The sequence below is a fragment of the Antedon mediterranea genome, chromosome 4 (genome assembly GCF_964355755.1).
Source record: "Antedon mediterranea chromosome 4, ecAntMedi1.1, whole genome shotgun sequence".
NCBI lineage: Eukaryota > Metazoa > Echinodermata > Crinoidea > Comatulida > Antedonidae > Antedon > Antedon mediterranea.
The window spans coordinates 33240854-33488698 of NC_092673.1; the positions used below are offsets into that span (position 1 = coordinate 33240854).

Sequence of the window (247845 nt, forward strand, 5' to 3'; positions counted from 1 at the left end):
CACGTATCTCACAATACCACGTATCTCACAATACAAAACCTCCCAAACTTCAGACTTTTCTCGAGGTCCAAAAGGTCTCAAATTATTTTCTAGGTTTTTAAACACATTCTAAATACCAGACAGATTATAATATCAGTTATATGTAACGATATGTCTTTTGACAACAAAAAATGTGTTGCATATGGTACTGTGTCAGGCATAAAGTTCTGTCTACACTATCAAACTAGTTTGACAAAAAAGTGTGATGTGCCTAAATATGGTAGTGATATACTTAAATATGGTAGTGATATGACATCATAATGTCCATATATGGTCACATTACATTTTTTTTTCACATAAAGTTTGACAGTGTGGACAGAGCTTAACATATTTCTTGATGTCTATTTTCATCATTAAAGGGAGTCATGTGATAATGTGATGTCATCAAATTAAGTCTACATAGTTTAGAACATTAAACAGTAATATGTATTCATACAGCGTGTAATGCTATGTTTTAATCATATTGTATGCTAATAATCCAAGCTTGCACCGTCTTTCAAATCAAAGTCCAGACATTTTTTGTTGCCTTTCATAAATTAGCTATACACATGTATTAATTTATTCTTTTTTTTTACAATTAAATGTTATGTAAAGCATAAATATACTTACTGATATCATTTCAGGTCACTTCATATTTTAAATTGATTTTACATTTTTGATTAGATTAGAAAATTAGAAAATACTAATGATAATTTATTGTTTCCCTCAATATTAATACAAGTTTGGTGTACCAGGGTTCTGGTCCAGGGGGCGCTAACATCTGTTGAAGATAGATAAATATGTTTATAATTTCATTTTTAGGAAGAGCACATATCCATGGAGCTACTGTACCTCTTAATCCGCCCTTTTTGTCCCTGCATCCACCCCTGGATCTTCCCCTGTGATTCCTTGATCCGCCCCAGTTCCTCTTAGCCCCCCCCCCCCCCACCCTGGATCCGCCCCGTAGTCTGTAAATACATTAAAGTTGCACAACTATATTTTGTAATTATCAATCACACTTAAGTGAGATATTTCCCTAAAATACAATTTCACTTAAGTCAATAATCATTTAATGATTTCTCTTAAAAGAATATGTGGTATTACTTATGATAGGAAAATGTATAAATGTAAAGCGTTTGTTCCTATAGCTTAATTGTGAATGATGTCACAAAACTTGTGACTACCTGAACCATCATATCTGCTTGTCCATCATTTATCTGCTTGCCCATTATTACTTCTGCTTGCCCATTATCACTTCTGCTTGCCCACACTCAATTAATAATTAGAACCTGTATTTAAAATAAAATTTATTTTAATTGTATCATATTCATATCATATTTAATAATTTGAAACTTAATTGTTTACTTTGAAGCTCACTATATTGTCAAATATTCACAAGTTAGTGATGTGAAAATTTATGGTAAAATTGATTTAGCGATAAATGTGATTAGTAATGTTGTACATTATTGTAACTTTTGATATTTTTTCTTCGATCAAAATAATAATAAATATACTGTACAGTACATATGCGTACTAGGGTTTTGGTCTAAAACAATATTACATTTGTAATTATGAATAAACTTCGTAATTATTAATGCTATTTTTATTACATTTTTGTATTATAATTAAGAAAAGAAAATATGAAGCTTTTTAGTTGTCAAAATACATTTTAAAAAGTTGGTGTTAGTATGTAAAAAATACAGTACTCGCAACCCGGAATTATTGTACTAAAATATTTATTGCTATTTCATTATTTTGTCCCTCCCTAATTCTGTTTGGGAACTTAATTTCAGTAGAACCCTTTTTTATTTAGAACACCCCTATTAAGTATTAAGGGGACAGGTGTCAATGTAATAATTATTATACCATATCTCAAACTTGTATTTTTTAATAACTCGTACAATTATTTGTACGTTTTATATTTTCATATGTTGCTGGATATGAAATAATATAATACATTTTGTTAATCTAGTTGATAGTTGTTTGTTTACAAGGTATTGGAATTTAAAGGGTATATCCTGTTATGAAACTATTAATAGACATATTTTGGTTGCATATTTTGACCTAAGTTTAATAATAGTCATTTTGAGGACCAAATGCTGTTTTGATGAAACAGAATATTTTCAGTCTTCCGTGTTTTGCTTCATTGCTGTTAAAAAAAAGTAGCATGTATAAAAATAAAAGTGTTGTTATGCTATGAAAAACAATAATAATTTCAAACATGGACATACCCTTTAAGCCACACTCCACAATATAGTATTTTTGTATGAATATGAATAGCTAATTAGGGTTTTCGGTTTTTGTAATACTCTATTATACAGTAATTATTAAAATACCATAGTTAAATCCATAGTTTTATTTAAGAAAAATCTGTAAAGGTCTCGCAACAATAATAATGTATTATAATTGCTTCTGTATACATTGACTTTTGTGTTTATTATTTATTATTAAACATGACAATTTCCTCCTGAATTACATAAAAACCCAACAATTTACATAAAAGACCACGCCCCCTTATAATTGACACGTAAAGTTTTGCATTTTCAACGTGGCATGGCCTTTTGATGTCACTTCCGGGAAAAGGTCACCTGTTTCATGCCTGGCTAAACGATCCGGGAGGAGCTGAACCCAAAGCCGGTTGTAGGCCTGCGATTTATTTTGTTATTTTGGTGCATTTTAAGCAGAATGGCTTCTCAGCAAGATATGATAAGCAAAGCTGAAGATGTTGCAGATCAGGTAATTATATTATTACAACGTATTATACTGTTTTGAGGACAATAAACTGTTAAATTGACATTGTCTTGTGTCTTAAAATTCAAGTTCCTCAGCCGCCTTCTCCCGGTGGTCTGTGCGTAAGTAGCCTTTAAGATCGACACATCGGACACATCATCAGCATTCGGGATCCAGTCAAGTCGCCCCATCGCAAAGTCGCCCCATACAAAGTCGCCCAATACAAAGTCGCCCCATCGCAAAGTCGCCCCAAAACAAAGTTGCCCCGGCACAGTCGCCCCATTACAAAGTCGCCCCATCGCAAAGTCGCCCCATCGCAAAGTCGCCCCAACGCAAAGTCGCCCCATCGCAATGTCGCCCCATCGCAAAGTCGCCCACGGTTTTATTTCGGAAGTGCCGCGCGCCGCTAGTAGTAGTACGCTGTTTTAATCATCATATAGCGGTTGCGTTTGATATCGATTGCGTTGTTACTTTGGTCGCGCTAAAGGTCGTATACATTATAATGTTTATCCTATTAATATATACATAATTTGTGTTTTAATTTTTATTTTACAGGTTTTAATGGAGTGATGTGCTCTTTAAAAATCATTAAAAAATAGTCCCTTGTTTGAAAGTTCTAAAAAGATTTCGAAAAGATTATCCCTGATTTATAGTTTCGAAAATAATTTAATATGATTTTAAAATTAGTTACCAGAGCCACAATTACGAATCTTTCTTCAACCTACGCGTGGATACCAGCTCATTTTTTAGGATAATATAATAAGTGTATAAATAGTAGGCCTTCGTATATTTACAGTAGTTAAAACAATAACAGCGTTGTAAGACAATAAATGTTATATATAGGCTACTTATTGATCATTTTGCATTTATTGACAAGTTATGTGTCTATAGTTATTTAATTTTAATTATGACTTGAAGAAATAAAAAAAAGGGGATTTCTTCGCCGATATGATCGTTTTACACATGCAGGTATTTTAGTAAAATTAAAACGCTACATTTTGACCATGGAAAAACCATCGTACAGTATGATTATCGTGTGCGTGTTTTTTTTAAAAGGGGAATCCCCGACGGGCAGCAGAAAGACGTAGCAGCTGTGAGAAGGAAACAGATACGAGAAGGAGCAGCTCCGATTGGTTTCAGAGAATGTTTCAGATTGCGAGTCGCTTTTTATTCAACAGCAGAATGATCATTTTACTGAAGAAATTCTTTTCAACCCTTTTGGTTATAGAACATTCTAATTATCATGCCTAATAAATATCCTCATATCGGGTGTTTATTTAATTTTAATAAACAAGACAGTGAAGAGGCACGGAATTACGTACACGGACGTACGACGAATACACACATGCACGTCATCATTTACGACATATCGTGGCGATATGATGCAATTTTATAATGGATATAATGATGGGATTGCATTTCCAGGCTTATAATCAATGTTCATTGTAATACTATGTATATAATAGTAAACTGAATGTTTATAAATAAATTGTTTTACCTAATTTGTTGCATATAAAAATAAAAGACACAGACGTAGCCTACGTTCCCTATAAAATATTTCACATTTAAATTTATGTACTGTTAAATGACATTATGCTGAATAATAGGCTTACTATAATCTTAAACTATGTTTACAAATTGTCATTTTTAAGGCACACATCTTTCTCTCATCATAGACCTCAGTGTAAAATAAAAACAAAAATCAATTATTAATATAGGCCTAATAATAATAAATATTCATCGACCAAAGTAAAAATAATCTAGATCGTATAACATCCTTTTATCGCGACCAAAATTAAACGCCACCGATTTCGAACGCGACTGATATCATCGTAAAACTCCGACGGGGTTTCCCCATCTTCAGATGGTGCGTTGTAGCGCGACAACGGCGGAGTAATTACGGGGGGTTTCCCTCTGGTGAGAGCTAGCACGTTAGTGCGACCGCGGAGTGATTAGTTGGGGGCTTCCTCTCTGATGATTGGGGAGCGTGCCGATCGTGTGACCTGAGACTACATGGCGGGGCTTCCCCTTTTATGCCTACACGTTCCGTGTTATTTTGTGTATCATTGCGACATTTTACGCACTTTTAAACTATTTTTTAACGTTTTGGGGCGACTTTGCGATGGGGCGACTTTGTGTTGGGGCGACTTTGCGATGGGGCGACTTTGCGTTGGGGCGACTTTGCGATGGGGCGACTTTGCAATGGGGCGACTGTGTCAGGGCGACTTTGTTTTGGGGCGACTTTGCGATGGGGCGACTGTGTATGGGGCGACTTTGTATGGGGCGACTTTGCGATGGGGCGACTTGACTAGCATCCCAGCATTCGTGGTCACTTTGACTCGATCAGACTACCGACTAGGCCTACTACCTGACAGGAACAATAATTAATTACCAACGAAACAGACGTTGTCTTCCTAAGTATTTTCCCAATTAGAATCCCACAACACACCAAAATCGTTTTAAAAAGATCACAATCACATCAATTTCTCATCCATATGTGGGAGAGGCTGTCTTTTTTATTAATTCAACTTTATTTATAGGGTGTAACTGTAACCCTTCCTTCCAGTTGGACAAATGGGTGTGGGTGATGGAATGCTGTACTCTCTGGTTGTACATGTAGTCGGCATGTAGTCTACTCTATACTAGCTTGCTCAGCTAGGCCTAGCTAGTTTGTAAACGAGATATAGGCCTAGCTAGAGGCCTACTGTACTTGCTCATTTTTAGTTATGTTTGAAATCATTCACATTTGTTTTTGTAGCAATCAAATCAACTGCTATTTTGTGTAGAGTGCATCAAGCTGCTAGCACTCAAATGAGCATATCCTTCGTTGTCACTGAGGCCTAAATAACGTACTGAAGCGAGTATAAACAATAATCATATTATAATCTATACAAAATACCAGAAGTGTATTTATTGTGACCAAAAGAAACATCACTCATTTGATTTGGTAGCGGGACGAATTGACCCAGGGACGAGTCATCCTGGGCTGAATCGTCTTGGGGCTGAATCGTTTTGAAATCATTTAAGTTTTGGAATCATGAATGTTTATGTATATATTATTACTAGCCATTCTTTCATTTGGTATGTAAAATAAAAGTTCTACAGAACATGGCAATTTGTTGTATGATTTGTGCAACTTGAATACTGGAATAATCTCTTGCATTTTAAAGGTTTTGAGAAAGAGTAAGCATGTATTACCTCACGTTGCCCGACTGTGCCTCATCAGTACGTTTTTGGAAGATGGCGTTCGTATGTGGTTCCAGTGGCATGAACAACGAGAATACATTGAACAAACCTGGGGCTGTGGATGGTTCTTGAGGTAAGTTCAAAGGTTAATTTGTTTTAAATCTTTTAGATTTATGACTGGTAATAAAAGGAGCTATCTGTAGTATTATCATTCATTCATTTACTTTATACATTCATATATATATTCATATACAAAATGTACAAAGCAGTGGAAAAATTTCAACAAGGACAATACATTTGTAAAAATTACATCATTCCACAAAAGCAACCTAAAATATTAATTTGCACCAATGCTGATTCAGGAAGCCTATTAAGAAATGAATGAAGAAACATGGCTATTAAGGGGACACTTTATTGGTTTCACAAAGATGTCCTTTTAATATTGGTTCTACTAGGAAAGTAGAACTCTTCCCTTGTTCTACTGTAGTATAACAATGCCATCTAGCTTTTTAATATCATTTTAGATAACAGTGCCGGTAATCTTAACCATGGTGATCATTTTAATCCTGTAAAAGATTTCACATTCAATAATTCAAGGTCTAAATTATTGTATAGTTTCCATATGTTTTGTGGTTTTTTCATTCAATTAAATAATCAAACATTACACTATACTGGTCATATATAAATATATCAATGAATAAATTAATTTATTGTGATTGATGACTATTAATTAATTATGTTTACACAAAGAAGTGAGACAAATATTTATTGGTTTCCGCTTGCAAAATCAAAATGTCAATTCATACATAATTTCTAAAAGTCAATCCATAAATAGTGCAAATGTGTTAAATAACGTTATTGTCTTAACTGAGTCTTAAGTAAAAAATTGATCAATAGTAATAATAATAACCTATAATTCATCTCTTTATTATATAAATTAATTTTATATTATTGGAGGTTTTTCCAGCATATTTGATTATAAATATTTAATCATAATTATAAATTAGTGTACACTTTTTTATTCACCAGCATATTATTTGTGTTTGTAAACCTATTTGGACAACTTGGTGGTTGTGTAATGATCTTAAGTAGAACCAAGGTACCAATAGCCTGTGGCTGTCTCTTTGGCATCATTGCTCTTCAGGTAATGAATAATGTATTACTGTATACTGTAATTAATTAATTAAGTGATTGCATATCATATCATATCATATCATATTTGTAATATACAAACATATTATATTGTATTTTATATTTTGTAATTTATTTGGGGGTGTGTACTGTACAGTATATATTTTATAATTATAATTTCAATTTCTGCTGTTCAATTATGCTAATTGATTAACAACCCATCTAGTAATGACAGTAGCATTTATGCTAGGCATAATTTTAGGAAAATCTAGCATTATCTAGAATATTAATTTGCATAGCAAATTTTTATATATACATCCCAAAATACAGAATTATTAAATTACTAAAAAATTCTAGCAATTTTTAAAAAATAAATTAAATTTTTTTAATCAAGATTATTTATGTGTTTTTAGTTAATCATGGTGTTTATCATCATCCAAATATTACCATAACACGCATATTATTGGTCTATTACATCCATTAGAAATAATAGCTTGGATTTACTGTAAGCCATAGTCACATATTTTTGGTGAAACCTAGCAACAGCATTGTTGGAACCAGCCAATAAATGACCTTTAATTACCAAAATATTTTGCTTTCTTTCAGACTGTTGCGTATAGTATTTTATGGGACATCAAATTCTTGATGAGGTAGGTATGAATAATCAATATGAAGGATATATTTTTTTTAATATTTTATTTATTTCTAGAAAACAATATAAATTGCATTACAAAAAAGTAAAGTAACCTTTTAAAGTTACGAACATATATGGCTGTGAAGGGTTATACAATGTATAATTGATATATCTAATCAGTAATAGTTTATAACATACATGAAAATGTATTTTCGGAAATTGATTGATTGATTTTGTATCATTGTAGTATTGTATTAAGTGCTACTGCATGTAAAAGTTCTATTCAATGGTTATATTGCACGCTCAGGTTTTTGTAATCATTAATTAATCATGTTGTGCATTATCAGTCTAGTGACTTTTGTGCGCAATCGAAAAAAAACAACCTGAAGTGCACACCTTCTGTAATTGTTCTACTCATTCAAAATCATAGAGCTGCCTTTGTCTATCGCCTAGCTTTCAACATGGAAGCAGCAGATTGATTGAATAAAAGTTTACTTTGGAGTGTATATGTGTTATAAAGCAAATAATGACTGTATTATATTGTACTCATTGAATGAAGAGAATATGTTCTCTGAAATCTGTCAACTCATGAAAATATACTCTAGTCTATTATTTGGTCTTTTAGCATCTTTTTAATTTATTACTTTGTTTTTATCAAAGATGAAAATAAATGTTTATTTGAAATGAAGTATAAACATTCATCATTTGTATAATATATTATACAAAATTAAATTAATATAAACTGTAATACTTATTATACGTTCTTTACTTCTTTTTTCTTCTTACAGAAATATGGCACTAGTTGGCGGATTAATCTTACTTTTGGCAGAGAGTAAAACCGAAGGACGCAGTCTATTTGCAGGTGTTCCATCCTCTGGAGAAAATAAACCGAAAACATACATGCAGCTGAGTGGAAGAATTCTTGTAGTCCTCATGTTCTTCACACTTCTACGTTTCGACACATCACCGGTAAATATAATACAAAACGTGTTCGGTACAGGGTTGATTATTTTAATTGCCGTCGGATTCAAGACAAAACTCGCAGCAATGATCTTAGTTGCGTGGCTCACGGCGCTCAACTTTTACACAAACGCGTGGTGGAATATTCCAGAGTATCGACCACTTCGTGATTTCTTAAAGTACGATTTTTTCCAAACCTTTTCCGTGATAGGTGGGCTCATGTTATTAGTTGCTTTAGGTCCAGGTGGTGTCAGTATGGATGAACATAAAAAGAACTGGTAGAAAATAATTAAAATACAGTAAATAAATTGTGTTTCGTCTTCAAAGCATACAACATTGTAGCTTTTCATTTATTTTCCTACTTCATAGGCCAACTGTACAATATACAGTATTCTACTGCAGTAACTATATTTATTACTGCATTAACTACAATTTACAGTGACATTTAGTTTGCTTCAATGTAGAAAGACAGTGACTGCAATAAACTAAACATTTATTAAATAATAAAAGGGTTTAAAGTGTAAACAAATTCTAGTTACTGCAGTAAAATAATTGTCAATGATCCATTAAGAAATAAGAGAAATAAATAACCAGTCATGATTTGATCTGCTGATTCAAACAATTGCTACAATGTCTGTTGCAACGTTATTCTATATAAGCAACAATAATATGTTTTATGAGGAAATTCTGGTGTTATGATTGGTTTTTGAAGGTCACATGGTATGGCAGGAGTCCGTTAAAGTTACAGACCATAAAGGTTAAACTATGAATAAATTATTTTTTTTAGGGCATGTTCAGATCCACGGAGTTATGTTTTTTCATATCGTAAGCAAGGTCTTATTATAATTAGCGTCGAATCATATTCGATTAACTAATGCTTTCGTTACAAACTGAAGAGACGCAGATTTGGCCGAACATCTGGTATGCAAGAGTAAAATTGATTGGTTGGATGTCAAAATCGTTAATGTATGATGTATCATTCGCTAATCTTGTACCTTGAGCTGTCGTACGAAAGCATAACTCTGTATGTCTGAACAGGCCCTTAAACATGGCAGTTTCAGTACTACATGTTGCTTTCCTCCTTCCAAGGTCACATTTAGTATTGTTTAAATAGGACTGAAAGTAGTTCAGTATACGTTTTCAGGTAACCGGCCCTTAATTTGGGAAATGCCCAAGAACTGTGCTCAAATATGTGTAACCCTAGCTAAACGAGAACTTAAAATTTCCGAATAGCGAAACATCTTCTCACAATATCAAATATGCATATTGATAGTAAAACTGTAGCAGTAGTTTCTCTACAGTATTTTGATAAACCACCTTTTTCATGCATAAAATAAAGCCTCTATAATTTTGAAAAAAAGGTTTTATTCACGTTTTTATGCCGCTAGATTATAGATTTGATTTTTTTGTGGGTTGATTTTTTCCCGAGATATATATCTGACTTTATGAAAATGCTATTTTTAACAAATGATTAGTTGTACTGTTAACTCCACATAGAATGTACATACATTAATAACTTTCAATGTTCACGATTCTTTGTTCAATCTCATTAAATAGAATAGAAATTGTCTTATTTTTTTAAAAGAAAAATGCTTTATATTACTACTTTTAATAATTTTGCACTGTAATGTATATAGCCACAAAATGATGATGATGTGTAAATAAACCATCCATGATGTCATTGTTTCATGTACCCCACCCACCATTCCGAATAAAATCGCTTATTTCTTCTAAATTTACTTAATATGCTAATGTTGATGTTTTGTGTACTGCAATTGAAAAAAAATAAATACAACTGCAATTTTTTCATTTTTTTTCTCAATATATTGACAATAAAATGTAATTGGGGCAAAACTAGCTAAACTAATATAATAGTATCTTGTACAGCAACCATTCAGGGCTAGCCAACATATATTGGGCTAGTGTCCGAATACTAGATCTCACCGCTTGGCTTATTTAAATAATATAAGACCTAGATAATAATAAAGATGTATTTTCCCCCAAAAACATGAATAATAAAGATGAATAACGAACTGGATAGGGCATTTTGTACAAGTTTTAGTAATGTTGTTCACTTCGACAGGAAAAAAAACAAACAAAAATAATGATTTCACTTTTTTAAGAAAATTAAACACACATCATTATTGAGTCACTTTAAGTCACTACTCAAAACTCACCTTTTCTGATTTTTTTACAGCGCCATGAGCAATGAATGTTGGAATGGCGCTATATAAATCGAACGATTGATTGATTGATTGAAGAAAAACTTTCAATTACATTTCTTCAGGTAAATAATTTCCTGTCATTGATTTGACAACTGTGGGTCACATGGCGTGCAATAGTATGCTATATTAAACGATCGTTTAATAGTACTTTTTGAAACATTTTTGTGTACGAAAAAAAAACGTTTCGTGGATGAAAAAAAATCTAGTATACAAATTACCCTATAATATGGCTCTCTACTGTGAAATACAACAGCGCCACCTGTCGTCTGGCCTCAGTTTCGTTTCTCTTCTTTTAAACATTTTGTGTACGAAAAAAAAACGTTTCGCGGATGAAAAAAAATCTAGTATACAAATTACTGTGAAATACAACAGCGCCACCTGTTGTCTGGTCTCAGTTTCATTTGTAAACACCACCGCGAGATGTGCAACAGCAGCAGATATTATTTGTGTACGATTTCAGACATATAAATGTATTAATTTCATTCAAAAAGGCATTTAAATTAGCTTTAGATCGTTTTTAGGATTTTGATTAATTAGTACTAGGCTACTAGGTCTAGCCTAGGCCATGCTAGTATTAGGCTAGGCCTAGTCTAGGCGTTTTAGCCTTACTAGGCCTAAGATTGTTTAGTCGTTCATAAAACCCATATAAATGTAACATTTAATATAATATTAAAAACCAAATGTTACTGTTTTTAATCAATGTGAATGAAATGTAGGCCTTTAGCTAGGGCTACCTTACCTTATTTGATTCAAATGACAGGAATCTATTTAGATGTTATATAAAACAAATAATAATGAATGTTTTATATTCGTGTAGGCCTAATGGTACCAATAATGGCATTGGTGAATGATGAAAGGTTAATATCAACTCTGCGTTGCCTCGTTGATAATATATCTTTTATATATATTTATATATTATATTGTACCTGTATTGTCTTAGTTTGGGTAGAAAATTGATGGTTAAAAATTAAATCAAGCATCATTTTGTTTAACTTAATAGAAATTACAATTAAAGTCAAGTTTTGGAGCTAAGGATATAGTGGTGCTTTTTTGGTCTATTTTACCTATGCTAGACATATTAATCCAGTCCATCATAGAAAATGAATGAATGAAATTTTCGAAAAAATGAGCAAATTTCGACCATTTTATTTTTCGACATGACTAGTTACTATGGCTCTATAAGATGATAATATATGCGCATATATTGCAATATTTTCGCTTAATAATTGGAATTTAAAAATGTGGCTGTTTTGGCAATTTAAATTTTCGACCCTTTTATTTTTTTTAATAACTGGTTCCTATGACTCTATAAGATGATGATAATGCAATATATGTGCAAATATGGCAATATTATTGCATAATAAGTGAATTTGAAAAAGTCGATATATGTGGTTTGCGCATGTTACCTCAATACATGTTAAACAGCGGGTATTGACAAATTGACATGCGCAGAATCACATATTGTGGTCTGCGCATGTTATCTCAACACATACATATATCTGGGTCAATATTTGGCCATTTTTGAAAAAATCCCTGTACTAATATAGTACAGGGAAAATTTCGAAAAATGACAAAATTTCGACCCATTTATTTGTTTAAATAACTGGTTCCTATGACTCTATAAGATGGTGATAATGCAATATATGTGCATATATGGCATTATTATTGCGTAATAAGTGGATTTTAAAAAGTCGATATGGTTTGCGCATGTTACCTCAATACATGTTAAAAAGCGGGTAGGGCCTATTGACAAATTGACATGCGCAGAATCACATATTGTAGTTTGCGCATGTTACCTCAATACATGTTAAAAAGCGGGTATTGACAAATTGATATGCGCAGAATCACATATTGTGGTCTGCGTATAGGCCTAATAATAATAATAATTTATTAGGAAATGACACCTTTGCATCGGTGGCACACACAGAAGTGGTGCATAACATAATACATCAAAACAATACATTATATGACGGATATGTTACCTCAATACATGTTAAACAGCCGGTATTGACACATTGACATGCGCAGAATCACATATTGTGTTCTGCGCATGTTAGCTCAATACATGTTAAACAGCCGGTATTGACACATTGACATGCGCAGAATCACATATTGTGGTCTGCGCATGTTTCAGATAATATTTTATTTAGATAATAATGAATGAATATATACAAAATAGAAAAAAGATATTAAAGTGAACATAGATAAAGCAGTAATTGGTAGTCATTATTATCATGGATCCCTTCTAGAAGTTAAAAACTTGTCTCGTAGGGACCCATAACAAAACACATTACTAAAAAAATAAAAATAACCTAGAATATATAATTATATAATTTAGGATAAAAAATTACAGTATAATAACATAACTAACATCTTCTTTATAAAAATTATTTAAATTATATTTCAATAGTTTCATGATAATTATAAATGAAATAACTACCGATATTGGTAAATGAAAAAAAAATATGTATACATAAATTATAATTCCAGTATATATATAGTATATACTATATATACATTATATATAGTATAGATTAAAGATTGCAATAATAAACAACAACTAATATTTTGTGTAAGACATAAATAGTATATGAGTATAAATAATGATAATAAGCATATTAACTAAGCAGTATAATATTTAGATATATAATGATTCTTTAACTTTTTTCGGAAAGTAAATAATGATATTGACGTTTTGATATTTGGTGGGATATGATTCCACAAATTAGGACCTGATATAGTTATAAAAAATTTAGTTTTTGTAAGTCTAGCAAAAGGAATGTTTAAATGAGAAGTTCTTAAATTGTAATTGTGAAATTTGGTACGTTTACAGAGCATATCAATCATAGAAATAGGAAGTTGGTTTTTAAAATAATTAAACATAAAACTGGCAACTTGAACATTGTGGATATCCGTTAATTTTAATATACCAAGACGTTTAAAAAGGGGTTCAGATGAGGTTCTATATGGTGAAAAAGTAATAATTCTAGCTGCACGTTTTTGTAATTTAGTTAATCTAGCAATATTAGAAGAGTAATCTGCAGCCCAAATAATGTTACAATACTGGAAATAAGGAAGTACAAGTGTGTTATAAAGAGAAATTAAAATATTTAGAGGGAAGAAGTGCTTAAGTCTGTTAATAATACTAATAGATCTTGATATTTTTTTCGAAACGTAATTTTGATGACTGGTCCATTTGAGGTTTTCATGAATATATACACCTAAAAAAAGTGTTTCAGTTTTGCGTTCAATTTGAATTCCGCCAAGAAGTATATTTAGGTCATCAACTTTTAGTTTACGTTGAGAATTGTGAAAAATTAAATAATTTGTTTTAAGAGTATTAATAAGTAATTTGTTTGAAATAAACCAGTCACAAAATTTAGTTAATTCATCATTGAATGTAGTAAATAATAAATCAATATTGGAATTAGAGTAAAATAAGGTGGTGTCGTCGGCGAAGGATATTACTTGCAATTTGTTACTGACATTAGCCAGATCATTAACATAAATAAGGAAGAGCAATGGCCCAAGCACAGATCCCTGTGGCACTCCGCAAGTAATATCCATCGTCGACGATGTACAAGATCCTAATGCAACATATTGTTTTCTATCTTTCAAATAACTATTAAACCAATTCAATGAAATACCTCTAATTCCATAGCACTCAAGTTTTTTAATTAAATTGTCGTGATTAATAACATCGAAGGCCTTTGAAAGATCAATAAATAAACTTAATAAATTTTCTTTTGATTCAAATGAATTTGTAATATTATTAATAAGATCTAAAACGGCATGGGATGTAGAGTGATTTTTTCGAAAACCATATTGGCGTTTATTAAGTATATCAAATTTTGTGAGATAATCAGAAAGTTTAGAATACATGAGTTTTTCAATAATTTTGGAAAACACTGAAAGTAGTGATATTGGCCGGTAATTAGATAATTGACTTCGTTCACCTTTCTTGAAAATGGGCACAACTTTAGCTAGTTTTAAGTGTGTTGGAAAAGTGCCAGATAAAAAAGATGAATTTATACAATGGGTAAGTTGGTGGATGATTGAGGGAGATACAGATTTTAAGACACGAGCAGTAATACCGTCAGATCCACCCCCTTTATTAGAATTTAGATTGTATATAGTTAGGTTAACATCATCAATTGAAACTGGGCTAATATAAAATGAGTTGGCAAACGCAGAATGAAGATAAGATAATGGATCAGTTATATTAGTTGGCATACTATTAATAAGATTAGGACCAATTGTAGAAAAATAGTTGTTAAACGATTCACATATCTCTTTTTGAGTTTTGTAAATATTATCACCGTCTTTAATTAGATTCGGGTGCTTGTTATTATTATTACCTTTATTTAAAACAGAATTTATTACAAGCCATGTGTTCTTCAGATTACCTTTATATCTATCAAACTGGGAAGTATAATAATTCTTTTTAGCAGTGCGACAAAGATTAGTGAAAATATTATTATATTTTGTATAGTTTAATTTGTCATTATTACTACGTGTGTGCATATATTTGTTATAAAGTTTATGTTTCCGAGAACTACATTTTAAGAGAGCAGATGACATCCATGGTTGTTTAAACGTTTTATTTGATTTTATACTACTTTTAACCAAGTGTCTGGAGTGGATATTTGTAAATTTTTCAATAAATATATCAAAACTCAATCTTGGGTCACAATCAAATATCATAGACCAGTCTTCACCTTCTAAATCAATCGATAAGGCATTTAGGTCGTTTATACGAAATGAATAGTTGGCGCTATTATCATCAAGGTTTTGATCATTAATTTCTTGATCAATGAACTGAAATATAGGAAGGTGGTCGGAGATATCATTAAGTAAAACACCAGCAACTATTTTATAGTTAGATTGTTTGGAATAAAAAATATGTTACCTCAATACCATGTTAAACAGCCGGTATTGACACATTGACATGCGCAGAATCACATATTGTGGTCTGCGCATGTTACCTCAACATGGGTCAATATTTGGCCATTTTTGAAAAACCCCTGTAGGCTACTATAGTACAGGGATAATTTCAAAAAATTACAAAATTTCGACCCTTTTATTTATTTTTTTAAATAACTGGTTTCTATGACTCTATAAGATGATAATGCAATATATGCGCATATATGGCATTATTATTGCATAATAAGTGAATTTAAAAAATTCGATATTTTGGCAATTTGTGACAAAATCCCTGTACTATAGTACAGGGAAATTTTCTAAAAATGACAAAATTTCGACCCTTTTATTATTTAAAATAACTGGTTCCTATGGCTCTATAAGATTATGATAATGCAATATATGTGCATATATGGCAATATTATTGCATAATAAGTGAATTTGAAAAAGTCGATATATGTGGTTTGCGCATGTTACCTCAATACATGTTAAACAGCCGGTATTGACAAATCGACATGCGCATAATCACATATTGTGGTCTGCGCATGTTACCTCAATACCATGTTAAACAGCCGGTATTGACATGCGCAGAATCACATATTGTGGTCTGCGCATGTTACCTCAACATGGGTCAATATTTGGCCATTTTTGAAAAACCCCTGTAGGCTACTATAGTACAGGGATAATTTCAAAAAATGACAAAATTTCGACCCTTTTATTTATTTTTTTAAATAACTGGTTTCTATGACTCTATAAGATGATAATGCAATATATGTGCATATATGGCATTATTATTGCATAATAAGTGAATTTAAAAAATTCGATATTTTGGCAATTTGTGACAAAATCCCTGTACTATAGTACAGGGAAATTTTCTAAAAATGACAAAATTTCGACCCTTTTATTATTTAAAATAACTGGTTCCTATGGCTCTATAAGATTATGATAATGCAATATATGTGCATATATGGCAATATTATTGCATAATAAGTGAATTTGAAAAAGTCGATATACATGTTAAACAGCCGGTATTGACAAATCGACATGCGCATAATCACATATTGTGGTCTGCGCATGTTATCTCAACACATACATATACCTGTGTCAATATTTGGCAATTTTTTGAAAAATGTTGAGCCCTTTATTTTGACATAACTGATTACTATGGCACTATATAAATATGATATTGACATACAGTATATAGCAATTATAGCATAATTTTATTTTTAAAAGTTCATATATAATTATTTGCCATTTTAATAATTTTAGATAATTTGTAATAAGAGTTTTAAGTTTGGTTACCACTTTCACACAACGACTTAGGCACAACAAATATGGTAGTGATATGAGATCATCATGTCCATATATGGGCACATCACATTTGACATCAGTTTGATTATGTAGAGTTAATCAATCACAAGCGTCAGGCCGTTTAGATGATTCATACCGTCGTGATTGGTCAAATAACTTGCGGCGCGCGCGCACGCTTACTTCCTTCGTTGCGTTCATCAAGTGGGAACCAAAGTTTACGATTCTTATGGCGAAGAAATAAACGATCAGAACGAATCGCTGCTGAATAACCGTAGGACGTTTATTACCGTTAGTAATACATAAGATTTGACAATTCTTTTGGCACACAATTATAAAGACGGAGAAGCATGGTGTTAAAACTGGTATAGAAAAAATAAAAACAAAAACACCAAACGATACCATTTTTACCAATGATTGTGTATATACTCTGTCTGTTCAGGCAAGAATAAAACTACACTCTTCCCTGGTCTGTTTGAGCCGTGTGCCATTAACTCACTGAGAATATTCTCCGTGTTTGACCAAACAATAAAAAATTGAAATCTTAAGAAAAATGAACACAACTGTACTGCTAGTTGTGTTGAAACCATCGTATTGACTATACTTTTATACGTACCTGGTTTCATATTACTATGCTTACACAGTATCTATTATACACAATATAATAATTTCAAAATTTCCTAACGTAATCCCGTTCTTTGATCACCTTTTTGAAGTATAAAAACAGTGTATTTACATAACAAACATATCCCATGTGGTTAAACCATATAATTATGAACAAAAAAAAAACAACGAACAGTTTGGAAGGCATATTAAAAGTTTTGCCAAATTAACATTTGTTTTTGTCGTTGCAGTTGTAATAATTTGCATAGTATACACCAACAAAAGCTAAACTAAATATATCACATACAACTTGCGTGGAAATAAAATCTGTTATTTAAGTAAAAAAATTCTACATAAGTAAAAGATCGACACTATGTTTGAACATACATTTTTAGCATTGCAATGCTGTTTTTGAAACAATCAAATCATAAAAAGGGGTTTAAAAAAGTATTTTATGATGTACGTGCAGTGAACACGTAAATACGGTGCATATGGGGTTCAATTGTTCAATAATAATTATTCAATCGGAGCACCGTTATAATGTAGTGTTACTCGAATGTAAAACCTGCAAAACCGACTACTGTAAAACGCATACAATGCCTATGAATATCAGTTTAATCTAAAAAGCTCATACAAGATTGACTCACCACTGCACTATCTAAAACGTGTTAGAAACAGATGAAAGATGTAAAAAAAATTTATTTATTACTTAGAAAAAATTACATTGAAAAAACGTCAGATCACCGCATTGCCAATAATGGAACGTATACAACAGTTCTTATAGTATGAGAAAAAAAAGAGTAATTGCCAGACCGAACCGAAACTCTTCGTGTGATTAGGACTGCATCTTTTTAATTAAAGCATTTAGCTTCATTATAAATACAAGTGCTTATAATAAATTGGTAAAGATAGTTTAATTACGGCTTTCTCAATTCTTGTCTTCAATTTGTATAATAAATAGTATGTTTAATTTTACGTAGTTTAATTTCAAATGTACATAACAATTTATCCTTTACTATATATTTCAATATGAGCGGGTTCCCCCTATTAAAGTTTCCACTGTATTTGGTTTGATACAGAGTCTCTGTGTTTTTATTTCACTAAAATGTTTTTTTAAAGGATTTTCCTTAATACAAGGTTTCTCTACATGGGTTATGGGGTAATCTAATTCGAGTGTTTTTATTTGGTGAGACTTTAACAATAACATAAATCGTTTTAATATAATAAATAGATCCTTAAAAAGACATGCAAGCTACTGTACTGTACTGTTCAATCCTTTACCTGCACTTTTACCGATGTTTTCTATAAAAATGAGGTAGTCCTCGCGTTTCACACGCGAGGCAATTATAGAGGACTTGTGATCAGTATTCTACATTGATATAAATTTACTATTTACGTGAACTGAGAAAGGCCTACCATTTAATGTTTATTCCAATGAACAGCGCTTTAAATCTACATTGATTTTTTTTTGTAATTGTTCACTTTCTTTCCAATCTCAGATAATGGGTTCAAATCATGCCATCATTTTATTATATTGCATAAAATAACATTATTGAAAGTTATTACAATCGGACTAGAAAACTTGTTCTAACTGAAGATAATTTTGTAAACAATTTTAATCATATCTCAGAAATTTGTCGCAGAAAATGGTAATCCAATAAAAAATGAAGAATTCAATTATTGAAAGTGTAAATTTAAAAATAAGATTCCATTTCATCACTACAAGTGACTCGCGTCGCTTAGTTGGGCCTAAATGTGCATTTAGAAATAGACAACGCTGCTCATAAGAACAAACTCTAATTGTATTTAATGTGTAAAGTATCTTTGGTTGACCATTTTGAGTGAAATTAAAATCATTAGGCCTAACCAAAATAAAGTTTTTTTTCTAGGCCTATTCAAAAAGCATTTCTAGGCCACCTATCTCTACCATCTACTGTTGTAGTACTTAAAAAACAAGGATCAAATCAGGCACTTAACCGTGAACATTGCATCGTAGTAACAAGGCTCAACTCAAACCAATAGTTTAAATATGCCTCACTTAAAATGTGGATAAATACAAAAGAAACAAACATGAATAGAATAAAATACTGTATTCCAATAATATAGATGATAAATAAAGTTTTGTATAGTTAAAACAATAAAAAATCGTTTATTTTTAGTTTATATATATTTTTTTGAATTAAAATTAATGGCAAGTATTTCATGTTTATAAAGGTGCATACAGAAATTTTCTAATGATGCTATTATTCTACAATAGTTACAGACAATACAGTAGTTTTTGTATTAAGCCCCAAACAGTTATTTAACTAGCAAATATATTTATAAATATTGAACAAGTTAAAATGGGTCGATTATAGATAACCTATGTAAAATGTCATAAAAAATAAAGTAGGACATGCTTTGGAAAAAAGTTTCGTTCATATTCAAAACCTTAGATATATCATAAAATAAACACAGTTGTATTTACCACATAGCTCAATATACAGTTATCGTATATACATTTCATTGGAAATGCAAGTGTGCGCAATGTAATAAATATCTGCAAAGTTATATAAGGTTCGTTAACAATTATTGCACACAGTTTTTCAAACTCACTTTTACACACTCTCTTTTTGTACAAATTGGCAATTTGCCATCGGTTATAACATACTACACTACAATGCATTGTATCATTATCAAAGCTGATTTAGATTAAATAATTAAAGTCTAATAAGGTATTTAACATTGACATTATTATTATGTGTTGACATCTTCATATCTACATATTTAAAGACCTCGGCCCTTGTGGTAGGTCAGATATCGGAATATTCCAAAGATGCATGAATAATATACAGGGTAATAAAAAGTACCTTGATTTCTAGGATATTTTCATATGCCTGGATTTCCAGGATAGTTTATTAAGACCTGGATATCCAGAGTAGTTCATTAAGTCCTAGATACCCAGGGTAGTAACAATAACCTGGATCAACAAGGTAATATATTATACCTAGATTCCCAGGTCAGGTAATAAGACCTGGAAACCCAGGGTAATTTATTAAGGGTATATATTATAAACCTGGATATACACGGTATTTTAATGACCTAGATACACAGATTGTTGCAACAAATATATATAAGAATAGCCAGAGGATTTGGAAAAATGTTTTTTTGGGTTGTAAAACATGGTTTATTATTATAGATTGTGTGTAAGATCATGCTAACATTTATCCGCAAACAATATATCCAATCAGGTACAGTAACACCATAGGATTGGTCTGTTAAAATATTTTTGCATTATTTTTATTGTGCAATATATATATATAACAATAAGTTTACCCTGTTTATTTATTTGTTTTTAAATGTGCAATCCTTTTTTACCTCTTGTGGTGGATAATATAAGGTACATATACTCATCAATTATGTTGGCGAATTAATAAAATGTCTATCATTTTATATAATATATGTATATATGAATATTTAATAAATTAATTAAATAGATTACGTTATCTAAATTGAATAGAGGAACTGTACAATGGTAATTGATCAATAAAATTGCACATTTGTCCAAAAATCGGCTGACAGCATTTAGCAGTGCCGGTTTAAAATTCACATCATTTTGACAATACAAGTCAGTTTTGAATATTATACAAAAATAAGAAAAATTATCTTTGCTACATGTTTCTCTCCTGCTAGTATTAATAAGTATATGAAACCACTAACTGGATTTATAACACCTGTATGCTAAATATAAAATACAACCAGGTACATATTCTACAGTTAAATAAGAAAAAAATGGATTCTATGAACTATCCTATAAAATCTTTGCCGCTATTTCTCTATTTAAAAGTAAAAGTATTTTGTAACCGAGAATTATTAGCATTTATATCTTGGCTTTGAAATATTTAATTTATACTAAATATCTGCTCACTTCAGCAACATCAAAACTTTTTTTAATTAATATTTATAGTATTTTTGTGAATGATTATATATAAAAAACAATGGAATGAACAATGCACGTATGGCAATACTATCGCATTGCTCTGGCAACCAACTACGATTACCCAGCATGCCAGTTCAAAAACATTTACATTAGAAGTGATTATTCATAAACATATATATTTAATAGATTGTATAACCATACATTTTTGTTTTTACAATGCATTAGTAAATGCAATTTTTATACAATTTTTTTTTAATTTGATAACATTAATAATAATAATACATGGATTTACAATATTAAAACCATTTGCAGCAGAATGTGCCTCCTCTACTATGTCCATTCCTCTTCATCATCCGAGTAACCAGCTATATGCATACATTCGTTATTTGTGTGTATTCTACCATGTCCCCTTGATACACCTTGCAGTGCCTTGTGTGGACTTTGCGTCTGCATCCCATGACCCCGTCCTCTAGACGAAACACCTGGTCGATGGCCGTTGGGTAGTAAAGGATCCGTGTCATCTCTGATAGAAAGATGCGGCGACAATGCTGGGTCTGCTACACCGTAAGGTCTCCTTTCGGTAACTGGTAGTGAATCAAGTGTTTTAGTTGAAGAGTGGTATGGATGTGTCTGAGGCTTTAGCATCTCACTGGAATGGTACATATAACCACTGTTATTTACATGTTGAGGTACCTGAGGGAGTCTGCGACCAGTGCCTCTTTGTACTGTTCCTTCCATACCACTGCTTGCCAGACGATCCTGGCTATAACTCCGTCTACTTTTGGCACCCTTTTCATCATATGAGCCATTAGCTCGGTTATCATAGGGAACTCTCTTAACCGGATTATCTTGGTCCAAAAGACGGTCTGTTATGTGCTGACCTTTGACTCGCCCGCGGTCTACATAATCACAAAAATAAACCAAAATAAATTTAAAATTGTACAAAACTGATTGAGTCCATTGACCAAATCAGTCAGTATTTTAAAAATTCAATTTCAACATAATTATAACATGAAAACTAAAGAACAAAGTTGGATGATTAATAACTACTTCAACTTGTCTTAGCTGAACAATTGTATTTTTTTTTTCATGCTTGTATCAATCGAAAACTGTAAATCTATAAAAATTCATTGATGAAATTGCGTATTTTACATGTTGAAAAAATGACCAATAAGAATTGATCAGATTTGAATTGATCACATGTTATCAAACATGATAATCAAATGCTATACACTGATGATCACATGCTTTTAGTATATGTTCACATGTTAGTTGTATGATAAACACATGATTACTGCATGCCAGGAATTGACAGACAAACATAGGAATTTAAAGCATACAAAAGCATATTTTTTGTTAATCTGCATCATGAGCCTGTATCCCATAAAAATACACTAACAAACACTTTCTAAAAGTGTCCTATAATATCTTCTAAAAATACAAAATTTCAAACAGTGTTGCAAAGTGTTGTGAAGCGACTAAAATGTTAACTTTTCTACGTAAAAACAATGAGGACAGTTTGGTTTTCATTATTTTTGGTTAATAATTCAATCAGTTATTTCATAATTCTAAATATCAAATTTTGAAATAAATGCTTGAATTGAGAAACATACAAGGTAATACACAAATTAAAATAGACAGTTAAACCAAGATTAACAGAAAGGAGAAAGAAAGAACGCAAATCAAGAGATAACTTCACAAAGAGGAAAGTAATCACTTTAACACATTCTAGTCCTAATGATTAGTATAAAACAAACAATATGATATGAATTATTTTTTTATTTTGCTTTAGTTTGTTGCCTTTATGATGAATTTATTTGTTTTAAATTTATTTTGAATTCAACTTTTAAGATAATTATCATTAAAATGTATTTTAATTTTTTATATTGTATATTATCTTATCTTGTATTATTGAAATTACTTATTAAAGTTCAAATGAAATATTTTAAATATAGATTTCAAAGCTTTTTATACTAATACTTTTATACTAATTTTCTGTCGAAGGAAAACATTTCTTCACAAATATTTTATCATGGAACGAATAAAATGTCATTTAATTTATTCAAGCATTGTCTGCTTTATCATCAATTTGAATCAATCAATAGAACCTCTAATAAAGGGACACCTTCGGGACCTAAGGTGTTAGTCTTAATAGGGTTGTCCAAAAGGAGGTTTTTATTATTGCTATTAATATGAATGTCACCATTATTATCAATTTTATTATACCATTATGGTATCATATTTAAATTGTTATTTTTGGTTATATTATCTCAAAATTCAACCAACAGTGTTGTTGCATCTAACTCTAGAAAAAAAAAGTGAGGCACTTCAAACAAATTGTGAAGAAAGGAAGGATAAAGAAATAAAAGAACTGAAAAGGCATGATACCGATAGGTTAGTAAGATAGAGGAGGCTGGTTGAAAAAAGCATCATAGGCATCATAAGAATAATAGTTAGAGTCATCATATGAATCATCTTCATTAAAACTTGTTTCATCTTCTTCCCTTAGCTGAGTAAGAAATTAGGAAAAGAGTGTAGAACATAATGAAATGAAAAGAAGGAATTTAGTAAATGAGGAGATGGAATGAATGGAATAGAGAACATAAAATAGAAAGAAGACCTACAAGAAAGAAATACAGTACAGAAAGATAAAAGAAAGGAATACAGTACAGACAAATAAAAGAAAGGAATACAGTACAGAAAGATAAAAGAAAGGAATACAGTACAGAAAGATAAAAGAAAGGAATACAGTACAGAAAGATAAAAGAAAGGAATACAGTACAGAAAGATAAAAGAAAGGAATACAGTACAGAAAGATAAAAGAAAGGAATACAGTACAGACAGATAAAAGAAAGGAATACAGTACAGACAGATAAAAGAAAGGAATACAGTACAGAAAGATAAAAGAAAGGAATACAGTACAGAAAGATAAAAGAAAGGAATACAGTACAGAAAGATAAAAGAAAGGAATACAGTACAGAAAGATAAAAGAAAGGAATACAGTACAGACAGATAAAAGAAAGGAATACAGTACAGAAAGATAAAAGAAAGGAATACAGTACAGAAAGATAAAAGAAAGGAATACAGTACAGAAAGATAAGGGCCACAATGGAAATTAAGGGCCACAATGGAAATAAGTTTGACCTTTGGTTACTTTTTTGTGTTACCCTGAATTCATTCTTTGTATTTTTTTTATGTTGTGTTATTTATGAATTCGAATAAAGAAATGAAAAAAAAAAAAAAATAAATAAAAGAAAGGAATACAGTACAGAAAGATAAAAGAAAGGAATACAGTACAGAAAGATAAAAGAAAGGAATACAGTACAGAAAGATAAAAGAAAGGAATACAGTACAGAAAGATAAAAGAAAGGAATACAGTACAGAAAGATAAAAGAAAGGAATACAGTACAGAAAGATAAAAGAAAGGAATAAAGTACAGAAAGATAAAAGAAAGGAATACAGTACAGAAAGATAAAAGAAAGGAATACAGTACAGAAAGATAAAAGAAAGGAATACAGTACAGAAAGATAAAAGAAAGGAATACAGTACAGAAAGATAAAAGAAAGGAATACAGTACAGAAAGATAAAAGAAAGGAATACAGTACAGAAAGATAAAAGAAAGGAATACAGTACAGACAAATAAAAGAAAGGAATACAGTACAGAAAGATAAAAGAAAGGAATACAGTACAGAAAGATAAAAGAAAGGAATACAGTACAGAAAGATAAAAGAAAGGAATACAGTACAGAAAGATAAAAGAAAGGAATACAGTACAGAAAGATAAAAGAAAGGAATACAGTACAGACAGATAAAAGAAAGGAATACAGTACAGAAAGATAAAAGAAAGGAATACAGTACAGAAAGATAAAAGAAAGGAATACAGTACAGACAAATAAAAGAAAGGAATACAGTACAGAAAGATAAAAGAAAGGAATACAGTACAGAAAGATAAAAGAAAGGAATACAGTACAGAAAGATAAAAGAAAGGAATACAGTACAGAAAGATAAAAGAAAGGAATACAGTACAGAAAGATAAAAGAAAGGAATACAGTACAGAAAGATAAAAGAAAGGAATACAGTACAGAAAGATAAAAGAAAGGAATACAGTACAGAAAGATAAAAGAAAGGAATACAGTACAGACAAATAAAAGAAAGGAATACAGTACAGAAAGATAAAAGAAAGGAATACAGTACAGAAAGATAAAAGAAAGGAATACAGTACAGAAAGATAAAAGAAAGGAATACAGTACAGAAAGATAAAAGAAAGGAATACAGTACAGAAAGAAAAAAGAAAGGAATACAGTACAGAAAGATAAAAGAAAGGAATACAGTACAGAAAGATAAAAGAAAGGAATACAGTACAGAAAGATAAAAGAAAGGAATACAGTACAGAAAGATAAAAGAAAGGAATACAGTACAGAAAGATAAAAGAAAGGAATACAGTACAGAAAGATAAAAGAAAGGAATACAGTACAGAAAGATAAAAGAAAGGAATACAGTACAGAAAGATAAAAGAAAGGAATACAGTACAGAAAGATAAAAGAAAGGAATACAGTACAGACAGATAAAAGAAAGGAATACAGTACAGAAAGATAAAAGAAAGGAATACAGTACAGAAAGATAAAAGAAAGGAATACAGTACAGAAAGATAAAAGAAAGGAATACAGTACAGAAAGATAAAAGAAAGGAATACAGTACAGAAAGATAAAAGAAAGGAATACAGTACAGAAAGATAAAAGAAAGGAATACAGTACAGACAAATAAAAGAAAGGAATACAGTACAGACAAATAAAATATTAAAAAAATACATTACACATAAAAGAGATAATGAACAAAAACATATTAATATATTCAACTCTTTCAATTCTCTGGTTTTCCAGAAAGTAGTTTTTTCAAAATAGATTCTGGTTTTTAGAAAAATATACAGTACATAAAAGAAAAATAAAACGAAAAACAAATATGGGTGAAAACAATGAACGAGTTGATGAGAATATGCTGTAACTAATGCATCCAACATATATATAACAAAACAAATGAATGCTTAAATATGATAGTACCTGAAAAGTAGATTATAAGGTTTAGGATATAAACATTATACATTACAGAAAAATGATAATAAGGAAGAAATGGATACAAAATAAGTCATGAAAAGATAAAGACAACTAAAGTTAAAGACAAAATAGTAAACAAAAGAATCGGAAAATTGTAGAATTCTAAATTTTCAACAAGATTTCACAAAAAAAAAAAAAAATACAGATACTGATACATTATGAACAGACAGACAGACATTGTGCAAAACCAAATGATAACCAAATGAAAGTAAAAGTTATTACAAAAGAAAAGATAGGACAAGCAACCAAATATATAATTTCATATTTTGGAATATGATAGAACTAATAAATTTCTAAATTCAACTATAGACAACTGTCTACTGTACAGCATTCCAGAAAATATTACAATATACATTTAGGTTATAAACTATAGGTAAATTACCATGGAAACATAATTAAATACAGTATAAATTTTCATTAAGATTTTGTTCTTATATTTTTGATGATGAAATTTTAATTTGGGAGTTTAGCAACAATAAATGTAACACATTAACTACAAATTTTCCATAATAATTTAACAATTTTAATTGTAAATAAAAAAGTTCCAGCATTCATTCATTTGCAAACTTTACAGTTCATATCAAGGATCCATTCATTGCAGACCGAGAAATTCACTGATACGTTTAAATTTGGAATTAGCATTAAATATTATTACTGTATTTTTATTCAGCATTGAAGAGAAATCTAGGAATTTTCTCAAGAGAATTGCGTCAACAAAATTTCACAGAGTGTAAACCCGCGGGACGTATTTGTTATGTACATTTGTCAACCTTTATGATATATTTTTCACCTTCCATGTGTACCAATTTTTTGGACAAGTAATTTTAAAAATATGTATCGGTTGAACTTCTAACAAAATTCACTTGAAACGTATCAAATGATACAGGTATACAGTAGAATCTCTATTAAGGAGACAACAGCAGGACCCGACAAATTGACCCCTTAAAAGGGCTGTAATCAAAATAGGGGTTGCCAATTGTTCGTTTCACCAAGAATCGTTGCTTGTGTTCCAAAAGAGGGGTTCTACTGCAAAATATATTGAAGTTGCGCAGAGATCTGAAAGAAGATCTGAAAGCTAAAATGGGAGAGAGGAAAGTTTTGAAAAATCTAAGTAGGAAGTTCTACAGGAAAAGTGTGGAAACTATGATTTCAGACAAGAGCAGAGCTATCTACAAAGAATGATTTATCATAATCATAAATAATAATCAATGTTATCATAATCATACAAATGACAATGGGATGACATAATGCAATGTGATTGAATGAGATTACTGCTGTGGTTGCTGAGCAAACAGTTAGCAAATTAGAAATAGCTGATAAGTAAATAAAAATAAAATACAACAAAAGTATGTTAGTGATAAACAAAACTAAACATCCATTGGTCAGAGTGTAGACCAATCAGGATGGGTGTAACATAAACATGATTAGAAAAAATGTTTAAAAGGAGATTGATTGTTACCTGAGACATGAGATTGGGGAGGGGACATACCATCCCCATAAGTATGCCTCTCTTGTCTAACTGCAGCCTTCACAAATCAATATGGTAAATTAGAAAAAAAAGAAAAATGCAAAGAAAGGACACAAAATACATGCATATCAAAAAACAAGCGATTAAACTAGACAAAGTCTTGTTTTAAAAGTGATTTATGAAAAATTACTATTCTAGGGAGTTAAAGTTAAAATGTCAACTAGAATGTTGGAATATAAACATTAAAAACATGTTTAAAATTATTATTTTAAGGACTTTTAACAAGCAAACTATTGTGGGATAATTATCACCATTCCATGCTTTCATGGTTAAGAACCTAATATTTGTTTTTTGTCAAATGGGTACTTTAAACAGAGTTTCCAATGCATATTCATTTCACTGAATAAATAATTATTCAATTCAAAAATGAGTTTGTGATGAATACATAAACATGTGGAACCTGAATTTGAAAGAAGTCATTAAGAAGAAATTAATTAAATCTCAAAAGCTCCAGTGAGGATTTTGCCATTTCAGTGAAGGGGAGAAAATTTGTTGAAAATAAATTTGTAGAGAATAAAACAAAATGGTTGGCCATGCAAACGTGCCCTGTTTTGAGAATTTTATACCTTTTGTGGTTGTTATTTTTAAATCAAATCAAACACATTATCAAAATTTCATGCATTGTAAACAATGGTGACAGATATAAAGCATGCAGTATCGTCTAAAATCTTAAGTACCCGGCGTTTCAGATTTCATCTACTACGGTATACTCCTAACTATACTTTGCTGAAAACGCATCCTACCAAATACAGGGATCGACTAGTCATTTAAAACGGCTAAATCGGCTATGACTAAAATTCTACCATTAGCAGTGGAAGTTAAAATACAAGGGCACATTTAAATTGATTGATATATATCAATCTGATACAAAGGAGAGGTAAACTACCACATGTATGTAGGTATAATTACTACTTCTGCAGTATAACATTGAAATTGCAATACAAGTATAACAACAATCACCTCTTCTCTTAAGTTCGTTGACCCAGGTCTGCGTTTGCGATTGAACGAGTCCTCCAATCTACTCTCGGAATTGTCTCGCTTCTGAGAAGTCGGATCCAAGGTTTTACGACTGTCCCTCGATGCTCTTGTATCAGTACCATCCCTATCCGTTGTCCTATCTATGTTGTTATTGTAAGATCTATCGTACGACGACATGGCAAGGTCCCTTCTTTGGTTATTGTTATTTTGATGGTCTACGAGTCTGTTATTGTCTAAATTATTTTGATTAGTTGATCGCGGTTGCCTATTGTTTAATATACTGTTGCCTGGACTACGACCATCCCAAAACCTATCGTTTGTTGTTTTACTATTGTGGGTTTGGTCAGATTCCCTTGGAAGACTATTTTGAGATTTTGATTGTACGTCGAATTGACTACTACTAGGACTTATCGCGGCAATTGAATGTCGTTCCCGAGATTCATTGCGAGGGAAATTTAAGTTAGAATCTAATCCACTAGTGGGTGAATTTGAGAAGGAACGACGGTGATGAAAATCTGGCATATCTACTCCAAGCTGCTTAATATTTTTACTACCCGGTCTGGGATCCATTAACCTATTATCACGTTCATTTGGATGTGGCCAGCTAGATTTTCTAGTATCATTTTTAGGGCCTGGAATATTAAAAGGCCTGTGTTCTCGGGGGGAGGACTGATAACCAGGATGTGGTGATCTACCACGGTGCGATAAACTCATACTCGATCTGGACATTCTATCGTCTTCATTTGATCTCGAACGTCTTTGATGCCTTCCCATGCTTTCATCTATAGGATCTTTTAAATCATCGAAAAAACTACGATCATTTCTAGCCTCTTCATTAATGGAATTTCTACGCGATCTATTCGTCGGCGTGTACTGATCGATCGGGCGCATATGGGGGTCACTAAGGTTGTTACGAATAACAGGTCGTCTATCGGAATAATTTGCATAATCTTCAAGACCTTCGAGTTGGTCAAACGGTGAATATCTATCTCTGCTAACATCCCGTCCCCTTCCTTTGCCTAATCCTCGAGTTTGATCATGCATAGCACGCTCAATACCCCTATCTCTATCTAACGGATAATAGTCTACATCTTGAGAAGGCCTAGCTCTAGTATGGTTGGAAGCGTAAAAATCTGCATGCTTGTCCCACGGTTGCTTTTAAATAAAAATTGAAAAAAAAAATGAAAGGTCAAACACATCAAGCAAAAATCATAAGCTTGCCATAGAAAAAAACATTGTCAGGCTTTCATAATTACAATCAAATATGAATGTTATTACTTAAAATTATGAAACAAATGACAAAGTTTTAATGAACAAACTTATTGTGGTATATTTATTTGTGTGCATGAAAATGAAATAGTAATTTAGTGATGGGTTAAGCACTGTGATTTAAACCAACATGCAGAAATCTGGGATTATAAAGTGCAAAACATTGAACAACCCTATCTGTACATCACTCTGGGATAAACAAACGATACAACATAAATTATACATATCCCAGAGTGTTGTAAGGATTGAACTACTATACAATTAGTTCTAAGAGCATCAAAGCCCTTCTCTATAACATGGGTCAAGGGTCGACAGGTGCAGTGAATTTAGGAACAAGTAAAAAATAAAAACAACTAATATTTAAATCAGGCCAAAGGGTTGTGAATAGGCAATGCACCACAAGGCCACACATTCTGTGGTGGTTTCTACACATGACACACACAATATACAGGTGTGATTCACATGTAGTACACCTGTGCATGTAGTGCAAAAGCAGCAGCGCATTCTGCCGGTGCACCTTTGTATAACATACATTTACAGTGGCAAATGTGATCACATGTCATCTGCATGTATGGCACATGTGATCAAATGTCATCTGCATGTATGGCACATGTGATCACATGTCATCTGCATGTATGGCACATGTGATCACATGTCATCTGCATGTATGGTACATGTGATCACATGTCATCTGCATGTATGGCACATGTGATCAAATGTCATCTGCATGTATGGCACATGTAAATCAATATATTAGCATAAATTATCTTTTGGGGAGACATCTGAAGGCAAATTACATGATGCACGTTATTAATAATGAATTAGGTATATTCATGTGATTGGATGCTAATATCTATATATATATAAATATCATATAATGTATTTTCATTGATAAATAATGCATCATTCCATGTTGTTTAAAAAATTACTCAATAAACAAGTATTTGTTAATTACAAAACAGAAACAACAAACAAATTACGCACACATATTTTTGTAAAGATTTGAATTTGTATTTTGAGTATTGCGTTGTATCGAAGTGTTGATAATTGTGATGTCACAATACCACATGATATCAGTCTTTTGCATGGTACCAACCATGCAGGAAGATTGATTTGATCTGTAATTAAATTACCCTAAATTATTATTATTTTTAAAAATAAAAGCAGTACATTATAAATGTTAAGATGGGTACACCTGAAAATGGTTACTAAAACTATAGATTATTATAGAATCATAAGTGGTATTGCGACTCAGTGGTTTAAATTTGTATGTGATGTTGCAATATTTTGGTTTGTTCTTTTAATGTGGTGTAACTTACTCTGCGATCTAAGGATGATGATTTTTTATCGGGATTATCTCTATGCTTCATATCCACCATCTCAAATCCCTGTTAAACATAATAAAAAAATAATAATAATAAAACAAAAAAATTTAAAAAAGTTGAATATCATATAAAAGTAAAGTGCAAGCCTATAAAAACATCCTAGAATCTGATCTCATTTCTACTGAATTGTACTAATATTCTGATGGTACTAATTGGGTATCAACTACAGTACTGTACATTATACTGAAAGAACAGAATCTAGGGAGAAAGGTTTTTGGATCTAAATTGCGCACAATAAAAAGAGTTTTGTTGTTCCTGTTTTGATATGTTAATGATGTAAAAGTATGAAAGACTGCATGCAAAAACCCCTCCACCCCCCAAAAAAGAAAAAAAAGCATTCCTAAAATCATAAAATAAAGAATACCAAACCTAAAATGATCAAATAAGTCGTGATTAAGTGCACAATGACTATCCTGAGAATTTTGTTCTCATCAGCTCACTCATTCCAATAACTGCACTCTTGTTTGAGGGGGTACTCTCAATCAGGGTTACTCCCTTTGTAAAGCTCCACTCTTGTAAGAGGATACCTTAATAATGAGAGGCACTAAGGTATAAGGGACTGAGGAGCACTCTTTATTACTCTCCTATGTATGGGATTTAATGGTATCTTCTTGAGGACACCTTAAAAACTTTTTAATTGAGGTTGACTCAACAAATAATTCTTATTAAGCGTTACTCGATGTGGTTTACTCTCCTATGTAAAGGTAAACTCTTGCATTAAGATGATTCCATAAAGAGAGAGGCACTCTTACTCTCCTATGTAAAGGGATATAGGTACTCTCTTGTAAGAGGGTACCTTAATAATGAGAGACACTCAAAATATAGCCCACTCTCCTATGTTTAAGCATGGAGAAATAAGTTAACTTATTTCTCCATGGTTTAAGGCATAGGTACACTCTTGTACAAGGACACACTCACAATAAATGAGGGCCACTTATATAATGAGGTATAAAGTATTGTATTGAACAAGCATGCATCATGAGAAGCACTTGGACTTTATTTGATCATTTACAGTCACTAAAAGGCAAGTTGTTAATTCATGCACGCAGATCACCTCATTGTTATTAACATATAAGCTATACAGTTGATCATTATATTCCTCATCAGAACTGTCCAATACAATTCCCTCCACTAGGCCATCCTGTCAGGGTACATTTAAAAGCACATAGAAGCACAAGTAAAACCAAACAAAAAGTTATTACAATTATAGCAAGCAATTTAACAACACAAAATGGTTATATTATTTAAAGATGCACTGTCTCTCATGGTGGGAAAAAAATTACTAATAATAAAACACAAATTTGAATGAATGTAATGTTTGTGGCAGATCTAGAGGGCACATTGCAGAACCAACAATAACAAATATTATAACCCTGATGGAGGAAGAAGGAACAACATCTAAAAGCTTGGAATTGATTTGGCTGTTCGTTTTGATCTTATAGTTTTTTGCTTATTTTGATTGTATCCCACAGCATGTCATTTTGTGTTTCCATTGAGATCCAGCCACTACACCCAAAGCATGTCATTTTGTGTTTCCATTGAGATCCAGCCACTACACCCACAGCATGTCATTTTTTCAGTGCTTATTTTATTTGTATCCCCATTGAGATCAAACCACTTACTTACACCCACAGCATTGTCATTTTTTTTAGTAATTTGCTTTAGAATAACTTGGATTTACTGTTATTTTATTTTAAAATCATTTTTAACAATTTATTAGTAAAGAAACAACAGTACATCTTTATTAAGGCAATGAATGAAGATATACTGTATAGATGAATAGTTTTATAAATATTATTCAAAAGAAAATGGTGAGAAATTGTAACGGTCGTGTGATATTAATATAAAACAATGAAGAACTTATAGAACAGACAGACAGACAGACCAACAGAAAAAAAACCCATTTAAATTTGTTGATACGAGCAAATTATATAGATGGCAATTGCAATTTGTAGTTGTTTTTTTTTTATACTCCATATTATGACAAACATAATTCAAAGCAACATAACATACCCTTGAGCCGCTGGGCGAGTCTTTACCTCCTCTTCTATTAACTCCATTACTTGTACTGTTACTTTGTCTAAAAGATAAAAAATTATGAATATAATAAACAATTAAAAAAAAATTACCAAATTTAGCCTGGTCTTCTAACAATCTTGTACTAATTTTAGTCTATAGTCCACTTTTAAAGCATTATTTAACATAGCACAATATATAATATCATCCATTTAAAGACACACCTGAATATTGTCATCTGAAATTATTTTTTTTTCTAATTTTTTGTTGTTGAATGCCATTTTTATGTTTCATAATAGTTATTCACTTTGAAAAAAAATGATTTACCTTAAAAAACCTAATCTATTTAAAGCAATGGGTTTCTGATTGAATTTAACTATTTTTTTTTGTTATTTTATAAGTGAAAACATAATTTTTTACCGTTTTTCTGCTGAAGTGATTTATTTTATTAAAATTACAAAATTTCCTATTCAAAATCTAATTATTAATCTTCATTTTTCATCTTTTCGGGAGACAGTATATCTTTAATTGTAAATAATACTAGATTACATATAGTACCTGATCGGCATAGGTGATTGTGCCCTCATTTTTGGAGCTCCATCCACCTGTATGTTTAGTAGGGCGTGTACAGGCGCAGCATTTTTTATCTGCATTTCCAATTCCTTATCCTGAATATGATCTGCGTCCATCGGTTGCGTTGTTTTTTCTTTCTTAACAACACTAGCGATAGCACTGAACATCTTCGTTTGCTACAAAAGTAAATGAAAGAAAAGATTATTACTTATTTATAATATTATATGTATTTAATGAATTGCACCATATACTTACCACTAAATTAACATTTTAAATAAGTTAATTTCTATAGTACTGTACTACTGTATTTTCTTTGTTAATATCAAATTCTTAAACATGGACCAGAACAATAATTTTGGATGTCTAAACAGTTACAGAATCTAAACTTGAAACAAAGAAATTTAGGCAATGTAATGTTTATATTGCTGACCACAATATCATGGATTTTAATCCACTGAATTTTAAGTTCAAAGATGTGTGGTACAGTACACCTCCATATACAATTCAATTTATTTAACTTTATTTAACCACAGATCAACACATGCTTGTTCTTCCCTACAAGTTGACAAAATCTAATTTATTTATTTAATTTCCAGTCTAAACATTTTATTAAAATGTAAAAATGTTTATTATCAAGTAAAAATCTTGATAAAGCTACAAAAAATTATGATAAAATGTAAGACAAAGCGGTGATATAGTTAATTTCATAGTGAACTGCAGACATGAAATTATTTTAGTGCTAATAAATATATAAACAGCATTTATATATATATTTATATATTTATATATATATATTTATATATATATTTATATATAATATGATAATTATAGGAAAAATGTGCGCAAACCTATTCATGAAGAAAAAATGTGAAGAAAAATAGATAACAATATATAGTTGAATATTATACAGGTACAGAATTTAAGCATGGGTGAATATAGGGGTATATAGAACCTGGGCTAGATATACCAAACAATATAATTATTGTGTTTTATGGGGATAAGAGGAAAACCTGCTAATATACATAACAACGTTCTATTAATTCAGGTGCCATTGAGACACAGTATTAAGTAATATACAGGGGTGAAACATACAGTTACCTCCTGAGTGGAGGGAATAGGGATTTGTATTGTATTGTTAAAGATGTATGTAACATTCATATAATATTCAAATTAGTACAATTAAATTTGCATAAAATTAAAATTTAGAATATTTATTTTTAAGTATACTTGGTCAATTTTTCTATTTATGGAAAATAGTTATTTTAACATTGATGTACACAAATTATAGGGTAAGATATAGTAATAAAAGAAATGAATGATTTTAATTTCTTATTTGGAATACAAATTGTAATATCAATTCTGAAACCTGTGCTTGAAAATGGAATAATTAAAAATGAATCATGCCAAGGCAAGTAAAACAAGCCTTCTTAAAAAAATTTGGAAAAAAACACATGATTAAAATATACCAAAAGATCATGCAAGAAATGGGGAAAAAATGGAGTAAATGCATGCACTTTTTTAAGTGCTTAATTTCAGGAAACCTTAGACTATCATCACAACAAACAAGGAGGAAAAATGGACAATCCTATCACTAGTATATATCCGCTCTAATCACATTTGTGTCCTTGTGTTCTGTGTGCGTATATGTTTCGAATGTAACTGGGTGTGTTCCAGTGCTGTTCAAAAATGTGCACATTGTTTCTACAAAAAGCATCTTGCACAATTTTAAATTTTATAAATTTGAATTTGTAATTTTCCACCCTTAAAATTTGGTATTACAAGTAACCAATTTTTAATTATTATGTTCAAAAATTATACATGGTTTAATTTCAGATTGATAGTGGCTTATTGGTTTGTTTATGGTGTATTAAAAAAACATAGTTATATTCACAGAGGCCACATATCAATTTGGTTATACAACGCATTTCTGACGAAACGTGCCTTCTGCATTGGGCGTAAAGGAATTGAAGTAATGATAAAACTTTCAGGGATTGAATTTACTATTCAAATATGAATAAATTATTTTATAGCACTATTTACTGTATATAAATATGATAAAAGATAAATAGTTAAAAATATATATATATAACCGGTTTGGATATCATAGGGTATAGTCATATAACTGTAAAAATGACAAGACTCTTATGCAGAAGATGTGTGGATATGTTAGTATATAAAAGTGCAGAAAATTGTGAATTAAAGATATCAAGAAAGTCATGCAAATTGTGTTGGGTGAACCAGGTGAACATAAGTTAGGGGTGAACACTTCTTTTGCGGTTACCTGCTTAGCGTCTTGAATTATCTAAAATTGACCAATTCATGCAAGAAAAAAATGTTTACAAAGGTTATTGACACAGTCTGTGACAAGTGACAAAAGAATAAAAAGTGTAAAATGACGACAATTGTAACAGAACAATTTGTAGGTAAGAGAGAAGTTATTCATTTATTGGTCTGTGATATGCTAATTACAAATGGAGACCTAATGAATTATTAATGAGTGCTGTTATTAGGAAGTTGTTATATATAGTAACCTCTCCTCAATCTATCCATAAAGTTAATTAATAATTAAAATGAATATTGAAAACTTTACCCAAACCACTAATCTACATAAAATATTTCCCACAAAAATACCCAATTAAAAAGGCAATAAAAATTCATAAAATGTATTAAAAAAAATGTTATCATCTATAAGCTTTTGCAAATCTGAGAAGGCTGATGAAAATCAATATGGAACATTTAACCACACTGGTTGATCAAATTATCTTAAAAAACACAACACAACAAACGTACAAAACAAATCCCAAAAAACAATACAAAAAAATTGATTTCAAATGATAAAGAAGCTGAAAAAGAAATTTGTGAATGAAATTACGGAAACAATGAAATGATTTGTTTAGAAAAAAACACATAGTACTTCAAAATAAATTTATATTATTTTATATATATATTTTGAAAATATGATTTTTATTGGTTTTTTTTGGCTAAATAATGTTATGTTAATGTTCCAACACCAATGCATACATGAACGGTTAAATACAACATTGGTATATACAACAGCCATCAACCAACCAAGGTAAGTAAACCAAATACACCATATACCAACACCAAAGGATTCACACAAATCCAGAAAAAACCCATACAAAGTCAAAAATTATAAAACTTGATATCCTTGTGAATCCAAAGACAATGGATTGAGCATTTGTATAAAAATATTCAATACATACCAACGTTAATTTGTTAACAAAACCAAGTACCACGTTAAACCAGAATATGTACCTTACATTACCTCAAACACCAGATATATACCAAAACCATACCAACAAGAAACCATTAATACCAAAATGTAATACCAAGAAAACCAGAGAATCAACAAAAAACTCCAAACACCATAATTAATCAACAACTGATGTGAAGGCGACGCTGATAAACTCAATAATGAGCAAACATTTTCTCAAATTTTTGTTTCAAGTTTTAAAATTTATTTCCAATAACAAAATAAAAACCACCAATTACAAAGTTTCTGCATAGGAATGACATTTGGTTATGTTAGTCTTATTCATGTCCTAACAGCGAATCAATCGTAACATTTTGTAAAAGGCATGTCTTAGTTGGAAACAGGACAATATAAATGTTGCATTATTATTATTTAGACAAAATTAAAATTATAAACTTTGTTAAAAGATCCGAGTTACATAAAAAGTTGCTATAAATAAGCAGACAAGTTCTGTATTAAAATTGCAATGGACTATTTAACCAATAAACCCTTCTAATTTAAACAAAAGCTGATATTTTATTTTTAATTGAACTTATAATCAAAACCATTTACCAAACTATTTATATTAATTATTTTCAGTAAGAAAGAGTCTTATATTATCTTGCTTATAGTTAGAGAAAATAACTGTAGCCTGCTATATCTGTGTTTTGATTTTTGCATATAAAGGAAAAAATTGTTTCGAATAACACCTCAAATGGAAGCAAAATCTTTACCATTAACTAAAAGAAAAAATGTAGATAGATATATTTTCACTGAAAATTTTCAGATAATTATATTGTATCAATAGCCTTATACAAATCTTAATAAATTGGCTTAAAATCTTAAAAACTTGATTAAATGAGTATGAATAATGAATTAATAATACAATACTGTAAGTTAAAGTACCCATATAACCCAATTAATAGTTATATTTTATATAGTCTATCATATTTACATATATGTACATAGTATTATATAATTTTATGTATGCCAATTACTTAAGTCCAGATACATCATTTGCATACACATGGTTTTGGATATTTGCATATTCAAATTTAATTTAAATTATTGTTAATGTCACAGTTTTAATTAGTAAATGATTAAGTATTACTAATTATTTATTGTTATAATTTTATTATGATTACTAATTTGTTTTTTGACAAATAATGATTTATATTGAGAATAGTAAAAAAATATAAGATTAAAGTTATATAAATGACGAAAATAAATATTAGCTAAAATAATTGTCAAACTCAATGGAATGTTTAAAACATTGGAATTGCACGATAAAATTATCTACAATAAAACATATCCACCTTGAGTGCATTGCCAATATTACACGTCCATCAAAAAAACTATTCTAGAAAAAAAATAGTAAATTTGAAAATTAAAGAATTTGATCCTATGAGATACTAGATTGGATCCATGTAAATACCCTAAATCTGTACCCTCACACTATAAAATGGATTCCGAAGAAGAAATAATAAAAACAATATATTACTGTTATTTGAATACTAGAATGGATCCACATAAATACCTCTATCTATATTATGACTCGCATTACAATAGATCTAAAGAAAGAGGAATTAATACCGTCAATCATATTATGACTGTTACCCGAAGATTAGAATGGATCCTTTCAAATACCCTGCATAGTTTATCCATCAAAATAAACAATATAATCTACTGTCGATCTTGGACAGCTGCAATTATTTATATTTATTTGCACTTTTTATAATTGTATTGTAATATTACCAACACTCAACAACATATGTACAATTGCCTTTGATACTACAATTGCGGAAACCTTTTTACACCGCAAACGTTCCAATAATATTTAAAAATACAAAAGAAATATAAAACCCTTAACATTTACATATTTATATTTCAGAAAAAATAAAAGTTTTAAAAATTGTATTTATGGTAAATAAAAAATATTCAAGCCTCTGTTTTTCGTCAAAACCTGTTGCATGCTTTGGTAATCTACGCCATAGAGTCCTGAAATTAAAAAAACATTAAATTAAAAGAAAACATCTGATATAGGAAAATCTATCTTTTAAGTATTTACATAAAAGGTAGATTTAAATACTTTTTTCTTATACATGTTGATAGCAAATATGAGAAATTTGTACCAAAATTGTGATTTATGTATCTTTAATAATTAATTTAATTCACCAAAATATTTAATTATTATGGTAATTAATGATTGTCAACATATTTATTGCACAATAAATTAATAACAAGTTAAAATATTAAAAGTTATATATATAATTTATATGATTTTAGACTTGATGAGTATTAGATAGGAAATTATTTTTTTCAAGCAGACGAGAACATTCTAAGAGAAATTTAATGATGAAATAGTTATTAAACTGTAATTTATTTCTAAATTGAATTTTAAAATTAACTGTAAATGTAATACTAATAAAGTTAATACTTTAATAATATAACTATTATTGGTTGTATTTCATCATTTTCATCAAATTTTCCATTAAAAAAATAATTTTGATTCATAATCATAAACAGTAAATGACTTTTATTACTGCATTTTCTTCATAATTAGTTAGTAATTTTAATTGTTATTGCTAGGTGATGGAAGTGATGATAATGATAACAATGATTTGAGAGATTAAGCACCAACATGATAAGAAAGAAGTATAATAGAGAGTTTGTTGAAGAAACCTTGAAGAAATGTTATTCCAAATCTACTTATAAATTTAAAAAAAAATCAATGAAGTTAGTCTGCCTTGTAAATCCCAACTAAGACTACCACATTAGTATGTTTGAAACATGATAAAAAGAGCAAAACCAATGGAAAATTACAGACACAACTGTTTTAGATGTTAAAGCAAACAATAATCAAATTGACTGGAAGTCAGTGGGGTTTTGGTTGAATTTTACCATTTATTTTGTCACTTTTTATAAAGTGAAATATTTTTTTGGTCTGAAGTCTGATTTACTTAATCTTCATTTTCATGTTTTTTTGGGGACAATAAATCTTTAAATAATGTTAAATATATCTAAAATTTATTAAGAATTTTATTATAGCTCTTTTAATTTTCCAATTGATAAAGTAAATAAAAATGTGAAATTATACAGGAAACAGCTATGGCTGGATGTCTATAAAAAATAACTGTTAAATTTGAAATTTGAGTTCATAATAATATGTTATGGTATGGTGAGATAATACTAATATAGCAATAACAAAGACGCAGTTGGTAAATTTAGAAAATATAAATTATTCATGATAACTTTTAACAAACAGTCTGCTTAAAATTTTTTATATTTTTGACAATCTTATTGTTTTTCTACGGGCTATTTTAAACTATAATTTGTATTATATAATAAAAAAATTATTTTTGTTTTTGTTGCTTTTGAGAATTGCGCCTTGGTTATAAAAGATAAACATTAGAGTTTGTTTGTATGTATTATATCCTTAGTCTTGATGCTTAGTATCACGTTTCAACCGCTTAATTCACTACTTAAAATAATAAGAAAATAATCCCATTGTCACCAATAACCATTTATACATAGATTCTATGTTTTTAAGATCTGTCAGATTCATTCTTTGTTTGTTTATATAATTTTAGTGGATGCATTTTATACAATAGAGGGGCAGTCGGCAGTATTATGCGCCCCCACTATTTTAAAATCTTAGATCTCCCACTGAGAAACCATTAGTCACAATTTTAATAATTTTGGATGCATAGAATCTATGAATAAAAAAGCCCAATCAAGTATACGCAGACTACTATACTATAAATTCTAATACATTTATTTACCCAAAATATTACCAAATACAACTAAATACTAAAACACAAACTTTTAATATTGTGTTTATTTAGATGGATATATAGTACAACTGTGTTTAAGATTTAGCCTATTCAATATTGTGAATACTAGTATAAGGTACCAATGAATTATGTACAGTTTTAATTATTTTGAACTTTTAACAATGTGGTGCAAATTATAGTTAATGTAAATGCTGACCAAGAAATAGATAGAATATTAAAAATGTCATCAGATTACAGTAGTATTGCCATATAAGTGCCATAAATTAACAAGGGGTTACTTAGTTTATAAGGGTCTGCTTCAGGATCCTTAATGTGTTGTGCTATTTGTTTTCCTGGTCTTAATAAAAATATATTTATATGGCCCACTTGTATTTATGTCTGAATAATTCTGTGTTTTTATTGGTTACAAATTCAACAGTTACTAATTGTTTGCTAAAAATAACAGGTTAATTCCGTGACTGGAATATAGCATACGTTTATTTGATGTGTTTAAAACCTTATCGTTATACTTAATAAATAATTATAATATTATAAAATAATTATATAAAATTTCCCTAAATATTAATTTAATTAGAGATAAAGTTTCGTATGAATGAAAAGCATATTTATAACGATGAGTTGAAGCCCTATAATCATTATTATTTCATAAAAGCTATGAAAGATGAATTGGTTAATTATGGTAATTAGAAGCGTCTATGAAATGCAGTCCCTCTGATATTGCAGTGCAAACACCTGGAATATGCAAATCAAGTTTTTAAATATGCAAAAGACATTAACATGCAGTAAAAAAATGGTCAAGAAAGTGAATAGAAATTAATGATACCTAGAATTCCACCCTTGTGAAAAGCATGTAATGTGTTATAGCAACCACAAAAGCAGATAAAACATCTCGATATTCTGTATGCTTTCTTTATAAATGAAATATCATTTTGAGTTAAAATATGAAATGTACAACAAGTGTAATAGTGTTAAAATATGAATGTGCCAATTAATAATGTGCTCAACATTGTTTCAGCTGAATTAGACAAGCATACAGAATGGGTGCATGTTTTTGCTTTTCACCAAAATATTTAAAGAAAATATGTCAAAAAAAATGACCCATCAGTGAACAAAAAAAATACCTGAATGGACCCATTTTGCGGCTGATCAGTTAGAGTTAAGACATTATTATTTGCGGGAACTTGTAAGCGAGATCGTTGCTCTAGCTCCAACGCTTTACGACGTTCCACTTTTGCCAGGTATTCCTTTCGTTTTTGATCACGCAGCTGTTTGAGAAACGAATATCATGTTCATATAAAATTTATTTTATCTATAGCAAGCATTTTTTTTTTCAGGCAAACACTCCCCTCTATAAAAAGAGCATTCATACATATAAATAAAACAGAAAATGACACCTGTCTCTAAAGTGATACATCACAGGTGCACTGTGTGAACACCGGTTTAATAATTTATGTAAATTATGCATTCCAAAATCCTACAACAATGCATGCTACGTATCATCCGCCATGACTGCAAATATTTCACGGATATACAACCAAACAATTGTAAAGGGATAGTATATATTATTGTTGACATTCATGGCATAAGAAGCCAGAATAATAAGATGCAAACCTATGCATTGCCAGGGGTTGTAGTAACACACAGAAAGGATGCAAATGCCTATTTTAATTAAAAATTCGCCGAAAAGCACTACTGTTTGAGATAGTAATTACTACTACGACAGACTAAGAAGAGAAAGAGAGAAAAAAAAAACAAAGCAAGCAGATAAATGCAGTAAGGGGACATAATCCACAACTGAAATTGCCGTACACAATAGAGGGCGCATGACAGAAAATACTGCTCCAACAGTCGCAAGACATAATAACACTGGAGCAATCTTGAAATGTGCGTATAAACATCCCAAAAGTGTTTGTTGCAAACAATTTTCCTGATTTATCGTAAACATCACATGCCTAATCAAAAGACGCTCAAGCAAAAAAATAAAAATTCCTTAAATTTATATTTCTAATAATATACAAAGTATAACAAAATGATATATTTATCTTACTACACCTTTGATTTTAATCTTGCAATTAAAATTATATTATAAATATAATTATAGATTTCATATAATGATTGAGTAATTTAAAAAATTACACAATTTAATGTGTACAATGTAGTGTAGAATTGATTTTATATAAAAATCAGAGAAAAAACATAGAAATAGTACACAAAAAGACAGTATAGCTATAACAGAGACAGTTAAAATAAAAATTTACATTAGAACCAAGAGTTGGTGCACCTACCGGAACCATTACTATGTTTAAGATTTTTAAGAGATTACAAACAAGGATTACAAAAATTCACATGAAAAATGGATAATCCAGTTATTAAACGGATGGATTAGAATAAAACATCAAGTGGATAATCCGGAGTATTAAAATGGATTAGAATAAGACAAAGTGGATAATCCACTTAACTTAAATAGATTAGATTAAGACATAAAGGAGATAATCCAATTAACTTAAATGGATTAGATTAAGATATAACAAGGATAATCCAGTTAACTGATGTGGATTAGAATAAGACAATCTAGGGATTACGTATACATATAAATATAAACAGTCAGCATAGAAACATTTTCTATATTTAATTTAGTTTAGATAATTAAAAATATTTTATAGGTAATAAAAAAACTGTAAATAATGACAGGCAGTATATGATTATAAATAGTTTTAAAAAGTTTAGGTAGGTTTACAAAAAAACAAATTTGTAGTGAAAAGGGGTAGATAAAAAACAAGAAACCAAGTATATGGGAATATAACAGGAATAAAAGGATTTAATCACAGAAAAAAACAAAAATTCAAAGATGTTTGGAAGTCAAAACACTCATCAAACAGTCGAAGAAACAATATACATTAAGACAAAAAATATTGACACAATTTAAAAAAAAGTTGTCCTAACTGATAATAACTAGAGAATCACATTACACAAATTTTACGTCCTAAAAGAAAAGATTTTTTTAAATAATAAAAAAGTCACAATAAATTGAGATTAAGTTCAGATGACAAAGAAAAGATTACAACTTGACGTCTAAAGCCCTTCTTCAGGATGCTCTATCAGCTATAATACTGACAAGGAAGAGTATTGATATAAAGGAGAAGATTATTAACAACAAATTATTTGGGAACATTTTTGTAAAACTTGTAATAGTTATTACCATGATAAGCTTGAAATTCAATCTTTTCAATGTGTTAGTTATACTCCAAGCAAAGTGAATTTCCATTTTAAATGTTAGGAAGATGCTTTCTAATTTTATCATTATTATAGTTTGTCAATATTGTTTTTATGGAAATTATACAGTTTAACATATTTTATAAAATTGAAAAATATATAAATTGTGGTTTAAAAAAAATGTTCAAAAATTGAAACTGTAATTTTAAATTTTCTCCTTATGTAAGTAATTTTCTGAATACCAATGATTCTTTTAAAAGCAAAGCAATTGTTGTACAATATTTCAGAAACAGAAACATATTTTTGGTTAATTCTATACAAAACAGACAAATATAAAGAGAAGTATCTGTACACCCTTTTGATTATACAAGTTTTACAAAAATGCATCCACAGTAGAGTCAATTGCTGAAGAAAACAAAGTAACAAAAAAAATCTTACAAAAAATAATGAAATTAACAAAGAAACTACCACTCTCAACACTTGCCACACAAACCACAGAGCGAGAGAGAAACACAAGAGGACAATAACAGGTACCATACTGGCCCAATTTTGTCGTACTTTTAAAAAGTCGTCTGAAAATAGTGCCCTGTATTTGGGTTCATTGAGATCGGCATTTGGGTGCTTCTTCATAATATACTTATAATAAGCGTTTTCCTATCGAGATATAAAATAATGATAGAGGGCGCATGCTTGTTAACTTAGTACCAAAATATCTGAATGACTGTTGTAGTGGTTTTTTATCAATAAGTCTGAATTTATTTATTGTTAATCGAAAAGCTTTACTACATACATAGAGAAAAAATCACCTGCATTTTTAGGCAAAATTATGCTAATTTATTGCTTACTGCAAAATGCCTGCCTATAATTCGGGAATCTATAATATGGTGGTTCTTTTTAGAAACAACTTAAGTAGAAACTAATGTTTGGAAATGAAATTTAATAAGTTTACAGTAAGTCATTTTTTATTTGAAAATTTTAAATAATATTTTTTAAAGAATAAAACAAATTTCTGAATTTTGATACTAAGTAAACTTTTAAGCACATATAAATAAAAATAAATAAAATTCATTAGCCTTAAAATGCACCAATTCCATTGCTTTTAATTTATACAGATTTTGTTATATATTTAAAATCCAAATCAATATTAAATGTCCTCAAGAAATATTATCATTGCTTCCATGTATAAAACAGGCACATAATCATGTGTTAAAAATTCAAAGTTAAAATTTGAAAGTTTTAAGAATTTTATTAACAAACAAATTTTAGCTGGAAAACTGCTTCTGTAATGTCTTGGCCATGTGCGACCTTTTCACCAACCGCCTGACATTCATATAATATAAAAATAAAATTCATCATAATAATAATTCATATCATTTTTGAAACAATAATTTTGATGGAAGCTTATAGACAGTTTAACAAGACAAGAAGCGACAAAAACAATTTAGCGTTACAATATTTACAATAACAGATTTCAACTAAAATCATGCAATGTTCCGTGAGGAGGACAGGTTCCAGCAAGCAGGGGAGGAAGAAACAAAAACAAACACATATGAATTCAACTTGCATATATAAATTAAATTTGGAATTACATGATTACTAAATTATTATGCATATTTGGAATTAATAAATAATTATTCAAAATATAAAATAAATGTATGCATATATTTATACTTAAGTCAATATGTATATTACATTATGCATATTCAAAAGTAAATTTACATATCAAAGGGGAGTTTAATTACTTTAAATGCTTATGCAAATTTAGGTGCAAAAACAATCTTATAAATGTATGGTTTCAAACAAAAACAAAATTGTGAAAATAAAAAGAAATAAATTATTAATATTATAATAAACTAGTAGAACTTATTGTATTTTATAAGCATAAGCATATTTTTTTTAAAGAAACTTTCTATACAAAAAAAAAAGGTCTGTAAAAAAAACAAAGTAAACATGCACTATGATGCAGTGGTCAATGGCTCATGGGAGTAAAACATGATGGCAACACAAACAGCAATGAGGCCTAGCTGCCCTTTGTTGCCAGAAATGAGGCAATTGCTTTGGTAGCCAGAACAATTATGCTTGCCCTGGTAATCAAAAAGGGGTGCTTGTCTTTGTAGCCAGAACAATGAGCTTGCCCTGATAGTAGCCAGATTTTAGTTACATGTGACACTCTGGACATGATAGCAAAAAATGTGATGCTTGCCTCTCAGTAGCACAATAAGCATTAACTAGCATATCTATGGAGAAGAACCCATCAAATCTCATCTTATTATATTCCCTTGGACGTTTTCTTTTTACCTCCTCTAGCACACCTCCTCCACACAATACAACAAACAGAATTACCATAAACTAATAAACAGAAATTGTATACAAAACACATCAGTACAGTTACATGCTAACAGTTATAAACAAATTAAATAAAATACTTCATGTTCCTATTGGTTATCATAACATTTTACACATGCACGAAATTAATATTCTATATAAATTTTAGTTAATTTAAAAAATATTTGTCGTTTCTATTTAAAAAATACTTTTGTATAATAATAATCAATAATCTGATAAATGGGTAAAAAATTAAAATTAAAAAAATATATTTTTTGCATTTCAACTTCTACCAAGGAGAATCAACCGTCGGTGAGTGCATTAAATCTTTAATAATTCTCTTACTTCCTGTACTATAATTTAAAATACAGTATTTTATAGTTTATAATTTTTTTTATTTTTTAAAATATTTTTTTAAAAGATCCCTCTGAAAGCTGATAGTTTGATTTCTAAACAAGCAAGCATGCCTTAGTACATTAAAAAGATATTATTAAACAAATTTGTTCCATAAAGGGTATATTTGAAATAAATTAACTAAATAACACAAAGAGAGGTAAACAGCTTGTATTATCTTCTGTGGAGACAATTTAGGAAGTACAAGTATATTATATATAAACAATAGACAGACAGACAGACAGACAGACTGTAACACAAGGAAGGAAAAAACACAACACTAATACTCAATCTAAACTTTAACAATTGTGTCGGTATATTGATAAGATTGTTCAAAATATTAGTGATAATAATCATTTGATGTTAATATGATAGATATTTGATAATGATGTTGATAAATGATAAACCAAATGATAGTTCCAACGATAAATGTTGATGATGTTTATGATGAAAGTGATATGAAACAAAAATTATGTTAGTTGATTTTGATAACAGTTATACAAGATATATTACAATAAGATAATACTGAATCAATGTACACTGATGATCATTATCAAAATAGACTTAGTATTAACAACAAATTCCTAATAAGGTAAAAATACAACAAAATAAGGTAAAAAAGTATCTATCTTACCAATCTAGCAGTTCCATCTCTCTTCGCTCTCGTCTTGTACTCTTTCCAAGTTTCGTAGATTAACAATGCAGCGTATATCTTGCCCACCGTTAACTTTTCACCAATCAGCTCTGAAATAATAACATAACTATACCTGTCAGATACCACAGGTATCGCCATAGATAAACAGTAAGATCTGTCTACACTATTAAACTAGTTTGATAAAAAAAGTGTGATGTGTCACACAATAGTAGTAATATATCATCATCATGTCCATATATGGGCACATCACCTTTTTCGTAACATAAAGTCTGGTAGTAGAATAGACAGAGCTTAATGGTACTGTACGACACTCTAAGAAGTTATTTATAGTTGATTTTTTCCAAATTTTAAATAATACACTTAGAATATTTTCCAGATTCTTTTACTGTGTTATATAACATATACTGTACACAACAGGCCATTTTTTACCACCGACTAAAGGTCTTATCTGAAAAGCTGCTAGTCTGTATCTTCACCCTTTTTAGGCGTAACTTCAAAGCAGCAGTAAGGGATTAAACAGCAAGGATTTAAAAAAACAATTTTACCAAATTGAGCTAATGAGAAAATCAAACTAAAATCAATTGCTTTAAATGGGTTTAATATTTAACTATTTTTTTCAAAAGGGTTAAAAATTACAAAAAAATATTTTGAATACAACTGCTGTTTTTAAAATGGATTTAATTTTGTTAGTTGCAAAACTACAAAACTGCATCAAGGAAAAGGCAAGGATTGGAGATGATACTTTTTATTGGTCGAAGGAAAAAATGTTGTTTACAACAAGCAAATCAAAAAACTAATTTTCTATATATATATATATGTATAAATTGTTTGTATGATATACCTTACCATATATCATATGTTTCTATTGGGAAATTAAAAATAAAACACAAAAGATTGAAATAAAAGACGAAAGCCGCAAAATAACTAAATCATAGAAAAGACAAACAAAATGAAAGAGAATTGAAAGGTATAAATTGGATTAAAAACTGTTGATCGATATCCCAAATTAAAGCAAGTAGAAATATTTATCCAAAATATGCAAAAAGAGCTCATTTTAAAAACGCAAAGCATTTCTCCAATCTGAAACAAACATTTTACAAAATTAATATTGAACATTAACAACAAGTTTATAATAAAAATATTATTTATTGTATGGAAAAAGACAAATGCTAAAATCACCCAGCGATAAATTCCAAGGTATAATGTGTAAATGATATAAACTGGTAAGGTATTAAGTTATGACTCCAGGTTTGACATCTGGAGAGTTTAGGTTCGGTTCACACAAGAACAGCTTGTATGTTCGTACAAACATTTTATGGCAAAAAAATAAAAAATCCTAACGACAGTAATTCATTTAAAAAACAGAAAAAAATTCTTAAATTTCAGCAAAATTCACCCAAAATTAATTTTTAAGTATTTACAGGGTTCAAAAAACAACTGCCACCTTCCAAAAAAGAAATATTTCAAAATAAAATATAATACTCACTATTATTAAAACCTAAATGAAAAAGTACAACAAAATACCACTTTTGAGTAACATATTTCCGACCGTTTAAATTATCACATACATAAAAATTGTTGTCTAATAACCAAATTGTTTTAATGCTATTTATAACCAAGCTAAAAGAGATTATCTAACTAATATTATCAACCTGCAGATAAATCAAGTTCCAGTTTGTTGCATGATTTGTTCTTCGCAGGGCCGTGCATCAAGAAAACTGGTCAATATACTAATCTACCATACTTTTTTGTGATCCAAAACCCAATTCTAACCCTGACTACGAGTCCTACACATTTTTCTTAGGTTGTGGAAGTGAGACATGCATTTATGCATTTCTGACTTTTACTTAATTAATTGAAAACCCATGAAAACTATCACCTCCTATTCATAAATGGAATAAGCTGGGTAGATGAGTAACAATACAGTATACTGTGTATCTGCAAAATTTTTTTTTCATTCATTGCAAGGAACTTTTCCATAACAGAATTAAAAACTTGTTCTCGCTTATAAGCTACTGTATAATCTCATTTGAGGCTTAGGGAGTGGAGTAGAAAAAGACGCAAGTCAGGATTGAACCCTGGACCTTGGGATTGGAAGGCAAGCATGTTAACCATCAAGCTACAGCTTCACTTGTAGTTATATTATATTATCTATTGAATCAGTTGTTACTATTCACACTATACTGTATCTATGCATTTTCATAAGCAGTATAATAAACATAAATAAACATCTTATTCTACCGATGTATTCAAAGATAGCTATAGTATATTAAGTTGTATAAAATATGATCTTAAAATAGTAAACGCACACAAACCACACACACATTCTATTAGTATGTTAAGATTGCCAAATATAATATATTGCTCACTTCATTTTCTATCGTGTTTTTTTTCCAGATATATAGTAAAAAAAACACCACTCAATTTTGGCATTCCTTAAATTACACAGGTATTTTGGTCGTCAATAAACTTTATTATTAGCGCCATGGCAACAACAAAGGTATATAGGATTAGGAAAAAGCTGGATAAAAAGCTGACGAATAAACAGCAATATTTTAGATATCAATCTCCTAATTCAAAAAGTCAAAAAGCATTTTATTTATTTAATACACATACAAAACAGCAAATGTGGATAAATTATTTCTTTTGCTTCTGTTTTGTCTAAAAAATATGTTATAGCCAAAGCTATCTCCTTTAGCAGAGATTACTGTAAGCTCTTAATAAAAATACTGATGACATTTAGTTAAATAGATAGGTCAGCGGTCAAGGTTCAGAAACTCCTTATGGTAAACATTGGTTTTTTTGGTTGGAGCTTTTAGGATAAAAATATGAAACCATAATCTGATAGCTAGTAGAATAAACAATTGGGAGTGATTTGTTCAACAGGAATATACAATGAATGCATAACTTATGTACATTGGAAAAATAAAAAAATGAGTTAAATTGTTTAAAATGTTTTAATTAGGAAGGACTGCAAATGCTAAGGTTGGCATGCTAAATTTGTTTAGCGGTTAAAGATGCACTTGAATTCGTGGACAGAACCAAGTGTTGAGAACCAAACATGCAGGTAAAATACTATGGGAAATTTTTATGAATTATTTTAATATATTGTATAATAATAATATGTGAAAAACTATTGTATTGGTAGATTTTTAAGGAAGAGTTATTAGGTACACATTAAAGTTGTTTTAAAAAGATGATGAAATATTCAACTTCTGCAGGCTCTAAAAACACATAGGACCGCATATGGGAATGTAGCAGGATATGAATTATTAGAGTACAAGGACATGCTTCACTGCGTTTCCAATGCAATAAGCTGTGTTTTGCATATGGCGGACGGTTTGCTCTGTATTAAATACCTTTCCTTCGTTTACACTCATCACACCTGCCTTCTTCAACATGTTCTTTGTTCACAAAGGAATAATGACAAAATAAAAAATGTAAATATATAAATGATCCCTAGAAAGTGAGGAAATGCGAATTCGGCCTTCTACGGTAAAACGGAAACACACTTGAATTGATGACAATTTTTCATGTACATATAGTGTCCTTCTGAATGATACAACAGTAGAGCCTTGGGACACTACTATTCAGGGGACACTTTACCATCAATTTGAAATTTATACACTGCGGACACTTTGTTAGGTGGCAAAGGCTTTCCCTTAATAGGAGTTCTACTGTACTGTACGACAAGATAGCACGGACAGATCTCGAACTTATGCCTTCTCACACACAAGTTCAATACCATACCATTGCGCCGTCTTGCTCTCTATTAATTCTTTCAGGTTGTTTTGACACATCAATTGTTAACTCTTAAGTTAATTGAAAATACGCAAATTAATGTTAAGGATATATACACTTTTAAAAAAAGCTATGGGTCATTTGAGGTCAAACGCACGACAAACGAGAGGTCCATACCGTAAACCTTCTTTGGATAGGTTGGGTAATAACCTAACATTATCAAAAAGAAATAAAATGACAATAGAACGAAAAGAAAGAACACAGAATTAAAAAATAAACACAAATAAATAAGAGAGCTGTAGAAAATGAAAAAGAGAACAATACATATATCGGTAACTAATTCTTAATTTAAATAACTCTACTATATTTTTATAATTTAAATTACTAAAATCATATAGAAAATTTCATAAAGTTTAATTTGGATTCAAGATTAAATATTATTACTTTTTAATGTAATATGTAACAAGATTTGTCTATCTATATTAAGTTTATATTAAGTTTCATTATACATAAAGCTAAAACATAAAATTCATACCACAGTCTGGAGGGACCAGAAGGTCTATTTTCTTCTCCGGTAATCGAGGCCAGAAGACTTTGACAGCCTCTCGTAATTCTCTATCGTGACGGTCACGATCGACAACTGAGGATAAATGAAAAAAAAGCTTGTTGAAATTTACACTTTTTATGCTATTAAACTTACAGTGGGTACCAATTCCAATCAAACCATTATGTTATTTATCTACTATATACTTTTTTCTGTTGTGGTGAAATTAAATTTTGAATTGAATTGAAATTAAATTGAATTTTGGGGTTTTGAAGGGAAACTGAGATTAAATTTGATTTGGACTTACCATTGCCGATTTTAATATCTAATGCTGTTCTAATGAGAGCCATCAATGTCGTGGTAAAATGGACCTCCATCTTATCGTTAAGTGGCATGTTCATTCTGATCAATCGCTGAGAAAGGAGACAAAATACATTATATAATTGAAAAAAATTCTTATCCTTTTCAAAACAAGTGGGATCAGACTTTATGTGGCTGAAATTGCATACTATTCCAGGTATAGTAATTTCAAATATGAAAAAAACCTTAAAAATGCTTAGAAACATTTTACTAACCTTGTAAGCTATTCTAACAGGGCAATTTGCGCCAAATCCTACAGGAGGTTCCATTTTCCTCAACATGGTATACATTTTCTCATAATTTATCTTCCCCCTGAAAAAAGAATATAGTTACAAAATAATTTTAACATATAAAATCGAATGATGTCAATAAAGTAAATTTGCAGACAAAATAATAAATTGTAACGCGATCAAAATAGTAAGTGCTTACGTTGCCGCAGGCTCAAAATCTCCCCAAATCCGAACATACTCATCTAAGTGATGAGCACCCAGAATTGATGCATCTCTTGTTAAATAATCAAAATTGTCCATAATAACAGCAACGAAAAGATTTAACATCTGAAAATAAAACAAAACAAATGTTATTAGAATTGGAACATTCTTGCCTACACAGATTTATAGTAGTCTTGTCTACACCAGAGTTTTAGCAGTAGAATCTTGTCTAAACTGGTTTATGGTGGTAGGATCTTGTCTACACCGGTTTATAGCAGTAGAATCTTGTCTAAACTGGTTTATAGTGGTAGGATCTTGTCTACACCGGTTTATAGCAGTAGAATCTTGTCTAAACCAGTTTATAGAGGTAGGATCTTGTATAAACTAATTTATTGTAGTAGAAATCTTGCCTACACCGGTTTATAGATGTAGAATCTTGTATAAACTGTTTATAGAGGTATAATCTTGTATAAACTGGTTTTTACTGGTAGGATCTTGTGTACACCGGTTTATAGCAGTACAATCTTGTCTACACCCGGTTTATAGCAGTAGAAACATCACCATTTTAAAAAATAAACTATTTTGTTCACATTTATAAATGTTGTGTCTCCAACATTTTAAAAAAAGACCCCTGAGGAAAAAAAATGTGCACAAATGAAAGGCATGATTAGACTGTAAAAAAATTAAATTTACTTACCAAAAATGAGCAAAGGAAAATAAAGCTAACGAAATATACGTATGCAAATGGGGATCCACATTCATTTCCTGCTTTTCCTTCACACGCTCTACCCGATATACATGCTAACATAATCAGTTGCCAACTCTCTCCTGTTGCACACCTATACACGTTAAGAAACGTCCAATAAAAATGCATATTAATATAAATTTAATACGGAGTCAAAGATGAAATCGGTGGCATTGCCTATAATTTCAATATTAAATTATTTGGATATGGTTAATTTTTTAGAAAATAAATTTAGGATAAGATGCAAATCATGCAATTGAATAAAATCCCCAAAAGTATAAAGAAGATTTGAGCAATATCTTAACTTAATATTAGAAAGGCAACTTCTACACAACAGGCTATTATCACGCATTACAAATACAATGTTTAATGTTAAAACGGGAAAGTTGACTGTATACATATTTTCTGTCTATATTGCAAAACAAAAGCACACTTTTATTTTGAACTATCCGCCATTTTGCTGCATTCTAAAGCATTCTAGCTGATATATTTTTTTTTTTTAAACCTGTTTAGTTTTGTTGAAAATATGCTCTTAAGATACATACATTCATAATAAACAAAAGAAGGGATACAACATTTATTATATAGCCCTCTAAGATATATTGAATTGCAAAAAGAGTCTCTACAATAAGACAATTAAATATATATTTTAAAATTTATAAGCTTTTAATTTAGACCATCAATATCACTTTTAAAGCCAAATGATTTTGTTTTTGTTTTTTTTAAACAAAAAAATTATAAAATTTAGAAGTTCTTTCTCAATATGAGTCAATTTAAATGTAAATTGGTTTTTTTTTCAAACAAGATTATATAATGTAGAGAATCTTTTTTGAATTAAAAAACATTTCTGGACGAACATTTGAACATTATTTGTTACAATAATTATTTTTATAATATAGTTTATAAAGAGAAAATGAGAATTTAATAAATATTTAATAATCCTTTTTGTGCGTGCTTGATTTGCCATATTTGCCATATTTTTTATCACGACCTGAGCGCTAAAATAATATTTTGATATTTCCTTGTAAATAATATTACAATTTTATTTATATTTTCACAAAAATGCTTTTAGATTAAATAATCATTTCTCTTTTAGAAAAACATATTTATTCCCAAGAAAAGATTTTTAAAAAATATAATGGTTAGTTTTGCAGTAAAGTTTCATGTTATTTTGAACAATAGAATTACACAATACTAAAGAAATGACAATATTTATTTTAGCAGAGAACTGCTACTGTAAATAAACATAAATAGCAACATTTAGCAAAATAAAGAAATTCAAAAGAATAAAATTATATGTCAATAAAAGTACATAGAGTATTAAAGAATTGATTTTAACTTGATTTTATCACATTGTTTTATAAAGAACTAGATTAATCTGGTTTGAACCAAAGTAAACTGGTAAAACAATACTGTTTAATAATTGGTTAACTAATTTATTACATTTAACCAGTTTAAACCAGTTAAAGATGTATTGTCCCTTGAAACACAAAAAAATGAAGGTCAAAATATTCTAAATTTAAAGTGGCCATATCAAAGTAATATTAAAGTTATTCACTTTAAGTCGAAAATTTGAGCAAAAAACAAGTTTACGTAATTAACAGGTAAATTAGTTTGATTACATTTCATCTGGAAAATCGTCACGAGCGAAAGTAAACAAAGATTTCAAACCATGAGTACGCATTATGCATATGCTAAATTAGGATTGTTTACAACTCGTCACGGTTAAGAACGTATTTTCACACAGATCATGAGGAAGTTTTATGATTATGCATACAGAGTAGCCAAACAAGCGCGTTTCATTATGGGATATGTTTTGATTGAAAACTTTGACTGGAAGTCAAAGTCATTTTTTTACCAAAAAAACGTCTGTATTTCAGTTAAAAATTTTTTTTTTTCTACAAATTTTTGGTGATAGTTAATAACTATTATGATACTTCAAAATGACCCACCTTTTTTCGAAATCTTTTATTTTTAATTTTTTTTGGAATTAGTCAAAGGGACAATACATCTTTAAATACAGACTGTAAGTAACTTTAGTTGGTGCACATGTAGTAAAGGAGTTTCATGCAATACGCCAAACTTTTTTAAAACCTTGTTTTTTGAGAAAAGTATTAAATTTTGAATTCTAATTTATTTTTAAAAAATGTTTTTTTATCTTTTCTTTTGCATTATATAGCAATTTTATTATTAATAAGAAAGAAATACGCAGGAAATTGATAGGTAAGGAAGAATAGTAATAGTTAAGGAACACTGTACAGGTATGAAAAGGCTATTTTGGTTGTAAAGACAGCAACGAATACATTTAGTAAAACCTTTAAACAATATAAAAACAAAGATGGTTATTACATAAAAGATCATCACCCCATTTACACTTACTGGCCTAAAGGATGGTGAGTGTTTTAAAAGGGAGTTTATATTTTTTTAGTCCATTTCTATTTGGTTAAGTTTGTCTTTATTCATGAGTGACATTATGGTCACTGTTTGACCATAATATTTTGCTCTATGGTTTTGATGTAGGTCAAAATATATGTCAAATATGACACGCTTGATTGCATATGCCAGTCTAAACCAGTTCCAACCTAGTTTGAGGAGCTTACAGTAGGGTTGGCCCAAAAGTGTAAATGAGATGAAAGATACATACAACAAATGCATTGATATCATGTACTGTATTAAGCATATAATGTAGCCCCTTAGTATGTGTTAGCAAGATAAAATTCCAAAAAAGATGACTACTATCCAGCCAGCAAGAAACATATTCCCGTCTAATAAACCAAACATTAGGTTCAGAAACCACATATAAAAGTTGGAATACTGAATATCAAAGTAAACGCAGTCAAATTTAACAAAAATCAAAAGAAGTAAAGAATTTCAAAGAGGTAGCCAATACATATGGGTAAAAGGTAAGTGTCAGGTTGGGATTTATTAAAACATCTTTTTTCCACATTGATGATAGGATAGTTGGTGTTACATCAAGGATCAATAGACAAGGATATATAGACGGGACACCAGACACAATTTTTAATGTTTCTGCTATTAGATTAGGTCTACCTGAATAGTAGTAGAAGAGCTGTAAAGAACAGCTGAAAATTGTTATGACTATTAATCTCTGTTTCATCATTGAGTTCTACATTTCCGAACATCTGATGGCGTTGCATGCGTGTGTGGAGAGAAACAAAAAAAAAAGAAAAAACACCAATGCTTATTGTTTGAACGATTAAGTGAAATCAGTTTTTCAACTGATGACCTAGATTTCCATGAATGTGAATAGGTATGTAAAAAATGCAAAAACTTTAAAGCTCAATTACAGTCTCTGCCATCCAGAATCAGAAACAATGACGTTGTGTATTCATAATGACCTTATATTATTATTTTATTATTATATTATTTTTGTACTGCTGTAGTTTTTGCAGTTATTACACACCTATGCATACTCCCTGGTCTAACACATTTGTTTGGTTGGCATTTTGCCAGAAGTGAAACATTACCTGAACAATAGCAGGAGCGACATAAAAAAGTTATGAAAATTGTTGTGCGTGTTGATAGAGCTTGAAGTATCAGAATATTTAATATCACCGAATATCTAGATTCAAAAGCATAAATAAAGTTAACACATCCTTTAGAGACTTCCAGTCCCTTTAGAGTTGTTTCACCTTTGACCTATGAAGAAATCGGCCAGTAGATTATGTATCGCCCTCCCGCCCTACCCCACCCTTGGTTCTTGGCATGATAAATCCTATTCTACACAGCTATACTAGAATTGAGTGCATTAGTTGAAACCATAACAGGGCAGGGAAGAATTTGAACCAGAACAATGGTGTGACTTCCACCACCAGAATTATGGACAAGAACCTCAAACCGGCTCAAATTTTATGCCCATTGGTTGTTGTAGTGCCCCCCCTGAATTAGCTTAAAATTTAATTTTCTGTCAACTAGCAAATCTAACTAGCTAAATGAGAAAGCAAACAGCCAAAAAAAAAGCAAATTATTATGTTGTCGAATTAATTGCTAGGGTAAATTTTCGAACCCTGTAACCGCTCAGTCACTCAACCTACGATACATTACGATCATTAAACTCCGTTATTTAATCACAAAATTCAACTGTAATAATGTCACTCAAACAAATTAACTACCTAAATACTATAAAAAACTTTAATCACAAATTGTTTAAAAACAAAAAAGGATATTTAATGTTTTGCATTATCCTAATAATCTAATCTAACCATTAACTCAACATCATTGCAAATCACTCTCTCAATACACTCAACAACCTGATTTTGATGACATATCTGCTACTCCTATCCCCCCCCCCCCCCCAAAAAGCGAAACATATTATTTGTTAATTTTTCAAATCAAAAAATAATGTAATTATTAAATAAATATTAATAGGGGATTTTAGGAAAGAATGTATAGGGTAAATTCTTTTCTAAAATTCCTATTACAATCTATTTAATAAATACATAATGCATTTTTTGTCTAACATCAATGCAGGCATTTAAGATAGAGTATTTTCTGTAGTCACCAAGTCTATTATAATTTTAAAAAGCAATGCTTCAGCGCACAAGGCTGAATATGATACAACATGGTTGTATGTGTATCACACATGACTTTTTAGATTCATGGACCTGGTTCTAACTTCAAATGATAAAAACAGACAAGGGAGAGAGAAAAATACTGCCAAAAAGACTCACCTGCATTCCAATAATTGCATAGATAAAGAAAAGCATTCCAATTAATAGGCATACCCATGGCAATGCCTAAGACAAGTAAAAAAAGTGAAAAACAAAATATGTTAAATGAATGTAAATATGTTTGATTCTGGATGTTTGGGAACCCATAGAGTAGAACCAACCTGATGTTTAACAAACTTGAAAAACATCTTATCAACTTGTTTTGTATAGTGTATAAAGATGGTTTTCCATTATAAAAATGTACTGCATACTCAGTACATTGAGGAGATTCAGTGGCGTAACAGCTATGAGCGCTAACTGGCTAAACTCATGTGCCCCAGACCTTAAGGAGCCCCAGAGCATGAGCAGCCTCAATCAACTATCCAGTGTTGGAGGGCCCTATAGAAGTGCTACACCAGGGAGACTCAATATTTTTCGGATGAGACTTAAACCAACCACCTGAAGATCAATAGTCTAGTGTTCTTACTAAAAAGCTCACGCTGATAACTAGGGTTAGATAGAGTATGTAAATACAATAACGTCTATGGAAGGCAATATTACAAAGTCATAAGAAATATCATTTTACCTTGAAAGACTGCACAAAAGTCCAAAGTAGGATTCGAATCGACGATCCTTGACGTAAAAGTTTGATGAGCCTAGCTGCCCGAAAAAGCCTCAAAACACTCAAATTAATAAATCCCTCCTGTAAAAACAAACAAGAAAGTGTGTCATATCAAATAAAAATTAAGTTATTCTGGTTATTTGTACCTGCTATACCCTTTTACAACTACACAGAGAGAGATCAGTTTCCTCGCCACCCTTTAAGACTTTAAATATTTTTATTTTGCTTATCTATCCTATTTTTTTATATATAGTAGCAGTACGAAAGTTTGTCCCATAGATTGCAACATGCCATTTCCACATGCAATTTGAAATTCATCAAAAAACCTTTAATTTTATAAGTCAAGTATTTAAGTGACATAATTTGATAAAAAATATTGATATTCAACGCAACGAAAAGATATCTGGATTATAGACACTGTTGACAGATGGTAGCATGCACATGGATCTAGAGAAATCTTTAAATCTATGACTAGTACTAAGTGCGTTTTGTGTGTTTGTATTATATGGTTTATATTACACAATACAGGACAGTCAAATCATTATGGAGAAAAAAGCGCAGAACACGTAGAGTAACTCACATCAAATGAAAAAATATCCTTTCCTATTGATAGTGTGATTCAGAATGAAATCAACAGATCTTTTTTCTTATGATATCAAGCTTTAAATGTGTAACAAATTTGAAAAAAAAATAGTTTAGTGTGTTTTGACACTTTCTAAGAAATCCCTTTAGAGACCATTAAACGGGGAAAAAACAAAAAGGTACATTTCTGGAACAATTTTCTCGATTTTCAAACAATTATCAGTGGTAAAGGTGTCTCAGAATTAAATCAACTATAAGTATTAATTATCAATAAAATACAAATACATTGAAAAAAACACACATTTGTTACAATTGTAAAATTGATGGATCTGTTGATATTTTTTTTGATTCCCTTGCTTGTTTCCGTCACAAGGTTTTGTCTAATGTCAGTAATATTTAAATGTTGTCTTGTTATCTGTTGATTTTTGCTTGTATATTATATGTTATATTTTACGACTTTCAGCCCTGTTAATGGTGACGTTTGGTCACTGTAGGGTGATGATGAAATAAAATAAAAAAAAAAATAAATAAAAAAAAAAACAAAGTGTGAAAATTAATAGTTTTGAAAATTTTTTAGAATTTTGAAGCTTCTAGACGAAGGAATTCTAGGAATATTTGTGATAAAAAACAGCAATAAAAATTAGAGAGCAAAAAAAACAAAAACCAGAAATACAAAAGATTAATGGGAAAAAGACATATCTATTTGTGGTGAAAAATGAATAACGTGAAAACAACACAATTTATCTTATTATCATAGAAGGAAATATAAAGAAAAGATTTCTTTGAAAATAAATTTGCTCTGCAAAAATACAAAAAATACAAAAATTGTATTATTTTCAGGAATGAATTTTGCCTAACCATAAACAATGTTTTAAGTATTAGTGGTTTTTGAAAAATTATTGTATCAGGACAAAGAGCAAACTGTAATTCACAAACACCAAGTTCGTCAAGAAATTTTTGACAAACTTCGGAAAACTATAGAAAACAGCAGCCAATCAAATTAAGTTATTGTAGTCAAGTGATCCAGCAGATGAACACAAAGTCAAAGAATATTTATGTGTTTAAACAACAAAATACAAGACATAACACAAATGTATTGTCTCTTTAGTACTGCATCAACTGAAACAAAAAAAGTCGCAACTAAAGGAAAAAATAAAATAGCAAATTAAAATTCACAAACTTCAACAAATCATTTTAGGATGCACTTCAAAGTATTACATAAATATTGCATAATTTAATTTTCTAACATGTTAGTAAGAATACAGTATTAACACTAAGTTACCCTAACAAAATGTATACGTTTAAAAAACATGTGTAATTTGTTGAAGATACACAAAAGATGTATTAATTTAAAATTACTTTAAATTATGAATATATTGCGAAGTTTAAATGACCATTTCAATATATCTAATAAAAATACCCTAATAAAATACAATGACTTTAAAACATAAAATTCTAAAAGTTAAAAGTATTTTTAAAGAAAGAATTTAGTTTTTGAATAAAATTACATAGGATGATATGATATATAAATATAATATTGCAGTGTGCATAATATCTAAATAAGAGTTTACAATTGATTACATAATAATACAGGTTTGTAAAAAGTAGGTGGATCTGAGGTAGATAGAAAGATGCCTAGCAGATGGCTCTGCTAGAGAGCACCTTTGATTGCAGGCGTGAATAACTAGTCTGTAGACATTTGGGATTGCCACATTGCGGAAGGAAAGTCCAGTCAGAACATGTTCTGTTCAAGTAGAATAATGTACTGTATGGTAGTAGAGTATATTTTAGAAAATTAGCATGTCTGTATGCATTGTACATACAAAAGATAGTAGCTATAACTTGCCCGCTATCCCTTCTACCTCTGAATCCATTTACTTTCCACTGTATAAAAACCCTGATTTTTGTAAAAAGCAAGCAACAACGTTACCATACAATTATTAAACACAACACGTTAGTAATATAAATATATGGTAGGTACCAGCCAAACGAAAGTGCAAGATATGGTGGTTTTTGTGAAAAATGTCAAACAAAAATTGAGTTATATAATAAAAATTCACAGGCATATAATAATTACTAAACCGCCCAATGATATCTTAGAAATAAATTTGTTGAAACAGTAAAGATGTGAAAATCTGTGAGAATGAGAAAAAGCCACTCCAAGCAAGATTCGAACCAAAACCTTCCGCTTGATATGCAGATGTCCTAACCATTAGACCACTGGTTCAAAATTGATTGGATAGTGTTTCTTTAACACATTTAGCGTGGTGCAGCACAACATTGAATATCATTATTTTGTATTTAATTTGTATAATTTGAATTATTATACAATTTGAATTAATAACACAAATTTCACAATAACCAACAATAAATAAATATAGGGGTGGAAACGGGGGGAGTTAGTTTAACAAATACACTATCATCTAGTGATATCTATATGATTAGTAATAACAAAAACACAAAGACACAAAACATGATGCTCTGAGCAGATCCGTGGCGACTAAACCTGAGATAGGAATCACCAACAAATTATAAATTTAGGAACTAAAACAAAATCATAATTTTATTCATTCATTATTAAATTTTATATGCAATTATAGCATAAATAATCTTTTTATTAAAGTTATATAATTAACAAATTTAATTAAGATTTATTGATTGAAAGGCCGCTGCAAGAATATACTTAGAGACGTGACACTATGATTACATAATTGTTTGTGCATGAATGCCCAAGAGGCAAGTATGGTTCCAAACACAAGCATTCCACAGTGTTCGTGTGCATGGCAGCTCATGAGTGTGTGGCAGTCAATTAGAAAGGGCCACGTATTAATACTTACTTTCTATGTAGGTGAAAGAAAAACACAAAGGCAATACATGGTTAGCAGAGAGGAATGGATATATAGGGGTAACACAGGAGGGGGGTTTTGTGGCAGAGGGGTGGCAACAGTTGATGAGGTGTCATATTAGGTATTGGCTGGTTAACTACTGTAATGTATATCCTTCATTGAAGGTTTACTAACAAGACATAGGAGTAGACAGTAATATATAAACAGATTATTATTTACATTAATGAATATAATAATGATCAAAAGTAGAACATTTTTTTTTAAATTCAAATAGCAAAATCAAAATTAAAACACATTATATAAACAAATATTCATAACATTGGTAGATAATATTATCTGACGGCGGAGAGAGGGAGGATGTAAATTGAAAAAGCTGTTTATTCGCACAGGTACATCCAAAAACAATATACAAGGGGTTTCCCTGTGTGAAATATTACGTCACCAAGCGTCGACTTTTATTCATTAAAGTTTTTCACTTTGTCTCGGTACAATAAGCTTGCATTTTTGCCGTACACTTAAAACAAAGAGAAACCCCTTTTTGAATGTTAATTTTAAGCAAGGCCTATGTAATGATATATGAATAGGTACTTTATCATCAGGGGGTTACGTTGGGGAGGTACATCTTTTTATCATCATTATTATAGCATCTAGTTTAAATCGAACCAATTCAAACACACACAGATGTAAGCAGGTCAATGACCTTAAGGTTAATGAACTCAAAGATTACATGAGCATGTTAATTTTAGCAGGTTAATAATATGGATGTTATATTTTTATCTATTTTTGTTAGAAATGAAATTATTTAAATGGTTTTAGCCATTCAATTGAAAAAAGTATATATAATAAAAACGTAAGGATCGTCATTTTCCGAGTAATTTTTTTTAATTTTCATTTTTACTTTATGTTCTAAAAAAGGTATATATGCAATTGTAAATTAGTAAACAACACTTAAACCAAAATAAATAATTTTTGAATAAATACCTTTTTCTGAGACTATTTTTAATATATAACAACCCAAAGTTATACCGATAAAAATAAAAACCTGGCCAATTTTTAAAACTGATGCTTTCTGTGCATGCCTTAACTAGAATACTTTTTCATTTTTGGAAGAAAAGAGTTATCAGTTTTAAATAGAAGGAAAAAAAAACTTACCCCATATTCAGAGACTAGGATGTCTGTAATACTACCAACAACACAAATGAAGTCAAAAATATTCCATGCATCTCTGAAGTAATTCTAAAAAAACAATTAATTATATTTTATACACCTTTGTGTTTCCTTGCCACTTGATTGGTTGATATTGTTTTTTTTAAAAACTCTGTCTACACTATCAAACTAGTTTGACAAAAAAAATGTGAGTGCTCAAATATGGTAGTGATATTGGCCAATATGGTAGTGATATGACATCATCGTGTTCATATATGGGCACATCACATTTTTCTGTCACATAAAGTTTGTTAGTGTAGACAGAGCTTAAAACCTAGCCTTGTTAAAACAAAGAAACTTTTCAAAGAAGTCCCCAAGCCCGTGTGTACAGGGTCTGCAGACTATGTCTAGGAGGGGGCTTACCACCGCCGATTGTGTTGCGAAATAACATTGACGCTCTATCCCCTTTGATTACCATCCCAATGTCAATGCTCCTCAATATTTCAACTCTAGTACACATTGCATGGTATAGGAAGGACAGCAAATTAGAATTAAATGTCAGATCACTTACCCTAACTCCATAAGCTACCAATTTTAGGATACATTCCACTGTGAACATTGTTGTAAAAAAAACGTTGAAGTATTTCAAAATGTCATCCAACTGATCAGGTTGATCATAGTACTAAAATAAAATAAATATATTTAAAACTGTTTATCCATAATACTTAACAAAAACAAAATAAAATCAATATATATTTGGTATATTTTGAGATTCAGAAATATACCACAGTAAAAGATAATGGTATGAGATAATGGACAGAAAAAAGAGCCTATTTATAATGTACCCCTTGAGGGCTCTATTAAACTTGTTTATTTATTAAAGCATTATTTTTCTTTGGTATCTATTAACTTGGATAACCTTAAATTTTCTCACGTCTTTGCTCCAGCCAACTCTTTTGTGGAGTGGAGACCCACTTGATAGTTTGATTTAGTTCGCTTTTGGGAATCCTGTCTCTCTCTATTGTTTGTTATTTTTTGTTATAATTATGTGAGACAAAATAAATGAAATGAAAAAAAAAAAAAAAAAAATTCATTTTTCCACTATTCCTCATACATGTAAATAATAATTATATACAAATATACAATTTTTCAAATTTGAACTTCCAGGCTCGCGGCGGGCTACAGTACTTTAGTTTACTTTTTCCATCCATTGCCAATTGTTTTTGTATTTTACTTTATTGTTTTGGCTAAATAAATGAATGTATTGGAGAAGTTGCCTATGGAAGTTGGAAACAGATCAACCCTTAGTCTGCATTACTCTCTAATATAAGGGGTTTAAATGAGTTGTTCCCCATAAATTGTCCTGATGGTGAAACTTTATAAGTTCAAAATGTTATATCCATATTCAATTCACAATCAATTTTAATTTGTATATAATTTATTTTAATGAGTTTTATCATTTAAAAAACTTTTCAAAAATAGTTAATATCTTTTGAAATGAAATACCTCAAACAATAGGTGTTATTTTAAGCCACTGAATGCTTTAGAGCACATTTTTTTATAACAAGGCATTATAATATGATATGATTATTATATATAACAGATACTTACAGGCATCATGAGAGTTATCGTGTTGATTGCAATCAGTGCCATGATAAAATATTCAAAGGGGGATGACACAACAAACGTCCACACTTTAAATTGAAACTTTGTCTGATCCTTTGGCATAAATCTGTCTACAGGTTTTGCAGTAATGCAAAATTCTATGCATTGTTTCTGAAATACAACATTTATTTGGCAATTGTAACAAAATACTGTGGTTTGGTGGTTATGATGCTTGGCTACCAATCTAAGGGTCCTGGGTTCAAGTCCTGTCATATGTCAGGGTTTTTTCTCATGACAATTTACAACTCCACTCCCAAAGACTTAATAATAAGTCTTTGTTTATGTAGAGCATCTTGTGTATATGTTTGTCTTGTAAAATTTTAAATAGTTTATCCATCCTGTAATTGGCGCGTTACTCGCTGTTGGATGAGTATGAAATAAATAAAATAATAATAATATTAATAATCAGTAGTGGGATGGGCAAAATCTTAAAGACCGGTTTTGACTGTGGACGATAAACGGCAATAATAGAAAAACATTTTTCTTACAGAAAACAAAGGATTTCTAGTTTCGCAGAAAAAGGTATAAATTTTATTTGAGGCTTAGGAGTGAAGCTGAAAGAGTTACAATTCTGCACTAGGTCAGGATTGAACCCTGGACCTAGGGTTGGAAGACAAGCATGTTAACCACCATACCATTATTAAAGCATAACCTGCATTTACGCCGTCTTTGATGAAAATAATAATTTTTTCGCAAGTAGTTTCAATGTAGTTAGTACTAAAGTACGAAATTACGTCAGCGTAGGGCAAACTTCTGACCAATTAAATAATGAGCCTTAATCTAAAGATAATTTATCTCACCTGGTTCTTATCTATATCACCATCTTCATACTGCGCGTCTCCCTGTTCCTGAAATGTAATGATGATGAGGGCAACGAAAATGTTCAAGAAAAAGAACGGAAAAATAATGAAGTACACTACATAGTATATGGCCATCTGTGTACGTGAGTAAGGTGAAGGTCCCTGGCCCTCCACTGTGGCATCCATTGAGTATTTTAAAATGCTGGAAAAAAAAGAAGACAATTTTAACACATAAAAAAAAAGCATATACACCAATTAATGAGAGGAAATGTAGTCTGTGAATTGTATTAAAGATGAAATACACGCCAGTACATTGTTTTTAACAAGTCATTTTTAACATATTTATTTTTACATGAATACAGTTTTTTATTCCCTTCAACTTGGTAAAAGAGAAAAAAAAATGAGGTTCGGAGGTGAGGAGTCTGTTTAAAGTAGTTATTTTTATTTGATGTTTTTTATACATTTCTATTTTTAATCCGTGCCTATTTATAATTGTTATTTTATATTATTTTATTCACTCATAAGCCAGAATTGCAAGAGTTTGATAAATAAATAAATACATATATGTCTAAAGAGATTTAATATTTTGTCTTGTTTTCTTTTAATGCTTAGAAGAAATCTTCCACTGTGTAGACCTTTTATTTTTTTTGTGCCTGTGTGTTGTTTAACTATAGTTGCATTACTAATTGGTCAACTTGGTCATATCACTACCATATTTGAGCATATTACTACCATATTTGGGTAATTTCAACTTACTCAGGCCACCCTTCTCCTGTGGAAACTGTAAATAACGTTAGCATCGATGCGATAACATTGTCATAATGAAAATCGCGCTTTTCCCAAACTCGTGCCTCAACACTAGTAATCTCATCACCTTCATATCTGAAAAAATTTCCCCTGAAAAAAAAATATAGATATAGATTACAATAAGAGATATGTGTTAGTGCAATGTAATTGTCCTCATTGATGCGTGTTGTATTCTCTTCAGTATTAACACAATACAGTAACCCCTCATTGAGCCCATCCTCATTCAGAGGAGACGTCTATTAAGGCCAATTTACACAGACGAGTGGTAATGGTAATAAAAATATAGAATCCATGTTAATTGTTATTCCTGATGAACTCTTACAGATGGACACTTACACACAACACGGAGCAGCTGAGAGGTTTCTGCTCAGGATAGATTCAGATTCTATGTGGGACAAGCTTTATGGTTTTCCGCATATCGTTACCGCTCGCTGTGTAAATTGGCTTTTTAAAGACACTTTTCCATGAAATCAACAAGGGGTAATATATAACACACCTTATTAAAGGAAATCTTTGTTGGGTCCTGAAAGTGTCTTCTTAAAAGTGTTTGTAAAAAACAATCTCAATTTAAATTCACCTTTTGATTTAGCTTTCTCTTCATTAATTTGTATTTTTATTTTATTTTTAAGTAATTTCAATCTACTAAATCGGCAAAAAAAATACAACCTCTCTAAAGTATACAAGTTGTGTTTTGACACTCCATATCCTGGACACACATAAGTACGAAAGAAAGGGGTGAGGAGAGAGAGACGAAAGGAAAGGTGTGGATATTTTGTATAGAAATTGTCAGTTTCCATTGATTAGGAATAAACTTACATGCAATCTGGTTCTGTCACTTTAGACATGTCGGTACAATAATTAAATCGCCCCTTTAAAAGTTGAACACCTATGACCGCGAAGATGAACATGAACAGGAAGTAAACGATGGCGATGTTTACAACGTTTTTGACTGAATGTACTACGCAGTCGAATACAGCCTAAAATGATAAGAAAAAAATGTCAGTAATATTGATTTTCAATCAAGTAGAACACACAGACTTGTATCTAGCCACAAATCAAACACATTGCTCGATCCATGGTTGTGGTGGTAGAAAAGTCTTTTCGGATAAGTACTACTACTACTGTATAAACCATGGTCCAGTGTACACATCTGGCTCATGTGCAATTTAAAGAACCCAGTACATCTTTCGAGGTGAGTAGGAGGTTACCCCGGTGTACTAGTATATACACAGCCAATGTCACACACACACACACTTATAACTCATCATGAGAGCCCCTTGATTGTCAGCATACGCTGTTTAGGGTCACCCTCTATAAATAAGGTTAAATAAAAATATAAAAAAAAACATTATATATAATCAGTTAAGACAATTTCTCCTGATATATAAAAAAAAAATGCTGAAATAAACACATGAAAATGAGGTACCTTTAGTTTTGGTATTCTTTTGATGGTTTTCAGAGGACGCAATACTCTCAACACACGGAGACATTTAATAGTACTTAGGTCTCCACTACCTTCACCCCCAGAGCTACAAAATGAAAAAATCAAATGAACATATATTTTTTATATAATTTACATACTGTGTAACCAAGCGGGTATAATCTGACTTTTAGTAAGCCCTGTTTACACTTGCACTTGTTGATCCTGTAGGGTATAAGTTTTAGTAAGTCCTGTTTACACTTGTTGATCCTGTACCGCTCAACATTCAATGACTAGTGAATGAATATGAACCAATAGGTGAAATGCATACATTAATTTGCAACAACACATTGTAAAGTGGGCACCAATTACACATGTCATGGCCATGCTAGTTTGTGCCATTGATTAAATGGCATTTACACTAGACCAGTAGTGAAAGTGCCTATAAAGAGGTCTAACTAATGAACATTTCTTGGCCAAGCATACCTAGCAAGCAGGCAAATTTTCATCTACTAAGCTATGCTTAAAGGTGCCCATATAGACATGGTGATGTCATATCACTAGTAAATTTGGGCATATTACTACCATATTTGGGCTTATCACAATTTCTTTGTCAAACTAGTTTGATAGTGTAGACAGAGATTAAGATTAAAATACTTACGTTGAATTAACACCAAATGCCACAAGGGCACAGATGACAACCGTAGCATCTAGAATGTTCCATATATCTCTGATATATGCACCAGGGTGCAATATCAGGCCCATATCCACTATCTTCATAATTAACTCAATTGTGAAGATTCCCGTGAAGAGATAATCAAGGTAATTTAATACCTAAAAGAAACAAGCAATAAACATTTTAAATTTAAAATTAGGGTTAGTTAGTTAATTTAGACACAGAAACAAATAATGTGTTAAAACAATATTGATGAGGTGTCCTTTTTTCTCCCAATGTATTGTTCTAAATACAAGCAAGCACTCAGTCAAACTCAACCGTTCTTTTCAGAACTACATACGTGGTATACCGCAAAAATTATATACATTCAGTCATTTTCACCAAACATCAGAACAAAACAGGTGCATTGTGGGATAATAAATTTCTTTCTAACCAATCATTGTTTGCAAACTTCTATTTTTGTTATGGACCATGGTGACAATTGGCTAGCAATGGCTATGACTGAGCGCTTACTGGCTAAACCTAGGATCCCCGAACTCAAGGCCAGAGCTGGGCCGGAAGGTAATGGCTATGAGCGCTTACTGGCTAAACCTAGGAGCCTCGAACTCAAGGCCAGAGCTGGGCCTGAAGGCAATAGCTACGAGCGCTTACTGGCTAAACCTAGGAGCCCCGAACTCAAGGCCAGAGCTGGGCCGGAAGCCCCAGAGCTGTTCTCATATCAGAGGGCCCCTTAGATTGCCGAAACCAGGGGCTTTCAGCCTCTGCGTTACGCCACTAATTGCATAGCAGAAATATTGAAAAACTTGCTTTGTTTCGTTCACTTTCTGTGTTGACCGGATCTTCTGCTGCTAACGCTATACTACTAAGACCAATTACAATCATGATGGTGATATCAAACCATCTGTTTATTACGCATTTGTGGACCAGCACACGGAAGCTGTAAACATAAAATAATAAATAAATATAAAAGAGTTTATGTTATGTATAAATTTTCTTACACCATTTTTAATAACGGTTGGAGCTAATTTAAACCGGCAAATCATACTGGCAAAACCTGCATCGGAAGACCACAGAAGATATAAAAAGAAAAGAATGAGTCTTAGAGTTTTTAACTTACGGATTTGTTGAACTGAAAATGAACAAGGAACTGAATGGGACAATTGCTTTTGGAACCCCTTCTTCTTCCTCCTCCTCTCCTTCTGGAGCTAAAAAAATTATAAAAAAAATCAATTAGGTCAAAGGTTAAATGTGAACAGCTTTCAATTACACAGATTCTATGCACTACTGTTTCTCACAATGTCTGATGAATATTTTTGTATTAAAACACAATTCGACTTTAAACAACATATTTATGAAGCAGCAAAAATTAATATAAAATATATTAAGTAAATAGAAATAATAATTTTTTATAATTTTTCGAATATAACATAATATTGGTTATCTAACTACAAATAATTGAAAGATAAAACAACAAAATCAACACTGTAGAAAAAAAACACAGTATATTTCAAAGTACAACATTCATACTAATTAATAACATTCATATCGACCTTTCGTTTTCACGAAAATAAAAGGGCAAATGTCAAAACACAAAATAACCTACTATATTTTGTAGGTATACCTAGTACCTAGATTAAGCACACACAGTTCATACCTTACATACTGGGTTCATTTCCATATATAATTACAATGGTTCGCATAAGTCTACTGTACATGTATACCTATCAATACATATCACCAGGGGCGGATTCAATGCGTGCGCGTACTGCCCCTTTGACAGACAAAAAAAACTACTTTTTTGATATCCTCTCTTTTAATGTTAGCACTCCTTCATTCGGTAAATCTAAGATCTGCCATTGACTGTCCAAGTTATAGTTGATGTCTGTGGGTTAAGAATCTATACTAACTAACTATATTGCTCTATGGTCTAATGGTATTTTACACGCTTTGAATTCAAAAGGAATGATTTAATCCTAACAAAGTCATTCATTTTACACCAAAAAATTACTAGACATTTTAAATCGGAGTTTCTTTTTCGATTTAACTACATCATTTCTGATTATTGTATACTACTTATTTCAAATGTATTAAAATATTTCACCAGAATAGGAAACAAAACTAGAAAACCTTCTTCTTCAGGATCTTTCGTCTTCTTCTTTATAGAACATTCACAATGACACGAACAAACCCAAGGACATTCACATTGGGGATAGGAACAAGGAAAATGAATTCCATTCACGTTAAGATGGTCATAGTATCTCTTTAACCGGACTTTCCACGTAGCGGTATCCGATTCTATTTCTTCTTCTAATTCTTTTAAAACAAAAATCATAGTTACAAATACACAGAAACAAAAACAAACTAAACTGTTAACTATCCCAAATAGGGCAACCTCGGGCTGGCAGAAAATGCCTGGCTTTGATGATTAAGAAAAAACACTTTGGTTTAAAAAAAAATAAATTTTCAGAGATTTTGTTAATACTATAGTCTAAATATTATTATTTTTTATTTTCGTAATTTCTTTATGTTTCAATGACAGAAATACAATTTTTATTTTTAGGATATTAAAATATTAATCAAAGGAACATTAATTCTTTATTATTGTTTTTTTTATATCGTATTTTGAGATTATTTCCATATATTAATTATAACAATATTCAAGAATGAATTTTGTCATTAAGATTTAGAATAACATCACAATTAGATATTAATTTATTCTTTTTCTTAGTATAGTTTGGAAATTCAATTTTCTAATTGATTAAAAAAATTCAAAAGGAAATTATAAGGATGGTGTTTTCAAAATATAATCTAAATGGCAAAGTGAAATTAAATAATCATTATTTTTCTATTAATTTGGGGTAATTCCCTTTAAAATAAATCTCAATTTAACAAAGATTTAAAAAAAGTGATTCCATCTCATGCAGATGGTGGAAAAATTAAGTAATACAATTTTCATTTCAATGTTAGTTATTAATAATACATTAAGCATAGAAATACACCAAATCCATGATGTAAAGTGATTGAGAGAAAAGTAAATAAAAATGTCAGTGATGAAGAAATATTAAGTGCTTAAAATATCAGAGGGTATTAAATAATTTGCATTTAGAAAAATTGAGTATTAAAAATGTCTGTTTGACTATCGTCAGTGTCAGTATTTTAAATAATATGGCATGAATTCCCAATGTTAGTTTTTAATTTAGTATAGAAAATGATAAACATGCCATGAAATGTGATTGAGAAAGTGTATATAAATATCATGTAAGAAATAAATAGTGCTAAAGAATATTTAAAAAATCAAAATTTATTTTAAAAGTAAAGACAATATAATCAGGGATGTGCCTAAATTCGGGGGGGGGGGGGGGGTCTACTTAGGACTAAATATTTCCGCCTGGCACCAATTTTCTTTTATAGCTGAAGCTGAATCACCGATTCAACTTTTTTTTTTTTTAAACCATATTTAATGAGGGTGATCCATCCAGCTGTTGCTGATCATTAGGGACCCTCAGAGGTTCACAAGACAAACATATACACAAGATGCTCTACATAAACAAAGTCTTATTACAAGTCTTTAGGAGTGGGGTAATTTGGTCCTTAGAAAAAATCCTGACATGTGACGGGCTTGAACCCAGGACCCTTGGAGTGGTAGACAAGCATCATAACCACCAAGCCACAACTCCACTCCAAATTGCAAATATATCCTGGAATTCGCTTGACCAACTATACTACATTACGCCCTCAATCATTTATATTCTTCTGTGATATTTTTGGCGATAGTTAGCACAATGTTTTCTGTAGTGTGAAAAGGCCATTAGACGATACAGCAAGAGGTGAGGTTGTTCATCCCAAAATTTAAAAAAAATCAAATGTATTTATTACTGTACAATGCCCCAATGATTTAAATTAATAAACATTGCCCAAAGGCGAAAAAAACTAAACCGGTCTCAACCAGTTCGGATCTCATCTAAACAGGTTATGAACATACCAGGAATTAACACAATCGTCTCTCTCCAGTATCACATACAGTACATGAAAAATGATATCTTAAAACTATCGTTAGTATTACCACTACTGTACTATGAAACCATTGTCACATGATGACTAACCATGTTATAGAATGACCAACACATACTTTCAAAAAAGCTTGACACTCAAAATCTAAAGACGTATGGATGAAAAATTTACGAGCCTTTGTTCAAATTTTAAATCACTAAATTTAAGCAAAATTTAGATTTTACTTTGAATCATAAAAAAGAAAAAACCTTAAAACAAACAAGAATTTACACAATGAATAAAGAATCAGTAAAAGAACAGTTGATTAGTAAATCTAGTATACCTTTATACCCATGTGCAATATTTTATAATGCATAGTCAGCGTGCCATAGTTTAAATTACCAGTGCATAATGTTCACCAGTGCATTTGTGTGTTAAACTAAACCAAATGGCATGTACCATTATCAATAAAGGTATAACATACCAACAATATGGAACTGAATCATTGTGATATTATTAAAACAATTAATAGTAGAAATACATTTTTATACTATTGCTAATTGATTATTAAATAAATTAAAGTAGGATAAACCTCAGAATATCAGATCAGAATATAAATTTATATTTAATTTATATTTATTAAATCAAAATTATTGTTGATGCAAATGTTCGGATTATGCAAATTATATCAGAAGATTTCATTTCCTTTTTTATAGTGAATTTTTTAATAATTCCCAAAACCAATAGTTTCTACTTCATAATTCACTAATATTTGATTCAGTTCCAGATTGACATTTATTCAACCTTCTGATTGTTGCATTTCGACTACGAAAGCAATAGAGCATGACAAACATTTGAGCACGCTCAGAAGCCCATACTGACTTCAGGACCAGATGGTGATAGCTTTTGGGACTACAGAAATTGCATTAGTCAAAAGAAGAGAACCTTGTTTATGATTAATTGCTTTCGTAGTCGTGATTGTCGAATAAAGAAATGAAATGAAATGTCATATAGTTTAGCTTGTTACAATCAAACTAAACATGTAAGTTATGCTTAGATTTGCCTACCTCCTTCAGCCTTTTTATTTACGTCATTCGACTTCCCCTCTTCACTGTAAAACAAAAAATTATATAACAATATTTAATATTGATCAAACATAATACGAAGCAAAATTATACTGATGTTTTGGTTGATAGACTTCAGATAAAAACAGGAGGCTTCCTTGATGCAGTATCCAACACAATTTACAAACATAAAGAAATCAGAAGCCATAACCATAATGCCTGTGAGAGTTGAACATATGGCCTTCTAACTGGCCTAGAAAGGGTCAATTGAAGGACCTAGGGCCTAGCACGAGGTGAATGCATGGCCTACAGATTGGCCTAGAAAGAGTTAATATTGCAGGGCTTGACTATCCTAGAAGGATTTAAATAAATGGGCTTCCAACTGCCTTAGAAAGAGTTAATTCTAGGGGCTTCTTATTAACCAAGCAAGAGCTAGACTTACATGGCAAGTTGTCCTGTATCAGGGTTTGGTGATCCCTTTCTGCTCATACTTGGTGTCTGTTGAACTAACGCTTCCATCTCTCGATTGATTTTATCCTGTTTCTCTGCGTTCTCTAGCTCTTCCAATCTGGAGAGCTCTTGAGCATTGGCTAAGTTATCCACGGCAATGGCAAGGAAGACATTCAACAGAGTATCTGAAGATCAGCGGCTAAGGAAAACTTTATTTTTCATTATTTCATTCAATATGGCAGCAACAACGAGAAATAGTCTGGAGACTGGGAATTGAATGCTGGAGCCTGGGAATTGAATGCTGGAACCTGGGAATTGAATGCTAGACCCTGGGAATTGAATGCTAGGCCATGGGAAATTAATGTTAGACCCTGGGGATTGATTGCTAAACACCGGGAATTGAAATACTAGACCCTGGGAATTGAATGCTAGACCCTGGGAATTGAATACTGGACCCTGGGAATTAAATGCTGGAGCCTGGGGATTGAATGCTGGAGCCTGGGGATTGAATGTTACATCCTCGCACTATTCAAGCAAGAGTTGAACTTGGCCTTGCAATGTTTAAAAAGGATACAGTTACCGAAGAGCACCAAAATGATAAAATAAATGCTAGCCCACATGCCAGATGGTACACCACCTTGTGAGACGATGCCGTTGTACATAACAGCATTCCAATCTTCCCCTGTCAAGATCTGGAATAAATCAAACAATTGAATACCAAATTTAAAGAAATCACTGTAGCTTTGTAAAAAAAAATAACTAAAAGTAAGAAATTTAAGGGAATTCTTCAAAATGGTAAATCTACACATCATTTGAAAGACTGTATGTCTGAGGGAGACAATCATTGATAAACTACATTGCGAAAAGGGTTATGATCCTTTAAGGCCAGAATATTGTTATCAAAGTCAATAGACCAGCACAAGGTTAGGATTATACTCTGGTACTAGGTTGGGATTGAACCTTTAACCTTGGAATTATAAGGAAGGCAGGCAAGCAATCTACCACTACCTTTCTTTGAAATCTTACCTGGAATACAGTCATGAGAGCTATGGGGAATGTGTCAAAGTTGCTGGATGGTTTATCCTCATTAGGATTAATTGTATTGAAGCTAAAACAATAAAAAAACAATCATGTACAACTAGAGAATTTACTAATAATAATAATACACAATGTTACTACATTTTTTTCAGATTATGTTAAATTAAAGAAATGATTCTACGTCAATTTCACAATTTCAAACTGAACTAAAAACATGTTATCACTATTGACTATATTCAAACAAGGTTAGAATTAGTCAATAATACTATTCACAAAACACCTATTCTAATTGTTCTTTATAGATCAATAACGGCTAATCTTATATGATCAATACCAATCAATAATCTTCTAATAATTGTTGTTTAATTTTAATATCATGACACAATGAAACATTGTAATGAATCATTTGTTTTGAAATACTTATACGTAAACATACTGATACATACATACATTTAATACATTTATTTTTTAAATATTAATCATATTCGGCTGTCTATTTCCAGCAAATCTATCTACTAATTTGACTGCTGTAAAGGACCAGATAATATACACATCAAATTTGTTTTATTTAGATAAATTTGCAATGAAGTAGAGTACAAAAAACAGAATACGACGCACGTAGTCTTCCTAAATTTAGAATTTTTCAAGAACACATGAATATATTATCATAAGTTATATTTCATTATATCGAAAACATGCATGCAATGAATAGGGGAATAAATTAGGTTGGGTTGAATATTGTGACGAGGTACATAAAATTGATGATTATGGGAAAATTAAAAAAAAAATGAATGAAATAATTTATCATTAAATTCGCTAAGGTAATATTCTAATTTTTAAAAGTATGATGATATTAATTTATTCTCTATTGTGCATTATGGGAAAATAAAAAAAAAATTTGAATGAAATATTTTATCATTAAATTCGCTAAGGTAATATTCTAATTTTCAAAAGTATGATGATATTAATTTATTCTGTATTGTGCATTTTACAATGGATTTACTGTTATTGTTTAAATTGGATGAAAATTTAGATAATTTGTTTTTTTGTATATATATAGTTTGTAAAATAAAATTGTTGTCATTGGTCAACTCAATTGAATATTGTCCTTGCGTTACGTTCTAGTCGGAACAAATCTTTATAGGGGTTAGCATACAGAAATATTAATTTATAATATAAATTTTATATATTCACAGTACACTGTATAACATGCAATACAATTTTCGCATTTTGCAATCCATATAATACACCCCCAATGCCCATTATTATATGGTTTGATTGTTAAACACCTTATCAACAGTAAATCTGCTATAATATATGGTTAATTTGTAGTAATATATGATACCCACAAATTAATACTTAATGTATAGAATAATGCAATTTTCATATATTTACAGCACCAACGAAAAACATCTTCCGTTTGTTAGCTAATCTCCCAAAATGAATGCACTGAAACTGTATTGACATTTCCCACAATGCATGTATTTCAAAATATTTCCCACAATCAGGATGTTAACATCTTCCACAATGCACTTTCCAATCACTCAACATTGTTTGTTTGGGGCGCATGGATTGCGATAGGCGAGAATTGCTGCAATCGTAACTTTTCAGCTACCGCACACATAATTACCTTCCACCAAACAACTGCATCCCCAGCATAGCAAAGATGAGAATGAACAGGAAGAGTAGGAACAATAAACTCGCAATGGATCGTAAACTACTGAGTAGGGAGATGACTAAATTCCTTAGAGAGGACCAATAGCTATAGGTGGATCCGATGAATGGAGAATATAATGAAACAGAAAGATGAAGAAAATTATAAATTAATAATCAATGTAATATATATATTTAATGATCTGATAGGGTGATGTTGATTCCATTGTTTCTTGTTTGTTTACATTCATTGTAATAGTAACTTTTGCCATTTGGAAACGAGCCACCATTATCGTACGAATTTAGGTGAAAAATTAATCGCAAAACCGTGGCAAACAATTTGAAATACGATTTGTTTTAAGCACTATTCAATTATAAATTTGTTTTTTTTCGATAAATTTCCATTAATTGTAGCGAAGTCGAGAAAACTTTAAATAAACATAAAAGCTTGGTTCCCACTATGATGTGCAGCGCAAGTAAATTTGATTAATCATGTCATGATTGGTAAAATTTCTTGTGTTGCGCCTGCGTTTTTGCTCGTGTCCTAGTGGGAACCAAGCTTACTAAAATTCAATTTATATATTTGTCCACCATGGGAAATTCAGATTGTTAGTTATACAATTGTAAACAAGAAACAATGGAAGCTTGGATGTCTTCCATGATATGGTAGGTGGAGAGATGATTCCTCGTCTGCTACTTACTATCCACCAAATAGTTGCATTCCGAGCAACGCAAATATTACAAGAAACAGGAAAAGGAGAAAGACCAAGCTTAAAATCGATTGTAAACTATGGAACAAGGAGACTAGCAGATTGCGCATTGTCTTCCAGTATCTGTGAACAAGGATGTTAATGTTTATTTCGGTACATATAAGTTAGACCTGACCTCTAACCTACAAAAAATATTCAGAATTAAAAGTTAACCATGTGCAGTTTGATATTGTCAAATTACTTTTCTTCATATCACAAATAAAAAATAAAGAAGCACGTTCATGTTATTTAATTTTTCGTTGCATACTTCAGTGAGACATGTCTATTGTTTGCTAGACTTTGAGAACGTAAACATCATGTCCGGATGATTTGACTTTTGGTACTCGTCACGATTTTTAGAAATTATTATGTTACAGTTATTTTTCCTAGATTAATTTTTTTTTAAATATACTCGCCTTGTTACTTTGAAAATTCTAAGCAAACGAAGAGCTCGCAGGACACTGAGGCCAAACGATGAATCTTTGAATATTGACCAGATGACCTCAAACAAGCTCGCTAAAATGACCTGTGAAAAACAAACCAATAAACTCCTCAAAAAAGCTCAATTAAAAGTGCTATATTCCTGTGGGTATTTTGTCATTTTTTTCTCCTCACACACCCTCATCCATTCTCGAAGTTGTAATCCTGAATCCATTCTTGAAGTTAAATATACTTCACAACAAACCACCTCACATAACAACTTAAGATGTCGGCATGTATCATGAAACATTATGTTATAAAGAGGTTTTGTACAGAGCTAACAAAAATATGCAAATTACACTATCATGTGCATTAACATACCATGCAATCAAACTTATTAAATGCTGACTTGAAATATATCTGAGGTCCTAAACCATACATTTTTATTGACATCTCCAAGATGAAGACGCATAGGAATGTTATTTCCGCATAGACTGTAAAACAAAAGAAAGTTTTAAGGTTAGAAAATGCTAAAAATAGATCTGAATAGATTGGTGGTAAGATGCTTGTGACTGATCCTTATAAACCCTAGTTTTTTAGAGGTGTCCCCTGATTAGAAGCTAGTTTTAGTGTTAAAATTCCCCTTGCTCTTTCCACAGGAAGGTGTCTGACTATGGTGTTTCAAAGGAAGGGTATCCTAAAGGTTGGGTTCTATCGTTGGCATGCGAAAATAGAGTTTTACTGCCTTACAATACATTTTTTTATGTGTATACATATTTGTTATTTATACGGTTGCGAAACCGCCGTAATATCTGATGGTATAAGATACGAAGGTCTATATTTGTATAGTATTTGATAAAACTCTTCACAACTTTTACAATATAAAAACATACTTACAGAGGAAGGTTCCGAGCCATGATGGTTGCGGATAGTGCTCAATAGCAACACATACTGTATTCAGAAATACGAGCACAATGACGAGCCAGTAGAAGCCCTGAGATTTCACCATCTTACGAATCAATATCCGAAATTGGTACTCCTTCTTGCGAAAACCCGAACACTGCTTCTTTTTCTGCCTTTCTGGTTTTTTGGAGTGATTTTTGGAATTTGTTAGTGGCTCTGGGTTAATATGCATAACATAAAAATGGTAGGGAGGGGGATTGGGGAGGGGGTTGGGGAGGGAGGGTAGGGCATATTAATGAGACGGGTGTGTGTGTGAGGGTGAATGTTAACACATGCATAGGCAGTCGTTAGAAAATTCCAAATTAAATAAAGAGACGGGAAATTGTGTTAGTAAGTGGTTATGCAAATATCAAAGAAAACAAAGAGGATAATTGCCAAATAAAAAGTGAGATAAGCAAGCAGGAGAGGGTAGTGGAAAAAGAAGGAAGAAAAAGAAAATTTTCATTAAGAATCATGCGTTTGTACCATGTATGTTGATTTGATTGACCAGCCAATCAAATTGGCCTTTCATTCAAGAGCGGTAAAGAGCTTCTGACCGCAACAAATGAAAGCATTCAAGCGTAGCAATGATCCGCCCATTTTACACACTGAATCAGACACAAATTTTAAGATAGTTGTAGCATGGAGTTAACTCATTTTATAGCTCTATGGTTGTAGAGTAGAATTTATCACAGAAGTCAATTTAATCAGTGATTTATGAGCATGTGCAAAAGCTTGCTACGCTTGAAGGCATTTAAAAATTCTGTGTAGTCAAAAGTTCCCCATTGCTAACTTTTTGTGTACAGATTAAAGAGTGTGCAATAATTTTCAACCATTAATTTTTTTTTTACTTGTTCCTAAATAAATTAAAACCAATACATATATTTTATAATTGGTTAAACATTAATACTAGATCAAAGAGTAATACATCAATCTATTTTTAGATTTATTGATAGTACAATAGTCAACACTGTTTATCATTAATTTGTATATTGTAAAATTCCTAATTTAATTGTATTAAATAAAAGAGTAAACAATTAATATTTAATTAGTAACACATAGATCACTACCACAATAGATACAGATTATTACATTTTAATTAATTAATTAATAAGCAACCACTACATAAAACAATGTAATTAAATATTCAAATTTTTTTAAATTATACAATTTGGCATATGAAACATGCTAGAAATATCATAAATTAATTCATACAATTTAAGTTAATTTTTAAGGTTGGGATAAAATCAACGGTCATTGAAAAACAGAATTAAATTATTGTAAATTGGTTTATGCAAATTAAATGATAAACATGTGTTTAAAACAAATCTAAATATTTGTGTCTCTTTCTCTCTGTGCACAATGAATATGATGGATTGGCCAGCCTCTCTTAATATTACTATTATCCCACCTCCAAATGCTAAAACATTTACTTATTAAGAAAAGAAAGATTAATATATATAAAATATTAGACAAAGTGCTAGACCATAACTATAACATCACATCCACATATAACTATAAATGATAGAACAAACTGAAGAGATGAATATATAAGCAGTGTAGATAAATAAGTGGCGCATGGAAATAGAAGCGGCGCAAGAGACATAATCGGCTCAAGAAATTTAAGCGGTGCAGGAAATAAAAGCGGCGCAAGAAATATGAGCACCGTACTTGTAGATGAATAAAAAGCAATATGGTAGAAGAATAAGTGGTATAGAATAAACGGCGAAGAAGATGCGGTATAAAAGAATAAGCGGTAAAGAATAAACGGCGTAAGAATAAATGGCGAAGACTATGCGGTGTAAAAGAATAAGCGGTAAAGAATAAACGGCGTAAGAATAAACGGCGAAGACTATGCGGTGTAAAAGAATAAGCGGTATAAAAGAATAAGTGGTGTAGAAAAATAAGTGGTTTTAAAAGAGTAAGCAACGTATAGGAATAAGCGGCATAGCAGAATAAGTGGTGTAGAACACACGGCGTAAAGAATAAATGGTATATAAGCGGCACAGAAATATAAGCCACTTAAGTGGCGCAGAAAAATAAGAGACATAGAGGAATAAGTGGCGCAGATAATCACTGTCATTCTATCATTTACAGTACTAAACTATTCTTTTTAGACTTAGTCAAAGAAAGAAAAATAAAAGGGCTGAACCCAAGATTTGCCCAGACAATAACATTAATGAAATTATTAACAATATAACTCCTGTCGTACAAATAGCAAACAGCATGGTAAACAAAATGTTTCATTAGCAATAAATATATACGGTAAGCTAAACAAATCCATTCTATTAAAATTTAAATATTCTTTTCACAAATAAAACAAATTTAAATACTGTACTAATGAGAATAATTTAAATACTGTACTATGGTATTAAATCTTTTTAATGAGAATAATTTGTAATAAATTGGTTGTCATAACAAAATAATAAATTTCGATTTAAGCTGCTGTAAAATGTCCAATGTTTGCTCTATATATATATTCTAATATTCAATCAAATCTAACCTAAAATTCCTTGTAATATTCTTTCTACATATCGCTATACATCATGTATTTGATATAAAAAATACGCCCACAGATGTTTTATACTGGATACAGCTTTGCGGCATCGTTAGCTATTGAACTTGGCGGTGTTAATTAATTTTGTATGCACTTACTTATTAGTGGATTTATATAACATGGAATACTTTTCTAGGAATTCTGCCTACAAACATCTTCTTAAGTATATTGGTAACCATGAGATCAAATGAACTATAACATTTGTTTTTAATATAATGCCAAAATTACCAATTAATAAATTTAGAAGTATTTAAGAGCAATTTTAGTATTTAAAGTTTAACTTTTTTTTAAATATATGTATATTATGCTTTAATTTTGTAGTTAATACACAAATCTGGACCTCATGGGAGACCAGTACTTTGTATTAAATGAGTTTTCCAGAATAAAGAAAGATATGAAATGAAAGTATTTTCTGTAACAGTTACAGTATTTTCTGTAACAGTTACAGTATTTTCTGTAACAGTTGCAGTATTTTCTGTAACAGTTACAGTATTTTCTGTAACAGTTACAGTATTTTCTGTAACGGTTACAGTATTTTCTGTAACGGTTACAGTATTTTCTGTAATGGTTACAGTATTTTCTGTAATGGTTACAGTATTGTCTGTAATGGTTACAGTATTTTCTGTAATGGTTACAGTATTTTCTGTAATGGTTACAGTATTTTCTGTAATGGTTACAGTATTTTCTGTAATGGTTACAGTATTGTCTGTAATGGTTACAGTATTTTCTGTAATAGTTTCAATATTTTCTGTAATAATAATTACACTATATTCTATAATTACAATTACAGTATTTTCTGTAACAGTTATAGTATTGTTTTGTAATGGTTACAGTATTTTATTATTATATTTATTATTTCTATTTATAGTTTTTCAAAGTAGTTTCTGTAAGTTACAGTATTTTCTGTAAAATCTACAGAATTTTCTATAACAGTATAGTATTTCCTGTAAATTTAAATTTATTACAGTATTTATAACATTATTTTTTATTTAAGATGAAGCTGCAATACCATTTCTAATTTTCGTGTACACACATTACAAGGGCCTAAAATGACTTATTCATTAGAAACAGATTATTCCAAAACACTGTACGTAGAAATAAAAATCTGAAATTTGGTACATTTTTTGCACAAATTATTCGTTATTCATAAAATAATGAATGTTCAATAGTTTGATTTTTAAGAACTGTGAACATTTCAATGCAGAAAATAATTCTATGCTTGATAAGTATTATTGAATTTATGCATCAGCGCAAAACTGAGTCACAATAATTCTACATTTTGTCAAATTGGAAATTAGTCAGTGCTGATGAATCATGGGTAATATCTCGTGAATGATGGGTAATCAGTAAAGAAGAATGATGGTTAATAAGTAAAGAATCATGGGTAATAATTATGCACTGATGAATAATGTATAATAATGAATTATGGGTAATTTTCAGTTTATTTTAATTAAGATGCTGCAAGGTGTGTATATAATTTACAACACAAGAATAATTGACTAACGATATTATAATTATTTTGTTTAATATCAAATATTTTATATTTTTATTGAGCATACTGTAATTTTTAATTTATTTTTTTCAACTACTCTCTGGTTTTGGTTCTACTGTATATTTTCTTAATTGTTTGAAAATTTCAAAATGTTGTTCTTCTGCAAATTGAATTCTGTCACAAAATAATTATTTTTCGATTATCATATAAATAAATTTTAAATATAAATCAATACATAAATCATGAAACATTGTTTTTTACAAGATTTTCATTTCTTAAAGAGGAATTATTCAATAGCATATTTATGTCTGATCATTAATTAAATCATATTTCATATAATGTATGTTTTTTGGCATAAATCATTGTGTGTATGCATGCAAATAGGGATGATGATATATCTACTGTAGTTGCACAGTATTCAAACAACATTGCTATTGTTCACATACTAAAACAAGGTTTTAGAATCTATTAGATGTTAAAATTGTACGACAACACAATCTGTTAAAAGCATGCCCAAAAGGGGAATAAATACAATATACTACAAATCCATGCTATTTAAGAAAAAAATGTATTAAATCTTCAAATATCAAAGGTCAAATATATATATGCAGTCTCTTGTACCAAGTACAAATTTGCAGACACTTTCAACTGACGAAAAAGAAGCAGTTCATCATTACGAAGTCTATTGTACATTTAACCAGTGGCGGATCCAACTTCCTCTTTTCTTTTGAAAAATTAAGATCGGTCGACGCCCTTTAATTTCCTATTAAGGCGACCTTATCGGGAACAGACAAGAGGTGTTTTCTAAGGCCCCCGTAACAACTGTTTGTTGTAGCAGACTCCCCGTACCACCAGAGGGCGTTTTTTAAGGACACTGTAACAACATGCATGACCTTCCTTTGGATCAGCCACTGGAAGCCGTACAGACTTGACCAGAAAGAAACCTAAGAATACAGTAGAAAATAGACAAGACAGAAGAAGACTCAAAAAGTCTTGCACAAGCTACACAAGATTTCAAATAAGAAAGTTTTAGTTAGTAAAAAAGCTATGCTAATTCTGCTGTGGTAATCAATGAACAAATAGGCTTACATTACGCACTAGCCCATTGGGCTACTTGGAAGTTGATTCTAATAGCCCAAATGCCATTTTGCTAGGCCAGACTAACTTTACGAAACATTAATATTAATTTTGATTCTCCATGTGCAGTTTATGTACAGACTATAAAGAGTCATTTTTTCGGTTTGCTAGCCCAGCAATGATATTTTAACTTTCTACATCGGGCTAGTATGACATTAAGCTTTATGTCTTAAGCTGTCTTTCCAAATCAACATTTTTGTCAAAAGGTTTATTGTATATAATGTTGAAAAAGAATTTCATAACTTTATAAAAATGTCCAGTACAATGTTATAACCTTTTCTCCTCTTTTTTTCTCTACTAATATGTCTCAATAAACCTCTTAAGAAATATCTTGAACATTTATTACACACAGCAGATGAACTAATGGGATATGCTATAACGACAAAGGTTCATGAATATTCATCTCAAAGGTCAGGTCATTCACTACTTCTTGCAGATATGATTGTGGAGAATTTTCTTTAATATAAATCAGTGATTGTTAATTAGTTTTTAGTCCTATAAAAAAATTGTAAAATTGTTTTGAATATTTTAATCTAACCTATAAAATCCTACTAATTCTAATTATCAATTAAAACAAAAAAACAAACTCACAAATTCACTAACAAAAAACTGGCAGAAACGTCAAACAGTCACAAATTCTAATGCTAAATAAGCCTACTAGAACAACATCAACTATGTGCATATAACCATAGTATTCTTTCTATTTTTTTCTATGTATTTATGTTTATTTATATAAAAGTAATGAATATTCATAAACCATGTCATAGATAGGCACACGTTGAAATATTATCTAGGTTAAATCTAGGAACAATAACTAAAGCATAGGAGAAACTATTGGACGGTAACTTGTATAACTCCATAACTGCGTACTATTCAATTTGAACAGCGAGAATAATCTCAGTTTTCACAAGTCTTGCACCTTCAGTACAATTATATATTAAGATGCTATGAAAATTCTATAGGATTCATTTGCATACCGAATATAATTATGTTGTGATCTATTCAGAAAATTACAACACGCAAAATATAAAAGGAGTTTGTGATTGTTTTAAATCTCTAAAAAAAAAAACATTTTTGTCTCGTTATGTAGTTTAAGCTAAATTTTAATATTGGTCATTTTATACTTTTTATGCAATATTATTTTAATATCTTGTGGCATCATTACATTTTATGAAATATGCCCAATATCAATTATTAATAAATTATTACTAGACAAACTATGAAGAACAGAAGAAAGCAATCTGGATTTTGGAGAGTTTTCCCGTTTTCAGGGAATTTTTCTGCCGAAGACTTTTAAATCTGCCTGAATGTGTAACTGCTACATTGATCCAAATGAAGGCGCTAGACTTGCAAAATACACGATTATGAAAATTGATTTGAATCTTTAATGGTTGTGCTCCACCACCAATGCAAATGAATAATTACGCAATGTAATTTCTAAATGAATAAACATTTCAATCATTTATCTTTTTCCATGTATCAGTACTGAAGATAATTTTATTTTTAATAGTTATATATTTTTATTTTTGTTTTGATTGCAAGAGGTGTCATCGAAGCAAGCGACAAGATAGAGAGATGGTTATTTTCATTGAAGATCAAGCTTGATAAATACATCATCGTAAACATTTCATGTATAAAATTTATTTATAATGGTAAAATAAATAAAAACCATGAAAAGCTAGATGATGTAGTCTCTCAAACTTAATCTCAAACAAGCTTTATATTCAAATTACAAACTAGAAGTTCAACTAGAAGTATGACAGACATAAGAATGCAACACTTCCAGGAACATTAGACAACTCCCACTACCAGAGACAATAAATAAGAAATAGAGTAATAAAAAAAACAGCCGGCAAGCGACCAGGAAGGAGCGATTGGAGATATTATTCCAAGAGGGCCTACCGTTTTTCTTAACCTCGATAGTGTCTATTTCTGCCACTACGGCGGCAACACCGTTTCCAGCATCCCCGTTAGTTTGAAGTTCTTTTTGTTGCATTGCAGCCGCCCGACGACGAGCTATATAGAACGAAAGCAAACTCATGGAAAAAGCATGCATCACACAAAACACAAATGAGTGAAAAATAAAAACCCTTTAAATGATGCTCAAACAAAATAAGGATTTTAAAATGCAATATACAGTTCAGTGAACACCAACGGCAAAATCAAGTGAATAATATTTAATATAATTATTTTTCATTCATGTGCATGATATTTTAACATTCAAAACATAATAAACAGTATTATTAGTGCAGCCATTAACGTGGTATACTGTGCTGTTCAGTGATTGCAATTTAAAGGATTTTATATACTTTATTAAATCAAATGATTGCAAAAAAAGCAAAATAAACTTTTGCAATTAAGCTATGGACAATTGGGTGGCTAACCAGGGATAATAAGGTTGACATTTGACCTTTTTTACATTTATAGTTAGGGTCACTTGATATGTAATAAGGAGCATCTTTGAGTTCAATATTTAATATCAATTTAATAAAAATAATAAATAAATATTTTAAATAAAATAATAAAAAACAAATCAGTTATTTCAATATCATTTTATATTATTTTTCACATCAGAAAAATACAAAAATTAATATTAGATTTAATTTTAGGTTTTCATGCAATAATTTGTTTTTATTTCATTCGCAATAGAGTTTATAGCATCACAGGACCATGTGACCTTCGTTGTCAACAGAGATCGCAAATAATGTCTGTAACATTTATTGGTCAATTCTCATTGGTTGGTTTACATTGTTTCTGTAGCAACGGAGTGGTATCACATGGTATTGTGATGGAAAACTTTCAAACTCTATTATATGTTAATTTTTACCTTCTATTGCTGCCCGTTCTTCGTCTGTTATTGATGTGTCGTTAAGCAACACCTCCTCAGCTTTGCGAATCCAATCTATGTAACCGTCTAATTCTCGTTCCGTTTGCTGCTGGCGCCGCATTTTTAAAAAAAGTCGTCTATTTTCTACACGCTCTCTTTCTTTAGCGAATTCTCTGTTAGAATTTAATAAAATAGAAATTTCCTTAGAAAGGAAGCTCTGGAGGGGATTTTTATAAGTTACCTTTTTTTTAATGATTTAAATTATATCATGTTCACATGTTTGCCAATCAAGAGCTGCTCATGACCAATTGCTCATGAGTGCAAATGGCATGATGGATTAATTGGAGCTTTATCCTGGCAAGCTGATAAGCTTGTTTCAGATTTCCTCATTCCTCACCCAATCGAGATTAAGCTTGATCAAGAGCTGCTCATGACCAGCTTTTTAAGTGGCTGTTCACACAAGAGTTGACCATAAGCCAACACACCAATCATGAGCAACCTCTGACATGTGAATGCGATATTAGTTTATAAAACTTACCCACTCAGTACACCAAGTACTAAATTAAGCATGAAGAATGATCCTAAAATGATAAGGGGGATGAAATACAACCAAACGAATGCGCTTCCATGAGCATTCGCACACTACAAAACAAAATAAAAAAATATAGTTAGGCTATATAGCAAGATATTACACATAAACATATGGCTTGTAAAGTATAAAATTCATCGCTAACAAAGTTCTGAATTGAACTTATTTGAGCAATTTATTTGTGGTTATAGAGCATCAACTTTCAGCCAATTCTCAGTACTGTATCTCCATATATGCCATTATCTGTCAGTACCATAAATAGGCAAATGCTATAAACAGTGTCACATATGTATCACATGTGGTGTCTGTATTAATGTTACGGTTAAGGTAAGTATGGTTATGTCCTGCTGATACAGTGTATAGAATTTGCCTATAAACTGGACAAATGATAGTATGTAATATGATGCCTTTATTATGTTAAGGTAAGTGGACTGATACAGCATCACACATGATACATATGTGACAGAGTATTAAAGAATTTGCCTGTTATACTGGAAAAATGCGACTCCACTTACATCATACATTACTTCTGTCCATCCTTCCATAGTAATACACTGAAATACTGTTAACATTGCAAATAACATATTGTCAAAATTAACGATTCCAAACTTAGGACCGCTCCAATATTCGGTACACTGCGACTGATTTGAACAATGCCGACCACTACCATTCGTAAAGCTACACACCATGGGTTCATCCTCAGCGAATACCCCTATAAAATGAAGAATAACATTACTAAATGTTTTTCACAAAATCATATTATTAAAGGGATCATGTAAACATTATTATAGTACAATTTACTGCATATATATTATTTACTGCAGTAGAATAATTTGAAATTGGATTATTCGAACTGTCACTTGTGATTGGTCAATTAGCTTGCGTCCTCTTGTTGCATCCCAGCCGGAATAAAGATAAGATATCAAAGTAAAGCAAAGCAAAGTTTGCACTGTTTATTTTATTTTATGAGTGGAATGGATATAATATTTTCATATATCGAAACATAGACCAGTTTGTCTGTTAAAGATGTATTTTCCCTCTTAAAAAAATAATTCTTTTGAATATGCCATTTTAATGTCACATAATAGTTATTCACTTTGACCAAAAATTGAATGAGATAAAAATAAAAATTTACCTGAAAAAACTGTAATTTAAAGCAAAAAATAGTAAAATTGGCCGCTACCAGCCTATGGGTTTTTGGTTGAATTTAACCATTTATTTTGTCATTTCACAAGTGAAAACATTTTTTTCTATGAATGTTATTAACTTTATTAAAACTACGAAATAACCTATTCAAAGTCTGATTTCATTCATCTTCATTTTTCATGTTTTTTGGGGTACAATACATCTTTAAATAAATCAACGAATGAAAATATTCTATCCATACAAATCATTCATTATTTGTTTATTAACACACCCATTTTTGATTTGTCAATGATAAATAAACAATACTTACATGTTCTTGTCTCTGTTCCAGTAACATTACTTAATTTAAAGCATGTTTTATGGAAAGATCCACGGAAAAACTCCATTCCGGTGATGGCAAAAATAACGATGACAAAGAAAATAAGGAGGGCAATTTGCAGCAAAGGGGCCATTGCACATAAAATAGATTTGAGTACAACTTGTAAACCTGTAGGGAAAAAGTGTACGTTAGACATGTTTGGATATGTTGCATAATCACAGTGGTCTAAAGGTCCGATTCCATGCTAGTATTCTGGAGATTATGGGTTCAAGTCCCATCAATAGTATCATTTTTTTTTCACTAAATTATTAATATCATTTATATCCTATTAATTTTGTTAATAAGGTTTAAAGTAATTCAATTGTTTTTCTTTTTTATTAATTAATGTATAAAATAGACTTTTTGTTTAATGTTTAGATTTTTCACAATTAATTTTTCACTAAATGCAAAACAGATCATGTTTTAGATCATTTTTCGATAAATTGTGTGTTACAATATATAATCTTGATCACTTTTGATGCAGATTATCAAATGTTTTAGATTATTTTTAGATTCTATGTTTTGATCTATAATCTATTACCATCTACATATCTACCAATATAAACCCTTACACCACTATTCTATGTAAAAAAAAAATTAAAATCATAAAACTTGATATTTGGAATTTAACTGATGAAAGAAATAGATATCACTAATTGTTTTGCTTTATAAAAACTAATTTTAATTTAACATTTTGTCATAGCTTTTTAAAATAATTTTAAGATTATTTAATTAAGTGTGTTTAGGTATTTCTTTTGAAAAGTTAAAAAATAATAAAGACCAATATAATTATTAGTAATTAGTGCTGTATTAATCTGTTGGATTAATTAGGCTTACAGATTATTACAGATTAACACTGATTACTAAACCAGTATCAATAATATATCACATACAAATTAATACAGATTCAGGGATTACTGGTTGTTAGCTAACAATAATTAAGTCAAATCCAAAAATATAAATGGATTAGTTTGAAATGGGGATCCCTTTTTTGGGATTAAATTTTATAAATTAGTAAACGGATTACTAAAAACAAAATATTTTATTACAGTATAATATATTAATATAGAGTTTTAATTTGAGATTAATACATGTAAACCATTTCTTTCATCAGTTAATTTACAATGAAATACATTTGAAAAAACCACAACATACATTCATGGTCAGTAGTAATAGCAGGGAATTTAAAATGAAAAGCTGAAACTAGTTAAAGGTTTTACCTGGCTTGCAAGTGCAAAATGCCATATTCTCTTACTTGTTGTATATTCTCAGCTATTTTGATGTGCAAGAAATCTAGAAAATGTCTATCCAGACACTGCTGTATATCTTTTACATGCAAATTTGTATTTGATAGAAAGAAATTTTGAATTTAGTAGCCTAAAGCAAATTGGGTATGGCAATGGCGCTATTGATGTTGGTATTATATGTTATTAATAATGATATCATTGGTGATAATGATGTCATTAGTGATAATGTCATTGATATTGGTGATGGTATTATAGGTTATTAATGATGAAATCATTGGTGATAATGATATCATTATAGGTTATTAATGATGAAATCATTGGTGATAATGATGTCATTGATGGTGTTGGTTAGGTTATTAATGATAATATAATTGGTGATAATGATGTCATTGATGTTGGTATTATATGTTATTAATGATATCACTGGTGATAATGATGTCATTGATGTTGGTATTAATATTATACGTTATTAACGATATAATTGGTGATAATAATGTCATTGATGTTGGTATTATACGTTATTAATGATATCATTGGTGATAATGATGTCATTGATGTTGGTATTATACGTTATTAATGATATCATTGGTGATAATAATGATCATTGATGTTGGTGGTGGTATTGATAATGATGATATTGTTGACAAGTAATGGTGATGTCATGGTATTAATGACAATGATTATATTGAAAAATGCCACTCGCGATTGTGCTGGTCAAAACATGGTCATAATTTGGATGGTGACTGAAAAAAAAGTGTTGTAATTTGTTAGGGGATTAAGTCACTCCATCAATTGTATCTTTTCTAAATTATTTTTTTACGCATAATGCTTGTTATAATAAACCGTCAAGAAGCACTGCAAGCCTGCCCTCAACTTACTTGGTATCCCTGACACAAGTTTGAGAGGTCTTAGAACTCTGACAGCTCGCAATGTATTGAAATCAAATCCTGTATCCTCTTGTTTTTCCCCTTCTGGAGTTATAATGCCTAACACAAATGTGACAAGTCTGAAAGGGACATGCAACGGGTAAAAAGGTCAAGGGTCAGCTGGGTTAAAGGTCAAACAATGTGTTGTTAAAAAGGTGAGCACAATTAAAAGATGAGGAAAGAATCAGGGTTGCGAATAATTAATGAGCAATTTGCATTTTTGAATAGTAAACACCACTTGGAATAATTATAAACTTGCAACTTGTACAGTACATTCAACTGCCTTAAACACTCTATTCAATCCAACTATAAAGTACATACTATTCAAAAACACAAAAAGCCATCAATTACACAACTATAACTGTAGCAACGTAGTTTTATATAAAGAGCGTATATATTCAGTTTGTTATATCACTGAAAAAAGGGAAAAAATTCTCTCTTTTTTGTGTCAAATTCACAATAGCTATTAGTCTATGCTTTTTCCTATCTGACATCAAATTTCTTTCCATTTTTAACAATTTCAAAACAATTTTTTTATTTTAAATCTTAAATGTAAATAAATTAATTATAAATGTTTTTAATATAGTCGCATTAAATCGAAAAAATGAAATGATTTCAGTTTTCTTCTCATAGATACTGTCTATCATTTGTACAGTATTATACTACACAGGTGTCACATGTTATACATGTGACACCTGTATTGTAATACTGTTTTATATGTTGTGTTACAGAAATTGCCTATGGAAGATGCCATAGTTTGAGATACAGCACAGAGAATAAGATTCTTTTCAAGTATCTTAGCACATGATATCATAACACAAAAATTGCACCACCAAATTTTGTCAATGTGTTTGCCACACAAATTAACTTTGAACAAAACATTGTTTTCTATGAATTTGTCATTATGATTACAAATTATGATTTACAAATTTCATCAAAATAATTATGCACCCAACTGTTAACTATTGTGAATTTCGCTTCTTTTTAAAAAAAAAAAAATGATTTTGTACATTGTACAAATTTGGACAAATGGAAAATCTGGAGGCGAAGCTAAAAATAGATTAGGAGAGAGAATAGGTTATGTCTGCTAAAAAACATTGTAATAAAGATATCATTTTTTAGAACCATATATCAACGTCAATTATTTTCATCCCCCTCAATATATAAAAATTTACGTTTTTCCAACAAAAAAAAAACACTTGACACTGATGATAGGTCTTAAAAAAGGATCTATCTAGAATATCTGGTAAATATAGAAGGAATGACAGTTAAAAGGGGATGGCGCTGTGCAGGATCCAATCTACAGCTAGTAAGAAAATTAGTCCAAAAAATGGTTGAAAGGTTTTTATCTGCTGTAGTTGACTTACTTTCAAAACCTGACACCAATTTTAAGGGTCTTAAAACTCTGATGGCTCGGAGAGCTGGCACGTTAAAGATGGGATTTAAAATGCTTAGTAGCCTGAAGAAACCCAGGTATGTGTTTATTGCACAAGGCGAAAGATTGCAAGAACGAGAGCAAAAACATTATGATAATATATGATATAGATAATGAGTTCAATTTGGATCATCGCATCGAGCAAAGCTCATCAACGAACGTTCCATTTAATTGTATGAAAAAATGTCTAGCCGGATTCGAACAAGTGACATGTGGTTTACATGATAAGCACAAAACCATGCTTCACAGATTTCTATCCTTCAGACATATTTTCATACAAGCATACATTTATACTGTGACTTAATCTAAAATTACATCAAAACAGAGCTCAATAGTTTGTCTTTTAATTTATTTAAATTTGTTTTATCTATTCAGATTTATAACAGTAATAATTGATTCATTGAATTGATTAGAAAAATCTGTATAAAAAATACATTAATTAATGACACTCAAAAATTATTCATACACATTTTTATAAAAGATTTTCTAGGATACCATTCCATTAGTATCCTTTTAGAATCTAAAAATAAGTGTATTATAAGCAGGCTCCATTTCTTTTGTGGTGTCAACCACAACTTTTTTTCAATAATATATCTTATTGTTAATTGTGGTGGCCAAGGACCAAAATCATGTTGGTTAAGCACAATGGGTTTAAACACCAACCTGTCCAATTTTTTTAACAGGACACTTTATTTGAGCTCTATTTTGAATTTTCTTTAAAAAAAAATTAACCTGGAACAAACCACCAGAAAATGCTTGAATTAATTGATAACACAAAAATGTGTGAATTTTTTTTTTAATTTGCAAGAATGTATTGTTAATGTTTTAAACAAAAAAATAGAGTATAGTGAACCAAATGTTTAAACATCTGTCTGGTTTAAAACATTTAATAGTAGCTGGTTCCGAAGGTTTATATAGTGAGATTTCAGATTTTTCAATTGTATGATGGGACATGAATCAACAGATCGTTTCAAATCAACCGATGCTCACAAACCAGTGCAGTATCTGCCATGATCTATTTTTGGTTCGTAATTATCATTTTGTACCTCGTAACAATTGAAAAATCTAACGTTTTTAAATATCTCCTGAAAAAAAAGTTGCAACACAAAAAATATACAACAAAATAGGATAGAAAAATGTTATGGAATCATTGTGTAAACCAGAGAATAATTGTATACATTTATTGAAAAAATATTTGTTCATGCCATTGTTGTCAACAATAAAATAAATTTTAAGAAAAAAGAATATTTATATATAGGCTAGAGTAGTAGGCCTACGGTAGGTCTAGTAGTAGGCCTACTAGGGGCCTGGTATTTTATTAAATTAATTGAAATAAAATGGCATAAATAATTTTAAATAAAATGTTATAGGGCCTACATACTACTATAGTACTAGGTAGCCTAGTTAGGGGGCCTAGTTAGTGGTGGGGGCCAGGCTAGGCTAGGCCTAACAATTTAGGCTTACTGTATTTTAACAACTTCACCAGCAGGAATGTGGTGGTAACAGAGAATCATCATTCATAAAACAAATCCCCTCACCAAGATGGATAACATCTAACCGTAGCCCCCAGCCTACAGCAGTAGGCCTAGGCCTAGGCCTTCTAGATAGCCCTAAAAGGCACCACGAAGAGTGCGGCAGGGCCGTCACGTCAGCTCATCACACACGGCTGCCTAGCTAGCCTAGCTAGCCTCCGCCAGAGAGAGGTTGGCCTCATCATGGTCATCATATTTCATCTTCCACCTCATAATCTCAACTGCATATCTAGGCCTCCTAGAGTAGACTAGTAGGTTCGAAAAACATAACCAACTAGCCTAGGCCCTAGCCTAACTATTCTCAAACAGAGACCACCATCCGAGAAGGCGGGTGGGGGGGGGGGTGTTACGGTTCAATAATTTCATCTCACGCGGGTTTTGAGACGAGCGACGTCGGAAGAATAATAGGGATAATAATATCATTTTGTTCTTGCATTTTTATTTGTTATAATTCAAAAGTAGGAAAAAACTAAATATTTCTACTTTCATATAGAAATATAAATTATATGCTTTACATATTAATACATCAAATAATGGAAAAAACAAACAAAATAAAGATCACATAATAACCCGCTTTAACAATCGACGATTCTATAAAAAGTTTTTGTAACGAAGAGGGCGACACACACACGAACTTACTTTAACTTTTGGTGCTTTTGTACAATTCTATTCGTGATTATTGAATTCCATAATAATATTAAAATAATACAAATGCTAAAACCAATAAGCACAAATAAAGGTTTTTAACTTACCCAGAAACTACTACTACAAAATCCATTATATTCCATCCGTTTCTTAGATAAGAACCTTGATGTAATAAAAATCCCTGCCCCGTGACTTTGATGACAAATTCAAAGCAGAAAATTACTAAGAAATACAGTTCTGTTGCTTCCTATATAAAGAACACAAACACATGCAAATTCAATACAATACAGTGATCATATTCACCAATCACACTTAAGTGAGATATTCCCTTTTAAGTACTAAGTTCACTTAAGTCAATACATATTAGAATTTCACTAAAGTGGTATTCCCTTTAAACTTGAATTGGTAGTCCAATGGAGTAATAACTTATTATTTCTCCATGTGGTAGGCGTGAGTCGGTGCGTTTTAAGAGAATATCGGAGTGTTTGTGCCTTATACAATATTTACTACCCATCTAACCTATAAACATGGGTATCAAAAGGAATGGTACTTAAATGGTTTTAAAATATATTTGAAACACGCACTGGAGGAGATTGTATCCGGCGTTGTGTTTATATTTCCACCCAAATACGACGAAATACTGTCTCTTTCTTTCCATTACAGAAAAAAACTCAAAACTCAATCTTCTTATAATAATAATAACAATATTATATTAAATATATTTGATATATATAAACATTAAACACATAAAACCTATATAAATTACTTTAAATAAGAAGATAATTTGCTTGGTGTGAGAATAGAATTAAAAGAAATATTGCATTGCGCATGTTGTTTGACAATATGTATTGTCAAATTTACACAGTCCATGGTAATTCTGGATTAAATTCGGATTAGACAATACAATCTTATCTATTCTCAATATCAAATATGTACCGTTAAAAGTATACAGTAATATGTGCATTTTTTGTATTCCTGATAAATACGCGTCACTGTGTATATACATATCTAATCAATAGTTATCGATTTTCCTATACATGTGTTAAGTTCAATTACATTAGAATTACACTGGACTGAATTGCCATGTTCAAACCAAATGAAGTAAACCCATTATAATTAGTATTAACTGTGCAAGAAAATTGTTCTCTAACGTTCACGTTTATTCCGAAATAAGGATTTTAGTATAAATGTAAATTAGCTTGCTGCTGTTGCCGATACATAATTTATTTAACGTCGATGACGAGAGAGATGCCTTAGTAATAATCTACTCCTTAACGCTGAGGGGGTAGGATAGGGTGTTTTTAGATAATTAAAATTTGCTTTTATTATTCGTTTCATTAGTACGCGCGCCATATTTAAACTGAAGTAATATTATTTAACATCAAATCATCAATTTTCTAATTGAAAAAAAAACCAGTAACAACCGTCGTGACTGTATGTCATGTCATAAGTTAGTACATTATTCATTAACTTTCAAGTTCACTAAATGCCATTTTGTATGTTCCAAATATCGGATCAATTCGGTAAATCGATTGGAAAATTCATGGCAAGAATGGTAAAAATGGTCTACTTTTCAGGCTAATATCGAACAGTTTTTTGTTACGTCGAGTGTGGATGATCGGATTTGGTAGTGGAGGTGATCATTCAAAGTGATCTTATCGGCAATCTAAAAACTAAATATTAATTTAGAGAACGATGCTTTTTTTCTCTATCATCTGAAACCCTACTGCGATTATCATGTGCAGTATGTTTAAGGTCACATGATACGCCTGAACATTGTCCACGTCATGCTTTCCTGTGTGTGGGTTATTACAACGCATCCCCCTCGACACCACGTTACGAATATTGACGTAACGATTATGAGGTGTTGTCTTCATGTTTGTAGACTGTTGACAAGGTCAAATATCATTATCATAAAGTTGACGCGTGCGTTCAAAGATTGATGATAATGGTATTCAACAGTTGTACGCGCGCGCGCCAACTATGACGTAACCAATTACACTTTATAGGATACATAACAAAATTGTTTATTGTTGAATAACTGGCATAAAGTGTCATCATCATAAAGTTCACGCGTGAGATGACAATTAGTTTACAACCTTTGTACGCGCGCGCCAACTATGACGTAACTAACCGCTAATACAGGTCACATGACTAATCGCTATTTTGATACAATTGATAAGTAAATAGGAGGAAACTTACCAGTTGTATTGACAGTGGTGTTTTATCCCGTTCTGGAAGATGGGTCTCCAAAGCTAAGACGACACAGTTGGCGATAATTGTACATAAGATCAGATAATCAAACGGAGTAAACATTTCGTTAAGGAAATTCATATTATATTCCATCACATTAATTATTTTCAAAACAATATCATTAAACAGACAAGCTTAAATATGAACGCTGGCATGTTAAAAAAAGGAATTAAAATTAAAATTAAATTAAAAAATATATATATATTTTTAAATGTTAAGCAACGAAAGCAAAATAACAAAAAACAATACAACAAAAATTTACCAAAATAAATATTAGGCTTAACGGATACCAAAGCACGATGGGACATAAAGGCTGTCATGTTTCAAAATTATTATAATCATATCATTCAATATCAAATCAATCAATCAATATAATTTCTATATAATCATAATAATATACAAAATGATGGAGGCACTGATTTTGCTGAAAGTGCCAACCGAAAAAAAGATAATAAAATAAAAACAATTGACATTGATCAAGCTTTTAATATGGAATATAAAAGTAGGTCTGTACAATGACAACTATTATACTAATATATTCCGCCATCTTATTATGATTTATTCAAACTCGTGCAAAAAATCATTGAGCGTATCTTGGCCTTCTATAGCCAGTACGTACAGCAGTTTGAACATTCTAATAGCTTTATCGCCATGCAGGTACAGCGTGTGCAATCTAATACGTGCATGATTCAACCTGTACTGTAATAGCCATAGCCATAATGAAGAATAAATAATGCATACGTATCGTTTCAATGTGTCGTTTTTTGAATATCTATATTCGTATAATACACGGACGTATTTAACACATCCTCAAAAACTAAACCTTTAAAATTACGTTGTGTCGGAATAATATCCAGAAACATAACTACATTACGTTTTAAGATTTTTGTTATCATCACATTAAGTTTATAACGGAAATCATTATGATTATAATATTGATCAATGATTAATATTGATGATAATGAAAATGAGTGCAATGATGAACATTTTGTGATTATGATGATAATGACCCTGACGAGAAATATGATGAAAATGATGGACGATAATTTTAAGTTTTGATGATGATAATTATGATGATCACGATGATGATGATCACGATGATGATCACGATGATGATCACGATGACCATAATCACGAAGATGATGATCAAGATGATCATGAAGATGATGATAATGACGCTCATGTTTCTGCTGCTGATGATGTGGGTCGCTAACGGTGATCACTTTGATCATGACGATGATGATGATGACGGAAATAATGGTAAGTAGTAATGATTAATATTTATATTAAATTGAAAATGATGATACTTGAAATGATCATAAATTTACGATGATTTGTTTACATTCGGTTTAAGACTGAAAGGAAAACTAAAATTTAAAAAAAAATCATGAAAAAAAATGTTTGACCTTTCGAGAATAAGCATAACCATCATTAATGTTATTAACATTACCATAAGCACATTTTCTCGTGCTTGCCTCAACCCTATAAAACTTAAATTAAACGCACGAGAATGTATAATGACAAAAACAAGCTCATCTTATATTTCTTCGCTGACGTCATTGTTTTTTTATCTGTAGTCAATACCAAACCATAATATAAGCTGTACGCTTTTTATGTAATATCAAACTTAATGAGAAATGCAAGTTAATATAGGCCAATAGTGAATACAATCGAATTGAAATTTGCACGTGAGATAATGCTAGACATCGTATTTTATTATTACAAGCATTAATAACTAATCATGTTTACGTTCTGTTTCAGGTTGGATATGAAAAAAACATGTATATTGAAAGTGTTTTAAGCATCTGATATTGATGTTAGAGAATATAGGAGGCGCGGAAGAAATATAAGCAGAAACACGCATTCACGCGCGCGTATAAATACTGATGATATTATAATCTTTTTTTTTGTCTTGTACCTTTTGTCATGCCTCCTAACTTTGGCTATAGTCCTTGTCCAAGGTAAGCATGTTCTCTGGACTTTATTAATTTTTCTTATTTCATTTGATTGTGCTCTGTTCGATTTGCTTTTTTTTTGTATAAATATATATTGTATAAAGCTCTATCTACAAACTTTAGGCCTATGTGACAAACAAATGTGATGTGCCCATATATGGACATCATGATGTCATATCACTACCATATTTGAACATATCACTACCATATTTGGGAACATCACACTGTTTTTGTCAAACTTGAAAGTATAGACAAAACTTAAAAGTGGCTTAAATTAAGTAACAAAAGTAACTAATTTTGTACGCGAATAATTCCTCTAGCCATTCTACTATTGGAATCAATGTAAATATATATCAATAACAATTCATATATTTATATAGAACATATTAATTATTACTATATTTATCACTAACATGCTTATAGCACTGTCCTCATTTATTATAAAAATTTCTCTAATCATTATCGATTGTTTAGTGCTTTTAGAATAATTAGCGTGAAATATATTGGATTGCAAAGGTCAAGTAACGCATATGCATATTCAACGTAGTCAATAATCATCAAAATCGAGTTGAAAATTCTTATATGAGTTATGCTCTGAAATTTAGAATGAGTTATGTAAACAATACCACTTAAGGATGTATTGTCTCACAAAACATGAAAAAAGATTAATTAAATCTGAATTTGAAGAGGTTATGTTAATCAGGTAATCACTTCCGTAGGAAAAAAAACGAAACAAAAAAAGTTTTCACTTAGGCCTACAAATTACTGTTCGTTTGTTTTATTCGGTATTCAAATAAGATACCGGGATACCCTATTAAAGCTGAAACAACTTATTTCCAATGGGGTCCTTATTTAAGTTACAAAAACGTAGTTTTGCCTTATAAAGTTATTGGCGTACAGTAGGCCTAATATTCTGACTACTACAGCAAATTCAACTCTGAATCGAGTGGTTTTGACGTGTGTTTCCGCTCGTACACAGCCATACGGTGTAATCAACATTTACAATGGTATTTAAGTTTTATGTCATGGAGTAACTGTTAACCGAATGACCCACAGATATACACATTTATTAATGAAATGGGTCATATAATGACAGAGCTTAAATTTGAATTGAATCTTTCCTTTGATATTATCCCAAGGTCTAATGATTGACAGAGACAGTGTAAAGAGTGTATAGTTATAAAAACGGTTCAATGTAGGCCTCATAACCACTATTATATTCATTCATTTCACAGAATCTACCGTGACATAAGACACATAGGTCTAGGAAACAGGCATACACGTCCATTAACGAGTTTTCAAATTATAGAGCACTTTTTAAATGATATTATAATTTATTCGAATTGAATTATAATAGCTTAAAATGCGAGAGATAATTAAGCAGCTTCTACATTTTGCTGAGCCCCGATTCTCGGTGTGCTGTATCTATAATAATTGTCCAGTATCATGGACGTTCCGTAATACAGTATCACACGTGGTTTCTGTATAATGCAAGGTTGGATTATGGTCTATGATACAAGGTGATACATGTGAAAAACATGTAACGCTGCATCATGGTATTTTCCTATCTCGATAAATTGATATACAGTACCGAGAATCGGCTAAGCTGTGGTTTTTCGCAACAAGAATGAAACGTTTGAATGGATGTTCAAAATAATAACTGTTCTACCTTCACTTAATAACTTCAATAATGCTTATTATACATACAGGAAAGAATAAATCAATTATTTATTGAGAAGGCATTCTCATTCAACACAACAATATCAATAATAATGAGAATAGTGATTAATTAGCATATAATATTGATAGTAAGTCTACACAAAACTCGATTGAGCTTTGTATAATAATGAGTAGTAACACAGGCAAAGTCGGCGCCTGTATATCAAATGAGTATTGCTTCTAATGACCCTTCAGTCTAACAGCTGAATTAAAAAGTAGTGAGGAGGGTGTTAGAATGGAAATACAGAAGCTAGAATGCAATAACAGAACTGAGGGGATTGAAGGCTAAGTCAGCACCTTTTGCATAATGCCTTGTTGGACATTGACAATTCAGCCTGGATAAAAATAAGCAAATGGGCGGGGATCTCACAAGTGAATTATCGGTGGCTTAGGGGTGCCTCACAAGTGAATTATCGGTGGTTTAGGGGTGCCTCACAAGTGAGTTATCGGTGGTGTAGGGATTTCATGATAATAGAAAAAATAAAGGCCTGTCTGCATACACGTAATTATGTGCTGCACTACACGTTAGTCGGCATTTCATAGTGTCGAATATGTGTAGTAGTCGGCGTTCCATAGGGCACGAACGTATTACACGTAACATTCAATATTATAGGGGCTTGCACCTGTCATGGTCGCACCAGGACTTCGTCATGTAGAGAAGATCATCATGTACAGTGTACATATGTAAATTGAACAGTTACCCTGCAGCTAATATCGAATTACTTTCTGTCTTTCTAAAATAAATAATACATGTACTATGCTAATACAATGTACTGTGTTAACTTTCAGAAAGAATTATACAATATTAATTTAAAATTTACAGTTTTTATCCGTTTTCATTAATTATAATTAAAATTATATCGACATTAGTACAGTAATTATTCTTAACTGTATAGCATCATACGTGATATGAATATTATAGTATTGATAACAAAGAGACATAAAGTGGACGCGCGCGTATTGTAATTGTCATCAGTTTGTTAACGCGCTTGTTAAACCATGCATGGTCTTTCTCGTGTCACTGCTGGATATTTAATAGCAATCTTTATAAATCTATCTAACATTAAAATCCCTTTTCTAAAAAAGCAAAATATATGTGCCTTTTTACAACAAATGTAGGCTAAACACTATGAACATGTTTAGGCAGACTTAAGTAATACTTGAGCAGCACGCATATATTGTTAGATTCTTTTCGAAGACGGAATTACCATGTTAAGCTCGGCAAATCTGAACTCTGCAGGTAACGCTCCGTCTTGCGAATTATTAATTACCCGCCAGTATTAATTAACTTCGGCGAGTCGCACACATTTATCTTTAGTGCTAGGAACGGCACGAATATAGCGATATATGCTAATGCGTATATATTTTTTCATTTCATTTATTCCACATTTATTTAGTCATCAATTACAGTACATCATAATTACAGTACAACTGAGAACAGGGATCCTGCATAAAAAAGCTATAGCTTCGTTTTTTTGTAGGACCCTTTTACATAAGAACAAGTATATAGAACTTAAATAAACAAAGGTGTTGTTAATCAGCATATAGTGATAAAAAGTATTTTTTAACCTGTTTTTTTATACATTTATTTTGTTTCTTTAAGATAACCGGTTTATTACCCCCATTACAAGTGAATTCTTTCCACAATTTTGGTCCATATATGTGTATAAACTGTTGACTGCAAGTTAGTCTTGTGAAGGGAATTTCGAATTCAGTTTCTGTTCTGAGGTTATGAGTAGGCCTAATACTGTCACAGTAATTAAAAATATTTAAAATGTGATGTGGTAATTCATTGAATTTTACGTTTGCCATAAATCCTATGACGTTTACTTTGTAAATATCATAAACGTTTAATATTTTTTTTTTTGCATTAAGCATTTATTAGCATTAGGCATTGCATATGATTATTATGTATGTGATTATAGATGTTTTATCTAATACCTTAGTTATCAAACGAGTTGCCCCCGCTGCACACACTCTATATCGATCTTTCGATGTCACTTCTCAGTATGATTTGCCTGATCCAATTACAAAATGAATCAAATTTAAAAATCATTTTTTATGAGTTCACGCGGTAGGCCTAACTATTACATTTTCATGAAATCCGCAGTAGTGCACAGACCACAAATTATACCTTCCTTGAACATTTAAAAAAATCAATTTGAACACCAACTTTAGGAATGCTGTTTCATTCATTAATTATTGTAATCCACTAAAATTCCTAGTACAAAAAAAATGACTTTCATTAGGAAAATACCATTTTTTCTTTGATTTCTTTACAAAAAAAAGTAAAATACGCGAAAGAAAAAAATATTGCAAGTATTTTATTGTTATTAACATTCCTGGAAGGAATACAAAAAAATAGTAGATTCTGGTTAAAACATTTTTTTTCCTAATCTATAGTTCTAAAAATAGAATAATAAAGAAGACATTATTACAGATAGACATAAACAGTATAATCTTAAAACCTAAACGACGAAAACCTAACGTTCAAAATATAGCTGCACTAGTAGATACTATAATACTACTGCATCTCGTATATATTATGTATGCGGTTGCTAGCAATTTCAGATCGAATGGGAAACGTGACGTCACGAAGCGCTATTTGAATGTAAAAAAAAACAACGGAATATTAACCGTCTGATCTACAGAATTGCGTTTTATTAGTTTTACAGCCTCTGTCGTTGTTGTGTCAGTTTATTTTAGAATCTATTTTGGTATTATTAAAAAATTATAATACGTTATAGCGCATGCGCAGGAGGACGGTGTAATTTTGTTCTTGGGTGTGGATGGTATTATGGTTTTATGCGAAAAAATACACGTGACTGAAAACAACCAATAAAACACGCACATTTTTGTCATTAAAACACATTTCGAGTCATTATTACAATATCGTGCTTCATTTCGAGATGGGTATAATTGTTGGAAACTAATTTTGGATTCGTGACATGTGACCCGTGACCCAATTAGGCTTACGAACTGTGTGTGAACAGATATATTATTTAACAGTACAGGCCTACATCCATTTAATGATTATTTTCATCCGGAATAATCCATGTGAATGTAACCTAAAGACATTTCACAAATGTTAAACAATGTCGTCACATTTCATAATTAAAACTCTGCTCACGTTCGTCTGCTTCGAGTTACTCCCATGAGTCTCGGCTAGATCGTTACAGTATTGATGATGTTTATAATTTTAATTAATGTACGCGATAAACTAATTATGAAGATGAGTAATATTAGCCGCATCATGTATTCGAAGAATATACTATTACGAACATAGATAGCCAAGGAATACGTTTGTTATTATTGAGAATGAGAATATACTGAGAAGAATGGCGTACAAGAATTTATGTTGTTTTTTTATATACGGATGAAAATAATTGTGAATGAAATAATTAAAAATTAATTAAAAATAATGGAATAATAAAATAATTTATGTTGATGTTGGCTGGTAAGGATTCACATGATAATGATTATGAATATGATTTTTAAAAAGATAGGCCTATTATGAATATGATAATAATTACAACGTTGGATTTATTGTGGTAACGTTATTTATGAATATGAATATATGATTATGCAATGATAATAATTATGAATTATGATGCTAGTGATTAAGAGAAATTCATGATGATATGATAATGATGACAACGTTGTTTTTATGTGTGTATAATTATGAAAATATGATTTATGGTGTAAAAAATAATAATAAATATATCATTATTAAATAATATGAAGAATAAACAATGTCGAAGATTATTGTTGTTATATACAGCAGTATTATTTCATATTATATTATTATTATTATTATTATTATTATTAGTATTATTAGTATTATGTTACCAGATAATTGTGAAGACGACATGACAGTTTGGTGATGACATCCCTAATAAGGGGAGATTTTGTTGATCATACAGTCTTCCTTTATTATGGGGCAGGGGTCATACTGTACCCTAATCACTTCTCAACAGCATTTTAAAGAACAAAAACCGAATCCTAGGCTTAATAAATAACAGAATATGTTTCCGTGGATGGATTTAGGCCTATTTGCGGTATGCAACTGAACGATGTACTAACAGTTATGACTATACGAAACCCAATGGCGTAGGTATTCCGTACATGTATAACCATGTAGGCCTACAATGTACAATACCAACTAACGAAACTATTTCTTTAAACAGAAAGATATGTCCTATAGAAAGGTATGTCGTTATTATTGATACAGTGGACATGTGTATTAGGACTCCTTGGGGATGGGTTACATTTTATTCCGCTATATACAATGAGTGGGCTTTACTCCGAAAGAAGATGATACACACAGGAGCAGTTGGCACGCGCAGCCACCATTGACAACAATTCTCGGTCTCATTGTTATCTCTTATTTTACATCACAGCTTGGAGATGCTGAAGAGGAATGATTGAGATAAGATAATGATGATCCAACAATGACCTTAGTAGGGGTAATATTATGGATTATGAAAAGTTCATCATGAAATATTTATCCAAGATCAAGATGAATATTAAAAATTAATCAAGGTAAATAGCATAAAGTCATAATCATAATAATAATATAATAATAACCGGATTTTTATAGCGCACATACGCTCATGATGAAGATATCGTGATGATTATGTAAATTTAATGATTATGTAAATTTAATGATGATGAAACTTAATCGTGATGAAAGTTAATCGTGATGATAATTAATCATGATGATTATGTAAATTTAATTACGATGAAAGTTATAATCGTGATGAAAGTTAATCGTGATGATTATGTAAATTTAATCATGATGAAAGTTAATCGTGCTGAAAGTTAATCGCGATGAAAGTTAATCGTGATGATAATCCAAAGTTTATCGTGAAAATTAATCATGGTGATTATGTAAATCTAATTACAATGAAATCTAATCGCGATGATTATCCAAAGTTAATCGTGATGAAAATTAATCATGGTGATTATGTAAATTTAATTACGATGAAATTTAATCGTGATGAAAGTTAATCGTGATGATTATGTAAATGTAATTATGATGAAATTTAATAGTGATGATTATAAAGTTCGTGATGATTTAATATGTAAAGTTAATCGTGATGAGTACGTAAAGTTAATCGTGATGAAAGTTAATCGTGATGATGTCGGTGGTGAAAAATTATTTAAGGGGTACTTTTGACCACACAACGTCAGTGATACATTCACAACAATAAAAGTGACAACGCCATTGAATACGTATCATTAAAACTGTTCTCTAAATCCATCCTTTCGAACAAAACGAAGATAATCACTTTTGATAAATACATTTCGAAACAAAAGGTATTACGAACTAAATCATGACACAAGTATAAATGACGTCATTACTTTATTACGTAAGTTGTAATAATTAATTTTGGTAAAGTAATGAGATTTTCCCATGTTAGCTGAGTACATGTTTATATATCTTATTATAATATGTTTGGTTTATTGGATTTAGGTTATCAAATTTCTTGTATCGTCTTCCAAAGTGTTAAAGCTTTTGGCATCTGCATTCTTATTAAAATAATTGTATATAGTATAAAGAACACGACGATACTTGATGGTTGTAAATAATTAAAAATTGAAATAAAATATACCGAAGTGTATAAACTATTGATCTAATTGTTAGGTTATTGTGAAATTCCATTACTACGACCTTTATATAGTGCACTCGAAATTCTGGGTTGGTACGATGAACGATTTATAGTCCGAAAGCACTTCAGCTTCAGGTTATGTTGGATCTAAAAAGCTTGAAACGCGTTAAAAATCCCCATGTGAAAGATAGCCGAACTACTTCATAAATATAACTAAACCTAATAATCTCTCTCTCACTATAAAGTAAAAGCAGTAGCTCATGGGAATCGAACCCCATACATCGACATGTAAAGTCCATAGTCTTATCCACTCGACTACACAGACGGCTCGACAGAAATCGTTTGCATTAGCGAATTGTAGTTAGCTTAATTCTTACGTCACACCTTATAGATATGCCTAATGAATATTCATGTGTATTTTGTGACGTGAGGGGTCCCCAACTTATGTACGAACAGAAATATCGCCTCCCGGGCGCCGTTTACCGTACCTAAAGCGCTAACAATTCCATGGTTCTAGGTTCGCTCCTATGTGGAACATGTGTTCTCGGATAATTAGGGATAAGGACTATAAACCGTAGGTCCAGTACACAATTTGCTCGTATGGACATCTTTCGAGACGAGTAGGGGTTACTCCAGTGAATCGTTTCACAAAAAAACGTCTGTGCCAGGGCGAGTTACCAACTATCTGATATGACAGTGATTAATTTAATGGTAGGCCTAATCCTGAAAATAAAATAAATAATAATAATAATAATAATACCACGGTTCCACCATATAAGAAATAAGATATAACTAGGCCTACTGGGTACGTATATAAGAAAATGGGGGACAATTACATAAAATAGGCCTACTAGTACTCTTAGTGGAATTTCAACTTATTGTAGGGGAGATAGATTCGAGACAAAGGGTTTGAGAGAAAACTGGAACCTACACTATCACAGCATTCCGGCTCTTGTAATTCTTTTTTAGATAACAAACAATCGAATATTGTTAACTTCGCTTCGATTATGATAATTTGCATATCGACAAATAATTCAAAAGCAAGTACATTCAACTCTCATTGCTCGAACACGACCTCGTGTGGCACACCAGTTTCAAAATGTTTACAAAAATCTGAACGCACACGTGCCTAAATATCGCTATTAAATATCGCCATTAAATATCGCTTTTCAATCAAGTAGAACTAATACACAACGGCACGTGATATACGATATTAACCAATGAAATTACAAGGAATTAATCAGGTGCGCTATCATAAAATATAATACGAAACATAGCTTAGGCCACATTAATGGAATAAATCATGCTCTTTTTTTCTATCGAGGTAAATTGCAATATATATCGGGGGTAAATATATTCTGCTGCGTTCAGACGCCAAACATTACACCGGTTAAACATCCGACATTATACCTCCGATGGAAAGTGCTAGGCCACCATGTGAACGGTGGCTTAAATGTAGATTCTATCGTGAGCGATCAACGAGACAGGTCGCTTTCGATTCGCTCTCATAAATCAACTCGCGAAGCATGTGATCGAGGCTTTACTTATCTTCTCCACGATGATGAACACGTTTCCACGAGGACGCCAAATAAATGAATACATTTATTTATAAAACGACCAATTTTTCAGTATATGTAATTAAGATATAAATACTTTAAAAATGTAAGGTCAATTAGTAGTGAATATTCATTTAGTTTCGCGACCTTCGCAATTGTGTCGTTAATAAATATTATGCTTTCAAATGTGGTGGTAGGGAATTCAACATGATTTGAACTGGAAGGGAAAAAAGAAGTAGATATAATTTTTAGAATCCAGACCTGGCCTAGTAACAAGTAACATACCTTTATGTATACTAATAGATAACAATTTAAAAATCGTAGGCCTATTGCACATCAATTCTTCAGAGATATGACAAAACGTTGAAGAGTCGTCAGACAATCAAAAGCACCGCAGTTTCTTGTCTATTGACTACAAACTGTCTATGCACAGCCTCTTCAAATACGTTATCGCTTTTCTACAAGCCAGTTGAACTGCATAGTTCCAATCGGAAGAGAATTTTCCCCTTTCCCCCTTTTTTTTTATAGTAAGAGAGATTGTTTAGAGGGTTCAAGGTTCAATTAATATTTCTGTTTTTGGACATAACAGAGACATTCGCGAGTTTTGTTACCGCGCTTGACCTGAAACAGCCCTGCAGTTTATTGGCTCTAGACATGACACCGGCTGCGAGAGTCGGCAGCTTATAATGTTGGTGTATTAATGGGGGAAAATGTAATCATCATGGTTATCTTTAAGTAGGCTTATAGTAGGCATATTTGATTCTTCATTTAGTAACTAACCTTAAACGCATTCATTAAATCGAATTCCTTAATTTAAAAAAAAGTGGATGACAGGCGGAACCTTAAGGTCCCTATACAACTGTAGTAAGCCACCGCTATAAATTATAAATTTAAAAATCCATTTCAAAATTTAAGATATCATTCTAGCATGATATGAGTCACTTTGAAATAGTAAAGTGTAGTAAGCATAGAGTATGCGTGACATGCGCAATGCAGAACATTGGACCGTGGCATTTTGATGTAATTATGCGAACTATTAGGGTGATGATTAGGACTGTAAATTAAATTCCACGATCGAAGCGAATCTGCATATATTGATGACTATTATTTGACTTGTCAAAAAAATCGTTGCTTGAATAAATACATAAATAAGTCAGTACATATCTTGTATTAATAATAAGGTCAAAAGTTGTTTTTTTTTCTAATAACGGAGGAAGCTGTACAGTATATGTCTTTAATAGTATACATTATACGCATAGTATGAAAGGTTGACGCTTGGTATAAAATGTTGACGCTTGGTATAAAAGGTTGAGATATGGTACGAAAGGTTGTAACGTGATCACAAAGTACACGTTGCGTGTATCTCCGTGCCACTGTTATTTGTATTATTTGTTTTTATCGTTCTCTTTAAATTTAAAAGTCCTTTTCTACAAATTCGACCTGATTTTTGTACTGACAGCATTCATCATGACGACTTGAGAATCTACTTAAGTATTCTGTATTGCGCAATTTTATAAATTAAAGATGAAGATCTACCATAAAAGTGACAAAAAGCAAATAGGTGATAGCTAACGACATAAATTAACAGACAATATACCATATTAGATCGTGCTTGGATATAACAGCCTCGCAAAACGCACGCGAAAATTATTCGTGAAATGACGAATACTTTCGAGGAAAGACAATATCAAAAGGCACATTTTTGTTACCTTTTCCATTTAATGAGATACGAGAAGACAAATTATTGTTTCTAATTTCCTTTTGGAAAATTTAATATCTTCCGGGTATATTACTAAGAAATATTTTCAATTTATAACGTTATTAATAATACCGTAGGCCTAATTATATTCATTAATAATACATATTACAATTGGTGTATATTAGACTATACCACGCTACGAATATAAAGCGTATATATAAATGCCCTAGACCGTGAGTCTAGGGACGACGAAGACGACATTAATATAGAAATGCGAAATAGTTCGTCCATAACATATTATTTAGTAGGTAGTGGATTCTATAATTACAAACTACAACAAAATTAACAAGTTGATTGGCATTCATACGTCTTAAATGTACTACGTTCTAATCAAAGATAATGAATGAATGAAGTGAATCTTAGAACGAACTAATCATTACAGTAATTAGATGCTGATGTGGTTAGGACGGCAAGATAAGTCGTGTTTACACGCACTAGAGTTAAGCGGCGAGGTATTGAGAAGATACGTACAGTAATACTGTAGCGCATTATGCGTGGTTACCACTAGAACGCAACGCAGAAGTATCGACGCAAAGGGCTGTATTGCGTAATCACAAGTGGGAACCGACGACGCAACAGTGCTGCAAAAAGCAGCTCGAGGATGATAAGTTGTGTTAAAAGGAGTTTAAAGATTGTTAGTTTGTTTTGCAAAAAGGAACCATTTTAATTATGGTTGGTGTTACTGACAATTGCAGACTGCAGTAAATTGAGCTGATTTGAGAGCAACTTGTTTTTAATTGTAACTATACTAAGCTGTGTAAAGCTTGGTTCCCACTAGAACGTAACGCAAGGACGTAAACGCAACGCAACGCAAGCGTTTTAACCAATGACAAGCGAAGTTATAGACAGTTAGCAATGACAAGCAAATAGGCCATCGCTTGTGATTGGTCAATTCACTTGCGTTGCGTTACGTCCTTGCGTTGCGTCGCTAGTGGAAACCACGATTTAGCGTGGTTCCCACTAGAACGCAACGTTTGGAAGGACATTTTCTTACGTTGCTTAGATTGCGTTACGTTGCGTAGATTGCGTTACATTGCGTCGCTAGTTGGCACCAAGCTTTAGTGTGTATATCTATAGTGTACATGAGAACGGTCGTGCTAGTTGTGGTCGGTGTGGTTGATGGTTATGACTATTGAAAATGATGATGATATTAATATGATAGAGATGATAACATTAAGGACAGGTGATGATAACAAATGTTTATGACGGCCATGATAAAACACATGTTATTATTTGTTAAGCTTGGTTCCCACTAGAACGTAACGCAAGGACGTAAACGCAACGCAAGCGTTTTAACCAATGACAAGCGAAGTTATAGACAGTTAGCAATCACAAGCGAATAAGCCATCGCGTGTGATTGGTCAATTCACTTGCGTTACGTTACGTCCTTGTGTTGCGTCGCTAGTGGGAACCACGCTTTACATGTACGAGTAAATTCTAGAAGTTTAAGCAGAAATTATGTTCTAAGAGGAGAAATAAGTGGTTGGTTTGTGTCCAATGGTAAACGTGTTTTACACGTTTGAATTAGGAAAAACGAATGAATATCTACAATTAGGCCTAATCAAATTTGTCATATTATCATCGTTTATAAATTCTACTTGTCCATATAATTATGAAGACAATGTTCGTTATCATACCATGAACAGATCATTAGATACACGCTGATTAAGATAGTAACGAGTTGTGTACGCGCGCGTTAATTCTGTGCCACTTCATACGCGTCACTGCCGACATAATATACCTGTAAAAACGCAAAGTTAATATACATAATATGGAACGCCAATATTAGAAAGCCAATGGATATTTATAATTATGCTATGTATTGACTTTAATAACAATGCATGTTCTATCCTTGACAATTACAAGTTATTGATTATTCGACGTGACATTTGACATGCAAAACTCAATGGACTGAAGAGCAACGACAACAGCCTTGTCATCGTTTGGAATTATAAAAACTCATTTTAAATTGGATTAATGTAATTACTCTCGTCGTTGGCTAATATCTAAAAAATTAATTAGTATCGAATATAGACCTAATAAATGTGATGTTTTGAGTGGCCGGAAAAAAAAGTATGCGACGTACTAGTGTGAATTATCGGATCGCTTATATATATTATTTTCTTGAACTGGATTAAAGTGGATTACACTATTTGGTCTTGTAGGCTAATTATGAAATGCATAATTATGAATAGTAAAATGATCTCTTTATTTCCTTTATCCATGTATCATCCTATTGTTAAAGTGGTATCATAGCAAATAGTTTGTTAGTAAGTCTGTCAGTATTGATGCCTACAAAAGACCAATCTCAAATTTACGGCAGAAATTATATTTTTGAGTCCAGTTTGGTGATTTAGTAGATCCGCCCTTGTATACAAAAGTGAAATGCGTAAAATATAATATGAAAGAAAAAGGAGTAACCATACAAACAATGGAGAGGTAGACCTACAAACATACATATGGGATTGACAAAAGATCAATGGATGTCACTGTTCCGTAGACCTAACATTTAGCAGAAATTTTGCGCCAGGTCGGACCATGCCAAGAACTATCTAAAATAAGATACTATAGGCCTAGAAATAATGAAACCAAACACGACGAAACAAATTTACGACGAGAAAATCAGTATTATCATTTTGCAGTCTATAAATCATAATGATAAAGGGACTAGGCGTTAACACACCAGACGCATTAACAGTATTCTGAATAAGATATGTGAAATAAGTATAGTATACAGTCATATTGCTAATAAACTAGGCCGTTGTGGTCATCCCACTAGGCCGTTGTGGTCATCCCACTAGGCCGTTGTGGTCATCCCACTAGGCCGTTGTGGTCATCCCACTAGGCCGTTGTGGTCATCCCACTAGGCCGTTGTGGTCATCCCACTAGGCCGTTGTGGTCATCCCACTAGGCCGTTGTGGTCATCCCACTAGGCGTTAAATACACAAAGATCCGCTGCATCAGATACATTAGAAACATTAGAAATAAATTAACTAGGCCATGTAGGCCCAGGCGTTAATACAACAGGAGCTACATTACAGAAAAATGCCATGTGTAGTTAGTGAAGAGATAGTCAGACATGAAATGGTAAAAGACCAGCTGCTGGGCCACTATTTAACATCTGTGAGAGTGACAAAGTTAATCTGGATACTTCTTATATTAATGCATTATGATGACGATATAAAACTGTTGCATAATTCATGAGAAGCAATTATTCATAAGAATATGGAAATATGTATCATGCGTTATGTGTTGATTTCTGTTGAAAGCAGAATAAAAAGAAATAGTGATGGCCATGCATGAATATTACTGTATATTATAATACTATTATATAATATGTTATATAATATATGCATTTAAAATAAATAAGTTGACATAAAAAGTTCCCGTTGCAATTTATACTCTTCTCCAGGTAACTAATAACCAAAAAAATGGTAGGCCTAGTAATCCAACGTATACACATAATTACAATACAATTTCAAATTGACCAATATATAAAGTCAAATAAGAACGAATTTCAGTCAAATAAATTAATACAAATGTCAAGCAAAACGTAGGCCACAAAATAATATAAAACATTATCAAAAATATAAGTGTACGGTCGATAAATACGTATGAATAGTCTGTCATAATAGGAATATCCTTCCACGAATAGCTGAGTAGTATATAATGATTATAATATTATAATTACATAGAGACGGAAATGTCAAAATCTTCAAATAAAGACGAATAATAATAAAGTTTACTTGCTTAGACGTTTTTAAAATATGTAGCAATGTTATCATTAATTTCTAATTGATATTTTAATTAATCACACTATTCAAAGAAATAGAATCAATTGCTTCGTGTAGGTATTATACGGTACTAACCGAATGGGTGGGGACGGTGCCTATCATATTATATTCAACGTCAATAAATATTATAATTAATACGGGTTAGATAACGCAATGTATGACAGATGCTTTGAGCATCGTCTAAGCGCTGGTCAAACATAGAGAACGGCTGTTAGGCCTAAGTAACTGTATACGGTATTTTTAAAGGGGCGTGATGATGCATACTATCACACGGTAGAATAAGCCAATATTGGGACGCGTGCATAAACTGATAAGTCATAAAAAATGAACTGATGGAATTTTCGAACAATTTGGATTTATGATGACATTAACATTAATGTTTAATAATAATAATGTATAATGAGAGGTATTTAAGGGTTATTGTACGGGGGAGTGATTTGCATATTTTAGTATTTACATTCTTAAATTGCATAGTAAAAGAATAATAAAAATAATAATCTTACCTTTGTTAACTGTAGAATATAATCATATATAATATAGAAAGCAAATATATAGAATATCACAAATAATAAAAAAATCAATAGATAAGGATATGGCCAGCTTATTACCCAGTTGGCGCACCGTCGTATAAAATTCTCCTCGCTCAATATGAACAAGGCTCTGTTACTGCACAGGAAATCCCAGATAAATCGAAAAACGGTTCTTTTTTCCTGGGTCTCGGCCGGCGCCCGACCGCCTCCTTCCCCACCATTTGGTTTGTACGCTACCTCCATGTTGCTCGTGACGTAACCGGCTGTTGTCAAAGATGACATTCTGATGAAAAAAGAACCATTATTAACGCGTCAGTCTTAGATGTACAAAATACAACAATTATAATATTACATTCGCCTGTCGTTTCCGTCTGTCTTAACTGCCAAATTTGTACGAAAATTTCTTTTTCAACAACAGCATAAATTCCTTGGTTTATTGTAGCGCGGCTACGCCATCGTTTTTGCCGCAGTAAAATGTATAGAATCCTTAGTGTAGCAATTAACGTGTGATCGCCAGCAAATGGCTCTGTACAATGTTATTTCCTCGCTACAGCTTCTAGCTATGATCACCGAAGCAGCCAAGCGAAATACATATTTATTAATTAATTATTTATGCGGGTTACGGAGTAGCTCGATATGCGGGCGGCGACGATCGACAAATTCACACTTTAAAGAGGCAGTCACGTTTAAAATAAAAACTGCAACATTAATAATCATACATTTTAAATATTTATACAACTTCTGTCAACATTTTATTTACTGATTACAGCATTGGTCTCGTTGGCTTATACGAAACGCTTGACTGCACAAACGCAGTTTTTCTAACAATAGCAGACATTTTTAGAACAATACTTAGCACACGACACAGCTAATTTGCTTATAGATTATTAACATTTGCTCATAAATAATTCATTATTACAACTAGATATTAGCATAACTGAAGGAAAACAGTTTTTCATTTAATATTGGTTTAACTTTCTGATGTTTCCGATAATAGCAGTTTTATATAATAATGTTATGCAAATTGAAAAATTGTCATACTTGTCTGATTAAAAAAAGGGATCTAGAATACGAGGTATTCTCTGTAAACAGATTTGGCAGGGATGCCTATCCCTTCCCCCACACTAAACATTCTGCCAAATAGGGGAGCGCGAGTAAGTAATGTGACATTTTGGTTGGAACTTTTTTTCCGCGGAACCCAATGTAACTCGGTGATACTTTAATGCTCAAATTGAATTCTAAATTTTGAATCCTCAGTACTGCTGGAGGAATGATTGCAATTGAGGGCCATCTATTGCCGGCCCTATTTTGTCCGCCATTAAGGATCTATTTTGGAACATAAAACGTATGGTAACTCCAATTTTGGACCACGTATGAACTTTATTTCGTTGTCAAATCGTACAATATCATGACCAAGTCCGATGGTACAATTTGTACTACTAGCAAATGTTGGCCATATTTGATTCCAAGATGGCTGCCATTAAAATGTTGCTGGATTTTATGTATTCAATTATCTATACTTAAAAGTAAGATAAACCACTGTTTATAGGTTGATATCAGGTTTATCAAACTAACTATGGGTATCCTATAAAGCACTGCCTACACTATCAAACTAGTTTGACAAAAAAAATGTGATGTGCCCAAATATGGTGGTAGTAATATGCCCAAATATGGTAGTGTGGCATCATCATGTCCATATATGGCCACATTACATTTTGTTGTCACATAAAGTCTGATAGTGTAGACAGGGCTTAACGCTTATAAAAAAAATTGTGTTCCTGTATAATTATAAACATTACATACACACATCTTGTTTTAATCTCCTTACTAATGTAGCGAAGGATGTTAATGTTTACCAATTTTGATTACTTTCTTAGAAGAATTGGTCTCGGTAGTACAGTTTGAGGTATTTATGGAAAATAAATTCAACAGGGATGGACAAAAGATGTATAAACGTAGATTAAGCCTACACAGTATTTGGAATGTGAGATATTAAAATATGGTACACAGTAGAAACCCTCCTGAACACCACTTTTAATCGGGGACATCACTTCTATTTGAGCATCACTAATATTTGGGGAAACAAATCCTATTCAGGGCATTCTCTATTAACGGGACATTTGCCAGTAAGAAGAACAAGGGACAATATGTTTTAACATTACGGCAAACTCCTAGTGGAAACTGTGTTGACTCCCAAAGGTGACCACAGTTTTACAGTCTTAAAAAAACAATGATATTCAGTTTTTAAAGAAAGAGCCTTCCAACGATTACAAGACAAACTATACTGTAAGATGTCCTCCTAAAACAACACTTTAAATAGAGACTAAACAATGAATAGGCTTACTTATTTAATGAAAATTGTTTTAAAATATAATAACACTACCCCTTTAAATTAGCAATCACTCGAGAAACTGCGCATGCGTATGAAGGACGATATGCTCTGTACACATGCATTATTATTGGTTTTTCTTCTTCATAATAAGTTCATATTGATTCGGGATGTTAGTAAATATTACATGGTATCACTCTATTAATTCTTGTTAGTAATTTCTAGCAAAGATGATTCTGCTCGGTTTAAATCATGTTTGAAACGAATAATTATAATATTTTGATGAAATGAAGAAACTGTATATGCGCAGAGAGCTGAATTTATTTTGTAGCGTGACGTTGCATGGCAATTACATATCATTTGGTTATTCGTCGTGTAGTATGGGTAGGATGATGGGCTATATAAAGGAGATGAGAAATGTTATAGTCAACATCTTCGTGGAATATTTATATAGACTTAAAGATGTATTGTCCCCCTGAAAAAAATGGTTAAATATGCCCTTTTAATGTCACATACTAGTTATGTTGGAATTCAATAGGCTTTTAGTTGGATTTAACCGTTTATTTTGTGTTTTTATAAGTGAAACTTAACGTTTTTAAGGGTTTTTTTCTACGTAAGGGATTAACTTATATAATGAAACTGCGAAATGGTATAGGCCTATTCAAAGTGTTTTTGTTTGTTATTAATCTTCATTCTTCATATTTTTTGGAGGTGTGCTAAATTTTAAAAGACAGTTAAAGTATAGGCCAAAGTAACAGCCTATTAAAATACATATAATTATAAATATAATGGTGATGATATACTTATTGTAAATTCACTACAAGTCCTTATTTTTAAAATTAAACTTAGGCCTACAATATTGTAATTTCTTAATCAACCACTACCGTATTTATAATTACAATATGATTGTAAACAATACGAACAATACATCTACCGAAAACATAATATAATTTCTTTTTGATTGATATTGTTTAGAGCGTATTCATCGAACTATAAACTTAATACAATTATTCATTAATATTCAATAACGTTTACAGTCACTAACATGCGCGATGTGGCATGCGCAGATAGAGGTGCGCCTTACGGTCTTATTCAGACGATTTTACGTAGCGACATACATACATTATACGTTTGCCGTTAAAACGCATAATATAAACTGCAGTAAAGTGGCGTGAAAGTAGCTGTAATTTTGTCACTGCCGGTCAGTGCTCTCGTGTCAATAGATACTTGTCAAATGTGACACCTTTTGTGATAGTGACACGCGACAAAGTCATTGATATACAGTTAGCCGGATGCCAGAATCGACAGCAAAGATCAGACAACGCACCTGCATGTATATTGTTACAACAATCCGTTAATCACACCAAAAAGAAACACTAGTACACGCGCGTATAAAAACCGGTAAAGTATTATCATTGTTTAAACGCGCGCGTAACACATTATTATGTGCCCGCTTAGACTTTATTTACCCAGGTAAGTTGTTTTCACTTACCACCCGGATAAACTAACCTGAATGGAACCTGTTTCTCCATGATTTGCAACTTTGCAAATAAATATATGTATCTTGTAAGCTCATCATTTATTTTGTGATGGATACAAAAAATGATTTTGAAAAGAATACAAAAAGGGCATAATGGGCAATAACACCCACTCCGCCGACACAACCACAACAAAGCGACGGCACCGCTTCAACAATACTGAAACCAATATCAGGTTTAATTTAATACCAAGTGTATTAGAAACTTCTCCAGAAGAGATAATTTGTATTCACGAAATCATTTCCTAAGTGCTAAGCCTGTGGAGCTGCGAAGAGGAGCGGTGCTTTAGGTACCCGTTGCCCCGTAGTAATCTGTACGGCCAGAACGAACAACTGTGAAAACAAGGGAATAGCACGCTAACGATTAAACACGTGTCCAAGTGTGTTGTAATATAAAACTGTATTATTAGTTGGTATATACGGTGTAGGTGGTAATTGATAATTCAAAAATTAAAATTTGAAATGATTTTACCACTAGCTAAAGTTATTGAAGACGAAATTGAGTATTGGGTGTTGGGATTGCCTACAGCCTTTTTTTGTTGATGTATTAAGGCCAACTTATAGACGAGTGGTAACGGTAAGCAATAATCGGAAAACAAAAAATGTAGAATCTTCTTTGTTGTTTCTTATGACCATTTACACAAAACGCGGAGCGAAAACCGCTCAGGATAGATACAGATTCTACGTGTAACCAGCTACGCGCTTGTCTGTCTAAATTGGCGTTTATTGGTACAAAATATAATAATCAATAATTGCTTATATTCACCGGTAAATGTTAGGTTATTTTGAATAATGTATACCTGAATATAATTTTAAAAATAATAGTACATTGCAATACACATTAGAATAGTATTGATGTAAGCCTACACAATAATTATGCATGTACAACGATGTAATTCATTAGGGACATAAGAAGACGGCATGTTGCGGTATGCACCATCAAGATTGTTTTCTACTTATAGTCAAATTTATTCACGAGGAATATATATTTACGCAACTAATCAGAGATTTGCCTAGTGGAAGCAATGCTTAAAGGAGAAAATAAAACGTAGGAACGAAAGTAGATGAATGAGCTATGGTGTGCCAAGGGTTAATTAGCGTAATGAAGACCCCTTAAGTAGAAGTGAAATCCGAACTAATCAGCGGTTCATAGACCTTAAACTTGTTCAAGTAATTGAAGCGTATCATATTCTAACCCAAGATTTGTTCCATGATGAAGACTAGATACACCGTATGCGTCCGACCTTAACATCAGACAACCAAGATAGAAGCTTACAACTGAAACAACATTCATTTAATTGAATAATTATGTAGTGCTAGGGGGTCAATTGAATGTCACGCATGCGCAGTTTAATTTCAACAAAGTTCCCTTACCCGTAACTTGCAAGCGTACAGTATTATCATTATTATAATCTATACCACAATGTTATTCTGCTAGTAAATACTATGCAAGACTATTATTTGACTGGTAGATGGACATTAATTAATTTCTATTTATAAATTTACGAATTTTATTTTGATTTGATTGAGACAAACATTATTCCCACAGGGAAACGCACGAATGGAACGCATTTATCTATCTAGTTCGCTATAGTGTTCTATATGCGTAAAGGCCAATTTACACAGATGGGCGGTAACGGTAATAGAAATATAGAATCTATGTAGTATGTTATTGACTATGACGATTTACATAAAACGCCGATCGAGCAGCCACGGACGGGAGGTTTCCACTCATATAAACAGATTCTACGCGGAAGTTACGTGGGTTTCCACTACCTGTTGCCACTCGTATGTGTAAATTTGCCTTTACAATAACAATAGTTCATAAGGCGGAGATCCTTGCCACGAGCCGGTGACGCGTGTTGACCTGTGGTGACGCGTGTTGACCCGCTGACGCGTGCCGATAAGTTTCCAAAATACTATAAACTACAATCTTTACTTCCGATTGAAATATATTGGTCCTTTAATGGAGAGTTCATATCATTGCTAATCTTAATGCAATTTAATCAAGGGAGGTGTAACATAGAGAAATATATTTATAACGCCCTGGTAAACTACATATTAAACGGTTAGGATCAGGAAGTCTGTGACAAAAATATGCACAATCCGAGCGAGATTCGAACCCGGATTCTACTACTTGACATGCATACATCCTACCATTAGACCACTTAGGCTTTCATGGTGTGTTATATATTTATTGAAACAACGCTCGTCAATAGAATGTATAACGTCACAACTTATAAATATATAACTTATAACGTAAAACATAACGTATATAACTATAATAACAAGACGCGCGTGTGATAGCATCCGTGATTACGCCAAATTGAAAACAAAATGGGGTTAGTCACGGAAGTTATCACAACACAAAATAGTTGTGTTAATTCATTATGAAATATTAATTTACAAATCGTCGTATTATTAGCTGTACACTTTGTTTGTTATTCAGTCATAAACAGACGAACCAGATGACATTTTAAAAGTATCAGGCATTAAAGTAATCAATTTTATGAATATATTAATAAATTAAATATCCGTTATCATAAAGATCAACTTTAATTCATACAGTTACGTGATCAGCTATCATAAAAATATGAAATTGTATGAGTTAAAGATACCCAAACACGTGAGTCACACACTTTTCTTTTGCAAATGAATTGTATTTCAATAAATTTTATAAATCATTTTTTTTTTCACATACCGGTGGATCTGAATCTAATTTCAATTATTTTCGCAGACAATATTAAACGAGAAGTATTCAATTTTACGTTTTCTACTTATTTAACCTAGAAAAACTGCGGAGTGTACACACACTTTTACACACGCGGACGTTTTGTATCGTGGGTGTGAAAAAGTGAGGAACCCGGAGCTACCCTTTAAGCCAATCGAATACGGGTATAAGTTTACTTTAACGGTTTACTTTTCTGGGTTTTTTTATATTTAATTTTTTTTTATTGGCAATCAGATGTTGTGACGTCATCTTATGGCCAGTTGAATATAAATGATGAAACCGCCACTAACAGGTTGAATAAATTCATGCAATTCAATGCATTAGTAGAGCAATCGAATGGGCATTTATTCGCAAGATTTATTTAAAATTAATAATTTATAAAGTTTTTAAAAAGATATCTTTATCAACTGGAAAAAATGTCCTGGCCTCAGTGTACTGTAGGCCTACTAAGGACGAATTCGAAGTGACGTAAGCAAAAGAGTAGATGGCCAAAGCCACTGTGGTACCTACGGATGATCCACACGTAGGACAGTGCCCTGGGCTATGGCTACTCTTTGGATGATGTCTAAATGGCATAGCCAAAGTCATGAGATGAGGCCTAGGGAACTGTAACCTACGAACCTAATGCAAGAAACGCAACACAAAGACGTGAACGCAACGTAAGTGATTTGACCAATCACAAGGCGATGGATTATTCGAACATTCGGCCGCCATTGGTCAACTTCAACGCTGTGTCTTCGTCCGTGCGTTGCATCACGTCCGTGCGTTGCGTCTACGTACTTTTCGTTGCGTCTATAGTGGGACCAAGTTTAAGAACGGGGTGACATAAACAAAAAAGTATAGCCTTTAGCCTAGGAAAAGAGGTCTACGAACCTATAGAGATAAAGAGTCATCAGCAAATGAGTGTTATGACTAATTCAATTAATTTGGAAACAAAGTTTAATAATTCATCTATACGATATCGTTTAGAATAAAATATGACACATGTCAATAAGGTAAGTGTGTAGGCGTTATCAGTTTCTTAAAGAGCGAACTTTATACATACGTTCTTCTTCTAAAATAGCGTCAACATGACGAGATGTAAGCCCACGCTGAAATATAACTAATATGATGGTGGCAAAAATTAACCAGTGTTATTTGAAAAAAAGCGTAAAGCTCTGTGCACACTATGTGTGTGATGTGCCTATATATGGACACGATGACATCATATCACTGCCATATTTGGGCACATCACACTTGTTGTTGACAGTGTAGACAGCGTTTAAGACCTAAGAACCGAAACAGTGTCAGGTCTACAGCTCTTATTTTGTTATTGTTCCAAATTCCCAGGCCCACTAAATTTCGAAATGTACAGTGCAAAGGAGAGGATATTATGTTAAGATCAGTGCTTAATGCAACTGAATACAGAGATAGCCAAGTTAAGATCAGTGCTTAATGCCACTGAATACATAGATAGCCAAGTTTTCTCAACAAATACGACGACGAGGATGTCCCAGTGTGCTGAATTTAATATACAGCGCAGTTCGTCACAAAAATGATGCACACTGAATATAAAAACTGACTAACTTATGCTGCTCAATCGATACACGAACGATATCATGTCTAGTGTCAATAAACAGCGGGCACTATCGTGAATTCTGACAGAGAGCTCTATCCCATGGGAAACTGAGCCTCCTGATACTATACAGTATAGCCTCTTCTCTTAAAAGCGTTATGTAAATGGATTTCTGCCAGCCAACGTGGTCGTTAAAAGTTAATATTTATGGGTTGGATGCTGTGGTATAAGCCTGTTGCAGTCAGCAGACACGATACTGTAGATTGTTTATGGTTATTAGACATAGTAAGTTAAGTAAAGTCGGCTGGTATGCTCAGCAAGGTACGAAAGAAACCGCTTCATTTCTACATGGTTAAATATATTTGATCAGTTTAAGTTAAAGAATTCAAATTGTATGGATATATTACAAACAGCATCTTGACATTTTAAATGTATCATTGCAACGTATGTTGGTAAAAACATGAGCGATCATACAAACGGCATTTGTAACAAATGACGCATACAAATCGAAATACAAATGTTAACATTTTAATACGCAAGTATGGCTTCACTAATGACATTACATAGTTTTTGAACGGTGTTCTATTAGTGGACATCTGTATACATATCTTAGTAACGAGGAGAAGCGTTATATGAATTTATAAATATACTTATTTGGATATTAAGAGAGGCATTAGAACTATTTTCTTGCCTTTAGGTTTCTACAAGTTAAGAAATCGTTAATTCGTCAATGGTAAAAGAGACATTATATTATTACGCGCGCCTACAATTATTGATGATACGAGTCTTTACGCGCGCGTCGACTTCTGTGTTAAATTCCCTCTTTTAGGTCTACACAGCAGGGCTACTGATGCATTTGTATTCGTACATAATATTAAAGTATGAGCTTTTTGGATCGAATTGTGTACCACGTCAAACAAGATGCCTTTATTTAACCATTATTTAACCCAATTGATGCGTATAAATATAATATAAACTGATCATTGTACCTTTCAATGCCGCTACTGTAAGATCAATACATTAAATGAGTAGGCCTAGTTGTAGCATTTTACGAGATATCTGTTCAATAAATGATGATATATTTTTATCTTACTCCTGAATTAAAATATATGCTTACGACTAAATAGACATATATAATGCGATGTGTTCGTTTTTAAAGTAAAATTGTCGTTTTATACCGAATGAAATGATAGTCTGCTGCAATGTATATACCAATATCGTAAGGGATCATCTGAGAAAATGTTACTGTGGGAGGGAATGTTAATTTTTCGCGTGGCAATATAATTATTGATGGCGACTTAATCCTATACGATTACTTGGTCATTAATAAAACTCCGGGATCGTCTCCTATATTTGTATTTTCTTCATACATTATCAATATGAAAGTGGATGGACCGACTAACCGACCGACGGACATACCAACGCTAAAGCTCTGTCTACACTATCAAATTGTATGTGACAAAACAATGTGATGTGCCCATATATGGACTCGATGATGTCATATCACTACTATATTTGGGAATATAACTACCATATTTAGGCACATGACAGTTTTTTTTTTCAAACTAGTTTGATAGTGTAGACAGAGCTTAACATTCCAAATTATATTCAATGACAAATGGTTTTATTGAGAAAGATTTTGAGAAGTTATTTTCGACAAGTTTGGTTGGTTTTCAGGGACTGCTCAACCTCCAGAAGATATATATAAATGTTGATTTGTTGAAAAGTAACTTTCATATTTATTTGTTCTCTACCAACGAGATGAATATAAAAGTTTTTCTCGTTATCTCAATGGAAATGTTTTCAATTTATGCATATTGCATCTATTTAATTGTTTTATGTATTTTTCAGTTTTTATTGTTCAGATTTTACCTTATTTGTCATCTGGACGAATAAATGACACGTTTAAACTGTTTCAAATGAAAAAAAATCTAAAGACAGTTCCAATAATTATGGTAAAAATCTAGGTGCCAAGAAAAACGTCTTTCTAAGCTTAGCGTCTAATAAAATGTTATCAGATGTAATCTGGTTTTATAGGCCTACCCGATTCTCAGTGCCGTATCTTCACATTATGACAACATTTACCCAGTATCATGGAATATTCGGTAAAACAGCAGCTCATGTGTATCCCATGGTGCCTGTATCATACGGGTTAGGTATAGTCTAAAATACTACAGATACAGTACTGGGAATCGGTTGGTTTGTAGCCTAATCTAATTATATCTTGTCTTGTCAATTCAGTAAGACAATGAATAATGTTACCGATGTTGGCTTAAATAATATCGATTTTAGTGATTGGAAAGTGATCGTGTAGAAACAAAGCTTTGTGTATGTCAACCGAATTTGATGTTATATCGACTGGTATGAGCATTATAATCAATAATGTTTGTTATATCGACTGGTATGAGCATTATAATCAATACTGTCTGCAGATAGCTACAGCCGAAAACAAGTCAGGTAGGGAAAAGGAGTAATCGGCGATAGTGCTGGACGAATGGAACGTAATAGGAACCTAAACGGTAAAGATGAGCCCGTCAACGTAGGCTCGAATTTTGGTATGCTTGATCACCGGGTAATATTATATCCAAGCGCTCTTGTTATACCACCGGGATGGACAGATATGTGGGTAGCAATGCCTGGTATTCTTGAACTCTAAAAAAGCACGTATGGCTCACGTACTCTTTCTTACGCACGCACAAGTGAGTGAATCTTCCTGCTCCATGATCTGTTAACATAAGGTCGTAGGCTCGAATCCCACTTTGATCAAATCATGGTATAGTGTTGATAGTTGAGCATTAATTATAAATACAGCTGATTACATTGTGTTTGTGCAAAAAAATATTTCTAATTTAAATATTATTTGCATATTGCATTTTATTCGAATGTTTTGTTCTTATCCATTTTCTCATAAACGTAGTAACATGCACAGCAATTTTCTTACGTAGCAATTTTAGTTACAATTCCTTTTAGCGTTGCAAATAATATGCAAATGCTAACATTCTGTCATACGAATTGAAGCAGTCTTCTTTTTTTTATTCATGCGTCACACGAAAACAACAATAATGATGACCAACCACATTAGTGATGACGTCACAGTGACTCGGGGTCATTTTCTGCATATAAGCAGCTAGCAGCTTAATACTTGAGTTCTTCGGTTGATTGGAAACAAGATGCGAATTTCGCATAATCGATTTTCCTCAACGCGTAATCTGTGTTAAACGTATGATGAACGCTGCAGCCAAACCCGGGATGAATATAATGTTGCAATAATGATAACACAAATTGAAGAGAGTATGAACACGTGACGTACGTGCATATATAAAAAGGTAATACAATTTGTCTACATAAAATACATATAAGACTATTATATTAGATTGTACATATTATTCAGAGATGAGATCTACTGCAGAAAACATTTCTGAGAAAATGACATCGTAATAATATCATGAGATATTAAAACTGATCAATCGGGTTGGCCATGTACGGTATCATTCAAAAATATAATTTTGTCTGCATAAAATACACAAAACTATGTTAGAGGCCTACACTGTAATATATTACTTATAGATCTCCTGCAGTAACCATTTCTGGAAAAATGACAACTAGGCCTAATTACAGGATGGATTTTCCTGCAGTAACCATTTCTGGGAAAATGACAACTAGGCCTAATTAAATTATGGATTTTCAAATTTCTGATGTCCTTCATGGTGGTGGGCCTATGCCTACATTATATTTAGAGATGTATTGTCCACCAAAATTGACAAATAGCCTAATGATGAATAAAATAAAATGTTGCATAGACCATTCTGCAGTTGTAATAAATATATTTCGAAAGGATAACAAAATTACGCCAGGAAAAAATTAAAAAAACAAAACTAAAAATACCGTAATGATTTCGTTTAATAGAAAAAGACAAGGAGAGAATCCACATTTAACTAAAACCCGTTAAATTCTGGGCAATGAATGGGCTTCCAGTTCAATTTTTTCTTTAAATTACAGTATTTGGGTAAATATTTTTTCCTGATCTTTATTATTACTGTATACTGTATTAAAACAGCTATTCAACATGTTTTAAAACTGTTTTTCCGGGGAACAATATATCTTTAAATATAAAGAATCGTCTGTCTCGGTTGCCCATGTTTTAACTGTATATTACACTGTTTGTGGCTGTATCGCCTTAACGTTCAATTAAACATCTATCGATTAAAGTTGTTTGGATGAATATGCGAACACCACTAAATTAAGTACATCAACATGTACTCTACAAAATATATTTGGCAAGTATAATTTTATTTTTAAATGAGATTTCACTTTGCATAACGAGGTTGCCATGGTTACATAATATCATTAATGTGTGGTAATTCGTGTATAACATTTGTGTTAAACAATTTCTTAAACGTTCTAGCATGAGATATTTCTCCATAAAAAATGTGCATTACCTCTAAATATAAATACAATGGAAAGGACCAAGGAGATACATTCGGAACCTAAAAAGTGTCCCCCTTCAGCTTGGTTCCCACTAGAACGTAACGCAAGGACGTGAACGTAACGCAAGGACGTAAACGCAACGCAAGCGTTTTAACCAATGACAAGCGAAGTTATAGACAGTTAGCAATCACAAGCGAATAAGCCATCGCTTGTGATTGGTCAATTCACTTGCGTTGCGTTAGGTCCTTGTGTTGCGTCGCTAGTGGCAACCAAGCTTTAATAGAGGTGTCCCCTGAATAAGGGCTTGGTCGTAGTAGGCTATACTGTATATTTCCTCTCGTTGGATTCACAGGAAAGTTTCCCCATAAATAGGGGTGTAACCTGGATGAAGGTGTACCAAATACGGAGGTTGTAGGCCTACTGTAGTTGAATACAGCGTAATCTATTTTTAGAACATACGATTATCATTTATCTAATATCTCATTAAGGCTATCGTTAATGTATTACCGTAGTTGGCGGTGTTGATAATTTTTGAACTGATTCTTCCACGCCCATATTTAATTATAATTTTGAACATTACTTCCTGAAAGAGTGGGTTGAACAAAAACAAGAGTGTGGATTTACGAAAAGAGTCTAAAAGGGGCGTAGAACTGATCGTGTCGCAGCCACAGATACACCCTTTGACGCCATATAGAAATGATCTGGTCTTTTTGATTTCTCTTTCTTAAATGACTTTATACGAAATCTCCTGAACCGTCTTTCGTCAGGATTAATAAAATAGGCCTATATGAACATAAACTATATGTATTACTCAGGCTCTTAGTAATAAAATACCCGCCAATATATATCATCATTTATTATCTTTACCATAGCTTTGGTTGTGGGCCCATCATTTTCTGGAGTAAGCCTAGGCCTAATTCGTTTACTGTGTGTTTTTTCCCTCTGAATGGGAGTTAATGTCTTTTTTGGGCAAATTACGAGCTGTAACACTTTCAAATTATTTATTCTTAAAGAAATAGCTCATTCTTGAAATATTATGCGCAATCGATTTTAAAAAGTATCGTCGTATTAAATAGGTAATAGGCAGCTAAGGAAAAATATCGTCTGCTAGGCACGTGACGTATATTCGCATGCGCAGATTGCAAGTGAGATGATTGTTGAGAATGAATGAAGACAGTAATTATTTTTATGAATATATTTACAATATTTTCGTCGACATAAAATATGAATACGTACACTGGACTGGTTAAAAGAATAAGATCTCCATCTCTTTTTCAGAATAGGTTTGATTATTGGGACAGGATTACGCATTCACAAAGTTTTTGACCCATTTTCACTAGGTCCAATCAATAATACCTGGTAATTTAATTCATAATTGGGACTGCTATGTTTCTTAATTATCATTATTTCATTCAATAATTCATGTTTTCATTTTAAGTAAAGCCACCGTGAGTTAGGTGTGGTTAGGAAAGTTCTAGAGCGTGTTAACCTCTCTCAGTCAAGAGGGCGTTGTTCAGTCCAGACGGTCCCAGCAAGTTCATAAACGCGCCACATTTTGTGATGATGTGAGTCACAGCTCGCGTTTGAAGAAGAGGCTACGGTTTGTGTCAGACCAAAGTATACAGTAGGATGAAAACTTGATACTCTTCGCGACGCACGGTGTCTGCAAGCGGCGTGAAACAGATCGTTTCGCAGTCACAGCCCTTTGATCTCCGGAGCTCAGCATCCTGTTGTTCGATTGCCATGGTTAGGCCTATAGGCCTACTGCATGCCGTTTAAGCGTGGTTCCCACTAGCGACGCAACGCAAGGACGTAACGCAACGCAAGTGAATTGACCAATCACAAGCGATGGCTTATTCGCTTGTGATTGCTAACTGTCTATAACTTCACTTGTCATTGGTTAAAACGCTTGCGTTGCGTTTACGTCCTTGCGTTACGCTATAGTGGGAACCAAGCTTAATGGTCGCTAGACATGATACCGCTCATTTATCGGGTGATATTGCCATACAACATCTATTTAAACAATAAAAACTTTACTGTTTTCAACAATCAAATTCTAATCAAATTAATTCATCTTAAGAAGTTTCCGCCGATGCCTGAAAATTTGCTTATAAATTAATTCGGTTATAAATCAAAGTTAATTAGCATATAAATAGAAAATAAAGAGTGAGTTTTAATTACTTCAATCTTGAATAATGGTAAGTTAACAACATTCAGCTCTGGTTTGACTTTTTAGATTTGCCTACAGCGTCAGATCTAATTTAATTCGACAAAGATAAAACCGGCATAAAAAGAAAAATAAAACTCAGTAAACTATATAGATGCATTATGGTTGCCATGGACACCAACTGTTGATAATAAGGACAGCAACGTCATAATCCGTAACATAGTTACAGCATCAGTAATTTGAATTTAGATAATTCCAAAGATTCTCTGATAAAATTTCAATTTTTCAGTTTTACGTACCAAAATAACAATGGTATAGGCCTACTGTAGGGTTATTGTGTTTCAAAAAGCCGTTATTTAACGGTAAGCCAAGGCCGATGTGTTTTCAGTAAGCCTACTATATTTGAAAAGCGGCGTGTTTTTTTTAAAGTTATGCTATATTTCTTTAAAAATCGGTATTTTTTCTGAAAAAAAATATACAGTAGGCCTATAGTCTATTTTATATCTTTCTAAAAAAAGGGTAGTCTATATGTTTCTTTCAAAAAGGTAATGTATGTTTCTTTAACAAATGTATAGATCTATGTTTCTGAAAAAAGGTAGTCTACAGCATGTTTCTAAAAGTCACGGCATGTTTCTGAAATCCGGTAAGTACTAAAGGCCGACATGTTTCTTAAAACCAATATGTAATTTTCTAAAAACCGCTGTGCCATATTCTTTAATAACCGGTATGTTTGCACCGGTATTTCTTTAAACCGGCATCCATATTCCAAAACAACCGACAGGGGATTACCCTTTCGCTGTGTTCTTAATGTCGACCAAACCCATCCAATTACTGTTTCCTTTTAATTATCAACGGTTTCCAGGCAACGACCAATTATCGAGCAACTAACATTTTGCATCAATAAACTATATACTGTAGGCCTACCTATGAAACGCCGTAAGCGCAAACATTGTTAGCAAAGCAACGATGAAGTCGATTGACCGTCTAGACTCGTAATGTTTTGCAATTATCAACTTGTGTTTAAACATTGGTGTTAATTTGACTCGCCATAGACAAGTGAATTATTGACTGACTAGTTTCCCGACTAAATGCAATTTCGAACAAGTAATTGACATGACTAGAGTACGAACGGAGCCAGTGGTCAATTTCCTTACCGTTTTGCATAATGTATCTTACTTATCAAATTGTAATTGCATACTGTATATTATTGTATACCCTTAATTTATAAATAATCTAACTTATGCACAAAACGAAACTTTGTTCTAAACCTTCTGATAAAACCACACGACTGATACTTGCATCGATAAAATTGTTTTGTTAAAATGTATTTTTAACTCAAAAGCTGCGTCGTTCGGTTATTCTTGGCCATTTTCTCTACGTCACAATAGGGTCAAAGAAGGGTCATCGCGAATCACCAACTACGGTGTCCGTCTAATAGACCACGGGAAACGGCTAGTTGCCTGTATATCTACGTATTACAGGCTAGTTGCCTGTATATCTACGTATTACAGACTAGTTGCCTGTATATCTACGTATTACAGGCTAGTTGCCTGTATATCTACGTATTACAGGCTAGTTGCCTGTATATCTACGTATTACAGGCTAGTTGCCTGTATATCTACGTATTACAGGCTAGTTGCCTGTATATCTACGTATTACAGACTAGTTGCCTGTATATCTATGTATTACAGGCTAGTTGCCTGTATATCTACGTATTACAGGCTAGTTGCCTGTATATCTACGTATTACAGGCTAGTTGCCTGTATATCTACGTATTATTGACGGACAGGAAACCACTAGTTGTATTTCTAATTCTAAAAATGAATTTTTTTTTAAATAATTATTTAGTGAACAGGATTTCATACCGCAGTTCTGCCATCGTGCACGTTTTCCTGCCGCCCGCCTGCAATGCGCTTTCCGCCGTAACCCATATGCGCTGTGAATCACTTAAATATGATCTTGACGATAATTTTTAAAGAAAATCAATAACATAAATTGTGACTGTATGCTACTTTTAATGCAATGTGATTAGCAGCGAGGACATTTTCGATATTGTTGCTTTCAGAAGACGCGATGCAAGTTGTTTATCTTCACTAGAATAGGATGAATTACAATAATAATATGCATTCATAATATCGTCGTATATTGCGATGGACACGCATTAACAATGAGAGTCTAATAGTATACTGTATACAACGGACTGAGTAACGCCTTAATTCAGCATTAACATTAAAGAAAACTGAACATTTAAATTGTTACTCTTCATTGCGTACCGTACCGGTATATAAATTCAAAATATATTATTATGGAACATACGTTTTCTTCCTGCCTGCTTTGAAATATTTTTTTTCTTTGCGCATATTTGTCATAATTTATTCGCAGTACAACTGCGAGTCTACATTAAACAGCGTATTTATTCTTAAAATCACTATCCGCATCAATGATAATGACGTATTGACATTGGTAACTATAGGTAACCGTAATTTTCTTGTACAAATAATGTTAAACCATATACTTCGTATCAAATCATGTCTGTGGAGCGCATAATATACTGTTGTCACATATCATTAAAATCTTCAAGAATTATGCTTTCGTGCGCTGCTTGTTTTCATCAATTATTAACGATAACAAAAAATGGCGGTAAATAAAAATATAGTTTGGACTTACTCAAGCAGTCTGCGCTCCCTGCGCTGTATTTGTTCCTTTGTTAGTTTGCCTCCTTGTTTTTCTTTCCATTCTGTAACTGTTTTCGAAGCTAACTCTACCTCAGGTTCATATGCAACGTTGATTACTCCACCGTTTGCCTCAGCCTCGTTGTAATTGGAGACCGAGGCATTACTGGACCTGCGCACTCGTGGCGCCACGTTCAACATGGCGACACGGCCGCCAATCGCACCTGCCGCGGCTGAAAAAAAAGGGGAAAACATAAACATATATATATATAATTTCAACATACATTAATCAATAGTAAGTCTTATATAAAAAATGTTAACAAAATAATTTATGTAATGATTATAATTATGATGATGATGATTTATCGAAATATAAATAGGTCTATAAAACTAGGCCTAATTCTTGAGTGATATTTAAAGTATGGTTTTATTAAATTTTTGTTCAAGATATAAAATATAAGATAAAAGGAAACAATGCATAACTGTCATTCCATAGATTGGAGGAAAAAATCTACAGTAGAGCCTCTTTACCAAAGTACTCAGCAAAGTGTTCCCTCAAAAGGAGTGTGGTGGGCCTACTGTACGAAGTGCTATCTCAAAAGGAGTGTGGTAGGCCTACTGTACGAAGTGCTATCTCGGAGGATCCCAGCACATCCGATTGCAGTGTCACTAAATACAGTTTAACTAACTATCGCAAGTCATTGAAATATACTGTCTGTATTACAGGTTCTTTCTGCAGCTAAGGTATAATGTAATGTAAACCCAGTGAAAGCAGGTATAACATGTATTAAAAGTATTTAATCCATATAGGCCTAGCTACATTTCCTGTGTCACCAACTAGGGTGAGTGCATGTTTTTTTTTTTACTTGATTTTGAAAATGGTTCCATGATAGTTCTCTGTCATTACATTTTGTATTGAAAATATACAGTAAACGTTTTTTTAATTTGTACCTAGACTTGTACCTCAATGACTTGCGACAGTCAGTTAAGATGTATCGAAGTGACAGTTCCAGAATCGGGTGCCCAACCATTGTATATACGATAATACAAATAATTGTATTTATTAGGCAAGTATTTGGGAGCAAAAATAGGCATTAGCCAATCAGAATAACTACTCACTGTGCTCCATCACCACTCTCCCTCCTTACTTTACATTTTAATACGTCATTGGAAACTACCATTAGTTTAATTATAAATAAAATCATATATTTTTTATTTTATTTATTTATTTTATTTAATCGAAACCAACAGAGATAATACCGCCACTAACAGGTTCGATAAAAACAAAGCCAGGATTGTTTCAAGCACCTTGATTGGTCCTAACAAAGCCAGGATTGTTTCAAGCACCTTGATTGGTCCTAACAAAGCCAGGATTGTTTCAAGCACCTTGATTGGTCCTAACAAAGCCAGGATTGTTTCAAGCACCTTGATTGCTCCTAACATTGATCAAGGGCTTCTCTCGTCTATTTGATACCCAATGTAACATCAATTCTAATTCTAGAGAATCTGTGATGACACGTGCGCAAAGTGTTATATCTATCGTATGTGCGGTTTTCGAGCCATTTCTAAAAAATGTTTTGATTTTGTTGTGCATGATTCATATACATAACGGTCTTCGTGTATTATTAAATAGCTCCCTCTATACTGTAGATTAAGTGTATTAAGCTAAAGTACCATACATGCAGATGAAGGTTAAGAATATAAAATAAATGTTTTAGTGTGGAGATAATAATAAAATTATACAAAACAATGAACTAATGGATCTTATATTAGCTTAGGCCTAAATCTATAATTACCGAGTAATAAGTAGAAATTTGTTTTCAGATAGGCCTATGCGCTTATAGTACATTCGTGTATGCTGTATACCGTATATATATGCACAAGTAGTATACTAGTATTAGGCCCAGTAGGTTATGTCTGCGCGCAAAACAAAAGTTCGAGAGTGCATGAAATCTAAATAAAATTAAATAAGATAGATAAAACAATTGTTAATAAAACTACTATTATTTTTAAGAAATTGATATTGATTAGCTACTACTGTAGTAAAAGCATGGAGGTAAAAAATAATTTATTTTTTACCTCCATGGTAAAAGTATCGAACAGTTTCATATTATGTTTTCGCTGTGGACAGTCATTATTGATTATGTTGTTTACTCCCGTCGCAAGATGGCTCACTACTAGATTTTCAATGTATCATTACTCCTATTTCAATCAAAATGATATCGGAGATTTTCTACGGGTAATTTAAATAACCAGACTAGTCGTATAAATGTTTAATGATTATCATGTTTTCTTTGACATTACAACTTGCATTTAATATATGACATAGTTGAATTATAGCGTGGTATTTATTTACCATAGTTAGGCCTCGATTACGGAAGCATAATACGTATAGAATCGAAGATATACACACAGTACGATATGCCTAAGATTGAATATTTCATCAGGAGAGGCCCATTATAGGTTTATATGATTAGGCCTCTGGTATTAAAGCTTGTGTTCAGACATGGAGAAATAAGTTGAGCTAACTTATTTCGCCATGGTGCTGACGACGATGATGATGATGATGTTGATGAGGATGACGTCATATGGCTTACATTTCGATATACTTAATCCCCGACCTGATCCGAATGAATATTAAATCATTCTCTTCTAAGCATATATATTGATACTTTTAATAAATTTTACTTACAATTCATATCAATAGGATAATAAAAATAAAGGTAATCACTTCCGTAGAATAATAAATGTTTTCACTTATAAACAGACAGAATAAATGGTTACATTCAATCAAAAACCCTTGACTTCTCGTCAATTTGACTATTTTATTTTCTTTAAATTAGGCCTACAGTTTTTTCGAGTAGACTAACTTTTTTTTCGATCTAATTTTTTGTAAACGTGAATACTGTAACTAAAATGTCATATTCAACCGAATCATTTAAAAATGTATATATTTTTTCAGAGAGTACCACAGTATATCTTTAATGATGAATATTAACAAAAAAGAGCCGAAGTTCGCCGCGGCCGACTCCCTTTACATTGTTAGCTGCACACTTGACACAAACGCGTTTAACTTACACAGTTGAGATACATTCATTTGAGCTTGACGTTTATTGTACTAAGGGAACAAATGAAACGATAACATTTCATAATTTCTAGTTTTAGAATTTAAATTGATTTTTACACATTTTGACACAAATCCTGTAGCAAAGCTCGACACACCTCATATTGGTCGATAATTCGATATGTGCTTTTATCCGACAATAGGTTTTGTAACTGGACATTTTAAACAGCAAAACAAGTACTGTAGATCTATAGAAAGTTGCTGCAGCGCATGCGATCGATTCCAACTTTTACATTGCGATGACGCAATTGTTTTGTAGGTTTTAACATGTAGAGGTAGCATATGATGTTCAATCGCCACTCCATTATCTGTGTATCTCCATACCAAGGCCAATTTACACAGACGAGATGAAACGCTAATATAAATATAGAATATATATAAATGTTATTCCTTATGATCATTTACAAACAATGCGGAGCCACGGACGACGGGAGGTTTCCGCTCACGATAAAATAGACAGATTCTATGTGGGACAAGCTACGCGGTTTTCCTAATTTCGTTACCGCTCGTCTGTGTAAATTTCCCTTTACAGTATGTTTTCCAGTATCAGGATAAATCCCGTAATAAATCATCTCATTTGTATCACATGTGTTGCCTGTATCATGTAATGGTTATAAGGATATGGTTTATAATACTAGGCGATGAATGTGAAACACAAGCGATCGCAAATCAAGGAAACGTTTGTTATTTATAGATTTCAATTTCTGAATATTATATCCTAGATTGTAGTCTAATAAAAGTCCGTTCTTTAAATGTGTTTAGCTACTGTAAGCAAACCAATTATTGGGTAATATTGCATTTTAAAATATATTACCATATCTCTACTTTAACTTCTATTTAATTATCAATCATTATTATTAATGAATGAGATTGGCCTGCAATAAAACCGACCGATTGAATACTTCAGTATAATAGCAAAAACACTATTCTATACTATAGTGGGCGCAGCCGAGTGGAAATAATAATTTTGGAGGCAGTTTTTATGGCACTAGCTGTATCTAATCTATCTGTTTAGGCAAATTATGTAATATTCAAATCCACGTTTCGCGGTACATCTGAGATAGATCAGATAGGTATCCAAGGCGGAGATTTTGTCCCGAGGTTTTTCCATTGTGCTCGCCTATGTTAAAATTAACCATAATTTATTTATATATAGATGCAGTGTCACATTAGGTATAATGTGAATTGGATGGATTTATTTTGATTGAAAGTAAAAAAATGAATAGGCCTACTACATTTTATGCATTCATTTGATTTTATGGAATTTTGAAAAATAGAGTTGGTTAAATCACGGGGTAATAGTTACGTCATGGTTATTGATTGTTACCATGGAGGAATCGGTTTGTACAAGCCTCACATGTTACACACATGTGAGGCTGTATCAAGGAAGGTCTATGATACTGTACAGTATATGAAAATCCCTAGACCCGATTAAACTATAAAAGGACAATGTAACTATTTATGTGTATGTAATTTGTTCATATTGTTTTTCCTTTTATATTTTATGCTAACATTGTCATGTATGGTGAACTGAATTGTGAAAGTCAGTAAATGAATTGTATACAAAAATCATTATGCAAATTACAACACCGTCAAGACACCGACACAAACCAATAAAATACCGGTAATGAATAAATTAAACATTAATATATTATATAATAACTGAATGATTTATTCACTAAGATGTATAATATGTGTATTGATTTTGCATTTGATGAATTAAGTAATTTACAAAAGATGCAGATTGCTGCATGCTCTAACAAAGCTAGTCTAGAAACATCGACACATGTTACAAACATTTACATTTATCATGTAAAAGAATAATATACATATAGAATCAATATTCACCAAAACAAAGAGTCTTCATTTGGGGGAAACCCCTATTACGGAGACATCACTATTCAGGGGTGAAACCCCTATTACGGAGACAGCACTATTCAGGGGGGAAACCCCTATTACGGAGACATCACTATTCAGGGGACGGTACTATTCAGTACGTACATACGGGATACTTTCCAGTAAAGCAACCTAAGAAAATACATGGACTGTACACATTTGATAACACAGTAACTCGCTATTTGGGGGACACTCCTCCTAATTAATTACAGATTCGGCTCCAATGAAAAACCATATAAAGTATACTGTAATACAGTTTCATTTATTTATAAATGTCTCCCCTAATTAAAACAGGTATGAAAAAACACTGCATACAGTATGAGGTATTCTACTAGACTGCCAAAAAATTGGAATTTGGTTTAATGGAATCTTACTTATTAAATGGAGTATAATAATCGTATGAAACCGTGAATCAGAGCAGGTAGGGCAAAACGTTATGTTATAATGACCTCTGTGACATAGGATTGTTAATAGAAGAAACGGTCGACTTTCTAATGGGTTATAATTAGCAGTCTCTTATAAGTCTAATTGATTGGTTTCAGCCTTTCTTAAGCCTAGCACCAAATAATGCCAGGCAGAGTATATAGTATTCATTACAACGTAGATTACGATATAGGTAATAACAATTTTACCAGTATTATATTGAAATGAAATATATTTTTACTTCAGCGAAGATCAATTACGAGTTAGACATTGAAAATTGCCGATTAAATTTCAAGATTTTTTTTCCATGATTTTAATCAATACATACATTCTTCTTTTATACATTTATAATATCTTAACCTGTCTAACCAACCACACAGCAGCGTTCGATGCAGCATGCCTTTATAATCAATATAATGTTTGAAAAAAAAACATATTTGGATGCGGCGGAACATCCGGAACTCTCGCTTGTGATTGGTCTAAAGTGGCCTGCTTGTGGTGTACGGTACTACATAGAAACGAAGTTTAAGAAATGTAGTCATCTAAGACGGGTGAGTTAGTTACATTGTGTATCGACTCTTGATGTCGACTTAGCAGGACATTTCAGTTTCAAGAGTCATGAGACTCATAGTACCGTAGCTGTCTAGTCGAACAGTCATTCTGCTCACGCTTACCAATGAACGTCCGCAGACTAACTGAAGGTATTGGACTCGATAGTTGCATAGCCGGCCGTGTGATGAGTTGTGAACGCGATAGTCGGTAAATGAAATATAGGCCACTTGCCGCTGTATAGTAATAATACAAATTGCTGTTTGTAAAGCATGGTTCGCACTACAGATGCAATGCAAGGACGTAAGCCCAACGTTAAGCTTGGTTTGGTCACTATGAGACTCAACGCAAGCGAGTTGACTAATCACACGCGACTTTTCGAATAATCCATTGCTTGTGATTTGTCAAATCACTTTGCGTTGCGTCTTCGTGCTTGCGTTGCGTCTCTAGTGGGAATAAAGCTTAAGTGATTTGACTAATCACAGCGATGGATTATTCGAAGTTTCGTTTTGTGATTGGTCAACTTGCTTGCGTTGCGTCTACGTCCTTGCGTTGCGTCTACGTCCTTGCGTTGCGTCTACGTCCTTGCGTTGCGTCTACGTCCTTGCGTTGCGTCTACGTCCTTGCGTTGCGTCTTTAGTGGGAACCAAGCTTTGTACACATGTATTTGTTGGAGGCGGCGAACAGAAATAAATCAAGTTAATACGGAATGAAAATAGAAACCAAACAGTATATATTATAGTAATGGCATGCTTCGATAGGATCTGTACACATGTGTAAAGTGCCATTTTAATCTATTTTGTTGTTTTAAGAAACGTGCATTTATTTATTTAAATGTATAATATAAAACAGTGTACATACCACCTCCAGCCGGGTCTTTATTTGTCGGTAAACCTTACGTAATTCCAAACGTTAACTTTTTCCTTCACTTTGAATCCGATTATTTGCTTAATATTATTATCATACATATCTCAATTTAGTTTAGTAATAATATAGTATTGATTGGTACGTATAGACAAGATAAATAAATATTGTAATAGCACAGCATAAAAACAGATAAAAATAGAGTAATTTAATAAATGACGTCATCGTCTAAAGAAAATATGGTAGTCTCCGATATTATTGTATAGAGTATTTACTAATTATCTTATTTATAAAAAATGCAATATGCATGTATATTGTGAATCTCATCGGATACTACTGTGCAATACTGTGTGTACAATTCTCGGTTACTGTATCTATAATGTGTCCAGTATCATAGGCAAGTTATATGATACCGCATCATATATGGATCCCATGTTAAGCATGTAAGCGGTGTGCAAATAAAAACAAAATGCACGTTCTATTTTTTATTTCACCATAATTTCTATTTCACCATAACACTGCATTGGTATGGTATCATATCCTAATTTTCAGCTATTTTATTTATTTTTAGTTAAAATTTAATATTAATGTTGTCAATTGGTGGGGGGGGGGGTGGGGGTGTAAAAACATTACAAAAGATAATAAAGGATACACATTTAATCCGCGCGTTCATCAGTTGATAAAAAACGTGCGATATTTGTACGCGCGCGTCAAATTTAATTTCCACGACGCGCCACGTGATGCGCAGACAGTTAGATTAATGGTTTTGCACTGAAAGGTCGCTCTCTAATAAGGATGTGGATCTCAAAGATCGCAGCTTTAAAATGGCGTTTTGAATTACAGAATAGTATAAGTCTGCAGAAGCGGTCAGTTTAGGATACAGCATACATAAGCTGATGGAAATAACACGTTTGGTAATAAAAGGCGCCATACAATAATTTTAGTTCAAACACAAAGTATAATTCTTTTGAAACTAAAAACTGAGCCTAATAAAGCGTATCATGTCAGGGAATAAATCCAATGTAAATAGCTACAATAACGACAGAAAAAGCATTTACCCTGGAGATAAAAGTAAGGGCACATCGCTTAACCTTATTGTAAAAATGTATTCTTTAAATTGGATGGATTGAATAAATTAACATAATATCAAGACGGACGGAATTCTGTTTAGTAATTGCAGAAACAACAAAATAGAATATGTTCCTTTTCAATAATATGACAAACAATAACGTTATGATAATGATGAAATAATTTATGATAGCTAAGTGCTTGTAATTTAAGCCGAGATCCTCAGAAAAACCATTCCATTAATACGGGGATATACAGTAACATGGGGTTTCCTCAACCTGCTGTACTGTAGATGTTTTTAAAACTGAAAATAGGGGTGGGAGAGGAAATAGGGATTGGGAACACACTCACAAGCGTATGTGACTTTGTCTTTTCAATATAGTAGTAGAGTAGGCCTGTATATAACAATTATAAATTGTCTGAATATACGATTTACGTTATCCTCAAATTTAAGTTTTGCCGGAGTCATGAACCGAACTTAAGACCATTCCTTAACCATTTCAACATTGACGAAGATTGTCCCTTATAAACAATATACCTCCATGCTTATAAAAAGGAAGCTGCGTCATACAGTGTTGGATTTTTAAGATTGTATTTCAAAAAAGACAATACGGTACACATTTATTCATTGCGTGTAACTACTCTAGAACAATCAATCTGCCATCCGTGGTTTCCTTTTTTTTTATTCCACTATAGTAATTGGCTACATTGTATAGAGTCATATCATTTTCACTAAAAGTGTGTGCTGTAATAACGTAAAGCATATAATCACTATAAACTTGAGAATTTACCCAACATATTGTCTTTCAATGAATACTGTACACTTTTTTGTTCATACACTTATTGGATCATTCGTATTCATTTGTATTACAAATTGGATGCGATTGATATTAAATATTATTTAACAAGTTGGATGAATGAAGAATTGCAGCGGTTAAATCAATAAATTGGATCACGTAGATTGACATGACGTGAAATAGAGAAGAAAAGCATGGGTGGATTCAGAGAGGAAGAAGAGAGGTGGGAAGAAGGCGACTTCTTCCCACCTCTCTTTTCCTTTCTATTTTTAAAAAGAATATAAAATAGAGCTTATAAAAAAAAAAAAAAAAAAAAAATAGAGCTTTTAGTTTAAGGTACATTGATTAAGGTATATTAACATTAATTCTCAGGTCTCAGCAAGAAAAATAAAGTAAACCAGAGCAGAAGAACGACTAAATGAAATAAAAGACGTCCATTATTATTATTCTTATTATTAATATTATTATTATTGGAAGTATTTTGTACTCTCATAATGAAATGTTTGAGCAATATGGAAATAAACAAACAGTACCCCTCTTTTTATCATCCCATTCGATTATCTGTACTGTACCTCTATATGGCATTATGGTCAGTATCATAGGCAATTGCTGTAATACAGCGTCACATATAACATCTGTATTACTGTAAGATGTAACACTGTATCACAGTGAGAATTTGCTTATGATACCTTAGAAATTATAGAGAGAATCGACTAATCATCCAAAAGGAATACGTGTTGTAGCAATACAGTATGAAAAAAAAACATTGTAACGTTGAAAATGTTTGTTATGCTTTTTTATTATTTTTACAACATATGCCCGCAGGCCGATAACCAGAATGTTTCCACACTTAATAAATAAAAAAAACTGACCGTGAAGCATGACTTTAAACGAAGGGCTTAGCTCGAATGCTGACAGACAAGACGATGACCCTAAACTGTGTAATTTGGCCGAGTTTATACTAATGTTTTTCCTTCATCAGATAAGTGAACGATTAACTACAGAATCAATATATAGTGCGCATTACAGTATATGCAGTACGTAGGAGTAGCGTTGAAGTCAGTAGTAAAGAGAATATTTAACTTGATCCATTTCGATCTAACAAAAAAAATGCTGGCTAAAAGAGGAGTCCGCTACAATAAAGATATTAAAAAGAGATTGGTGTCGGATTCAGAGCAAACCTACGTCTAGGAGTCCGAGCAAACCTACGTCTAGGAGTCCGAGCAAACCTACGTCTAGGAGTCCGAGAAAACCTACGTCTAGGAGTCCGAGCAAACCTACGTCTAGGAGTCCGAGCAAACCTACGTCTAGGAGTCCGAGCAAATCTACCGTATAATGCGTGGATAAGGAGGGTCACGAAAATACTACAACAGTGCTATAAACCTCTTTAATATTATAATTTCGATATAGTCAATTATTTCATTATTATTTAGTTAATTAGCCATAATTAAAACATTTTCCAATAATGTAGGACAAGGACATATATACCGTATGTTACGAGTTGAACTTGATGTCTTACATTTTAGGATGGGTACTGTAACACTAAGGACATGGATTACCCTAACCTTAACTACTTGATTCGAAGCCTTTATTAACAGTATGACAGCATCAACAATCAAGGAGTCCATAACACAAAACATGTTTTACAAACCAAAAAATGTCCTGCTGCAGGCGAGATTCTCTTTTCAATACAATAAAGAGTAAATTTATAAATTGTCTGAATAGGCTACTACTATTTTCGACCGATATCCTCAAAGTTTTGTCGGAGTCTTGGACTCCCCTCTTCAAATGGAAGCTGGATCATACAGTGTTGGATATTAATTGTATTTAAAAAAAGACAACACGGAATATTCCACGATGTTCATTCTGCTTCAGGCGCGGAATAGCAACACAAAATGATTAAGTTGTTTGAATGAATAGGAATAATCAATGGTCAATGGTGGAGAGTGGCATACATTCACGTCAGGATGAAGGTAATTTAAAATGACAATATTAATCCACGATTAGGTAAGTTTGTTGTTCAATTGGTTTTATAGCCAGAAAGAATAAACTAATAAAATGCAGGCTATGCAGAAGAAGCAGACCGTAAAAAGGGCAAGCGAAGTTATAGACAGTTAGCAATCACAAGCGAATAAGCCATCGCTTGTGATTGGTCAATTCACTTGCGTTGCGTAACGTCCTTGCGTTGCGTCGCTAGTGGGAACCACGCTTAACTGTCTATAACTTCGTTTGTCATTGGTTAAAACGCTTGCGTTGCGTTTACGTCCTTGCGTTACGTTCTAGTGGGAACCAAGCTTTAAGGGAGAACTTTCTTGTGACACTCTAAACGCAACGTAACGCAACCTAAAGTACGCAAAATAAGCAAATGCCCTCATAATGATTGTGTTTGCCCCCGCCTGCGTAATATCAAACCTGCGATGTTTCCAGCACTGTTGCGTCGTCGGTTCCCACTTGTGATTACGCAATACAGCACTTTGCGTCAATGCGTCGTTGCGTTCCGTTGCGTCGCTAGTGGGAATCACGCTTAAATGAGGGAACACTTTGTTGGGTCCTGAAGGTGTCCCAATAAAAAGGTTCAACATTAATCATCTCTATTCAGCTGATATCCCTAATAAGTGGACACTTTGCTTGGTCCTGAAGGTGTCCTCTAATAGGGGTGAGCCTACTATTATATTCTATATCATATTATGGATTGTATTCACATTTTCTTGACCTACGATACTATATACTGTCAACAGATATTGACGATCTATGGAATGTGACATCCGCTTACACTCATTAACTATTAATGATTATTCTGGGATCAATTCCTTGTAATATTAAGGCTCGTGAGTTGTACAGGTTAAGACAAAATCAATTCAGTCGTTTAGTTTTGCATAAAGGCCAAGCAACACTAGATTTAAAATGGCAAACACTGTTCCTGTACATTAGGTATAGTGAAACTTATGAGGGGTTTGCATAAAGGTAAGCACATCCCACTCTTGCAACATGGTACGATCAGTGACGTAGTAAAGTCACAAAGTTGACGCGGACGCGCGCGTACAAATATGTTTTTATCAACGTTTCAACGCGCGCGTGAGGTTATGTGCGCTTTCAACGATCGCGTAAGTTTGCATAAATGTTTCATACCAACATTTTGACCTTCTGGAGTGGTGGCCATTAAAGAATAATAAGAGGATAACAAGAATAACTTATTATGCCTACTGTACTATTATCACATCAAAATGGAGAAATCACTTTTCTGTGTGCCTCACATAGCAGAAATATATTACTGTAGGTACGTTCATTCAATCAGTCACGTGCAAAAACAAATGTATGTATTTATTATTAATATATAGTGAGTTTTACGCTCTGACTAAATCGTCATAGTATAGGAAACTATTACTGTTACGCTCTACTACATTTGTAAATAATATTTTGAACATTATGAATTTATAATATAGAGTTTTAGGGTAGTATAACATATTATTCAGTGGTGATTTAAAACCCACTTGTATGTTTATTTGTATGCCCGGTGATAATTAAATTTTGCGCAAAATGTCATGATATTTAATATAGCCAATAACTGAACGGTATTCGCATGCCAGATTGCATACCATAACACGCAAGGTTCGAGGCATGAATAATACTAGAACCATTAATTATAATTCCTGTATTTATATCTGATAGGCCTACGTCGAATTCCAACATATTAGCAGCGCAGGTACTGTAGACATCAGTAATATCATGATGCATTATTATAAGCGACATGCGAACATTATATAGACCATTAGCACTGTAAACTATGTAATTCTGCATAATTGACGTTCGTACGTACGGACGGATATGGTAAGATTCGTCTTATATAGGCCTATCGGACGCAGGTTATATAGAAATATATTCTATTATAAGATAATTCGACGGATTAATAATGCCAAACAATTAACACGTACGGGACAGTGACAATCGGAAATCCATGTAGAACTTATACAGCGGTAGGGTCCATACTGTCAGTCGGACCCTGGTAAGTGAACATCTTATCTAAAATAAGTTTATACTTACCCATGTCGAAGACTTGACTCTATGGCTATGTAAATATGTCCGAATATATAAGATCCAGAATTATATGATAGTAGTTTTGTGAGTCAGCATCGCGAACGGGCTGGATTGTACTCTGTTGGTGTCAACTGTGGCTTTTCTCTTTTTAGATTTCGTTACGCATGAAAGGGCCTTCATAATAGGGGGATAACCGATTCTGGACCGTATCTGCATATCAAAGCCTATTCAACACCGTACCAAAATAATCAATAACCCTCGGGCATTAAAAAAATCATATTTGTCATTTTTCTACTGATTTTCAATAGATTGAAGGTTGAGGCAGTCATGACAAGGCATAATCAATAGGGTTTTTTTTATATAGTATATACGATATATCGATTGCGTATACGTAGGTCTACATCACACACCAAGTGCGTACGCTTCGAGTACGCGTAACGCGCCATGTATGTATACGGTCTTTAGTAATAGGCCTACTGTGTTGGATTTTGTATTTTAGCAGATTAATTAGGCAAAAACGTGGAAGTTTAACATTGGATCTTTTTCAGGTGATCTAATAATGTCAAAGTTCACCAAGCAGTCGCAATGAGCGTAATTCTATTTTTTTTTTATATTTTACCATGAACTATCAGAATCGAAGCACATATACGATTTTTAAGTTCTCAGCATCCTTCTCCTCTAAGTCGCTCCCTCAAACTAAAAACTTATTTCAGGGTTTTAATTAAAGAGAATTGTACATGTATGTGTCTATGAACTTTCATAATTTAAAGCTGGCTGACGGTTGGACGCAATGCAAGGACGTAAGAAGAACACGTCCTATCACGACGACGCGAAGGACCATCTAAAGTGTCCTGATTGGTCAAGTCACGTGCGTTGTTCCTACGTCGACGTAAAGTATGAAGTAATAATATTACAGCCTACAGCGACTCCATAGACTGTATTTATAACCTGGCGTATGAGGGCAGTGTAATGGTATACATGATGCTGACGCGCGCATGATCATGTAGATGCATATTCAGTATAAACGAAAATAAATGCATTTCTAGATTTTGCCAACGGAAAGTTATTTGAAAATATATAAGTGTATATTGCCTCTATGCCATCTAAAATAATAGGCTACAACTCTAATAAAAACGAATTACATTTTAACACTATTGAAATGTAGATACCCTAAAATGATGATAATAATTTTAAAACGTTACTAGTCAGCACTAAAACGATATTGAGAGCAATATGAAACGGTCATATTTTAGTTTTGACACTACGAACGAAGAGACTTTTACGCGCGCGTTCAAATGACCATGGTGCGTTCACAATCCGATGATATAGTACAGCATTTTACACGCGCGTCGGTGTTGCTCAAGAGAAAATTTCGTTTTTACGACGCGCCTCGCGATTGCGCATCTGTCTAGTCGAAACATCAGTCTCAGAGATATATTACGAGCATGCACAGAGTGACTTTTAGACTCAATGGCCACATAATCGCGTGGTGCGTCGTAAAAAATCGTGCATGTGTAACTAACTATGTGTTGGAGGGCATCTCCCAAAAAATGATTGTGCGAAGCTACACTAAAAGCATGATTTAATCCGTGTGATGCGTATTACGTATTAAAAGATGAAATAAGCCTAAATGTGTTAATTAAAAGCTAATATTCTGATACTATCCCATAGAGTACATTTGACAATGTCGGAAAAAGACTCCCAGCCTACAAAATGAACGTAAATGAACGTTACGTAAACGAACGTTACGTAAACTCACCGTTACTGCTTGTCATGATGCAATTACTGATAATAAAATAATAAAATATAAATCCAAGATATTGAAAACAATTATCATCATTGTTATATCTTAAAAATAAGAAAAACAACGTTGCACGCGGCAGGTCTATCATTAGTGACAACAGTTATAGTAAATAGATTTTGAAACGTCATCGCTGAACAATACGAATAAAGTGATTACGTCACAAAACTGACAAGATAGACAATAAGGTGTGAACAGATTGTAAGATTAACACATACGGTTTATCAACAATCTATTTTATACTTTTAAAAAACAACCATTTCCACATAACGCTGTGTTCACACTTTCATTAAAATTCGCATCATTTGCATATTAGGCCTATAAATTAACATTTTAATGATATGCGCGCGATTTTAACCAAAATAGAGTATATGTACAGTATTATAATTTTGTATTATTGACTATGAAAAAATTGTTTTAATTAAAAATTAAAGTGCATTGCTTTCTTCTTAATTATGCATTTTGTTTGCATAATTTAGTTGCTTTATAGCCATTATTAGTGGTATATATCGTTTATGTTAACGGAATTTTTCCAATCGACAATAAAATTTGATTTTCTGATCACAGTAAATTTGTTGAGAGGTTCTTTTGTTTAGAGTGGATTGAAGTGCTAGTGGTAATTTAAAACCGGCCTACTCACGATTTCGTCTTATTCTAACCTCAAAATAATAATAACTCTAAAAAATAATGCTCTGTTTACACTATCAAACTAGTGTGATGTGCCCAATTATGATGGTGATATGCCCAAATATGGTAGTGATATGACATTATCAGATTCAGATTCAGATTCAGATTCGATTTATTAGGTTATTCATACATAGCATAATGATAATTGTTTTCTTGGCAGAAAAACACAAGCAAAACAATACACACATAATATTTACATGTCCATATATGGGCACATACATTTTGTTGTCGAGTCACATAAGGTTTGATAGTGTATAAAGAGCTTAATATAGGCTAGCTGACAAAATTTAAGTGCTTTTTGAGGAAATTCGTTGTCAAAAACATCGGTGTTAGCCCAACATATATAATTTATCAAAGGGTTTTCAGATTGGTTTAGAGTTTTTTGGCCGATTATCAACATTTCTGAAGACATCAGCAATGTATTTTGTATTTTTCAGCTTCATGATGAAAGGAATGTCACGTGTGACCCTGTAATTAGAAATTTGCCTATAGCCTATATACAAGTGTTAATTACACTGTATACTAATTGACTAATGTTGGAGGGTAGTGCGTTTGATTCAGCATCAACAGCATAGCTATCATAACACAGAGAAATAAAACCGTCGGTAGAAATAAAGAACTTTGTAAGTGTAAAGGTCCGTCTACACTATCAAATTTTTTATGCGACAACAAAATGTGATGTGCCCATATATGGACATGATGATGTCATGTCACCATTATATTTGGGCAAATCACTACCGTATTCGGGCTTTACTGTTCTTATATTTGATGCTTTAAAGGTGATCTCCGGGTTTAAAATTTATATTGCTTATTATGAAAGGTAAACATTTGCAACAGCATTGCTAACAACTCCCCCCCCCCCACCCCCTCTGCTTATTTTTCTCCGTCAATGGTAAAGTAGAAGGAGTAGAAGGAGTAGAAAGAGTAGAAGGAGTGTATGCAAAATAAGCCTGCCGATAAATAAGTTGGGTTATCATCAATGTTGTTGAAAAGTGTTATATTTTATAATAAAACTTTATGCCCGGTATCAACCTTTAACAGAAAACTTTTCAAGATAAGGAAAACGACTTACCTTTATTATTAATAGGTTATGATTCCAATGGTGGTATTATCCAGGCATTATTCACTTTAAACAGGACTACATTACGGAATATAGATTGAAACAGGTTTTCATATATTTCCTTTAAAAAATGAAAATTTAAATAGATTAAACTTTCGGTTTAAAATTAATTTAGGAAATGTAGAACTCCAGTCGTACAGCATTGGGATTCGAACCAACCATTTTCTGTTTTATCGGCCATTAAAACAAGTCAATTAAGCCATACAATAGTATATATTTAACAAGACAAACATGAATACTCTCTACCTTCATTCAGATATATTTTTCTGAGTCATATGATTTGAACTACGTACTGGAAGCTTCTCATTAGATAGTGCTTGATTAAATCACTATGTTTTATAGTAAAAACTGATTTATAAATATAGAATCACTACTGTATTATTTTACAAAATATTTATTCAAAGAAACGGGAAAATGATGGTGGTACGACGACTATTGGTAAACAGTGTGTAGGCATAAAGACAATATACAGCACGTGTTACTCAAAATATTACTATTATTAACAGACTTTTACTAAAATAATCTAAATTTGCAATGTCATTTAACAGAACAAAAGAATAATCGTGATGATGTATAAATAGCAAATACTGCACAACAAGGTGTTTAAACATAACGCTGTTTGTCGAGATTTTAGCGTACGGTGTTTGATGATATTGCAAGGATAGAATGAATGGCATATTGAACGAGTCGAGGTCATTCTTTAGAGTAAGTGGCTATTAAAAAGGACATTACTTTATTCAAATATCACTTTATCTTGTTACAATATGTATGACATGTACAAACAGGTTCAATGTGCGTTTAAACGTTGATGAAAATGATATAGTTGTACGCACGCGTCAAAATTGCGTCACAATCACAACGCGCTTCCGTTTCTTATGTGCCGCAGGCACTAGGCCAATGGAGCACCCGTAAATTAAAATAAAAGTCTCTTATGGGGGTTATGAAGTGAATACCAGAGAAATTATTGAAGTTTGATGACTTAAAAAGGAAATATTTCACTTAAGTGTATGTGAATACGGCCACAAAATCCATAAAATCATAAATAACTTTTTTCAGAGATTCTTACCATTTTTATATTAATTTGTGGTTATTTTTTATCTCTCCCATCTTTTTTTCTTTTATCTTTTTCAAAGGAAATGTAATTCGAAATATCAGAAGGTACCGTACCCGAATCAATAGTCACTTGTTCACATTGATTAGGTTTCAAAATCTGTACACTGCGTCACTTTTACAATCGTATTTACACACGACTATCAATATCTGAGTCATTTAAACGTATAATAGCTTATTAACACAATAATTATAGAAAAACAGTTACTGAACAATATATGTAATTTAGATTAAATATTGATGCATAAATGCATAAAATTCAATGAGTATTTAGGTTGATACCAGTATAATTTAGGAATATTGGATATTGCTTTGAATTGTACACTATTATTATTATTTATTGTCCTTGTCACACGTAGGCTGAATTAAATTCAAATTTAAATCACGAACGGTGTGGGTACAACCGTGACCTTAGTATCCGCTAAGCATCACGAAGAAAACGTATAGAAATATGCTTAACTTCTTAAATGTTCCTTGCTACAACAATATAGCAACTAATAAATCATATACTCCAGTCCATAAGGCGAGCATGGCAAGCTACCGCAACTTAGGATAAAATATAACGAAGCTGCCGCCTTACCTGGTCTGTATAATACTATGGTATGTAAATTACCAATGGAACAGAAACAGTTGCTAGGTCTAATAAGCATAACAATTAGTTAATTATTTCACTATTTATCTACTTCGGAATTCTATTTTCTGAGAGGATATGTAAATTTGTCAATAAAAATAGGCCTACGTAAATTTCGCTATAAAACAGCTTAACAACGAGTATTGATAATACTAAGAATCAATATGTTTAGACCATCTCGAAAAGAAGCCTTCCTCTTTTGTTTGCAAAAGTATTCTCGGAAAGAAGCCCATCTAAAAAAGACGCCCACAAGAGTTTTAACAAAAGAAGAACATGAGCTTCTTTTCGAGCGTTGTGATAACTTATAATATATTATTCATCTTCATCTTTTATCTTTATTTAAAACTTATTATCAACTCTTTTTGTTTGGTCTTACGTGGTTTCGTCCAATTTATATTTCTCCATTTGTCAATAGATAATTCTGAAAGTAAAAGTGTATTTCCACTGTCCACTATCTCTATCTGTCCACTATCTCTATCTGTCCACTATCTCTATCTGTCCACTATCTCTATCTGTCCACTATCTCTATCTGTCCAATATCTCTATCTGTCCACTATCTCTATCTGTCCACTATCTCTATCTGTCCACTATCTCTATCTGTCCACTATCTCTATCTGTCCACTATCGCTATCTGGCCACTATCTCTATCTGGCCACTATCTCTATCTGTCCACTATCCCTATCTGTCCCCTATCTCTATCTGTCCGCTATCTCTATCTGTCCGCTATCTCTATCTGTCCGCTATCTCTATCTGTCCACTATCTCTATCTGTCCACTATCTCTATCTGTCCACTATCTCTATCTGTCCACTATCTCTATCTGTCCACTATCTCTATCTGTCCACTATCTCTATCTGTCCACTATCTCTATCTGTCCACTATCTCTATCTGTCCACTATCTCTATCTGTCCACTATCTCTATCTGTCCACTATCTCTATCTGTCCACTATCTCTATCTGTTCACTATCTCTATCTGTCCGCTATCTCTATCTGTCCACTATCTCTATCTGTCCGCTATCTCTATCTGTCCACTATCTCTATCTGTCCGCTATCTCTATCTGTCCACTATCTCTATCTGTCCGCTATCTCTATCTGTCCACTATCTCTATCTGTCCGCTATCTCTATCTGTCCACTATCTCTATCTGTCCACTATCTCTATCTGTCCACTATCTCTATCTGTCCACTATCTCTATCTTGATAATAACAGTTATAATAACTCTTTCTTGTATTCTTTGTTTAATAAAAAAATAAAATCGTAGAAAGTACTGAATTGCATTGATATTACAAATAGGGAAGAGTTAAATTGTAATTTAAAATCTTCCCTCGTTGTAATATCTGGTTATATTTGGTTACAACAAATACAACAACAAACAAATTCAAAGAATAGTACCGACCACACTCTAGTCAGATATTATACCAGTAAGCTGTTTTGAAAACGTTTTAGTTCTATACCTTTTTTCTACAGATTGCTATGAGGTAATGAGTCTTTTTAACGAAAATATTTTCTAAATTGGAATATTTTTGATAATGGTAAGTTGTTCCAAACTTTTAATCCTTACCTTTGATATGAGAAGTATTCCTAATTCTGTTTTTATTTCACTTGTAAAATACCGATGGCCATAACACTAACTGACTGTATTTAATATTTCCTACCGGTAGAATTGCAGTATCGTCATTGACTTGTTTGGTTTGTGATTTGCGTAACTAAAAACATCATTACATGATAATAGACAACATCTGGTATTCCATGCTTGTCACTTGTTGAAAAATCCACAAACGCCAGCACAACCCACCAATCAGAACGCCACAGTAGTAGAGCAGATTTGAATGCGTTGGAACCGACCTAACAGATGAGCGGTAAACGGTAAGCGGAATACCGTGTGCTTTTCCAATTTATTACACATGTGGAAAGTTCAGTCTAAACAGAGTCGCGTGTCATTCGAATTTCATCAGCGGAAAATTTGCGTAGAGATGGTAGACGTTTTCCGAATATATTGTCCCATTTATTACACAAACTCTAAATTACGCCGAATACCGCGTAGCTTGTCCCATTTATTACACAAACTAAAGCGGCAACGGCATGATACATTTTTCGTAAACATAAAATGTGAATCTTCTTTGCGTGTGTCGAAACAGTGACGATTCAACTTCTAGAAAGAGGTGGATGCGAAATTGACATAACGGTATATTCGTATGTTGCGTCGTACGTTGCGATGCGGCAGGATTTTTTATTTTCTAATGGGAACCAGGTTTTATGTACGTTCTGCATGCCATAGTCTTGGCGGAAACATTTCTTCATTGTGAACAAGGTTTAAATGAAACACACCGGCTGTACACACGAGTTGTTCTCAAGGAATCCATCAATTTGTTTAGTTAATTCCAAGGAACAGCGTGGACATTTCTTCTTACATGTTTCCACCGATCTCATACAGTAAAAGAAAACGTGTGGACAATCTTCGTTATTAACGTTACCCGTTCAAATGTTATTAACGTAAAAACGGATAGTGTGAACCAGTTCAAACGTTATTGAAGTAAAAACGGGTAGTGTGAATCAGTTCACGAGTTAACGTAAAAAAGGCTAGTGTGAACCAGTTCACACGTACGTTAACGTAAAAACGTCTAGGCCTCGTGTGAACCAGTTCGCACGTAATTAACGTTACGACCGTCCAGTGTGAGCCAGTTCACACGTAATTAACGTTACAATCGTCGAGTGTAAAGCCTGTTTTCATGTCGGCGTTAGGCTTAGTCGACGCTATCGTTCGTAACAATCGTTCGTAACAATAATCAGCAATCTTCTAGGTAAACATTGAAATGTTAACGATTTACAGGCAAAGGTACTCGCTATCGTTATCATTTCAACTTGATCGTTTTCAAACGATCGTCGTTGAACTGTTAACGATCAACGACGAAAGCGTCGAATAACGTCGACAGGAAAACAGGCTTTAATCAACGAAAACCCAACGTTAAGCGTGGTTCCCACTAGCGACGCAACACAAGGACGTAACGCAACGCAAGTGAATTGACCAATCACAAGCGATGGCTTATTCGCTTGTGATTGCTGTCTATAACTTCGCTTGTCATTGGTTAAAACGCTTGCGTTGCGTTTACGTCCTTGCGTTACGTTCAAGTGGGAACCAAGCTTTAAGCAACGTTACGGCCGTCCAGTGTAAGCCAGTTCACACGTTATTAACGTTGCGATACACATGTGTATAAGCTTTTGATTTGCATGAACAAATTCGGCTAGTGAAAAATCGGCTATATATACAATACAAATTCACTAATTAAATTATCCTGTTTTTAAAACAATTTAATAAACAACAAAATCTGACATTTTGTGCGTAAAACACATACATAATTCATATATTTAAAACTACAGTATTCAATAACAAATTAAATTATGTAAAATTTACACAAAATATCATAAATGAAGCAATTTAAATAAAACATTTTTATAGACTGAAGTACTTTTATCAACACACACACCAATGTAACAATTCTCATTTAATATATACTGTATTGAATAAAAAGAAAAATTCTCTAAGACAATATTGAAATTGATTGTTGTAAATTTAATTACACCACATTGTTAAATTACGACGTTGGTGGCAGCATTTTGAATTGATGTTTACCTATAAAAATAATGCACACTTTCACAATTATGAATTACTGAGGTGCGACCAAATATATGCACACAAAAAGAAAAAAAAGGTTGGTTCACACTTAGATGCAAGACGACAAGCTCAACGCAAGTGGGTCGACCAATCACAAATAAAAGTTTGGATGGTCCATCGCATGGTGATGGGTTAAAATTCTTGTGGAGCAGTTACATCCTTGCATTGCATCCACATAGAAACCAAGCTTTAGAATATAATAGCTCACTGGCAGCCCAGGCTCAAGAACCCTGTATACTGAATGTATTGTACTAATGTCTACATAAAGGAAAAAATATTTACAGAAGTGCTCTTAACACAAACTTAAAAATAATTGTTAAAATTAAATCTATGCCTTTTTGAGAACGTCATAAAACAGTGTCCGAATCGATCAAACATTCAACTAAATTAACGAGGTTAGTCAACAACAATTTCTTCTTCAGTTTCTGGATCTTCTTGTTCTTGGTCGGGTCGCGGTAAAGGATGTTTACAGTACGCCGAACCGCAACAGCAATTAAAATATTTGGATTTGATTGCCCAGAATTTATCACCATAATCAAACCTATAAACACATTAATTGAAGTTAAAAACAACATAGCATACAGTAAGACACCTTTGGGACAAAACATAATGTCTTCCTTATAGGGGTAAAAATGCACAAAATTTATTTTGTGCACATGGGTGAAAGATAGTCGCACAAAACCGAAGTCAATGAAGCAACTGCTCAAACGTTGACCCACTCAATTACAGATTATTAAATGTACAGTTACCTTGCCCAGTGGGCTAGGAGGAAAAAACGAAATTAAGCAAAAAAAAAAAAAATCAAAATCTAGGAAGCAAAAAAAATCCTTTGTACATACCCTAATTCTTCATAAGCATCAACGTCGCGAGAGGTAAAAAAGACAATGCGTGGGAACCTCAAATCGTGGTGGTCTATGAAAATCCTAACCGGTACAATATTTGGCTCACATAAATGGTTAATGAATCTACTGATATTGCCATAGTAACGTGCATCAATACAATACACATCTCCTTCCTGGAAAAACAATGTTTATTATTACCATTACTTGTTTTGTGGACAAAATAAAACAAGTAAAATCAGTAAACTGTGCCGGTTAGTTAGGAGGTTGTTACACTAAATGGCACTGTGTAATCCAAATCTAGTGAAAGCCTCTATTACAGGGACACCCTCAGGACTAGAAGATTTCAAGACTGTGTCCCTCTTGACCACCAGAACATATTATTCCTATGGACTGTATTTTAACTTTGCTGTATACAAGTTTTTGGTAGCATAAAAACATATAGTTCCCTTCGTAATAAGGGTACTGTAGTTCCTAGGACGACAAGATACAGTACTAGGAGTTCGATGATAATTTTGACCTTATAATAACCTTGACGTTTCATCGGTTGATAATATCTCAAAGTAAAACAAGAGTACAGTAGCCAAGTGTGCAATACATCACAATTTGCAGAATGCTACTTACCCTATTGTCTAAATCAAAGAGGTAGGAATCATCTTGTCTTCTATCTGCTTCTTCATCTGATATTAACTCGCCAGCATATCTGGAATAATAAGAAATAAAGCATACGTAAATATTTTATTTTAACATTAAACAAAAAACCATTTGTTGGCAGCCAATTTGACTAGTTTTTGCTTTAAATTACAGTTTTTTCAGGTAAATTAATTTTTTTTCAATCCAATTTTAGTATGTAACATTAAAATGGCGTATTCAACAAAACATTTTTTCAGGGGGAGAATTCATCTTTAGGAATCAGTAGAAAATAATATTTGTAAAGAAACAAAAACAGTTAAAAGAGTCTTAAGCTCTGTCTAAACCATCAAACTAGTTTGACAAAAAAAGTGTGCCCAAATACGGTAATGATATGCCCAAAGATGGTAGTGATATGACATCATCATGTCAATATATGGGCACATCACATTTCACATAAAGTTTGACAGTGTAGACAGAGCTTTAAATAAACAAAACTTGCTATTACTTACTCGCATATAAATGTTCCTTTGGGAATTTTCTGCATCGCCCTCAATCCCCAACCCATTTTATTCGTTCTAAACAGTTGAAGATGACAACGGATGCCATGCTGAACGACACGATTCTTGCAATTCATCCAACAATTACACGCTCGACCGCACTCAAAGATTAACGGTGGATCCTGGTAATTGAACTCATCGACAAGCTTGCCATTCTAAATTTTAAAATAAATTTTTGTTCATTTAAATAATTTTTAATTTTAGATTGGGAAATTGTATTGCAGATTATGATGTTTTAAAGGTGGCCTCCAGGGTTGAAATATTTAAATCTTGAAATGGAATTGTATTTAGCCATAACATCGGCAAGAGGCTCACTCACTCCATGGTTCTGGTGGTAGAATGAGTGTTCTCGAATAAGGACTATAAACCGTATACACATTTAGCTCATGTGCACTTTAAAAATCTAGTGTATCTATCGAGACAAGTAGGGGGCTACCCCGGTATACTACTACAAACAGTCACCATCACACACAACAATAACTGGGCCCCTGGGAGAACAGTCTCTGACTGAAGAGGCTACCCAGTATAAAGAAAAAGAGATTTAAAAAAAGTATACCTTGTTGTACCAGCATTTTGTGCTACTCTGGCAACAGAAACAGGAATCCAATGCACAGTCATCATCACATTTGCAACCCTACAATCAATAACACAAAAAAATTATTAAATAAAACTCAATCAAAATGATTCAAATACATACATGATAAGCACCTGGGTTTAATGCAAATAAGGTGATTATATATCCTAAAAGGCACAGCTACTAATTAACATAAACATTAAATTCTCTACAGAGGAATGTAGTCATTGAAGAAAGAGTAAAACTTGTTGATAGGGGTGTCTACTGAATATGGGTCGGCAGTAGTATATTACATATTTTTTCCTGAGTTCGTTTTAAAGAAAGTGTCTCATGCGACATGTGATAAAAAAAAAAGTGAGAAGAAAACTGTCAAAATATGCACCTTCATGTGGATGATACGTCTGTCAATGTTTAACGATGATTTTTCGCAGCTATTTGCTACATACAGGAAATCAGTCGGAATTGGAAAATTATCGACTGCATTGACAACTTGGATTGGTCTTGCCTCCCGACCTCGTGAAATATCCCTAAAAACATAACAAAGAATAAGTTAACATCTACCGGTATCAGGTATAACCAACCAAGTCAAGTTGCAGGTAAGGCAGAGGCATCACAAATAAAAGTTACAAAATCGACACCGGTTGAAGGTACTCCTTCCCCACAGTTCTGATGGTAGGACAAGTCTTCTTGGATAAACTTCTAACTGGAGGTCCATTGTACACAACTGGCACAAGAACCTAGTGTATCTTTTAACATGTTGTGGATAGACGAATGAGCTGCAACACTATCTAGAGATGGTAGGAGCGGTATTTATTAAGTTCAGTTAAAAAACTCTGCATGAAACGACCCTTAAAATGTTTTGGTTTAATATTATTGTCAACATTAACAGATCTTGTCTTACTTTGACAGTATTCGCTCTGACCGAACAGTACGCAGCGCAGAAGCCTGACGTATTTTCTGGTTTACTTGTAATGCAAGATACACATTAGACTTGGCATCGCAACAATCTAAAGCTGTGTCCTTTTCTCGATTTTTCAAGAGTGTGTTTGCTTCTCGCATCAATAACGTTCTGAAAATTACAAATGTTAGACAAAAGAGTTTCATTATAGTGCTATGACACCATAGCTGGAAAGAAGGAAAAATGGATGATAAAATTACTTTTTTAAATAAGCTAATTATTAACGTTTGCATAGTAATTAATAAATTACCATACTTATTCGAATAAACACAATAGGGTTTAATAACACATTTCAACAGTATTTGTAGTAGAATTCACGACTTCCAAGAGCTACAATTTACCAAGCATTTTGATACCATTTTTACTGTATTTTATCACTTCTTGATATTATTTGTGTTGTATTTTTTCATATCTAGGATATTTTTTTGGTTAATACATTTTACCATATTAAACCCATAAAAATAAATGCCTCCCAAACAATTAATTTCCCAAAGCATTTATTCGAATTAAATATGATAGCTTATTCTAAAAAAAAAAAAATTGTATCATCCATAAAACTTAAGAAGCCAAATGAAATTCTTTGTAGAGGAACGAAAAATGTTAGCATTTATTATCATTATATTATGCTCATATTATTAAGAAGCGGTTTAGTGACTAATATTCTACTGAAGTTTCAAGTGTTTAACTTACACAACGCTATCATATCTATCCTCCCTGGCAGCAATATGCCTGAAAAAATTAACACAATAAGCTTACTTACTCAAATTTGATAACTATCAAAGTCTTTTGCATGCTTGCAGGTAGATAATTTAATTTTTTATTTTGTTGATGATAGGATTATATTACTTGATAATGAAAACATTAGGATAGAATGGCTTTTTATAATTGTGTTTCCATTACTGTTTTACCTTTTAATACGAGACAAGCATTATAATTTTTGGACGAATAAAGATATTTTTCTTATCTTTTTTGTAATATATAATATATTAACGTAATAATACTGTTACTAAATACTCAATAGTCCTTGATTAAACAGGCCAACTTTGAACAATAATTATTATAGATTAGTTTAAACAATAGAGGGTGTTACACTTACAAGGGCGTGTCTCCATTATGATTGGCAGCATTCACGTCACAATTGCTTTCAATAAACAGTTTGATGATGTCATGGGCACCAGCATAGGCTGCCCAATGCAACCCAGAGTTGCCTTCCTAAATGTGTCAAAAAGATTATAGTAACAACACAAATGATGGCAGTATATTGTACAGAAACAGTACTGTAACAGAATACAAGGCTGCAGTGAGTCTATTTTACGATAACAGAACAATTCACATTATACATACCTGATCTGTGATGTTAGGATCACATCCTCTATCAAGTAAATGTTGAACAACGTCTAAATGCCTAGCCTCTGCACCCCAGACTAGTGGTGTCCAGCCACCATCATCCTGCAATGTACAATCACATTGAAAGACTAAACGTTGATTCAGCTAAGAGCTGTCTATAAGCACCAGATTGTCAGTGCTGTATCTTGTTTGTTTGTTTGTTTTATTTGATTTCCACAAATAATACATAATATATTTCATTATAAATAATTAGTTAACTATAAATGTGGATGGTGGTCAAAATAAGTCTAAGAAAAAGCAGAGACCATATGACAATATTTGTCCAGTATAACAGGCAACTTCCATAATACAGCATTGTATCAAATTTGGTGCTTTTATCATGAAAGGTTAGGGTCTACCTATCTACGATACAGGTGACACATGCGTGAAACACAGAATTTGCCTACGATATTGGACAACTTTAGATACAGTATCGAGAAATGGGTGTAATAAGAAACCTGTAATAACAACAAATGTTTACCTGGATGTTAACGTTGGTAACAGAGAGTGAAGTGAGATATTGGACACCTTCTAAGAAACCATTCTTTGCTGCTATATGTAAGGCAGCCGTACCTTCATCATCCTGCGAAAAAAAAAATCCATAAACATTTACAGTTTACATAAACAGTTTCAATGTGTTTGTTAATTATAAACTACATCTATCTAGTTATAGTATTATATCAAAGATTTTTTTCATTTGAATAAAGTAATTTTAGAAAATCTAAATGGTCCTGGGCTTGGTTAACTACTTTTTCTGCTCCTGACCAGTCATCCATTCATTTATTGAGGAAGAAAGTCTGGCGGTAAGAATGCGCCAAGAATTCAATTTCTACCTCTTTTAGTTGACAAGATAAAGGTATATTTGTACTGTAAATTGAAAATAAAATAACATCCGCTCCATTTCATACAATTAAGTCTCGAAAAATGTGACCTTGGGAAGAGGTCTTCTGAAGCCAAACTCCTCACCTTACAACTGACGTCAGCTCCATTGAATATAAGCTGTTTGAAACACTCAATGTGCTTGTTTGCTGCTGTGCACATCAGGGGTGTCTGTGTGTCCTCATCTTTGGCATTGCAATTACCCCCAGCCTGTAGCAGCACATACAAGATGACATGATGACCCTTCGTGGCGGCGGCATGCATCGCAGTTTCGTAATTGTACTCAGGAAATCGATGATTGGGATCAAATCCTTCAACTATAGTAAGAAGTAAAAAAAAAAGCATTTTCAGAAAACTTCTGCCTCAAGACCTTGATTGACCTCTTTGACTACTACATCCATGGCACATGAGCTTAGAACAGGTTCAAGAGAATGAAAAATGCAGATTGGTCAAACATAAAAAACATGCACTCTAAAATTTTTTCTATAAACTATAGCAGAAAAAATAGTTTACTTGACTCAACTGAACGATAAGTTTAAAAAGCTAGTTTAGTAAACAACAATTAGAAACACTTCAAGAAATAAGTAGTTCTATATTGTACTAAAGGTTTACTGTAACATTAATGGTGTTAGTGTATTTTGTCTATAATTAGCAGTCTATATACTGTATATTATTTATAATTGTAGAGAAACTTGTAATAAAATGGAGTTTCTTACCTAATAAGGCAATTACTTTCATCAGATCTCCTTTCAAAGATGGTAAATACAGGTTTTTAGGAGTAAATCCAAGCTTCTTGGACCTAAAAGGGAAAAAATGATCACAAACTGAAACACACTACAAAATAGTTTTTAAAAAAAGGCATGTTATTGGGAAAAGTCCATATACATTTAACTTTTTAGAGATGGAAAATGACTGCAAACCCAATTCTGAATATTAAGCATGCATTTTGCAATCCAGACCTTCAAGAAAGTAGAAATATTGGTGATTCAGATTTGATTTGTTCAGTCATACCTAATGACCTAATAAAGTCTACTTTTTAGCAGATTTCTTAATTTAGTTGGAATTTTCTTTACTTTTATGCACAAAGGCCAAGAATTGGAAGAAGACTTACTTGAATGTATTAATACACTTTAGTGCAGCAATTAGTGTACTTCTACTTGGTCCAACAGAAAGAAAATCTAGGAGAAAAAATAGTTTTGATAGTAAAAATGGAGTGTCATATTAGAGAAGTCCTAAGACCAGGAGAATCACCAGTTCTAGAAACATGTTTCTAAATGAACATGAGAAGAAGTAAACTTGAAGAGTGCAATGGAAATCCAGTCAACTCTACCAATACTGGACTTTCTGGAAAACTGGAAACTCTTCCAAAACCAGACCTTTCTTAAGGTTCAAAAGGTGCCAACAACACATTCATAATACCAGACTTTCCAGCAAACCATAATAGGTCAGGACCAAGGGTGTCCGGTATTGGGAAGGTTGACTGGATAAGCTTTACATAAGTAATAGCAAGCAAGCAAACCTGTGCATATGGACTTTCCATTTTTCAATTTAACGGAACATGATTCCTTATCCTGCTCATTTTCTTCAGGATTGTTGGGTAAACACAATGATTTACCTCCCATTCTTGCCCTGCAGAAACAATTACATAACAAATGAAGAAAAGACAGATTCTTGACAATCACAAGAAGTGCAAATCACTACAGTACATATAAATTATCACAGCATAAATTAGCTACTTGGTTGGTATCAAGATTTATTAAACAACAATGAAGGAAATCACATGAAAATATATAATTTCACAAACCTTTTATTACTACTTTCATATTGCTCAATGAAACTTGGAATGATGTTGCTTTCAACTGTTTCCAACAACGCTATCGGCAGTCTAATCTGCCGCTGCATTTGCAACTCTTGTGCCGTGATAAGAGAAAGATTATCTGGAATGATATTAGTAACTTTGTGCGCTCTGGACGCATCTTCACCACAATGAGGACAATACAGTGTATTGTTGACCTCGGCAATACATTCGCTGTGGAAATGATGACGTGTGTGATCTCGTCGACACTCCATAAATGTTCCCTATAATCAAATTAAAAATAAGTAATTGGTTACACATAAATATATATTTTTTATGTTGCTTCTCTAGACCACTTATACTTAAATTAAGAAAATCAGACTTTGAATAGGCCATTTTGTAGTTTTAATAAAGTTAATCACTTCTGAAAAACCAGAAAAAATAATGTTTTCGTTTATAAAAAGACAATTTAACAAGTAAAATTCAACCAAAAACCTGTTGGTTTTTACTCTTTTTTGCTTTAAATTACAGTTTTTTCAGACAAATGTTTGTTTTTTTTTATCAAATTTGTTTGTCAAAGTGAGAACCTATTATGTGACATTAAAATGGCATATTTAAAACACAAAAAAATGAAAAAAATTGATTTTCTGTGGGACAATATATCTTGAAATGTTTATCAAAAAATTCTTAAACTTACCATTGAGCAAAAGCAGCCACATCCTGGACACCAGCCATGAACAAGTGCTTTTCTCCTGTGACAAATACAATTAAATAGTTACTAAAAATTCTGTACATGACCGAAAAAAGTAAAATAAACAAAATATCAGTAAGGTGTTGACACTTTTAGAAAAATAATATAAAAACTTAGAATATAGTAGAACATCTCATCTGGGACACCTCTTTTAAGGTGACACTTTCTAATAAGACAGTTTGGGACACTTGAAAGGTCTTTTCTAATGAAACAAATGTGTTTCATTGTTACGTTACTTTACCTGTGGTCTTTACAAAGTGTTATTGCAGAAATTTTTGTTGATGGTTGACATAAAACAGGATATTCAACTTTTTCTGTACATAATAATATCTGTTAGAAAAACAAAGACGTAAATAGAAAGGAAATCTGAGTAGTAAAAAAAAAACATTTGTGAATGGAATCAATTAATAATGATCAAAAATCTCAAAACTTTGTGTCCAAAAACTCAATAGGGTTGGTGAAATTCAGTCCAAAATACGCAGAATTTTTTCCAAAATACGTCAAGTTGAGGGCGCTATACTAATCCAAAATACGCGAGTCTTTCCAAAATACGTCAACTTGAGGGCGCTATTCATTTTTCAAAATACGCGAATTGTCAAAAATACGTCAAGTTGAGGGCGCTAGTCATTTTCAAAAATACGCGATTTGTCCAAAATACATCAATTTGGAACCACTTGTAATTTTCCAAAATACGTCAACTTGAGAGCGCTATTCATTTTCCAAAATACACGATTTAAATAATTACTTTACTTCTTCTAACCAATTATTGATATTATTTTAATCACAATACCATATGCTTTTTATTATTATATATTATATGAAATAATTATTATGTTAGATTTCAGATTAGGTAACTTATTAGACCATAAGTACTGCGATGTTGGTCTGTCGAGCTCGGGAAAAATATCGATTTTGTAGATCACCAAATATATAACACATACCTGACATACATGACTATACTTAAATACTATATACGTACATGCTGGTTTTGTAGTCGGTTTATGCCGCATTTAAACTAGCTACGCCTGGCAATGCAATCGTACATCGTTCAGACAATATTAATGTATATTATAGGCACTGTCTATTGACTGATGTTGGCACATATTTGTTTTTATTCAGTAATAAATGACATTGAAAAAAAATAATTGGCTACTATGGCCCCGTTTCTGCTGCCAAAAATATACCGTATATTTTATATACGGTATATTTTTTGGCAGCAGAAATGGGTCTCATAAAAAATATACCGTATATATTTGCGGTATATATACTGCATAAATATCCCCATCGTTTGTGGATATTATACGGTATATTCCAAAATATACCGTATATTTCGTTCCCCGTTTCTGCTGCACTCAAAATATACCGTAAATGTGACCCGACTCATGACACGAGGTCAAAAACTAACAGAGCGCGACGCGTTTGTTTTGGTTTTTCTGCTGCATTGAAAGTTGAAACACACGTGTAAAAGCAAGCAACAGATCAAAATGTCACTGTGGACCGAACAAATCACTATTTTTGCAATTCAATTGTGGGGGGAAGCGAAGGTTGGGGGGAGACTGCATGGCAACAGAAGAGATACCGAGATTTTAATTACAATAAATCGAATGTTCTTACACGACAACAACGTTGATACTGTATAATAGAAAATGGAAATTAAAACGGCAATATAGGATAATATAGCATAATATAAACTCAATTTGAATAACAGAGTTTATTTATAGTGACATTTCTAGATTGTGCTTGTATGTGCGGTGTAAATTCGTTGCCACTTCTGCTCATTAGATTTAAAATAGAAAGCAATGCTACGACGTTTTGAGAAACCATCATTGTTTTGTTTTTGTCAGCATGTACCGGTAGGTAAAAACCTCACTACACGAGGTCAATCCATACTTCCGTCTCACGAAATGCATTTTGGGTAATGAAAGCCAACTTTTTTACAACCCACCCACGAAGTATGTGCAGCGGAAACGGTGCACGAATTTCATATACGGTATATATACGGTATATTTATACGGTATATTTATACGGTATATTTTGGGTTGGCAGCAGAAACGGGCCCTATGACATTTTATTTACAAAAAATTCTGCCTTCTAATAATTTCATTTACAACTAAAATGTACTTGTTTGTTTTATTCCAAGAAACTTTTTTTAATACATTAAACTGTAATTTTACCTTACACTCTCAATATGATACATTTGGAAAGGCTCTCGTATTTTGGAAAAAAGATTGCCGCCCTCAAGTTGACGCATTTTAGAAAATTAATAGCGGTCCCAAATTGCAAATTGACGTATTTTGGACAAATCGCGTATTTTGGAAATGAATAGCGCCCTCAATTTGACGTATTTTGGACAATTCACGTATTTGGGATAATTTATAGCGCCCTCAACTTGACATATTTTGGACAATTCGCGTATTTTGGAAAATGAATAGCGCCCTCAAGCCGACGTATTTTGGAAAGACTCGCGTATTTTGGATTAGTATAGCGCCCTCAACTTGACGTATTTTGGAAAAAAATCTGCGTATTTTGGACTGATGTTCACCAACCCGACTCCAAAAACTGGAATTGCAGCAATTTTAAAATGGATATTATTTTGTGATACATCTTAAATATCTTTAATAAAATTAAATTTGTCACTGTCTGGAGAAGTTTGATTCCTGCAGCAGCCATTTTGTCTATCTAGGATCACATGACTGCAAAGAATGTAAAGGCTGACTCTTTTTTGATTCATCGAGTTCATAAACCTCAGCAAACTAGTTTGTCAATAAGGTGAATAAAGGTTTTCCAAAGTTTTCCAGACCATTTGACAAACTTTGGAAAACTGCAGAAAACAAGTTTGCAGAAGTCTACATTTAGCAAAATTTAACAGAATTTGCAAACTAAAGTTTGCTAGTGTAAACAAGACTTTATTTTTAAAATTCATGATTTAAATTTTTGATTTTGAAAAGGTTGAATAACTTACCCCTCCGTCAACATATTCAACAGCTTCACATATCCCTGAGTTAGTCTGGCTAGAGGTATTTTCCATTAAACAACAGCATATGGATGTATTCACCTACAGAATAAAGAATTTCATTCAGAAATGAATCCTTGAAATAGCCTTGGATATTTATTTCTTATACATAGGCCATTAGACCAAATACAACCATATATAAGATCAACTTGTGCTCTCTGACCCAGAGATAAAAACAATGGAACATACCTTTATATTTTTCCTTTTTGTGCTCTCACATGTTTCTAGTAAACAAAAATTAAAAGAAATTAATTTAATTATTAAACATTAATTGTAGAGTAGTACCCTTCCTTTGGAACAGCTCTATTCTGGGGACACATTAAGGAGATACTTTGAAACAATCAAGGGGAATGACAGTTTTTGACAAGTGTTACCAACCTGATAGTATCGAGTCATCGAAAACAGTAGTGGAAACCCTAGGTTGTACAGTTATGTCTTCAGAAACCTCATGCTGATTATCTAAATATCATTAATAGGAGTAAAAGTATACATGAAAATAAACATAACCTTTTTTTCAGTTTTACTAAAAAATATCATACCTCAAAAGTGAAAAGCTCCATCTAAACTATAAAACTTTATGCGACAACAAAATGTGATGTGCCCATATATAGACATGATGTCACATCACTACCAAATTTGGAAACATCACATTTATTTGTCAAACTAGTTTGATAGTGTACACATAGCTTAAGAAATCAACATCATATTAAAAGTGACATAAAGAAAGTGAATTACCTATGGCTTCCAAACGTTTTAACTTATTTTTTTGTCTCATCTGTTGTGCTCGGTACTCATAGGTCACTTTGCGTTTTCTTTTCCGTTTTTCCTCAGCTTTCTTCAATGAGTATTCAGTTTCTGTCAGTTTGTTTTTCAATTTCATTTGATTCATTTTAAAGGTATTCTGGGATGGCTCGTTGAGTTCTGAAGTTTGTTCCAAGATTTCTGGATATAAATCAACAGACATATTTTCTTCCAAACTCTCTGTTACTTTATTATTCCATTGTTTTAAGTTTTTTTTCATGTCATTTAAATCAATCATCTCAACTTTTTGAAAATGTCCATCATTTTGTTTGATGTCTTGAGTAGGATTATTCGAAACCACATTATTTGTTATTTCTGATGCTTTGATGCTATTACTTTGTATAGAGTTTTTACCTAGTTCATGATTAGAAACAGATAAGAAAGACATTGATCCAGACACGTTAGATCCATTTACACATGATTTAAACAGTTTAACTCTGTCGGTACTAGAGTCAGTATCTTTCACTACTTCAGGTTCAGTGCATTTTAATGGAATACTTCTTTCAGATTCTCGTTTTATTGATTTAAACACAGAGAAAATGTTGTCTATTTTATTTCCTCCTTTTGCAGGCAAAATGTCTTTGTCCGATTTCTCATCCTTTCTGGAGAGTTGTACCTCTTGCACTGGAATTTCAATTGCGCTTTGATCATATTGGTTCCTGTCAGAAACATTTTGTTCAACTGCTGAATTTTTGGTTGTATTAAGTAATGTTTGAGAAATTTTAGAATTTCCATCTGACAAATAATTTTTATGTAATTTGGAATTTTCATCTGCAACCGATTTCTTATCGATCTTTTCGACAGAATCAGGTGAAGTAAAAGATGATGTAACAGGAAGAACAGTTGGCATCTGGTGTTGTATTACAACTTTTTGTCCTGTGTTGCTTGAACCTAAACTAGTAATTGGCGAAGATGTTGGTAACAATAAGCTAAGAGGGCGCTCTCCATTTTTTATAGGTGCTTTTGACATATCAACTATACTCAGCAGTTCATTGACTGTCCGACCTTTAACTAAATTGGTTGGAATAAGAACGTTTGCTTTTGAAGCTTTAACACAGTTCAGGAGTTTTGCAGAGGCCAGCAAAGAATTTGTTTTTTCAGTTAAAATATTTTCTTGCTTATCACCAACATCTTGTATTTTATGTGTTCTATTAAATTTTTTATTTTTGAACATTTGAATTTGCAAAGGTCTTTTGTGTGCTTTTTCGCGGAAAAAATTAATTCCGTTTTTATGTTCTATGTTCCGTTTTACTAATTGTTTCTGGTTTGGTACAGGTTGTTTTTCTTCATCACTTGACTGACTTGATTGAAATCTACGAGGTGCCTTCCTTTTTCTTTTACCTCTTCGGATATCAACACCTTTTCTAGATGTTTTCTTCAAAAAATTGTTCACAGATGTTACAGGAACTTTATGTTTTGAAATAAGATCATTTACTGGTATCTTCACTGTCCCTGGCAAATCTAATCCATTTTCTACAGCTGTGGCAATCTGAGGTTTTTCCACTAATACCCCAGTAGACTTTTGACGGTCAGATTGTCCAGGTATAGGAACCAGTACATAATTTGTAACAATGCCTTTGTTATTAGTTTGTTTTAACATATGCATTTTGTTTGCAGATTGCAAACACTCCTGTTTTATTGTTTTATTTAAATCTTTGCATTCAGGTGTATTTGAAAGCGAGGTAATAGATTTTCTGGCTGTTTTTGGAAGTGAGGAAACAGACTTCTTGGCTATTTCTACGAGTGAAGGGACAGACTTCCTTGCTATTTTTTTAAGTGAAGGAACAGACTTCCTGGCTGTTTTTAGAGGTGAATGAACTGATTTCCTTGCTGTTTTTGGAAGTGAAGGAACCGACTTCCTTGCTGTTTTTGGAAGTGAAGGAACCGACTTCCTGGCTGTTTTTAGAGGTGAAGAAAATGATTTTCTTGCTGCTTTTTGAAGTGAAGGGAGAGACTTCCTGGCTGTTTTTGGAGGCGAGTGGAAAGGCTTCCTGGCTGTTTTTGAAAGTGAAGGAACAGACTTTCTGGCTGTAAAATAGCGATGAGGTTTACAAAGAGATTTCCGAGCAGTTAATTTATGATGCGGAGGTGGAACATATAAAACTTCAACACATGAATCACTGGAATCATCCAATGTAAACGAAGAATCCGACTCCTCTGAAGTGCTGATTAAAATTCTTTTGCTCATTACATTGTTTGATTTTCTATCTTTCAATGTGGAATTTGTTTGTAAAATTCCTTTTTTAGTGATGCCATTCACACAACTTTTTCTAGCTGTTGGAATGAAACCACAATTGGCTTTCTTATTTTCTACTTTTAAAAATAAAACATCATTTTCGGATTCTTCTGACGATGTTAGAATTGGTGGCTTTGCATTACATTCCTCTTCTAAGTCATGATCCACCGTTCCATCTTTATTTACGGTAAGTACAGAACTCGATACATGACTAACCATTTGCATGTCCATAGTTACCTCTTTAACCACAAGATGAGTACATGGTGTGACTGTCGGTTTAACAGCTTTTTTTAAGTAATCCTTCTGTCTCAGACCGATATTAACAGGTCCTTTAAAATCACTACGTGGAATGGGTTGTTTAGGATGACTATCTAGAAGCTTATTATCCTTTTTCAATGTTTTCTGAAAATACTCTGGTACCCTGCTTTCCGAGTGATCAGAAAGCAATTTTCGAGCTGCAACATTTATAGACTTTGGAGATTCCTCTTTTGCAAGAACAAGTTCCTCATAAGCATTTTCAACTTCATGGCCTAATTGTTTCCATCTTTTTTTTTGTGAACTATAACCATCCATGCTTGGAGACCAGGTTTTATCAGTATCCGAAGCAGAACTCCAATTTTCTGATTCAGTAAACTTATCAGACGAATGTTCCAAGTCAGTTTCATCAGGACTTAGCAAGTTAAGAGTTGTTTGAAAGTTTTTGCCTAATATCTTTTGAGCCTGCTCATTAATTTTGTCATGTTGGTTTGTACAGTTAGTGTTATTTTGAATACCAGGTGAAGTAACTATTGTTTCTTCTGCAGCTTTCTTATCTGGATTTTCAGTTGGTAATTCTTTACTCATTCCTGCAACTATTGGCAATGATGCATCAGTTGTTTCAAGACTCCTTTCTTTTTTCTCTATAGAGTCGGTTTTCACTAGTTTTTCGTCAAATACATTGATTTGCTTGGTTTCCATTTTACCATTGCATAAACTATTTGAATGTTTATCGCCAGCTTGTTGTTGGTTTTCATCAGGTCCTGTCATCTTTCTTTTCTTTACAAACACTTCCAACACATTATAGTTTCTGAGGGGAAAAGGTGTGCATTATAAATGAATGTTCAGTACAAAATCACTGGAATAAATGAAAAAAAAAGGAATTCTGTAAATATTTAGTATGAATCGTTGGCAGTCACAAAAAGATGATGCTGCATGGTATTTAAACATTTTTCGCAATTTAAAAAAAATAATGTCGCCAATGGTGCAACACTGTAAAGAACATGACCTAAATATGGGGGTGAGTTAAATGGCTGTATTCACCAATCAAAAACAAGTTTTCATTATTTTCACTAATTGAAGTCAATCAAATTTCAGGTCAGTAGTACCTAGATAGAAGAATTTATTTTTTCCCAAATCTAAGTGCGATACATAAAGCACTTAGTACTGTAGAGTAGCTGTATTATTGTAGTAGCTGGAGTATTTTTTGTCCTACCCTTTTTGAATAAATGTTATTGAACTTGAGTTAAAACAACAATATTTACATTAAATATACAGTAATGACAAAACCTTGTTACAATCTCTTGCGTCAAGTAAACTAACTACCCAGGTTAGAGACAATCTTCTACTGTATACTACAGTATAAAATTATATTTCTAACCAAAAAAAAGTTTCCCAGAAAAATAAAAACACACTCATTGTTTGACACAGTTTTAGAAATGGAAATAAATGTAGTACCAGAACAAAAAAAACATGTGAAAAGACGGTCAGTGTTAAGTTTGTCTAGGCAAATGTGAATACTGGTAAAAATACTAATGGTAGATCTATATTTAAACAAAATCTAAACTTCCGTTTTCAAAATAACTTAATAAGCATTTTTTTCTTTTCTGAAGATAATGTTTGTTTGTTTGTTTTATTAGTTTTCCACACACAAATAAATACAATTAATCACATGTTAAATAATATAGTATTCAATAACTGAAATAACAAAATTAGGATAAGTGGTGTGTGGATGGAGGCCAAAATAAGTTTGTTAAACAAACTTTAAGCCATGGCCACCGGTTAAAATTAAAATCAAAATAAGTTTGGATAGTGAATCTTTGACACCCTCGGCTTGGTAGATTGCAATAACAACAATACCTGGTAGTAGCTAAGTTTTATTTTATATACCTGTTAGATAATGCACTGTTGACGTGATTGGTGTAATATTAGTACAATTATCAGATAAAAATTTACTGTTGGATCAGGCATTCTTCAGCAAAAACTATCTTTATTAAAATAATTTGAGAAAGAATTAAGATAATAATTTAAATTTAACTTCAATCAGAAAAACTGTATTAAACATAACATATACATTAATACAAACAAATTATATAGTATTTCTAGTATACAGTAACAATTTAACCATTAATCAGATGATTAATCGGTGACAGCGTTTTGTTTAATGCTTTCCTCTCTCCTCGGCTTCGTGTCTTTTCCTTCATATATATTTATTTTTCTATGTTTTTGTAACTTTTATTTTATGTTTATTGCCGAAATGAATAAAATGAAAATAAAATAAGATAAAAAAGGATTTTTTTATAAAGCCTCAGATTTTCACTTAAGTACAACTATCTTGACTTAAGCAACCAGCCTAGCTAATGTTCTAAGCACATATTACCATCCTTCAGTTCCTTTAATTTAAAGGTGTACATACATGGTTCACCTAAAAAAAAAGATCAACAATTTTTACCATCTTCTACATTTGGGTACAATCTAACAATGCTTATACTTATAGTAAGTACTAATTACATTTTAATAACCAACTAAATTTTAAGCTATATCTTTAAAAGATATTTTAAAATATATAAATATATACAAGATGACTATGGATATGACTATCATGATTGTGTAGTTACTGTACAAGTAACAAAACAGAAGTGACCTTTGTACTCTTGAACTATAGAGGGCTTTATTACAGCAATACAGTGTACATACCTACACACAGAGAACAAAGGAAATTAGTATAGTAATAACAATACATAACTTTAAATATTATATGTGTTAATAATCAAAGATGTCTTTAGTTTATACAGTAATCATCTGATTAATGGTTAAATTGTTACTGTATACTAGAAATACTATATTATTTGTTTGTATTAATGTATATGTTATGTTTAAAGCCCCATTCCCTACATTTTTTAGATCTAATTTAAGATCACAAACTATATATAATGTAAAAATAATACTATATGGTCCTATTGCGATAACTTTTTTCGTCTTTAAACGGTTAAAAATGTGAAAAATAAATCGATTCTAATAATTATAGCGGCCCGCTATAAATCCCAAAATGCATTGCGCGTGGATTGATATTTTTGTTTTTCACCAGTGTAATTCGCCCACTTTTCGATCGATTGTGAAGCCAAAAAAAATGGAAGACTCCTAACTTTTCAGCGAAAATACCGGGTTTTCCCCAATTTGTATCAACGGAGTCTGGCAAAAATAGAAAGACAATTAATGCAGCAACTATACAACGTCAGGCTAGGTATATAGCTAGCGTACGATGTTCGTACGTTATCGATGTTTACCAGCTAGGCCTACAAAACTAAGCCTAGCTAGGCTAGGCCTAAGACCATCCACGAGAGGTCGATCGCCGCGAGCTACTTAGGTAGTGCATTGTTTCTCACTTTTTATCATAATTTACCATAAAACGTACATTTAATTTAAGACAAGGAATGACATGGTTTAATGTTTTTAAAGTGATATATATGTATTATTTTCAAAAAAACGTCCAAAATTGCAGGGAAGGGGTCTTTAATACAGTTTTTCTGAATGAAATAGTTAAATTTAAATTATTATCTTAATTCTTTCTCAAATTATTTTAATAAAGATAATTTTTCTTGATGCTTGATCCAACAATAAATTTTTATCTGATAATTGTACTAATATTACACCAATCGCGTCAACAGTGCATTATCTAACAGGTATATAAAATAAAACTTAGCTACTTCCAGGTATTGTTGTTAATTGCAATCTACCAAGCCGAGGGTGTCAAAGATTCACTATCCAATAAAATAAATAAATTGTTAATGTACTGTTTTTGGGATAAAATTCAGCTTTTATACATTATTCTTTTTGGGAAAAAAAAGTAAATTATTTATGTACCGTTCACTAAATATTGTGCAACAATATTATCATATTCATGAGCTATTTTGAAGAAATAAAAGTGGGAAGAACCCAGAAAAGACAAAAAAATTGTATATTTTCTAGTTTTTTAAGCAACTTGCTCCACTATGAATAAAAATATTTTACCATTAATCATGAGCAACAATTTCCATTAACATCATGAATCTCAGTGGAACCAATCAAACAAAATATTCTAAACTTCTGATTATTTTAAAAATATAAACATCTGGGTAGAATAGAATGTATATCTTACTTCTATTTCTGATGATAGCAAAATACAGTTTGAAAATTTTGGTTACAAAAAAAATCTACAAATTTTAAGTTTGACAAAAAAAAGTGTGATGTGCCCAAATATGGTAGTGATATGCCTAATTTTGGTAGTGATTTCTCGACAGCGCTTGGTAAGTAATCATTTCTATTAGACGGAAATTATAAATATTTTATTGGGACTCCTTAGATTAGTCAATTTATTTCCTTTGAAAATGAAAACATACAACAAAAGACATACATTTTATGATTAAAAATTCATAAGGAACATTTTTATACATTCTAAGTGTACATAAATTAAACAAACTCTCAATTATCTTTAAAGATGTATTGTCCCTTGAAACACAAAAAATGAATCTAAATTTAAATTGGCCATATCAAAGTAATATTAAAGTTATTCACTTTAAGTCGAAAATTCGAGCCAAAAACAACAAGTTCACGTAATTAACAGGTAAATTAATTTGATTACATTTCGTCTGGAAAATCGTCAAGAGCGAAAGTAAACTTGGTTTCAAACCACGAGTATGCATTATGCTAATTGGGATTGTTTACAACTCGTCACGGTTGAGAAGGTGTTTTCACACAGATCGCGAGGAAGTTTTATGATTACCTGTATGCATACAGAGTAGCCAAACAAACGTGTTGCATTATGAGATATGTTCTGATCAAAAACTTTGACTGGAAGTCAAAGTTATTTTTTGAACAAAAAAAAACGTCTGTATTTCAGTTAAATTATTATTTTTTGGACTAATTTTTGGTGAAAGTTAATACCGTAACTATTATGATACTTCAAAATGACCCACTTTTTTTCGAAAGATTAAACAAAAATTTTTTTGGGAATTAGTCAAAGGGACAATACATCTTTAATCATTCAGAGTGTACATAAATTAAACAAATATCTTTTCTTCAAGATTGAAGAAGAATGTGTGCAGAGAGAAAATTTTCTTCATCATAATGTATACAGATCAACAACCTTTTGTTTTTGATTTTCTTTCTAACACTCTGATAAATTGTATCCTTATTTGTATACTTTAATTGTCTATCTGTGTAATTATTATCAGGCCTGATGATGATCCAATAAAGATTGAAATGTTGAATCATGACTTCCCTCTCATTTTTAGAGTAAGTTTTTAACGGTACAGTTAATACATTGCGAGAAATGCCCTTTATGGCTCAGCAATGGATGCAAACTGGCGTTTTCTACTCCAAGAGTTAAAATATATTTGACAGCGCAACTGCAGCCTTGTTGGTATAGTTGTGCATATAAAGAGTTTTTTTATGTTATTTATATTTTTATATATACAAATACAATGATTAATAAAAAAGAAAATAAATGAAATGTATAATCATTTAGTGTAGAGAGCCTCTTGACTGTTATTTTTGTTATAACATTTAGGTAATCTTTATTGATTTACATTCTTTTGTCTGTATGTTTGTTTTTGTTTTCTATGGCGAAATAAATGATGAAAGGTGCTGCAATTGGTTTTACAAGACAGACCATATAATATAAACAATCATTTTCATAACTTCTCTGATTTATGCTTCTTTTGATTCACCTAATTCATAAATTTGACTAAAAGGATTTATTTTACATGTTTAAGATTTTTTGGTATAAAGCTAATTTTAAAAAACTATAAAAATCATTTGTTGACAAAATTTTAATTAGTTTGTATCCGGATGTTTTTTTTTTTACTTTGTAACATTTTACTAAAACAAAAGGAAGGAAATTTTAATGTCGCCATACTTCACATACTGCATTACTACTGCGGTGAATTGCATTATGAATAAATGACTTCTTCCAACAAAGCCACTATATCTTATTGTTTATGAAATAAGTCTTTTAATTTTTTAAATAATTGAATTTACTATGGAATGAATTCAACACTGGACTTAATTTGTTAAAATTAACTGAGTCGTTGGCCAGTGACCAAGAAAACTCCAATCCGAACAATGGCTACAATTCCCACAGGTTTAACAAAGTCCGATACTTTTTTTACCGATCTCTGCCTGCCTAATAAAACTTACCATGGTATCGGTAAAATTAACCATCCAATTCAAACATAAGATTATGTTGACACATCCGAGTCAATCATTGTTTTTAACATCACAGTTAAATTTTTTGGTAAAGTTACGGTAAAACTAACTGTGTAAAAATATCCAAGTGCGAACGGATGATCAAATCTTCCAATGAAATTGGTTAAAGCTACGTGTTTAAATTTACCATTTTCAAGTCCAGTGCGAACAAGGCTTTACAATTGAAAGTGTTTGCTCTAGTCGTGTATCATTTAGCAATTTCCTGCCTAACAAACTATTTGGATTAATAATGGTATATTTCTAAAATCACCAAAATAAATCTTTTTCTGTCGGTTTTCTGCTATTCTTTTTTCTAAGCTGTTAAAATGATTGCAGGAGACTACATATACAGTAGACTAATGGAATAATAAACAACAAACCTTAGATAGAAGGCGCTACATATGTTTTTATATCAATACAAATTACGATTACCATAATTGGATAGATAAAAGTTATATATTCTGTTTAGTGTCACTAAATGATCAGTTTTAATCTGTGTTCTAACCAAGTACCAAACAAAACTAACATCCATGTATGTTGATAAGATACTAAAAGCAACATAGGCCTACTGTCAATTTTACAATCATGTATCATGCAACTGGAATATTAGGCCTAGAGACTTGTGTTAAAATCTTGTTATGGATATGTAATCGATACAGCTAGATAAATGAAAATTAAACTAGATATAATAAGGATATGTTGTTAACCCTCAAAGATGGGTACATTGCAATTTGAAAATTCAGTTGATATTATAAACATATTACTTCCTGCTTCAAGTTTAATCTACATTGATAATCTGCTACTAGTTAGCATTGCTGATGTGGTCACAAAAATACAGTAAATCTATCCACCTACTGTATATATACTGTTACCTACAAAGACCATACTTACAGTTCATTAAATAGAATTTAAAACTACTATTAGATATGGACAGGTTAGACAATTTTGAGGTAAACCACCAAACAAACATTCATAAAAAGAGAAAAATAAATAGGCATAAAAATGGAAGAGTAATGAAAAAGCTATGTGCATATCGAAAGAGGTTACTACACAGTAATGTAATGAAGGTAATGAATTGTACTGGGATCGATAACTGATACCATAAGAAAAGATCTTAAAATCGCATCTCTAAAATACAAATTTAATTTGTTAATGAATTTCATCATGGACCTATATGATTTCATTTTAAAATTGACCTTAATTCACTTACAGAACCTCAAACTAGACATGGCTAAGTACAATTGTAATAGTAATTATTTAAAAAAATCTTTTATTCATTTTAGAATTTTTCTTCTACTACTAGTATTAAGGATTTATTTAATGATTTGGTATATTTCCACTCCAAAAAAAAAAATAATGCAGGAAAATATAACTTCCATTTTCTTGGCAGCAGGAGGAAAAAGTTTTTAAAATGACATTCACTTGATTAATAGTGAAAGATGCAATTCCTATGTTTCTTGATATCAAATTTAAAACTTGGTTACCATATAGCATACGTTAACCTCCTCTGTGTCAAAAAAATCTGGAGAATTGATTTAAAAAACAAGAAAAAACACAAAAAAAAGTTTGATGATTCATGAAATTAACTGTTTCTTGTTCAATGTTAGCTACTAGAATTGACCTTTAACCTTGGATGGACGCTACTTTTAATCTGGCAAAGTGAGCCATTGGTCGCAACATTCTATTTGAAAGTTGCATTTTTGTTTATTTCATTGTCGTGAAGTTAAAAAAATATGAATACTGTATATTGCAAATTTACTAATGGTCCTAATCAATCACATTTATTCAAAAATTGTACTACCTTGCAGGGAAATCGTAAAATCAGAAATATCAGATGAAAATTACATTTTATTAAGAGACAATAACAATTGAGTGGTTTTTTTTTTACTGACCGGGAGAATTGTTATATTTGTTTTAACATTTTGTGACACTGAGAGAATCTGCCAGTTATTTTGAAGAAACAAACAAACCTTAAATCTTTGAAAACTGAAAATAGAAAAGGAGAAAGACTTGTTACAGTATTGATAGAATTGTTTTTTAGATTTTTTGTCCTCGTCAGATTCAAGTTAAGCAACAAGTTGTTACATGGAGTTATAGCTCCATGGCATGGTTGTTCAATGACGAAATAGTTATTTTACCAACGTAGAAAACGGAGCATAAAAAAAACATTTTTTACCAAAACAAACACTGTATAGGTAGGATACCCTGCAAATATTTCAACACTTAGGTTATTAATTTAATGGTGATTCCACTCATTTTATGAGTATACTGTACCACCATCATGTTTATGAGGTAAAATGCAGAAAATGATTCCAACCAAAATAAAACTTTTTTTTTAAATATTAAAAGTAAAAACAATTATATTATAACCAAAACAAAACTTTTGAGAACAAAGTATACTGCAGTTATACAAATAATGTATGAAAGCATTCCCTACGGAATTATGTTTCTGATGTTTTCAACAAAACTCTAGTCGTTCCTGCAACTTCGGCAAACTTGACATCTCAAAAATTGTATTCTTTTATGATGTACAGTTTACCGGCCACGCTAGCGTAGGGGCTTGAAAACAAACCACACAGAGCCTACTCAAAACATAAAGCGACCAGTAGATTAAAGATATCTAAACTAATATAGGCATTTAAATTAAACTGAACATCGTACAATTAGAAGTATTTATTGATAAAACTGACACCAACTACAAGTGACATACTATTCATAAAATATCGAATAAAACAAGTATCTGTAAGCTGCAGTTCTCACCTTTCGATCGGTCGCCATTATTTTACCGCGTCGAGAGACAGAGCATGCGCGCTGAGTCTTTAAAGTCCACTGCTTTCGGTACTAGAAGTTCTACCCACATTTTTAAAGATAAAAGAACGCCGAGCAAATTTCAAATATTTATTGTTTAAAAAAAATTAATTTTGAACGATTTTTGTTTGGTATTTAAAACTACATATTGATGTAAATGTATGTTATTGAACCTGGCAATAAAATAGGTCTAGCCTACATGTACATCAATTGTTCAGACTTAAATATAACATGTCACTTTTCTGGAAATGTTGGATGTTGCCATCAATATATTGCAATGCTTCCAGCATTCTTTAAAAAAAATTAATCTCCAAGTTGTCAATAATTATTTTACATAGCAGATTAAAGAAAAATGTAGAAATTAATATATTTTCACCTCACTGAATAATTAGCTTATTATGATTAACAAGACCCATCATAGGTTTAAACCGGTTTAGGCGGCGATTAAATAAATCTTGGCCTATGCAATTAAAATAATATAGGAATTTAAACTGACATATATGTCTAATTATTTAACATTTCTTAAAGTAAAATATGACTCACTATACACAAAAATTACATGTAAATATGCACAGAAATTAATATCCATAGAGGTTTCAATCTGGAAAAAAGGATAGCCAGGCCTTAGCACGCCATCTTTAAATTTGATTAGGCAGGGAGAATAAACTTCACGACTAAAAATGGTTAAGTTGACATGAATATGTATTCCTAGTGATTCAAATACTTCTTTAGACAACAACCACGTTTTCATGAAGAGCGTGGCCAATATAATGGAACTACTTTTCTTGCACCGCCGCCATATTGATGACGTCAGTACAGTTGTAACCAACAATGATTATTGGTGAATATGCTGTTTCATGCAAATACTAGGCCTACTCAATATTCAAACATCTGTAAACATGATCCATGAAGTTTTTGTATACACCCCTGTACATTTTCAGCAATCATCAGGGGTGAAACTAATCTCACATTATCTCGCTATAATCGGAAGTTATTTTTTAAATCAGACGTTTCTATTGAGGCCGTATACACATTTATCATAAAACACAAATAATGTATTTATTTATTTCATGGGATTAACTTACCTTGCATTGCCTTGGTTTGAGATAATAGCAATAATTTATTGACCATAATTAGGCTACACCTTTTGTAACAGTGACAACATTTACTAAAAACTAACTATAAAATGTATAACAATAATAGTGAAATGTAATAATAATTATCAAACTGCTTGTGGGCTACAAACCGCCCCATACCCCATCCCCAATCTTATAGCGTCTAAAAATCCCCAATTTTCTTTACTCAACATATTTAAATTAATACAAATAACAAAGTTTTATACAACACAAACAGTTTTAATTTAAGAGATATCAGATCTTTTTTAACGTTTTTCGACAAGGCTCTTACATAATTTATCAGTCAATTCACAACAAATATGGTCGTTTCCAAGATAAAATACTTTTGATACAAATAACATTCCTTTAAAACTAAAATGATTAATTAAATTCATAATGTTCATTAGAAAAACAAATAATTTATCTACTATACTAGGCTAGTCTTGCGTAATAGGTCAATAAACATTATTGTTTTTGCAGAAAGAATAGGCCCTACATAACTAGGCCTATTGGAATCCACCTTCGAAATTGAAAGATCGGAAGCTCAATAAAGTTTAAAAGTGCATTTGTCATTGGTAATGATTTCATGAAAACAATTCAATGCATAATCATTACCATAAAGAAATAATTTCTCCGTCGACATACCGATCATTTCCGGGCTAGGCCTAGTAGGCCTAAATTGTATCGATCGAAACACATAAACACCATAAATAAACAATATAAATCAACACGTAATACCGACTGTAAAATAAACATATAGGCATAAATGACTCAGGTATAGCGTTAATAACGGCCGTAAAATAAAACTCACAGTAATAAATACAAATAATATACAAGTTATTTATTATTTTTTGTTTTCGAATAAACAAAGTTTTATTGGCACGCGCGCGTGTTCCTGCGCTAATAAAAGTCGTACTGTACCAATATCATATTTTTACCTCGCAGTACCCTTACTACTGTAATTCAAGGTCAATACGTTTAGTTTCTATAATTCATTGTTGTTTTCTATGAAATCTAAACAAAAGTTACCTATAATAATGATCAGTACAAATAATTGTAAAATAGTAACCTGGTTCTATTGATATATAAAACATGCTATAGAGTTTGTATGGGTATAACCAACGACCGGACCACTCAAATAAACGGTGAAGATCAATCTATTTTGAATAGTGTTTGGTTGAGTTATTATGGAACGATTGTTTGCATAATAATGTATTTTTGTATTTGTATTTATTTATTTAGCGGTTAAGGCAGTGGAACCGTAATTACGTAGCCATAACATCGGCAGGGGTTCGAGGCTCACTCACTCCATGGTTCTGGTGGTAGAACGAGTCTTCTCGGATAAGGACTATAAACCGTAGGTCCAGTGTACACATCTAGCTCGTGTGCACTTTAAAGAACCTAGTACATCTTTCGAGACGAGTAGGGGGCTACCCCGGTGTATTAGTACATCACAGCCACTGATCACCAACTGAGCCCTCTGGGAGACCAGTCTTTGACTGTGAAGAGGTTACCCAGTATAAATATAAATTTCAATTTCAATTTCAATTTAATCACACTCTTGTTTACAACAAGACCAATTAATTGTGGCTTATGAGTGAACAAATATACAATATAGAAATTAAAATAAACACGAATCATCAAACAAAATAGCAAGTTGCAAATGTGAAACCTCATGACGTAACCTAGACCAGTGCTTGAATTTTGATTATGTCATATCACTACCATTTGGAAATATCACTACTATATTTGGCACATCAAACACACCTTTTTTTGTCTAACTAGTTTGATAGTGTAAACAGAAATTTAGGCCCATTTCCACTAGAACAATAAAGATTGACGATAAAAAGTAAATATCTTTATGTACTGGATGTCTAAGGATGGATAAGCAAGCCTGCGAGCTACAGCGATTTTAATTGCTTTTGCTTATCCTTGCCTCCTTAGATTTCCACCTGTCTTGTTTTTGTTACCTTGTTTTAAATGTATTTCGATTTTAAAGGGTAAATAAAGAATGAATGAATGAATGAATAAACATACGTTTATAACCATTTGTGCTGTCTTTGATAAAAAAATATTTGTTTTAATCCAATCAAATGACGTCATGATCAATAAGAACAAAAAATCATCGTTATTACTCTTACTCATGTAGTCATTTGATTGGACGTGTGAAAATATTATTTTCATCAAAGACAGCATAAATTGTTATCTTATTGTTCTAGAATGAAAAGTTTATAATTTCTTTTATTTTATGTAACAAAAATGTATGTTTACCACTTTATCGTTCCTAGTGTGTGTAAACAGTCTTTTAAGCGGCAATTTCTAAGATTTTTCATTCCATTCTTCGACACAATTTCTCCTGCTAGTTTTTCGTACAATATTCTTTTTAGGCCTACTGACCATGAGTTAAAAAAAATTTTTACCTCCATACTGACGGTTTTCCATTTGAACCCATAAATTAAGTCGATACATTTTAGTAACTCATCAGCGCACGGATTGGTTTTGAAAGTAACGTCAAATAGACATTTAATGATACAAGGCTTAGGGTTCATATACAAAACTTTCTCAGATATAGGCCTATATATTCTGGGTAAAAGCCTACCATGAGTAGGCCTATCAAGACTCAAGACGTTTATAATAAGTAGGGCCTATATTATGGAAATTAGCTATTTCAATGTTTAACATGGGAATTCGATTCATTTAATTATATGGTTGCAGAAGAAAGGATTGGTGAGACTTTTAGTTTCTGTAGATTGTGAACATTTTTATGTTTTCTGTTGTTATTGTAATGAGCCGATATTGAACAAATCAAATCAAACATCACGGAGACGATTACTAACAATAGTTATTCAAATATAGATTGAAAAGGTAATATAGTTTATTGATGTGACCGTTCAATCGCTCTAATGACTTCATTGAACCAAACCGTATGAACTTCCGGATATTGAGCAGTTCTGAGTGGGCCTAACCTATCAACTGTAACCATGAACGAATTATATTATAATTCCTTCGTGCTGTGATAATATTTATCATTCGAACGTTTAAAACTATGATACATGATTAGCAATGCTGTGTAAAAATGTATACCGTATAGGCCTAATGAACAATATGATATCAAGTGGCATGACGTGGCATTATAAAATATCCCATAATGCAATTTTCGTAGCAATTGTGATTGCTAACAAAGATGGAAATCGTTATGGATCATTCATGGACCTATAAATTGATAGATTAATTAATAGACCTAAGTTATAAGCACGTTGATCATATGGAGATACCTCCATAATGGATCATTGTCTTAAAAACCTTCCCGAACAACTTTTCTTGGTAGGCCTACTCTGGCCTACATCAGTCTATAGAAAATCTGCAGTGTTCCAATTTCTTCCTGAGTACGCTTTTATTTATTATGTGAATGCAAATATTAGCAAAAGATAACACATTGTTATTGAAATTAATATATTTTGTTGTACTGGGAAATCATCCCACACCGGAGATGCCCTAAATGAATCTTTGAGAAGCACGAGCCATGGCAGCTCAATTACGTAATCATGAAAAACAATAAGCAGCATTACCGGTCCGGGGTTTCTTTGACGTCTAGGCCTATTAATAATAGATTATAATCAATCAACGCGTAACTGTTGGTGGTGTTCCTGTAATCTGTTACCAAAAAATAACGATTCTGCCCCTTGTACCAAATAACCGTTTTTCAAGTTGTTCATGATGCCTCCCATGATGATGCTGGGGAGGAGGTTGATCGACATAAAAGAAATGCCGATAACTTATGTTCTGATTCTCCTGACCTTTTCAAATGGTAGGCCTCAAATTTTGTTACGCCTCTGGCTACAACTTTTGAGCAGGAAGAGATAAAATGAGAGTTAACATAAATTCAATCCAAAAAAAATGTGATACAGCAGGCGAATAACTTGCACTTACACTATGATGGAATATTGTTTTCTAGTTAATTGATGATTTGGTTGTAGGCCTACTTAAATGTCTTTCTTGCTGGACAAAATGCATCTATTACTCAAAACTACAACTATGGAAAATATTTACATAGGCTACGAAAAAGAAAGTAGAAACATGCATCTCAGATCGCATATACTGTAGTGGTTAGCATGTATATGCCTTATTTGTTTGTATATATATACTTTTCTTTCTTATTATCTATTTTCCCATCGCTAATAGTTCATTTTTTCACCCAGGCTTAATCTGGTAACATCAACACAAAATAACAACATTTATAGGTATCTAGGAATTTCAACGAATTATCTTTTGTGCATTCTTTCTTGGGTGCACGTGACCAAATGCAAGATTCTAATCATGGTAATTGTAATGTAATGTCATTTCCATAACATCGAGTTCTCAAAGCTGTGTATTAACATTTTTTAAGGAACAGGGTAGCCGAATTATTAAGTACCCTAGCCTTCCATTAAAAGAGTAGCTATCTTATTTTTATACTCATTGCTTTTATATTCACTTACATAAGATATTTTGTTTAAATTGTAAAGTAAAATTCACACTTTTTACGTTTGACGGAATGGAAGCCCTCTTCTGTTTCAGCCACTCCTAATATTGAATTATCTATCGATTAATTCGTGATGTCTTGTGTAGTTATTAATATTAGCTATCGTATTTTCTGTTTCTATTGTATTTTAGCATTGAGAGAATGTTATTATTGCTCATATCACAATGAAAACAGTTATTGTGTATATGCTATTTGCCATGATATTACCGTTTGAGTCACTCCCGTGTTCATTAAAAATGAGTAAATAAAAACATATATTTTAAAATAATTATTAAAACTTTATGTAGGCCTATAAAGAGTTATGCCAGACTTCACCACGTTTAATGATGACATGCATGTTGGCGTTGCACGAAACCAATGTGACGAGTTCATATCTAGGCTTAGTTATTAATTATATTTTATGAATTGTTTATGTTGACTTGATTTACTTTTATTTATACGTTTAAGTGTCTGTTCGAATGTAGAATATTCAATAGCAAATAAACTGTAATTTCGAAATATTGATGAAAATGTGAAATTTTAGTTATACTAATTTTTTTTTTATTGAAAATCATAGGCTGAATTTTAATATTGTTTTGCTTTACAGTTTTGTAAAACTACATCACCTGATTGATTAACCTTTGACCATACAGTAGATAAAGCTACGATAAATAAGAAACAGTGTATTTACACAGTAACACTCATAATATATTTATAATATATGAAGCCAAATGGCACAGTGGCAGCTTTTTAAAAAAAGGGAATTGTTTTTCATGTTAAGATTGCAGGAACATTTTAATTTAAAAATGCAAGATACGCCTATAGAGGTTTATGCGTCAAAAAACAAAAGTGAAGACCACTTGTCTATATTTATCTAGAAACATTATCTACAAAGTCAACGGTCCTTATCGAGTACTATTATCCTAAAGGCGCTTTTCCAATTCCCATTAATTGTATACCTCCATGCTCCATTCAATTTTTGGTTCTCCCTTTCAGCATTACAACTTAAAAACAATCTACCTATATAGGTGTTACAAGTTGGTAACACTTTTCAAACAGAGGACTACAGAAATCTAGCGGTGGCATACATAAATAACTACACGTCTGAAAAGTTCCTCTTTATCGCATTATTCATTCATAATAATATTCTAGCCTACAGACTAATATTTTCCACCAGAGCACTGTTTTATAAACATCTTTTAGACAATTGGAATAGAGCAGGGAAGAGTGAAAATTACAAATAGAGAGAATAATTCGTCGATCATATGCTCTTGTACTTTTACAATCCTCGGAATCTGGATTGATTTATTGTTAATTTAATAAAAATGAAGTATACAGATAAAAATAGGCCTCAATAGAAATAGTTTTAGGACTAAGTATCAATGATAAATTATAAGTGAACAGCTGAATGCAAGACAATTGTTTCTGAGTCAGTTCTCTCATGTAGCCTGTAACATCAAGTTCTTTATATTTTCTATAGGCTAGGCCTATTCAACAATTTTTTAAATATATACAGCACTTTTTCTCATGTTTTATATGCAGAGCTAGCTCTGTACCGAGCATGGATATATATTATTAAAGGCACGTTTTATAGCCTTTCTTCTTATCAAGTCATGTGACATTTTACGCCACTCCCGTACGTCTGCCTTTGTTAAAATATCAATGCGCGAGCTCATACTGAGATCCCGGATCATCTGACGTCATCGGCTATATGCTAATTATACAATGGTTGCCACCACGAGCAGAATAACAAGTTTTAGAATAAAAATTTACATTAGGCCTACTGTTGGTAATTTATTAAACTAATATAATCTTCCGTAAATAACAACATATTGACTGTAACCCTTCCAGCGGGTCATATTTTGGAAATTATGTCGCCTTCTAATCCACCTACCATACACACGTTGGGTTGTTTCTCAAAATATTTTTTTTAAATATTACAAATATATTACTTATTAATCTATCTCACAAAAGTTTCTGTGTGACCGTAGAATATTCAATAGGAACTAAACGTTGCTCGTTGAAATATTGATGGAAATGTAAAATCAAATTTGTTTCTCGCGCGATTAAGAAAAATGCAGAGCAACACAAAGTTAGTTAGACAATTGCTTTTTCTCTTTTGTAATAAAGTCGTCATTAATAATTCGATGATATTGAGGTCTTATACAATTCTAGGTTTCATTCGAATTTTAAGACGTCATTTTGGAAGTAGACCTATAGAATTAATTAACGTTGTCATGTGATGCGATTAATGTCAGTCTTAGGCCCGAATTGTTCCCATGAGTCTGGGACTTTATTCATAAATGTATGACTGTAAGGTCCGATGATTATACAATGCATTAATGATGTATAATTGTATGTAAATGTAAAAAAATACATAATGCATAATGTATAATTTAATAAGAATGTTATATATAAGGGCCAGCTATTAATGCAATGTTTTGGCATGAAAAAAAGAGAAACGCCCTGTGGTAAAGTCACACGTTGTTACGTACGTTACTACCGACCTCCTGGAAATATCAATGCGCGATCCAAGCAACACCTAATAGAACCCGGATGGTATGACGTCGAATACTATGCAAATTTTTATGACGCCATGTTCGAAATGAAAAGGCTAGCTTTGCCAATAGGTAAAAATATATGCTACAATGACTTGTATTTTTGCAAATAAATTTAAATCAAGAGAGATTATCACACACAAAGGAAGGAGATGACGTGAACCAAACAATTGGTCACAGAAATCCAAAATTGTCAAAAGTAATTGTCCAAACTAAGGAATAAATATAGATCTAGGCCTATCTCCACGTGATTTGGAGGCACAGGCCTATATGTCCGATTTGTTTGTTTTTTTCATTTTACAGTAAACCCAGCTCAAACGTACACATTTACGTACAAGAAATGATATAGGCTACACCAAACAAAAACAATGAAATTTTCGGTTTGAGGAGAATTTGATTATGAAGGCTACAGTAGGGCGGGTTGTGTCACAAACACAATATAAAATAGGGTCTACTACTGTTTGTTTAACTTTAATCTAATTTGGAGACCCAATTTCTGGTTAATGTATTCATGTGTGACCACATATTGTTAATATTATAAATTATCATTGTGCCCAAGGATTACCAATATGTAAAATGATAATACTGTATTGTATGACTATATGGTGTAAATTCATCGGGTTACATAAGCACTGAAGTTACCACCTAGATAATAGCGCAAGATGTTTGTTACGAATAACGTTTCGTCATTTTTTTAAATTTAGCATCCATCGGATTTAAAGATGTATTGTCCCCCAAAAACATGAAAAAATGAAGATTAATTAAATCAGACTTTGAGTATTTTATTTTATAGTTTTAATATAGTTATGTCTGAAGACGGAAAACGTTAAGAAGAAGAGATGAGAAGAATAGGCTTCCATAGAAAAAATATTAAAACAAATAATGTTTTCATTTATAAAATAACAAAATAAATGGTTAAATTCAACCAAAAATCCATTGGCTGGCATTTTTTGCTTTAAATTACATTTTTTATTCAGGTAAATACATTTTTTTAGATCAAATTTTTGGTCAAAGTGGATAACTATTATGTTACATTAAAATGAAATATTTAAAAAAGACAGAATTCATTATCATGACAGTTGTACTATAGTCTAATCATGGAAATATATTTCCTCCGTGATCTTAATTAAAACCACCTCATCCAAGCGTTGATGCAAATTGAGATTTTAGGTTGTTTTTGTGGAAGATAATATTGCTAATTTCCTGGTGACATTTTTTTCTATTTTTTATTTGTATTGTATGGATGCACTATCAAGGAAATGATGATGATATATCACCATTCTTCATTGGCCTCGTTCCGTTCGACTATAACTGTTTTATTCTGTTTCGAATTGGCCTACTTGTAGAACAATTCAAACCATACGTGTTTATCCATTTAAAAAAAAATTGGGTTTGTTTTTTTATTTTCTCTTTTTAGATAAAAGGATTTCACTGTTTTCATATCTCTGCCAATAAAATTAAGACAACATACCGGTACTAAATGTTGTGTTAATATAAAAGCAACGGGCCTAACATAGACTAAATGAATTTGGACCAGAATACCAAGTTTGCTTTTCTATTTTATCTTACATCATTTATTAATCAAAATATTGTTCAGAAAGCATTTGTTTTTATGTTTGAAGGACCTCTTCACAGGATATATTTCGGATTTTTAAAAATAGGCCTATTATATAAAAAATAACGAGAACAGCGTTGTAAATGTTCATCGGATTTGTAATCACACATGAATTTATATATTTCTTTCTATCAACCAATGGTATTTTATCATTACGGTTTGATAACAATAATCTATAGGCCTACATTCAGAACATTGTGTATATCAACATCTAATTAGCATTTCCTCTCATGCTAAATGTTTCTTTCTTTTTGACACTTAGCCGAATGTGTAGGATGCCGGGTCTGTTTTAAAGATCTAATTCTAAATTCATAATGGAGACAGTCTGCATGAATTAGTCTGTATTGTACATTAGGTAGCACGTACATTTCTATTGATCATAATACATTCCAATAATTATAGTTTACAATATCGTTTCATAATTGTGGGACTTTTTTTCATTTGATAGTTCCGAATTACACAATACGAATCCCTATTCTTTTGTACTATTTGTAAATAGAAAGAAGTATTTTAAAAAAAAGGAAATAAACGGTGTTTTATCAGAGGACTATAAAATGTAGGTATAATAAAAAATAATTTGATTTTTTTATTCAACTTCCCAGAGTCACCAGATCTAGTATAGGCTATAACTAAAACGGTCTGTGGTTTTTATATTCTAATAGTTGTACATTCATTTTAAGTTAATCATATTTACTTTTGTATGCCTTTTATGTTGTGTATTTCACAACATTTATTTTGTTTCAAGTTAATATTATGACGCACCTTTATCATCAAAGTGTGACCTGTTATAAAAGTGAAGTTTATTATATTTATAGCAGTGGTTTTAAAGATATCTTGTCACCCACCCAAATTTATTTTTAGTTTAATATGCCATTTCAATGTCATATAATAATTTAAAAAAATTATTTAAGCTGTAATTTAAAGCAAAAATAGTCAAATTGTCTGAAATCAATGAGGTTTTTAATTTAACCGTTTATTTTGTCATTTTATAAGTGAAAACATATTTTTAGGTGTGTTTTTTTTCTACGGAAGTGATTCTTTATTAAAACTTCGAAAATGGCCTATTCAAAGTTTTCTTTTATTAATCTACTTTTCATATTTTTGGGGAACAATACATCTTTAAGATGAATTCATGTGTTTTCTTCGTGATAACGAATAATATTATAAAAAGAAATGTTATAAACTTAAGAAAAACATTGTTTTATTATCAAAAAATAATTGTTATATCATCATATTATGGCATATGAAAATATATGCAAAAACAAATAAATTTAACTGATAATGTAGGTCTGTTTATTACATTTTACTATAATTGGCTAACAACTATTATTGTATGGTACTATTCAAAGAATGTGTATGTTGGTTGTTGTTCGTTGATACGTACGATAAACTTTCCAAAGAGATACAGTATCTGAATCAATTATTACAGAGGGCGTTTTCATTTTTAAAATCCTGTCACAACTTCAATAGTCGTTTATTTAATAGTTCAGTAATGTACATAATATTATAATGTATTAATTCATATTTGTGTAATATCTAATGCAATTTTCAATAGCTTATCAAAAGAACAGAAATGCAGAATATGAAATTTGTTTAAACTATTGCGTTGTTGACAGGTCTAGTAGTAGCAATCCGAATGAACTTTGATTAGGCCTAAAGTAAAACATTTTTTTAATCGGGGAACTTCAATATTTTTCGTTCGATTAAATTATTTTTATTTTAATGAATGTTAACCTGACTAGTGACTTGTGAATTTACACCCAATGTAATTTGTTTTCCTTTCTATGGGCCTAACCCTATAAATAAAAGGGACCGGCACATAGATTTGGTTAATTCATAAATAATTTCAATAACATTTCTTCACAACAAAGAAAACGTATGAACAATTAGTTATTACAAGCAAGTGTTTCATAATTAATTTCTAAAGCAACACCAATACATTTTTTTGGCTAAATGAGTAAACAGATATTTTAAAGATCATAATTAGTCATTGACATTCACATGATGGAACAACCAGAAGGTTCTGGTGACAGAGGGATGAATGATGTTTATCAGAAATTCCCAAACCACGCAATATAACCGGCTGCCTGGGAAATAACAGTACTACCTAGCTAGCTTTATGGGTAATTAAAGAACGAAAACTACGTAGGCCTAGCGTAGTACGCGTTTCTGACAAATTGATTTGTATTTCAACACAACATTTTGAATAATAAACTGACTGCATTTGTTAACTTTTACTCAATTAGGACGTTGGTTAAATTATTTAGCCAAGTTTGGCTTGTGTAAGTACGTTATTAAAGATTATTTTGTGGCCTTTTCAGCGAAAAATGCTAGGCCTAGGCCCATCTCTTGACAGATTATCGCAGTTATTTCTGGTGTGCTTATTATTGGGTTGGATCCGGCTACATATGCTGCCTGTCCAGTCTTCAGTTGGGCCTAGCTCTTAATACGATTTCATTTCCTTGTTTTAGTTTGGTTTATTTTTGTTTTACAGAAAAATATATTTACACTGTCGCAGAAGATTCTGTTCTACCTCCTGCATATTAACGCTACGCTTTGTTAAGTTGTTGTTTGTGTGTGTTTTTTTTATTTGTTTTTGCTTTTTTTACTTGACACCCCTACCCTCCTCCTAGTTGGCCTATAGTAGCTAGGCTAGTAGGCCCTCTAGTCTAGGGCTAGGCATAGACTGGCCTCTAGACTACGGTAGCCTAGGCCTAGGCCTTATACAGAGTATTACTAATTCTGAATCTATTTATATTTATTTTTAGTACAGTACTGTAAATTTGTGTAGATTTGAAAGAAATATGATAGAAGTGACCATCAAAACGTTGGACTCTAAAACCCAACCATTCTCAACTTCAGATGATGTAAGTAGTGAATAAAAATAATATAAATGATCTGTAGCCTATAGGCCTATATACCCAAAAACAAATATAAATACAGTAACCCATATTAGGGTACACCTTCGGTACAAACAAAGTGTCAGCCCAAAGGGTATCCCCTAAATAGGGGTTGGACATAGGAGTGTTCAGACATGTCATATATTGCCTCTTTTTTTGCTTGACCTTGATTTACCTTAATAGGGTTTTTCTCAAAGAAAAGGTTTCACTGTTTTCTGTTCTATCTGAGAAATGAATTTTTTTTCTCCAATTGGTTAATAATAATGGTAGTGAATATTGATAGTTGTGTTATTGATTTTGTTATCAAATGTGAAAGCAGATTTGTATGAACATTATTTCTTTCTTTGTTTATATAGATCACAGTCCAAGGATTTAAGGAACAGATAGCAGAGGATGTGGTAGGTAGAAATATATGTACATGTACATACAAATAGCTATTGAACTTCAGAAAATAGGTATACAAAAATAATAGCATTCAACACTATCTTACACTTTATATAATAATTGTTTATTTTATTCTTTGCACATTGGCACAATAAAATAAGTGTTGTTGTGCATTCAAGTTAATTAGTAGTCAAGGATATACAGTAGCTATCATATTCCTATTGTGTACAGTAGATAATTATTTTTGGGTGTTTTGTATTATGAATGTTGATGTTTTGTGTTCCTGCAATCCTCTCTTCCCCAGCACAATTCCATACATAGATAAGAGTAAATTTAACCAGTTATACTGTACTGTTAGCAGAATACAGAACAACTATTTTCTAGTAAATTATATGGAAATTGGTATATTATTGTAAAGAGCTATAGTACATTAAACCTTCTGGGTGTATTTTATATTGCATTCAGTTAATAAACATTGCTGTAATATATCTTAATATCTTTAATAATATAAAACAATGTTTATATTACTAAAACATTGTATATTATTTTTTCCTATAGAAAATTACAGCGAACCTTCAACGTTTGATATACCAAGGTCGGGTTCTTCAAGATGGAAAGAAACTTTCCGAATACAACGTCGATGGAAAGGTTATTCACTTAGTAGAGCGCCCTCCACCATCAAAGCGACCTGCTACGAGCACCAATGCAGAATCAAGCAGTTCCACCTCGTCCAGCTCACATGCTTCTAACGACAGTAACATTTTTGTTGGATCCATATCATTGCCTTCAGATTTGCAAGATCAGGTCGAAGTTCAGGTCAGAGTTCATGTCATTCATCATTTTTCTTTTGTCACTACTGTTGAACCTTTTTAGGACAGCCTTATTAGAGGGCACTTTCCTTTAATTAAAGGGGCAATTAAACTATGGCCAATCCCTATTGCAAATGTCTTTTGTGGATACTGATCTCCTATTTCTGAAATCCTATATGAAACAAGATTTCTCACTATTGGCATGCTTGTGTAAAATTCAGGGGCCTCTATTGCTAATACAAACTTAGAAAATGTTTTACCTTCAAGTTTTTTTATTTATAGCGTATAGTTCAGCAAGTTGTATCTGACATGGGAGAGTTGGGTCGCAATGCTCGTGTCACATCAAGATCTTCGGTACCTATTAAAATCTTATTTATTTGATCAATATTTAAAGAGGGAAGCACTTCCAGTTCCTTGTCATAGAGGAGCTGATTATTTATCGTTTTACTTTTAAAAATAGCTAACTTTAAATCAATTTATAGCAATATTAATTGTTATTGTTAATTTTGTGGAAATTGTTCGAAATTTTTACCTAACATTCACTGTCTTGTTTTTGTTGTTTAGCCCGATGGTTCGTCCGTAGATGTTCACATTAATCTTGGTCAAGTTCCGATACATCAGATCAGCGCATCACAAGTTAGAATTAACCAATCACGTAACATGATACGGCAAGCCAACGCTATTATTGATCGTCTAGAGGTATTTAATCATCCATAAATATATTGTTTTTAAATTTTAGTTTGGTTAAATTTTTTTTTTAAATCATACTCTTCAATATAAACTATTTATTATATTTTAATATGTGACATGACAATATACGTAACGCTCTCTTATAAAAATGTACATCTGAAGAAATTAAATTTTACTTAAACGCAAAAAAAGAACGTTCTACTTAAAAGGCCTTTAGAGAACAAAAAAAATGATTAGGCATTTATAGTTTTATATAATAATAATAATAATTTTATATAATTATCATGAGCGGGAAAGCTATTCTAAGAAAAATGTGATTTTGATTACGATATTTTATACTTTTTAGTCATCTGTAGTGTTAATTACAAATTAATTGCATTGAAAACTATGCTTCTTTAGAATCCACCACAACAGGCAGAAAATCAAACTGAAGGTTCCAGCAGTGAGAGTGGTGCCACAGCATCATCATCTGAAGCTGCCAACTCCGTTTCTTCTGCAGCCACTGAGGAAGAACCAATGGTTACTGATACAAGTGATACTACAACACAAGAAGATAGCCAAGGTGGTGCCCGAGCCTCTAACACACAGTCAGGTACATCAAGTAGAGGTAGTGGACAGAGCATGTAAGTATTATTGTAGATAAGTTCATCTCTGGATTGACCTTAGCAAAATGGTTGATAAGTGGTAAATTATATATAAACTATGAACCTGGTAGAAATTGGACAGGATACCTTCTGAAAATATTGGTCACTATTTGAAAAGAGTGGAGTTGCCTCCCGCTGGGCTGTACATGGCGCTCTGCTGGGCCCTCTGGGAGAACAGTCTTGTGTTGAAGAGGTCGCCCAGTATAAATATACATTTTCCGTTCCATACTTAAACATTCTTATTATTTATTCGACAGACATCCACCTATAACTGCAATGGCGGACATTTTAGATGAAGTGATGCGATTGAACGAACGACTACGACCTCATATGGAGAGTTATAGAGACATGATGAGAGCTGATCTTCCTTACGATGGCAATGTATGTATTTTCTACAAACAAAAAATATTGTAGTACAGGCATTCAACAGTCCCTTTATTCACCTCTTTTTTTAATTACCGTAGTATGATTGCTTAATATGATAATTTTATATTTACATTTAGTCACGGTTAATGCGAGATGCGCAGCGTTCACAGAATCTGGTTGGTCAAGTGATGCATCTCATCAGTCATGTGTACCATTCGCTCTCCGACTGCGGTTCAAATATGACATCACCACCACCAAGAAACCTACGAGTACCGCAGACAGGACCACCGGTTCCAATACAGGTACTGTGGTACACAGTTATACTGTAGCACATTAATTTACCTTGGTTTATGATAGGTTAATATTTTCATGTGTCAAAATATTGTATTTTGTTAATGCCTGGCAAAACAATAGACTCACTTCAACCTCTATAATATAATTTTAGGTAATAATTAGTATGTAAAAAAGATTTTCAATTAAATAACAATAGTCGCTAGGTGGTTGCATTTGCTGCAGGATTTTTAATTTGCAGACTGAACAGGAAAGTATCTCAGAAATATTCTGTTTGCCATTTCTACCCTTCTGTTTCAGAGCCATTATAAGCTTACAGCTATGATTACATTTTGACTAAATATTAGTTTTTTATTCTGCTTTTTCAATTAAAAAATTATACTGTACTACTAATAAGAATGTGAAATTAGGGATTTCATTGTTTTTTGTTTTAGATTAGTCTACCGCCCGCAATATTTGCCTTCAATGGTTCAAGACAAGGGGGAAATAATCAGCAATCTAGAGACATCAATGCCAACCAGACCATGCCACCAGGACAAGACCAAAACCACAACCAAACCGGAGAAGCTGCAGCCTCTCAGGCTTCAGCATCTACCCCTGAATCAAGCAGCACAACAGGTTCCTCAACCACAACATCAACACCTACTGCTGCAACAACCAGACCAACAACAACAGCTAGCACCACTAACCCTAGAGTCTCAAACATGGTTGTGTCAAACACCCAGACGATTGTTATCTCACCTCAGGGGATATCAAACATTCCTGGTCCTCCACCAAGGATGATGGGGGCACAGCAGCCGCAAGGAGCATTTGGTAGGGGTGTAATAAGACCCGGAAGAGGCGGTGGTAGTAATGGAGGTAAGCGACAAGTTACATTAAGCATTAATACTCAGAATGTGATGTAAAACTCTGTAAGGTAAATTAAATGTTTTACTAAAGCTCTGTCTGCACTATCAAACTTTATGTGACAAAAAAATGTGATATGCCCATATATGGACATGATGATGTCATATCACTACCATATTTAAGCATATTACTACCATATTTGGGCACATCACACTTTTTTTGTCAAAATAGTTTGATAGTGTAGACAGAGCTTTAAATCTAAATTGTGATTAACTCTTTCCAGGAGCTTCAATACATATACATCAAGTTCCGCATCAAGGTGGACCAATCACACCGCAGGTTATGTCGGCTCTAATGGGGGCCATTTCAGGCCAACTACCAGGTGTACAAATGACCGGAATTCGGTCGAATTTAGGCCCAATTGGATCTAGGCCAAATTCAGGCCCAGCTGGAGCTAGGCCCAATTCAGGATCTAGATTTCATTTAGGTCCTAGGCCTGCTTCAAGTTCTGGTGGACCTCGGCCGTCTATGAGTCCTGGTTTGTCTGTACCTGCTTCAAGTCCTGCTGGACCTAGACCAGCGTCAAGTCCTGCACCGGCTTCAAGTTCAAATGCAAGTGCTACCACAGCATCTAGTGAACAAGGAGCGCAACCAAGTGGTACGTATCTTGTAACTCTTGAATGATAAATAAGATATTTATAGTAAGGCCCAACTTATGCCTATTTCACGCTCAGACCGCTAATCTTAAAAGTTAATTTCAATGTGTTCACACCATCTACCTTGTAGACTTATTTAATTTACTGTGCCTGTTATAGTTATGTTGCTCATTTTGCTAGTAAGTTTTTTCACAAATGGCAAATGTTTGGCACTGGGTAAAAAAGAAAATAGCCTAATTACCTGTATCTCAATTCAAGGCCGTACGTCAAAACTAAAAGGCGGATCTTTATCCCGATTATTGACTCTTTTTAATCCTGGCGGAAGTGTCAACTCTCTGATTGCTCTTGTTTTTTTTTAACTTGCCACCAGTAGGCAGCAGATCAAGCACTACCACTACCAGCACCAATTCAACCAGTAGCTCTACCAGTTCCAGGTCACAGACAGCACCAACAGGTGCAAACCAACAAAGAGCTCATTCACCATTAGGAATGTTTAATCTGCTTTCCGGTAACGGTAATTCGTTTGATGCGTTTTTACCTTGTCAATCACGCCACATTCCAAGTCAGTCTCAAGGGACCAGGCCAGCACCAGCCCCGAGCTCAAATGTAGGACCAGTAAGTATATAACATTGGTCAATTTTTGACATTCTGGAAAAGGCAACACCACTCACAGTATCAAACATTCTTTTAATTAATTTTTCTAAATAGTTTACTATTATTTTTTTGTTTTACTGTATTTTAGTAATTTTTTTACCCTGCTTCTGAGATCCATTTGAACTCCAGAGCCCCTTGTTTTAGCCAGTGAGTGCTCGTATCCGTTTGGCCACTGGTTCTATGTTATAATTACCTGAAATCATTATATATCATTTTTATTATGACCTGAATGTACTTATTTTACTATCGGTATTTTTCTTGATCTTAGCAAGGCCTTTGATACAATTGATCATAACATTCTCTTGAGAAAACTTGAATTCTATGGTATCAGAGGCCTTGCTCTTAATTTTTTTAGGAACTACCTAGGCAACCGTAAACAATTTGTCTCAGTTAAATCCTACTTTTCTTCTCATTCTAAAATTACATGTGGTGTTCCACATGGCTCTATACTTGGACCTTTACTATTTTTAATTTATGTTAATGACTTACCTAATTCCTCTTCCCTCTTAAATTGTGTTCTTTTTGCTGATGACACTAACATTTTTTTTTCACACAAAAATATTACTGAACTTGTGCAAACTACAAATAATGAATTAGTTAAGATTTCCAATTGGCTCAATTTAAATAAATTATCTTTGAATATTAATAAAACTAACTATATTTTTTTAAATTATAAAATAAAAAATATAGACTCTGTTGTTATTAAAATTAATGATAGTGTAATCAAACAAGTTAATGAAACAAAATTTCTCGGTGTTTTCCTAGACTCAAAGTTATCCTGGCAGTCCCATCGTAATAATATTTCAAATATAATTTCTAGAAACTTTGGAATAATGAATAAACTAAAGCACTATCTCCCACAGCACATTCTTTTATCTTTATATAACACCTTAGTTTTACCCTATATTAATTATTGTAACATATCTTGGGCTACCACAATTGATAAATTTCTTTACTTGTGTCCCTGGACGAGTCCTGAAGCAACCAATATTGACAACATCTTCAAACTACAAAAACGTGCTATCAGGATTTGTGCAGGGTCAACCAGAATAGCTCACACCAAAAACTTATTTAATAAATTTAATATACTTAATGTATTTGATTTACACAAATTACAAACTTATATTTTTATGTATCGTCTAAAAAATCACTCTTTACCAAATCATATTATTTCTTTATTTCCTAAACAACAACCTGATAAATTCACAATTACAATACAAGATTTGCTAAAACAAATATTTTATCTGAAAAGCATACATTTCATTTAAGAAGAAAATCGATTTTTTATAACAGTCCAAAAATATGGAATTTATTAAGTATTTCATTAAAATCTCTTCCTAATCTACTTTTGTTCATCATTCGCGGTACTATATACGTACCATTTATTTGTATCAACAACAAAATAATACAGTATTTCTTTCACAAGAATATTTCTATAAACTTATTTGATACAAAACGGGTATGCAATGAGCCGAAGCTCTTAAACGCATTACCCTATAATACAGATATCTAATTAGCAAATAAAACAATAAAAGTACAAATAGAAATAAAAAGTAAAAGTAACAAAAGTGAACTCTACATGAGTGAGTATTTATTTATTAATAATTGTTGTATTTCCTTTTTAAATTTTCCGATTTTAGTTTCACACTTTATGTTTTCAGGTAAACGGTTCCAAATATTTGCCCCTCTATAGGCAATACTTCTTTGTCCTATATTTGTTCTTTTTAGAGGAATACGGAAATCACTCTTCTTCCGCGTACCATACTCATGTACAGATTCCATTTTTGTAAAAAAAGAGTTAAATGAAACTGGTAAATTGCCCATACGGAATTGAAACATAAATACAGCAGTGTACTTTTCATACAAGTCAAAAATATTCAATAGGTTTTTGTTATAGAATAAATTTGCTGATGGATGCTGATAATGCACTTTACATATAATTCTGATCGCTCGTTTTTGAAGTATATGTATTCTCTGTAGCTTTGTTGCCCCCGCAACTCCCCAAATAGTTATTGCATATATTAGGTGAGGTAAAATTAACGAGTTGTACATTATTAACAAAACATCTGATTGAACAATATATTTAAGTTTGTTCATTACACCAATGACCCTTGCAATTTTCATAGTAATGATATCTATGTGATCATGGAATGTTACAAACTCATCAAGAATGACACCTAAGAACTTAATTTTACTAACTCTTTCAATTTCAACATCATTAATAAATAAAGTATAGTTATTGGTATCTTTTTTCTTATACATGCTTCTAAATTCGATAAACTTGGTCTTCTTTGTATTCAGACTCAATTTGTTTGCAGTAAACCAATCACTTAATTTACTTAATTCTGTATTTAAAGTGTTAATTAAAAGGTTTATATCTTTGTGCTTAAAAAATACGTTAGTATCGTCAGCAAAAATGACAAATTCTAAATATTTACTACTTTCAACAATGTCATTTGTATAAATTATAAAAAGTAACGGCCCAAGAATTGAGCCTTGTGGTACTCCATATTCAATCAGTTTTAATTCTGATTTACAATTTCCCATGTGAACATATTGTTTTCTCATATATAAGTAGCTCTTAAACCATTCAAGAACAATGCCCCGAATACCATAAAATTTGAGTTTTTGTAAGAGAATCTCATGATCTATCGTATCAAATGCCTTAGAAAGGTCTAGGAAGACGCCGATACTTATCATTTGTTCATCTATTGCTGAAGTAATTTTTTCTATTGTTTGTGAAAGTGCATGACTCGTAGAGTGGTTTTTTCGAAAACCAAACTGTGATTTATTAATGATGTTAAGTTTGTCAAGGTATTGAGTCGTTTGATCATACACAACTCTTTCATAAATTTTAGAAATACAAGGCAAGACTGAAACAGGTCTATAATTTGTTATGTCATTTTCATCGCCACCCTTAAATATAGGCACAGTTCTGGCAATCTTTAATTCATCTGGAAAGCAACCAGTTGTCAATGATATATTAACAATATGTTTAATCGGTATTGTTAGGCATTGCGAAAATGGTTTAATATAACGAGCACCAATTCCATCATTACCAGGTGACTTACTTATATCTAGATTATCAATATATTTCTTAATGTCATGTTCATTTACTGGCCTAATAAACATAGAATTGGCGTAATTGCCAGACATTAACGTTAGTGGATCTATTCTATTACTTCTTTTATTTTTTAGATCAGTTGCTATATTTTTGCCAATATTAATAAAATATGAATTCATTGCTTCCGCTTGATCTTGTTCATTGTTGTAATAGTTTGTATTTAAGAACATCTTTGACGGTTTTCCCGAATTGTAATTTTTTCCTAATAAATTGTTAATATTTCGCCATGTTTTTTTAGAGTTATTTTTATTTTTCTCAAATTCTTCATTCAGGTAATTCGTTTTTCTTAGTCGTATTAGTTTAGTTAATTTATTTCTGTAGTTAGTGTATCTACTTTTGTTCAAATCTAACCTAAAAAAATCTTTGGTCGCAGCATATGGCAGCTAAATCTCCTGTTCTTGTTCTTCTTGTTTCCTTTCTTCTTCCCTTTATTGAATTGAATACCTTATCATATTGTTCATCTTGTAATTGTACTATTGTCTTAGCAATTTAAGCTTCTGTATTTTTTATGTAAGCCGGACTGCTATTGTATACCTTCATTTTTTTTTTTTTTTAACTGGTGGTCACGACTTAAAGTTGTCCGCAACTTATTTTGACCTCCATCCGTACATTTTTGATGTTTTTCTTTTATATTGTAATTTTCTTTTTTGCAATTTGTAATTTTTATCTTTTATTTTAAAATGTGTGGAGAAACTAATAAAACAAACAAACAAACTTATTTGTAAAATGCTATTTTTTTCTCATATACAGCCTCTACATGGCATATTTCAAGATATTGTTGGAGCCTTTCAAAACCTGCCCAGCCAACAGCAGCAACAACAGAGCTCTAGGCCTCAGCCAACCACTCCATCAACCACATCACAAGGCACTTCATCAAGTACCTCTTCAACCAATTCACAGTCACAGACAAGGGCTCAAGCAAGCTCTATTGCCAATGCTTTTATTGGAACGTTTATGAACCAACAGACAGCAGGTGGAGGTAAGCTTATGATTAAAAACATAGAGGTGTTTTATATAACTTGAGAGTGAACTAGATATAGCGAAGTGATGCAAACTCAAAATGACCCCTCAAAATGGCAACCGTATCTGTTAAAAAATATTAAGATATAAATTGATAATTGAAAAAAAAATACAGTACAGTTTTTATAAAATTATTTATATTATTAATGATAATCAAATTAATAATGTTTTGGTTAATGTATAAAGTTGATAAAATACTGACTGGTGTTAATATACTCAACATGATATATTATAATAACTCTATGATTAAACACAATTATGTGTACCTAATATGGGAATGGAGATGTAGCTATTACTAGTAAATATAGCAGTGTGTTCGGCTTGTTCATATAACACATGTTTTGGTTCACATTTTATAGGAAGTAATTCATCTGCAGGGGGCAACCCGTTTGCCCAGCTTCTACTGGGAGGAATGGGACAAGGAAGATCGGCAACCGGAACCCCAAATGCGTCAACATCCACTGGGAACCAAAACAGATCATCTAGTCAACAAAGTGGCACAACATCAAGCGAAGGTCTCTTAGAATTAATGCAGCAATTTGCACGAAGAACCCCAAATATGTCGCCTGGTAGCGGTCCAAACACAGGAAACGGACCCACGTCTTCAAGTCAACAAAGCAACCAAGCGCCCTCAGCTACCGAGACTATGTTTTTTGATTTGGTGCAAGGGATCTCAGAGCATGTCGCCATGGCTGCAACTGGTCAAGATTCAGCATTGACCATTCATCAATTTTTAAGTGGTCTTGACCAATCTTATGCTGAGCAGCATGTTGAAGGTACTTTGTTTTTTTTCTATTTTTAGACCTTTCTTTTCATCAGGTTCATCTATTCCCAAATAATGAATACATTTATTAGTACTATAATATTTTAGAGTACTACCAAACCCGTAGTCAGGAGGGAGTTGAAGAGTTCGAACAAACCCTTTTTTTCTTAAGTGCCCCTCTTCATACTAGAGACAAGCACCGAAGATGCTGGTAAACAAGGCCTAACAAGCTTACCTTACAATGGAAATAACATCCAGATAAAGCTTGACTACAACATTTAAATAATGCCAAAAATAACACCCCAACTCCCTATAAAATTTGAATTTCTTTACTTCACTGCATTGTGGGAAATTAACAAAATCTGAAAGTCAGTTGGTTTTATTTAACATTAATGCATTTGGAACCAGACCAGCTAGTTCAGTAGTAATTGTACTAAAATACAATACAGTATTTAGTTTATTTTTTTTACAAATGTTTTTACTTAATAGGTTTCTTTTACGAGGCATTTGATTATTACGCAAGAAACTTTACGATGACAGATCTGTCGCATCTTATATTTGGACGTTCTGAACCACTCCAGCAAAATCGGCAGAGTCTTCGTAGATTTGTGAACGAGAAAGTATTAAGAGGGCGACAGCCAAGTGAAGAAAACATTACAGTAGGTTTTTTTTTTCATTTATTTTTTAATATTTTATTTTTTTATTTAATTAAATTGGTTTAATTAATGTGTGGATTGGGTGTTTGATAGATTGATTTTATGGATTACTAGCTAATTAATACTGTAATGGAATCATTAATTGGTTTAATTAATGAATTGACTGATTTTATTTTATTTCTTATTTATCATGCCAGTGATTGAATGAGATTAGTGTGTTCATAGGATTAATAGATTGATTGTTTTTGTATTGATTTCCATTTATCATGACGTTGAATTCTTTTACAGTTGGCAGTGAATGAGATTGCTTTGGAAGTGATAAACCAACTGGAAGAAGATGCACCAGAAATCACAAGTGTCAGAGAAGGGGTTGACATCAAAGCTACTAACCTTAAATTTGTTCAGAGCGCACTCTTAAAAATGGTTAAATACATTCTTGATGATCGTAAGTACCTTAGTTGATTACTAAATCTATTCCTGCTTATAATAACTGGCCGTTAGTTATCAATATCACTATTGAATTTGACCGACAATGCTTTTATTGAAATGTTGAAAATTAAATTATCATTTTAAACAGAATTATCAAAAACATATTATAGGTAGACCTGTGAGACTATGGGGAAATCTAACAGGAGGAGACTTAACATGCTTGCCTCTAATCCCAAGGTCCAGGGTTCAATCATGACCTAGTGCCAGAGTTGTAACTCAAATCTTTTAACTCCACTCCCTACGCTTCTAAAGAGACTTAGTTTATAAGCACACGATAAATTATAAAATAGTTTATCCATCCTGTAAATGGCGAGTTGCTTGATGTTGGATACGTATGCCTATAAACATACTACAATAGACCCATTCTTTGAGACAACACCATAAAGGAGCACACTTTTCTGTGAAAGGAATGAGTGGAAATATATGTTTTAAACCTACAGCCAATCCCTGTTCAGAGGACACTTTGTTTTGTCCTAAAGTTATCTCTTTAAGAGGGATTCTATTGTAATTTTTAACATTTTTGTTTATCTATAGATGATCCTAGCTTTGGAGTCACTCTGCACAACATGATACGTGATAGTTTACACAGATGGATTGTTTTAAATATTTACTGTATGAACGGACAACAACCAGTTCTTGATACAATGGTAGCTTGTATGGTACGTTCACACTATAAAGAATTTCTTAATTGAAAAGCCGTACAGCAATTATCATTCTTTTCGCTTAAGTCAAGACAGTTATATCTTAAGTGAAAAACGGAGGCTTGATTTCTTTTTATAATATGGAATGAAGAGAATGAAGATCTAAGATTTAAGAGAAAAATAATTTATTTTGACTTAAAACAAAAAAGTTTAGATGATTATTTTTTAGTTACATCTGATCTCTGGTTTATCACAATTATTTCAATATTCCTCAATGTGAATAATATACTCATGATTTGAGTTAGTTCCTCCAGCGTAACATTTTAAAATTTGTTCTCAATTTGTTCAATTAGCGCACTTGGATGGGGAATATTAACTCTGGATTTAGTAACATAATGATCTCAATGACAACGCAGAATTTTGGTCAAATTATCAGCAATCTATCGATAACAGAGGCAGACATTCTTGAACATGTTGTAAGGACAGACACACAGCAAGAAATGGGTAAGCTAGAAAATTGTTTGAATTGGGCACACAGTATCTAAATTATTACTTTAGTAACAGACAGCATGAAACACCATTTGCAGACCAAGAACTGAGGCTTAGAGTAGTTCTATCAAGAATTTAAAGCTAGGTCCAAGCTTATTTGTTAACTACTTTGCTAATATCTTCAGTAACTTAAAATATATATGAATGTGTAAAAATGTTGAATTATTTATTGTGGTTATTTTGTAGAAAGAGAATCAGAAGCTGTTGCTAGTTCTACATCTGAAGTTGAAAGAAAGACGTCTCGAAATGGAAACGCAAATAGTACACAAGAAAACAACAGACCAGATGTAATTCTTTTTACATTTTTAAAATTATTTATGTATGAAGTCCACTATACTGTAAAGATTATTCCTTCAAAGTTATGGATGGCTGACTTCATGAATATTCATGGTTAACTTGCCTCATGAATATTCATGGTTGACTTGCTTCATGAATAAGTAATGTTCTTTAAGTAAAAAAAATTTGAACACTATGAAAATAACTTAATTGAACTTGAATGTAATATTGCGTTTAGGCAATGGAAGTTGATGATGATGCAAATGAGGCGTCTGCTAATCTGGTATCCTCAACTGTCTCGGAATCAGAACCAGACCGATCGACAATGAGGCAGTCTTCTAGAATGCAGGCAAATGGTGTTGACAGTACTGGAACGGTTCTTCTTGGAACTGAGAGATGGCATGCATCTGTACCAGTTGTACGTCAATGTTTTTCTTGCCTTGTTTTGTCATACTTACACAGACAAGTGGTAACGTTAAGCAGGAAAACAAAATATAGAATTTATGTTGTTTTCTATGCTGATTTATGCAAATCACGGACGATATCCGGTTATGATTGATACATATTATACGTGAGATAAGCTATGCGGTTTCCCGCTTACCGTTAACGCAATGCTGTCTCAGTCAATGTCAACGAACTGTATTTTTACAACATTCCATTTCATGATATTTTTTGTAATGGCCTAACCTTTGTTAAGAAAGTGTCTTATACCTGTTCAATTTGTTAATCATATATCATATTGGTATTAGAATAAATCAAAAAAGGAAATTGTAAATTGTGCCATTTAAAAAAAAAAAATCTTTATTTTGATGTTACCAGGATTGGGTTCCAGTTATTGAGCGTGACATCAATCGACAAAGACGGCAAGCTCCTCAAGCGGCCTTTAGTGATGCTTATCTTAGCACACTCCCTCCTAAGCGCATTAAGGTAAGTACATCTAGAATCTGAATCTGGAATGATCTTGATGACAAACTAAAGCATTTTAAATCTCTATACTTTTTGTAAAAATTAAAAACAATATCTTATTTCTTTATACTAATTTAAATATTATTATGATTGTGGTACACTGAATGTATCTATTTTTATTGTCATTTTTATTGTCATCCTTTTTGTTTTTTTATTATTATTTTTATTATTATTTTTTATTATTTTAACAAGTAAATGTTATTAGTTTGTATGTATTGTTTGTGGGGTCTTTCTCGAGACAAGAAACTTGATTTCTTTTACAGAAGACCCCAAATGATGGTTTATTACCATGTTCATTTAAATACACACCTATGTTATACTCTACAATAATATGCCATTATTGAATAAATAAATGTTATTTTGAACATGATTATATTAGGAAGGTTTTGATTCAATGGCCAACTAACTAGGTCATGTCAATCCCCCACTTTTTTCAATCCAATTTTTAGTTAAATCTTGTTTATTTCATAGAATTCTGTAACTTTTTAAATTATTTTATATGTTTTCTTTAGCTAATGCAAGATACTAAAGCACACATACAGAACGGTACCGATAAATTCCTAGAAGAGAGTTTATCCCGAGCGGTGAGCAGCGCGGGCGTGCAGCCCACGACCAGCCTTTCTGCGCTCATGCAAGACGTGAGAGAAGACGAGCAACTACAGGCAGCATGCGAAGACCAGGTGAAGAACGTCCTTAAACAACGTATACAAAAGGATACCGACTATGACGCCACAAGATTTCCAAGTACAGAAAAATACTTGCGTAAATAGGTATGACTAGATAGATAAATCATGCAATGTTGATTCTGTTCTGTACTTTATTTTCTCTTATTATATTGCCATAGTAAGGTAACTGTTATTATTACAGTATATAATTGGATGTTAATAAGCAGTCAATATAATTTTAAGGGGGTACTTTAAAAAAAATAGTGACCTTGAAAGAGACTTAATTTTTAAATTTCATTATACATATTTGAAATGGTTTACTGCACGTGATACAATAATTACACTTAGTAGTGCACATTAGTAGTGTACCTTTCAGAAACTTCATAAAAAAATGTAACATTGTATATACATTTATTACTCAAGACACAATTGTAGTGTTGCTATCTTTCGTTGGAATAAGTCTAAACCTATTCATTTAATGAGACTATTTTAAGGCAATTAATTAAAGCGTCTTTCACACCTGCTCAGGTCTGGCTCCGGCTCCAGTTCAAGTTTGTGTCAGATTGCGCGAACAGCATTAGTAAATTCAGCTACATGCATATCAAGTAAAACGATTAGGCAAATAGCTGCTTAGAGCGTCGTGAACGAACGAAACGAAACATTGACATGTGATTTTATTTGCCAGAGCCGCACCACCAGAGAGAAAGTGTTGAAGACAATTAAGGCTGTACAAGCATATAAAATATCAATCATTTAATTATATTGACGTCTTAATATAAAAAATAAAAACATATTGTACAAAAATACCTAAAATATAATAAACTAAAAAAATAAAATGATAAGAATAATAATAATGATAAACTAATAAATATAGAAACAGTTATAATCTTGTCATTCAAGTTCCAAAAAAGTAATTTGAATAATGAATAGAATACTGCATTAATTATCATCAATATTATATAATCAAATATAAAGTTAATACAATCGGTAAACATACCTTAACTTTTATTTATGTACAAATGAAAATTGGTTATACAGTTGAGTCTCCGTGAGCGGCCACCTATCGTAAGCGGCCACCTTTCTTTACGGCCTAAACAATAAAATACAATTAGCTGGAGGATTTAGAGGCCTGTTGCGTTAAGAATGCCAACAAATATCGTGCATAGCCATATATGTGATTTTGTCCCTCTATCGGTAGAACCTCCCGTAAGCGGCCACTTTTCCCGGTCCCAAAGGTGGCCGCTTATGGGAGTTTCAAGTGTATACTGTAACACTGTAAACTTAGCTTAAGTGAGAAGATATAAATTGTTTAGGCTGACTAGTTGGGCAAGAGTGGGGTTTGTGAGGAGTAGGGTAGGTACAACCGAAAGACTGCTGTGAAATCTGTTCAAAGTTGCTCAAATGTGGAGGGGTTGGCAAGCCTAGAACCATAATATAGAGTTTGGACGGTTGCCTGGCTAAGAAATTGTAGGTAAAAGTTTTCTAAAACCCAGTGAGGCCCTTTTTCTTGGTTTTTTAGATCAAGAAAACTAAGTCTTAGTTTTCTAGAAAACAAGGTTGGGCAGTGACGATCATACGATGATTTGTATTTTAGGAAAAGTTAAGAAAATTAGTTTTTTAGACAACCTGTTTAGGCCCCAGTGACAGTTAATGATGGTCTAAAATATCTAAATACTGTACCTAGTGGACACTCTTCATGTTCCAACTGCTTGAACAAGTTGTTACCTTTGCATTCCTATTGTTTATATAGGTGTAAGCTAATAGTGAAAATATATGCCTATCATATTTGAAATATTTTATTACAGTATTTAGTTTTTAGTAACATCTGTGAGTATCAAAAGTTGGTGAATTACATTTTAAAATTTCGTTTTTCTGTGTATGTACAGTTTAGGGAAAGACTTCTTTTAATTATTTAAACCTGAACATGCTTCTGCTAAAGGTGACTCGATTTTAATGATTTTTATCATTAAAATCAAGTCTACTTTTAATACTAATAAAGCTTGACACATTGTTGAATTTTGTGTATTCTTCAAATTTATGCTTTTTGGTTTTTATATTTAAGTTTAGGGTTTGCCTCAAGTCTGTAGTTATTGTCTTTTTTATGTTAGTCCACCAGTCGGCGTTTTGATTTTTTTAGCTCAAGTATTATACGTATGAAACGCCATATGTGGAAAAGTATATATATTTACTAATTTCATTCTAGAACTTTGACCACGGGAAATTTGTAATGTATGTTTATAGATGCTAAAAAGTGCGTTAATTAGAATCAAGATGTCCAAAAGTATCAAGATGTCCAATATTATGGTCATTTATTAATTCAGTAGATTCCGTTATTGATTCTCATTGCTGTACTGTACATATGGAAATATATGTCCAGTATCAAGTCAAATTTCGTGATACAGCGTCCCATGTGTCATCACGTGTGGTCCAGTATCATGAAAAGTTAGATTAAGGGTTTAGGATCTATGATACAGGCGTCACACATGAAACACATGAGATACTGTATCACAGATTTTGTCTATGATACTCACATTTAGAAACAGTACCCGAGAATCGGCTGCCATCGAAGACAAAAAATAATGAAAGGACATTATCATGGCAACTTAGATATACTGTACATACAGTATCATTGCGTACACTGTAAACAACCATTTAAAAATATAACTTGTTGGTGTTCAAAGAGAGGGCTAGAACAGGCCTCACAATATTTGACCAAGGTAATCTACAACAAGAGCTGAGCTCGCTTTGCCAAGATAGACACTCGTAACCATCCTTTGATCTTATGTATGGCTGCGACAAATACCAACAGTACCATACATATTCTCCGCAGTGAACGGTGTCTTTTAGTGCCGTGATGTATCGCAGCCTCAGATACACAAAACACTTTGATCTCCGGAGCTCAGCATCCTGTTAGATTGCCTTGATTGGACGAACTACTTTACGCTTCAGTCGCAGAAGACGCATTGATATCAGAAAGGTCAACATCTTTGTTTTCTGGAGGAGGAGCACCAGTTTCCTCATTAACTTTTGCTGTGTCATCTTCATTTACAGCTTTATACTTGTTTTGGACAAATTTCACATAAACCAGATAGCCCAACACTAGAGTACATCCTTCGATAAGCGTGGTAATGGTGATTAACAGAGGCATTCGAGAGACAAGATCAGCCTCCGGTTGAGGGTATGCAAATCTGATAACAGTCGTCGCCAGAACACTGTTTTGAATTCCTGTCTCCAGTGCTATTGTGATGGCTTGCTCACGCTCTCGTCGTGTGATCTTCGAAATGCCGAAACCAAGTAAGCCGCCTACGAGTGGGTATAGGAAACAAACGAGCCATATCTGCCAGGAACCTTGGAAAACGTAAAGATTCGACGGCACACCTAGACCCGTTGAAACAAATATCAGAACATACGCGAACGGTTTTAGGAGACAAAGGCATACGTTTTTAACTTTTGAGAGTTTGTATCGGATGAAGATTCCTACTAAGGCAGGCGCGACCATCAGCGCAAATTGTTGAATCATTTCCTTAAAAGGCGTTTTTAAAGCTTCGTCACCGTCAACAAATCTCTCCGCGTAGATAAAGAGATTCAAAGGCATGAAGGCGAGCGCAGCTATCGTTGAACAAAATGTCATTGTTAGGCTTAAGATAAAGTCACAATCAAGAAGCAACGTAAATATGTTACTGAACCATCCGCCTGGGCATGACCCCTCGACTAAGAGACCGACGGCAGACTGACGGTTATCTGATAAGATAGCATTAGCTAAGCAAAATGCTAACAACGGCATGACGATGAACTGGCATAACATGCCAATAGAAACGCCTACTGGACGTCGAAGATGTCCCCAGATGACCTTCAGGTCAAGTTTAGTACCCATACTGACGTACGATATCAGTAACCATATTAGAAGAAAATACGTGAAGATGAAATTTAGTATCGTTGGTGTACGTAGAACTTTGACGACTTCTTCGAATTCGCTTGATTCAGAGCTAATGATTTTGATGGTTAGGATTTCGACTCCTACAGACAAGCCAATGATGGTGGCATTGAAGGATACGGTATCTGATGGCAGGACATCCAAGGATATGACGTCAGGTTCCACTGTGAAAACGTGTTGATCCGAACTTTTAAGTTCTATGGTAATGTTGTGTCGTGCTTGGTCTTGCTTGACGTGGAAGGTAATTGTTTTTGTTAATTTCTCAAATGTTTTGAGAAAGCCTTCATCCATCCCTTCATAGGTAGCTTCCAGAGTATACCCATCTACGGGTACAGTCAACGCCATCATAAGAAATGGAATAATTTCTTTAAACATTCTAGAAGATAAAAAGTAGAAACAAAAATAAATATTTTAATTCTTGTATTCCCTTATTATTAAAACCGTATTGATTGTGGAATTCACACAACCACTACAATATACTATTACATGACCGTATACATTTTCCTAGAATTATTTTTTATTCAATCGTACAGTGACGTAGGCCGATCTTTTAAGAACATTTTACAGTATTTTTTTTTCTGATACCGTTCAGGAGTTACGATTATTTAATTAACATGGTGTCCTGAAATCCCTTGACACGCTATGTTATTTTTGTTTTTTACGCTCGTCTGGTTACGATTTTTTGTTATCTCTGGAAGATGGCTTCCGTAGCATGAACATGTATTATTATTATTATTATTATTATTTCAGAATCTCTGGTGGTCCAAAGAATTCGTATGAATTTAAACAAATTTAAATAAAAGTATTTAAGTGACAGACATACTGTGCCTATATTCGTCATTCTGTTTCGTTAAACAATTTATTCTCAATTGGTACTTCTTGTTTTCTTTTCTACGATTTTTAATTTTACCACCAGGCGCAAAGTTTGCGCGCACGTATACAAGCTGTCATAACTACAGAGTAATTTTAACGCGTCCGTACACGTCACAAACGGTATTATATCCGACAGTTCAATATCGTTTACTGAACTTTACTAACCTATGCCGTGGTCCTCGAGGCTTCTTTTAGCCTAGGCATACCGGTACGTTTTCTCCGGGGCACAAAAGTTCAACCAATAACTTGAAACTAAAGATATGTTTTGAGTTATTTAATCTGCACTCGTTATAATGAAATTATCATATCAAAATGTCACGGTTGTGAATAACAGTGAGCTAAGGTCCTTTATATTGTGGCACCCATGGGAGCTAAAATTCCCGCAGGCCAAGTATCGTATTGGATTAATATTTCCTATAGACTTACCAAAGAACGAAGTGAAATATAACTTATTTAAAGTTATACTTTCCTAATGTATCACTCAAACTAGGTTTGATAATAATAATGTATAATTTTTTAATTTAAATTATTATTATTATTACACAACTATTTCGTTTTAGAGAAAGATTACATTATTCATTTTTGTTTTCATTATTTAAATCACAATAATGTATAATATGGAGGGATAGTATGAATATCTTTTATTTTACAATTCCTGCTTAGAGTCCAAAGTCCACAATATCGACCGATGTGTGTGTACGCGCGCGTACCAAAGTTTTGACTTAAATACCATTTTCACAACGTTTAGTATCGAAGTGAATTATGGTAGGGCACCCACTAAACTAGGCCTATATGTACAGGATTTTTCAGGGACTGACTTATGGTAAGTTTTGTCATACAATTGTTATTTACGTGTTTGATGTTTTGTGGATAGGCATGTTTTAGAACACGTATAAAGTTAAATGATTCATTGAATTTTCATCGAGTCAGTCAATAACCTATTGAAATTACACGGTGTGGTTACATTTTTCTTACATTTAGATTCAGTTTGAACATACAAATTATAACAATAACATAGAGGAGGAACGAAATTGACAGGATAAATTCGTGTTTTCAAAACGTTACGTTTTAAAGAGTTACTTTTAATCAATATCCTATTATAGGCCCATTATGTTTTTTTACTGTATTTTTTTACGATTGCTCAGTCTATTATTAGTTGGATCATATATTTTTCTTCTTATACTTACAACGTAGTGCCAGGAAAACTTTTCATTCATCATGTTCTTAACAATTTCGGGTGAATATCCTTGCATAGTCCTATAATGTTATTTTTTCAAAATTGAGTAATATAGTTTCGTTGAATTGTTTTGTCATACATAACGATCCAGTTTTATGACACGATATAACTGGGGTACCGAATAATTGTTTCCTAAATGTCTACGTCAGATGGGTAACCTAAAACATGTTGGTGTTGTTGTTATTTATTATTTGTATACAACTTAATGCATGACAAATCTAGAAAATACGTGTATTCAAACGGCTAAAAATCAAAAATTAAAAACGAATATAGCCTACCGCTACATATATTTTTTCATCGCTGGTTCAACAACAATTAGCCGCTTCTGTGTTCTGATGTCTATAGGTAAATTATATGATACAGTACCGCCTGTTTCACATGTAACGCGTGGCACATACTATAATAAACAAACATAATACGACGTCACATGTTATGGTGCCTATATTACCGGAGAGTGCCATGTGGAGATGATACAGGGAATCATATACAGTGTAAACCTCTTTTGGGGAAGAAAATACCGTATTATAATGGTCATCCATAAAATGTTCTTCTTTAAGCTCTGTCTACATTATCAAATTAGTTTGACAAAAGAAGTGTGCCCAAATAATGGAAGTGATATACTTAAATATGGTAGTGATATGACATCATCATGTTCATATATGGGCACATCACATGTTGTTATCACATAAGTTTGATAGTGTAGACAGAGCTTTACAGCAGGTTATTAATATCCTACGGCTTTGCTTGGACAGGACAAATCTCGTTTTTTAAAGAAAGGGCAGAAAGGTTAAAGACCCCTTCCCTGCAATTTTGGACGTTTTTTGGAAAATAATACATATATATCACTTTAAAAACATTAAACCATGTCATTCCTTGTCTTAAATGTACGTTTTATGGTAAATTATGATAAAAAGTGAGAAACAATGCACTACCTAAGTAGCTCGCGGCGATCGACCTCTCGTGGACGGTCTTAGGCCTAGCCTAGCTAGGCTTAGTTTTGTAGGCCTAGCTGGTAAACATCGGTAACGTACGAACATCGTACGCTACCTATATACCTAGCCTGACGTTGTATAGTTGCTGCATTAATTGTCTTTCTATTTTTGCCAGACTCCGTTGATACAAATTGGGGAAAACCCGGTATTTTCGCTGAAAAGTTAGGAGTCTTCCATTTGTTTTGGCCTCACGATCGATCGAAAAGTGGGCGAATTACAGGTGAAAAACAAAAATATCAATCCGCGCGCAATGCATTTTGGGATTTATAGCGGGCCGCTATAATTATTAGAATCGACTTATTTTTCACATTTTTAACCGTTTAAAGACGAAAAAAGTTATCGCAATAGGACCATATAGTATTATTTTTACATTAAATATAGTTTGTGATCTTAAATTAGATCTAAAAAACGTAGGGAATGGGGCTTTAAGTGAAGCGGAAATAAAGATCACCAGTACATTTGTTTTTCATTGCTGCAAGTCAATTCAATTTCTCTATACAGTTTGACATAAATCATTTTGCATCAACCAACTTCTTTTATAGACAATGACATGACATATACCCCACTCCATCTTAATCTGTTTTTAATATAGGTAATCGAATTTTGATGAACTTTAGACATCTTTATTCGGTTGAATGTTTTTTTTTTTTTATGTGTCGCCATAATATAGGCCTACTATGTCCAAGGGTTTGGATGGATGGCCGTATAGTGTAAAAAAGCATGTTCCCATCCCTCATTCGTTTCATGGGAAAATGTTCCCATGGCCCTAAATAGAAGGGCTGTCCCAGGTATAGGAGTGCCCCCTTCTTTCATTATCATTATATTTATGTTATATCATAATTCAATGCCTTGTTTATTTAAAGAATCGCATTCCATGCACTGTGCTTGCGGGATTACGACCCATCAGCAGGTGCAACTACCCGAGTTGACAGTAACAATAATAATATTCCCTTAGTGAATACTGAAATTTCAGACTAAACCACCTGCACTATTTCTTACATAGTAAAAAGTTCATAAATTTTGTTTTATTTTCCGTGAACATGAAGACTGTCTCTATGCTAGAAATGTCACTGTACCTTAAAATAGCCTAAATTAGGGTTTGAATAATAATAAAATTAATGTTGTTCGTATTTATAAATTAATTATTATTAAATTATATTTTTTAAATATATGTCAGTACATTAGGCTAAACGGCTCAGTTCTTTAAATATGTATTGTCACTATGGAAAAAATAATTCTTAATTAAAACAATTTATGTTGTCATTTTATAAATAAACACTTTTTTTTCGTTTTATTTCTATGGAAGTGATTTACTTTATTCAAACTACAAACTCATTTTCATGATTTTGGGGAAGAATTCATCTTTAAGTGTTCTTAAAAAACCATACTCTAATGATTTGGGAAATTGTCTGAAATGTTATACATCGGTATTCCGCAAGATCAAACCGTGTTTTACTCATAATAGTTATACGGTATCTTTCGTTTATTTGTTGCTCCAAATGCTATACTTCCTGATATAATAAAGTAGCCTACAGCTTTTCCTTTATATTCATTTTGTATTCAATAGAATTTAAAATTACAAATAATGTCACACAATCCAAGTAACCTGTCTTGTAAATGCAGGAATTACAACAAGAAACTCATTCAAAAGAAAAACAGATAGTAGATCATAATAAAGGTATTGTTAATAAGGTAGACACATAATTCACATATTCACTACCGTATATAGTACTTCAGCGTGGTTCCCACTAGCGACGCAACGCAACGCCACGACGTATTGACGCAAAGTGCTGTATTGCGTAATCACAAGTAAGAACCGACGACGCAAGAATGCTGCAAACATCACAGGTTTTATTTCACGCAGAAGGGGGAAACACAATTATTAGAAGGGCATTTTCTTACGTTGTATGGGTTGTGCTACGTTGCGTCGCTAGTGGGAACCAAGCTTTAGCATTCCAAATGATTCTGCATTTAAGCCAATTCACACGGACGACCGGCAGCGATGAGCGGAAAATCTAGGCTAAGCAGGTTTCAGGTTTTCACTTATATGTTTTTGTTAGTAAACATGTTGCTCTATTGGCTACCCTTGAGGGTAAATGTGATTTTAGTGACTTCACATAAACTGTTGAATAAACACATGCATAGACATTCCAAGTCCATGTATTTGGAGTAAGATTCCTTGGATGAATGAAGTTCTGGCTTAGAAAAGAAAAATGTCCGTTCGCTCTAAAGGCCAATTTACACAGAAGAGCAGTATACGGTAATAAAACATATAGAATTATAGTATTATTCCTTATGACTATTTAGGCCTAAACATAACGCAGACGGGCGGTTCCTTGCTCTGTGTAAATTTGTCTTTGGTTCCCCCCCCCCCCCCCCCATAGGACGCAACGCAGGTACGTAAGCGCAACGGAAGTGAGTTGACTCAGGCAAGCTACAGTTCAGATGAGACGAAATTGGTCAAATTACTTGCGTTCAAATTACTTGCAACCAAGCTGGAACTCCATAATCAACATTATAAATTATCTAATTTCCATAAAAAAATACCATCTGTAGGCCTGCATTCATTATTGCTAATAGCCGTTAGTTACTCGTATCTTATCGATCATAAATAAATCCCAGTAAAATAATATTTTCTAAACCATATTGTCGATTATGTGAAATCTAGATAAATAATCAATAAACATATCAATAAATTAAACATTCAAGTATGGTAATAGGCCTACAGAAATATTAATAGTAATTTTATGTTTTGTTTTATGAATTACATTTTTGTCACTATAATAATGTTTATTTGTGAGAGATTCTTAAAATATTTCCTGTATAATATTATTTTATGTCCGTCATAGCGTTCCATACTATACCGAATCTTACTTTCTAACAGTTTCATTATTTTGTTAATTGTTAAAAGGGTTTATTATCAATCGTTTCCTATATTTAAAAAATTAAGGCCTATATTCTAAAACATTCAACGTTTTGCAATTATTGATTTTACCTTAATTCTCAATAGATGCTCAATTTGAATAAGTGGGCGATAAAAAATAAAATAGACCTTTTGTCACCAGGCAGAATGAGTTCCACACTTCTATGACAAGACAATGCAATCAATGTACTGTATGTGAAATAAAATAAAATAGGCCCATTGGCCAATGTTACTCATACAATAAATTTGAATGAAGAACGTTGAGTTTTTTTAAATAAGAAAATGACAACAGATTACGGAGACTCAAGAAACAAGAACTAAGAAACATGAGTTTCGATCGGTCGTCGTCATATATTGAAAGAAAAACTAATTATACTGCGATTAATGTTAATTATATAAGTAAATGTTATATAATATAAGAATATCCAACATAAATAAAGTAGCTTGAAGAATTATTTTAATTCTTCGTATAAAATTTAAGTTTATATATTTCACAGATTCAAATGTAGTTAATTATTCGCGGTTAATAATAATAATAGGTTAATAATAGGTTACCTACCTGGTTTCAGAAACGTTTGTTAGTATTAACCTGTTGACTCGGAGGCGAACAGACAACTAAGTTATCTATAGAAAGTCAGCGTTTATATAGGCTACCAATCACGAAGCGAAATCAATTCCCACTTGGTCGACTGGCGTGCTAAAACTGATATAAAACTAGCCCGGATGGAAAGTTATATTTCATATTTTATTTGAAAAAAACCCTGAGTTTGCTGTTGGAAGTATTGCACCCTGAGGAGGTGCTTATGACCCGCTTTATGACAGTAAGCTTATACCGTTTTTACGGAGAAGGAAAACAATATTTCCTCGGCTGACTTTAAAAACGGTCCTTTTGAGAAGGGATATGTTTGTCAATTGTCATAGAGATGTCACGTCAAATAATATTTTACATATTTTTGACGAATACGAATATACAGTAGTTTACAAAAGTAGGCATAGAGACAAGTTTTAGAAACAATGGACGATTTCTCATTTAAAGATGTATTGTCCCCCCCCCCCCCACCCCCCGGACAAAATCATTTTCAACATTTTTTTGTTGTTGAATATGCAATTTTAATGTCAGACAAAAATTAATAAAAACAATGGACCTAAACAAATTATATTTACCTTTAAATGAAAAATTAGTCAAATTGGATTTTTTGTTTATTTTGTCATTGTATAAATTAAAACAATGAGGTTTTTTTCTACAGATTTAAGCTTAATAGACGCGGTTGTCATAAGTTGGCATACTCTACCTGATGGGAAAGATTATCAAGGCCCAGTTTTTATATCTTTCAAATATGTTTCTTTGATAATTTATGAATGTATGCAAAAATTCCCAGACATAGACTGATTCTCTGGTAAAACGTTGTTCATTTGTGAACATACGTTTTGTCTGACTTTGGAGAAATTATTATAAATAATATAATGGTTTGGCTGTTCGTATTTTTTGGTGTTATTTTTTTATTAATTTTTTTTTTTTTTGCGTTGGCTGCCTTCCATAATGAATTAGGTCTCGAACAATCTGTTGGCGTCAAACATTACTTGATTGTCACAATGACAGAATGTTTCTTTAAATCATATTAGAAATAATGTCCCTTTATAGGCCTACTGCAAAATATCCACATAAAGTGTTAGCGCAGTAAATGAATGTAAATAAATAACATAGGCCTACTCTGGCGGAATTCCTTTCCTTTTGTCTTTCAAACTATGTTTCTATCGGCCTAATTAAAGTGTTGGTTTTTATTTGGTAAGGCCTTAAAGAAATTTTACTTTCATATCAAAAAATCCATTTAATGTTTTATATTTGTTAAGCGTTAAAGCATACATGGAATACCAATATTAAAGGGAAAGTTTCAATTTAAACGAGGCAAGAAAAATGTACTAGGCCTATGTTTCCATGACAATATAACGCTCTGGCTACACTGTCAAACTGTATCTGACAACAAAATGTAATGTGCCCATATATGGACGTGATGATGTCAGTATCACTATTAGTGCATACCACTGCCATATTTGGGCACATCACACAGACATGTTTTGTCAAACTAGTTTGATAGTGTAGACAGAGGGGACAATTGGTTGTGGTGTCTCTTTCTAGGACGTAGGCTCAGTAAAACGCAAACTTCCTTACACTCAGCACAAATAATTTGACCAATACAATAAAGAACATGGAATGACGATCACATTTTCAATGATTCTTAAGCAAACAGATTACCAATTTATTTTGCCGCACAAAGAAAAATTAGATATTGATGTTTTAGCACGATTCAGATTTTCCTTTTTGATTTGTAAATCGAAATTAAAAGAAAAGCTCAGTAGAGGGCGTCATAAGATCGTCACAAGATACTGGAGGTATATTCAGAGCGTCATTTCGACGATCGAGCATTCTCTACTTCTACGGAGCGCCATTTATGCCTTTATTTACTTCCGTAATAGAAATAGTACTACGGTAACTGGTTCAGTGGACCAAATTTAGCACCAGTGGAGCACAGTGATATAAAATAGAAATAAGTCACTAATTTTAATATCTTTTTGTATGTTAATACACTGTGCTCAAGTGTACCCAATTTGGAGCCAGTAGTGCATAGTGATATAAATAGAAACAAGTCATTTAATGTTAATATCTTTTCGTATGCTAGTACACTGTGCTCAAGTGGACACAATTTGGCGCCAGTGGAGCACAGTGATATAGAATAGAAATAAGTCACTGAATTTTAATATCTGTTCGTATTTTAATACACTTTGCTCAATTGAACCCTATTAGGAGCCCAGTGATATAAAACAGAAATAAGTCACTGAATTTTAATATCTTTTCGTATTTTAATACACTGTGCTCAAGTTGACCCAATCTGGTACCAGGGAAGCACATTGATATAAAATAGAAATAAGTCACTGAATGTTAATATCTTTTCGTATTTTAAGACACTGTGCTCAAGTGGACCCAATTTGGCGTCAGTGGAGCACAGTGATATAAAATAGAAATAAGTCACTGAATTGTAATATCTTTATACTTTAAAGGCCAGGTGCGGGCAAAAAATTTCTATTGATCATACATTCCAATAATTATCGATCTTTAGTTTCCCCTATGTTTCATATTTTTTTGGATTTTATTTGTGTTACACGAGCTTGTTGAAAATAAGCACTTTCTTATCAGTGGGGGGATAGTTCAAATTACACAGTAAAATCTCTATTCTTTTGTACACAAATTTTGTAAATAGAGAGGCATTTTAAAAAGCTATAAAAAATAAATGGTGTGGTAAAAAATGTTATCAGATGACTAAATATAGGTAATATAACTTGAATATTACATTTCTGATATTTTTATTCAACTTCAGATTTTTATTTTCATGCTATAGCAAAAATTATCCACCGTATATCCACCATCTTTTTTTACCATCTAGGGAGTCACCAGACATGTTATTACATTAGGTTAACTACCTAACTACTGAAAAAAAGTCTTCCTGGTTTTTATGGAATAATTTTGCCAAATTTTGTATTTGACCATATTAAGGGAAATTCATGTTTTTTCGTCTTAATTTTTTTTACAAATATTTGATTTATGTACAATTAACCAAATATTATATTTAAAATTCATGCCTGTACCTGAGCTTTAAAGATGTATTATCCCCCAAAAACATGAACAATGAAAATTACTAAAATCAAACTTCTGTAGAAAGAAAAACTCCGAAACAATGTTTTCACTTATAAAAAGACAAAATAAACGGTTAAATTCAACCAAAACCTGGCAACCAATCTGACTATTTTTGCTTTAAATGTTTTCAAGTAAATTTTTTTTTTCCGAGTATTAAAACATTTTTTTTTTTTTTGGGAGACAATATATCTTTAACTTTAATCTTTAGATTCGATTGTGAACGGTATATGTAATATGATGCATTTATTTGTAAATGTGTTCTTTCATATTAATTGGTCTGGTTTTATTATATATTAACCCACCATATTATATTATGTTTTTTATTTACTAATTGTGTATACAATGACTGTAGCCAAATGATGTATATATTATTGGTGCTCTTTCTTTGGCTACGGTACGGTCGAGGCGGTCATTATAATGTGTGCGCATTATCCGCGTTCGTTTAAAAGGTGCGGACATTGACTATGTAGGCCAATTGAATGTGGATATCCGTAAGTTGATTGGTGGAATGTTTGTGAATATTTGAAGACGTTTGTCATGTGACACATCTTCATAACGAGGCTTTCATTCATAGGCGTATACGTACGCAGTGACGGTGTGCGTTTATGCACATCAACAAGTGTAACGTACGGACATTGAATGTGTAGGCCGATCGGATTGGTTTGTGAATATTTTACTGTGTTTGTCATGTGACACGTCTTCATAACCAGGCTGTCATCACAATGTGTACGCAATACATGTGAGAATGTGTGTATACGCTTAAACCTACTACATACAGAAAATGTGTAATATTTTATATTATACAATTATTACAGGTTTCAGGTGATGTATTATTTCTTAGAATGACTTCCAAGGAATTGTAATAAAAGTTGTTACGAGATAATAAAGGATGAGAATTGATGAATTATTATTTTAAAAGAATTTTTACATCGATTAAGCATATTTGAATACCTACCAGTATGGTACCATACATGTTCGACAATACAGTGTCACATATCTCTCTTTACAAAAAAAAACAATATTCATTAAAAAGAAATATTCGTCGAGGTTCGAACCCCAGCCGATAGCACTCAAACCTGAGCATTACCCGTTACGCCACCAAGTACATGACTGAAAAGCTGATAATAGTCTATTTATACGTGTATTACGTAATTGATCCTTACGTCATAAATATCCTATTAACCTTGCTAAAACCAAAATGATCAGTTAGCTCAGTCGTCTGAACGTCGTGTTAACAACACGTATGTCGTGGGTTCGATTCCCACGCTGGTCGGTGGAATAGAGTTAAGGCTATGCGAGCCACTGTGTTTGAGGTTCATAGCATTATACGTCCCCCTTTCCACCACACATCTTGAGAAGGCACTAGCAATGCATCTGGTAATGATGTGGTGGAAACGAACCCAAGGCTGCTGTAGAGGGCCTTAGTGCTGAGGCAAGGAGAGCACAATTTTTACTCTTTTTTTTTGGCTTTCGCTACATGTATTTGATCTCGTAAATTTTATGTTTAGCGGCCTCAATTTTAATGTAAAAAAAGGAATTAATTATCTTCGTTACGCGTTACGTGTTGAGAAGAGAATGTATCTCTCATCATAGTCTGGTATGCCGTTCGTTGTTATAAAAAATGAGTGTGTGCAGGTGTAGTGGGAAAGATGGTATTGTTAGTCATTCGCGGTCAACGCGCCCCAATGTTAAATTTATATTTTGTTAATCAATGTTGCAACATTGGTAGCGAAATGTCCGATTCTTCATAGCAGTTGGTGTGTATGGCCGCACCGTCCCAGAATAAACATGTTTTAAACAGATAGTTTGTCTCCGATGGTTTTTGTATGGGGTTAATCATGGAGTTAACTCCATGGGTTAATGGAGAGTGAAATAAGATCAAATATAGAACATTTGCAAAGATGCCGATTTCCAGACCAATTCCGCCGCCGGGCTAGGCCATAGGCATATACGAAGTCGAGTTTTTAAAGTAGAAAACCCCACCTAAAATGTTGAAGTCGCATCTGGATAGTTGAAATTTTAACATTATCATAATTATCATAGGTGACTATGTATAGTAATAAGTATAAGTAAGTGCATTTCTGGGCTATATTTTCATTGCTCTGCCTCAACCATGAATGGGCTAGTACTGGAGACTTGTTATTTAATTAATTTTATATTTCAATTAATAGGTGCACTTTCCGGGGACAAGCTCATATATTGTACTGGTGAGTCTTATATAGTTTGTTTCATTCAAATTATGTAACGCTATTTTTTCGGGCGGGAACCTACTGTATACAGCTCTTTTTTTCAAAATTGTCTTTGCTCAGCCCCAAGCATGATGGGGTACTGAAGATTCTTATGCATGTTGTTTGAAAACATAAAAGATAAATTTGAATCAATATGAATGCCAGGATGTTTCTGTTTGTCAGGTTGTGATATGGGTATATACGAAACGATATTAAAAGTAGTGACTTTTATTTCTATTTTATATCACTGTGCTACCCTGGTGCTAAATTGGGTCCACTTGAGCAGTTACCGTAGTACTATTTTTATTATTAAAGTTAATAAAGGCATAAATGGCGCTCCGTAGAGAAGTAGAGAATGCTCCAGTCGTCAGAATGACGCTCTGAATATACCTCCTGTAGGCCTACAAACGATTAAATCAACGCATATTACATTTTTGAAAGAGTTTTAGTAGTGCGCTTATAGTGGCTCTTCTTTAAGCAGTCAGGCAGCATCTATTTTAGGCTAACTTTCAGTTTCCACTTAAAACCGCTTCTCTTCCGAATTTATTCGTATGAAACCGACAGCGCATGTGTAAAGAATTTCTTTTCTAATATAGGTTGCGGCAAACAGGAATACTACTCTGAACAACAATGGTCTAATTTAAAATTCAGCAAACCTTTTTATTTCAAATAATTCTATAAGCAATCAATAATATAAAAAGCTAATTATTACGGTAGCTTTTAAAAAAATGTAAAATAATTACCACAGTGACGACGACCAAAGTGGTTTACAAAAACAAAAGTTATTTTAATTAACAATATACAAACATTTTTATAATTTCAACTAAATATTTTCTGCTATTAATTCCAGTTTAGGTAATTTTCTAATTACATAGTACAACACTACCAAAAAGAAGTGTAACATAATTATATGGAATATACCACTGGAATTTGGGGTCGGGTTAGAGAGAATGAGCAGACAATTTTGTCACACTTCATTGTCTGATCTTCTTTAATATCGAGTCCCTGCAGATTATGGTGTATACAATTAATAATAAAAACGTATATAAACGAAATAGTTATGTTATCATATCTTAAAATATGAGGTACAGTAAATACAGAGAGGATTTAGTTATAGGCCTAGATATAGGCCTCAATACAGAGAGGATTTAGTTATAGGCCTAGATATAGGCCTAAATACAGAGAGGATTTAGTTATAGGCCTAGATATAGGCCTCAATACAGAGAGGATTTAGTTATAGGCCTAGATATAGGCCTCAATACAGAGAGGATTTAGTTATAGGCATAGATATAGGCCTAAATACAGAGAGGATTTAGTTATAGGCCTAGATATAGGCCTAAATACAGAGAGGATTTAGTTATAGGCCTAGATATAGGCCTAAATACAGAGAGGATTTAGTTATAGGCCTAGATATAGGCCTAAATACAGAGAGGATTTAGTTATAGGCCTAGATATAGGCCTAAATACAGAGAGGATTTAGTTATAGGCCTAGATATAGGCCTAAATACAGAGAGGATTTAGTTATAGGCCTAGATATAGGCCTAAATACAGAGAGGATTTAGTTATAGGCATAGATATAGGCCTAAATACAGAGAGGATTTAGTTATAGGCCTAGATATAGGCCTAAATACAGAGAGGATTTAGTTATAGGCCTAGATATAGGCCTAAATACAGAGAGGATTTAGTTATAGGCCTAGATATAGGCCTAAATACAGAGAGGATTTAGTTATAGGCCTAGATATAGATGATGTACTTTCAATGGACTGGAAATATTACTAAGAAAAGTAGAATCTTCGTGTGTACGAGAGTTTCGATTATCTTGGTATATTACCATACCTGACGTGAATTTTCTAAACCAGCCCAGCCGTTATAAGCATTTTATAAAGCTTGGTTATCAATTGGACGCAACGCAACGGCGTAGGTACAACCGCAAGCAAGTTGACCAAGCACAAGTGACAGTTCGGATGATCCGCCGCGTCCTGATTGGTCAAATTACTTGCAGCGCGCTTGGTGCTTGTGTTGCGCTTCCAAGGACGAACCTAGCTTAATTTTAAACCCATCTCTCTTTTATTCAAGACTGTTAGGCCCTATGCGTTTTTTATAATACTAAGATTAAGAAGAAAGATTTACCAAAATGAGATCATGGAATGGAGACGATTGAACATGAGAGGATTTGAGAAAAGCAGAAATTTGATTTAATTGTAATTAACACTGTAAAATATTAAACTTCAGTATCTTCACCATCTGAATATTCTCGATTAAGAACTACGTGATCCTGATTGTCACTTATTCCATTTTCTACGTTTCCATTTAATTCGCCAGCATCTTCTCCATTTTCCATAAACTTTAAACTGACAGATGATGACCTTTCCTTGACTTCCTGATCATATTCGTCTTCCTGAACTACCTCCTCTCCCTCGTCATAATCTTGCTTGCTGCTTTGATCGTCATCAAACTCTTCCATGTCGCCTATACCATTCAATTGTTCCCAATCTTCTTCGCTTAACTTATTCGCTAAACTTCCTTCCTCGTGCAGTTCCCCATTATTATATTCTGCTTTAATAACCTCCTGTTGTACAACGTCTTCTGAAATTACATCCGTCCCAACCGCGTCGCTAGCTGCGCGTTTAACGCTTTCTTCTCGTTTTCGTACAATCTCCTCAGCTTTCCTTTTTGACGGTGTTCGCGTCAACGGTGAGCGTTCATGTTCCGGTTCTGGTTCGGACTCTGGGTCTGACTCGGGCTCTTCTTTAACATCTAATGATACGTTAACTTTGTTAGCAGGAACGTTCTTTTTATATTCACCCGGCATGTTTCCATTACCTATAGGCTTGTAATGCGCTACAATAACATATTTATTTTTGTTCCTCATTTTGGCTTTAGCGACTCCAAAGTCGGTGGAATTTTTCCAAACCATTTGTGTGAAGTGACTGGTATCTGTGGAACAAAAAAAAAGGCATGCATTAATATCAAATATTGTTGATTTATTAAATAAATAACCAAAGATGCCAATACAAGATTTTGTGAGATAGCTAGAAACTTGATATTTAGTGTCTTTAATGGGATAGAAAAAGAGACAAAAACTGAAGTTTTAGGTTACATCATCCAAGATACGATTGTATTTTATTACACGATGAAGACTAGTCTAGGTTCCATACTTTTTTATATAACAAGATAAATATTTTGGCAAACATGACGTTTCATACGTAAAATACTTTATCTCACGAAGAAGCGTGGGGCGTGCAAGTCTAGATATAGACGTTTAACCAATCAGAAACAGAGCAGTCAAACAGCACCCGGATGTTAAATATTTTCCGCTCGTCTTTTTGAACGTGTAAGAAACATCAAAAAACGGGCAAAGAACTTAAACTTCTTTGGAAACATTGTGGAGAAACGAACAATAAAGAAAACAATTATGTTTTATATTGCAAATTTTACCTGGATTTTAAAACTACTTTTTACAAGAGAGATGTCTGTTACATGGAGACTGCCACAGACATAGAATGAATGGTGAGTAGGCACTTCATTTTGTATTCAGAATGCCTATGTTAACACTATGGGATATGACCGGTTGGGCCGCCGACAAGTTGAGCCGCCGGTGATTTCTATGAAACGCCCAGTGCATGCGTCTTTTACGACATTTCGCGTAGTGATTAGGATGTTGTCCTAGCCTAGTAGCCTACACAAGTTCATGGTCTTGGTTTATTGGTCATGAAAATGAATAATATATAATTACATATTACAATTTACAACAAAGCAAAGGAAAGTAGTAATATTTAATAATTTAATTGTTTTAATCTTTCGAGGAAAAAATTCAGTGCACTCATAATTTTTCTCGCGTGTAGGCCTAGGCCTACTACCACGTAAAGCTTTACGTGGTATATATGTTATGCGCGATTTGAACGATTTGCGCAATTTGAAATTGCGCAAAAAAAATCCTTGCGCAATTTGAATTGAAACATGTGTTTCAAATTGCGCAAGCAACGTATTAAATTGCGCAAGTAATCTGCAAATTGCGCAAGGTTTTTCGACAGATTGTGAAATCATGCACACCCATATTTTTATAGTAATTTCTAAGAATGATTCAAAATTAAAGATAAATATCGCATTTCCTTATTTTAGTAGTGCAAATATTGTTATAAGTTAGCATACCGTCGAAGAACCGACGAAGGAAAACGAAGCGGTGGTGTTCCACCAGGCGGGCGCGGCGCGGGCTGCCGGCTATACTACTCTAGCCTAGCTAGGGTCTGGACTACTGATACTGACTAGGTTACATGGCCTAGCTTAAACTAATATTAAAAACTTAATTTTTACATTTATTTTGATTTATTTCAAGTTACAGTGATAATATTATTTAATTGTAATAATAAATGTTATGTATTTATTATACACATGTTATCTTCGCATTTATTATGTTTTATTTTGAGTTATTTAGTTTCCAATAAATTATTATAATACCCATTGTCTGGTAGAATTTTGTTGCGCAATTTGAAAATTTACAGTTCGTTTTCAAATTGCGCAAAGGTGTCATATTGCGCAAGAACTATCTTGCGCAATTTACAAATTGTGCAGCGCAATTTAAAATTGCGCAAAGATTTTCTTGCGCAATTTGAAATTGCGCAAGTTGATTGCGCAATTTGAAATTGCGCAAAAAAATCCTTGCGCAATTTTAAATTGCGCAAGAATTCTTTGCGCAATTTTAAATTGCGCAAGAATTTTTTTGCGCAATTTCAAATTGCGCAAATCGTTCAAATCGCGCATAACATATAGTTAGTAGGCCTACACGCGAGAAAAATTAAGTCACGTTGTCTCTCAGGACTAATTAATAGAGTATTAACATTCTTCGAATGAGGTTAAATAAATACTATTTTTTATTTACTAATCTTTTAATATAATATTTTATTGAATTTTACAATTTTAATACACAAAATATTTTACTAAAAAACGTGATTTTATGTAATTATTTTACCGAAAAATGGAGTAGGCCTAGCCTAGTTCATACAACTGCCGACTGCTGAGGGGCAACATGTTTACGTCATTTTTGGCTAAAAACGATCACTTTCGGTGATATATATTTTGGAATCTACAAGCAAGATTTTCATAATTATTTAAATATAATATTTAATAATGTATATACTAAAAACCATGATATATAAACTTTTGAATGTACATCGTTATCCCTATATATAAATAGAACGAGCACCGGCGGAAAGTTAGCATTTGGCGTTCCATAGAAATAACGTTTTTCTGGCGGCGGCTCAAAATTGTCGGCGGCTCAACTTGGCCTAATCCAAAACTATGTGACCGTGCCGAACATGTTGATGGCGTAGGCTAATTCGCTGACCTGACACCGGGTCAGACTACTTTAAGCATAGCCTACATACACAGGGCCTAGAAACATATCCTAATTAATTACTGAGAATTTAATAGACCGCTCCTAAACTGCTGTCATTGGCGCTAATGACAAATAGTATATTTGAAAAGTACGTTTTAAGAAACCTAATAGGCCTAGCCTAGGCTAGGCCCTATTTTTGTACGTCAAAACAAATTTCATATCAGGCCTAGCTAGCCCAGGCCTAGGCTAATTCGTCTAACCTCGTTCAAATACTTACTATATTGCCACATAGGCATGTCAAACTTGTAGGCATCTACTTCTTCAAGCCACGATTCCACAACCTGACTTCCAGACACATTTTCTTTGTCTTCGGTTATCAAAATATTCTCACCATAAACTAATAATATACAAACATAAAAATAATACAATTATTAAAATCGATGTGTGGTGTTAAAAATGGCTTAATATTTGTTGTTTATTAATATAATTACAACCCAATGACGTTTCGATTAAATCTTTTTTTAACAATAAATTGTACTGGTGAAGGGGTAGTTTTGCCCGCTTGCTCTGTTAATTGTTCTTTGTTTTACGTTATCGTTTTGATTTAGCTTTTTGCTTATTTTATTTTGTACTCCATTGAGATCCAGCCACGGATACGTACCCACACCATTATCAGTTTTCAATAATGTGCCTTTGGATTTAATAAATCGTAATCAATTAAATTAATTCATTATACATATCTGGTTAATACAGTAACTTAAACCACTGATAAGTTGTGATTAGGCCTACAGGTATTTTATTATCAGTCAATGAGTAGGTGTACTGTATAAAACTTAGATGATGAGGATTTAGCCAAAACTGATAGAGTAAGGTCTACCGCGGAATTAAAAACATGTTTGAAAGATAGTGTTCACAAACTTGTTAGAGCTGTGCATTATGCAGTATTATGATTGATTTGTGGGAGCCAGTTAGTATTTGCCTCCAATAGAAACTAAGAAAACATCAAAGATAATGCAAAACTCTAAGTATAGTATAATAAGAAACAAAAGTGAAAAGATTGCCAATATTAGGGTCATTCTTTGTCTTAAGTTTGATAGGGAAAATAATAGGTAAATAATATATAATCACCTCTATTTTCACTATGTTGTAAATATCCTTTGTTTGCCAGTTTTTTTGCCCATTCTTTAGCAGTGGTGGCAGCGTCATCAGACCAGTTCATTTGTGGAATACCAAATTCCTCTCGCACTGTATTATGAGCCGTCAGACAGGCTGATTGAAACTTGTTGGCTAAAATTAGAAAAATGAAGAGAAAAAATGTTGTAATTACAAACAGAAACTATTGGTTGTTAGGGAGTTTTAGGGACAGTCCTTTGGTTGTTATGGAATTTAGGGACAGTCCTTCTTCTGATTAGCGATCACTTTCAGAACAAACGTTTTACACTTTGTAGATGGTTTAGTATTCTTTGAGTACTTTTGAACGACCTTTATAGCGACCACTTTTATTTATTTTCCTTAAATTATTTCACTTAATAAATAATAAGTCTTTCCTTTCCATTAAATTGAATTTATTTGGATAGGATATTTGTTTAATTTTAAGGGTAGCCCAAGTGTGAATGGTGAATACGGCCACTACTGTCTTTAAATTTCGAATTTAAATTACTTTAGGAAAGCTTTTTTCTAACTAGCGATCACTTTCGGAACGAATGTTCTAAACCTCTTCGAGAGTTTAGTCTCTACTTGTTGAATAATCTTTTTCTAATTAGCGACCAGTTTTTTTTCTCGGATATTTCGCGTGTCAAGTTTAACGTCGGATTTCACCTGCTCAGAACCGTGGTATTATGAACGCCTTGGTTTGGAGAGAATAATGCAAATTACTCAAGACTATTAGGAATAAACCACTTCATATACATGATGCATTCGTTGTTATTTATTTAATCATAGTAGCAATCAACTGATTTTACTACTGTTGTAATTTGATTGATATAGCAAATTAACATCATGATTTCTCTGACAATTTTATCAATATACTGTACATAGCAGCACGTAATCATGTAGAAAGCTCAGGCGTCGGAGGAGCAATTTCATATTCGAGTATTATTATCCTTCATAATTTGGTCTCCACATGTTTACCATTTGCTTATTAATTTTACAAACGATACGCAGTTAATGGTTCATAAAGCTGGAAATAGGTATAATTGCATTGGTGTACTAGTTATTAACGGTTCAAACTTCAGTCAGCCGCGGTAACAGCAGGTTGATGGGCCTTGGTCACGAAACAGTGTAGAACGTAGTTAAATCCCTATTTAGGCCTAACTTTGTAAAAAAAAAAAGATAGGTATAAATAATATAAAGCCTACGACAAAAGTGCAAATGTGATAATCAAACGTATATTTTATATAGACAATTGTACATTTTTTTAACATATAGGTATGGTCGCCCTTGTTACAATAAACTACCGGTAATTCAATCTCAGCTTGATATACATACACACACATACTTCGGATCGAAATGCAAAGAACAAAATGTTTTAATAATTTTGCTTGTAACTGTAGCTTGTTTAATAAAGATATATGTAGCTTTGTATAAACAGATAATACAGTAAACATCTTACATTTAAATTACATTGTACAACATTCCTCCTTTGTTCAACAGTAAATTAACATAAAAACAGAACTTACTGTACAAGTAAATGCAAAGCTATATAGCTGATTATTATTATGGTCATTATGGACATGCTTGATATTACCAACACCTTACAGTACATTACTGATAAATACACCCAATGGTATAATACCATTTAGTCAGCCTTAAGCAGTAGCCTACACTCAAAGTACACCAGACTCATTACATTAATATACACATACTAGACAACCAACATCAGTGACGTCACGAAGGATACGCAGCCGATGCGCGCGCATGACGTTGAAATCTGCGCGTGCGTTAACTGTATGTCCCACATTTTTTCACTGACGATTTGCATACATACCGTATAGATAATAGGATTATTAGAAAACATATTGTTTGTATACAATAATTACTCCATAAAAACGTTTATCGCCGTGTTAAAATGCATAAACATAAATTATCTAAATGGAGCTATTATTTACGTATGCATATGCAAAATAACTGTATAACTATAATCTTGTTTTTAAGAGAAAAGGATGCATGTGCTGTGCTTTCAAAGTGTGTGTATTCATTTAGCCCTAGAATACAAGCAGTTTGAAAATAAGTTCTTACGCTTTGGTGTGTTATCCTCTGTTTCTGGAGGCTGGAAAATAATATAAATATATTTATTATGAAAATATTAATAGCCTATTAAAACCAGTAGTATACTCTGATTTTCTAATATCATAATTTATATTCATAAATTGCGAAATCGAACAATTAATGTTGTTCTCCAAAATGCAAAAACAGAGAACCATTCCTTTGGTTCGGTGGACACTGCTATTGAGAGGACATTTTCCCGTGGAACGAATGAGAGGAAATAAGTGTTTTGAACTCTATGGCCAATCCTTATTCAGAGAACACCGCATTATAAAGGGTTATCAAACGAAAAATACATAAAATATTATTCTGTTGGTAGATCATTGTTTAATATCTCATATGATTTTAACTGCCAGCATCTTTCCCAAATATATTTTAACATGTTTAGTGTTGTGAATTGTAAGGCCGGTTAATATGTATTATTCTGTTTCAAACGTGTGTAAAGAGTTGTTAAATAGCAGTTGATTGTTGAGTAGTCTGTTGCCGTAACATTGTGTGTTTTCACACGCCATAGTGCCAAAAAAGTCAATGGATTATGGTCCTGATCTCAATTAATTGTCCTTCATTGTCTTCTACGTTTTATTAATTAATAGTGTTTGTTTTTGTAATTGTGGTCGGGAAGATATTTAAACACCAATTATATAGGAGTTATTTAAGTTTTAAGGACGATAATGAGGCCTGAAGAGAGATGATAATGAGAATGTTAGGAAAGTGGAAGTTTCTAAACGAATTTTTTATTGGAAAAGAACTTATTTTCCAAAATGAAATATGATTAAAATAAATAATTATTTACAGACCTACTTTATACAGTAAATCCGATATTATAATTCTGTAGGCCTACCTGAGGAATGTCCTCGGGAAATACAAATATTGTAGGAATAGCAGTATGTTTAAGACGAGTTTTTCCTTTATACATTTCAAAATTATCTGGAGTAAAATGTCTGGAGCACAACAGTGTCCTTGCTTTTGGCATCCACTTGCCCACATTCATGTTCATTACCCATATCCACAGTCTGTTTGAGTCTCGGTGGGGAAATCTAAAAAGACGATCATTCATACATTTCAGCATTATATAATATCCTGTTAATCGTTGGCGGTAAACGCTTAACAGACTCTTGCAGAACTAAGATTGTTTGGCCAAAGGAACCGTAGTCTATTATTTTATTTAAGTCAAACCTTGTGAGCTCAGACCTACTCTAGGCCTACCTTATATTTGAATAAAATGTATAGGATACCGTATTCTAACAAGAAGCAACTAGCCCTTTTAAAATGGTTTATATATACGTACTGTCATAGCTTACTCATGTCACCTAGGCAAAGACAATCACAACAGCTATTCGGTAACATTAGACTTTCTACCACAAAATTAACAGCTTTGTTAGTTTAGTTTTAGTATTATACAGTACATTGTTGTCGGTTGGTTATTTTCCTTTTTTTTAAATTAATGACGAATTCACATTCTATATAAACTCCATGACTATCAGTTAAAGATATTTCTATCTCCCATCAGTGTTGAAGTTAGCCCAGACAACTATCAGACATTTGTATTTTATAGATCTAAACACAATCGTTACATTGTGCAATGTGAAATTAGATGAAAGACGGTGCCTTACCTGTGGAACGTAATTCCTTTCTCTCTAGGTATAGTCTTATCATGGTATTTACAACCCTGAGCTGAACACTGTAATGGCATTTGGCTGCAAGATGATGTTGATAGCTTCAGACTTTAAACTGACAATACGGTTTCAATCTATCTTCTCAATCGCCGTCAAGCGTTTTTAGACATACATCCGTTTAATGGTACCACTTTACACATGTACCATCACAGTCGATAATAGTTGTTGAATTTAAGGTGATGTATTCTGCAAATGCGTGACTTACCATGGCGGTTACACAACTGGATATAATCCAAATGGACACTATTATATAAACATTCGAACGTTACTAATATCAAATGTTCATTTGCATTTTATTCACCATTGGTTTTCAAACAGATCAGTCGCGTCTCCGTCCGTCTGTACGCACTAATAATATCGCATTTGTTAAAATAAGCCTTTTAATTACAGGTCAGCGAATCAAACAATATAGCCAACTTTAATCAATCGCACTTCGGTAATCAATATTTTACAGTAAGCATAAAGGAGGCCATATCGTTAGATCATCTTCAGCATTGATATTCATATATACATTAGGCCTATGATAGTCATACATTCAATGTATCAGACCCGAAATAACATTCGTTCGCATGGGAGCAAATTTAATCGTCCCCTGTAAGAGTACAATTGCAATGAGATAACATTGTTTTGCGGCATGTTCACACACGAGTAAATTAAATACCGTGATATGCAGCTCTAAACGCTATATACGCACATTGAATGCGGTGCACATTAGATCAATTCTCCACAATTTTTCTATCGAACTTAGCACCTTGATGCAAATATACATAACGATCGTTCTCGTGTGAAAGAACCGTTAAACATTGACAAATATAGTTGAAAATTGCTCCAGTGGGAACCAAGCAAGTGAATGTGTTGGACCTGCAGTAAACTGTTTTATTACATTGTGATTATATAGCAATTTTAGACTAACGATGCGTGTTAATTGTAAAGTGCAATTTAGGCCATTGGCTAGCGATAGGTATGTTTCAGTGTCTATCCCGGGAATATGCATTTCCCTTTTGTATACAGTTTTTAAAGTAATTTTTTTGTGTAATTTGTATGGACGCACCATCTACGCATGTGTGCCACTGTTAAAAAAGTGTTGTTCCAAATAAACATTATGTTATACATTGACAGTTGCTTCAGGTTGCCAGTCTTATTAATAGTTTGGACATGAATTTCCATTATGACGACGCGTGTTTGTTGTCAATATCGCAGATTTCCCCATACATACATTTTACATACCTTATTTATTTCAGCACATGGCGGCAGGTTTAGTTTCATTCTTTTAACTGATATGAGTTTGTGATAGGCTTATGTGTATAGTTAGATGGATGTGTTGTGTGCGAATGGGTATTTAGCTATGATGGGTACTGATATGCATGTTGTTGTTAATATCACACCATCAGATATCGTATATAATTTAGTCTTCATCATTTTTACACTATTATTTTTTATTAACTAGTGTCTCTATTATAATTAAACTTCATTGTGACTTAGCTAGCGTGTAATATTGCGTAAAAATCCCTGTTTGTTAATCTGAAACTTCGACCCAGGACTATGGGGCGCCATAAGCAGCAAATGATGTGTATAAGCCTTGTATTTAAAACGAATAATGTGTGCTACATCAAATAGGCTGTGGAATGTGTAAATGACATGGTAGGCCTAGGTCCCAAGTCTCTATAATTGTTGCTAATTTTGTTATTAGGCCTACTGTAGTAGGCATACTGTACAGTACGGTATTCATTTTATCATGTGCGCAAATAGTCGGGCATTTTGATTTTAGTCTGTAAGCTAATGTTTCAGCTCAAGTGTTATGGACCCTCTGGGAGAACAGTCTTAAATGATATGATTGATTATGATTAAATTATCTTTTACCAATATTAACTTGAATCGTCGTCTAGAACCATGGACCTATAATACTGTAGGTCCATGCTAGAAACTAGACTAGTAATTGGGTACAACAACCGTACAAGCTAGGTTACTGTACATAAGTGTGTGATATGCGTAGTTAACTAATAACAGTCCCTGTCATGACGTGCTTGCATCTATAGTTTGTAAAAAATCAAATCTATTTCCATATTACATTAAAGATAACAGAATACATTACGAGTGACAGTATAATTAATATACGCAATCATTAGCACAATCCAACACGATCGAACATAATGATTTACGTATTCTGTCGTGTCTACAATTAGAAACAAATCCAAAAGGGCTCTTTTAAAATCCTTGCCATCGTCCGTACGTGCAAATAGACCACATTCCGTCTATTTTGAGTACATACACGTTGCTCTAATATATAACACCTTTAATCCCCCTTTCAAAATAACATCAAATCTAAATGCACATGACAGGTGTGATCTATATTAAACATCGTATAGAACAGAAGCTATATATTTTATGAATACGTCAAGGAATTTTATTAACTTAAAAACAAAAATGGAAATTTTAATTTTTGTGTTAATCGTTATAGTAGAATTAGAAAATTAGAATACATTTATAAATAAAAATTTTCAATAATTGTTACTATACTTTTTTTCATTTTGAAATTGTCATCTCCTCCAACAGCTTAAAAGGAGTGATTTATTTTTACTATTTTAACCTATAATAATACAATAGGCCTACAAAATATACATCACATGATAATACCATCACTTCTCTACTGTACTGTATCTCCACCTATACTGTATGGCTTGTATTTGTTCATATCATAGGTAAATTATGTAATACAATGTCACTTGTATCACATATGCAGCCTGTATTATGTTATGGTTAGGGATAGGTTAGGCTTATTACATATCATACATGCGTCACATGTGATACATTATGTGATACTGTGTTTACAGGATTTGCCTATGATACTCTGTACAAATGGATACAGTACTGATAGTTGAATAAAGTTTACAGAAAAGGAGTGGCAGTCAAGAGTTAATCTTTCCTTACATTCATTCTAGGCCTACGTGCTGTGTCAGTGACACCAGAGTCCCATAATGATGCTTCAGTTGTAGTTGTCATAGCAACATGACAATGCACTCTACAACATATAGATTACATTATGGCAATAGATGAATATTTCTCTTGTAAAACTTATGATTTATATTTGTAATGTCTTATTACGTTTAACACATTTTGTGGAGTATATGCGGTGAATAATTTGTAGTTATATGTCCGATGGCAGTGTTCTTCCGTAAAGTTAATTTGTTTGTACTAATCGGCAGTGTAGCGTAGCACAATTCGCGTACAAAAAACTAAACTACCACACATTTATAAAATAAAATGCAGTAGGCCTAGCCTTCAAAACCATGTTTCAGACATTAGATTGATTATCAATTATTGCTAATCAAACGTTTAAAATGGAACTTTTCCATGTAACACACGGTCATACAGTACTTTAGCTTTCTTTAGCAGATATAGTGGCATTTTAGTACGTAGGCCTAGCCGCCTATTATCTTAAATAGTAATAGGATCATACATGGTACTGAGAGTAGTAGACCGTTTAGTAGAATTGTATCCCACATACGTACATAGGCCTACGATGTGTCTATTTAAAAGATTTCAGAGAAAAGATTATAAAAGACAACTGTTGCATGTCATGACCTCTCACTTTATTTGAACACTTGTAAGACAGACAAGTACGTGATTAAACATTTTAATTGTACTTCATATTTCCTGAAATACTAATATCATAGACCAGGACTATTGGCTTACCAGCTGTACAGGTCTACTGTAACTGTGTTTACGCTTAGAGATAATATATTCACTAGGCCTATAGTATAATTATTATCTATGGTAGACTAATAAATAGTGTCTACATGTATATAACAACTCCTGACGTTTTAAAAACTATAAGTTCATACTTCCTATTTAATGGTCTTTTAAAGTTGGATCACTATAGAAATCCTTATTTAAAATAAGTGTACCGTGTGTAAGAACAGTTAGCATTGGTCTTGAAATCAAAGACACTTGTCTGATTGTGTTGGTCTAACTCCAATTAAAAACTGGCTCCACATCCATTCATTGGGAATTGTACTCTGTTAGTCTTTAATTATGTAAATTTACAGAGAAAATATTGATAACCTGGCAGAGATATGTAATTTCATGGTTGATTAAGCCACAGAGAAACTACACTACCGTTCTTTGCCATGTAGCTTAACCATGTGGAAATAGTAATGTATTAAAAGTTATCTGCGCCTTACCTGGCATTTTGGCCACTTTGAGATATGTATATCCACAAGTGAAAAAGCTTCAACTATCTGTGTGTTGTAGAAGTGTCCAAGAAACTTGTTTTCTGTAATTTTCCGTACAGTAGTAACGTTTCGAAACAGTAGTAGTATTGCTAGGTTTTATATGTGCTGGTAGCTGATGTCCCTGGTGTCTGATTTGCTGTTTGTCGTGTTAAGTCCAAAGTCGACTAGTCATGACTAATCACAAACTTACACCACAATGTACTCTTGCCGAATATAATAATAGAACAGGTAAAAGGCTATATAGAATACAATACGTTTGTTAGGTTGGTAGATACCTGCCAAGGTTAAAGACCGGTGCTTAGTTTCTCGTAGTATTTTCAAAAGGCCTTTTTATAAAGGTTTTGTTTAGTTTGTAAGGTAAAAGAAACTACTTTCTGAATAAAGGATCTGAATTGAAAGCAAATACGTCACGCTTCGGTAGCTTGATATGTCACAGTGGTTGCATCACAAACACTGTCGTATAGACTTATTTGCTATTTTTAATATAGGTCTACTTTGCGATTAGGGCATTTTTGAAAACAATATATGAGCAGTATTTCCTTGTTCATGCTTAATCCCGTACTTTTTGAAAATGTATCATATTATAGGCCTATGCAAATTAATTTTGACATTCCTATTATAATATAATATTGTTGTATAACGATCCTTCATTAATTAGCAGTAGGCCGATTAAACTATTTTTGAAAAATGAGCCTTATTATGTATTAACAATTTTAAGTCACATTCAACAGAATACAGTCATGGGCGTTCCATACCTTCGTTTTATTAGATTTGAAAAATCTAATTAAATTAAAAAAGTTATTTTGTCTTTATGGGGTACTTGTATGTAGTATCAATATTATGGTTTTTAAGATTCCTAAATTCTATAGCGTAGCAGTTCCTCTCTTCCAGCCACACATCCACCACAAGCACCTACTCGACCACCCTTTTAACTCAATGTGGGCTAGGGTGGCTGCATCCCAATGTGTTATAAGCTGTATTTCGTAACTATAATACAAATGGACGATTGGAAAATGCGCGTGTATAATAAATATTCAGACAATTTTCATATTCAAGTCATTTGTGGAATTTCACCTCATCTAATTTGTCCTATATTTTTATCGAGCAGTTTAAGTAATGGTAATTTGTGGTTAACACAATTTTTGATGCGATATAAATTACGAAAAATATCGCCATCATTCCACTATTTGTTCGATTCAATGGTAGGCCAATTTAAATTATCTTTATACTTATATTAAGCATATCATAGCTTATCTTTGATGATTCTGTCTGGTTTAAGCTCTGTATACACTACGGTATCAAACTAGTTTGACAAAAACAATGTGTGATGTACCCAAATATGGCAGTGATATGCCCACATATGGATGGTAGTTAGGCCTATATGACATTTTGTTTGATAGTGTAGACAGAGATTTAGAGGGTTCTGCTAAGCACTGTATCCCATTTTAGCAGACATTTAATCATCGTATCTCATCACAATCATCATAATCATCATAATCATTATAACATCAACAGTAACACTTATTTGAACATTATTATATGATAATAATAATAATAATTACATTAAAAAAAGACCACACTGATCCAAGGTTTATATTCTTTTAATTACTAAACATGAACAAATAAATTGGTGAATATCACCTACCCACTTCAGGGTGCATTACTAAACATGAACAAATACATTGGTGAATATCACCTACCCACTTCAGGGTGCATTACAAAACATGAACAAATAAATTGGTGAATATCACCTACCCACTTCAGGGTGCATTACAAAACATGAACAAATAAATTGGTGAATATCACCTACCCACTTCAGGGTGCATTACAAAACATGAACAAATAAATTGGTGAATATCACCTACCCACTTCAGGGTGCATTACAAAACATGAACAAATACATTGGTGAATATCACCTACCCACTTCAGGGTGCGTTACATTGTAATGTATACAATAAATATCCTTTAAAATAAAGGTACTATGGTGTTTTTTCCTTTAAAGTTCAATAAATAATCCTACTCAACTATTAATAATACTGTATACGAAAATAGTCATGTGAACCTTACAGTTATACCTTCAAGATGAGTCAATCATGAAGTTTAGGGCTACGGGGTCCGGTTGGGTGACTCGAGACTCACTCTCGTCGTCTCCAAATTACAACGGGACTTTTTTTTTTATAACGACGGAAAGCGCCACGGAAGGCGGCAAAAGCTCCCGTTCACATTAGGAGTGATAAGTTACATATGTGCCGTCTTCTAATAACGTTAAAATGACTGAAGTAGATATTATTCTTAAATACCTCTACAAAATTTAAATTTCGTTAGCTTAAATAAAAGGCCTACTATTGAAATATTTAATTTTTAAAAAGTAATATTTCACTAGACTAAACTGTAGTTTGTGGACACTTGATATGATTGACAGGGCATTGGATAAAATGATTTTTTCACGAATACATCCGTTTCTCCCGTCCTGATGTGTAAAGTCCCAAAATGACTGCGTAAAGTCCTTGAACAAGGTAACGATCAGCACTATTGCCGCAGAGGGGAAATCACCAAGGAGAATTTACCTTTTTTGTTTTATTAACTTCATGAAATATTATTAAGGTGAACGCTGCTTACAACAATCGCAAGTGAATATAACTTTAATAACCTAATTACGAATCTTACAGAAACGGAAGGTTGGAATCCGTTTTCGTTATCGTATTTTGTGCGTTTTCGAATTTCTTTTGACATCTATTTTTGTTTACGTGTTTTTCTCTAATTTATAAAAATAAAGTTATTGAAAGTACAGTACTGTCTTTATACTAATTTATAATAAACTTAATTACTTCAATAAATAGCATTAACTATTATAAATATAAATACAAGAATGAATATTTTTTTTAACTACACATTTGAATTAATAAATATGATTAAATATACAAAAGGTTTGGTTATAACGAATGGATGATTACGAGGTACAATTGGAACATTGACCCACTACCAAAAGAGGCACCGTTTGGAACATTGTCCCGTACCAAAATGGCGGAACATCTTCCCGTACCAAAATGGCGGAACATTGTCCAGTACCAAAATGGCGGAACATTGTCCCGTACCAAAATGGCGCTTACGTTATGAGGTGTGTATGAATCGTATGACGTCATCCTTCATTTGACTGATGTAGTCCGTAAAATTCTGCAGAATACCCAACGTTAAACGATTGATGATAACAGAGTTGACCAAGGGTGTTAGATGAACAGAAGAGGGTGTTGTTGAAGAAGCCAGTGTCGATGCATTTAGCGACGTAAGCTAAAAAGATGGAAAAGAAATAACTACGTCAAAACATGCGTACACACAAATCCGTGCCGTCATAGCATGCTTTTCAGCGACTACAAAAAGTTGTGTGCATGCGCAGTTAGGCATATTTCATGTTAAAATGTAAACGTATACAAAATTGACGACATCAATATTGTTTTAATAGTTGTAAATGCTTAATAGGCTCTAATTTTATTCGTTTAAAATCGGTACGCTTGATAACCGTGAAAATCAGTACTAACTACGTTCACACTTTGTCTCAGTTCGAGTACGGTGGCCGGATAACTTAAATATAATGTAAATAATAGTATCCAGGAGGAATATGAAATTTGCACACTAACGCATTCCATATTGCGTACAAAACGCACGTGTGTGATTCAAAACGTAACGCTGCCTGAAGTTTCTGGCCACCGGACCAAAACCAGGCTCATTTTGAACGTAGCCTTAAACAAAGATGGCCGCCGGCCGTACTTACCACTTGGTTTGTTTCAGCAATACATTGATTTGTACTCGACAACGCGTTGGTAAAATTACTTGTAAAGTTGCTGGAAGACGTTGCTACACGTGACTCCATACGTATCATAATGCCAATTGCTACACCGTAAGTCTTCAAGTTCTTCAGGTGATAGAGCATAACTAACGTACTCTATTTATGGATATGAAATTGAAAAGATAAATTATTGATTGAGATTACACTTTTTATACAGACCCCATGTGCAGTTAAATTATATACAAATATATATATAAACACATCAGGCAAAGAACATTGATTCTAAACCGCCCGGTAATATACTGAAATTTAATTAATCAATTTGAAACGATAAAGATAAGGAAATCTGTGAGAATGAGAAATATATTTAATTTGTTTATTATAGATCTAAAAATCACTTTTGTCGATTCCACCATACCTACGGTACCACTTACATACAGTGCAACATTCTCGATGCACTTTGAGTAGGCTTGCTACTGGTTAACGACCGTGCAATACGCGTTTGCAGTGAGTCTATTGCCGATTATCACATGATATACTATTACAAGAAATACATATCAATTGTACAATAATTTTCTTTTTAAATACTGCTTTTACGCTGCTTTATCATAATATTTCCATTGAATTGGTCAATAATATTGTGACGAGGACAATAAATTTAAAATGATGTGGTAATATATATTATGATAATAATACTTACGTTTGATGCTAATGAAGTATTGATACTTGCCAGCGTGGGTATCCCTCTTATTGTAGCATTTACATATGCACTTCTTGAACCAAATCGCTCAATTTTCTGAAGAAATAACATGCAATGTCCAATTTTCATTTTTACCAGTCAGTCTAATAATATCTACTATCAAGAAGTATTTTCTTATAGTTCATTTCAGACTATTAGAAATGATAGAATCATAATACGATTTGGAGGGAAATGTGTACATCGTAAAGCTTGGTTCCCATTAGCAACGCAACGTAAGTGATTTGATCAATCAATCACAAACGATCGATTATTCGAACAGTGGCTTGTCATTGGTCAACTCGCTTGCGTTGCGCGTACGTCCTAGGTTTGCGTCTCTAGTGGGGACCACGCTTTAGACATCCGATTATTCACGAAGTTTACATGCGTTCATGTGGGCACGTGACTGCGATCCTTGGTACCAATAGTACAAAAATACCACGTGACGATATTGAAACTAGGCAGAAAACGGTTCACAGTACTTTTTATTACAGGAAATTAATTTTAGTATCGGAGCAAAAAAAATCGATTGATAACTTTATACGCTACCAGTAATACGCATGTGCAGCATGGTTATTTAGCAGGAAAAGTACGCGGTCTAGGCGCGCCTATAATGTGCTAGAGATGTGTTATCACGGGTAAAAATAGATACATCAAATAGGTTTCCCTTTAATAGGGGTTAAAAACTGTACTTACGTATCGCAGTAACGTTGCATCCACTATGTTTGATAATGTCTGTAAGTTGTCTTTTAAAGAGTTGTAATTTTGAATAAGGTCATTTGTAGCCCTCCTGTTTGTTGGCCTTGCTGTGCCACGATGAATGCTTGCCGATATTAGTACGGCTACTGTAACATAAGTAAGACCTTTATTAATTAACAGAATACCTTATTGCCATGTACGGATAAATAGAAAAATCGTGTACGGATAAGAATAACCGTGTACGGATAAATAGAATAATCGGGGAATATATTAGTTTCACAACGATATGAATAATATAATCAAACAATACATTTCTATTTAATTGAATCAACAAATAAGAACGTAAATATTATTTCTTTAAAAAAATCAATTCACTATTGATAATCCTTGGCCACATTGCCTAAAGACATAAAATAAAATAAAATAACTATTAAAAACATTTCTTAAAGATTAAAAAAAAAGAAATTAATAACATAAAGTAACAACAGAATATCCAGTGAAATCATTTGATACTATAGTTGTATTATAATGTGTTGTTATTTAGCATAGAAAAGTTATTTCCGTGAAAACCCTCCTTTGGGACACTCTTCATAGGACACGCCTACTTTGTTGGTTCCCGAAAATTGTTCCCTTAACAGAGGGCCGTACTGAGTTGCATGGTTCGAATCATACTTGCCAACTACCATTATTTTACCGATTGTCCAAAACAGACATATTTGACTGAGCTGTAATCAAAATTTATTTACGATTAAAAACATATGCTTTTGAATTGACCAGTTTAATACCTATAGCGATAATTCCAGAACGTTTCATTGCAGTCTCTTCTAAATTTTACTTAAATATCTGTTGTTGAATTAATCTTTGTACTTTATGATGTGCCATGTTGATCCGATTCTGTTTTATATTTAAAGATAGGCCTAATTACGAAATAAGTGACCACAGTATCGGAATAAATGCATTACGGTGGTGGTTTTCAGTGGGTTGAATAAGGAACAGGGATTTTTTCCTGTTCATTAGTATAGCACCTTAATAATCACTGGGAATTAATGTGTAATTAATTGCTTTCAATTTCCGTTATCATATTCACATTTTTTTAAATCGGAACAAACTGATATTGAAATCGTTTTTTTCTTCTAGTAATTAAGCATCGGTACCCGGCCGTCTAAAGGCCAATTGACACAGACGAGCGGTAACGATAAAGCTTGGTTCCCACTACAGACGCAACGTAACGCAACTTACGGAACGTAAGCAAATGCCCTTCCAATAATTGTGTTTTCCCCCGCCTGCGTGTTTGCAGCACCGTTGCATCGTCGGTTCCCACTTTTGATTACGCAAAATACAACACTTTGCGCCAATACGTCGCTGCGTTACGTTGCGTTGCGTTCTAGTGGAAGTGGAAACCACGTTTTAGCACAAAACCGCGTAGCTTGTCCCACATCGGAAACCGTTGTGTGTAAATAAATGGTCATTAGAATTAACATAGATTCTATATTTTTATTACTTTTATCGTCTGTGTAAATTGTCCTACGAAGAATTATATGACTGCTAATTACTAATTAGTAAATCGCCCTTCTTGGATTAGGCCTTCTAAATAAGTTCTTGAACATCTTATCAAAACAATATTTCGTTTGTATTACGGTACTTCTAACAACGTTTTTGCAAGTGATATTTTGACCAATGTCAAGCGACGGCTTGGATGAGTTTAGTTGAGCCGTCGTCGGTTATTGGTTAGTTCTCTTGGATTATGTTTTAAGGCTATTAAACCCATTTTTTGTTTTGTTTTATAGGTTCGTTTTACTTTTTTCAATCGAAGAATAATCCATCATTTTTTGACATGTTATGTTTTTCACATTATTATTTATTTATTTTAAAGAAATTGATTTATTTTGTTGTAAATACAATATTTAATTATCCACATACATCCACATACATTTTTACTTAAGATTGTGCATTATTCACTAATCACAGTGTATAGTATCGAAAGAGGATGGTCTAAAGTTATGTAATTTAGGTTTAAGAAATAATAATATTTATCTTCCAGTGGCTGTGAATGAGAGTGAATTAAGGCTCTGTTTACGTTACCTCCGAAAGTTGTGGTTTTATGAAAAGGCTTTGACAAAGGGAATGTTAATATATTTTTGTGTTCATATCGACATTTTGAAATAAAATGATACCTGGATCATCGACAAAGGAATTATATAGCTCGTTTAATTAACGTACCGTGTATTTTAGTAAATTAAGCAATATTTATTGACTCCCACACCCAACATCAAAAGTTACCCAGAGAAAGTAAATATGTATATTTTAGCAACATTACCAAAGGTGGTTCCGGAAATTAATCATATAAGTAGAAGTAGGATGAACATTACACAGACCTAGGTAACACTTGTATAAATTAATAACGTCAATATACTAATGGAGAAAATGTAACATTCAGAATTGGCGTTGATTAAAATCGATTATGTTATAAAAATTAAAATCTGCTAGTTATTACTGATATTATTTTGACATGATGTGGTCATTCTTATATCAAACATCTTGAAAGTAATAACTTGTACTATGCATTTTGAGCTTTTACTGATTTTCTGGCTAAGTTGGCAAACATATGGAAAATGTAGCGTACATTTACCACGATTGTACGATTATCAGCTATTCGATGTCGCTGTCAATACAATAGACGCACGGCAGCTTAACAATACACATAGTATAGCGGTGAGATGCAAGCCGAGCAGTCTTAAATTGTCTTTTTAGTGAACATCGTATAGGTTCTTAAATCATTGTATGTAAAGTTTTATTTAAGTCTGAGTATTCAGCGCCTTTGATAAAGAAGGGTTTTTAGAACTGTGCAATGATGCTTACGAAGTAGCACTGAAGGAAATGATCAATATAGTCGTTTGTATTAATGCGGGCAAGTTTAATTAAGGTTTTATTTTATTGATGAGTGCTGGTAATTAGTACAGTGTTTCATATAGTAATATCAATATATATTGAGGTGTAACATAACTATAACAATGATATTGTAACAGTTACCAATACTGTTTACGTCTTCGGCGACTTATTAAAATCGACATTGGTATAAAACAACACAATTGATTTTACATTGTTAAGTGTTATTGTTGATTGTTGTCAATTAGATATAGGTGGTTTGAGTTGCTGCTTAAGCTTGGTTCCCACTAGCGTCGCAACGTAATGCAACATACGCAACGTAAGAAAATTCCCTTCCAATAATTGTGTTGGCCCCTTCTGCGTGAAATCAAACCTGTGATGTCTGCGTTACGTTGCGTTGCGTTCTAGTGGGAACCACGCTTTAGAGACCGTACTGGGTTGAAATAGAAGAACTGAATTACTAACAGTTGTGTAGTTATCGTCGAAATTCGGCAGCCCGTCCGCGATATTTCTTTTCGTACATAAGTTTAGGACCCCTCGTGAAACGTCACAAAATAAACATGAATATTCATTAGTTATATCCATAAGGTGTGACGTAAGAATCGAGCTAACTACAATTCGCTAATGTAAACGATTTCTGTCGAGCCGTCTGTGTAGTCGAGTGAATATATGGACTTTACATGTCGATGTATGGTGTTCGACTCCCATGAGCTACTTCTTTTACTTTATAGTGAGAGAGAGATTATTTGAAGGGTTAGGTTAAGTTATATTTAGGAAGTTTGGCTATCTTTCACTTATGTACGAAAAAAAAAATCGCAGCCCGCCCTCATCCGTCTTCGATCCGCCTATCGTATTATGGCTGCAGGGGCCTGGGTGCGATTTTTTTTCCGTACGAGAGTTCCTCCATCGGTTCGTTTCGGACTCAATCGACTCTCTTCGGTAAAGTCAGCTCACTGATGCGTGAGCAACATAATACAATTTACATTAATAGTAATACGAGTTTTGATGACATTAATTAATAAATACTAGGCCCTAGGCCTACTTAGTAATTGCATTAAGAACCCAATAGCATATTAAAGATAATTAGGTCTACGACCCAATAGTAGGTCGTATCAGATATTATTTGTTGAAGTTGAATGACCTTTTGTCACGAACGAAAGGCTCTTTTCTTTCGTTATGGTATTGTAGCTAGCCCATGGCTAGCCTAGCCAAGCTTGTGTAGGCCTATGCAATGTATTACTTTTGAATTTAAAATGATTATGTACAGTAGGAATTCCTATGCACAGTGTATGTTTTTTATACCTTTTAAAATAATATTATTAAATTAATATTTATATTGTAAGGTAATGTAATTACGTTACCGACGTAGGCCTACGTATTTATCCCCAATCATGAAAAATAAAGATTTCAGACTTTTAATAATAGGCCATTTTGGAGTTTTAATTAAGTTGGGCCTACAACTAAGATATATATTATTGTTTATTATGTGTAATATGTAATTTGGAAAATCATAAAAAATACATGCAAAGTAAAAAACATCCAATTACGGTACTGACACGACTACAAATAGTACAATACATTTAATAATAACAAATTTTCCAGGAAGCTTATGTGATACTATCATCTTATCATGAAGATCGGTTTTCTGTATTCTGATATTCTTGATTTTATTTTTTTTATTATGGTTTCTGAAATTAATTAAAAAAAAAATTGTTCATTTTAATTCAAAATTTCCACCGGCCAAGATATCAATAATTATTAAATTAACACAATATTAAACGCTTTATAAGCAAGCATTGTTTCTATACATTACAACTACAAGAATACATGTTACTAGGCTAGGCCTATAAACAATTCATTTCAAATGAAGAAATTGTAATTTTCTTGATAAAAACATCTGTTAGTGTTACTGTACATATAATTTCTAACCTACTACTTCATTTTATTAAAATAAAAAATAGTACTGTAGATGGAAATGTACTACACATTGAAGCACACGTCGTACGTAGGGCTAGGCAGCTAGGCCTTTTGTGACGACCAACAAAGTGCTGCTGTGTGTGTTAACTGTTTGTGAATCTCATGGTACATACATTGGTTTGTGGCTGCCTATACAGTATTATATTATTAAAATTCAAGGCCTATTATTATTATTATTATTACAATGAGGTTCAGTACTACTATTAATATTTATTATTATATTTACAGTGAGTATATAATATTAGGCCTAGTAAATCTGTCACTCGTCGTGCAAAAAAAGCTGCTCACGTTTTGTCTTGTGGTTGCTGTCACGCATCAGTGAGCATCGGTGGCTTACCGAAGAGTCGATGGAGTCCGAAATGAACCGATGGAGGAACTCTCGTACGGAAAAAAAAATCGCGAGCCGTATAGCTAGTAAAATGTTAGAATCAATGTCGCCCTCTTGCGATAGGTATGATAACTGTGGAAGACGTAGAGGGCAGTGGTTATAAAAACTATGTACGATGTGTACATTATACTGTCTGTCTGTCTGTTATCATAAACGAAATAATCAAAAAAAGTGGACCTTTAACAGGACACACCCATTGGCACATTACTAGATTAATATTTTTATCACATCAGTGAATTGTTATTAGTATTCTTCAGCAAGAATGTCGATATGCATCTAAACAACGAAAGTGACCTGACCTAGTAGGCCACACACGACGAGTACGTGACCCTCCGACTCGACCTCCCCATAAGTGACCTGACCTAGTAGGCCACACACGACGATAACTTGACCCTCCGACTCGGCCTCCCCATAATCCATATATTGATATACATTATCATTTTAAACAAATAAATAATAAAGAAAATTGCTTTTTTAATTTATGTAAAATTTATTTTTAATGTAAAAAAGTATGCATATAAACATAATCATCTTATTAATGGAAGATACATTATCAGCACCCCTAAAACACCTTTATTTTTATAAACAATATTATACTTAAACTACAGTTGTATATTACACACATTTCCATTTTATAAATGGTTACAGGAATTCACTGAATAGACTTATTTATTCAAATTTTTTCAATAAGTATTATCCTATTTCTTTCAATATGAAAGTACTTCATAAGTATCTAGATTATACATCCAAATGTTTTTTGTTTTCCAAATGTTGAAACAATTTTTTTAAATACATGTGGTTTTCTTAATTGAAACAATGTTTATAAAAATACAGCGCTGCTTCAACCAATAACCTTAAATAAATAGCATCTAAATAAATAAATATAAATACAGTAGTATAAAAAATAACGCTTTGCGTTTTAATTAAATCTGGAAGAGCTTGATATATACAGCACCTGATTCTTCAGGAGGACGACACCATAAACAAGACGCGCGGCACCATAACCAAGACGCGCGCGTATAAACCCTGATAATTAGGACTGGCATTCTTATTGGACGCTTTCATCAGATGTCTTCTCGTGGTGATATATAAATAATTAATTAATTCAAATATTATTTTATTATATTATTTACAAATTAAAGTTAAATTGCATTCGGATTCAAGGTTTAGTACTCTATTGGAATTCAAAATAGAAAATGTAATATATCTAAAGTTATTTATATATACAGTATATTAAATATTATTTCAGGTTTGCATTTTTGCTTGCTATAAGCTAAACAGAATGGTACAACAGATGAATGAAATTCTATTTACAATTGCATGGTGGTGCGCAGTGCACCTTGTATAAATCACCTAATCCTCTCAATTATTGCGAGCCAGAAAAACGCAGTCTGATGACGTCATCTCTCAAAACGCTCAGGTAATCTGCAAAGTTGTCCATAGTGGCGACCATCATAAAGTCGTTGGCTTGTTCGTTGAAAAATCTACATGCAACCGGGTGTCCCTCTGATCCAGCAATCAAATCGTGTTCCAACTCTTGCTCAAGCTTTAAAGGAAAAAAAAAATTATTAAAGATATTTAAACTTTTTAATCTTATTATTATTGGTTATTTTATTTCTATTAAGTATCAATTCGATTTCTGTGTATAGATAGTGTTTATACATAATATTCGATACTGTTATGTTCGGTCAGTAACACAAAACCGTACGCGCGCGCGTACAAACTCTGATAATGTAAACCTTTTGTACGCCGCCTTAAAAAAGTTTGTGGTTCTTTTGTGTTTTAGAAAGATTGATATTGTTAAATAAAATCAATTAAAAGTGTAGTAACTTAAATAAAAAATATGTACTTCGATAATTTGTTTAATATTAGTTTAATATTACCATAATAGATACCACATTAGAGCGATATTCACATTAATTTGTTCCGTTTCACGGAAGGACGAAGATTCTTTTTTATGATTTTCCATTTTAAACACAGGGTACAGTGTGAATGTAGCTTTACAGTGAGCAAACAAGCAATTGACTGTTGACTGTGTGAAAAGACTGTTACCAAAGAGAACCTTTACAACAAAATACTTACATATCTCGTTATACGATGCTGTACTTCTGTTATTACTAATTGTATTTTGACAAAATCGTCAACATAATTCGGTGTTCTGTTCATTTTTGTTTCATAATTCTTGAAACAGATCATAGCATTGTTGTAAGTGAATAGTTCATCATAGTATGCGGCGAATATCTGAGGGAACTGCAAAAGAAACCATAAGACTTGAAATTTACATGGCATTGCTATTGTTCACATGATGGGGGGGGGGGGGGAGGAGGGGCAGGGGGAGGGGACGTTGTTCAA

At 32.4% G+C, this 247845-nt stretch overlaps 6 protein-coding genes across 29 annotated transcripts; 2 read left to right on the top strand and 4 right to left on the bottom strand.

The window, feature by feature from the left end:
- The first annotated feature begins 2590 nt into the window (after positions 1-2590).
- Positions 2591-10921, top strand: LOC140047358 (surfeit locus protein 4-like). 2 transcript variants are annotated; one of them, XM_072092318.1, is made up of 6 exons: positions 2591-2754; positions 5919-6067; positions 6964-7078; positions 7672-7715; positions 8488-8668; positions 10857-10921. In XM_072092318.1, exons 1-6 carry the CDS (start codon positions 2704-2706, stop codon positions 10869-10871), a joined length of 555 nt encoding a protein of 184 aa, XP_071948419.1. In that variant the 5' UTR covers positions 2591-2703; the 3' UTR covers positions 10872-10921. The 2 variants fall into 2 exon arrangements, with proteins under 2 accessions (XP_071948419.1, XP_071948418.1); XM_072092317.1 differs by lacking the exon at positions 10857-10921 and having other exon boundaries at positions 2595-2754; positions 8488-10398.
- Positions 10922-17374: 6453 nt separating this feature from the next.
- LOC140047359 (voltage-dependent calcium channel type A subunit alpha-1-like) lies at positions 17375-148400 on the bottom strand. Of its 17 annotated transcripts, none has more exons than XM_072092323.1 (48): positions 148292-148400; positions 131971-132208; positions 114621-114839; positions 97581-97686; positions 95486-95625; positions 91719-91846; positions 89546-89722; positions 88605-88801; positions 88039-88142; positions 87501-87673; positions 86576-86689; positions 79443-79664; positions 78927-79039; positions 78542-78651; positions 77354-77485; positions 75712-75793; positions 75260-75377; positions 74678-74870; positions 74239-74282; positions 71309-71494; positions 70299-70386; positions 69989-70118; positions 69167-69339; positions 68512-68614; positions 67902-68062; positions 67035-67175; positions 66279-66480; positions 65425-65589; positions 64385-64495; positions 63820-63903; positions 59204-59320; positions 58639-58704; positions 57436-57530; positions 53900-54041; positions 53201-53328; positions 52987-53083; positions 52719-52824; positions 52403-52507; positions 51486-51530; positions 48106-48215; positions 42662-42805; positions 36775-36795; positions 34479-34669; positions 33918-33984; positions 31839-31907; positions 29233-30405; positions 28204-28270; positions 17375-22533 (listed from the first exon to the last, which is right to left on the bottom strand). In XM_072092323.1, the coding sequence occupies exons 2-48, from the start codon at positions 132174-132176 to the stop codon at positions 21965-21967; spliced, it is 7434 nt and encodes a 2477-aa protein (XP_071948424.1). In that variant the 5' UTR covers positions 132177-132208; positions 148292-148400; the 3' UTR covers positions 17375-21964. The 17 variants fall into 17 exon arrangements, with proteins under 17 accessions (XP_071948424.1, XP_071948425.1, XP_071948422.1 ...); XM_072092324.1 differs by lacking the exons at positions 91719-91846; positions 148292-148400 and adding exons at positions 93134-93225; positions 144738-145557; XM_072092321.1 differs by lacking the exons at positions 57436-57530; positions 148292-148400 and adding exons at positions 56999-57090; positions 144738-145556.
- A 5009-nt stretch (positions 148401-153409) lies between these two features.
- Positions 153410-179339, bottom strand: LOC140047361 (uncharacterized). Of its 3 annotated transcripts, none has more exons than XM_072092338.1 (23): positions 179191-179339; positions 165871-169238; positions 165514-165594; positions 165325-165359; positions 165085-165177; positions 162364-162452; positions 162069-162123; positions 161381-161655; positions 161096-161205; positions 160688-160754; positions 160293-160375; positions 159664-159893; positions 159179-159280; positions 158656-158760; positions 158408-158523; positions 158002-158040; positions 157255-157422; positions 156736-156880; positions 156336-156413; positions 155732-155934; positions 155214-155292; positions 154590-154765; positions 153410-154291 (listed from the first exon to the last, which is right to left on the bottom strand). In XM_072092338.1, the coding sequence occupies exons 2-23, from the start codon at positions 169196-169198 to the stop codon at positions 154147-154149; spliced, it is 5802 nt and encodes a 1933-aa protein (XP_071948439.1). In that variant the 5' UTR covers positions 169199-169238; positions 179191-179339; the 3' UTR covers positions 153410-154146. The 3 variants fall into 3 exon arrangements, with proteins under 3 accessions (XP_071948439.1, XP_071948440.1, XP_071948441.1); XM_072092339.1 differs by having other exon boundaries at positions 179221-179273; XM_072092340.1 differs by lacking the exon at positions 179191-179339 and adding an exon at positions 177413-177437.
- A 10054-nt stretch (positions 179340-189393) lies between these two features.
- Positions 189394-204787, top strand: LOC140047363 (large proline-rich protein BAG6-like). Of its 3 annotated transcripts, none has more exons than XM_072092342.1 (22): positions 189394-189531; positions 190018-190116; positions 190506-190547; positions 191092-191349; positions 191625-191696; positions 191907-192041; positions 192432-192655; positions 192934-193057; positions 193180-193344; positions 193768-194191; positions 194463-194837; positions 195206-195450; positions 199364-199592; positions 199993-200409; positions 200886-201055; positions 201341-201497; positions 202076-202200; positions 202536-202686; positions 202918-203018; positions 203246-203425; positions 203827-203934; positions 204486-204787. In XM_072092342.1, the coding sequence occupies exons 2-22, from the start codon at positions 190054-190056 to the stop codon at positions 204741-204743; spliced, it is 4023 nt and encodes a 1340-aa protein (XP_071948443.1). In that variant the 5' UTR covers positions 189394-189531; positions 190018-190053; the 3' UTR covers positions 204744-204787. The 3 variants fall into 3 exon arrangements, with proteins under 3 accessions (XP_071948443.1, XP_071948445.1, XP_071948444.1); XM_072092344.1 differs by having other exon boundaries at positions 195209-195450; XM_072092343.1 differs by having other exon boundaries at positions 190023-190116.
- LOC140047365 (ileal sodium/bile acid cotransporter-like) lies at positions 204777-215236 on the bottom strand. 3 transcript variants are annotated; one of them, XM_072092346.1, is made up of 3 exons: positions 214670-214687; positions 210961-211079; positions 204777-208948 (listed from the first exon to the last, which is right to left on the bottom strand). In XM_072092346.1, exon 3 carries the CDS (start codon positions 208945-208947, stop codon positions 207577-207579), a length of 1371 nt encoding a protein of 456 aa, XP_071948447.1. In that variant the 5' UTR covers position 208948; positions 210961-211079; positions 214670-214687; the 3' UTR covers positions 204777-207576. The 3 variants fall into 3 exon arrangements, with proteins under 3 accessions (XP_071948447.1, XP_071948446.1, XP_071948448.1); XM_072092345.1 differs by lacking the exons at positions 210961-211079; positions 214670-214687 and adding an exon at positions 215157-215236; XM_072092347.1 differs by lacking the exons at positions 210961-211079; positions 214670-214687 and adding an exon at positions 211615-211726.
- Positions 215237-221152: 5916 nt separating this feature from the next.
- Positions 221153-231245, bottom strand: LOC140047362 (uncharacterized). The gene is made up of 6 exons (XM_072092341.1): positions 230729-231245; positions 229957-230152; positions 229089-229119; positions 226980-227138; positions 226129-226248; positions 221153-223453 (listed from the first exon to the last, which is right to left on the bottom strand). The coding sequence occupies exons 1-6, from the start codon at positions 230806-230808 to the stop codon at positions 222738-222740; spliced, it is 1302 nt and encodes a 433-aa protein (XP_071948442.1). The 5' UTR covers positions 230809-231245; the 3' UTR covers positions 221153-222737.
- Positions 231246-247845: the final 16600 nt, after the last annotated feature.

Bases quoted from the DNA above. Each gene is read 5' to 3' on its own strand.
- LOC140047359 (XM_072092320.1), bottom strand. The intron at 52,825-52,986 runs GTTAGTAAAATG...CTCCTTTCTCAG, and splicing joins CTGTTAGAATAGCTTACAAG to CGATTGATCAGAATGAACAT. The intron at 30,406-31,838 runs GTAAGTTACACC...TTTATTTAAAAG, and splicing joins CATCATCCTTAGATCGCAGA to CAACCGTGGGACAAGCATGC.
- LOC140047361 (XM_072092338.1), bottom strand. From the start codon at position 169,198: ATGACAGGACCTGATGAAAACCAACAACAAGCTGGCGATAAACATTCA. The intron at 160,376-160,687 runs GTAAGTCTTCTT...TTTCCCTTTTAG, and splicing joins AAGTGTATTAATACATTCAA to GTCCAAGAAGCTTGGATTTA. The intron at 159,894-160,292 runs GTAAGAAACTCC...TTCTTACTATAG, and splicing joins GAAAGTAATTGCCTTATTAG to TTGAAGGATTTGATCCCAAT.
- LOC140047362 (XM_072092341.1), bottom strand. From the start codon at position 230,808: ATGCCATTACAGTGTTCAGCTCAGGGTTGTAAATACCATGATAAGACT. The intron at 227,139-229,088 runs GTAAGAACTTAT...TTCTAATTTTAG, and splicing joins AGAGGATAACACACCAAAGC to CCAACAAGTTTCAATCAGCC. The intron at 223,454-226,128 runs GTAAGTATTTGA...TTTGTTCCACAG, and splicing joins CATGCCTATGTGGCAATATA to ATACCAGTCACTTCACACAA.
- LOC140047363 (XM_072092342.1), top strand. From the start codon at position 190,054: ATGATAGAAGTGACCATCAAAACGTTGGACTCTAAAACCCAACCATTC. The intron at 193,345-193,767 runs GTACTGTGGTAC...TTTTTGTTTTAG, and splicing joins GACCACCGGTTCCAATACAG to ATTAGTCTACCGCCCGCAAT. The intron at 194,192-194,462 runs GTAAGCGACAAG...AACTCTTTCCAG, and splicing joins AGGCGGTGGTAGTAATGGAG to GAGCTTCAATACATATACAT.
- LOC140047365 (XM_072092345.1), bottom strand. From the start codon at position 208,947: ATGTTTAAAGAAATTATTCCATTTCTTATGATGGCGTTGACTGTACCC.
- LOC140047358 (XM_072092317.1), top strand. From the start codon at position 2,704: ATGGCTTCTCAGCAAGATATGATAAGCAAAGCTGAAGATGTTGCAGAT. The intron at 7,079-7,671 runs GTAATGAATAAT...GCTTTCTTTCAG, and splicing joins TTGGCATCATTGCTCTTCAG to ACTGTTGCGTATAGTATTTT. The intron at 7,716-8,487 runs GTAGGTATGAAT...TTCTTCTTACAG, and splicing joins GACATCAAATTCTTGATGAG to AAATATGGCACTAGTTGGCG.